Genomic DNA, 288,358 nt, shown 5'->3' with positions numbered 1-288,358 from the left:
ATGTAGATACCACTCGCTATTGAACAGGAAAGCATTGTTCTTAAGGATCAGCCATGCCATCTCAATAAGCATTTCAGAGTGTTTCAGTAGTTCAATCGGGCGTCGGAACAAAAAATGTTTAAGTGCCTGTATACCATGTTCATGCAGGATGTTTGTATATAATGAACACACGTCCATTGTTACAAAAATCATACCTTCATCCCAATTCAGGTCATTCAATATATTCAAAACATGTTTACTGTCACGAATATATGACGGAAGGTTAGTCACAAAATTCTGTAGAAATTCTGTAGAAGTTAGTCACAGAATTTTGTGACTAACCTTCCGTCATATATTCGTGACAGTAAACATGTTTTGAATATATTGAATGACCTGAATTGGGATGAAGGTATGATTTTTGTAACAATGGACGTGTGTTCATTATATACAAACATCCTGCATGAACATGGTATACAGGCACTTAAACATTTTTTGTTCCGACGCCCGATTGAACTACTGAAACACTCTGAAATTCTTATTGAGATGCCATGGCTGATCCTTAAGAACAATGCTTTCCTATTCAATAGTGAGTGATATCTACAGATCTGTGGGACCGCGATGGGTTCCAGATTTGCTCCGTCTTTTGCCTGTCTCTTTATGGGATGGCTTGAGGCGGGGCATATCTCGGGCCCATCCGGGGCCAAATGGCAGGAATATATCCTGTACTATGGCCGCTATATAGATGATTGTTTAATCATCTGGACTGGCTCAGAAGAATTACTGTTGGAATTCTTTAATCATGTGAATAATAACGAGTTCAACATGACTTTTACTATGATGGCAGACCCCAACAAGATTGTCTTTCTAGACTTGGAACTTTTTCATTATGATGGCAAAATACATAGCAAAATGTACCGAAAGACCACCTCCTGTAATTCCCTCTTGCATGCCAATAGTGCCCACCCCAGGAGTCAGATTAATGCTATCCCCTTTGGGGAGATGCTAAAAGCTCGTAGAAATTGTAGCAGAGAGGAGGACTTTATACACAACCTGGGAGACATTACCAGCAGATTCCAAAAACGAGGTTATTCCAAGGAATCTATTGGTAAAGCCAAAGAGAGAACGCTGAATATCAGACGCTCTGAAACTCTGAAGACAAAAAACAAAAAAACATCAAAAAATGGAGAAAACAAGGTACGTGTGGTAACCAACTACCATCCATGGTCACACAAAATATTTCGGATTTTAAAAAGAAACTGGCATCTGCTTATGGCAGATAAAACCTTGACTAAATATATTCCCAAATCCCCGAGTATCACTTACAGAAGGGGAAAGACCATTCAAAGTATCATCAGCCCGAGCTGCCCAATACAACCCAAAGCCAAGACAATGTGGTTAAGACAGCTAAATTCAGGTTCACATGCATGTGGAAGTTGCAGCATGTGCAGGTTTGCGAAAAAAGGGGTCAAAGAATTTGAGTTTAACAACTCACGGAAATACAGAATAAATGAACATATTGACTGCTTGACCAAATATGTGGTCTATATCCTTGAATGCAGATGTCAAAAGATATATGTAGGGAGTACGATCCGTCCCCTGAAAATTAGAATGTCTGAACATTTCCGTGCAGTAAAAAGCTTAGATATTAGATACCCAATTGGATCCCATGCAAAAACGTGCGCGTCACAAAGGGGCTCACTTGGCTTCCAATTTTTTGGGTATCGAGGTTGTATATAATGATGCTCGAGGTGATGATAGAATGCTCAAATTCAGACAGTGTGAGGCTCGCTGGATTTTGAGTTTACGTGCTGTGGAGTGCGGAATTAATGTAGATCATGAGGTTCATTCTTTCCTTGATGTGTAGCTTAACCTCTGTTTCTGTATAACATCAGATGGTAAATAGTGACAAATATTTCTGGTCTATATTTAAATTGAGACTAGAATGAACTATGCCAGAATATTGTTCTTCCTTTGCCTACAGAGTATGTAGATACCTGACAAATCATCTAGATTGTGTCCCCAAAATGTAGAAGACAAAATGTATTCATTTTGAAATGTACCTTTACATAATGTTCTGTGAATTTTGTTTGATCTGTATTGTTATATGTTAGGTCTTAGAAAAACCTTTGACTGTTAGTAATGTTATATGTTCTTGGCACTTTTTAAGACTGTGCTTCATATAGTATTCACTACTCTTCTTTCCCATGCCCTTTCCTTCACCTTCTTTCTGACTCTACTCGTTCCGTTATTGTCACCTTATGGAATATTATATTCTAGACTAGGAGATATAAGATTATCTCTTGCTTATTTAGGAAAGTGATTTAGAACTGGATTAGTGCAAGAGTTATAAACCCTCAATGTACTAGACCTAAATATTAAGTTTGCAGGCTATTTTGGGGCAAAAACGAGCCCGTACAAAAATTCTTGAAAAAGAGCTCAAATAAAACCGAAAATCGTTTAAAAGTCTATATAAAAGGCATATTAGACGAAAAGACCTACGATAACTTGATTGTGTACATAATATGTAAGTTAGTTCGCACTCCGTTCGTTACCATAACCAAAGACTGTGAAGTTTCCTATTTCAAGATGGCACTGGATGTTACTGCGGCTTTCCTTAGAAACACGATACATAGCAGTCCGCCTTTTATTTCCAGTTATGGGACATCATAGGCGGAGCATTTGGCATTTAAACCCCGACTATTAGGCACTCGGCTTACTAATTCGTGATGTTCGAATATGGCGGGAGTACTCTCCGGGACCTGGTAAGCACTAGACCTAACTATTAGTTTGTGATTGCGATTATTTTTGAGGGAATGAGATGATATGAACCATCTCGACGCCTATACTTTGATTTTATTAGTTTGGCGTCCATTAATTTGCCATGCTCTGCTGAACTGAGATGGCGTTTATAACTCTTCCGAAAACAAAATAAGATAAAGAAATAAGCCAGTGGACTCAATGGTCGAGAGATTGTTGCTTTCTTCAAAGGGGTGTACTCATATTAGAATATGCCCGTGTATTTATAAAAATGTTGAATTCATTTGGAACATTTCATATTTGTCATAGTAAACAGTAGTTTTAAGCCTTATATTATATTTTGTTTTAGATTTAGAAACCATATCTACAACTTACTTTGGACCTGTCCTTTCAGTCCTTCCATGGTGAATATAACGACTGGGTGAGATAATCCTCTAAATGGGACTGTACAGCTGTTTTTAAATTGATGGTCATAATAGAATCTATTGGGAGGGTGGTACATTAATTATAAATGACTGTTTATTTAAACTGTTAGTTGAGAAAAAAATCTGTTATTTGTTCCAAATATATATTGACTAAATCCTTAGACATAGAACATTGTCTAGCAAGCACCGCTATATTTTAGTGCAAGATGTCTCAAGATATTAATATTTTAACGTATCTTATGTTGCTTTATTTTAGAAACCTTTTTTTCTGACTTCTACTTGAAATTACATGGAATACGCTATATACGTCGGAACTATATTGCCTACTTGAGGTACATGTCATTATAAGTGAACATATGTACTCGAGAGGTACATTATGATGTCCCTCTCATCACCTAATTTGTTTTCTGTGAAAAAAACTAATTTTAATGATTAACTTAGGTGATGTGATAATGAGGTTGCCCAGCATACTACTGGCTTTGGACTAGCCTCAATGCACCTTTACTGTCCGCTGTACTCCCCCTCTCGTCTCAGCACATCACTACTATATAGGACCGAATATTAATATACTGTGCCTTATGTGATAACAAATATGCCCTTTGGCATAATGAGGCAATTCTTTTTAATTTTTTTTTAATAAAAGATAATATAAACTCAATATCTTAAAAATTATCTTTGAATTATTGTAGAGTTGTTTATGTATTTTATCTTTTGTTGCACTTCTTTTCTCCTTTAGAACACCATTATATGAGATTTCACAATAATATGGTGAAGCCATTCCAGATGTGATCTTGATAGAATTCTTTGGGTGAGTCTTGCAGATCTTCTGACTAGCCCATCTTTCGCAACCATTATTGACTATGGGATTTATTTTATCTTAGGATACGATTCCCGAACTACTCTGGGTCGATATAACTCACTATGTAGGGTAACCTTATGATTTTTGGATGGCCGTAGAAATTGTACAACGAGACATTATGGTGGCCGTTGATTTTCTATCTACTTCTACTTTCTCTGGTGACTTCTACCTTTATCTGCGTTTCTTTCTCACGTTTAGCTCTTTCTGCATTGATCACTTTTCTTACGCTATTCACAATCACATTTGATGTGTGTTTTCTTTGGTGTTGCTTTGGTTCACTTATGGATTACAACTTATATTGAATACAACTTATGTGGTATTTTCCTCTTTTTTGTAGCCCTGAGGAAGTCATTGGGTATCTTCCCAAGACGAAACACGTGTTGGCTGTTTTTTTGTTTGGCTAATTTGGATGATCCCAGCTACGCAGGATCACCGACTGAAATTTGTATCTTGAAAATAAAGACTTTCATTGAAAGATACGACCTGGAAAACCTTCTTTGGACTGATATTTCTCACTTAATATTGTATTGTACTGCTCGGGAACTAAGTTTGTATCCCATCTATCTAAGTACGAGTGCCGGCGGATAGAATGCGCGGTAGTAAGGGCGACAGGATATCTGCCATTTTGTCACAGGGCAACCCGTCAGCCAAACTCTAAGTCAGGCTCTAAGTTAGTTCTAACCACTTTAAAAAAGCAAAATAAAAAAACACAATTTTGAGGGAAACGTGTATGTACTGTCTTCTATTATAAATGGAGCATAAATAGTAAAACAATCTATTTGCTCAGATGTGTATTATATAAGCAGCAAAACTGTAAATGGGGTTGGGGGGTGCAGCCGACCACAGGGAGGTCTGTCCCTGGAATTATTGAGGAATGGGGCAGTCCATAGACTGCTGGAGATTTGGGCTCTATTGGTTTATTTTTTAGCCCAAGGAATTTATAGGTAGACATTTTAGGTGACCAGCCACCAATTTGTCTTGGTGATACAGCGGTTGAGCTCAGGGATATTTTCAAATGTCACTTACTGCGTGGAGTAGTTCAGGTGGTATGTCGGCAATGGAAACAGGAGGGTTTAATAAGGGGTAACACCGTGGAAGAGGTGCGCAGTATAGACCTTGCCACATCCAGAGAGGAGGAAGGGATGGCAGTGGCTCTGCTGCTGGACACCATTAAGGGCCCAGCTTCTGCATTTGAAGCAGCAATGCTGGAATGGAAGAAGAGGGTCAGGAGAGGGAGCCCGTGGAGAAGCAAGGTGACTGAGTCAAGTGTTGGTCGGAGGGCAGGGAAAGGAGACCCCCCATGAGGGTATATACTAGTGCAAGTAGCAATGGGGGGCAACAGGGGCATCAGTTATGATGAAGATCAGTGGGTTGCAGCAAGGGGTGCCGATGCAGAGCAGGTCGGGGTTACAACGGGTGTCAGGTGGATCCCCATCCAGACAGGCAGAGTGACTGGGTAGTTGGCGTTGGGCGACGGAGACAGGGACTGTGCAGGCTAGTCAACGGGGTGCACACCGGGCCTGTTTTCTTTCTTGCAGGGAGAGCATTCGGCTGACATGGTAGACTCTGGAGAGCTCAGTACGGCTCCATGGCCTGAGGCGAAGAGAATGCAAGGCTCCATGCAGCCAGGTGGATGGCACAATTTCTGCCACAGGAAGGTGTAGAGTGACCTCGGCGGTGCAACCGGACGGAGGGTTCGGTGCACCCTCTGACAGCAAAACACACAGATGCCTCGTCCCACATCGTTGGAGAGACTGGGAGGGCAAGGTATGGCCCCTCAGCATGACAGAAATCAATATGCGGTGGTTCAACCTGATGTAGTCGCACGGTGGTGAGTGCATAAGGAAGCCCAGCAAGTGGGTGATAATGCAGTATGTGTCAGGTACCCCACAGGGCTTACCTTTGCTTGTGGAGTATTCTCGCAGAGACAACAAGAGCTACCGTCCCTGCACCCACCTAACCCCGTGGGAGAAATGAGGCGCCCAACCGGGATGAGATGGAACCAGGGGAAGGGAGCCGATAATGATGATAGGTTGCTGTCTTGGGTGCAGATGTGGAACGTCTCAGGGGAAGAGTAGAACCGGTGACACCAACTGGAATTGGACAAAGGGACGCCCAGTTAGGAGACCCACACTCCCACTCCAACGTACGCCTCTACACACATACAGAGAAACAACTACCTGGTAGTGAAGGCATCAAGGCTCCAGGAACAGTCTTTAGGATGGATTCTTAGTAACCCCCTGTCACTCTGTGTTCCAGAACTGTTATGTAAACAAAAATAAAGCGCTCCCGCGCAATGAGGAAAACCCCAAAGTATATCTGGCAAGGCAAGCGCTCCTGCGCTATAAGTAACCCCTCCAAGACAGCTGGCAAACTAAAAGAAAGTTAGGCAAAAGAAAATAGCGCTACAGCGCGATAAGTATGAATCCTGTACCGAGGCAAATGAAAGCGCTCCAGCGCTGTGTAAGAAACCAAAGAAAAGCGCTCCAGCGCCGTCTCAACGAATAAAACACCCAGGCAATGGCAAAGCGCTCCTGCGCAGTTACGGAAACAATGGAGATCTAGCGCCCCAGCGCGATGTCACGTAACTAAGTACAAAGGCAAATCAAAAGCGCTCTCGCAACGTTCAAAGAAATGTGGAGAGGACAGGCTTCAAACAGGAAATTGCCAGGATACGAAGCGCCGATCCGGGCAGAACCGCGATGGTTATGCGGATTCCCCCGGAAGCGCATCATAGGAAGAGGCGGACCCTCTGAATGGCTAGACCGCTCCTTGACTTCAAGGCGGAAGTGAGGATGCGGCGTTCTGTGTAGGTGTGTAGGAGGCGCAGTGTGGAAAAAGCCGCGACCTGACAGTACCCCCCTCAAAACAAAATCCCCCACCCCAGGATCAGACAGGAGTGGCAGGGCGAGGAAAAAGCGGGTGGCCAATGTGAAAGGAACGGACCAGGTCGGGGGCATGACGCACATGTGACAAGGGCTCCCAAGAACGCTCCTCGGGACCGTACCCCTTCCAGTCCACCAAGTAATAGAGCCTCCCTCGGGAACGACGAGAACCCAAGATGGCCCTGACCTCGTACTCTACATGGCCCTCCACCTGCACAGGCGAGGGAGGAGAAGGGACCACGCAATCCGGGTGTACAGCCCACAAAAGGGAGACATGAAAGACGGGGTGTAGCTTCATGTGGGAAGGCAAGGAGAGCTTCATGGAAACAGGGTTGACTACTCTCTCAATGTCATAAGGACCCACAAAGCGTGGTAGGAGTTTTTTGGAGCCATGCTTTTTAAGGTGACGAACAGAGAGCCACACCTTGTCTTCTTACCGGTATAAGGGTTCCTTCTGTTTGTTAACGCCAGCATGCGTTTTGTAGCTTTCCTTGACTTTGGCCAATTCGAACCGGGCTTGTTGCCATATGTGACACAATGCACCGTGATATGCCTGTACTGTGGGCAACGGACTGTCCTGAGGCTCTTCCCAAGCCATAGTGCAGGGATGCTTCCCTTGTAGGCAGTAGAAAGGAGACATACCAATGGCTGAATGTTTGCTGTTGTTATACGCGTATTCTGCTATCCATAGCACTTCCGCCCATTCCTTTTCTACTACCAGCAGCAGGCAGCGGAGATACTGCTCCATGGTGTGGTTGGTTCTCTCTGCTTGCCCATCAGTCTGGGGATGGTAAGCAGACGAAAGGCGAACGTCCAACTCCATGATCCTGCATACCTCGTTTCAGAAACGGGACACGAACTGTGAACCCCTGTCTGTGATCACCACCGACGGAATGCCGTGCAGACGCACCACGTTCTGCATGAAGATTACAGCCAGCTCGGTTGCCGTGGGCAGTTTTTTCAGAGGAACGAAGTGTGCCATCTTGTAGAGGTGATCCACAATGGTGATAACTGTGGTATAGCCGGTTGTGGTGACAGGGAGTTCTACTACGAAATCCATGGAAATGGTGTGCCATGGACATGGAGGAACAGGAATGGGACGTAACTGTCCTGTAGGGACTTCCGACCTGTTTTTCCCTTGGACACACACGGCACAACGGGCTATATGGTTTTTTGTGTCCTCTTCCATGGTAGGCCACCAGAAGTGTCTCTGTATCAGGTCTAGGGTTTTGTGGTATCCTGGATGATTGGAGAGGACATGATCATGACACATGGTCAACGCTTGTTGTTGTCGAGCCGTCTTTGGAAGGTAGTACCTGTTTTCTCTGAGTAGGAACCCTCCTTCCTGGATCACGCCTTCGTTTCTTCCTGTTAGATCGGCAGGATCGATCAGGCTTATATCATTTTGTAGTTGGACCAGGAAATCCAAGGATAGGACAACCCCCTGGAAATGCTGTTCTGGAATGATGGGAACAGGCTCGTTCGTGGGTAGCGTGTCGTCAGTCTCTGTTATTCGGGATAGTGCATCTGCCTTGGCGTTCTCTTTTCCTGGTCTGTATGTTATTGTGAAGTTGTATTCATTGAAGAACAGGGTCCAACGAAGTTTCCTGGCTGTAAGGGCTCGTGCTGAACGCAGGAACTGTAGGTTCCTATGATCCGTGTAAATGGTCACAGGGTGTTTGGGTTCTTTTAAGTGATGGCGCCATTCCTCGAATGCCATCTTTATGGCCAACAGCTCCCGGTCAGACACCGTGTAGTAGCGTTCTGCAGGTTGGAGCTTCTTGGAGTAGTATGCCACGGGATAAAGGAGCCCCATACAGGCGTCTCTTTGTGACAACACGCCCCCCAACGCGTCCTGCGAGGCATCTGCTTCTACTACGAGTGGCAACTCCGCGTTAGGGTGAACCAGAACGGGGGCTGTAGTGACCCGTCTCTTCAGTTCCTGGAACGCATTGTCAGCTTCTGCGTCCCAACAAAAGGAAACACCTTTGCGAAGCAGCCGGTTGATAGGAGCCACCATTCCGGAGAATCCTGTGATAAAACGACGATAATAACTGGAAAACCCCAGGAACCTCTGGATGCCTTTCACGGATGTTGGAGTTGGCCATAGCAAAATGGCCTCCACTTTTTTGTTGTCCATCTGTATACCAGCCGGGGTGATGATATGACTCAGGAACTCAACAGCCTTCGTGTGGAAGACGCTCTTTTCCAGCTTCACGTAGAGACGGTGTTTAATCAGCTGTTGTAGGAAGGCACGGACGTGCTGGACGTGTTCCCTGGGGATCCGTGAATAGATCAGTATATCATCAATATAAACGATACAGAAGACATCGATGTAGTCTCTCAATACTTCATCTATGAAGAACTGGAATGCTGCGGGGGCGTTGCAGATTCCGAAGGGCATGACCTGGTACTCAAATAGGCCGAATCTGGTCCGGAAGGCGGTCTTCCACTCGTCACCCTTCCAGACTCTGACGAGATGATAAGCCTCCCGCAGGTCCAACTTCGTGTAGATGGATGCGTTCTTCACCTGGTCCAGGAGGCTGGAAATCATCGGTAACGGATACCGGTTCTTCACTGTGAAGGCGTTCATAGCCCCGAAGTCGATGCAGGTCCTCAGGTCTCCTTCCTTCTTAGCCACAAAGAAAAGAGGAGAAGACACCGTAGACCTGGAATGGCGTATGAACCCGTTGTTCAAGTAGTCATCCAGATAGGAGCGTAAATGTTCGTTCTCCTTCTGCATGAGGGAATAGATCTGACTACAAGGAAGTGTGGATCCAGGCATTAAATCGATCCTGCAGTCGAATGAATGATGGGGTGGCAGGGTATTGGCCCCTTTTTCATCGAACACGGCTGCCAGATCATGGTGCACCTCTCGTACGTCTGTTTGGGTGACAACCCCCATACCCAACAAGGGTAAGGAGTGTGCTTGTACGGTATGCACACCGAATGATTCATCACCTGGATAACAGGAGGCGTTGCAGTAATCTGAATCAAGGGTTATGACCCTGGACACCCAATTGATTCGGGGGTTGTGGTTTACCAACCAAGGAAGACCCAATATGACCTTGAATTGAGGAGCATCGATAACGTCGAAGCCGATTGTTTCTTTGTGGTGGTTAGCAAAGACCATGATCATGTCTTCCGTCTGATGCCGGATGAGGCCGGAAGTGAGGTCCATTCCGTCTACCACCTTAACTGTTTCTGGTCTTTTCTTTGGTATTGTGGTAATTCCCAGATCCTGTGAGTATTGAGTGTCGATGAAATTTCCGGTGGCTCCGGAATCCAGAAGAGCGATCACCCGCCACACCTTGCCTAATGGGTTGCTCAATGTTACCTCGACACCCACATGATGCCTGCCACAAACACCACAGGGATCGCCGTGTTCCTGGAGGACGAACCCAGTAGACGGACCCCTTCACCTACTGGGTTGCTTTGTTTCCTGTCTTCTCTCCCTTGGACATGGGAAACACAAAAGGTTTTCTTCCTCTGGTACGTGTGGGTTTTACCGGGCATTCCCTAACGAAATGACCACTTTTGCCGCAGTACAGACACTGATTCTGTTTCCTCCTCTTTTCCCTTTCCACACTGGTGAGGGGACCCCTTATGCCACCTATCTGCATGGGCTCCGGGGGGTCGCTAGAGGCAGTGGTGTCATCTCGGCTCTTCTTGGTGCTTTTGTCCCCGAAGGGCAGGAATCGGTTTTCACCCCCTTTTCCTCTTTCAGTCTTCCTTTCCTGTATTCTGTAGTTCACCTTGATTCCAAAATCAATAAAGGGCCCAATCTCTTCAGGGGGGTCAGGCATTTGCGATATCAGGTCCTTAAGATCGTCACGTAGACCCCTGTAGAAAACCGATACCTTCTTGGTCTCGGGCCAATGGGCCTCAATCACGAGTCTACTAAACGTGGTGATGTAATGAAGCAAGTCGTTTTTGCCTTGTTTTAGATTGAGTAGCTCGTTATCAGCGGCCTGAACGAAAGTGTGCCGGGTGAACATTCTACGCATCGTTTCTTTGAATACCGGAAGGTTGTATAACATGGGATCGTCGATTTCCACCAATGATATGGACCACTGGGCTGCATCTCCGCCCATGTAGGAAAGGATGAAGGCGGTCTTCGAGGCATCGTCTGGGAAGGCGGTAGCTCTGGCCATGAAGTGCAGATGGCACTGGTGGATGAATACGCTATATTTGGTGCTGTTGCCATAGAAGCGTTCCAGCGGTGCAAGCTGCACTGGGTGAGGTGTGACCACTTGTATCGCCGTGTCCGGGTTGGATGCAGATGAGGAACCCCCGAAGGTGAACAATGGTGGTCGCAACAACCTTCCTGTCGGACTCTAGAACTAGGAGAAAGACCCCAAGGGACTGTAACGCCTGCCGCTAATTGGCTTTGTATGGCCGTCATGTCATGGCGTAGGCTAAGGTTCTCTGCCTGCATGCTAGTCAGCATGGCTGCTATGTCTTGCAGGGAGAGGGGTTGGCCTAACGGCTAAGGCGCTCGACCTCGGACCTGGGGATCTGGGTTCGAGTCTCGGTAACGACGCCAAAAACCTCCTGTGATTCTGGGCAAATCACGTAATCTCCCCGTGCCTAAAAAAAAAAAAAAAAAAAAAAGTGTGTCCTCATGTAACGAAACTGGTGCTATGTAAAGCGCTCTGATACCTGATTCGGTTCGGGTCTAGTTCGCGCTATATAAAACTCTGCAAAAAAAAAAATATCTCTGGATCACTCATGTCGTCTGGGCAAGATAAAACGCGTGGGCTTCGTATTCTGTCAGGTACCCCACAAGGCTTACCTTTGCTTGTGGAGTATTCTCGCAGAGACTACAAGAGCTACCGCCCCTGCACCCACCTAACCCCGTGGGAGAAATGAGGCGCCCAACCGGGATGAGATGGAACCAGGGGAAGGGAGCCGATAATGATGATAGGTTGCTGTCTTGGGTGCAGATGTGGAACGTCTCAGGGGAAGAGTAGAACCGGTGACACCAACTGGAATTGGACAAAGGGACGCCCAGCTAGAAGGAGACCCACACCTCCCACTCCAACGTACGCCTCTACACACATACAGAGAAACAACTACCTGGTAGTGAAGGCATCAAGGCTCCAGGAACAGTCTTTAGGAGTCTTAGTAACCCCCTGTCACTCTGTGTTCCAGAACTGTTATGTAAACAAAAATAAAGCGCTCCCGCGCAATGAGGAAAACCCCAACGTATATCTGGCAAGGCAAGCGCTCCTGCGCTATAAGTAACCCTTCCAAGACAGCTGGCAAACTAAAAGAAAGTTAGGCAAAAGAAAACAGCGCTCCAGCGCGATAAGTATGAATCCTGTACCGAGGCAAATGAAAGCACTCCAGCGCTGTGTAAGAAACCAAAGAAAAGCGCTCCAGCGCCGTCTCAACGAATAAAACACCCAGGCAATGGCAAAGCGCTCCTGCGCAGTTACGGAAACAATGGAGATCTAGCGCCCCAGCGCGATGTCACGTAACTAAGTACAAAGGCAAATCAAAAGCGCTCCTGCGCGGTCAGCAAAGGCAAACTCACAACGTTCAAAGAAATGTGGAGAGGACAGGCTTCAAACAGGAAATTTCCAGGATACGAAGCGCCGATCCGGGCAGAACCGCGATGGTTATGCGGATTCCCCCGGAAGCGCATCATAGGAAGAGGCGGACCCTCTGAATGGCTAGACCGCTCCTCGACTTCAAGGCGGAAGTGAGGATGCGGTGTTCTGTGTAGGTGTGTAGGAGGCGCCGTACGGCAAACGCCGCGACCTGACAGTATGTGATGTTGCAATGTTGGACTATGAGGGGGACAGCGAGGAGAAAGGTGAATTGCAGGATGAGGATGACACCACTATGAAGAGTCGCCGTGGTAGCAACAGTGGGCAAGTGTGGGGGAAATGCTAATGAGTCTTGTCCTAGTGTTTTTCTGAGTTCAGTGGCTCGATCCCGGAATGTGGGGAGTGGTGTTGCAGTACGAGGGCAGCTGGCGGTACGCCGGCTCTGGAGCAGGCACTGACTTTGACACCAAGTAAGGAAATGTAGGACAGGGCTAACACCGGCAAAATGGTATCCATTGGGCGGGAGAGCATCAGGAGAGCGGGGAGGCCCACCTGCATAAAGGTTTATAAGTTAAGGATATCGGAGTTGGTACAGAGGATCAAGGTGGTGAGGAGAAGTTGGGGGGGGCAGAGAGGGAAGGGGAACAACCTGGGAATGCAAGCAAGGTGTCAGACACAGGATTGGGCTGGAGGTGGGAGAAGAAAGCTCGAGGTTAGACAGAGACCTCTGGGAAATCGGAAGGAAAGGTCGATGGCCCAAAAGAAAGCAGTTAAAGATTAAGAAATTGCCTTACATGTACTTGGGGGCTCATCTAATGCTGGCAAACAAAGTAAAGATAAGGAATGGGGAGTACATGGAGATGCTGAAGCTGTTGCATAGAGAGCTGCGACTCGAAGACTGCTCAAAAGAGGAGAAATATGAGCTGTCCAAGTGGCTGAAGGTGCCGGTGGCTATAGAAAACTGTATGGCTGTCTTTCTCATTTATGCTATTATGTACTGTGAGAAGTACTCTGAGAGGTCGGTAGCACTTTTCAAATATATGGATGTTATCAGGAAAGCACAAATCAATTACTGGGGATATGCTTGGGCCCAATATGGTGAAGAGTTTCGTGCTCGTATGGCTTTTGATCCTGATGCACAATGACGAGAACTTGACATTGACCTTTGGCACACATGATGGGGCCAGCCAAGTTTTGTAAAAGATTTTCATGGCCAGTGGGTTACCTATCGTACATTGGCCTTTTCAAGGGCGGGGACATCCAGTAAAGCACAGAGTGGCCGGACGGGAGCCTGCTGGGACTTCAATAAAGGTTTCTGCACCAGGGAGTATTTCAAATTCTGGCACAAATGCTTAAAATGTGCCAGCAGACATACCCTCATACACCTCCATGAGGCGGGTGGACAGACAGGTTCTTCCACAGGCCGGTGGCAGCTATAGCAAGGGTCTGCCAGGACATCGCAGTAGGGTCAGTCAACAGGTTTTTGGGCTGCACAGGGGGGCACAAGGACCTGGAGGGAAGGACTTGTACATCCAATTAACCTGCAGGGATTGGAATTTGGCTTACATGCCACAATGCTGCCAGGTTATTGATGGACGGGTTCACTTGGTTGTTCACGCTGAGATACGAATATAAGAGGGTGCGTCGGTGGCCACAGAACTTAAAATCGGTACATGCACACAAACAGGTGGTGCGAGACAAGCTGAAGAAGATAAGGGAGGGCCAGATGGTGGAACCTTTTGACAATTGGTCTATGAAGCACTTGATTGTGTGCCCGATTGGGGTAGTTTCCCATAAAGAGAAATGGCAGTTCAGGTTGATTCAGCACTTATCATAGCCAGAAGGAACTTAGATTAATGACATTATCCCAGAGGAACAGGTATCAGTGTCATATTCAGCAGTAGACATGGTTCTATACCTGGTGGAAACAGTGGGACAGGGGGCTCTAATCGCTGAGAACAACATTAAGTCAGCTTTATGCTTTTCGCTGTTACACGTTGACAATTTTCAGCTTTTGGGCATCCAATTTGAGGGCCAATGGTAGGTTGATAAGTCACTCCTGATGGGATGTTCAATATCTTGTGCTTTGAGAGTGTTAGTACATTCCTGCAATGGCTGGTCTCTTGGTGTACGGGTCATGAGCATGTTACATACTATCTGGATGATACATGCATACAGCAAGGGCAGGACGCGTGGGGAGACAGGGGAATACGTTTGTTCCGGTTGGGACGTATCAAGGTTCCATGGCTCGTCTGTCCGTATACTGAGTGAAGTGTATTACATGTAGATTTTAAGGTAACTCATTTTGACTGGAGCAACAGTGAACGAAAGGCCGGCCTCCACATATGATACATTGGTGTGGTGAGGTAATAGGCAAGCCAACAAAAAAAAAAGATTTGGAGGATATCTACAGTGGTTGCTCTTAACATGAGTCCGATACAACGGATCGTGGTGCACTTTTTTAGTAAATCAATACATTTGGCGAACGGAGCTCTAAATGTGAGTAAAGATTGACGGTCGTATTAAAGAAAAGACTATCAAGATTCTGATTTATTGACATTTGTGTATCTGATTTGGTCCGTTACAAAGTTCGTCGTATGCCTTGACAAAGTCTATGGGAAGACGAAACACGTGTTGGCAGTTTTGTCTGGATGTAACATCAAAAAAAGAAAAAGAAAAGAATTAAATCATTTGAAGATATATTATTTGATGTGGACTCTGCTTTATGAGCAAAATCTACTTCTTCGAATTAATCTATTTGTATCAAAGAAATGAGTACATGAAAGTTTGACCCTATGATCCTAAGGCCACTACATTGGCCATATGTACAAATATAAGGGTGTGCTAAATATCTCTTTCTAATTGTCATTACTATCTGGATGACTTCTTTTGTTATGGGTGGTAAACAGACATAATATCGATGCAAAAATATCGACTGGACATAATATCGAGGTAAAAATATAGACTAGACAAAATATCGACCAGACATAATATAGACTACAAAAACATCGAGTACTATCGATATTAATAGCCAAAATATCGAATCAAAAATATAGACTAGACATAATATCGACTAGATAGAATATAGACAACAAAAATATCGAAAATAAGGTAAGTTTTTAATAATTTGTAATAATTGTGTAATATAAAACTGTAGCGGGTTGTGGGTTTATAGGGGAATAGGGTGGGAAGTAATTTAATTATAATTAATTAAATCTGTAATATAATTGTAATTGTTAATTCATTATTAATTGTTAATTAATTAAAATATAATTGGTAATTAATAATAATCGATTAATTGATCAATAATTAATTTTTTGTAAAATATTTTCTGTAGCGGGTTGTGGGTTTATAGGGAATAGGGTGGGAAGTAATTTAAATATAATTAATTAATTATGTATAATAATTATAATTGTTAATTAATTATTAATTGGTAAATAATTAAAATTTAATTGGTAATTAGTTATAATTGAATAATTGATAAATCATTATTTTCTACTAAATTATTTTTTGTAGCGGGTTGTGGGTTTATTGGGGAATAGGGTGGGAAGTAATTTAATTATTAATTAATTATGTAAATTAATAATAATTGTTAATTAATTATTAATTGGTAATAATTAAAATATAATTGGTAATTAATTATAAATATTTAATTGATAAATAATTAATATTTAGTAAATTATTTTCTGTAGTGGGTTGTGAGTTTATAGGGGGATAGGGTGGGAAGTAATTTAATAATAATTAATTAATTATGTTAATTAATTAAAATTGTTAATTAATTAATAATTGTCCATTAAATAAAATTTAATTGGTAAATAAAAGTAATTGGTATTGGAAATTAAATTTAATTGGTAATAATATTTCTATTAATTATATTTATTTATGAATTTTTTACTTTTGCTACTGTTGCACCCACTGGAGTGGGAATAGTAATCTTTACCCCTACGCAATCCAGCGCTTTCCCTACTGTTGCACCCACTGGAGTGGGGTTAGTAATTTTAACCCCTACGCTATCCAGCGCTTTCCCTACTGTTGCACCCACTGGAGTGGGAATAGTAATCTTTACCCCTACGCTATCCAGCGCTTTCCCTACTGTTGCACCCATTGGAGTGGGAATAGTAATTTTTACCCCTACGCTATCCAACGCTTTCCCAACTGTTGCTCCCACTGGAGTGGGAATAGTAATCTTTACCCCTACCCTATCCAGCGCTTTCCCTACTGTTGCACCCACTGGAGTGGGAATAGTAATTTTAACCCCTACGCTATCCAGCGCTTTCCCTACTGTTGCACCCACTGGAGTGGGAATAGTAATTTTAACCCCTACGCTATCCAGCGCTTTCCTTACTGTTGCACCCACTGGAGTGGGAATAGTAATTTTAACCCCTACGCTATCCAACGCTTTCCCTACTGTTGCACCCACTGGAGTGGGAATAGTAATTTTAACCCCTACGCTATCCAGCGCTTTCCCTACTGTTGCACCCACTGGAGTGGGAATAGTAATTTTAACCCCTACGCTATCCAGCGCTTTCCCTACTGTTGCACCCACTGGAGTGGGAATAGTAATCTTTACCCCTACGCTATCCAGCGCTTTCCCTACTGTTGCACCCATTGGAGTGGGAATAGTAATTTTTACCCCTACGCTATCCAACGCTTTCCCTACTGTTGCTCCCACTGGAGTGGAAATAGTAATTTTAACCCCTACGCTATCCAGCGCTTTCCCTACTGTTGCACGCACTGGAGTGGGAATAATAATTTTTACCCCTACGCTATCCAGCACTTTCTCTACTGTTGCACCCACTGGAGTGGGGATAGTAATTTTAACCCCTACGCTATCCAGCGTTTTCCCTACTGTTGCACCCACTGGAGTGGGAATAGTAATCTTTACCCCTACGCTATCCAGCGCTTTCCCTACTGTTGCACCCACTGGAGTGGGAATAGTAATATTTACCCCTACGCTATCCAGCGCTTTCCCTACTGTTGCACCCACTGGAGTGGGAATAGTAATTTTAACCCCTACGCTATCCAGCGCTTTCCCTACTGTTGCACCCACTGGAGTGGGAATAGTAATTTTTACCCCTACGCTATCCAGCGCTTTCCCTACTGTTGTACCCACTGGAGTGGGAATAGTAATTTTAACCCCTACGCTATCCAACGCTTTCCCTACTGTTGCACCCACTGGAGTGAGAATAGTAATTTTAACCCCTACGCTATCCAGCGCTTTCCCTACTGTTGCACCCACTGGAGTGGGAATAGTAATTTTAACCCCAACGCTATCCAACGCTTTCCTTACTGTTGCACCCACTGGAGTGGGAATAGTAATTTTAACCCCTACGCTATCCAGCGCTTTCCCTACTGTTGCACCCACTGGAGTGGGAATAGTAATTTTAACCCCTACGCTGTCCAGCGCTTTCCCTACTGTTGCACCCACTGGAGTGGGAATAGTAATTTTAACCCCTACGCTATCCAACGCTTTCCCTACTGTTGCACCCACTGGAGTGGGAATAGTAATTTTAATCCCTACGCTATCCAATGCTTTCCCTACTGTTGCACCCACTGGAGTGGGAATAGTAATTTTTACCCCTACGCTATCCAGCGCTTTCCCTACTGTTGCACCCACTGGAGTGGGAATAGTAATTTTTACCCCTACACTATCCAACGCTTTCCCTACTGTTGCTCCCACTGGAGTGGGAATAGTAATTGTTACCCCTACGCTATCCAACGCTTTCCCTACTGTTGCACTCTTTGGAGTTGGAATAGTAACTTTTACCCTTACGCTATCCAACGCTTTTCCTACTGTTGCACCCACTGGAGTGGGAATAGTAAATTTTACCCCTACACTATCCAACGCTTTTGCTACTGTTGAACTCACTAGAGTTGTTACAATAAATTTGAACCATTTTGCTATGCTATGGTAAAAATATTATATATGTTTATTTAATAATATTTATTTATATATATATATATATATATATATATATATATGTATTATTTATGTTATATATTTTTTATTTACAATAATTATTTATTAATATGACATTTATTTAATAATTTTAACTAAGTTTACATTAGATATATTTATTATTATATTAGTTTTAAATTAATTTAAAGACATTTAAAAAAAACGATATTTTGACAGTCTATATTTTTGTAACTCGATATTTTAGAGTCGATATTTTAGTACTTACCTGTTTGAAGATAGGCAGTCGATATTTTGTCCCTCGATGTTTTATCCTCGATATTAATGTATCTCGATATTTTTGTGGTCGATATAATGTCAGTGATCCGTTATGGGTAAGCCAGGTTCCATTGATTTCCAGCAGCTGCTGGCAAGTTTTCAGGCATTCATGGGAGACCTGGGGGTGCTTTTGGCACCGAAATAGACAGTGGGACCCAGTACAGTCCTGTCATTCTTAGGTATTGAAATTGATTCAGGGGCCGTGGAAGCCCGCTTACTGTAGGACAAAAAACTTACCATGCATTTGCTCTTCTATGCTATGTTGGCTAAACCTAAGGTAACGGTGCTGGAGGTCCAGGTAGGGCATTTGAATTTTGCCTGCAGGGTGTTGAGACCAGGGAGGAGATTTTGCAGAAGACTGGGAATGTCACTGTCTGGTTTCTTGCTGCCCCATCACCATGTGTGGTTATCAGCATGTGTCAGGGAGGATTGAGGATGTGGCAATCTTTTCCAGATGCATTCAATGGAGTGCCGTTGATGGCATTGAAAAAGGTTGAATGGGAAGCTGAAATATTGTCTGATGCGACTAGGGGAATTGGCTTTGGACTGCATTGGCAGGGCAAATGCTGTTAGGAGGAATGGCCACACAACTGGAAACTGGGTGGGCGTAGCATTGCCTTCTTGGAATTTTTCCCTTTGGTGGTGATGGTGATCTTATGGGGTGTGTTGGCACACAGGAAGGGATTGTTTCATACTGATAACATGACAGTGGTTCAGGTAGTCATTAGACTGTCAGCTAGGGATGCACAGATACTGAAATTGCTGTAGTTTTTTGTACTGGAGTGTTTGAAGTATGACATTGTATTTAGAGCTCGTCATGTGCCGGGTGTAGACAATTACATTGCGGATGCTTTGTCTTATTACAGTGGGAGAGATTCCATGGGCAGGTCATGGAGGAGGACAGAGTCAGGATCCAGATACCTCAAGAGCTTTGGACAGGAGGCGACAGAGGATGCTTCAATTGGTGGTAGACTCTTTGGCGGTTTCTACACGGTTAGCTAATGCTTAGGCGTGGTCAGCATTTATAGCTAGTGGAGCACAGAGAAGGCAGTTGGAATGGGCCAGGATAGAGGATGAAGTTCAATTTATTCTGCTATTGATTGAAAAAGGGCAGTCAAGGGTCATGATTTCAGGCAAGCTTGGGGGAACTGCTTTCATGCGTAAGTTGTTTTGGGAATATGCATCCTTGGCCGGTGAACTGGGTAGACAGAAGTTGAAAGGTTTGGCCAGAGAGGCAGGTCGCAATGGGCTGAAGAGGAGGCCATTGACTCTGGCTTTGTTGTGCAAAGTGATTTTGATCTTGCCCAGGATTTGCCGAGGGGAAGAAGAAACTGCTCTCTTCTCAGCGTTGATGACTTGGATGTTCTTTTGTGCTTTTCAGGTTTCAGACCTACTATCTTGGGATGGAGGGGAGGTGGGTTATCTGGGAAGAGGTACGCCGGTGTTCAGAAAATTTGCAAGTTTGGCTACACAAATCTAAGACAGATCAGAGGGTGCAAGGTGAAGCAGTCGTCCTCAGGTCATATCCAGTGGAGAGATTCTGCCCGGTTCACTAGGGGTCATCCTTACGGGCCCAGACTCACTGGGTGAGGGTACAGTCTTTCAGCATGGGGATGGTATGCCAATGATGGCATTTAAACTGTTGGCCGTGTTGCACAAAGCGCTGTCGCAAGTAGGAGCTGATGCAAGAGGTTATGGAACACAATCATTTTGCATTGGGGTGGCGACTAAAGCGGGTAGGAGAGGTTGAAGTACGGACAATATTATGGGTTTGGGTAGATTCTGATTGTTCCCAGCACTACATTAGAGGGGTGAAGGCAGTGTTGAATTATTTCCAGTTGTTAATTGTTTTGTTTGTATTTTTCAGGTTCGGTTCCAGGCCCGGAGGTCGTTGGATTGTCTTTATGGATCGTGGAGCACTCGTTCGCTAAGTAGGTGGAGAGACAGGCAAGACAGACCAACCACAGGACAAATCTGAGCCTTGATTCTAACATGCATTATGTGCTACGGCATGGCAGTGGGGGCATGCGTTGGAGGGAGCTTCTGCCCTGTCTTAACAAGTTGATGGCAGGAGACTATGCCCTGAAGTTTTGTTGACATGGTTGTGGAGAACGGGTTGGCTTTGTTGAAATCTATGAAGTAGGATTTAAAGGAGATTAAGTACCAGTGGTCAGGGTGACATGTGACGTCGACTGAATTTATTCCGAGCAGGGTCTGGCGATGGGGCTTCAGACCAGCAGCTAGATGAAAACTCAACAAGGAAAGGTGATCTTTTTGTAGGGACTGGTGGATTGGTAGGATAGAGCATTCTAATTTACGGTATGATGTCGAGTTTTTCTGTTGTGACGGTATCCACTTATTGTGATATGGTATGTAACTGTGTTTGTTACATTTGACAGATGTGTTGGCTAAGGTGTTGGCTAAGGTGTTTAACATTCGTCATTGAGCAGCATAGGGAAGCCAGAAAAAGTCAAGTCAGGGCCTTTTCGGGTTGGCTGAGAAGATGGCATGGTTTACAGAAGTTTATTGTTGTTGACTGGACATGCCAGGTGTATAGGGTTCATTAGGAAGTAAACTTAGTAATAGTTGCAGTAAAGCTGGAGAGGAGTTTAAAGGTCTCAGTGGCAGAAGATCAGCACAGGTGAAAATAGAGACTTACAGAATCAAGTTGTTGAGGGGGGAACATTTAGGGGGGGGTTACTTAACATAGGTGACCATTTTTGTATAGTGCAGTTTTAAGGCGAATGGCCAGGGTTGTTTGTGATGTGCACCTGTTTCAATAAAGCAACCTTTTTCACACAATCATGCTGTCAGTGGTCTGTGCTGCTCCCCTCTTCCCCAGAGGGTTTTTGGAGGGCATCCGACCACAGGGAGGTCTGCCCCTGGGATTATTGGGGAATGTAGCAGTCCATAGACTACTGGTGGTATGGGCTGTGTTGGGCTATTTTATAGCCCAAGATATATATAGATAGACATTTTAGATGACGAGCCACCAATTTGTCTTTGTGGCACAGTAGCTGGTACCACGACGTAGCATTCCCCCCCTCCCCCATTCCTCGAGCTAGAGGTTTAAGGTCGGCAAGATTTTGAGAGGCATTTGTCCAGGGCAGGCTTTGTCTGGAACAGGTGTGCAGGGGAAGTTAATCATGCATGCTAGTCACTTGAAGCAGGTGCAGGGTCGGTCGGCTGAGAAGTTGGCATGGTTTACCAAAGGTTATTGTTGTTGACAGCATCAATCCCGGTTGAAAGGGAACTGGTAGAGAAGCTCACGCCTGGACAAGCCAGGAAGTTAAAGGTTCATTAGGAATTTAAGTCAGTTGGAGGTTGAAAGTTGCAGTAAAGCTGGAGGGGAGTTTAAAGGTCTCAGTGGCAGAAGAACAGAACAGGAGGAAGTAGAGATTTACGGAATTAAGTTGTTGTAGATGAAGGGGGATAATTTAGGGGCGGGGTACTTAACATAGGTGACCATTTTTGTATAGTGAGGTTTAAGTTTTGTAAGGCGGATGGCCCAAGTTTGTTTATGTGATGTTCACCTGTTTCAATAAAGCTGCCTTTTTCACACAATCATAGTGTCAGTGGTCTGTGCGGCTCCCCGCTTCCCCAAAAAGCTTTTGCTTCATTTTGGCACCAGTGATGGGTTTTATGCCATCTGGCTCCAGATCTTCATGTAAAGACACCAACATGTCCTATCATGTAGAACAAGGTAAGGACACATATCAACCATCCAGAACCATTTGCTGTGTGAATCAGAGAACCATGGCCGCAGTTTAGGAATAACAGAGGTGGTCGTTCCTTCACAATACTGGCGGTTCCGTGATAGACCTTCGTTCTCGATTACACGAGGATGGCAGAGGACAGCATGCAGTGTAGGCATGAAATAAAAGCCTTCCTCTTTGGTAAACTATAGCCTAGCTGCTGTCCTGTTCTGGTGCAGCACTGCCCTCCTAAGCATCGAGAGTCCACCTTATTGACGAATGAAGCACTCTGCAAGTGCTCCTATCATACACCCAGGGATTGTTGCAAGGCTTTTGCTGTACTTGACTTGGACTGGTATGACACAAACATGTGCAGGAATACTGCATTTGCAGTCACGTGTAAAGGCAGAGCATTGATGGCTCCTTCTCAAACCCTAAAGCAGGTTGGTGCACATGAAGTTATTTTGTCATTAAGCTTGTCCTTAAAAGTGCCCCTTGCTTGGAGCAGCACTTCAATATGTACTGGCAGCTTGGACATGGTTTGTGTACTTAGGCATAGAGCAGCCCTCTGCTTACAGTTTGTGCAAGGCAGTGGAGATTTAGAAATGTATTTACATTGGATCTGAATCTGTGGGTCTGTAAAGCAAGATTTAAAATAAGACAAGTTGCTTTTGTAACTATTTAGGCAGGGGTTGCTGGGACCAGAGTGCAACAATCAGGGCATTTTACAGCGGATGTTTAGAGACGTAACCTTACTTCGGAGCCCAAAACTGACCACCAAGTCCACTGCTTTAGCAGAAGCCGAGCAGTCCATCGCTACTCGGGGAGGCAGTGTGAGGTAGATGCGTAGGGCCTCATTTATGAGAAATGACGCATCGCTGCGTGAAAGCAGCGATGCGTCACTTCTCAGTGCGCACTCCTTGCGTCATGATTGATGCGTCATGTTTATAATATGATGCATCATGTCGCAAGGAGTTACAGATACGTCAGTATTTCTGACGTATCTGTAGGCGCAAAAGTGATGCTTTGCTGGAGTGTGTCACAAAAGTGACGCAACTTCAGCAATGTGTACTTTCACATGGGCAAGTCCCATGTTGTTAGTGCTTGCGTCAGTCTTACGCCTGCCATGAAGCAGACGTAAGATTTTGACGCATTAGCGGCCAAGAAATGTCGCAGTGAACTCTTATAGATTTCACTGCATCACTTCCATGACCCTTTCTTGCGTCAAAACGCCCCCCCTTGCATACATTATACCTGGCGCAGGTATAATGTGGCGCAGGAGTTTACAAAGTGACGCATCTACCTAGATGCGTCACTTTGTAAATATGGCGCAACAATGCACAATTTTTACGCCACTGGTGCGTCTCAAAAAGAGATGCACCGGCGGCGTAAAAGTGACGCACAGCCTCATAAATGAGGCCCTTAGAACGCAGTGAAACCTATAATAACTGTCAACCATCCATTGCCCAGCACGTTCTTTAATTTAAAGAAGAGGCACAGCGAGCAGCGCACACCGTCTGGGCATATATAGTCCACACTGCACAAGACACACCAAAGGCGATGGGAGAAAGGCTTGCAAATAGTCTGAACAACTGGCAATCACTGTGGATAGCACTGCAGCCCACTGCTTAAGGGTCGGAAAACATGCCTAGACGTGGGTCCCTTGATCGCTGCTGCACAGAATCCAAGCTACACCTCACTGACGAGGACTAATAAGGCTGAGGCTGGCCTGGGGCTGCTGGTGTTCCCTTCCGCAGGGGGCCAGGCGTGGCTAGGCTGTTCCTAAGGGAAGAGTGGTCTGTACTGAGTTGCACAATGCTTTGGCTTAGATTGCTCGTGGTTTAGATTGTTAGCAGGCATTCCTCTCCACCCCTTGTGTGTTGGAAGTTGATTAAGAGCCAAAGCTCAGATTACTTTTTGGGAGAAACAGGTCAGACCTGCCAAGCCTCCTGCCGGTTCTTCTCACAAAGCTCACCCCTGCTAACCTGCAAACGAGATGGGCGGGGCATAAATGGATGCAGAACGTTTAACCTGATATTTTCAAAAGGATTTTCATAACTATATGACCTGGTATGAGCAGCGTAGAAATAATACCACAGTCAAATAATTGTTGAGGTTCCTAATGTTCAGATGGTGCGAGACAACATTACTTAGAGATTTCAGAACCTAAAACGCGTCCAGACAAAAGCCCCCCTACCCCCACTACAGCTCTTAGGAGACCTGCTCAGCAGCCCTTTAAATGGAAAGCTGTAGGAGATCGATATTGAGACCTCAAATACATCACTAGCCTAGGTGCGTTCCTCGAGCCCAAGCTTGTCGCCTCTAGATCTTATTCAGCAGAAAAACACATTTCTGGATTTTCTTATACTAATGGAGACAAGGAACCAGCTATTCTTGACAATTACCATCAGTTCTGTGATGAGCAGGCTGACTGTCCCATCAAGATTTAAAGGTGCTCATGCTCTCCGCAGGAGGCCCTTCTAGGAGTCCTGTATAACAACAGATCAGTGTAGGCTGATCCTGCTTCAGCGATCCAAATGATTAGTTTCAGTCGCATACTCCCTTAGGGTTAGATAGTGCTTATTACCCAAGGGTAACCGTCATGCTTCCCATGATGTAGGGAACTACCAGCGTGTATCTATTCTCCGTTGTTCCTCCACTCTGCCGGGGAACGCTATTATAAGGCAACTGGAATCTTTCATTGGATACATTTACCTATTGGATTCCAACCCTCAGGCCTTTGGCTGGCAAGAGTCAAACCTGATCATTGATTCCAATGAGCTTCACAGACTTGCAGACAAAATGTGTGCCCATCGCCAACTTTCAAAACTTCAGGTCAAGCCTTTCAGCTAACTAGGCATAAGTAGTGAGGCATTACATGCAGCCAGGACCCTTGAGTGGATTGAGCCAGAATAGGGTGACTGGAGCTAAATGTCTTGCTAACTCATGGAATTACTATGTTGCCCCTATTTGGCTAACTTACAAATTCACAGTGCGAGTTTTCTGTCAGAAAATGCCTTGCAAAGGTTGTTGCAGTCAAGCGAACTAGCAAGAAAAAATGAAAGAATTATATTTTAACACAAAAAAAATTGCATAAAGCAACGAATACATGTAAACGCACAGCTAATGGCACAGCAAGTCAAGCCCTAACAGGGTGCAGCAAACTTGAATTCATAAGTGTTCGATAAGAGCAACTGTGACATTGGTGGCATATCGACAAGTGAGTACCAAGTGCCTTTTCGATAGAGATTATTCTTATTAAAAAGGTTTAGGGACTGGCAGGGGCCAATGTGCCCAATCTGAAGGAGGGCTTCCTTTACAGATGCCCTAGATAAGCAGATCTTTCAGTGGATGTTATTTCTGGAAGGAAGGAGGGGAAGTGATAGACTACGGATATCCTGCCAGGGTGTGGTTTGAGCTCAGCATCCCAGTTATCTTTCTTCTCTAGTCGTGCTTCTGAGTAGAGCTTGCTATCTAGGGATTCATGCACAGGAGGTATGCATACAACACACAAGTGGGTCTCCCACCATCTTTCTGGAAGATGTTCAGCCATTGTTGTGTAGTGTCACACCATGTTGGGGGGGGGCAAAGGAATATCAGGGGCTACTGGGCCACAACATTTGTGATTGGGGGTGTTTGCCTCTAGTCCTAGGAACCCATCCTACTGAGGCTCTGAAAACTGGGCAGGTAGACCCTTTCTGCACTCAACTCTGGGTAGTGACAGCGAGCAAAGGCTTCACGTCACAGGGAACAAGAATGGTTGGCAAGAGCTCAGAACTCAAACAGTCATAGAACGGGCACAATTATTCATTGTCCAGCCCACTGCTTTTATGTTAGTAAAAAGACAAGCACTTTAACCACACAGAAACAAGACACAAGAAATGTTAATCACTACAAGGTTGCATACTACGAGTGCCTTCAGGGTTACTATGTAGAGATCAGTAGAGTATACTATGGGTGACAGTGAGTAGCTTCCCTAGTTTCTATGATCCATAGGTTAGACCATACTTCCTTAATTAGACTGTGTGGTTATTGTTAAAGCATGGATCCTACATAAATCTAGTAGTGGCCCGTGCAGGTAAGAGTGTTGGGGCCGGGTTTCGACAGATGACAAGGAGGGAAATTCATAATTTCGTTAATTTTCCCTTGTGGTCGTCTGTCGAACCCCTCCCCCCAACCTGGCCCCAACGCTCTTACCTGCACGGTCCGCTGTTGTATAAATCTAAAGTAAAGTTAACAGTCAATGTACAGGCAATTTTTTTGCCTCAGATGTGGGGGCGCTTCTTAGGCCTAAGCATGATTATGTGGACCAGTGCCACACAAATGGGCCAGGCAGCCCTGCCTCCTCTTAGTGCAGGACAAGTTTCATCCACAGCGACTCTTGGGGAAGTCTGCTCCAATCAAACGGGTCCCGGCACTCCCGGAGGTTGGCTTCTGTCCTCTGGTTCATGGGGCGGGTCCCAGTCTTGGTGCTCACAAAATAGATGGGTGTCGTAGTGGGCAAAAGAACAATGGATTTAACCCAGATCTTTTGACTGGGGGAGAATGTTTGCATTGTCAGCATTCCGTCCATCATTTGTTTGCTGTAATACTTTGCGCCCTAAGTGGGATGGGTATGTCCCTTGCTCACTGTGCCACTGGATTCAAGCTAGCCTGGCTGAAGAAGGGTGACATACCCTGAAACCGGTCCCAGGATGCTTGTTTCCAGTCCAGGGAGGACCTGGCCTGGCAGTTCGGTCTGGACTGTTCTCGTGGGGCATAGGGTCAAGACTGATTTGCATATGGCTGGGCCCAAACTGGGGTGGCATAATGGGCAAAAGAACAATGGATTTAACCCAGATCTTTTGAGTGGGAGAGAATGTTTGCATTGTCAGCATTCCGTCCATCATTTGTTTGCTGTAATACTTTGCGCCCTAAGTGGGATGGGTATGCCCCTTGCTCACTGTGCCACTGGATTCAAGCTAGCCTGGCTGAAGAAGGGTGACATACCCTGAAACCGGTCCCAGGATGCTTGTTTCCAGTCCAGGGAGGACCTGGCCTGGCAGTTCGGTCTGGACTGTTCTCGTGGGGCATAGGGTCAAGACTGATTTGCATATGGCTGGGCCCAAACTGGGGTGGCAAAATGGGCAAAAGAACAATGGATTTAACCCAGATCTTTTGAGTGGGAGAGAATGTTTGCATTGTCAGCATTCCGTCCATCATTTGTTTTCTGTAACACAAAATAGAACCAGCACAACTCTATTGCCTTCCTCTGGTGGCCGTTTCTGGAATGGGCGCAATGAGGGTAGGGTGGGAATGGGTCAGTGAGATGGTTCAGTTCAGGTTGCCTAAACGTAGAAACATAACTAATATCAAAAAGGGGGAGTGAAGAGGTAGTGCTCAGCGGCACCAAGGTGGGCGCATCCTCCTCTCCTGAAAGTACGATTTATCAAAAAGGTCCACCTCAAACTGAGTTAATGTGTGTCCAGATGTTCGTGGAATACACAATGTGTGTTAAAATACCCCTCACACACCAAAAGGGCCCGTGGTGTCATGCTTCATCATTGGGGTCTTCCCGCCCCGCTGCGGGACGGGGCGTGCTGCAACAAGCGACTACGCTGGAGCACCTTTCTTATGTGGGTGCTATGTGAGTGTATTGGAGTGAGTGTCAGTAGGGTCAGGGGTGATATATAAGGTGATGTTAAAAAATACCTGGCCTAGTGGTAGAAAAGTTTTTTAATAGACTCTGGCTGCTATTGTTAAAAAAAGTGATTCGGAGAGATAAAGCAAGTTAATGGGCTTTCTCTCCTGTGCAGGTCAACATGTTTCGGGGCGCTGAGCCCCTTCGTCAGGACCGGGGTCAGATCCCCCTGTCACTCACTAATGTATTACCACAGAAAAATTCAAAGTGTATGTACAAAGGTGTGTGATAATATTGTCATTATCAATGTGTATTGATATATAGTTTATATCATTAGTTTCCCTAGCTCTGTCAGAAATCCTGATGTAATAAGCTGAGAGAGAAGGGGGGCGGAGCTTGCTGGCGTCGATGGCGGACGCCTGACTCTAGAGCTCCGCGCCATTGCCTGAAATATCCTTCAGTTATCCTCATTACACGGACCACGGGGGCTGGAAATCACGTCCCCACCTAGCTGGGGTATCCTGACAAGGCAAACTCCCCCGTGCTCCGCTCCTGTGACGTCCGTGACGAGCGCTGAAACGCTGCGGCTGCTAGGCCCTGAAGCCGCGGGCCTCGAGTGTGCGCGAGCCGCCCTGCGTCACCCGACATGCGGCACCGCAGCGCGATCTAAGCCCGGCGAATGACTCGGCCCTGAAGGAACGGCCCTGAACACTAAGGTGGGGCTGGCGGAGAGGAGCGGTGATAAGCCCCTTCAGCCTACCACGCTTCAGAGGCACAGCGTGGCTGTGGGATGGCGCTTGTATTGGGGGTGAGTGGGATATTCGGCTGGCTCCTGCGTGGAGTGCTCCTCTTTGCTGCCCCCTTCCCCTCCTGGAGGGCGAGAAGCAACCGAACATCGCCTGATCTGTGCCCCCTGTGCCTCGGACCTTGCTGCCCATGGAACGTGGTGACCCCTGAGAGCTGGCCCTCAGAGAAATTAAGTGGGGGACGAAGAGCGGCCGGAGGCACCCTTGCGATGGTGTAAAACTAGGCCAATGCAGCTTTACTACTAACCAGACTAAGCAGGGGCTGCACCGCCCTTACTCGGGGGTGGCGAGGCGACGCCCGGGGAGCCGCGGACGGCGAGGGGCAGCTTTCCTGGCGTACCGCACTGAGGAGGCCTGCGACGCACTCGTGACTTTTGCTCACAGCGGAACAATACTGGTGTGGTGTGCTGCTGGCGTCGCCGCTTCTGCTGCCTGTTGCCTGGCGCTTATCATCAAGAGTGGTGGCTTCTCCCTGCCCCGCAGTGGCACTACGCACCGCGATGGGTAAAGGCGATAAATCACAAAGCAAGCTCCCCTTTGAGAGCCGCCGCACCAAGCCCTCTGATGCCCCAGACTCAGATGGCGCAGCCATGTCTAAGAGCACCGACAGCACTATCTACTCAGACATAAAAGGTCTGCTGATCACCATGGAGAAGGGCCTTCAGGACAGTATAACATCCATTGGCACCAAGATCGACGCGCTCACCTACCGGATGGACCGCATGGCGGAGCGCGTTGACAAACATGCAGAGCGCCTGGACATGTCCGAGAGGCGCTTGACTGAAGTGGAGGAGGCACAAACGGAATTGGACAAGGACCGTCAGCAGATTGGAAAGCTTCTTCAGGTGATACAGGATAAGTCGGAGGACTTGGAAGCCCGCTCACGTCGATCTAACATTCGGATCACTGGAATTGCGGAGACGACTCCAACTGGAAAAATGGAATTATTCTTTGAAAAACTTCTTCTCTTGCTGCTTGGAGATGACGTCTTCTCGCCAATGTTTATTGTGGAGAGAGCACACCGCACACTTGGCCCTCAGCCCCGTCCGGGGTTCCCCCCAAGGCCCATTATCGTGAAACTGCTGAACTACAGGGATCGAGACACGGCCCTTCGGATTGCCCGTGAAAAGTAGACTTTGCAATACGAGGGTTCAGCGATTTCCATATATCCGGACTTTACGGCTAAGGTTCAGGAGGAGCGTAAGCGTTTTGCCCCATACAAAAAACAGCTGAGAGATCTGGGACTGTACTACGCCATGCTGTACCCAGCGAAGCTGAGAATTAACCGGCAGGGCCATTCCCACTTTTTTACGGACCCTAAAGACCTCCAAAAAACCCTAAAGGTGTGGACTAAGAACCATCGAAGAGACCTCGGCACTCAGGCAGAGGGTGGGAGCAATAACAGCCAGCTGGATGAACAGGAATGAGAAAGGGGGTTGGTATGCTGATCAAGACTCGAAACGAGACTCATCCTATGGTATACTGCCGCTTCTCTGCGTCGCTTCTTGACCCTGCTGAGACTCAACTTACTGCCCCCAGTTCGGGGGCGGCTGCTGGGTCCCCTGGATTGGCGCATGGATACGACCTACTTGACTTATTGGTGAGATCATGCCGAACTGCATGGGTGTGTAATACTGGTTTATGACAATATTGGACTGTTTGTGCTAACTACGCACTCTGAGAGGGTGGTGGGAGTAGACTATGCATTTATAAATATTGGAGTCTGCAGGCGGGAGAGGCCTAATATCTAAGGTGTTTAGTATGATATTGCAATACTGAAGTCCGTTACGTATGAAACGCAGGGCGATGGTGCTAGGGGCAGACCCCATGTTGTAACCTCCTTGAGTTACTGACTTCACCTCTGGCAACCTCGGCCCCAGCGCTGTGTGCATTCTTTGCTCCCTTGGGAGCCCTTTGTTGTTCATAGGGGAGTTTTTCTAGAGAAGGGGGCTAACATGTTAGGCCAAGTTGGGGTTGGTCAACTGTGGGAGGGGGGTGGAGGGGGTCCGGGACGGGTTGGTTCAGTTGCTCAAGGTAAAATGTACTCATTTCCTACTTGTGCAGGACTCATGTGGCGCAAGCAGGTGCCGTCAATTACTGTGGAACACAAGACCAGCATTAATGGTGATGTTGGCTAATAGCGCGGCCCACACGCCTATGCCCAAGCTTACGATTCTAACTTGGAATGTGCGAGGTCTCAATGACCACAGAAAGGTCAGGAAGGTACTGAGTTACTTACAGCGTCAACATGTTGATATTACGCTAATCCAGGAGACTCACTTCCCAAATAACAGCGGGATGCTAAAATGTAGGGGTCTGGAGGGAAATACAGCCACTGCGGGTTTCACAACTCACGCCAGGTGAGTGATGACTTGGATCAATCCAAAATCCACACTAACGCAGCACACACTAAAAGCGGACCCTGAGGGTAGATATGTTATATCAGGTGCACGGGTCTAGGACTGTCTTTGGTAATCATCAACACTTATGGCCCCAACTTTGACTCCCCGGAGTTTTATCGGGCCGTCGAGGCCAAGGCACGCCAACATGACCCGAATCTACTGCTCTGAGCGGGGGATATGAATCTCACCCTTGACCTGGATAGGTCATCGGGGCCACACCGTAGACCGTCGTCGGCAGCGATAGAGTTGCAGAGGGCTATGACCTGCCTGGGCCTTGAGGATGTATGGCGGTCCCGACACCCGCAACAGGGAGGTTACACTCATTACTCGGCCTACCACGACATACACACCAGAATAGACTACATGCTGGTTCCCTCCTGCAGTTTGGGTGCGGTTAGGGATTGTAGGGTGCTACCTAGGACGCTGTCGGATCACTCTCCTGTACTCATAGAGCTACTGACACCTGGCAGATCCATCCCCCCTTTTACTTGGCGGTTCCCAACATATTCGCTACTTGACCCGGTATTTAGAGGGGAACTGGCGGAAGCCATTAACACTTTTTTTTAGACTAATCTAGGTTCGGTAGAGAGCTTTCAAACTGTCTGGGAAACTTTTAAAGTATATATACGTGGAGTGGCTATGTCAAAGCACTCTGGGATACTTAAATCTATCAGGCAGAGATTAGCTGAGCTGGGGAAACAGCTGGGGGAAATGGAGAAGAGACAAAGGGAACAAGCAGACGGGACGGTGATAGCTGACATCAACAGGTTACTGTCTGAGTACCACGAGGAAGCGGATAGGGAAATCAAACACATGGGGAAGTACGCCACTGCCAGAATCTATGGAGAGCGCGACCGACCTGGTGCCTTGCTAGCCAGGATTATTGGAGGGACTAGAAAACGACACTCCATTATAGAAATAAAATCGCCCAATGGAGCCCTCCTTTCTGATCCCGTCGAAGTGGCGGGCGCTTTTAAAGATTACTACTCTGAACTATACACGTCTCGTGGTGGAAACCTCGATGATGACATTGAGGACTACCTTGGCCATATAGATATCCCCGTGCTATCGAACTCTGATAGAGAATTCCTTATGCAGCCGATAGAGAAGGATGAAATCTCGGATGCTCTGGCCGCTATGAAATCGGGAAGCGCCCCTGGCACAGACGGCCTTACTGCTGCCTTTTATAAAGCCTTTAAGGACCAGCTCATCCCACACCTGTCAGCCCTATTCAATGACATTTGCGTGGAAGGCGGTATGCCCGACTCCATGAGGGAAGCGCTTTTGATTACAATACTGAAGCCGGGCAAGCCCAGGGAGGACTGTGGCTCCTACCGGCCCCTCTCCTTGCTAAATGTTGACACAAAACTGTTTGCCAAGGTTTTGGCTACTCGGCTGGCCTTACTTGCGCCTGCCTTGGTCGCCCCTCAGCAGGCAGGGTTTATCCCGAGCAGGAACCTGACATACAACATCAGGACTGTCCTGGGGGTGCTACAGCATGTTCAACAGGACAGGAGGGCGCTAGCGGTCTTCCTTGACCTGGAGAAGGCCTTCGACTCTGTTGAATGGTCATTCATGGGTAAGGTTTTGACGAGGATGGGCTTGGGTCAGCCTTTCCTACAAATGATAGGGGCATTGTACTCCCGTCCTCGAGCTAGGTTCCGATTGAATGACCTAGTCACTGACTCGTTCCCGATCACCCGGGGTACTAGGCAGGGATGCCCACTTTCGCCATTGTTATATGCCCTTGTAGCTGAACCCTTAGCCTGTGCCCTGCGGGAGTATCATGGCGCTCGGGGCGTATGTTTTCCCACCTATCAGATAGTAGCATCTATGTATGCGGACGATACATTGCTTTATGTCCGCGACCCTGACACCAACTTGTCACCTGTTCTCAGGGAGGTGGTCCACTACGGCGCCTTATCTGGCTTAAAAGTCAACTGGTCAAAATCACTAGCATTCCCCCTGACCCCCAGTACACAACTGACCACCATGGAATACCCGCTTCAATGGACCACTGACACGATTAGATATTTGCGGTTCAACTACACATAGACCCGGAGACCATGTTTAGGGCGAATTATGGCACAGCGTTTAGCAAACTTGAGGATGATGTGGAGGTATAGTGTAAACTCCCCCTTTCCCTGTTGGGACGGATTGCCATTATGAAGATGGTGGTACTCCCGAGATTCCTTTTTTTGTTTTCCGCTATTCCAATGGTGCTCCCGAGAGTGTTCTTCCAGAGGCTGCAACAATTATTGATGAAGCTCGCCTGGGCGGGGGGCCAACCCCGAGCTAAATGATCGCTTCTCACTTTACCCTACTCCATGGGGGGTCTGGCGCACCTGACCTCGAAGTGTACTACAGGGTGGCGCAGGCTGCACATTTACACACTTGGGTTCATGGGAACCGGGATATACCACACGTTAAGTTGGAAACCTTGTTCGCTAGGCCCCTCACACAACCCTCACACAGTCTTTGAATCTACAGATCGTAGGACCGGAATACTTGACTCCGTGACTTCTACTAATCATGCATGGTCCAGGCTCTTACACATCCAAGGTGGTGCGTTACTGTATTCCCCTATCATGCCTATGGACTGGGTGCGGTGGTTGCCTCCACTCCGAGAGAAGGGGGTGGTAGCTGCCATGCTGAACCTTAACATCCCGGCAGCAGGGGATCTTTTTCTTGAAGGTACTGTCAAGACCTGGGATCAGGTGATCACTGATTTGGAATCCCCGACTCCACTACTGAAATTCCAGTTCTACAGAGTCCGACATGCGCTCTCCGAGCTTCTGGGAGGAGACATGGCGGAACCGCCCGAGGTGCACGAGCTCACGCACGTAATTAAGGCCACCTCTCCCCAGAAACTGCAGTCTCACCTGTACTCACTTTCACAAACGCATAGAGAAAACACATACACTAAATCACGGCTGGCATGGCAGTTGGATTTGCATATGGTAATTGATGATAATATGTGGAAATACTGTTGCACTGCCACTAAGATGCTCTCATTGAATGGCCGACATCGGCTAATACATTTCAAATGTATAAACAGAATATATTATACACCTGACAGACTTTACAGATACGGCCTGAGGGCCACAGTGGAATGTGATAGGTGCCGTGCCCCTGATGCAGGGTTTCTACACCTGGCTTGGCAGTGCCCTGGGGTATGAGCTTTCTGGAATAAGATCTTTCTTGAAATTAGCGCTGCGGTAGAATCGGACATAGCTCCGGACCTGGGGATGGCCCTGTTGGGATACACAAAGCTGCTGCCGGTGTCTGTGCGTAGATTAGTGGGCATGGGACTGTTAATAGCGCGTAAAGTAGTGGCGTGCTCCTGGATGAGAGGACCTGCTCATACCCCTGCGCGATGGGCACGTGAGATGATATACTGCTGTACGCAATCTAAATCAATAAAATGTGTACATCTCAAAAAAAAAAAAAAAATAAGCTGAGAGAGAATGGAGTCAGTGCCCCATGAGCCAAGTCTGGACAAATCAACCCCAGCAGCTCATTGCTTCCTCCTTCGTCACACGGAAGCCACGGACGAAGGAGGAAGCAATGAGCTGCTGGGGTTGATTGGACCCTAACATACCCTTTGTCCAGACTTGGCTCATGGGGCACTGACTCCATTCTCTCTCAGCTTATTACATCAGGATTTCTGACAGAGCTAGGGAAACTAATGATATAAACTATATATCAATACACATTGATAATGACAATTTTATCACACACCTTTGTACATACACTTTGAATTTTTCTGTGGTAATACATTAGTGAGTGACAGGGGGATCTGACCCCAGTCCTGACGAAGGGGCACGGGCCCCGAATCATGTTGACCCGCACAGGAGAGAAAGCCCATTAACTTGCTTTATCTCTACGAATCACTTTTTTTAACAATAGCAGCCAGAGTCTATTAAAAAACTTTTCTACCACTAGGCCAGGTATTTTTTAACATCACCTTATATATCACCCCTGACCCTACTACACTCACATAGCACCCACATAAGAAAGGTGCTCCAGCGTAGTCGCTTGTTGCAGCAGACCCCAATGATGAAGCATGACAGCATGACACCAAGGGCCCTTTTGGTGTGTGAGGGGTATTTTAACACACATTCAATCAATCAATCAATCAATCAATCATGCCATTTGTATAGCGCACTACTCACCCGGGAGGGTCTCAAGGCGCTTGGGGGGAGGGGTATGCTACTGCTCGAACATCTGGACACACATTAACTCAGTTTGAGGTGGACCTTTTTGATAAATCGTAATTAAACGTAGAAACACTCACAGACACCCAGAGACCTTCGAACAAACTCAGGCCAACTCTCCTACAAACAGTCCACTTTTCTGAAAGCCCCTCTTCCGGGCTCAGCATCTCAGCTTCTCTTTTCCCAGACACTCAGCCCCTGTGGAAACAGACGTGCATCTTCCCCTTATCTGCATTTCAGGCAAATCCCCAGGTCCCATGCCAAAGCACAACTGTTCTAGTAAGATGCGCAGACTTCAGGTGATGCCTACTCCCCTCTCGGACACCGGTGTCCAAAAGGCACCAGCCCTTGTACCATATTACATACAGTGCCAAAGGGGTACAATAGGATTATTATTATTATTTTTTTGTAATACATTTTTATTATTTTCAGAAATATTGCAATGGTAAATCATACACTTTGTGTTCCAGCTGAATAGAATAGTACAGTACACGTGAGCACAATCATAAAAAACCAATCCAATGCACATTATCTTCACAGCGCCATGACCCTCGTCCCCCCCACATTTTAAAAACACAGCATTAGTCTTCCAAATCTGAATGTTCTTCCTTTTGCTCTGGTGGAGTTTCGCATATATCTCCTCTGAAAGTATTCCATGCACCCCAGATTTTATTCCATTTTTGAGGGCATCCTCGGTTAATAAATACCATTCGTTCGGCGCACATAGCCGCATCCATATCTCTTCCCCACGCCGCAAGTGTCGGTACCTCCGCAGCCCCCCACTTCTGAGCTATATTGCGCTTCGCAACCGTGATCCCAAATGTGGCCCAGTCCTGCGCCTGACGCGTTAAATCATTCGGTTCCCACACATTAAGTATACATCTTTTGGGTTCTGGCATCAGTGATACCCCCGCTGATTGGGATATAGTTCTCATCACTCGATTCCAATATTCCCTATGTTTGGGACATTCTCATAGTGTGTGTAGAAATTTTCCCACATCCACCACAGCCCCGCAGGCAGAAGGGTTGCGTCGCTCTGCCTATCCTGTATAATGTGTGCCTCGTGTAGTAGGATCTGTGTAGGATACGAAGCTGCACTAATCAGAGCTGTGAGGGTATACCCACCTCCCTTGGGGAGGCTAACGCCTCTTGCCAGTCTGAATCTTCGATTTCTCCCAGCTCATGAGACCATTTGTCTCTCAGGGGTCTCGTCGGGTCAGGTAAGTTGTTAACCAGCTTACAATATGTCAGTGATGTGGCTTTTTGGGGCATATGTTCCGTCAATAACCTGTCTTCCATGGGGGACGCTTCAGGGACCTCTGTGCCAGAAGGGAACGCCGACATCAGTGCATGCCTAATCTGCGTGTATCTGAAGAGTTCCGTCTGGGCCAGTGAATATTGCTGCTGAAGGCGTTCAAATGTGACTAACTCCCCCCGTCAAAAAATCATGGGGAAAGGATCACTGGTCGTGCATAACCAAGGTTTGCAGGTCGATGTGTGGTGTCTCTCAAATTAAAAGAGTCTCATGCACGTGTAGGTAATCTTTTCGTAGCGGTATATGTTGTCTCCCCGCTTTTTTACACACGTGTGTGCATAATCCTTGGGTCAGTATTCATGCAACCTCCACCTGGAGGTATTAACCATTGGTTAAAACAGTAGTGATCGTAAATGAGGGATGGTGTGTGAGAGGGAAAGGGTGTTAAAATACCCAGACAGCCAGATGGAACTTTAATATGTCTGGATTCGGGTAACCCAAATGGAGGTAAAATGCTGTTGTGCAGCTCTGGAATTAGTTATGAAATTCAAGCGCACTGTAAGGGTGATTGTTAAAATACGGTCGACATGTTTCAGCTCTGGTTGCCTCTGTAGGTCAGTGAGCTTTCTTCAGGACCAGTGCAAATCTCCCCCCGTGCCACATGTCCCCCCCTCCCCCGTGGATATCCTAATGTCATCCCATCTGTTGAAGCCCTTACTGTTCCTAAGTCTACCTAATTTATTTATATCCCATAGTGGTGTGAGCTGAGTAAAAGTCCCGCGCCAGCCTTACAATAGGATTTTTGTCTGTTTTTGCACTCTTGGGGCACTGCAGTATTAAAGAATTTAAATGAAGGTGGATCGGAGTTTGACGATGGAAGAGACTACTCCATCTCTGCTGTGGTCGAACTTCTCCGACAGCCCAATGTAGTAAGGGCTGTTGTAGATTTGGCTATATATCCACCGACCTAATTTAGATGGGCAGACATATATACCCTTTTCAATGTCCGTCACTGCCAGGAAAAACCTGTCGGTAAGGAGCATTGAAAAAGTACTCAATGCCCCACTCACTATGGGACGAAGCTCCCATGTCAAGAGGGGCACTGTTTTGTTTTTCTTAAAGAAAATCCAACTTTGGGTTTATCTTCCAAAAATAAAAATTGTAAGTTAGTCTTAAGGCTCCGTCATGTTGCTGGAGTAGTAGGGCAAAATTGCTCTGCAGTGACAGGATCCACCATGACAGCGGTGCCTGCCAATGCAAGAAAGGTCCGCTGGAACCTCAGCCATGGGAACCAAGTAAATCACTCCTTTACTGTAGTGGGGAATTTGCTGACCGCCCAAATTTAAATCAGGCCCTAACTGTTTGAAATTGTGCATTATAATTCAACAGTCAACCTTAAAAAGATTTTTACCAGTGAGATAGGATCAAGATTAGAGAGGTTTTCAAGCTTTTGTTTATGTATGTGTCTTCCTAGTAACTGTAGCAGTTGAGCTAGAAGGAGTAGATGGGCTCTACTCATAGGATAAGGTAGACAGTAAAGAGGGAAAGGGAACTTGGTGAAAAAGGGGCAGTGGTAGTATGAGGTATCTGTTGGTGAGGAAGTTAGCAATCCAGTGAAAGGCAGTGCTTTGTATCTTTGTACAGAGGGGTTTCATGGGCAAAGCAGGGTAATGGACCGCATTAAAGGTGATGAAAAGGTCCAATCATAGAAACTAACTACTTTCAGAGCAGTTCTATAAATGTCATGAACGTGAACGAAACTATGAATCCTTTGCAATTGACTATATCCAAAATTCCTCAAGAGGAGGCCGCACTCCGAATCCAGCATGGCCACCAATGGAGGACAATGAAATCCATACGGTTTCCAGACACTGTCCACCAGGTCCCTAACCCAAATACATCCATGTGCACAATACTGTGACTTAAGGAAGAAAGAGAAAACCCAAAGAGAGGCTGGAGCAAATCACACAAGGGACGAGAGGCGTCCAGCTAAGGCTACATTCGGACCTCTAAACTATTGAGTAAGCACGCCTTCCAGACACATGCAAGGGAGAGTAGCATACCCCTGCCAAGAACTCTATAAAACTATGAGCATTGTTTTCTCCTTTGATTCAATTTCAGAATGCTCCTTTTTACTACTCTACTACCATATACCACATTTTCGACTACGAATTCCATGGCAACATACAAGACCTGGTCTTCATGCACTTACTTTTTCCACTTTTGCTTTACATAACCACTTAATCTCTATATGGAAATGCCAGATATGAATCTATAACTTGTGTTTCCCCACTCTATTTAGCCTCAGAACCCGTCCTCAACTATTCTTCAAACGTTAATTTCCTCTGGATTTACAAGATAACCTTGAACTTGATGTGGTGTTTCTCAACAGAATTAGAATACAACACCTTGTCTAACTATAAACAGTGCAAAAATGATGGTTGATCAATACAGTCATGTACTGACTTTACACACCAACAAACGTCTCATGTATGAACACTAGTGTGTAGTGTAACATGACAGTAGCGTTTTCCCTTTTTATACATGGTGAACAGCTTGGGATTTTCTTTTTTTTTTTAAATGTTACACTTATTGTACTGTATCAATATAGCACAGTTTTGAGAAAGCCCTAACTACATGAGCACACAGGGTGAAACGCTTGTTGCCAGGGTTACAAACATCAGAACCAAGAAATCTGCAAATAAGAACTTAAGAACCTTTTGTACAAGCCAAAAGAATCAAGGAAATACTTTCAACTCTTCTGTTGTATTAGCCTTATAACCTGTTTGATTGATAATATAAATATTTCACTTAAACAGTGAAACTGCTACCCTTGTCCACATTGGCCGTACGCGATCACTTTCTACATATGCAATGGCGGATGTGCAGCTACTCCATTTGAGTCCATTGTATGCTCAATGTTGTCCCATGTTGCAGTGAGTACAGATTACGTGCTCCAACCTCGGCGGATTCCTGTCTGGGTGTAAAAGATGTGAATTCTTCCTTGTCTCCAACCCGATAGACGACAGTCATAACATCTGTCCACGAGCGGACGTGTTTCTGACAGGCTTTTGTGATTTTGTCAAACTCATGATGGAGAATACTATCAGTAGAGGCGTGAGCTGAGATGGTGAGGAAATGTTTAAATTGGATTAAAAGTCCACCTTGGTTTACGCATTAAGATATATTCCAACTCCTTGGTTTAGAAATTGAGTGGTCTGCCAGGAAGTCCTGTGTATGAGTGATTTTGGAAGTTGAATCTGGGTTCAGAAATTCTGCCAAAAGCTTGGGAAGTTTCTTTGCTGGGCAGTACTTCCTTAGATGTGGTTTGACTAGTTAAGTCTTTTACTCTTTCTGGTGGCACCTTTAGAAATTCTGGAGTACAGTGTTAATTTGCCATTGGGTAATTTCTCTTTTCCTTTCTGCTGATCTTGGCTTCGAGTGTTTTAAATGTCATTCAAACTACTTTCTTAAGTTGTAGGGTGGGAATGGTGGTCTTTACTGGTATGGGTACATGCGGAGTTTGCCCTAAATCATGCAAAGAAGTCAAGTACTGTGAGTACGCAGAAAGAAAAAGACATGAACCATTTTCAGTGGACCCCAGAAGGCCAGTGGGTGAAAGAGGAAGAAACAAAAATGTGAAAAAGGACATAATGGCAGAGGGATCTGCAATGCATCAAGTTCCTCCTTGTATCCAGAAATTATTCTGACTCTGCAGCTTTGTTGACCATGTACGGTTTGACTGAGCAGATGTGTGCACCTTGCAGTTCATGGTTGTTCAGCTCTGTACCATGCAGTCTTTTTCAGGCAGTACGCTTTAAGTAGGCGCAATGTTTGACTGTGACTCCTAGTTTAGACTGCAGTATTTGCCTTTGCAGTTCCGTGGACCATGCACGGTCTGGCTTCAATGCTAGGTAAAATGCAACACTTTCTGAACTAGGCTGCTCTATTTGACTGTATTGTTCTGAGATCCCTTCAATGCTTGGAGCAGAAACCGTGTACACACTGTACAAATTAGGCTGTTTGCCTGTACATCCCTGTACCACCTACCCCAGAAGTTCTTACCTCTTTGATATCTGCGATCGCTACTTGGAGCTGGGGACTCCGGACTAAGCAGTGACTCTGGTCTAAACCTCAAAATAGCACACAAGAATACAAGCATCAAAAAATACACAAACTATGAGTGATTCCATGTGATTCACAAAGAAATTCAAGAATTACAATTTTCATGGCAAGCATAGAGCTTTTGAAATGTTGCTTTTATTTGTAAAAGACAAAGTTATATACTATGCTCTGGCCATTCACTTTATAGTTTTTGCTCCTGATGCATGCTCTCTTTTTGTTGCCGTATATTAGTGCTTTAGTTGAGACTACCAATAGTCCATACTAGATTTTGTTTCCTGTATTTGCGCTGCTCCTACAAATGAAGCTAAGATTATTTTAGGGGCTTATTCACAAACTGCATTTTCTTTTATAGTATAGTTAGTAGTACTACAATAATACTACTGGCATACTACAAAATACTGTTCACAAACCTACATGCTGAGCTTCTGCCTCTGCCTCTTGTTTATCTGTGTGGAAATCTCCTAAATTACTGCAGAGTGTCCGCACACATAAGTATATGTTTTAGTAGTAAATGTGGAAGGGCATGGAGGAGTGGTTGGAAAATGGAAAATACATACTGCTAAAGAGGGGGGGTTATGGGAGGATTAAACGGGGATAAGTGAGGGGCATGGAAGGGTTTAAGGACGGAAGTGCACCCATCTACAAAGGAGTAAGCACATTCCTATTCACAAACTGCTCTTCTAGAGTTATTACAATCCGAAAGGACCCAAAACGTGTGTAATGTTCTCCAGCTCAGAGCTGGAGGAAGTGCTGGAATAAGTTCAGCACCATCCATGGTCACTCAGGTATGGCAACATCCTCCCATAGAAAATAAGGGAGGCAGGGACTGAAAATCAAACCCTGTAGGAACTAATATAAAAATAAATTACATTATTTACACTGTTTAAAAAAAATTGGATTTTATTTCATATTTAAAAAAATATAAATCTAAAACATAGTTAGTAATTTAGTTTTAAATATTTTATCAACCTGGTTCAATTATTATTATTTTATTTTTTTACTTTTTATATATAAATACGAATCATTAGATCAGTTCGACAATCACTGCCTGAGTCATCATCACAGTGTGGTTACAGTCTCTTCCTACCTGTCCCTCCAACAAAACTCGGTAGGCTGCCAGTTCACCCAAATCTTTTCCCATTACCTTGGGCACCTCCTACGAAAATATATATTGTATGCTCAGCTAACCAACATCAGTCTAAATCAGTTTTCCAATCCGCCACCCTCGGTGGAGAGGGTGCTGCCCAGCCCTTCGTTAAGTTATGCTTTGTTACTACTGCGGCCAGTGCCAGCCACAATCTACTATATTTGCACCAAGTCTTGTCAGCAGGAATCAGCAGCAAGAACCATTTCACCTCAACTGGGTTCTCGACCCCCTCCCCACTACTGCCATAATCCTCCCAACGTCGAGCCAGTTCGTTTGTATCACTGGACATTCCCACAGTAGGTGATAGTAGATCCCCTCCAGCCAACAATGCCGTTGGCCCAAGTATTGTCTGCGCGCCCCAGCCAATGTAATAATTATCTGGAGTAGAATATTCTATCTAAAATCTTTCACTGAATCAGCTGGAATCGGGAGCATATTGCCACCTCTCTCGGGGCCTTGTAGAGCTACTACCCAGTTTTCATTGTCAATTGGGCCAAGGTCACCCTCCCATGCTTCTCTCAGCGGTCCCAGTGGGTCTGGGAAGTTATTCACTACTTTTTTTTTTATATATTAACGTAAGACCTGATTCACCGAACTAATCTGAGACAAAATCCTAAACTTACTACTTTTGGTATTCACAGAAGGCACTTACTACTTTTGGTTAAACTTGCTACTTTTGCTTAAACCTACTACTTTTGGTATTCACAGAAGGCATTTAGTAGTAGTAAACTAACTTTACTACTACTAAAAGTAGTAAGTGCCTTCTGTGAATACCAAAAGTAGTAAGTTTAGGATTTTGTCTCAGATTAGTTCTGTGAATCGGGCCCGATATCGCTTTCTCAACTAATGGTTCCATTAGCAGCCGGTACTCCAGGGGGGACGCCTCTACTAACTCTTCCCCCTCGCAAATATGGCCCAAAGCTTGTGACCCAATTGCAAGTATCTCAACCATTCTCCTTTCCCCATGTCATATTGCTATTGTAAGGCGGCAAACATGACAAATGCCTGACCTCTCCAAGCATCCCCCATTTTCTCCAGGTCAAGCAATTCCCATGTATCCCATCCCGGGTATTTCGTCGCTGCTTGCCACGCCCTTACCACTGTTTGCTTGTGTACCGGGAGACCCCCTTCCGTCTTTTTACCGTACAGTAGGGGGAGATATCCCCTGGCTCCCATAGCCAATCCGTCCACTCTATGTGTTACACCCAACCGTTCACCATGACCAACTGGGCAGCCCAGTAATATTTCTTAAATACCTTGTAAATACCCCTCTGCAGTTTGTGTAAGGTTATACGTGGAGCATCCGTGCACCACAGCAGGGGCCGCAACCCGGCCTCTACCTTCTGAAAAAAGGCTTGGGGAACCTAATAGAGCGAGTTCTGCAAGATATACAAAAGGCATATACAAAAGGCACGGGAGCGTCATCATCTTAAATGGGGCCACTCTGGCCATTAATGAAAGTGGCAATGATCACCAACGCTGGACATCCCAAAAGGACCTTGTCCAGTTGGGTCAATCGGTTCCACTCATAAAACTCCCGGGCCCGCTTGTCATGCATACCCTTAGATATTTGAATCCGTTAATCTCTCCAGGAACATCTCATGTAGACGTCAGGCTGGCAATAACACCCACCAGCGGAAAACAGCAGGGACCTATCTAAATTCATGTAGTACCCTGATTTGTCCCTGAAGATGTGAAAAATCTGCAATATTCTATTGATGGGCTGCCTTGGTCTTGTGACGTATAGCAGAATATCATCCGCATACAAGGAGATGCCTTCATCCACTCTTCTCCCACCGGGATACCCCATATCAGGGGATATTGCCGTAACCATGCCGCAAGGGGCACTAAGGCCAAGGCAAATAACATAGGGGACAAGGGGCACCCCTGTCTTGTTCCCTTCTGCAGAGGGAGCACCCGGGAAACAGTGAAATTGACCCACACCCTAGCTAACAGTTTCTCAAATAGAAGTTTCACCCATCCAATGAATTGAAGCCCAAGCCAAGACGGTGTACAACAGCGGAGAGGTAACACCATTCCACACTATTAAAAGCCATCCTGGTGTCCAAGGACAGGAGGGCCGCCAGGTCAGTGAAATTGGCCTCTGTGACATGTAGGATCCCAAACAATCTTTGCAGATTTAGTCTAGTTCCTTTATGAGGCATAAATCCGTATTGATCCGGATGAATGAGTGAGGTAATCACTGCACCCAAATGCATGGATGGGGTCTTAGCCAAGACTTTGACCTCATAGTTGATTAGAGAAATTGGTCTGTATGACCCACAATCTGCTGGAGGCAAACCCTCTTTGGGGATTACTACTATCACTGCTGTCCTCTGATCCCAAGGTAGGATGCCTTCCGTTCTGGCCCCCTTAAACATACACAGAAGTTGTTCCGTCATTTTATCAAACATACATTTAAATAATTCCAAGGAGCCGCGCCAGCGACCAAGATGGCTGCTTTAGCATCGGCTCCGCCGGCCGCCACATCCTGATCAGCTATCCAGCATAGTATCCTGAACCCCGTCCCTACCATCGAGTGGGGGACCAGCGCCTGGGTCACCGGGTGAAATTCTGGTTCGACTGGACGCTTCGGCGACCGATTATCGTTGTCGGAAAAATTGGGGCCTACGATCTTGGACGCCGGGACCTCAAGTGTGGAGCTACCCGTGACGGAGTGCGACAATAGCGGCCTCTCGGACCGGAAGTGACCGGTCGGAGCTTCGTTTGTCGCAGCGGGGCGACGGACGGTACGTCCTGGGTCTCCCTACCCTGGTCGGAGGCTAATTATCGAAGAACCTGCCTGGGCTCGACTGAAGAGTGGTGGGTTTTCCCTGCCTTTGCGGTGGCAATGGCGTCAAGAGGTGACCCTGAGAAGGCTCAGCTGAGAATATCGAAAGGCACTCGGCAGGTCCAGTCAAATAAAATCGACAAATATGCGACCTCCAAGCGATCCCCAGTCGATGCGAAAAGAACTCCGGCGGGGGGGCAGGGATGGTGAGCCACTTGAGGATGATCCCACTATGAAGGACCTGATGGCTGCTATCACTGGGGTCCAGTCTTCCTTGGGCAGGATGGACAATAAACTCGATACAGTATCCATTGAGGTGGGTCTCATAAGGGCTGACCTCACCAAAACTTCTGAGAAGGTCAAGAACCTCGAAATAAAGACAAAGAGTCTCATTGAGGATGTGACTGATTTGCAGAAGGAGGTACGTGATCTCAAGACAGCCCGGACTCAAACAGATTGAAAGCTCGATGAGTACGAAGGTCGGGCACGCCGCAATAACGTTCGCATCTTGGGAGTGCCGGAAAAATCGGAGGGGATGGCTCCAGACCTCTTTGTTGAGGAGCTTGTTCTGCAACATCTCAAGCCCAAGGGCCTTAGTAACTTTTTCACTGTGGAAAGGCCTCACAGAGTTCCCGGCGGTCGACCGAAGGTTGGTGCGCCTCCACGACCTATTATCGCCCGAGTCCTGAACTTTCGAGACCGGGATGCTATCCTGCAAACGGCGAGGCCCGCTGGCCTACGAGAACGCTTCATTGTTGTTCTTCCTGGACTTCACCCAGATGGTACAGAGGCAACGGCAAGGCTTCATGGTCATCAAACGGCGACTGAGAGACCGGGACATTAAGTATTCGATGATGTATCCGGCTCGTCTGCGGATTGAACATGATGCTAAGACTTAGTTCTTTGACTCTCCTGAGGTTGCCGCGGACTGGCTGGACCGGATCGAGGGCTCGGATGCCGGCATTAAAGCCCAAACAGATAATGAAGACCAGTGAATAGTTGACTTTGTACTGTATCAATATGGCTGGTGATAAAAGGGGTCTGGTAGGGGTCGTTCCTCCCCCCCCCCTTTTTCGCAGACTATTTTTCGGTGATTCATGTTTGACTTTACCGGGTGGGGGGGGTAGTAGCTGGTTTGGGGTGGCGGGGTCGGGCGGCCTGTTGTAAGGTCCTCCTCCATTTTTCTACCTTTAGATACTTGTAGTTAGTTGGGGGCGACAGGCACACTGCGAGTTGGGGATGAGCGTATGCTACATGCAGGGGTGCAGGGAGGGGGGTTGGGGGATGGGGTCCGAGGGGCTTTTGTTTGTTGGTTTGTTTGTTTTATGTGACCAGAATTCGCTAAGGGTACTCGTGGCTATCCTGTTCCTTCTTAGAGATGTGAATGGCTTCCGGTAGGTTGGGTCTGGGGTTTTCCGTCCTCTGCTGGAATGTGAATGGCCTGGGTGATAAGATAAAGCGTACCATGGTGAATCAGTTGATAAGAAGGCACTCGCCAGATGTGGCGTTGTTGCAGGAAACCCATCTTATGGGTAAACGATGTATGGCACTTCACCGAGGGGGCTACAAATTAGTGGCACATGCTGGCTTCACTTCTGGCTCTAGAGGAGTAGGGATCTTGGTAAAAAACTCCTTTCCCCTCACTATTCAGTCAACGTGGTCTGATATTAGAGGCCGATATGTCGGTATATCGGGACTTTGGGAAGGTAGGACTGTCACGTTTTTGTCTATTTATGTCCCCCCCAGCGCTGCAAGTGGATACTTTTCGCGATTTGTACAGAGTGTTTCTCACACTGCCTGTTGGAACTTTGGTGCTGGGCGGGGACTTCAACGCTGTTATGGATGGTGAGCTAGACAGGACTCCCCTCCCGTGTGCTTTTGCCTTCCCGCAGATGGCTGGCGGATTTTGTCGCTGCGTCAGGTTTGGTAGATGGGTGGAGACTTCGACACCCCAGTGAAGTGAGTTATACCCACGCCTCTGCGGCGCACCATTCGCTCTCTCGGATAGACCATGTTCTACTGCCGGCATCTCAGGCGGCCTTTATTCAGGAGGTGACTCATCTAGCGCGGGGGTGTCTAATCACTCGCCGATTTGGCTCCGATTGCGGATGGGACTGGGAGATGTTGGTAGAGTTGCACCGATTAACGCATGGCGCCTAAAAGACCCTACGGTCAGGAAGGAGCTTGTGATTGTTACGGATCGTTATTTTCTGGAGAATGAGAGGTCGGTTACGTCGAAAAGCTCCCTGTGGGAGGCTTACAAAACTGTTGCACGGGGGGAGGTACTCTCCCTAATATCCAGGCAGAAGAAGAAGAGCAGGGCCGAAATAGATAGAGTGGAGGCGGAGCTTTTGGTCTTGGAGACCGCTGTCTCCTCTGGGAGCAACCCCGGGGCGGGGCACCGTCTCGGGTTGCTCCGGAATGAGTACAGGACCCTGACACGTGACAGAGCAAAGGCGCAGCACGCTAACACGCAGAGTAGATTATACGAACTCGGCGATAAGGCCGGGAAGTTGATAGCTTGGTTGGAAAAGGGCGATTGGGGTTCCCGGTTGATACCGGAACTGCGTATTGCGGGTGCGGTGTCGACGGACCCCCAAGCGATTGTGGATGACTTTGCCCAGTATTTTAAGGAGGTTTATACTTCAGCTAGGGGCTACACAGAGGAGGAGAATGCTGACATGATTCGTGACATTCCGATGCCGGTTCTATCTATTGAGCATAAAGAGTTCTTGGATTCAGCTCTCACTAATGATGAGGTGGCAATGGCCATCGGGGGTGTCCACTCTGGCAGGGCTTCTGGCCCAAATGATCTTCCCATTGAACTATTTAATTACACGCCGACCACTTGGCCCCATATTTAAAAGATATGTATCTTGAAAGCAGAGACCGTGGCGAGCTACCGTATGATCAACGTCTCGCTAATATAGTTGTCCTCTATAAGGAGGGTAAGCCACGTTTGGACTGCTCGTCATATCGCCCGATCTCTGTGTTGAATGTGGAGCCTAAGGTGTTGGCCAAATTGCTTGCCGCCTGACTGGTGAAGTTCATTACGACGCTGGTGCATCCGGACCAGTCCGGCTTTATGCCTCGTCGAAACACTGCCCTTAATCTCCTTCGGCTTCATGGGGTGGTGGCAAGTGCGTCCCACATCCATGAGCCGGCGGTGTTGTTGTCCCTTGATGCCACTATGGCTTTTGACAGAGTGGAATGGTCGTATCTTTTTGCGGTCCTGGAGAAGATGGGATTTGGCCCCGAGTTTATTGGTTGGGTCCGCCTCCTTTACTCGGCCCCACTGTCTTGCGTTGTCGTGAACAATCATCAATCCAGCGACTTTTCACTTGGGAGGGGCACTCGACAGGGTTGCCCTTTCTCACCTCTTTTTTTCGCCCTGGCTCTCGAGCCGCTTGCGGCCTGGGTACGCTGGGACCGTTCGATCAGGGGATTGCGCTGGACCTCAGACTGGGAAGATAAGATCTCGTTGTATGCAGATGACATTCTGTTATATCTGACCTCCCCGCGCAGTTCCCTGATGGTCTTTATGGATATTCTTGCGAGTTTTGGGAGGTACTCGGGCTTCGCAATCAATTGGGCGAAGTCGGTCCTCTTCGTGCTGAGTGGTGAGCCTCCCAGGGTGCCAGAGCATTGCCCAGTGAAGCTGGAACTGGTTAGTTTCCGATTATTGGGAATTCAGATTTTGAGAGACTCCAGGGTTCGCTTCAGATTGAATTTATTGCCCCTGCTGGCCAGATTGCGTGGCGATATCACTAGGTGGAAATCACTCCCGCTCTCCTTATTGGGCTGTGCGGTCCTCTTTAAGATGATGGCCCTCCCGCGCTTTTTATATGCTTTACAGAACTCCTGTGATCCGGTGCCCCCGTCGTATTTTGGTGAGATAGAATCGCTGCAACGAGGCCTTCTGTGGGAGGGGAGGCCTCGTATTGCATTGTCGAGATTGATGTTGCCTTGGTACGACGGGGGTATAGGTCTGCCCAACATCAGGAAATACTATTGGGCGTCCCAGTTGGCGCCCATTAATCAAGCAATTTATGGCTCGCCGATGGATCCGGGTTTTGCTATGGACCGTGGCCAGGTGCCCGGAGGAGAGTATACTAGGGTGTTATACGCGAAATATGGTCGTTTCCCCTTGGTGGGTCCTACATCGACGGCGACGAAGATATGGCACGAGGCTACAAGGGCTCTTAACTGGGCAGGATGTATAACAATGGCTACTCCCCTATGGAGCTCGGAGAAGTTAGGGACACTGTGGAAAACGAAAGGGTTTGACCGATGGGATTTGATTGGAATTGTGCAGGTGCGAGATGTGGGGGGTAAAAATGTGATGTTAACGTTTGAGGAGCTGCAGGCTAAATACCAGCTGCATGACACTGAACGGTTTCGTTACCTTCAGATTCGCCATGCTATATGTGCAGTGGTCCCCCATGGTGTGAAGCCCCCGGTGGCCTCTCCGCTTGAGGATCGCTTATTAGATGGTCATATGCCAACCAGAGCCATATCACTGACATACAATAAGTTGATTAATCATACTGAAGATCCCCTGGTGAAGCTTAGGGACCAGTGGGTTGCAGATGGCTTTGTTTTGGATGAGGAGGACTGGAGGGAGGCAGTGTCATCCCCTAGAATAGTGGCGGTCCCAATGAGACTTCGCTTAGTCCAACTTAGGATTCTCCACCGTTCCTACACCACCGGTCCAGGATTGTTAAGGATGGGGTTGGCGGCGTCTGCGGATTGCCAAAGAGGGTGTGGGAGGTCGGGAACGTTCCTACACATACTGTGGGAGTGTGAGAAGGTCCGTGATTTTTGGGCAAGGATACATTTGAAAATGAGTGAAGTGTGAGGTGTACGGATCGAGTTGGAGGTGCGTCGCTGTTTGCTGAATGGCTGGGAGCCTTTCGACCTCTCGATTTATGGCAAGATTTGGGTCACTCTTGCTTGCGCAATTGCCAAGCGTAACATCGCTCAACTCTGGGGTGCAACCCAGGTGCCTAGGATTGGGAAGTGGATGGAGGACCTTGATTGGTGTATGTTTCGGGAGAGGTCTGTGTATGTGTCAAGGGGGCGACCCCGCAAGTGGGGTAAGATTTGGGGTGTTTGGAACGCCTATCGTGGGGACATCTGCACACCGCCTGAGATAGACCCTGCCGAAGTGGATCTGGAGGACACCTAGACCTATTTATATATTTTGTCTTATTTGTCTACCTCTGGAAGTCTATGTTCTCTCTATGCATATGTGAATGTACTCAATGCGCTCTGGTCAGTTTTGAGTTATGTAATGTCTTTGTTTCAATAAAAAGATGTTTAAAAAAAAAATAATAATAATTCTACCGGCAGGCCATTTGGCCCTCTGCCTTTCCAGACTGTAGAGCATGTGCCGCTCTACTTATCTCCTCCACTGTCAAATCTCCCTCCAACAATTCCCTGTGGACAATTGTGGAAAGGTTATATCTCCTTAAAAGTTTCTGCAGTCTGACTCTGTTATCACAGACGAGGATGTATATAGTGTTTCTTATTACGTTGCGAACACCTCAGCAATCTCTTTCCCAGTCTCATGTCGTCTTTCTGCTCTATCGACTATCTCTAGGACCCACCTACCACTCACACCCTCCTATCCTGCCACACCAGCAGTTATCAACCTTGTTAAATTAAAAATAAATGTAACATTAAGATTTATTCAAAATAATTAAATTACTAATACTAATCTATTCTTTACATCACTTTTAATCATTTTAAATTCATATTAAAACATTTCTTTAATTAAACTTATTTTAAAATGCAATATATTCAAAATAATTAAATGTCCAATTGAAAATGAGATCAGTAATGCTGTAACATTATATAATTCTATATAATATATTACATTATTCTACTTTTGTAATAAATATATGAATATTTGGCTATGCATTTCTTGATACTCTGCCTTGCTTATCTCTGTGCAGTTTTGTGTATCCTGTACATTATGGCTATATAGTTCTGGATACCCTGCTACGTGGAAGTGTGTGGTTGTGTCTACCCTTCATTGTATGTCTTTTTGTAGTATGCTCAGTTGTTCTCTGGTCAGTGGCTGTGCATCATGGTGTAGCTACAGTGTTTGGCTGTACAGTTCTGTGCACCTTTCATAATTTAGTTGGTCAGAACTGTACAGACTGCATTCTTTGGCCATGCAGCTCCACGTACCCAGCACTGTAAATAGATGTGCAACTCAAACCCTGCAGTGTTAGCACTGGCACTTGGTGAACCTCGTAGTGTAGCTTCTAGGGTGTTTATTTGTGTTCTGCATTCATTGTCTGACCACCTATGCTTCCTGGTACATTCCATCTTCCTGCTGTGCCTCTAATTGTTTCCGTCCTGTACCTCTGGTATTTCCCCTCTGCTATTGCCTGCTGACTCCTGCCCTGACCTCAGGGCCGAGTGCTTATTTAAAAGGATGCAGCCAGTGCTAATATAGAACCGGGCTAATGACAAATGTGTAACATATAGGAAAAGAAGTAGGGTTTGTACACCTCTCTCATGGAGCCTTCAGAGGCTGGGCTCTCAGCGCGGGGATCTGTTAACGGGTCCATATATTCCTAAATCTGGTGCTGCTGCTAGGGAGATAATAACTGTGTTCATATGGTTTTGCCTTAGTTACCTAAATAGAAAGACATCTATTTTACTTTCCCAGTTTTTATACATGTAATATTTTGTGTGATACATGCTTTTTTTCAGGAAGACTACAATAATGTGGTTATTACCTGTAATGGGATGGACAGCAGATGAAATAAAAAGGTACCAGTTCAAAATCGTCATGCATGCATACAAAGCTTTACAAAATCTAGGACCATCCTACGTCAACCATCGACTGAACTTCCATCTGCCCGCAAGACACCTGCGCTCCGCCTCACTTGCGCACCCCCCACCCCCCACACACACACATCTGTCGCAGCAGCAGCGGGTCGCTCATTCTCCTACATGGCCACCAAGACCTGGAATGTCCTGCTCCTCCACCTCCGAACAGCACCCTACCTGGCGGACTTTAGAAAGAAACTCATGACCTAGCTCTTCACCAGAGACAACCTGAGCGCCCAGATACCACTAGGGGTGCCGGTGCGGCGCTACACATATGATTGATTGAAATAATATCTGTACATGAGCATACCTGACTATTTGCCTCCGCTTAAGCTTGAAAGAGATGATGAACAATAATAGTAAGGAGATAAGTGTGAGATGCTGGCTTGGGATGCCAGCTCTGCCATCTGCTCATGAAAGGGTCTCTTATTCAGGGACGTTTGAAGGCATGGGCAAAGTGGGCTCTGGCCCAGGGCCCCAGCCTGCCAGTGGGCCATTGATAGAGCCAGCTGTGTTCTGCAGAGTGTCTTGTCATGTTTCCTTTAATAATTCTTAAATAAATTGTTTAAAATGGTGTTTTCCTTTAATTTATTTTTAATATGGGTGATGTGTGAGAGTCTATTACAGACATTTGCAGACAAATGTGTTTTTGTTTCATGCAACATCAATAAAAATAGTTTATTTTATATCAAAACAGGACCTCACATATGAGAAATGGGAGGTTGTCACAGAGATTATTTGCAGTAACATTAGTGCGCTGCTGCTGTGTTAAAAATATTGAAAACACACATCACTATCCCTGAATATTTGATGTAAACACGTTTAGAATTTAGACCAGTGTTCCTGTACACTGTCAGTGACCTGGGCAAAGAGGGCATGAAAGAGCTGAAATTGGATCATAAATTCAAAGCTGATCCGAATAGGGGGGCCCAAAATACTGTTAGCCCATGCCCCCCAAAATTCTTAAGATATCCTTGCCCTATCACCTAGGCATTTTCAACTGAGGCCATTTAAAAGTATGGCAAAGGTTGATGGAAGCCATGATGATGTTCAATTAAGGCCATTACATACACCTCTGATTGTGCAATTCTTGCCCGCTATACCTTGGTAGGACAATAAACAATGTATATTGTTTATTTCACATTGATTCAATGTTCACAAGGTTGATAAAATAAGTGCTGGGGCTCTCATAAGGAGGCAGCTGGCACCAGCCCATTTCTCCTGTTAGTGCTGCCTAAAACCGAACCAAATACTAACCATGAAAGTGGGGAGATGATGTGGCATAATAGCCAGAGCTGCCGACTTCGCCGCTGGGGAATCAGGTTTGAGTCTTGTTGGCTCAATATCCTGTGATTCTGGGTAAATCATTTAATCTCCCTGAAAATAATGTGTCCTTAACTGGTGCTAATGAAAAGCGCCAATGTTGATGATTAAATGTCGGTGTTGAGCACTGGAAACCACTGGCTCAAATTAAGCACTGCCTCCAACACTCTCTTCTTCGTCAAAGAGCACACAGTTCTTAGCAAGCAGGCAGGCGCTGGTGCTTTAGGCTCCAGGGCAAGTGGTCTTGATTCCTTGGGTGTTCCTTGGCGGTACACTATACTAAGCACATATTTTTGGCTTAGGTGTTTAAGCCACGCCCTTAATTACATCGAACACCTCCTTTAGAGAGACCCCCTCCCCTCCCCCCTCCAGCTTTTTCATCCCTATTAAACCCCTGGAAACAACACCATGTCACAGCCACTTCATGGCCTGGCACTGTGCATCAGGCATGACTCATGACTTCCACTTTTTCAGATTTCCTATGTGCAGCGGCATAGTGAACCCTCCCTCACCCCACTCCTTGCTTTAGGAGCTACAGCCAGGGTGAAATTCTTGATTGGCCTCTTCTGTCTGCAACTCTGCAGACAAAGGCCCAGCTCATAATTAATATGAAAAGGTGGGCAAGTGAGTAAGTGTAGGGATGGACGGATGGCTGGATGGATTACTGAAAGGGTGAAAGGATGAATGAAAGGGTGAATGGATGGATGATGAGAGGAAGGACGGATGGGTGATAGAAGGATGGATGAGATAAAAGGTAAATAGATGGATGTATGGGTGGAAGAGTAGATGGGTGGGTAAAAGGGTGTATGGGTGAGTGAAAGGGTGGATGATAGGCGAGGGAATGGGTGGATGGATGAGTGAAATGATTGATGAATTATTAGGTGAAAGGGTGGATGAATGGATGAGTGAAAGGGTGGATACAAGGATGGATGAGTGAGTGAAAGGGAGGGTAGATGGACACAAGGATGGATAGATGAGTGAAGGAGTGAAAGGATGGATGGATGAGAGAAAGGATGGATGAGTGATAGGGTCAATGGATGGATTCATGAGTGGATGAGTAGATGGATTGGTGGATGGATAGAAGGAACAATGGCTAAGTGAAAGGGTTGATGGCGAGAGAAAGGGAGGATGGATGGATGGATGACGGAAAGGGTGAATGGGTGGAAGGATGAGTGACTGGTTGGATGGATGAGTAAGTGAAAGAATGGTTGGATGGGTAAATGGCTGGATGGATGAGTGGATGGATGGATGGATGAGTGAATGGATGGGTGGAAGAGTGGATGGGTGGGTGGAAGAGTGGATGGATGGGTGGAAGAGTGGATGGATGAGTGTTCGAATGGATAGGGTGAAAGGGTGGATGGATGGATAATGGATGGATGAGTGAACGGGTGGATGTAGGGATGGATGAGTGAAATGATGGATGGAAGGATACATGATGTATAGGTTTGCAAATGGTTGAATATATTTGGATGGGCTTACTTATATACTATTGCGCGACCTCCTGTGATGTGTCTGTAAAACTTACCTTTTGTCCTGAAATTTTGCCCTGAATTTTGACCTCCTGTCCTGAATTTTTGTCCTGAATTTTGACCCTTTGTCCTGAATTATTACCCTCACCGTCTGAATTTTAAGCCATGCCAGTTGGTCACCTTATAAGCAACAGAAGTTTCATAACGCAACATAATAAGTTTCACAGTTATTAGTTTAATTTGGATTTATTTTTAATTGACAATTACCTTATTTCATATGCAGTCACTTGAAGGTAAAAAAAAACAACAAAACAGTTACAGGATATTTAGATTGTTTTAGCCACGCCTTTGACCCCGCCCCTACTGTACTTAGACTGCACTTCCCTAGGTGGTGTGTCAGCAGTACCTTGTGCCTGTCCTCATCTGTGGCCAGTCATGTGCCGCCCGCTGCTGTCAGCTGACTCTTCGCGGGCTGTGTGAGTGAGTCTGAGAGGAAGCGGAGATTTCACAGTGCAGGGCGCTGTGCACCAACTCCCCATATCCTCTCTGACTTGCACCTCCCTCACAAACTCACCCCAGACCTCAAAGCCCCCCCTCTCTCCCTGCCAGCCTCGCTCCCCCAGCTTCGTGCCACCCCTGCCGTGCACCATGCCGGGCGCCTCCCGGCTCTGCCTCGCCGTGCTGGGCTGCTTCCTCCTGGGAGCCCCGAGCCGGGCCCTGCAGGGGGGTCTCCTCAGCCCCCGGGAGAGTAAGAGCCGGGAGCTGAAGGAGCTCGGAGGGGTCTGGAGCTTCCGGGCTGACAGCTCCGAGAGCCGCAACCGGGGCTTCGAGGAGCGCTGGTACCGGAGCCCGCTGCGAGAGGTACGTGGGGGAGCGCGGGGGCGAGGGAGGAGCGCGAGGGGGCACACGGACGAGGGAGCGTCAGGGGGCACACCGGCGCGTGCACAGGACTGCGGGGACGAGGGAGCGCCAGGGGGCACACCGGCGCGTGCACAGGACTGAGGGGAAGGGGGGCAGCGAGGTGGCATTGCACTGTGGGTGTGCAGTGCGTGATGAAGGAGGGAAGAGTAACTGCCCTCCGGGCTGTCTTCAGGTTACCAGCAAGAGGACCCTAATTAAATCCTGGACCAGGCGCTGAAATGTTCACCATAGGAATTTTCCACGTACTTAAAAAGTGCCAATGTTAACTCAGCCTGTTTTGGTGGTTGTTTTCAATCACGATCACCTTCAGAAAAAGTCAGATACCTCCCTTATTATGAGGTCGCCCTCAACTTGATAACTTTGAAAGGGGTGCTGCGTAAACAAAAAGCCCATGGTGATCAGGTCAGCAAACTCGGAGCCAAGTGGTGCAATTTAAAGCACATTTTTCCAAATGACTAATGTTAAAAGCCACACGCTTCGCAAGGGTCTGCTACAGTGCCAGGGAGTGTTCTTTCTAATTAGTAATAGTCTCTATATGTGCACAAGAGAAAGTCAGCCCAATCTTCCTAACTACTCGAGCCACCGTGCACTTACACCAAAGAGGACCTACACTGGCCACCATCTCTTGTAAGCCCTAAAGCCTTGCATCTTTAAAACCCTCGGCCAACCCCTGCCCGGCAGACATCGGGCCTGCGCCACTCGGCACTTTACAACCCTCCCCCTACAGCCCCACTGTGCACCAGTGTAACCAAAGGACTCCAAGTTGACACACATTTGCCGAGCAGCACTAAAGCTGTGCCCGAGACCTGGTGCAATTACTTCACCTATACTAATGCCATTCTTCTCCAGGGTGTTTGCCAAGAGTAATTAAACTTGTTTTAAATCTTGTACCAGGTGATGTAATGCACATTGTTGTATCTGTGCCAGTCTGTATGCCATCCAGCTCAATGTCCCGGGAAACACAATAACACCTGAATTGTTGTTTAATATCCGAGTGTGAAATGTCTCTGTAAGGCAATGCACATCCAAAAGATATTACATTAAAAATGTCAGTGTGCGCCTGTAATATCTGAGTGGTGCCCCGCATGCTGCGGCTAATGCTATTCTAAGTGCCACCTGCCTGCGGAGATTCTCACACAGGCAGGTGTTTGCTTAATGGCTAAATATAGGTTCACCTTGAAATGCCAAGTTTATAATAACATAATTAAGTACACGTTGCACTGCCAGTACCACGATGTCCCATTTAGTTACACATTGCTGTGCTAGCTAGCCGCATAATGCCTCACATGCACTCTGCCATACTAGTATCTTGATTTGATTTCTTTGAAGCGCTTGAGCATCAAAATATTTCATGGTGCTATAGAATAAAACCAGGCGGTAGAAAACAAGAAACGACAAAACCTGGGGCCAAGAGGGAGCAAGAAAAGATACGTCTGTCCTGACATAATAAAAGTTGTTCCCTGAATGTCAGCAGCATCAGGATTCATCCAATCAAGCAGCATAAGGCTTCATCCAATCAAGCAGCATTAGGATTCATCCAATCAAAAAGATGCGCTCCAGGGGAGGGCCTATCACTAGAAAATAAACTAAAGCCATCAAGCAAGAAGTGAGCAAATGAGATTGCTAACAAAGCCAACCAATGGTAAGCAAAGATCAGGCGTAAAGCTCACTGTAAGTACTGGTATTGTCCACAATAGGTCTTCAACAGCAGACGTCGCTGTCTGAAGCGAGACCGAATGAATCTCTTTCTCTCTGCTGCTGTGACAATCCATCTCAAAGTTTGTGACATTCCAATCTGAGTGGACCTTTCACCCAAACAAGCACAATTTGTCTTTGGAAATTTAAACAAAGGTATTCTCTCCAAGTGGAAAACATGACCAGGAACATAGGGGCACAACCAAGAACTCAAGCCAGAAGATTCCAGATTGTAAATTAACTTGAACATAATACAGACATTTAAAGAAGGTGTGCCAGTAGCTAAAAAAAAGATCTTGGCGTTTCTGGGAAACCAATTTTCCTAGCTGATAAAATAAATGAATTGCGTGGCCACATTTTGAAATCTCTACAGTTTTGCCATGGAGCAGACTGTGAATCCCACATACAAATTGTCAAACCCTATTTGAAAGCCGCAGGGCAAGTAGAGCATACCAGACCTCAGCCGGTGTGGTTGAGGCCTTCTACCTCAGCTGTCCTGGAGCTCGACCTATTGCGCCTAGCCATTGGGGTAGCGGCGCGAGCTGTCGGAGGTAGTATTAGGGGGGAGGGTAGAGACTCAGAGCTTAACAGCACCCAATTAGCATGCAGTAATGATTGTCCAATCCACTCTCTATCTTTTATACAAGGGGAGTACTTTATTATACCAAAATGAAATGCTACTAAAAGGAATATGTCTTAGGGCGCAGGGTTGGATAAAGGGTACCTCGGGGAAAATAGGCTTAAAAGTATGAGGCCTGGTGTAATCTTACTGGTGCAAGCTCGCTATGAATAGCATTAACAGACTTTAATGTTGGTCCATAAGTCAGCCCTTCAGTCCCCCGTCACTGGCAGCCCCCACCATAACTTGCCATGTCTCAGGTCGCCTCTTCTCCTCCTGAGCCCTTACTAGGGTAAAGCTGGTACTAGGTTGCTTGTGTTCAGGGAGGACCTGGCCTGACAGGGCTGGACTGTTCCTATTGGAGCAGGGTCAAGACTGATTTGCATATGACTGGGTCCAAACTGAGGTGGCATGGTGTGCAAAACAACGATGGATTGGGATGCGGCACTGAGTAATTACTAGTGACTAAGATTAATTCAAGCATTCCAGCCATCACTTTTTAGGTCTCGCCTAGACGAAAGCAAAAGCGAAGCTTTTGCTGTCTAGGGAGACTACTTTTGTCGCCACTTTCCAGGGATTCCGGGGAATGTAGACAGCAGACTGTGACGAGCTTGTCCTCCTGGCGATTGTATCTCGTGAGCGCGCACGTCGCGTCGCCGTCCCTGCTATTCCCATGCACAGAAAGGCTACCGCACGCATGCGCACATACACACACTGCATACACACACACACACATGCACCCCCCCTTTAACAGACACACGCGCAGACAGACACACGCACGCACAGACACACTACAACAGACACACGCGCACACCCCACCCCCACTCACCCCTCCTCCTCCGCAACACACTCACCTGTTCTGGCGGTGCTCGGCGTGCCTCTCGGGCGGCGGTTGCGCTTTGAGGGGCTCTCTCACCACATGAGAGCCCCGCCTTCTTCATGCGCCCGGCCGCTCTTCACCCGGTCCCCCATCTCGGGACCGGGACTTGATCAGGAGCCCTCGGGGCTCCTCGGACAGTGGCTTCTCTCTCGCTCCGCGATGGGGGCGGGACTTCCGGTTGGGGCCGCGCTGCGATTGGCCGGCTGCCCAACCGCTTCCGGGTCGTCGCAGGCAGCGCGGCGGCCCGGCGGGAAGCGGGAACTTGTTTTTGTTTGCCTTGAAATCCTTCCTCTGCTCCCCGCATGACAGGCATTCCACCTGGGGCCCCAGGCGAATAGTTTCAAGCCTTTCAAAACCAACACCCATTGCTGGATCCTCGAGGCAAGTTACTCCTTGTTTCTGAGGCATTTTCACCGGACTGTCTACCGTCTAAGCAGCCCACTGATCCCTTCCTGGGATCTCAGCTCGATATTCGGTATGTTTATTTCATTATGTTATCATTTGTAGGGCGCCAAACGGGTATAGTTAAGGGGTGCATAAATCATGCTTGCTATCTAGTCACGAAATGCTTGTGTTTAGCCCGTTTCTAAGCGCTACAAAGCAGTGGCAGATAAGGAAACCGCTGCTCCCCGAGATGAAGCGAGTTGCCCATGGTCACACAAAGCGCAGAGGAGAAAGTGAGACTATAATCATGGTGTCTTGACCTGTAGGCAGCAGCCTGACCAATAGGCCGCCTTCCCAGCTTTGTTGTGTGACTTTACATGCGTAAATGTAAGGAAATAGGTAAATTGCCATTTACTCAGCACTTTCAAACGTACCCAATGCGTAGTGTTTAAAGCACAGTATGAAGCATCCTCAGTTGTAAATATTGCTATAAAATACTTAGAATATATATTTCCGGTGCTCGGTTCGTTTTATTATAAAAAGAAGTCAAGTAGAAAAAACATCAGCAGTTCAACAGGAGATACAAAAAAACTTATCGGCCTAATTGTTGTTCTAACACTCACCGTAGACAAAGCATGTTTGTATTTCCAGTGAGAACGGGGACTGGAACAGGCGTCTGCAAGCACAGTCTTTGCAGTCGATGGGGACTTTTTATTCTGCAGTACATGAACGAAAACGTCACTTATGCATATGCCAGTGTGCGAAGCAATGGATCGAGTGGAGCCTTTTCATTACATTAATTGTGTAAAACAAGCTCCAATTCAATCCACCACTGAACTCTGGGGCCTATCTAGGGTGTTTAATGCAGCTGCTATAGATATAATTTCACCTTCCTGCAACTTATCTACAATTGTGCCTATATATAACAAGCATTTGCAATGTAATAGGTCTCACATTTACGCAAGTTTAAGCTGTTGGCATTGTAAATGACAATGCCTTTTATTTATATTTTAAAAACAAAAATAAAAGACAATGTTATTTGCAGTGTCAATAGCTCAAACTCGCATAAATGCGAGACCTATTGCATTGCAAATGCTTGTTTGTATACTTCAGTGTGCTGTCCTACTTGAGATGTGGTTCCTGTGCACACCGTGACATTGGAACCAAACTATACCTGGATGATGTGCCTTTACTAGGGTAAAACTGGACCTGGCAGTTTGGCCTGCACTGTTCCCATTGTAGCACGTTCAAGGCTGATTGGCATATGGCTGGGTCCACACTGAGGTGACATGGTGTGCAAAATAAAGGATTGGGATGTGGCTGAGTAATTACCAGTGGTTGAGATTAAATCAATCATTTTATCCTTGTGACTCGAGTGTGTGAGGCAGCATGGAAGTTGACAGGGCTGTGTTTAATTCGTGCTAGCAGAGTGAGTAAGGTACAGAAAAGATGAGAATTCATACTTTGAGAGACAAGAGCAGAATGACTGAATTAGTCACAGTGAGTCAAACTTATGTCGGGAGGCGACTGACATGTCACCCTGTTAGGAGAGTCTGACAGCTGAAAAGAAGAAAATATCCCCACTAGTACCAAAGGGTGAGGGAGCTCATAGGCAAGTGCACGCTTGGGTTAAGTTCTCTAAAAATGTGCGTTCAGAGCCCCAGGCCAAGCTCTTGGGTGAACAAGGCTGGGAAAGCCTCTGGGGTCCCCGGATAACTTGCAGTATCCATCAGACTCAGACTGCACACACTGCTGGCGGACGCAGGCAGTCTGAGAGGTTGGATTAGGAATTGTCAGGACAGGAAACTCCATGTATTGCCTACTATTGGTTTAGATGAAGGCAGAGTTGGTAAATCTGATTGTAGAGTTAATATGAGGGGAATGTGGGAATATGAATGCCCCAGAGGAGTTCGGAAGGAAGGTTAATTTGGTACATATAAAAGTTTACTGCATGGCAGTCAGATCCCAAGATGAGCTGGGATGAGGTACAAATGCTACAAAACAAAATACGTTACAATAGTCCCTGGGAATATATGGAACTATGGGGCCCCTTCTGGGGTATCCAAATGGGCTCTTATTGGGCTGTGTCGAAAGGACATCTTAACGTCACTCCTGCCTCGAAGCCCAAACCCCTGTGAATGTATGGGACGCTTGCATTCCAGATGGGACGCTCTTATCTTTTCGTAGCTACTCCAATGCACACATATTTAAGTAACAAATTCACTAGGGTTTATGTTGGGGGATCACACTAATAACACCCTCTGGACTCGTGTATATGCTGTAAAATATCTGTTGCCGCCATAAAGGCTTGCAGGCAGATTGTATAAGGCAAAAATACTGTGCATATAGCTTTTTAAGCGCTATATATAGTGTTCTCTAGAATCACAAACAACTTTTTCCCAACTCGAAGTCTTTTCTGTGTTTTGATTCAAAATATCTTCCTCAGCCCTTCAGCCATGCCTCCTATCTTGTCTTTATAACTTTTAATGTTGTGCAGCCAGTGCTTGCACCAATTCAAACCATGGCTGGGGTGCACATTTCTGTAGTTTGATATTTCGCTGGCCTGCATGAACACTAGCCCCTTCTTGTGTGCGCTGCCAGATTGCCTATTGTGTATTTCTACCTGATATGCACGTATATAGGAATCCTCCTTCTGTTATTAAATCGGTGTCTATTGGTTAACAAGTAATAAGCTGGTTGTGCTTTTAACAAAAAAACATTGTTTAAAATGTATAAAGCTTGAGTGCTATTGGTTAAGCTTGAGTGCTATTGGTTATCAGGCAACAGATTGTTTAACAAACTAATCTGTTTATATTCTGAAACTCAAATTATATTGGTTGCAGTATTAGAGAGCAAAGAAAAATCAGCTGGGGTTGCTGGAAATGCTGCCAAGTTTCTCTCAGGTCACAGTACCACTCACAGGCACTTTGCTCTCTAATACTGCTGCTCTCTACTGAAGACGGGCTCAACCCAGAAACACGTATCTAGAGATATACAGCAATGTCTGCACCAACTTTGGTAAAAAACTCCAGCTAATTTTGAAGCAAGTTTGAACTGTGTTCTGCATTTACCATGATGCAAAGGGGCGAACTGTGCTGGGACTGTGAGGCAGTGTGCTCCCAACCCCCATTCTATATCTTATGGGTATTTATATTTTGGAGGACGGGATATCTGTCACTGTTGTGACGGAGTAACTCGTCCGCCAAGATGTTAATCATGCCCAGAATGTTGGTATTGGTACTAAGCTTATCCTTGCTGAGTAGAAAAATATTTAATTTCACACATGGTGGGCCTAGTTGTGCTTTATTAGAAGGGCTGATTAATGTTTTTCCCCCAGAAATCTCATTCCCTACACCAGTCCAGGAAATTATGGGACACCATTGTCCTTTATCTGCAAAAAATGCAACCAGCCACAAGCCTTTCTATTTCACATTCACGCTTTGTACACCAAGGCCTGTAGGATGTTTCTCATCCACCCTACCTCGAGCACAGTGACATCTGATTCTTCCTCCTCTTCTACACTCATTACTTCTTTCGGTTCTTTGCATCAGTTCCCCGATCTCATTAACCGCCATCCTTATTTGTTGGTATAAAAATGGCACTTTCTTAATGGAACTTCTTGTTACAACATATGCATTCGACTGAAGTAAATTATATCTCTATGTTTTTTTTGTTATGCACCCAAGGCGTTATCTAATATACCACATCTCAGTGTATATTATCTGCATTAATTACATTTTCTGGAAGAAATGCTAGTGCTGTGAACAGGAGGAGAGTGAAGACAAAGGTCATATGTTTGTGAAAGGCCTCTGGCTGTAATGTTAGGAAGCATTACATGCCAACAAAGTTAAGAAGTATTAGCGTCTTCAGTTCAGCTTTCAAAGTGGCACATTAAATTAGTGTTTTGAAGTTCCTTGTCCTGAATTTAATCAATGGCAGGTCTCCAACAGGAACTGAACCTAAGAGTCTTTGTTTTCACTGTAAGGGCAGGTAACATGAGTGCTTGCTGCGTTAAGATTGTATTTGCAAGCAGTATTCTCGTATACATAAACTTTATTTACCTTTTGTTTTTATTGCTTTTCTATTAAATATTAAAAAAATAAGCAAATCATAATTAATGCGAGCTTTAAAAAATGTCCTAATTGTGATAAGTTCATGTAAGTGTTTGTATGGACAAACGGGTGAACCATAGCTTGAGGAGAACCATTAATTCTATTCCTTTGTAGCATACAGTTGACAAGCTGGATTGTCTGCACTAAAAGCAGTATTATATAATGTTAACTCATGAGTGTCAACTATAAAAAGACAATAGCTTGACCCTCTATTCCTGGGAGCAATTATGTTGTTTCTGCATCTGTGCACATATGCTGAGGCGAGTAGGAATTCATCAAAGTGAAGAGAAAGAACCAACCGAGAAGGAGCTGGCCCATTTCACCAATTCTGTATTGAGAGTTGGGTGGAAGCAAAATGTCCTAAGAATTATCCCTAGCGGTTGAACTGTTGTCTACATTACAAACGTTTAAAGCATTCCAAAACTGAGTTTAATGCTGCATTGCCACATATGCTAGTTCAGATTGCGTAACGAACAAGCATGGCATTGCTGTTGTAGGGTGAGGGCAACTCTGGCCTACTTTGCATTTTCCCCTACGAACGACAAATGTGCAGCTATGATGGAGAATGTGTCCTGTGTTACGCTATTTAAATAGCTATGTCACTGGGCCTTTTATGTGACTGCGACGAGCTATCAAAGAGAGCAATGTGTTTCTTGCTAAGTAATGCCCCAATAGATGTCGAGCAAAAATAGATTTCTTTATTTAAAACATTAAGTTCTATTCTGTTGTATTATATTCTATTCACCGGTTTCATAAAGTTCATGACTACCCGACAATGGGCTTCCCACCGCTAACAGAGCTAGCTAGAGTGAGGACGGTTAACCTGGATTTAAGGAAAAAGATAGGTCTTTAGTTTCTTTCTAAATATCGTAAAATCGTCTTTCATTCTCAGGCTAGTAGGCAAAGAGTTCCAAAGCGTAAGTGTAAAAAATGGAGCGACCTCCACTTTTAGCTTTCTTGACTCTGGAAACAACAAGGAGGTCAAGATTGTTGGACCCAAGGGCCCCGTTGGTATGATATGGGGTGATCAGCTGCTGGAGAACATGTGGGCCACCTTCGTATTTTTCCGGATTGATGATACAGAGTGCCTTGAATTATACTCTGCAATTTATGGGCAACCAATGAAGGGTTTTCAATGTTGACAATCAAAAACCTTAATTCTCAAGTGGTCTGAGAATGGGAAAACATAAGGCAGTTCTAAATCTTTTAACCATCATGTGGGTAATCACAGTTATAACAATGTACTAAAAACTAATGCCAGATGTGATTCACCCTGTAACCTGCTAATGATGACTGTATACATGTTATAAAAATAATTAAAAAGAAAAAAAAAAGAACTAGTCACCTCAACTCTCAGGATTGGAAGAAAAAAATGGCTTAAAGTAAAAATAGTTTTTGGGTCTTGGTCCAGGCACTGAAGGGGACTACTTAGTGTGTTCATGTGCTCCTTTGTGTAGGGGCAGAATGCCGTCACTCGCAATGAAGTTAGCTGGTGGCTGAAGTGGACTGAAACATTGCCCCTTGCTGTAAGCTGGAGTGGGCGGAGAGAAATGTGAATGACTCAATAACCGATCAATGGATGAAGGTAGTTAGCTTGAAAGCTCCTATAGGTATCTATTTTGTAATTAAAGTTCTAGTAAAATCAAAAGGTCCTGGCTAACTCCAGAGCTGAAAAGAATTGTTTCGATTATCAAACACAGACAGTTGTTAATGCCATACACCCATCTGCGTTGTAAACAGGAACAATTTTTACACAATAAAGTTTGAACACGATTGGCGGACAGGGCAAAGGCATTTTGCCCTATTTAAAAAGAAATGGTTTTAGTTAACAAGCAAAAGACTGCTTGCAGAGGCCAAAGGGAAATGGAAAGCAGCGCTAAGAGCCTGTTGCAAGTTAAATAAAACTGTAATGTTTTGCATACCTCCTTTAAAGCCTGTAAAATGGAATACCAAAGATATAATAGTGGAAGGCGGGATGTAGAGGTGGACTCGAAAGTGGAAAGGAGCCTGTGGCTTCAGAAGCTGCGGTTAGGTGAGACTTTCTCTCATGAAGAATAAACTTGGGAAGTTCGTTGAAGGGATCTCTTGTGATCTCTGTGCGACAAGTATCTGACTAGTTTCAAAACCACTTTTCAATAACGGCATTGGGTGTACATTGCACATAAACAAGCAATCACCGAAGCCAGAAAACCAGGTGCACAGGAAACATATATCTTAATGTATTTTACAGATAACCATTTGTACTTTTTGAAGAGTATTGTGCACTGGCTAACAATACATCATATATTTACATTGGCCACTGAAAACCATCGGCTGATCAGACTGTACAACTAGATGAATGTGGTAAATAAGACAAGTGCAGTAATGCTAGCTGTAGATGAATGCATGAAGGAACTCACTCCAAGGTCATGAATAAGCAAAATGATCTCAGTTTATCACTCTGAACAACTGGTGTTTCTTTTTTAAGACGAGGAAACCAACTAGTTGAGGAAGCTTGGTAGCTCTTATCCATGTTCAAAGTGAGAACTGAGCTCTTGTCAGTCCTGTTGAAAGCTGCACAGAGACCAATAAAGATGGGAAGATGAGTGTCCCCATCATCTAAGAAGCAGAGGCATCAGCCGCCATCTTAAGTGTAGACATGCCAATGCAGCATCTAATGTGAGAGCTCCCTGGAGGGAGTAATTGAATGAAAATGGTGGCATCTTGTATGAAAGCATTGTTTGGAGATCTAATGTGAACACTTGATATGCCGTCCAGTGAATGACGAGACAATAGATCTCACCCCCCTAGCTGACATCATCATGCATGCAAACAGTCTAAAAAACCTATTGTGTAAAGAATTGTTAACAACGCAGGACTTGTTAAAATAACTTTTCTTTTCCCTTTATTTGACGACCCTATTAACTTAAGAACATTTCTCACAAATCAGGAGGACCTGACATACGACCAGTTGATAGATCACTGGTGGAAGTTAACAGCGTTTTTTGTTTGAAGATGATTTTTGTTTTGCCATTTTGTGTTGTGGATTTGCAAAAGTAACTAAGATGCAGTGCATATTGGCGGTGCCCTTTTTGCTTTAAGGCTATACTGCTAATTGATGTTAATTATAAACTATTTTTCATGGGACTTTATCGCGGTACAGACAGTACACAATTTATTGAAGGGTGTTTCACATATATATATGGAGTTTAATACTTTTAGAAAAAGTATTAACTTGTAGTAGGGAATTTACCAAGTGTATTTCTTGTGATGGTACTTAAGTTTCCTGCGCATTGACCTTTTAGACTGGACCTGTGATTGACATGCCAGTTCCCGCTAGCTACAACGACATCACTCAGGATCCAAGCTTGAAGAATTTCATTGGTTGGGTGTGGTACGAGAAGGAGGTGTGGCTGCCCAGTCGCTGGATTGAAGATGACACCATAAGAGTGGTACTTCGTGTTGGCAGCGCGCACTATAATGCAGTAGTGGTGAGTATTGCTTGTTTTGCAAAGAACCCCTTGTATGTGGCACTAAATTAGATAAACCATGTGTGCTACATAGTCCGTAAACCAACATTAGGTGATGTGCTGTCTTTTATTCGTTAATATGACACTGTCTGTTAAAAAAGGATTATGCTATTAAATGAATGGGAGAAAAATGTGTTGATGCCGCCAAATTATACTAAGCAGAAGCCTTGATCAATTAACTGTACTGTTAAACCTGTATTAAGAACACCTGCATCAGAGTGTCCTCATTCAGAGAGGTTTTGGTCTTACATTTATTTATTTATAAAGTTTTATATAGCGCGAACCAGATCGCGAAGGATATCACAGCGCTTTTAAAAAGGGTGGAGGAAGGTCAAATCCCAATATCAACATCAAGTAATAATACAAAACATGAATAATCACATGATTCACATACAGATGACACAAAGGAGAATAATACAAAAATCAGGTATATAGCGAGCTACGAAGGGGGCACTAGACAACATTGCAGTAGTATATCCTGGAAAGGGTCTCCTTGTAAAAGAACATTACACCATGATGTGTTGACAGAAAAAGGCGTATCCTGGAGGGGGATTTTGAAGTCCGGCTTCTTTATCCTTCCAGGAACCTTTTCTATATTTTTATTAGTCTCTAAACAAAATGCCACCTACTTTTAGCTTGACACCAAAATCCATACACATACCAGTTTGCTGTTAAACTGCTATAGGATATTAAAAAATGCTGGAGAAACAAAACATGGCTAAAACTTTATTATTGCAGCCAATGAGAAAGTTGTGAAGCCTGTGTGAATGCCACAGTCTTCTCCAGCTCAACATGGCTAATCTAAGAAGCTAATGAGTGTAATTCGTTGTTTGCAAGCTTCTGCATCATGCCATCCACATCAAATGTTTCTAGTATTCACACTAGGAAGTTATTTTCAATTATAAATGGAAAAAGATTTATAATATGGGCAATTTATGCTACATTCACATTTTGTCGATCAGTCAGTGGCAACAGTTTAGAGATGGATGAATTGGTGACCAGTGGACCACTGTTAAATACTTCTGTCATGCGGATCCCTGGTCCATGCATCGTTTGTTCTCTTTAGGCCTGGATGGAGTTCCGCTACGCAGAACTCTGCAAAGTGACCAAAAAACTCAGCCATGGTACGTGGAGTTCAGCAAACAGCGGAGTGCGTTAGGTTGTGTCATTTGTGCTGAGTTTTAGCGCTGGGTGTTTGTTCTGTGCTGGAAAATTAGCACGAACGGCTCCATGCACAGCGCAAGAGGCAGCTGCTTCTTTCTGCCGCTTGAGTAGATTCTCTACTTGGGAGGTAGCTTCCTCAACGTGAGCGGAAGGTTTCTCAGCGTGACAGCCCACATTGAGAAATCTCGCTGAGAGGTGGTCTAGCGTTGGATTTTCCTTGCTCGCGCTCTCCAACTTGATGCTGACAAGTGAGGGAAAAACTCTGCTCTGCAAACTCTGCGTGCTTTGCGGAGTACAGAAAATTCTGCAAACTCCGGGAACAAAGTGGAATTCACCTCCCAGGCCTAATTCTCTGAGCAGTTGTCACTTTTGTGTTTTAAACATTTCAAGCTTCGGAAATAATTATAAAATATAGATTTATTCTTCTTGGAAAAGATGATACAGATCTAGTGTGCTGTCTCTCAGGTTGCAGATGTTTGCTGCAGCTTGCACCATTTATGGTCCTAGCTGGACCTATACTAAGCGCTTCCACCCTTATAATCTTTATATTACATTAACTCTATACATGACATTTGGGATAGATATGTTTGCAGCTTAGTATGTAAGACCTCAGATACCCGCTGGTGATACCTATTATAACAAGAACAATTTATTTGTTCTGGGTGTCACAGTAACTCCGTAAATGATAATGGTAGCCTTACCCATGTTACGCTAGGTGGTTCACAGGACTCTGCGCAAAGGTGTACTGAAGCTGCTTTCATTAATAATGTCATGTCCCGCATTTGATCCATGTGTACTACAAGCCTCCTTTCATGCATGTACTGCCTCCATAGGAAATACGTTTTGACCATCTGACTTGGATGGCAATTACATTCTTAAAAATACTTATTGTAGAGTTTCTCCTTGTTTGCTGTCTGTGTCCCCGAGCAGTAGCAGTGTAGCTGTGTGTTGGCCTTGGATAACTAGAGATTGCTAGCTTGTTATCAGGATAGGTTGTCTTTTTGGATTGATTAGCCTAGCAAAGGAAACAATAAGTATCGAACCTGATACAGACCCGAACTGGGAGCTAGTGGAATACTTGTAGAATAGGTAATTGTGGTTGAATATTATGTGATTGCCTTTGAGGTGCATTTGTGGTAAGCCTGCACCCTCCCATCAAGCCAGAATGGCCAATTCTACCAACACCCAGACTCTCTTTTGTGATACTGTCTGGGATGAATACACAACTGCTAACTACACCTAGTCATGTGACCTCTGATACAGGCTTCAGGCACACAATGGTTAGCAAAAGAAAATGGCAACTTTAAAAAAATGCACTTTTCAGAATTGTAGCTTAAAATCCGAATTTACCATTGTAGGAAGGTGGATATCTGACTATGGTTACCCCCAAACTTTTTGCCTGGTGTTTAGCTGGTTTTTGACATAGTTGGCCTGGGATCCTGCTATTCAAGGCCCCAGGCTAATTGCTCTCTCCTTAAAATGGACTCCATGTACCTTAGGTACATACACAATTGGAATTGGCTCACCTTATTGGCCCCTGTAACAGTGTACCCAGGTACCCAGGGCATAGGTGCTTCCAAGGCCTACCAGGGGCTGCAGCATGTATTGTGCCACCCCTGGCCTGGCCTCCATATTTGACACAACTGGCTGATCACTCAGCTGGGGTAAGTCGGTGTAACCACCCCTTACTTAGGTGTAGTATGCCTATACCTAACCTAAAATGGACACATATGTTCCTATCAGTCACTCCTATGGAAGGCCTCATCAATCCTGGAGGCAGAGTGCTTGGAAATATGTGAGATGGTGCTCTGGCATGAGCTGAGCCTGTCTGCAGCTTTCGGAACCATGTCCTTTAGCTGTTTCATGATATTGCCATACCATATACTCTTAAGTGCATTATGAACCTCGCGGTTAAATGCTATCTTGGGTTTGGCTTTATCAAACCTGTCGAGTAAGGTGTCATACGAATTGGAATACTACCCCCTCGCCAGTTCTGGCGACGGGGGTAGCATTCCACCCTTCTAGAGGGACACGACATGTACCTAGCCTGAACCCCGGTTAAAGTTAAACAGAGCCTTAGCATCACAAAATGGATGCTGCCACCACAGACACAAGTCTGACCTCCTGCTGCTGGGAGTCCTTCCAGCGAGGGCAGCTTGGACAAAGGGTTTCCTGCCTGGGGAGGTGCTAGCACCACTCCAGACAGGATTTTGTGTATTGGGTAGGACAGGGCTGAATAGAATCAGACATGCCTGGGGCACACAAGGTGTCCCTGTGCATAGGCCAGTTCAAACCGGTGCTGGGGCTTTCCAGCCCCAGTCCTGGCGCGAAACTGGACAAAGGAAAGGGGGTGTAACCACCCCCCTTCCTGGTTCCACCCAGAGGAGGGACCTAGTAGGTGATACGGCCCCCCAGATTCGAATAAGAGTGGGAGCTGTGTCCTGAGACTTCAGATCATCCTGAATCAACTTGAAATACAGAAGAAGACTGGACTTCGACATTCTGCTGCACAGAAGACGGAAGAGAATCTCCCTTGTGGCCAAGGAGTGACCACCCTGTGAATACAGGCACCAACCAGCAACTCGACGTCTGCTTTGCCGCCGCCTCCCGCCGGAGCCCGAGCCCAGAGCCTGACAAGACCCAGACTCCCAGACTTCTCACCGCCGAACCACAGTCCCTGCAAAGAAGGGACCCGTGGAGGCACCGAGAGACGTGGGACCGGACCTCTTGGAAGACCCCCGAAACGCTGACTGCGCAGCATCAGAGGCACCCTCGACGCTGTGCTTTGGGGTTTGAGAAGCCCCAACCTCGAGCAGCCCTTGCACCGAAGATCAGCCCCCCAGCATCTCCACGATCTGCGTGGGGCCCTTTTGCACTGTGCCACTCGACGCGCCATCCCGGCCACTTGCCACGCGGCTAGCGGCCATCTTGGCGACGAAACCTTCAACTTACACTGCGGGTCTGGTTGCTCCAGACTTGCCCTCGCTCCTGTAAAAAGGAGCACCTGCTCTGACCTTGCTGGTCCGAGTAACAAGCCTTTTTCGATTCCTGCGTGGCTTGCATTAGCCAAGGCCTGTTTGCTCCAATCAAGTTGCCGACACCGCCAACAGCGAGAAGCCTGCGTGGGACAGCTCGTGACCGACTCCTGGACGTCTTCGACCCCTCGTGTCCACGTGGCTGCAGAGAGAAGCTACACGACATCACCTGTTTGCACCCGACATCGCCTGGTTCCACTCTGGTTCCACGGTAGTCACTGGCTAGTGACTTTGAACATTGTCCCCTCTGCTTTCAGGTCTTCACCTCTTCAGATCCACCCTTGGATCCACCGGAACTCTTCACATCGAGTCGCCTGCAGCATCTTCAGCTCCAAGCACCATCGACCTGCGTGACGAAACCCGACACTACTTCGACCCTATGCACCCGCTTCCTGTGGGTGAGGTAACTCAGCTCCGCCGGTGTTCCCACACTGGTACACACCTCTAGTGTCTGTGTCTAAAGTTTCATCCTTCTAGGTCACTCGGAAGGTTCCTTAATAACTAACTTTGTAACTTTTACGCACCATTGACATTGCATTGGTAAAGCGTGCACTTTCCGCACTGCACCCGAGTCCCGCGGGCCTTTCCCGACTTCTTCACTGCTAGTCCCGAACAGCTCCAGCGATTCCCCCAGGCCCTAGGACTCTTCACTTTCCCCATAGTGGTTCTTATACCACTATTTTAGTATATGGTTTGGGTGGCCCCTAGGGCTCATCCAAAATTGTGCAACTTTTGTGTATTTAAACTGTGTTTTGTTTTAACGCATTTGCTTCTGTGCTCATAAAGAGTATCAGGGATATTTGTAGAAATAAATCTATATATATTTTCAATATATATCTGTGTGGTGTCCTTTCATTTGGTATTCAAGGGATTGTGTATGGTAAAACAGCTTGCTTGACATGCCTTTACAGAGTTTAGCCTAAGACTGCTTAGTCCATGCTACCCCTAGGATAGCTTGTCTATAAGGTTGACTTTACAACCTGCACCATAAGGGTTGCTTGGCATGGTACAAGGTGATCACTAGAACTAGTGAGCATCATATACCAGGCCAACTTCTCACAACCATTAAAAAGGATTATAAGATGGGCGCCAGAGGGCTGGCTACGAAGATGACCACCTACTAATAAAGCTATGGCAGCCCTAAGCATTTTTACCTTCCTCTCGCCCTTTTCAGTCCCATTCTGGGGAGTCCAGTCAGCTGCGGATGCTTAACCTTCCAACCAGATGTGCTGGGATGCACTTTGAGTGTCCTGCGGCATCCCCTTCCTGTCTTATTGATATCGCTGGGCTGCAGAGTGGTCCAGCCTACTACAGCTGGGAGGCTCGCCCAACATGCCTGCATTCTCCCGTTGCTCTGGGGGCTCTCCTTGCTGCTGTGCTTGTACTAATCAAGATTTCTTTATTCGGTATTTCAACAACACCATAAAAGTACATAATTCACACTATAAAAACATTTCATTATGAAGAAGCAGAAATAAACTAATCAAATATACAGTATTCGGCCACATCCATATTTTCTCCATTTGCAATAACAAAGATAAAATTCATTTAGTAGACCTTAATCTTTCTGCAACCCTCAAAAAATTAATCACACAAAATAATGTCAGGGGGTCTTTTGACTCCTTTAAAAAAACAGGGGCATCTCTTGCTGATCTTAAATTAGCTTTTTTAAAAAGATGTATTAAAAAACAGCGTCTGGGTGTTTGATAAAATGGGCATAATAATACAAAATGAAGAGTGTCCTGTGGAGATTGGTGATCGCAGCGACAGGGACCCTTTGACTCAACCGCATTACTGAATCCCGCCGGTTCAGATAAAATATGATGTAGCAAGTTGAGTCTAAAACGCGTTAGTAAAAACCTGTCATGGGGGTTGTATACAAGGGAGAGATAGGGCTCCAACCCCCTAGAGGATTTCACTGTCATGTAGGCCTGTACGGTATGCTTACTACTGTCCCTCATTTCTCGTGACCGGGTGGTAAGTTTGGAGAGCTTATCAAATACTCTTACTTGATCTTGTTTTGTGATACTCTGTGGGTTTGAAAACAAATTTCCAAATCCAATGCTTTCGAAAACCCCTTTCACATATTTTAACCAGGAAATAGATGTGCCTTTCTCACTCTTCAAGCAATCTGTAATAATCAACCGCGACAGATTGGCTTCCTGATTAATCCATAATTTTAGCCAGGCCATGAGGGGTCTGTTCCTCACCCTGTCCTCCAGGTACTTACAGCCAAGTTCCTCATGTACTATATATGATGGTACAGATTGGGGTACTTTAAGCAACCTCCTTAAGTATTTGTTTTCCTTGGTCTGTAAGCTGGTTACATTACCCATTCCCCATAACTCTGCCCCGTACACAACCTTTGCAACAGTGATCGAGTTGTACATGGTCAGCATTTGTTCGGGAGCAGAGCGGCCCAGTCTGCGCCCAAAATTCATAACTGCTCCTGAGCTCGCTGCCAGCTTACTGCCATGTTCGTCTATCAGCGGTTTAAAATTCTAATTTTTATCGAATAAAATGCCCAAGTATAAAAAAGTCTGCACTTTTACCAGACTTGTAGTGCCAATTTTATAATTAAAATGTTTACCTATATCTTTTGGGCCTAACTCCATTATATATGATTTTGTCAAGTTGGTAGATAGGTCAAGGCTAGACATGAACTCCACAAATCCGTCAATCAGACGTTGCAGTCCTACTGGCGTTCGGGCCAGCAGGACAGCGTCGTCCGCATAAAGCAGAACTGGTACGGATCTACTTCCTATTCTGGGCGTATCTGCTTTCAGATTTAATAAAAAACTTTCTAGCCCATTAATGTAAATGGAAAATAAGAAGGGTGCAAGTATGCACCCTTGCCTCACCCCGCTTGTACATTTAAAACGGGCTGTCTGGTCGCCCTCCAGATTATACCTCACTGATGCGGATGTGTTCTGGTGAAGGTTCCTCAGAATAGAAATAAGGCCAGCATCAACCCCCAGGTCAGATAAAATTCCCCACAGCTTCGATCGATTTACACAGTCGAAAGCTGCTGCCAGGTCCATAAAAGCGAAGTAAACTTTCTCCTGTCTAGCAACTGTGTATTTCGTGACCAGTAGATATAAGTTTAGACACTGATCTGTCGTGGACCTCCCTGCCCGGAAACCATACTGGGCTTCTGTAAGGATACTATTTTCTTCTTCCCATTCCATTAAGCGGTTCAACATAGCCCTACCCATTACTTTGGCTGTTACATCAATTAAGGAAATGGGTCTATAGTATTTAGGGATATCTCTGCTACCCTTCTTAAAGATTGGTACTATGGTCGCAGTTGACCATGAGCGGGGTAAACCCGATACTATGGCCTCATTTATGACTCTTGTAACTACCGGGCCCCATAATTCTATATTACTTAGGTAAAGGTCTGGCGGGATCCCATCGGGGCTAGGGGCTTTATTTCGTGTAAGGCCTTTTATGCCCCCTCGATCTCTTTTAGGGTAAATTCGATCCTCTCAGCTACGATATCCCTATGTTCATCTTGCTCATCTTCCAGCATGGTCCCTTTGTTGTATAGAGCACTGAAATGTTCCACCCATTGTGCTGGGAGTACATTTGTTGCAATGCTGGGGCTAACCATCTTGAAAACAACGTTGATTAATTATTTGCCAGAACCTGGTGAGATCTCGTTTTTCCGCAGCCTCACGTAGGTCTTCCCCACGTTTCAGTTTGGAGAGCTAGCTTACGACGCCTTACTTCTTGCTTGTAGTGTATTCTACAGAGTGCAACTCTTACACCATCTCTTGGTTTCTGTTTAAGGGCGTCTCTAAGCTTTCTCTGTGCCAGAGAGCATCCCCTATCAAACCATCTCTGGTTGTTCTTTTCCTTCCCTTTCCCTGTCACATGCATTAAGCAATCCACTAGCCTGCCCATCTCCTCAAATGCATCAACCACCTGTGGCCCTTTGTACTCTGGGTTTAGGCATACCTCCAACTGCTGTTTCCCTTTGCAGACTAGGGATTTATAAAAACATACACTATCCATTTTAGCCCATTTTAGCCTTCTACCTTGGTCTGTAACCGTCTCCCTAACGTCTTGGGGTCTCATCTTTTTCCCTCTATTCACTTTTGCTACTGCAATGCTCACTGTAAGAGGGTTATGATCGCTAAAGCCACTGCAATCAATGTTAAATCGTAGAACTCTCTCTTTAAGTAAGCGGGAAACAATGACAAAGTCAATATATGAGCTACATCCTCTACCTTTAAAAGTTGGGTTGACCCCACTTTTGGGGTTAAAGGATAAAAGATCCATTGAATGGGACAAATCAAAATTATTCATAGTCCCGTTGAGATTAGCTCCATCTATTGTGTGGTCAAAATGAGCACCCTCCACTAGATTACAAGATGCCCAATTTTCCTTAAATGGAATCAGCCAAGGACATAAATGGCAGTTAAAATCACCTGCAATTAAAAACAAGGGAGCTTGGGCATTTTCCGTCTTTTCAATCTGGATTCCCATTTGAACCTCCAACTCCTCCCCTTTAGAACCTCCAATATTATAAAAATTTACTATGATCAGATTGAGATCCCTGGTTTTAAACTGAACTGCGAGCATACAATCTGATTTCCAGTTGAGATCTGTCCAAGTCCCATCTAGAGTCAGATGCACCCACAGAGCAAGACCTCCTTTCACTCTACCTGCCCTTGATTTTACAGCCGGAATCCCAAACAACTTATATCCCTCAAGATTAAAGTTAGTTGGGTCAACTTCCCATGTTTCCTGAACACAGATGACATTAAATTTATTTACATAGTCCAACCATTCCCTGTTTTGAAATTTAGATGAAAGTCCCGCCACATTCCAAGAGAGCAAATCTACGGTGTTCCACTCATTCAGTTTTACAGATCTCCTGGCAGGCGGACATCCCTCACTAGATTTACCCACAGTTATTATTCCTTTTGGTGAGCTACTTCTAGTTTCCCCTTCTAGTGTGTTTAACTGTCAGTCACAATCTTCTAACCCTGACAGAACCCCAAGCCTATTTTGTAATCTGATGTTGTCTGGTTTGTGATAGTTTGGAGCCACACCTCCAAGAGGAATACCACATTCTATATTTTGTTCAGGGGCGTAAAAATACCTTAGGGGAAGTGATTGGATTCGGGTATATGGGCGAAATTGTCCCTCATTACAAATAAATTCGGCACATCGTGTGTCCCGGAAGTTAACAATAATACAGTCACCTTCAGTTGATTTTACCCTTCTTCCCACCCAGTTTACTCTCCTAGCAAATAATATATCTAGACAGACATAGCTAGGCAGTGGCCGATTGACATTTAACCAAAAAATACACGTATTTTTTAGTTCCCTGTAAGACTCCCTCTTGCCATATTCTAGTGGTGGTACCCCTGTCAAAACTATCACATATGGGGCAGAATCCGGGGGGAGATCAATTATTTGTTGCTTCTGCACATCATGAGTTGTAGGGGGGTTGAGTGTTGTTTTTGAATTTTTTGAAGGGCTAGTACCCCTCACAACTTTTTCCTTACTTGCCCGTTCTGTAAGGGGTGGCCCCTCTGTAGTTCTCTGTGGGATCATGGTACTAGAAGCTGATGTATTCTTAGCTACAAGTCTTTGAGCTCCTTTAGTGGGTACATTAGGATTGGTCAGAGCATCAGAGCTAACGTCTAGAGTACCTGCCCCTCCCCCATTTGACTGCCTGCCAATTGGGTCTCTTCCCTGAACCCCCCTTGCGTGTGCTGATGACAGCAAAAGTTCCAAACACACCAGTCTATTTTCAGTTCGGTCCAGTCTTTCGTGTATGGGAAGGGTAAACTTATGTACAGTGTTTTCCATTTTTTTCCAAAAGGCGACATCCGAAACAAGTGGGACATCTCCTTCCCTAGATCGCAATACGGTTGGCCCTTCCTTTACCGGGAATGATAAGTTTGAGGCACTTATTGACAAGTTCTCTTTGGTCACGACCTCCTTATTTTTTTTCCCTTTTCCATCTGCCACTTGATGTTGTAGTCCTGGGCATTTCCTTTTGGCTTTTGGGCCCTGTGCCTGTTGCGCCACTCCAACTTTTGCACATCTGGCTGATCTAGTTTTCATATTGGGGAAAGCTGCTTCTTGGCCTGATTACATGAATTCGATCCAGCTTCGGGGCTTACTTCCTGCAGTATAATATCACTACCATCCCTCCCCTCAGTGACAGACCCCGTGTCATGTAAATTAGTTTCAAGGGGCGTAGGTGATCTTGCTCTCGCCAGACTGCCCAGTGAAGACCGCTTATCAAAAAGTGGATCTAATGATAACCTCTTCTCAGTGAGTTCGATATCTTTTGCCAGGGCTGTAGACACTCTTATCAGAAAATTGTCTAGAGTGCCCATAAGAGACCCACCAGAAATTTTCCCACAGTTTTCCGCTTCAGGTAGGGATGTAGCCATGGTTCACACAATCCTAGTGGGTCAATGGGTGTTAAGCCAAACTACACAATAGTTAGTAGCTGCCAAACATGCAATGGACTCACTGACCTTTGGAGTTGTGGCTATTAAGGGGGTGGCCCGTCCCGTCCTTGGCCGGTCTTGAACGGGCTTAAACGGGCCCGCCCTTGGCCCGGGCTTCGCCCGGCTCGTCCCGCGCGCGTCCCGCGCGCGTCCCGCGCAGCGGTTATGCCAGAAGCTGTTATATGACGTGCTGAAGCCTGTGGGCGTGTCTGGCAGTCAAACGTGGACCAGGTGTGCTCGGTCAGGCAGGGACTCCTGGTACTTTGAGAGTCCCTGCCGGCGTTCATCGCTCGCTCTCTCTCTCCCAAATAGCACGGATGCCCAGACTGCAGCAGATGAAATGCTGACCTCGCAGCGGCACCCGCAAAGCGGGTGCGGCAAGTCGTGGGCTCTGAGCAGGTTCGCCTTCCTCCCACAGAGATTTGACAGCGTTTTGGCAGGGCTTGTCCAAGTTCCTCAGGTAATGCGGCTCCCTATGCAGTTGCCTGCAGGAGACATTGTTTGCCCTCCACTCACTCCTATCGGCTGCAGATCGAGGCCGGATGGGTAGATTACTGCGATCGTGCAGCCGGTCGTCTTGTTGCCGGTGTGGCTAGCTGATGTTTGCATGGTGTCTCTGCTGTGGCCTGCACAGTTCCGCTCCTCTGGGCGGGCCTGTCTGGGGCCTATCGGGGCCGCAGCTCACTTTCATGCAGCTAGTTTGCACACGCCCATTAGTGCCTCCCCATCATTTTCCTGGCCTGCTGGTTTCTGGGTGCCCACCTTGCTCCATTTTCTTTCTTGGCCAGCGCCTACAGGGGCCTCGTATCACGATCAAGTGGCCGGCCTCCCCAGTCTTGCTGAGTGTCATGTGCTAACTGTTTAGGAATAAGATGCTTCTCCTCTGTTCCGCTAGCTGTGCTCAAGTCACCTAGGCTTGATATTTGCATTGCGCCTTTGGTGAAACCGGGGCTCCTACAGCTCCTAGACACCTGGGTGGTCCAGGTTGCAAGTCTACTCCCTTCATGGGGCAGAGGGGCACCATCTTGAGCACTCCCAATAAATGACTTTGGGCTTTTGCCTCTTCAAGGAGATTTGGGACTTCTGCTACTATATATGATTGGCAAATCCTTACCACTGCAGCCTCTACCTTTACGGGCACGCAGTTTCTCCGGTGGTTCTTTGTGATGATGATCTCATATGCTCAATTTAATATGTTGTTTGAGACGAGCCACCACTGCCTGTTGGCATCACAGGCCCAACCATATTGCATTTGAGCTTCTTCACTATCTTATCACACTGCCAGGTATTCCTCATTTCAGCTATTATACTTACCTATTTTTCCAGTTCTGGTTGCCACGTTGTTCCTGGTTGTCCAGGTCTGGTGCTCCTTATGATGGGCAAAACAGAACAAAAACTATTCAGAGTTCTGTTTGACAAGCGCATGTCTAAGGTGCACACTGATCCTTCACTGGCTGACTCCCACTCCAGCTGATACCATTGTGACCGCAGTGTTTAGGGAACTCAGGGAGGGATTGTGATCCATAGACGGCAAAATGGATTCGCAAACTGCACACTTGAATAGGATTCCGTCTGGGGGTAATCATCAGGATTCCAGGCTTACACAGGCTGAGTCTCGGATCTCTGAGCTAGAAGACTCTCAGCGGAAACTGGGTCATGGTCTAATGAAGCTGATGGTAGAACTCTAGTTTATCAAAGCTAAAAATGGGGATCTTGAAGGCAGATTGTGTCGTAACATTGTGAAAATCCTGGGGGTGCCCAAACATTGCAACTACCCTAACATGGGGAACTTTGTGAAAACCCTCCTGGACACACTGTTTGGTTTGGGTATTTTTTTGGAGGTCCTCATTGTTGAACGGGCCCATCATGCTCTTTCTCATAGATCTAAACTTGGTTGAAACCTATGACCCATTATTGGCCGTTTCGTAAATTATAGAGATCGTGACAAGTTTTTGCGGCTTAACCAGGACAGTCCTGACCTTCAATATGAGGGATCTAAGAACTTCTTCTGCTCTGACTTCAACCCTGCAATACAGGAGCCTTGGTGCTCCTTCGAAGAAGTGAAACAGGTCCTCAGGGTGTGAGTTGTTAAGTACTCTTTGCTTTTTCCAGCTAGACTTTGTCTTTTACATAGAGGTAAACACATTTTTTCCTGCATCCGGCATCAGCTTTAGAACTCATCTAGCACAATATCTCTACTAGGGGAGCCAGATAGTCTGAATCCTCCAGCCTCTCGGCCTTTCGTGAAGGGGACCGGCTTGGTGCCTCTACCCTGAATGCTAATGACTTTTTGTTCCCTGCAGCTGTCTCATCTGATCCCTGTCACTTGCACTGTTTGTTGGTCCATGGCCTTTTTCACTGTAGCTGATTTTCGGTAGTAGCTTTGATGACTTCGATTCCTTCTTTCACGCACTTTGGACACACCGTTGATGCCAGCTGGCTTACATTGTGCAAAGCAAGTCACCTTCGACTGGTTCACTGGCTGATTACCAATACATGTAATTGTCTACCCGGCAAAAGGAGAATCAAATGTTTCTTTCATGTTCACCCTGTTAACCCGCTTGGGACACTGCCATGCTCTCCAGGTGCCCCCGCCATGTGGAGCGCAAATAGGTGCACTAGAGTTAAGGATAATCTTTGATTGGATGCTTTTTTCCCTTTTTCTTTCTAATCATTAACTGTGCATGGGTTTTTCGCTAGCGATGGGGCTAGCAGGGGTAGAGGGTAGAGGATGTTTCTTGTTTCTATTTGTTGTTGAAGCTTATTATTTGTTTATGTAGTCACTCTCGCATTCATAACTAAACTTTTTACACTTGACCTGATACATTTATATATTGGGGGTATGGCCTATTCACATCACCGCAAGCCTCTATTCCTTTATTCCCTCAGTGCTTAATTTACTGACGCGGAATTTGCGGTGATAAATAGCCCTTGCGAGGCCAGGCAGTTGTTGGCATACCTAGACCATCATAAAATTGATATTGCCTTGAGTCAGTAGACCCACTGCTCCTCTCTTGGCACCTCAGCGTTTGACTCCTATTGGGGACCCATTGTTACTTTTCATCCTACTCCACTTACTCTAGGGGGTGGTCACCTTGAGTCAGAAGTTAGTTAACTTCTTCCTAACGGAATGTGTCACTGACTCTGTGGGCAGACTGGTTATACTTGCCGGCATACTGAACAGTACTAGTGTATTATTGGTTAACATCTATGGTCTGATGTGATTAGCGTAATTGCGGGGCGGTGGGCACCTTTTTCACACCATATGGAACTGTTCAAGGCTACAGAGCTATTGGGATAGGGTCAGAAAAGTGATGACAATGGAGCTGGGACAAGCGGTACCGCTGGAAGCCAGATGGCATATATTGTGCATTACAGGAGATATTAAATACCCGAATTTTTGTAAATTGTGGTTAATGTTAGCAGATCTGATAGCCAAGCAAAATATAGCCAGGGCATGGGGGTAAGCACAACCCAGATAGTCAAGGAATGGGAACATGACCTAGATTGGGGCTGCTCATCAGAGAAGTAATCCTAGCGGAGGAATTCCACAGAAATGGAACAAAGTTTGGGATAACTGGGTGAAGTATAGGGGGCCTTAAATGGATGTAATGTCCAAATTCGTGGGAGATATGATGATAAGATATGAATCCAAGGCAGAAGGGTAACTCCACCAGAGATATAAGGAGATGTGTGCGCAATTTAATGGTAAATATGAGATTAAACTACTATTCAGAATGTATAAGCAAAACCAGTGTCTATGATTGTTTTACAGCTATGCATCTATATACTTAATAATTTATTTTTTTTAACCCCCAAAAAAACCCATCTATGGCCCGAACTTTGATGAACCCTGGATTCTTTGATGAGATTATACAGTTATGCTCCATGTACCGTTCTTGGCATACTGTTTCTGTCTGTGTGTTTGTGTGTGTGTGTGGTGGAGTGACTTAACCTCACCCTCTCTTCACATCTTGACAGATCGTTGGAGGTCCCCCGCGCACCTTCGTGCTCCAGTCTAGCTGATGAATGGAGAGCACTGCATCCTGATACAGCCGAACACACTTTCCATTATACAGTACATGATACCTTATCTCGTCCTCGTATGTGATTGCTCTCAATAGTGCTTATTCCTTGTGTGATCGTGGTAGACATTCTTCCTCATACCGTATCAGATCACACACCTGTGAAACGGTCTCTCTCTAGACCTACCCCTGCACCATGATTCTACGGCACTAGATTATGGGGGCGCAGACGTCTCTAGCGAAGTCGGCGCTGCCATTATTAAATACTTTGAATTGAATGATAAAACAGTTGGTGAAAACGTTACGTTCTGGGAGACCTTCAAAGCCTATCTCCAAGAGATGCTAAAATTGATCCACACTTGACCCTCGCAATTGGAAGCCCATTTTAGGCATCTTGAATCTGATTATTATGAAACTGGGGACAAGACTCTGTTAGCACATATGCACAAGTCTCTTATGGACTGCGTCTGGGCCATGGCGCCCAAATCGTGCCTTTGCTGAGACAATTAGACCGGGTAGATCTCTTGCTTAGATTGATGAGCGGGAGCATGGGCATGTAGGAGTTGTTGCTATTAAATAGAGGGATGGTGGTATCTCTACTGATCCTATATCCATATTGCCCTACTGCCAGTCGTAATATGATTGTTGTATGCTTGCAGGCCTGGTAGAGCCTCTTCTGGCATCTCTCAGTATTTGTGTCAAATAGCATTGATGTGGCTTGATAGTGAAGCCAGGGAGATCCTAAATTTCCCAATCACGATTGAAGATGTTATAACTGCTATTGCCAGTCTCCCTAGAGGCAACCCCCAGTGTTCATGGCCTTCCAGTGGATTTCTATAAACCCTATAGCTCCACTCATGTTCCTAGTCTCCTAGATATGTATAACAAGGCTATCTCTAGGACATCCCTTCCTACTTCGAGTATGGAAGCCGTTATCATGGTTCTTTTGAAACCAAATAGGGACACCTCAGATGTTGCTTCATATATGTCACTGTTGTTGTTGAATACGTACAATAAAAGCTTTGCCAAGATCCTTGCTCAGATGTTTTATCCTCTTATGCAATTTTTGGTACTAATGGAGCAGTCTGGTTTTGTGCCGCAACATTCCACCTCCTTCAGTCTTCACATGTTAATGGTGGTTTCCATAGGGTTCATCCGCAACTTCCATCAGTTTCCATTTTGCTCGATGCAGAGAAAGCATTCGATTCCTTAGATTGGACATTTATAGTTGCGGTCCTACGTATTCTAGGACTTGGTAAATTCCTCTTGTAACTTATAAACCTGTTGTACACTTCCCCCAGGGGTAGAGTGTTTGTGAATAGCAAATACTCTATTCCATTTGGTGTCGGTAGAGGCACGTGCCACGTGTGCCCATTCTCCCCATTAATTTTGCTTTGGCTATTGAGCCTCTGGCTTGTTTATCTGGGAATTCCACTTACACAGCGCAGTATGTCTTGGCAGTCAATCGTTAAAATGCTTGTAATATGCTGGTGACATTATAATGTATATTCAGCACCCAAATGTTTACCTTGCCCCATCCTCCGTGACATTGTGCATTTTGGTGGGTATTCTGGGCTACAGATGATTGCCCTGCTCCCCTACTTGAGTACCCGCTTCGCTGGAGTCCTGCTGGTGTCCGTTATCTTGGGGTCTGGGTCTCCAGTGATCATAATGATTTGATTTATAGTAACTTTGCCACTGCCATAGACAAGCTTTCTGTTTGCATTGAACGGTGGCTACGACTGCCATTTTCGTTTTTGGAGGGATCTCGTTAGTTAAGATGGTAGTGCTCCCTAATTTTTTTAATTTATTTTCTGATACTCCTGTCCTTCTTCCGTTGCACTTTTTTGTTCGTCTAAAACAGGTCTTATTCAATTGAATATGGGGGTGGTCAGCCCAGAATCCATTGAGAGATTCCTGGCCTTGCGCTGCCGGACTTTCGTACCTATTACTTGGCGATAAAGCATATTGCTTAAAGTACGGGGTTGTGTCCTCGATGACACCCGCACGTGGCAAGGTGGAAGGGGCTATTGCCCGAACGTGTTAGTTGATGGGCCGCATCTGTGTTTCTGCCACCAGTTCCTCTGGATCTGGATGTCTTCTGCCACCCGTCCCTCTGGATCTGGATGTCCTTGCCCCCACCTGTCTGGCCTTATGGGATAAAGAGCGTGGTCTTCATCAAGCACTTCCATACTCGCCACTACTCATTTTAGCAGATAACCCAATATTCCCTTCTACCAGTGAGAGAGCCACAAAATGTCTTCTTCGTAGGATAGGTTACTCACCTTGGGGGATATTTTTGTAGACAATATTTTCATTTCTCAGCATACCTTCTGCACCTGCCCTGGTGCGACTCACCCTTTTGTTACCTTAGATTGTGATCCGAGGCACAGGGGCTTTTTCCACCTTTCCTGCTGTGCCCCCTGGGACTACTCTCCCATAGGTTTACATAAAAAGGGCTGAAGTGGAAAACTATCTTGTTCCTTTAACTAACTTTCTTACTGCCAGCTTGAATTCACTCTCTGATTTACTCTTTAACGTGAGACGCAAGGGGTAGACCTCGCTAGGCTACCAACTCCAGGATAAGATTTGGGCATAATGCTGCTCACAAGTTCCTGATACCCCTTTTCAATTTAAACACAAGCTAATAAAGTTGACATTTCTACATAAAAATTAACACACACCTGCTAAAATCTCACAATTTAGCAGTGACTCTTACCAGTAAGTGTCGCTGATGAGGTCTTATTAATGCTGACTTTATTCATATGGCGTTGCTTTGTACAGGTTTTGCTTTTTCTTCGGCATGACACATTCCAGTCTATTTCTGAGATTCTTAACTCTCCACTTTACCCATCCCGTCAGTTCCTCACCTCCTTGCTTGGTGATAGGTCAGCATTGCCCTCCCCCGGCAGGTGCCTTGCCTCTATTTTATTTGTTTTGGCGAAGCGATGCGTTGGTAAGGTCTGGATGCAGAGGACTGCTCTGCTATGCTTACAAACTTTACAAGATGCCGCCCACTGCCAGGATATGACTGATCAATACATTGAGCTAGTTTCCCCCTTCCGCTTGTCCCTTTATTATTTGGACCCCTTTCAGGCATTTTTGCTCCGCACCTCTGATCCCAAGCCCCACCTTGCAGCAGGGGAGTGTCTCTGCCTCCACACCTTAAATGGCTTCCACCTTTAGGTGTTGCTTTCATTATCATCGCTATGTACTGCAATCTGCATTGCGCTTGACTTTTGTACTGTTCCCCATTTGTTTCTGTTTGGCACTTCTGTCTTGAATATGCACATTTGAGCTGCACTGCATAGTTTTCAAATAACTGAAAAATGTATAAAAGAGGGGTTTGAGTAACAGTTCCTCAGACACCAAACATTTCTACCTGCTCCCAAACAAATGTTTCACTTATTAAATGTAATAAGGTAACCCAATGTTATTCTATGTTATTCTATGGGAGAGGTAGGCCTCACCGTAGTGAAAAATAAATGTGAGTTTTTCACTACCAGGACATGTGAAACCTAAAAGTATGTGTCTAACTTTATACATACAATGCATCCTGCCCCACCAGCTGTTCAGGGTCTATACCAGGGGTCATTTATATGTATTAATAAGCATGTGTGAGCTTGGGTAAGGGTAAAATACAGGGTGTGAGGTTGAGAGGTTTCCGCAGGCAGCAAGCAGTTTCTGGGAGTGAGGGTCCAGCAGTCTCTGAGCGTGAAGGCGACATAGGACACCTGACCGTGGTGTTTTTTCTGCCATGTCAGCTCGCCCCTCCAGGAGGAAAACGCCCCGCCCCGCCCCCCACCCAACTCTGCTCTCAATACAAAGTCCTTTATTGGCGAGTCCAAGGATCAGTAGAAGGGACATAGGGTAGGTACATTCTGGGCTCTGCCTGTTCCTGCTCAGAGCACGCTTCTTCTCAGAGCCTTGAGTCCACTCTAGCGCCAAGCACACACTGTACTCTGCTGCTGCCTGTGGAGTACAGTATGTGATCTGTCTGTCTCGCCCTGTCCTGGGCCAGGGCACTCTTATTTGTGTGTTTGTGTAGAGTTATATAGTGCTCGCTCGACACGAGGGCAATAGAGCACTTCACAGTGTGTACATTCTGTGCACTGCCTGTCCTGTCCTCGCTCAGAGCACACTTCTCAGTGCCTCGAGTCTACTCTAGCGCTTTGCACACACTGTACTCTGCTGCTGCCTGCATATACAGTTAAGAAAACGGCAGCGTTAAACAATAAGGGTCGGGAAAGTTTGCTTGCATATGCTTTCAGGAAGCAGCCCGTTGCCTGCGAGGCTCGTTTCCTGTACAGCTTGTGCACATGTGCGCCCGAGATACATTACCGTACATTTGCGCTCGGAGCGCTTCTTGCGCCTTCGCTTGAAGCCCTGCCTGACAGTGCTGAAGAAAGCGCCCATGTTGGCAGTCCCCACCGGACGTGCTGCCATGGATGAGCTGCGAGTCACCACAAGCACCAGTCGCCAGAGTGCGAACTCTCACTCTGTCTCACTTAATAACTCGGTGTATGAATAGTGCACTGCTTGTCAGCAAGCCGTGGGGAGCAGCGGCACAGTCAACCCTTTGGTAACGCGCCAAGAGCGGGCTCCATTCATCAAACAGCAGGAGAGTCGTGGAGTGTGCTGGAAAGCCCAGATTCAATGTTGTTAACCACAAGAGGCACGTGTCCTTTTAACCCTCGAGCGCACCCAGATAAGGAGGCGCTTAACTCGCAACAGCCCCTCTCCGAAGACGAGACCAAGCGATTCTGCGACATTGTAAGCACTATTCTAAAGACAAACATGATCCACAACAGACGGCACCCTGTGCACCGTTGCTACCTCCTGCATGCTGGAGGCAGTGGGAGTAAACATTTACTGAAAAAGGTGGGACATGCACCCGCCTCCGGCCAATTGCGTGCTTTCATTTTTGAAAGCCAAACGCCAAGGCCAATACAATGTGTGGACAATCTTAAGCCACATGCACAAGTTTTCTGAAAGTCTGGGGTGATACCAAGAGGCCCTCTACTAGAGCAGCGCATGTGCATACACACAACCACTCACACGCTCAACCCTCCCCCCACACACACACAACCCACACCGCCCCCACAACCCCACACACTCCCCCCACACCCCATCCACACACACACACACATCCCCACACACACATCCCCACACACACACCCACACACACACACACACACACACACACCCACACACACACACCCACACACACACACACACACACACACCCACACACACACACATACACACACACACCCACACACAGACACCCACACACACACCCACACACAACCCACCCACACACACACAACCCACCCACACACACACCCACACACATCCACCCCCAGATAATGTACGTATCTTTGTATGGATCTGAAGAAAACCCACATGGTTGGCAACAAAGCATGAACAGGAGATTTGCACATTTGTGATATTACATTTTATATATTTACAATCACGTTACATTCCACACATATTTACAATTTTATTCACCGGAAGGTCAAATAATTTGCCCAGAATCATGATTTTATTTTTTTAATTAAAATTGGCACAACTGCCGCCGCACTTTATCTTCGGCAGCTGCGTGCCTTTGGTGCCTGGTGACATTCTGACCAAAAACTAACTCCCTTAGAGCCAGCCTTTTACTGGTAAGCATGGCACCTAATTTACAAAAGATATTTACAAAATCTGAAGCTATTGTCATTATAAATTATAATAACTTTTATTTAAGTATTAATTATTTAAAAAAATTAAAAGACATTGTTATTTGTAATATCAATACATCTAAGTCACGTAAATACAACACAAATTGCAATAGAAATGCTATAGGTGTCACCTTTGCGAAAGTTAAAAATATTGGCATTGTCATACACAATACCAATAACTCAAACTTTAATGCTGCGAGACCTATTGCATTGTAAATGCTTGTACTCCATGCTGCAGCTACCATTTTTGCTGGTGGACATGTGATGCCCATTGTTCACAGCCACTGTATCTTCAGTCCTTCGGCTGCTTTCGATCGGCCTGTCTGAATATCTGTGTCACTGTTGTTGATTTTCCAGGCGACCAATTTCTTGACTCCTTTGTTACTGAGGAGTTTCTGTTCCATCCATCAACTGTAGCATGATAATGGTAATTCATCCTCCTGTTTTGACTCGCTGTCAGTTCTTTGACCCTCTCTTTTTTCCCTACTATCTCTTTCCATGCTCTCTTCTGCGCTTTCTGTGCTCTTCTTATTTTTCCTTTTCTGTGTTTCTGCAGTCAGCAGTTCTTAGCCATAGAACCAGCAGGTGTGATTAGTTGCATTTTTTTCAGAGTAAACCCATTTTTATTTGCTGATTGCACAGAGCCGAAGTGCAATTTGGGATCCTACCCCTGGTCCTTCTGGCGGACCTGCTGACTTTAGAAAAAAAAATTTTTTAGCATCTTGATATAGATTTTCAGCTATCCAACAGGACCGCAACATAATCAAAAGTGCTATGCTCATATTCATCCAGATAAGTAATTTTCAGCATCATCGGCATTGATGCAGAACTGTGCTTACATTTTATGCATATAGGGAAAGCATTACCGTGTCTCATGTATACACAGCCTCCTCCAAGCATGCAATGTTCTCCACTTCTTGTCTCAGTGCAGACAATAATAGTCCACGCTCCCATGCCATTTCACAATTTTGTGTACAGTGGGGCAGTATCACCTGCCCCAGCTCATCTGACCATTTAAGCACAACACAGCTCATTCACCCACCCCCTCCTGCTGGTCCAGGAGATCCCAGATCATTTCGCTCCACTCTCTCAGATCCTCATCGCCCCTGTCGACTGTTCAAATTCTTTTCAGTTGTGAGTCCTCCTCTGTAGCCCACGCCGCCATATCTTTTGTCCACTTCAATATACATGACTGCTTACACTACATAAGTAAGTTCTGAGCCACTTGGACATAAGGCATGGTGGCATCAGCTGAGGTCTTGATGCCAAAAGTCAACAGGGAAGAGATTTGAAGAGGTCTTGAGTTAAACTCTCTCTCTCTCTCTCTCTGTCTCTCTCTCTCTGTCTCTCTCTTTCTCTCTCTTTCTCTCTCTCTTTCTCTCTCTCTCTCTCTCTTTCTCTCTCTTTCTCTTTCTCTCTCTCTCTCTCTCTTTCTCTCTCTCTCTCTTTCTCTCTCTTTCTCTATCTCTCTCTCTTTCTCTCTCTATCTATCTCTCTATCTCCCCCCCCCCACTGTTATAATCAGTGGGGCACTTGACTATGATCAGAGAAGTAGAACAACCAGTGGGTGAGACAGACCCACAAGGAGTGAGACAGACCCACAAGGAGTGAGACAGACCCACAAGGAGTGAGACTCACGCCCAGTGATTGACACTTTTCTGCAAGACATAACACTTATCCTCACTGAGTGATGTTTAGCTAAAAATAAAAAAGAACCTTGCACTCCAGTGAATGCTCCAAGACCCGAACTCAGTGCATTAGACTGTGGTGCGAGGTGTGAAAAGAGCGCGTAGTACGAGGCTGTGCTCCAAGAAATCAGACTTGCACCCAGAGTACAAGGCTTGGCTTCCAAACACGAGTAACAGCGAACTAGTGAGGCTGCTCTAGTTCACCTCTGCTGTTCTTTGTGACCTGTTTGGGCACATTTTTCAAATGGTCGGACTACTTCCTTCCTTATTTTGCTGTTGAAAAACAACATTTTTAGGTCTCGGTTTGAAGGTACGCTTTGTCCCCGCCCCTTAAAACCATTGTCTGTTTTTTTTATCCAGTCTGTGTCAGCCACTGGCTTGAGAATTTTTCAATCACAGCTTGGCTCAGCCAAGAAGACTAAAATAGCCTCACCCAATGCTCCTGGAGTATGGATGTATCGTTCCGCCTCCAAAGGAGTGCAGGCCCTACACTGTGTTTTACTATTTTACATCTACCTTGCTCTCCGTTTCGGCTCCTCATTGCTAATGCATGCTCAAATGCACACTTGTGTGTGACTGTCTTTATATGTGTTAGCAAATTAAGCCCCGGCCTATTGGCTGTGCAAATGCTTGTCATTTGTATGAACAATGTTTATACCTTGCGTGGGTCTACTGCAGTACAGCATTACTATCTATTGGAATTCACTATATTTCGCACTTTGGTGTATATATATATTTGGGGAAAGGGGGCCGCACAGACCAGTGACACCAGGGTCATGTGAAAAATGCTGCTTTATTGAAACAGGTGAACATCACATAAACAACCCCAGGCATTTCTCATTACAAAACTAAAACCTCACTATACAAAATTGGGCACCTCTGTTATGTACCCATCAACCATAAATGTCCCCCTCCCCACAACAACATAATTCTGTAAGTCTCTACTTCCTCCTGTGCTGATCTTCTGCCACGGACACCTTTAAACTCCCCTCCAGCTTTACAGCAACTCTTAACCTCTAAGTAGCTTAACTTACAAATGAACCTTTAACGGAGCTTGTCTACCCAATCCGCCTGTCAACAACAATACACTTTGGTCAACCATTCCAACGTCTCAATTAGCCACGCCTACACCTGCATCAAAGCGTCAACCATACATGAATTAACTCCCCCTGCACACCTGTTCCAGACAAATCCTGCCCAATAATAAAACCACTAAAACTGTACAGACCTCAGACCCCTAAGTAAAGGAATGGATGGGATGGCAAAAATGCTGCGCTCCTAATACCTGCCACTGTGTCACCAAGACAAAATGGTAGCTGGTCACAGAAAATGCCCGGTTTTATACCGTCAGCTATAAAATAGGCCAATCCAGCCCAAACCACCAGCAGTCCTCCCTGTGGTCGGCTGCCCCCTCCCCCCAAACACCGAAATATATATTTGTTTTTATCTTTCTCAGATTATCCCTTGCTTCTCGATAATCGCGTGCAATACATATTTCCCAACCAGTTAATTTTTTTTAAAAAACAGGTTTGTGACAATTTGTTCTGCAAGAATGGAAGTGTTTGTTAGGAATGGAACCTGTTTTTCCTGCCCCTTGTTTAGGGCTTTGTTCTCTTCATCTATTTAGGAGAGTGACTGGTTTTGAAACTACAATTACGTGATCTACATTTGAATGACAGTTATGGTTTTCATCTCACTCTTTTATAAATTACTTTATCAGTGTATTTCTACACATATACATTCTTGAGAAAAATGCTTTTTGTAAAACAAGTAGATGCAAGCTACTTACACCATCCCTAATACAGTAATTGATGTGCTGTTCATCTTTGTTTTTTTCTTGCATTCACTGTGGAAGTGTGCAGTGTCAAGTTAAGCATTAGCATCTTTGGATTTCTGACCTTTCCCCAGTCATTTAAATATGATGCCTTTAATCCATGAATGAATGGATGAATGATTGATTATACCCACGGTTATAAACATTTCACAGCTTCCTAAAACAGCTGAAAGAAGCAAACTTATTTAGCAGAACGTGGCAAGGCACCCAACAAATGAACATTTGGACCACCCAGCCCCCCCAAAATAGCTTGTCCTGATTATTAGCAAGTTGGGGCGCAAAGGGTCGCAAACCAGAAAGTTGATGAGCAGTGATTCTCACTACTGCCCAAACCTGCAGAGATGAACCATCTGGGCACTGGTTGGCTACCGGTTATTGACAGTGCTGGACTGCATGATTCTCCGTTCAATGGACTGTCAGAGTGGTTCATTGAGTGATAAATGAACCACACTCATGACAGACCCCTGCTGGGGTTGCTCTGTTTAGCGTTTGGCCAGAGAATGCAAGCAAATAATCATCCCCCAGGCCTTTTTTAGGTCGAGCCTGTGCAGCGCAGGCGCTTCTCCGCGAGGCATGCTTTATTCCGGTATGGACCTGAAGCTCCGCCAACTCTCTGCCCACCTTTTCAATTGGCAGCTGTGACTGTCCTTCCTAAATGTTGACTTTTTATCTGTTAATAGGCTTGGACCTTTTCCATGTATCCTTGCAGTATAGCTTGCATTAGCCCTTTGTATAATTAATCTAAAGAGCACTAGAGGGACGCCAGCTTCAGCATTGGCGGGCGCTTTTTTTTATTTGCAACGCGATATGCGCGCTTTCAATTTCACAGTGGGGCCACACAACTAAGCGGGTTCTGGGGGTCGAAAACCACTGCTTTGGGCCTCGGCCCCCGCCGCAGCACAGTCACCATTCATGGGCACACCCATAGCACCGCACCAGGCCCCAGAGCCCTGCAGCAGGCCCCAAAGCTCCTCATGACAGTGTTGGGGTTCTGGGGCTCGAACACTCCGCCCTGGACAACGACCCTTGAGGCAGGACTTGCGCCAGAGACCCAGCATCATAGCCAGGCCTTGGCTTCCAGAATCCCCTGAAAACCCTGCAACACCCCACCCCATGCAGCCTTGAGACCCTAGACATACACAGGACAACAGTGGGGGTGAGTACTTAAACCATTGTTTTTTTTTATTTGGAATATGTTTAGTATCTTTTGCATGCTCTGGACCCCTTGAAACTGCCGATCTTCATATAAAATATTTCTAGGCGCTGTAAAACATTATGGTTACCTCCACATGTACCCTCCTAATGCCTCTAGCATTATTCACCTTAAATACACACCCCTGCAACCTATGCGACACCCCAAAAACCCAAACCGTATTAATGTGTTTTTATTGCTAAATTGTTTGGCATATTTTGCGGTCTCTGCAGCTCTTAAAGCCTCATTGAACCTTGTAAAAAAATTCTAGGCGCCATTAAACTGCAAGCCCCCACCGCTCTACACATTATTTAAAACGTTGAGACTGGTACCCGGGGTAACCACTCAGAACATGCCACAAATAATAACCCTACATACAGTTCCACTTATGCTGAGCTCAGTTTAACACCTTAAAACTACACCCACATTTCACAACAATGCCTCTAACATTATCAACATTAAGCAGCATACCGTAACACATTAAACATTAGTTAAAGCATCAAGGATGCAATCCTACATTGCACTAAGCACCATTTAAAAATACAACATTGTTCACATTAAATGCATTCCCCCCAATACTGTAAATAAGCTCTTAAATCCTTTAGACTGCAGCAATGTGCCACCCCTATTTATTTACCTCCAGTAGATTACAGCATGCAGCATCGTTCTGTGCCATATTTCTCTGTGCTATTCTTCTCTTTATGTCCCTGTCTTAGTCCTGGTCAGCAAACACTCCAAACACGTAGTTCTAAAGGGGTTTTTGAATGCCTGTGTTGGCGCCCTAAAGTATGCTTTTAATACTTGTCCTGGCACGCTAATTAGAAGCCCCCTCGCACTTTATGGAGGGGAGGGCTTAGAACCAGGGGTTCTATGGAGGGACCCTTTTCTGCGTGTTGCATTGTTTGTTTGGTGCACCCTTATCATTTGACAGCTGGCAATCAAGCCTGAACACCGTTGTGAGGAGCTTGGCCCAGGAAATGTGTTTGTAGGTCTTGCTGAGTTACACAGCCCTGACTGCTCCCACTTCTTGTCACTCTATAGATGGGAAGGTGTTAAAGCTGCTTGAACCCTTCTCCTGGGAAGGCTGGCTCCAGCTGATGTTTGTAGGACTTGATGGATCACCAGTAGCCTGCTTGACAAGGGGTGACATCTTTATAACATGCAATGTGCTATACCATTTGAGTCTCATGGGAAGTTTTGGGACTGTGCTGATGTTTAGTTATAGTATTGTATTGTATTGTATTGTATATAATATTTATAGAGCGCAACAAACACCCCACGGGTACCCTGGCGCTAAAGAAGATACGTGAAGCACAGACCAGCAGGAGCAAGAAAGATGACTAAAGATGAAATGCGGCCTGAGATGAGCATTACTGAAGCCCAACGGGATTAGTTTCTAGGGAACAACCAAGTTTGAATCTTTTTCCTAAACAGGGACAGAGTACTACATTGTCTGATTTCGAGCGGAAGCTCATTCCAGAGTTTAGCAACAGCGAAACTAAAGGATCTTCCTCCCAATCTGGCCCTGTGAAACCTGGGTACCCTGGCCAAGTAAGCAGAAGAGGAGCGAAGACTCCGGGTAGGTGCATACCAAGCCAGTTTCCTCTGCAGTGGCCTAGGACCAAGTCCATGCAGCGCCCTGAACCCAATACAGAGAGATTTAAAAAGTATTCTTTGCTGCACAAGGAGCCAATGTAGATCGGCTGGACACAGTGAGGCAGAGGAGTCCCTTGGTCTTATCCAGTTATCAGCCTTGTTCTGCTCAGGCCATGTGTCCCTTTAGCATTTGACATCTGCTAATCGTACCAAGGCCCTGCGTGGGAATCTGTAAAGCAGTTTCTAGGTTTTAGTTTTTTTTACTTCTCAGCATCGTCCTGTGTGTAAGGGGATGCCTGATTTATAACAGGCCATATGTTCTACTGTTTTATGTTCTCCTGGGAAGTATGGGACTGGCCCCATGTTCGTTTTTTCCTCTTCTCAGCCTTGCTCTGCTCACGACTGTTGTCACTTTATCAGTTTGGCATCTACATGCCAGAGCCATGCCTGAAAAGCTGCCCTCTGGCAGATGTGTGTTCACTTCATGACTTGGGATCCTTACAAGGGTTTGCCACTCTAGCATTTTAACAGCTGCAACCCCTTTTTAGGTCTCGGCTAGTAACGCGCTGAAAGCGCGTTCTCGCCAGAGAACTATAGTCGGCGTCTCAGCAGTCTGAGAACGCCGAAGTGAGACAAGACCAGGCCGCGCTCAGCGTTTCCCCATAGGATAACGTTGTGCGCGCGGCCTGGTCTTTGCTCCACAGCATTGCATGGCAGACCGGATCGCGTCGCGCCCCTCTCTGGAATGCAGGGAGAGTCTGCAGAGGGGCGCGCGGCGCGTGAGCTTGTTTTTTCTTGTTTTGCTCTGTGGTGCGTGGTGCCGTTCTCAGCAGCCCATCGGAGAGCACTGCTTTCCACCAGACTCTCTTCGCCCGATGGAAAAATGCGAAAAGCGATTTAAAGCCCAACTGTAACCCGCAGGGGGGTCTGCCATACCTCCGTCCTGTGCAGCAGAAGTGGCGGCAGTTTGTTTGCCGGCAGGGAAACCCTGGTGCTCGTTTCATTTTCACTTTTATAATTTCTCCCCCTTTCATTACTCCGGTAAAGCTAATAACATCGTTACTTTTGTAGTCCTCTTTATTAATTCTCCATTGTTATCCCACGGTCTCCCTTCCTTATTGCATTAGTTTCTTTGCGCATCTCTGAGGCTTTTTCCCGCTACACCTTTAGTTACTCTACGCAGTTTTACCTCCAATTTTTGACCCTGCTCCGTTGTCCTTTAATATTGACCCAGCGTCCCCTGCCTCGCGCTTGTACTAACTAGTTCTATCGCTTGGTTTGCCGCATCTGTTTTGTATATAATTTTAACGACACTGGCGTTTGGACAGCACTGTTCGCCTATAGATATTTTATTAACAAATTGCACACGGATTATTATTTCAGACTTACACGACTATCGTCCTCTCAGCCTTAATACATTACACGCCCTTCCTTCAACAGGCAATCCCCATGCCCCTAACTCCCGTGCACCTATGGAATTCCGTTCACTCCTAACCTCCTCCCTTTGTCTCCCCCTCTACAATGTCCCCAGCTGCCCTTTCCCCCCTTTTGATTTACAACTGCTCTCCCCGTGGAACTCCCATAATCCCCCTCGCTCTCCATCCAACTCTCTTCATGGACAACTTCCCTTCCCTCTCAGAGTTGTCTCCCTTTACCTTGTTTCCTCGCCAGTAGAAGGCTCCGGTCCTCCGGGTGTGGGAGTGGCGCGCGACTGATGAGGAGCACTGGCAGTGGCCACAGCCCGCCCTCCGCACCTGCAGACACCTCCTCCGTAAGCAGACCGGTGCCGACGAGGCTCAGGAGGCCCCCGCCACCCCTCCCGCCCCTCTGCAGATGCGGGCTGAGAGCATTAATAGTTTTAAATAGTGCGTCCTGTGAAAAAAGCCGCCTCTAGGTGTCCGTGAGTTCAGGTTGTGAGTAGGTGTACCGGGGCCATGACTGACAGTTTTGGAGTTCCGGCCAAAGGCGGAAGGAGTTTCTCACAGTGCCCGTCAGTGGATCATAAAGAGGGTTATGAATACATGCTCACCCAAACCATGGCCTCTCTGCAGAGCGCACATATCAATGGTGTGCGCCAACTTAAATTGTGATTGTATGTGAAAATGTGTGAAGGAGACACAGCTGTTAAAGTACTGACAGGGTGTGTTGTGGGTGGGGTTGGTAAGGTTAAGGAAGTAGGTGAAGAGAGAGTGAAATGAGGGTGATGAAGAGGAAGGAGATGAGGTTGGAGATATGCATATGGAGAGTTTTACAATGATATTGGGAGAAAAAGGGCATGTTTCTAACCAAGAGACTGCAGAAGAAAGTGGTGAAAGAAAGAGGATTATGGGAATGACCGAGCATTCCGAAGGCCACTACCCCTTCTATAGGTTGAATTCACAGTTTTATCATTTAAATATTTCCCATTCTAGTTACTCGCAGCAATTTTTCTGTTATTACTCCTTTATATGATACTGCTACCACGCATTGGCAAAGAGAATATTTTATCTTTTTTTTTCTTTACATTAGTGAACTGCAATCTACAGCCTCCTTCCGCCCCCGTCTTCCTTTGGTGTTAGCTACACTGATTCTGCGTACTCGTGCTGCCCGTCCACATCTACACCCGTTTGCAACCATGCATCTTGTACATTCATACATTTTTTTTCTTTACACATCACTCAGGGTCACCACCACATCACTCGGGGTCACCACCACATCACTCGGGGTCACCACCACATCACTCGGGGTCACCACCACATCACTCGGGGACACCACCACATCACTCGGGGACACCATCACATCACTCAGGAACACCCCCACATCACTCAGGGGCACCACCACATCACTCGGGGACACCACCACTCATCACTCGAGGACACCACCACTCATCACTCGGGGACACCACCACATCACTCAGGGGCACCACCACATCACTCAGGGACACCACCACATCACTCAGGGGCACCACCACATCACTCAGGGGCACCACCACATCACTCAGGGACACCACCACATCACTCAGGGGCACCACTCCTGGGCACCACCACATCACTCAGGGACACCACCACATCACTCGGGGACACCACCACATCACTAGGGGACACCACCACATCACTCGGGGACACCACCACATCACTCGGGGACACCACCACATCACTCAGGGACACCAATACATCACTCAGGAATACCACCACATCACTCTGGGACACCACCACATCACTCGGGGACACCACCTCTCATCAGTCGGGGACACCACCACATCACTCAGGAACACCACTACATCAGTCGGGGACACCTCCACATCACTCGGGGACACCACCACATCACTCGGGGACACCACCACATCACTCGGGGACACCCCCACATCACTCGGGGACACCACCACATCACTCAGGGCCACCACCACATCACCACCACATCACTCAGGGGCACCACTCGGGGGTACCACCACATCACTCAGGGACACCTCCACATCACTCGGGGACACCACCACATCACTCTGGGACACCATCACATCACTCTGGGACACCACCAAATCACTCTGGGACACCAAGAATAAAACAATTACAGTTAATTGCGTTTGTGCCTGGGTGTTAATGGATTTTATTGTCTATTGCCTGACAGCCCCATTCCTAGAAGGAGATGGTGAATGGTCTTTTCTTTTTGCACGTTATTTATGGTCTGGTGGACGTGGTACAGGTAGGCTTTTTATATTTATTTATTTATTAGTTTTCACTGTTATATGGCGCAAACTTTACCCGCAGGTATCAGAGTGCTTTAAATCAGCATGCTTATAACAAGCAAGACTAGCACTCTATATTACTGCCACCTTTGCGTAGCATAAGCAACAGCTAACCATTCACAAACAATGTTTATATACCAATTGCAAATTAAAGAAAAAATATTAATGCAAAGCATTGTCGTTTACAATGCCAGTAACTTAAACTTTAGTGCTGCGAGACCTATTGCATTGCAAATGCTTGTTTAAGGCCTGTTGTGGATAGTTTGCTGCCACCGCCTTTGTCTGGAAGGCATTTCAAATTGACATAGCTGCTTCTTAGGAAAGACACTTCTTCTTTTTTTTTTAAAAACAGCTCTGCGCAGCAAACACCAGTGTTAGTCAGCCACGAAGCCTTGGAGGCTGGGGAACTTGGGCTGCCTGCTTATTCACAGCTCCTCTTGCTGATTCCACATCTGTCACAGCTCTGCAGGCACAGTTTTAAACAGGCCCTTGCATTTCCCTCTTACACGAAGACACCTTTGCGTACACATTTAGGGACACATTTTTTTACATAACCCTAAATACACTGTTAACACCCTAACACAACCATCAACACATGCTCACACTCTGGCACAGCCACTGTGACACCCCCCCACAGCAGCCCAGTTCTGGGAAGGGCTGTCACTCATTCACACACTTCATTTCTACAGCATTTCTATGCCGTTTTAAGGGTGTGACACTTGCACTTTTAGTTAATTTTAAGGGTGTGGCACCTGACACTTTTAGTTTGATGAGGAAAGGTATCCCTTTAGACTACTCGTTTGTGCTATATGTTTCTTCGACTGGGTGTGTATTTCTTTTTGTGTAGGGGAGGAAGCACACATTGCACAAGGGTTATCATGCCCCAAGAAGAGTACATTATGCTGGGGCACATTAAAGTAATTAAAAGGATATTTCAAAAGCCATTGTGTGTCAAAGCACACCTGGCAGTCGGTTCAGGAGCAGCGGGGCTTGAACATTAACTCGTCTGGCTCACACAGGCTTGGGAGGGGGACAATGGATTTCACTGAGTGCCCACGAGCACTGTAACAACAAGCATTTGCAATGCAATAGGTCTTGTATTTTTGCAACTTTGACCAATTGGTATTGTAAATAACAATGCCTTTCATTTATGTGCACTTTGTACTTCTAGTCGTTGCTTGCAGGGAAACATAATAGCCCTCTGTGTCCATTTGCCTGGACAGCCTCTGCCTTCATATATCACCAAGTGATACTTTTTTATCTTATTGTGTCCTACTCGTCATTTTGAAAAACTCGCACTCTTTTGGACACCGGCAGCACCTGTAAGGAAGCGAGTCCGCCATCTTGCCAAAACAGCATCACTTAGACGATATAAAAACAGCAGGTTTGAGCGTCCGCTCAGTGCTAAGACTGATTTGTAAGGCTATTAATGTTATTGTAACTAAATTTGATTAACTGTGGGGCTTTTAACTGATAATTTTTTATCTGATTGTGTTTTACCGGGCATTTTGAAAAACTCGCACTCTCTTTTGGACACCAGTGGAACCTGTAAGGAAGCGGGTCCGCCATCTTGCTAAAACAGCGTCACATTGGCGCTAAAAACAGGGGGCTGGATCGTCCGCGCAGCGGGCTGGCGCACTAAAGGCAAACCTGTCTAGCTCAGGAAGATAAAATTAGCTATACATGTGAGGAACTACTTGGCATCGGTAAGCGACCCGCCTTTTTCCCCATGACTGACACTACTAAGAATCATAGTGTTAATACAATGCCCAGAAACAGGTGAAAATGTGGTCTGTTAAATGCCAGATCCCTTCCAAAACATGCAGAGGAGATTAATCTATTGCTTGGCACGGGGGGGGGGGTTTAATGTACCATTCAACACTGAAACATGGACTACAGGGGAATCTATCTTCGACCTTGACAGTGCTTGTCAAACGGGTTCCAAGGCCTTCATAAACCCCGAACAGCCAAGAAAGGGTGTGGACTAGGCATTCTCCCCAAGGACCTCTGGGACTTTACTGCCTTTCCTCTTGTCGAGGCAGACGGAATTGAATTACTAGGATTTCAGATAAAGGGTCATAAGGAAAATATGCCTACGTAGATCCTATGTTACAGGCCACCCAATACCGCAAGCTCTTCCCTTCCCTCTCTGTTAGTCTTCGCCACCAAGATGGGGCTCACTCACACCAACCTTTTTTTATTGGAAGGCTTTAACTTTTGGGCAGAAGGAGACCTCTCCCCGGCTTACAAAGGCCTGATGAGCACCTTTGAAACTATTGGTCTCCAACAACCGGTTTAAGGCCCAACACACACAGCAGGCCATACTCTCGGCCTTATTTTCTCCCCGGAAGGCCTAATTTCAGTTGGGGAAACCATCCGTTTGTGCTGGACTGATCACTCACTAATTACTTTTCACCTATATGTGGGTAAGAAGGGACCTCCGTAAAAAACAAACTCATCTGGTAGAAAATAGAGCATGGCACAAACTCCCAACAATTAAGTCTAAACCCTTTCTCAACGAGGCTCGCTTCTCTCCTGCAGATTCTGTAGAAGTGAATCATCAGACGTTCAAAAAAGAGATCTTAAAACCAATAACCCTCCCAATTTTAAGAAACCCTGTAAAAATGTATCAGACCCTGGTACATTGTTACTTTGAAAGACGACACACTAAATTGTAGACAATTAGAAAGGAGATGGAGCGCCATTACCTAAATGAAGACAATATCTATCTAAAATCTGCTCTAAATGACTATAAAAATAGGTTAAGAAAAGCTAAAGCCAACTATTACTGTGAGCTGTGATGACCTGTCCGAATTCTTTGAAAACAAGATTAAAAAAGTTTTAGAAGGCATTGAGAAACCCAGTGAATTAAATACCTTACTTTAAACATCAATAGTCCTCCTCAATCTGCCATGCCACACCTTTTGGATCTCACTTCAGTGGCTCTGACAATACTTTACCCTAATTATGTCGAGGCATTAAAAATACTATATAAATCCATTAAGTCAGGATCACCACTCGACCCCCTCCCACCAAAGCAATGCATAAAATGGGAAGATGGACTGTCAGGCCCCTGTCTTACAACTCTGTAATCACTCCCTTGAAACTGAGACAGTGCCTGACTGTTGGAAAAGGGCTATAGTGAAGCTGCTGTTGAAAAAAGCCTTGGCTGACCCATCAGACCTAGCTAATTTTAGACCAATCTCCCTCGTACCCTTCCCAATATAGATTTTAGAATGTTATGTCAGTACAATCTTGTCACAATACCCAGAGGTTTAATCGTGACTGGAAGAAGAGCAATTTTGCTTTCGTCCCAGTCATGGAAAGGAGACTGCACTAATCTGCACTACTGACGAAATACGTAGGATAACAGACAGCGGACAATCTGTGGTAGGGGTCCTTCTCGATTTGTTATCCGAGTTCAACACAGTTAACCACCACGCTCTTCTGTCCAGACTTATGTCAGTGGATGTCGGTGGCCCGATGTTGAACTGGCTAAAATCCTATCCGACTGACCGCTGCCAGGCTGTATCGGTGCCCACATTTCTTTCTAATTTCAGAACGACTCAAGTGGCATCCCCCAGGGCTTCTCTCTTAGCCCAATGTTATTCAATATTTATATCAAACCTTTAATCTCCCTTATTAAGTCCCACAAGAGGAAGCTTGTCATCTATGCAGACGACGCCCAGTTGATTTGCTTTAAACGGAGATCAGGCTGACATTCATTGCAATTTTCAGGCCTGGATATATCTAAATAGATAAACTCAAACTCACTCAAGATGAACGGAAGTAAAACTGAGCTCCTTTGTTGTCCTCCTAGCAAAATTCCTACTTCCTTACCCCCTACTTTCTGGCCTCTGCCCACGGAAACCTCGTTGGGCAACTCAATTGTAGTACGAAACCTTGGGGTAGTTATAGATGAAGGCCTCACTATGGATAAACAAGTAAATGCTGGGACCTACTTCACACTGATTCGCGCCCTCAGGAAATTATACCTACTGCTTGATCTCCCAGCTAGATCCCTGATTCCTAGAGGTGTCATATTAAGTATAAATATTTCTTGTGGCGAAACTCTCCTGAGGCGGAAGCCGGGAGACTGTATGTTAGAAACTGTCAAATTTTAAAAGTGCTCCATTTTTTAATCTGTAAATTGCACTAGCGCATGTCTACCTGCATTGCGTTCTGAGGGCTGATCTGCCCTAGCTCCACTGTGTCCTGATCCCTGGTCCTCTCGCAGCAGATTACTTGCTGACGCCGGACTGGAGAGGGGCAAGCCGCCATCTTCGGGGAACTCGGAGGGTTGCGGACCAGTTGTTCATCTTCCCGCCCTCCTCACGCCCCATAAATGTGCATTGGATCTCGTCCGCGCAGGGGGCGGGCGCAGCGGGCGCGCCGGCGGCGTGCCGAAGGCAAGCCCGTCTGCGCCCGTCCGTGCCAGTCCACGCCTCTCGCCAGAGATGCTGGTGTAGATTTACCAGGAAAGGGATTCTACTCAAGAGATGAGTTGCTCAGTCTGCGCCCCTCTAAGCTCCAGGGTTGTTTGTCCCCCTTTGACCCCATGAGTGGCCCGGTAACGTGCATTTGTGATCAATTCAGTCTCCCTACTCCTACTATTATAGGAGCTCTTGGTACATCTCCTGCACAGCATCGACTAAAGTTGCTCCAGCTGAATGTGAGATCGTTACCGAACCACCATGCGGAAATATTTGATCTCATAGTGGATGAATCCCCGGATATTCTTTTCCTTACGGAAACATGGATGAGTGACGATCTGATGACTATTTCAAACTTAGCACTTCCACCTGAATATTCGATCACTTTGATAAATAGGGCGTATAGAGGTGGCGGCATTGCTGTGATTACTAGACTGGCCTATTCTTGCCTTTTTGAGAAGATTAACTTGAAAGGTGGTGAATGTGGACATTTTAACATCACTATCAACACTCATTTTACCTTCTCAGGGTTATTAATATACAGGCCCCCGGGACCCATGTGCAGGTTTAATATTTCTCTTTTGGAGATTGTAGAAGCGTTTGCCATGGGGTCAGCTAATTTTAGCATTCTGGGCGACCTTAATTTTCATTTTGAGTTGGAGCACGATCCGACGATTCGCACTTTGATTGCTGATCTAGCCGCCTTTCAGCTCTTCCAATTAGTTAAAGGTCCAACCCACATTGGAGCCCATATGTTGGATCCAATTTTTACTAATATCGAGTCATCCAGCACCTCCCCCCCTACACCCATAGCTTGGTCAGACCATTTTTTAGTTGAACTGACTTTTTGTATCTCTACCCCTAACATGTGTAAAACTCAAAGAGCCGTGCGCAAAAGACCTTGGCGTAAGCTCCGCTTAGCGGACTTTCATGCCCTTTTGGATACTGATCCACTGGGCCCTTTTACTGATATTGAAATAGGCTATGATTCTTTTTGCACTTGGCTAACCCAGGCACTGGATAGACTTTTTTTTGTTTTTTTGTTTTTTAAACTTTATTTATCAAGTTTTACAGGTTACATCTCCAGCACAGTAAATCCAACCAGGTACAATCTTACATTGTAAGTGTTCTCGTCATAAAGAGAGAAAAAAAAAGAAAGGAAACATCACAGCAATATTATCAAGCAGTCAGTTGCATAATAGGTATGAGGGTAGTGTGGTCCCCAACTGTCCCTGGTGTAGTCACCGTGTCGTTGCCTGCCGCATAGGCTGTATTGAACTCCAGTTAAACTCCCTGAACCCCCCCTCCCAACCCCTCGCCCAACTCCTCAACATCACCCTGTCCCCATCCCCCCCCTGCCGAGATTTAAACCCTCCCTTGTGTGGTCTGCGTTCCTTACTTTTGATTCAACAGGGATAATTAAAAACAGGTTTATCTAAAAAACGTAACCTCGGGTCACTGCAACTAGGTCTTCATCGTGGGTCACCTGGTGTCGCAATGTCTTGAGGTCGAATCTCTTCGCAGCTCAAATCTACCAGTTCCGGGCTATTTTGCGTCAGAGGGGTATCTAATCCCACCTGCTCTTGGATCATGACCCCCCAAGCTTGGAGAACCTCAGGCAGCTTCCCATCCCTCCTTGTGCGCCTTATATGGTCTTCCTCTGCTAGCGCCCATTCCCTCAAGTCAGTCTTCCATTTCTGCAGCATCGGACCCTGTGGGGACAACCAGTGTATTGCAATGCGGCGTCGAGCCGTAACCAGGCCCAAAACCAAAACCGTCTGCTAACCTTTCGTTTGGGGTCTCGAGGGATTAAGCCCAGGAGGCAGGGGCGGGGGTCTAACTCTACCACCCATCCCGACACCTTCACCAAAACCTCCAGGACTGACACCCAGTATGTTTGGAGAACCGGACACACCCATACCATATGCACAAAGTTTGCCATTGGGCTGTGGCATCTCGGGCAGTGCGCATCCCTGGTGTTGTCTATGGTTTGGAGGCGCCTAGGAGAAAGGTAGGTCATGTGTATAATATTGTACTGGATTAATTTGAATCGGTTGCTAACTGACACCTTCCGCACACTTTCATGAATTTTTTCCCAATCACAGGAGGTGATCTCTTGTGAACACGCCTGCTGCCACCTATCCTCTATTGTAAATGTAAATGTAAATGTACAGGAGTTTATATAGCGCAAATCACCAAGCGGTTTCTAAGCGCTTGCTTAGGGAACCCGTCCTGGTATTCCCCTGTCAGATAACCCCGGCAGGGTATCCGCAAGGTGAAAGCCAGGAATCCCGCCGCGGGGGGCCGTTGTGGAGATTAAGCAAGCTATTGCCCAGAGTCGCAGAGTGTGAACCCGTGAATCGAGTAGGCACCGGAGCGAGAATTGTCGAGTCCACGGACATTTTAGGACTCAAGACCCCGCCGAACCGGGAATTGAACCCTGGTCCCAGGCTGACCTCTGCTTCCAGGTCTGCCTCCTCTAACCAGTGAGCCACACTTCTCTATTGTCAAGGGCCGCAATGTTTTATCCTCCCTTAAGGCCCTATAAAGGTGAGTTACCAACTTCCGACCCCCCGCCATCGCCAACATTGTGACCAGTACGCGAGTGTGCACCGGGGCCTCCGGGAATGTTGGCCAGAGGTGCCGCGCGGTCGCCGCTATTTTTGCGTATTGGAGGAATTGTCCTGGGCCAAGTACAAAGGAGGTAACCGCCTCCTGATAGGTTATAAATTGGTCATTCGGATACAGGTCCGCTAGCATCAGGCACCCTCCCCCTGTCCATTTATCTATGGACATGACCCGCGCAATCCGGGCAAAGGGTGGCAATAACCACTGATCTAAGTCCGGGGCGAAGGGTTTGCTGTGAAGGAGGCGTCGAGTCACCCGATCCCAGACTGCAGCCATCAACCGCGCCAGTGGGGGGGCATGATCCCGCTGTCCCCCCAACCGCCAAAGCATCGTCCCCAGTTGCTCATTGCCATACGTACCCTCCAGTAAGGAGCGTTCCCACGAGGGGTCCGTATCCAGCCATGCGATCGCGTGCTGTATTTGTGAGGCGAAATAATACATCTCCAGGTCGGGAACTTCCAAACCACCAGCTCCCCATCTGCGTTTCAGGACCTCCAAACTCACCCTGCATCTCTTCCCATTCCATAATAGTAGGACGAGGAGAGAGTCCAGCTCTCGAACAATCCGATGTGGTATCTCATAAAAGGACCCCTGCATAGTGTATAGACAACGTGGGAGGATCTTTCCAAACCACCAGCTCCCCATCTGCGTTTCAGGACCTCCAAACTCACCCTGCATCTCTTCCCATTCCATAATAGTAGGACGAGGAGAGAGTCCAGCTCTCGAAAAATCCGATGTGGTATCTCATAAAAGGACCCCTGCATAGTGTATAGACAACGTGGGAGGATCACCATTTTAATTAGGGCTATCTTTCCCATCAGGGAGAGCTTAAGGGTGTTCCAGAAGGCGATGCTTCCCTTTAGACCTCGGATTATCCGACCCATGTTATGGTGGAAAAATGTGGCTGGGTTTCGGCTTATCCACATCCCCAGGTAGCGCAGTGTGCCATCCACCCAGGGGAGTCCCATTTCTGGGCGCTGAACCCCCTCCCACTCTGCCTGCTCCCCAATCGCATACAACTGGGATTTTGCTTTGTTGACTGCTAAGCCAGAGGCAGCTGTAAACTGCGTTAGTGCAGCCAGCAGGATCGGCAGTGAGTGCGTCGGCCGACGCAGGTAGATCAATGCGTCATCCGCGTATAGGGACACCACGTGTTCTGTCGCCCCTACTCGTATGCCCCGGTCTCTAAGTACCGAGCGGAGGTGACATGCCAGCGGCTCCATTGCCAGGGCAAAGAGCAGGGGGGAGAGAGGGCACCCCTGACGAGTACCCCTGAATATGGGTATCTCATCTGAGACACATCTGCCCGTGCGGACTCTGGCCACCGGTCTGGTATATAACAGTTGGACCCGTCGTACGAATCCTTCTCCCAAACCTAGTTTTAAAAGCACCTTCCATAAATAGGGCCAACGAACCGAATCGAAGGCTTGTTCATTGTCCAGGAAAAACAGTGTATTCTGCCCAGCCTGACCCTCCAAGGACTGCATAATATGGGCCAATCGGCGGATATTCCGCAGGGTGTTGCGGCCCGGAATAAACCCAGATTGGTCATCATTGACCAGGCGTCGAAGATACGGAAGGAGTCTAGAGGCGAGGACCTGACTGACGATTTTTAAATCCACATTTAACATGGATATGGGTCTATAGGATCCTGGGAGGAGGGGATCCTTCCCCGGTTTGGGTATCATAACTATCGTGCCGCTCTCATGGAGTCCGGGAGCAAGCCCCGATCGTACGCCTCCGATGCCACCTCCAGGAGTTTCGGGACCAAAACGTCATTGAAATCTTTATAGAGTTCAGCCGCTGGGCCATTCAACCCTGGGGATTTAGCCGTCTGCAGATGGGCTTTCGCTGCACGTATTTCCTCCACTCAGAGTGGCCCACCTAAGTCCTCTTGACTCTCAGCCTCGATACCTGGTAGTTGTATCCCCCCAGATACAGTTCTATGTCCTCTATGCCCGCCAGGGGTTGCAATTCTGAGTACGTTCGAGATAGATGGGATCGGAACACCTCATTGATCGCCTGCTGAGTGTATACCAGCTGGCCCCGGTCATCTCTCAATGCCAAGATAGGGTGAGGTTGAGTTTCTGCTCGAATCAGACGTGCCAACAACCTCCCAGCCTTATCGCCTTCTGTGTACCAACGCTTCCTACTGGCAGTCCTGTTAAATCTGCCAAGGGAGGCCCAAGTGACTCCCAGGTGCTGTTGCGTGGCCGTCCATTCCGGCCTTTGCTCCTTATCCGTGGGGAAGTTCCTCTCTAGTTCTGCCGAACAGTCCTCATCTCGCCTCAGCTCCTTTTCTAATACCCGGTTAACCCCAACTTCTGTGGAGAGGCAAATACCCCAGATAACCACCTTCATGGCGTTCCATTCAATCACACTGGTGCTGGCCGACCCCAGTTCACATCTAAATACGCCTCGATCCCCTGCGAGATAGCCTCCCTGTATACAGGATCAGCTAAAGCCTCAGTGTTAAGCCTCCAGAGGGCCGGGGTCCACCCACCAGGTATGTAAGCAAAAGCGGAGAGTGGTCAGATAGGTAGCGTGCCAAATAGTGAATGTCCTCCACCCGCCCGATGACCGTGCCCTGGAGGAAGAAATAGTCTAGTCTACTGTGGGTGTTGGCCGCAGGCGTGTAGCACGAGTATACCCGACTAACCGGGTTATGATGCCTCCAAACATCCAACAGGTCATAGCTACGCAGCATCTGGGTCAGTGCTTCTCTCATTTTAGGCTTCGCGTCCAATTTGGGGGGCACCTATCTAAAGCCCCATCCAGTGCACAATCAAAATCTCCAGCTATAGGGAGCTCCATGTCAGGGTCGATATCCAACTGTCCCAACACTCGACCTAGGAACTCACCATCATCCACATTCGGGGCGTACACATTCACCAGGCATACATCTCGGCCATCCAGAGTGCCCACCACTATAATAAATCTGCCCTCTGGATCCATCTGTGAGCGAACAGCTTTAAAAAGGACCCCCGGAGCCACCCATATAAGGGCCCCCCTGGCAAACCCTGAGTAAGAAGTAGCAAAGAACTTGCCCCTCCACCTACGCTGGACATATTTAAGGCAGTCCCCCCAGAGGTGCGTTTCCTGGAGGAAAGCAATACTGACATATAACGGCGAAGATAGGTGGCCACCCTGATTCGCTTGACTGTGTTATCGAGCCCTCTGACATTCCACGTGATGAGCTTATATTTACATGTTTCACCTGTCATGATAGCTGCGTGTTTGACAGAACGGCCCCCAGTGGGAGGCCCCCCCCAGCCCCTACCTCAGTACGACACGACCCCATAGTAGTTGGACCTTTGAGGCATTCCAGAGCAGACTGTCCTCCGTTAAGTAAACATCCCTGACATTGGAACACAGGGTCAGAAGAAGTCTCGGCAACATCCCTCCCTAACCCACAACATGAAAATTCAGCATCACCCACCCTCAGGTGGTAGCATCGCATCTTCCAATCCGGAACTGGTCAGGAGACCTCGAACCCCGCCCCAAAGTAATACCCCCCTCAGACCCCCCCCTTCAACTTGGGATTATTGAATTAAACAAGGTTATCACAACAATTAAGTACTTAGTAGTCCGGAAGTGTCCTTTCCCCTCACAGTTGAATCTTCAGCCGACTGCCTGGTACCACGCAGCCCTGCCCGGCCGAGGCCTAGCTGGTCATTGTGGCACACTACAGTTGTTAACATGTGCAATGGGACCCCCTCAAAGAGCAAATGTGGCCAAGGGACAGAGGGGAGGAACAATGAACCAGAAATAGAAAAAATCCCTTCGGTGGCCATATACTTCAATTATGTACATACATCAATTCATATCAAAAACTAGTGACAGAAGGAGAATAATGCTAAACAAAAATCATTCCAAAAATATTATTTATTACTTCTTTTTTTCATAAATATAAATTCATATAAACATTGTTATAAATCAAACAATTCTATGGACAACACATCAATTAATTATACAAATTCATGAAAAAGATAAAGGAATCATAAAGATAAGCAACAACTAAATATATAAATATATATCCCCCATGGTATCAGACATACAAACAACTTACTCTCGTGCTACCAATCATACTACAGGACCTGCTACAAGGGCCGTTATTACTTTTCTGCAGCCCTTGAACAATTTTAGCTGTGTTATCTAGCTAATTGTTTACCAGTTCCTTTTTTCATCAATGTATGAGGTTTGACTGTAGTATGATTGAATTTATATTTATGAAAAAAAGAAGTAATAAATAATATTTTTGGAATGATTTTTGTTTAGCATTATTCTCCTTCTGTCACTAGTTTTTGATATGAATTGATGTATGTACATAATTGAAGTATATGGCCACCGAAGGGATTTTTTCTATTTCTGGCACACTACAGTTGGCCACGTAAGTGGAAGTTGGCACATTAGTAAAGTTATTGTACAGGAACAGGTTTATCGCCCCCGTCCCCCCAGCCTTCCCCTCCCATCATTTCGTAAGGGCGCCTCCGCGCCGCTCTGTCAGACTGCAGCATCCCCTCCAGAATAAGATAGGAAAGTACTTACAGTATCCAAGACCCCCCGTCTTACAGTTAGATCACCTGATGCATCAGTCAATTGTCCTGAGAATGTGCAACTGCTGGACTCGTAGCTCCCCCTGAGTCCGACTGGGTTTCCCGTACCAGGCATAATGGGGAAAATTGGTTCTGGGTCGGGACCGCCGGTAGTTCCGTCTGAAGGGTGCCATCCGGTCCCACTGTGATGCGTCCACTTTCCACGATGGCTTGCTCCCTCGGGGGCTGATTGGTCTCACCGCGTTGCCGGTTCCGCCGTGGTGCACCTTGCCGCCACTGCTCCTGCCACCCCTGTGTGTGGTCGTGGCCCGCCAGTCCCAGTGCGTCCATCCACCCCTCCGCGTCCGAGGGGTGGTCGAAGAAGTGCGTCCTATCGTCGTGGTGCACTTGGAGCCGGGCTGGGAACAGCAGACTGTACTTGACGTTGTGGGCTCGCATTCGCCTTTTGATCAGCAAGAAGTCATTTCGGAGGTCCTGTACCTTTCTAGTATAGTCCGGAAAATGTGAATGTCCTGGTTTTCGAACCTGGGTGGGCCAGTCCTGTGGATGTGTTGGAGAATCAGATCACCGTCCTTGAAATTAAAGAATCTGGCTATTATGGCCCTAGGCGGAGAGCCCGGTTTCGGGGGTGGTCCCATGGTTCTATGGGCCCTCTCAATTGCGAATAGCTTGGATAAGCGTAGGTTCGGAAAAACTTTGCCTATCCAGTCCTCAAGAAACAGGTCTGCCGCCGGGTGTTCTGCCCGCTCCGGGAAACCGAGAAAACGGAGATTGTTCCTTCGGGACCGCCCTTCTGCATCCTCCGCCCGTTCCTCTAACCGGGCCGTATGGTCCTGGAGGGCTGCGATCGTGACCTTCATCTGTTGAACCTCGGTTTGGAGTGCCGTTAGGTCTCCCTCTGTGGTGGTGACCCTGTCCGCCACCTTTCTAAGGTCCAGGCGCAGGTGGTTGATGTCCATAGCCATTCGGTCCATCTTAGTCTCAAGCGCTACCCTGGAGTCGCGGATCGCCGCCAGGATATCTGCTTTGTCTTGTGCCGCCGCCGCTGTGTGGGCCTCCATCCCTCGATCTATTCCAGGGCGTTCCGCCGCAGTGGGCCCCGGGACTGTATACTGGACTATCTTGTTAGCTTGCGCACCCCTCGTAGTCGGTCGGTCCTTCCCCATAATACTGCGTACTCCTACGGTAGTCCGTCGGGCCTCTCCCTGGGGGGTGCCGCCCAGTCGTTTCCGCTGCCGGAGCGTCAACAGCTCTCCCGGACCCCGATCAGGATAGGGGCGTGGAGGGAAAAATCAGGTCTGCCCCGAGGTGTCCCGATCTCAGCAGTCCCCTCCTCCGGTGGCCGGCTCCGCAGTGGCGCAGGGCCTCACCGCCGCAGCCACCCTTTCCTCACATTCCCTCGCCCGCGTCTCCGTGCGGAGACCGATTTTACTGTAGGTGCACCCACCAAGTTCATGGGCCTCAACCAGGATGAGGGAGGAGAGGGGGGGGAGAAAACACCCCCAGGGAGCCCAGACTCCACACACACCCCAATACGGCAGACCGCAGTGCCCTCCGGCTGGAATGGGGGGGCCTCCCCGCCCCAGCCGCTCTCACTGGTAGGTCCCTCGCCGGGGTCACCGCACGGCCCCTGCCGCCCTTTTTGCTCCGCTGTTGCAGTTTTTTCTTTCTTATTTGTCTCGTTTGGTTCTTGCTTTGTGTGGTGTCCCTCTGGGGGGTCCGGGAGATCGTGGCAGGCTTCTCAGCACCCAGTAGGCCGGCTCACCTCACCAGTGTCCCCGTCCAGATTCGCTGCCGGACCGGGGGGGAGGGGGGAAGAGAAACACCCCCATGGGTCTGTAGGGCCCTCCCCAGCCCTTCCGATGGTACCTGAGGGCCGAGGAGTGCTCCGCACGCTATGGACGATGCTGCTGGGTCCGCGGCGGCACCACACACCGCCGCTCCACTGGCCTCTGGGGTGCTCTGGTGATTGTGCTGTCCGCTGGGGCCACGCGGCAGATCCCCACCGGCAGTGCGGGCAGGTCCGCTGCGGGCCGTCGGGTCCCCCGCCTTCTCCGGCGCAGCAAGCAGTCCCCGGTCGTATCGGCCAGGGGGGGGGAGGGGGCTCCTCACCTCGGGATCACCGCGACGCCCCGGCTACCTCAGGCTTCGGCCGGGCACCCTCACCACACCCCCAGCCATCGGGGGGGATGTCGAGCTGCGTCCGTAAATCTCCCGGCTCCGATGACCTCAGGACGGGGCGGCCGCCATTTGCCGTCCGCGCAAGTAGGTCCGCGGCAGGCCGTCGGGTCTCCCGGTTCCTCCAGTGAAGCAGCGAGGCTCAGATTGCGGCGTTGCAGGTCCGGGTGGCGGGGGGGGGGCTCCTTACCTCGGGAGCAGCGTCTTTTTCACTAGATGTGCCAGGATTTTAAAGGATTTATTCCATTAGGGCAGGAGCTGGACTGAAATACGTCTAGCCGGCCATTTTGGTTAAGCCACCCAGGCACTGGATAGACTTATTCCAGCAACATGGGGTAAAGTTCGCATGCAGGACGCCAATCCTTGGTACAACGATACTTTGGCGGGCCTCAAGAAGATCTGTAAAAGATACGAACGCGACTGGAGAAAAGACTATTCCCCTGAGAAAAAGACCTGCTATCTAAAAGAACTTAAGGTATACCATAAAGCCATCTGCAGAACTCGGGCGGAGTACTATGCCACCGAAATAAAAATTTGCTATAATCCGGCTAAGGTTATTTTTAAGATTCTTAAAGAACTTAGCACAAAAAAATCCGCTAACAATATCTTCACTTCGGCGGCTCAGTGCGAAGAGATAGCCTCCTTTTTTGTGGAGAAGATCCGGGGCATCTATCAAGCCTTTACCCCTGTGGCGCAGCCTTGCTGTAGCTCGGCAACGAGACTTAGTCCTGCCTCTAAGCTATCGGTTATTCCCGAAATCTCTGAGGAAAAGTTCGATCAGCTAACTAAGCTTATTAAATCTGGCTCTCCGGCGGATCCCCTTAAGCCTGCCCAATTCAGAGATTCTTCTCTGTACTGTTTTGCCCCGCTGCATAGCCTTATTAATGCCTCCTTTTTGGCTGCCATTGTGCCAGTTAAGTGGAAGCAAGCATGGGTCTCTCCTATACTTAAAAAGCCACCTTAGACCCCCTGAAGCCCGAAAACTTTAGACCTAATTCGTTGCTTCCTTGGGCTTCGAAGATTGCTGAGGCCCATGTAAACTCTATTCTTACCAACGTTCTAAATGCCAATGACACTCTGGATGAAACTCAGCATGGGTTTCGCACCGGTCATAGCACGGAGACGGCGCTCTTGGCTATGACGGAGCATCTTCGGGCCACTCTCGATCAAGGCCAAACGGCAGCACTGATCCTATTGGATCTCAGTGCCGCTTTTGACACTGTCTCCCACCAGATCCTGCTCCATCGGCTTGAAGAGGCAAGGATCACGGATATGGCTTTTGCCTGGTTTAGGTCTTTCCTGACCGACAGATCATTCCGTGTCTCCACTCCTCCCTTCCTTTCCAGGGTGTACTCTATTGGGCAGGGTGTCCCTCAGGGCTCGGCTTTGAGCCCCACCCTGTTCAATCTTTACGTTCAGCCGCTGGCTGCTGTCGACAAAGCATGGGACCTTAACATCGTGTCGTACGCTGACGACACGCAGCTAATGGTCGCCCTATCGGAAGGTATCCCCATGGACCATCTAAGGTTCAATGCAGGTCTGGCCGTGGTAGCAGAGTGGATGACAGCTAACTGCTTACAACTTAACGCCGCTAAGACAGAGGTGCTATTGGTGGGCAGAAATACTGAGTTATGGGGAGACCACTGGTGGCCTTCTACTCTGGGTAAAGCTCCTACACCTAAGACAGAAGTGAAAAACTTGGGACTCTGGTTAGACTCAGCATTAAGCTTTGGCACCCAAACGAAAAAAGTTGCCGCCACCTGTTTTGGCATACTACGCAGTCTGAAAGCGATCCTGAAATTCTTTGATTCTGCTACTAGGCAACTAATTGTTCAAACTATGGTATTGTCCACATTGGACTATGCCAGTTCACTGCTCTTAGGTGCTAATAAGGCGGAAATTGCCCGTCTGCAACGCATTCAAAATGCGGCTGCTAGAGCCTTAGTAGGTCTGCCCCATTTTAGTTCTACCTCTGCTACTATTCGGAAACTTCACTGGCTTCCTGTAGCTCAGCGGATACAGTTTAAGACCTTATGTATCTCATTTAAAATCTTAAAACTGTCTACCCCTAAAATGCTGGGGCCATTGCTTAACATGTATGCGCCCACGCGGGCTCTACGATCAGCTGGCCAGAACCTGGTTGAGGTCCCCCGGTTCAAGCGAAGCAGAGCGGGTGGACGTTCCTTCCGCTTCTTCGCAGCAAAACTATGGAACACTCTAGCAGTCCATATTCGGGAATTGGAGGAGTTGTCTCAGTTTAGGAAAGCCATCAAAACTCACTTATTCCCTTGAAAATAGTCTTTTGGATCTCTGTTCTGATCTTAGCTCTGTTTTCGCTCAGGACTAGCGCCGGAACGCCCCTTTGCTGGGGCAGCTGTGCGCTTTACAAATCACATAACATAACACATAACATAGGTAGGACTATTGTAACACCTTCTAATTAGGAGCTCCCAGCTTTCTACTAAAGAAACTGCAACGCATCGAGATCGTCATAGCGAAATGAACACTAAACAGACCCCGACACTCTTCCGCTGCAAATGCCCTTAAGATCTTCATTGGCTGTCTATTACACCGAGGATTATATTCAAATCGCTCTGTATTGTGTATGAGGCACTACACAACAAAGGACCAAAACCTATACAAGCCAGACTAAGAAAATACACCCCTGGCAGACCCCTCCGATCAGCTACATGTAACTATATCCAAGAATACAGATTTAAAAAAGTCCGACAAGGAGGACGTGCCTTCACCGCAAAAGCATCTCAAATATGGAACAAACTGCCAGCCCCACGAAGATTTTAAACTGACCTGCTGAAGTTCAGAAAGTCTTTAAAAACCTGGCTCTTCCTTCACTAACAGTCAGGCTAAATTCCTCAGACTTATCCCAGTTGATACCTTCACATAGTGGTCTAGACTTTTCTGTTTCAAACATAGCGTCTTCTAGATCTGTGGAGCTCTGTCTTTCTTACCTGTAGGGCGAATTGAGCGCAGAGATACTCCTTTGGGAGTCGATTCTTGCGCTATACAAGCCAATAAATAAATAGCTAGCGCCAGGATACCATTTTGGTCACAGTGCGCTTTACAAATACTAAATACATACATACATGGACACTGCAGAAATGCAGCAGGGAAGTTGAACGAGGAGGTGGAGGGCTACCTAAGACTGCACATCTTCAAGTGCGGCCCTGAGATTCTAGGTTTTCATGGCTGGCTGTCTTACATATAACCACAAGATCTATCCCGCTGACTCTTGGGATAGCCCAGGTTCATCTAGCATAAGTAAGCGCTTGCACAGAGCATTTTCAGCTTTGCAGGGAGAAGCAATAGTTTACAAGTCTTCTGGCCTCGCCATGCAGGACCCCATTGCTACATGGGAAAAATTTCTTCTGTGCCCCGGGGGTCGGTCTGATGGAATAGCATACAAAATATTTTGTTGGGGGGGAGGGGGAGATTGGGTCTTGTGCTTTTGGTAATTCAGTCTCAGCAGTTTGACTTACCACCCCGTGGGCATGATCTTGTTTAGCTGGTGTTTGGATTGCGCAAGTGCGTGGTGCACGTGTGAATCCATTCGGTCTCGCATGTATTTAGCCTGCTGTTGGCTTTAGGGCCAAGTTGCAGCTAGTACGTGATCCCAGACACATATTTGTATAGTTATTTAAGCCTGTTGTTGGTTTCCAACTGTGACCTTCAGACTGACTGGATAATTCACCATCACAAAAGAATACAAAATGTTCACCTCTTATCAGAGTCCTGGGTAAGACTTACTGCACAGGATCGCTTACCATAGGCTGGTTTTAGGCGGTTTTCTATTTTTCAAACCGTGCTGTTCTCATATATTTGTTGATTTATTTGGTTGGGCCATCCATAAACTCTTTGCAAGTGAATTCAATGACGCCTGCTGTGGGGTGGGCCCAAACAGTAGTAGGGTTACTTGATGATGTTTGTCAGTTATTTGGCACCTATTTTGGTGAGCATTGAACTATTTTTCATTGTCTACAGGAGGTCCAGCATCTTGTGCAGGAGCACATTAAAGGTGCTTTTATTTGTGAGAATTAGATACAAGCAGGAATGCTGCATGCTGGGCAGTGTATGTGGTAGGTGTGGATGAGAGAACTAAGGGACCGATTATGATTGCGGATAATCCGCATCCTCCGGGCCGGGGGTGTATTCCGCCAGGCCGGAGGATGCGGATTATCCGCTGCGGACTGGAAAAAGACCCCCCGCCAGATTAGGATGGCTGGGTGATCTATTTTCCGTCCGCCGCTTTTCCGCCGCGGTCGCCTTCCGACCGCGGCGGAAAAGCACTAACATGGCTGGCGGTGTCTATCAGACACCGCCAGGCATATTATGATCGCTGCGGTCTTATGCCTTTCCACGGCGGCATTTCCGCCTTGTAAAGGCATACGGTGTTGTCTTCGGGGGTGGGTCGCAGGTCCGTCCGCCATCCTAATAGGCCCCTAAGTGTTGAGGGCAAGAAGACAACCATCTTTCCACGCCTTCATACTCTAAATGAGGACAAAGCTTTAGGCACCTGAGTTGAGCAGGAGGACTGTTTTGGGTTCCTCCTTTGATACTATCCTGCCTTACCCCACAGTTACCCATTTCTAAACATACACATGATCCTTCACTGCCAGGACTTGTGTACAACATGTGTGGGACTCCTGAACTGGTATTCTTAAATCCAAGTTACTGATGGCATAGGTATTAGTGCACCATGATGGTGGAATACCTGCCTTTTCTGAGATAGCCGCTGCGAAATGCAGTAGTACCCCTGGAATCAGTATTTCAAAAGCAATTGGTTAGTCATAATTTTTGGCACATTGCAGTCTTGGAAAGAAATCCTCGAGAATGTGCTTTTTGTGTTCGTGTTTTTGTCTCATTGTGACCTATAACTCCTGTTACTGATCGAATAAGGGTTGACAGCGGTTTTGGAAACGGTCTTTTGATATCAAAATATCATTAACACTTCACTTGATTGCTTCGTGTGTCATTAAAAGCCCATGTCACCTGGTATAATACAATTACATGACCATCTACCTCTCACAAATCAGTGTGGTGTTCCAGGAGATTGTACAACACACCACAAGGATTTTCTTCATTTCACTCTCAAAATATTTGATGGCCACCTCAGTGCAGGTCTTTAGGACATTGTCTCAAGTTTTTTTCACCCGCAAACCATTGATTTCAGGTGTGTTAGTTGAATTAGTTAAATGTACGCAAAATAAGTGTACAACACACAGAATGCATTAGCTTGACACACAAGTCTAGGACTAGTGGCAGTGTCCAAAATGACTTTGTGGTGCCCCAGTGTAAAGGGTGCCACCTCCCTTCTTATTATTGCAGGCTCTGTTTCCAGTCCTGTGAATTTAAGCTACAAATAATTGCCTTCCGGTGTACTAATCACTTGAAGCAATCCAACACTACAATTCCCAGAATGCATGGGTGCCCACCATGACGTGGAATCAAGTACTGGGCTCAAAATGTGGATTGCTATTTTGTTCCTGTGCGCTTCCTGGCAATTCTGATGGCTTTAAGAGCCTCTGTCTGCATTAAAAATACATGGTATTCTAAGTTTTCTCTCACTAGTCCTTTACCATCAAACCTACAGTCGGCACTAAATATTATTTCACAACCAACGTTCCTGGTGGGCAATTCATACATTTCTCATTAGGACATGGGGAATTGTTTTGGCGGGTTCCAGTGTTAGATGTTTTGTGGTGTGCTGCAAAGTGACACGTTGCCAGGTGAGGTAGTGGATGAGGTAGAAACTGTGTGATGTCTACCTCACCCTTTGTTTGGTGGTGATTGTTATAGTGTGGTACAATTGGATTGGGAGTGGCCTGATGATGACTTGTCCTGTATTTCGGTGCAGAGATATGTGCTATGCTGTTCTCTGAAAGATTCGGAGGTGAGCGATGTTATTGTGTAACAAGTGTATTTTACCATTTGTATGTCCAGTTCCTCTTTCGGAGTCTGGGCCCCCTTCACAATATTGAGATTTTTGGTGAACAGAGTGATGGTGGTCTGTTGTGATACTTGGTGAGAGATGATTTGGTTGTCTGTAGAATGGGCTGGATGGAAAGTGTATGTCCGATCCTGCACTATGTATTTTAGTGTGTGTGCCAAAGGACTGTCCAACTCATTTAGGGCCAGATGTAGGAAGCCAAATAGCGACTGCAAATGCCAAATTTCGCAGAATATCAGCCTGTGCAATCGCAATTTGACTTTGAGCAATGTAGGTTAGATTAAACCTACCCGCAAAATAAGGAATCGCAAAAATTGCGATTCCTTATTTTGTGATTGCATTTAAGGAATCGCAAATTGTGATCTCCATGTACTACAGAATACATGTCTGTTAGCTTTCTGTGTGATCTGGTAGGGAGTTTGTTTGATTAGATGTACGCAGCAAAATCCAGTTGTTCCATCTATGCAGTGGAGATGTAATTTGTAAATTCAATGTTGAAGTCGTTGATGTTTATCCTGTTGACGTATTCTTGAAATCTCCATTTTTCTCCATGTCAGTAGACCAGTTTATCATCATTGTATCTGCCTTGAGTATTCAATTAAGTTTTTATGCCAAAGCCAATGTCTTTCCAAGAACCAAAAAAAGGCAGTCATAAGTTGCGACATACCTGGCTCCCATGACAGTCCCTTGGCGTTGTAGATAGATGTCCTGATTGAAGGTGATGACATTGACATGTAAACTGAAATCCAGCATATCAAGAATCATCTTGGTGCTTGCTTGTTGATAGGATTTCCAATTGTATTGCAGTGATCAAGAAAACTATTAGAGGAATAAAAACTCACTACATTAATTATTGCGAGGATATGATCTGGTTGCCATTCAATATCTTGAAGTACATCCTTTGTAACCTTTTCGTAAGAGAGGAGAGGCCCCTCATAAAAGGTTGAAGTTGCAGATCAGTGTATTCTCATATTTTAGAGCACATTGAACCTATTTCAGGTATGATGGGCTGACCTAGTGGCAGAATCCCACCTTTATGGATTTTAGGGAATAGGTAAAATATTACCTTTATTCATGTGTTCTATGTAGCGGCAGATCTCTGCTCTCTTGAGTACCTTGTTTCAAATTCTGGTTTTGGTCCTTTATGATAGAGCAGTTGGGTTTTAGTCACGTTTTTGTTGCATGTTTCTTCTGATAGTAGTTTGGTGACTTTTTGAATGTAAACCTCAATATGGAGGATGCTTATGTTGCCCCCTTGTCCACTTCTTTGATTATTATAACTGGGTGTCTTTTCTGGGTATTGATTAACAGCCATTCTTGAATGGTCATATATTGTTTTCTTTGGTGTATTTGAAAAATACCTAATCCAGGTCTTTTAAGAGAGCAATTTGAAAGAGGTCAGTGGAGGTTCCTGCAAAGAATTTAGGTGTAAAGGCCTTAGGTCTGATTCGTTGGTGTGAAAGATATCTACTCTACAATTTTGGACAAAGATCTCTAAGCCATAGTCAATCATTAGGTTGGGGTCCAATACACGTGTAAGCAGTTGTATGCCTTCCAATTCCTGGTTGGTGAGAGTTGACATTTTGGTTGGCATCGTTTTTTCTGGTTATCCTTGTCTATGACTGAAGAAAGAGTGAAGTTTAATTTAGCCGTAAAACTTAAACATATCTGTGTTTTTTTATCCATTTGCCCCTCAGCCGTACAGCGGAAGACTAATCTCTCATTAAGCACATCTTCTTCTTCAGTGTTAGGATTGTTGAGGGTATATTCATAGTTAGTGTATTTTCCGGGTGGCGTCTTGCTCTCGTTTGAACTGTGGCATGCTCTTCTATACTTTTTCTCGTACTGTCTGGATTAATTCTTTTCTTGTAGTGTCTAGATTCTCTTCGGTTATAATACTGCCTGTCCTCGTCTCTGTTGCTTATAGTCTGAAAATTGCACTTCCAATAACGTTTTACGTCTTCTACTAGTTGGAGCTTTTAGCTCACTTCTGACTGATATAGTGACCGGTAAGCAGGTATTTTGGGTTGTTGTGTTCATAAGTGTTTTGTGCGGTTATTGTATTTTTTCACAAATGTGTAAAATTGCCCTACCAGGTAATCTACCTGGTCGCGTCTGAATCTTCGGTGTTCTCTCATTATCAAATCATTCTCAACTTCTCCTACTAGTATATTAAGACTGTCATTGTTCTTGCTGACAGTTTACTCCCAATTACTCATCTCAGTTTTCTCAGGTATTGTGTTCACTTCCTGTTTATACTTTTCATATTTTCATCTAACTGTATCAATTATTTGTTTTTGCATATGAGAAATTGTTTTCTGAATAATCTCATCCCATCATTTGATTTTCTCTGCATGAGTTGTTTTTATTGGTGGAAAGATGTAAATCCTTAATACCCTTGTGATTCGATCAGCTTTAAAAAAAATGTTTACGTGTCGTTAATTCCCACCATTTTTGGTTTCTCGTTTACGTCTCTTTCATGTACTTTGAAGGTTTAAGTGACTAAAGATGTGTTATATTGGTCTCTTGTGGTCTTGTGTTGAAGTTGTGGACTGGCTCTTTTTAACTGTACAAACATGCCAGCTCTGTCTAATGTGATGCTCCTTTTATGTTTATTTTTTTAGTGGGTCAACGGAAATGAGGTTACCAGACATGAAGGAGGCCACCTCCCATTTGAAGCAGATGTGACCAGAGTCCTGCTGACACCGCAGGTGGGACCGTGCCGCATCACGATTGCAGTGAACAACACCCTGACATTAAACAGTCTGCCACCAGGATCAATTCAGTACATGACAGACATCACAAGGTAAAACAGTTGTGCTTCTTTCCTTGTTACAATAATAGAGAAGGGCTTTTTGTACAACTTTATTGAATGCACTTCTGGGTAATGCTGAAAAATTTGTGTTTTGGGTCTCATCCCTACATACTGTGCTTCCCTGCAAATTTCATATTGCTATGTAATCTCAACAAATGTCAAAATAACGTTAGATTATCACCTTTGCTTTCTTGCTACAATCATTAACTGTGTTCAGTGTCTAGGACATGGATTCTAACCCAGCAAACCGAGATACTCCATAGCAGTCAGAAAGTCTATCCCAGCCTGAAGTGTCCTATGGTTGCACCTGCTGCATCTATACTTTTATTTAAAAAAATGAAACCCATCATGTAAGTGTGCAGACTCTACTGATGGGAGGCACCATTCCTCATCAACAATGGTTAAGGAAAATGGGAATGGGAATTGTTTTCTTTCTTTTTATCTTGGAATTGTAAAGACAGTAGAAATTCTCTTCTGGCTTTCTTAAACAGGGGATGTGGCAGTGGAGATTGTGGTATTTGAGGTCGATTTCAAGTGGTCTCCTCTTAAGTACAATACCAGTCATGTGCATTTTTTCTGTGTAGAGAGTGCAGACAATTTCAGAAGGAAGTTGAGCAGAACTGAGTTGAACATTTATTTATTAATGCCCGACAACAGCCTCTAATCTATTGGGACAAATATTAAAACAATATATTTGACACTTGTGTATGTTCTAAGGTGTTGCGTAAGTAACGATTTTGCCATAACTCTATAGGGTGTGCTTTCCCATCCATGAGTGACACAGGTGAACTTGCTTCAATGCACCAGCGATGAATGTGAAAGACAGGTTATTGTAGCCCCGAAAAACACTATGCAATGTGTAATTGACATAGAAGTATTGCTTTTGGGTTACTAACAATTCCATAAAGGGATCAGGGGCATCGAGGTAACAGTAACAAACCTTATTTCACCATCCACAATATCACACACACACACTGTACTAAGAAGAAATAACATTTGTTAGTAAAAAGTATTTATTACTACAGTGATAGTCTGTTTCTCAGTACATCTAAAAAACGGCACAGAATATTATACGAACAGCAAGAAGGCACTTTATAAATAACAAGAATAAAAAAATTAATTTCTAGCATGTTTAAAAATGCCATCTAAAACCCAACACCCTAATGCCTACTTCTATACACTACACGAAGAGCATGGAAGGCAGAGCAGCTTGTAGTCTAGAGTTGCATCAATTTCTAGTGGAAATGTGCTATAAATGGCACCTCTGTACACCATGTAATAAAAAATGCCAGGAGAAGTGTTGCGGTCTGATAACAAGGAATCACCTTCAGATAGTGTTTGGCTGTTTCCATGCACCTTGATCGTTATAACTTTAGCGCGATGTGGCCATTCGGCCACTATGAAAATAACTATTGCGTCCCTGTCTGGGGCCTTCGCTGTGTATAGCAGGGGTCCCCAACCAATAGCCTGGGAGCTCTTGGTAGCTCACCAGCTCCCTAGAAGAAGCTTGTGGAAGGGTAGCTCAACCCAGTAGGTCATAGGGAGCGCCTTGTCACACTGAAGGAGGTAGTGGCGCTTATTTTCAGATCCTCGGAGTAGCAGTCAACCAAACCAATGGCAGGTCTTTCGACTACCAAATCAACACACACTGTGACAGCCAGTGGCATTGATGCGGCCTGCAACATGACCGCCTATCTCCACCCGCAGACTAGCAAAGTTGCATAGAGATTGATTATGTTGCATGGCTTATTCTATCAGTCAGACTGAGTAAACCAATACTCAGCCAAGAAACAAAGACTGAAGAAACAAGAGTAGAGTGACTTGAGTATGAGGCTGGAAGAGGTGGCCATTCTCGGTAATCGGATATGGGGAGGTTAAAATTGGAAACTTATAGGATGTGGTCATATTGTAATGGTGATAATGTTCAGGAGTGGCCAGGGTGATTTGCACTGATCAGAGGTAGCTCACACCATGGAAAAGGTTGGAGACCTCTGGGTTTGAGATGCCAGTTTTACATAGGTGTGCATTGAGGTTCTGAATCCCACTTGCACCAGAAATACATTTTCTAATTCTGCCTACTGCAGTGAATGTACTCGTAGGGCATGGACATCAGTGTGTGTGTGTGTGTAGTTAATGGTCAGTTCTTATAAAGCGATCTGTGATTGGATGTTTATGCAAATGTTGAGATACACTTCTATTGATTTTTGGGTCCTTGTGAACTGGAAAGAAGGTAATGTGCGTAAAGTTCTCTGTGCTTGTGGGGGCCTTTGTTGGATAGGTAATACGTGTATGTTGGAGCCTATGTCTGAGTAGTGTCACAGTAGGGGTTATGTCACTGTTCACATTTTTAGACTGAATTTGTTATACATGCGCTCCCTTACCTTCTCCCTACTCTCATTATCTCTCCCAAGCAAACCCCAGTGTAACCGACATACCAGCACATGAGTACACACTGTCACCACCCTTGGGTGCAAATACACCCTCTTCTGCACAGGCAACACACAGAGGAGCACAGTTTGCAGAGATGCGGGCACTCGTGCAGCTGCAGGCAAATCAGCATTCATGTTCACCCAGGCTGGTTGGTCATGCTTGAGTGTGTGGTAGGTGAACAATAAACGCACGAGTGTGAGTAACTACATGAATGTTTAGGTGAATACATACGTGTGGGTGGTACAGTAGATACTTGGATAGATGCTGTAGAGGTACTCATTGATGGACGAGTGTGTAGGTGTGGTGGGGTCATACATGTGAATGAGCAGACAGATTTAAAGGTGAATGCCTGAGTGCTGGTAGATGGATAGCACTTTTATTCATAAATACACTCAGTCGCCAACTCTGTCCCACATTAATGTACACACTCATCCATACATGCTTTGAATAACTCCAGATATATTGGTCACAGATTGCCCCCCACAAAAAAAATTTCACTAATTGTTAAATGTATTGCACTTACATTGTTTTCTTTTTTAATCACAAATTCAGGTATCCAAAAGGCTACTTTATTCAAAATATAAATTTCGACTTTTTCAACTACGCTGGAATTCATCGGCCTGTTATTCTATATACAACCCCGTCTGTTTATATCGATGACATCAGCATTGAGGGAGATTTCATTGATGATGTTGGTAGGTTCCTGCATTTTCGTTTTTTCTTTTCTGTATAATGTTGCTTTCATACAAACATTATTGTGGCAACACTAAAAAACAAGCATTGGCAAATCAGTAGGTCTGTTGTTGACTGCAGCCTTTTGACTTAACCGTGCTTTTTTGTTTTGTCATGCTTTTTGAAAAACTTTCATGCTGCATATTCTGGGCCCCAGCCAATTAAAAAGAAAACCTGAAAAGGAAAATGGTTTGTTTGATGTCAAAGAGCACACATTGCTACAGTAGTCTCCAGCACTGAAGAACAAATCACTTACATTAGGTAATGCCTATCTGGTGGAGACTCTATCTAGATTCTATTTTATTCCGTGGGCATCGTTGGGTGGAGTCGATCGGCTTTGTGTAGCGTCGTCCGTGCCGGATGTGACATGCACGATGCCTAGGGATAATTCTACGGTAGGGAATCTGCTGCTAGAAATCCCTTTCAGATAGAGATGTGTTCCTTGGAAAAGGGCAGAATGGCATTACTCACAGTAAAGTTAGCCAATGGGGGGTGTGGGCTGTCCGATTGTTCATATTGTATCCTGTATATGGCAGTAGGAAAATGCAAATGACAAAGTAACAGACCAATGAATGAAGAGGGCTTGGTGAAACACGCTATAAGAAAGTATTTTATATTTTATGTGTGTGTCTCTGTGTATACACACACACACATACATATTAACTTTAAAAGTTTAAATCTGGCTTTGTATGTGTATTTATATCTTTATATTTAGGTATAGATATATACACATACCTACAAAAATAGGTTTAAACATTGTAAGCAAACAACACTGCTTTGCAAAGAAAGGTAGTTTGTGGTTATCCAAATGTTCTGCTTTGGCTTTATTTCACCCGCCTTGGATTGGGCTTCTGTAGTGAGAAGGGCAGCTTTCAATGTAGAGAACCTATACCTCTCTCGGAGCGTTAAGGATGTAAAACTTAGAACTGCAAGAAAAATCCATTGTGTCTTTGCCACTTCAACACACACTTTTTCCATTAAAAACAATAGCTTTTTTGCAGGAAAATAAAAAACCGTTTTCATTTTCATAGCTGTTTCAGCAAATACTTTTGCTTCTTGAATGTACTGATACATTAATTTTGCCATCACTTCATTGACCGTGTCCATATTTCTGCTGTTATGAAGTTACAAAGAGTGCACCAACAAAGCAACCAATTCGAGAATACAAATAACAATTTAAGATGCTTACCTCTGTATTGCTGGTGATATCATGAAATCATGGTTAGTAACACAGCTTTGCAGAAAACTGGTGAGCCTGAAAACTTGATGAATGCTAGTTCAAGTCCCATCAGAGTCTGTGCGCTCTTTGATTTTCTAATTTTGGAAAATAAGATATTTGTTAATTTTACCACCTCAAATTCGAAAGTCTGAGGTTTCAATGGTATTGGGATGTTTTGTTTTATTTATCATTGTTCTCATAGTACGTTTTCCTATATGGCATTTTCCCATATAAATTTGATGGGGATTTTATTGGGTCTTTAAGTAAAATTCCCAATAAATTCTGTCAGTCATCATATATAGAATATTAAAGAATTAGCATAATTACATATGCTAAATCCCTCCCGTTGCTACCTCGATTGCTAAGAGAATTTATGTGGCAGAAGGCAACCACAGTGGGATTCACTAAGTGTTGCAAATCGACGTACGATGGTGAGCTTGGCCAGTGGACCAAAGATTCTAGTATACAGCAGAAAACAACATGTAATAGATTACTGCTTCTTTGGGTCTGCACCGGACCCAGCATATAGAGCTATACTGCAAATACAGGGTGAATATATGTGAATGCTGTGAAAGTATTGCATCTTGGGACATGTAGGCGGCATAACACCAAGGGCGCCACACATACCGCAGGTGTTGGAACTTTTTCACTTGGGAGCGGAGCGGCTCACCAGTAATGAGAAGGGGGCGAGATATTTATATCCGGACACACTTCCCTCGTCTCACTTGTACTACGGGCTCCGAAGAGGCAGGAGCCGAAATGCATACGCCTGGATATCTGTGCAGTTCTCCTTTGTCCACGCTGAAAATAAAAGACCCCCTTGTATCCTCATTTGGGCCTCATCTCTTTTTTTCGGGAGGAGCTGTTTGTGATATATATATATATATATATATATATATACATATATATATATATATATTACCTACTGCCGGTCGCCAGTAGGTAGTTATAGTTAGGATCGTTTTCCATAGGAAATCCGCAACATTCTATTGGGAATAACTTTGGCGCCGAATGAGGGATCTGCCTGTAATTGTCCTTAACTTTGCCTCGCTGCGCTCCGCTCCTTCCCTGAAAGTTTCGGGGGGATCCGTCAAGCGGGGGCCGAGATAAAAGGGGGGTCCCAAAACGTGTTTTCCCCATGTTAATTTCCATAGGGCGGTTGGACTCACTTTTAGCCCGAACGGCTGAATGGATTTCCACCCAACTTGGCAAAATTGTAGGGACTAGTACCCCGATGTGCCTTTGCTATGTCTCAAGAGATATGCTCCAGTGGTTTTTACGAAAATTAACTTTGAAAAAATATGTATTGGGCTACATTGGGCTATATATATGCTAGAGCCCAAATGTAGCCCAATGTAGCCCAGAGATGGCCACCAGAGACAAAAAAAAACAAATGTAGCCCAAATATCAGCCATATGTAGCCCAACTATAGCCCAATGATAGAATGTCCCAGAGTGTTCTAAAGAACAACTAGAGCGCTAACAGTCTTACTTATGACAAAAGTATGGCACACCTGAAGTCATCTCGATTGGAATAAAGTGCGAACACTTAAAACATTTAATTTGCAAAGGAACAAAATGAGGGGGTTCATTTTGCCATAGAAATTATGATTAGTGCTGAAGAAAGAAAAATTAGGGCACATTTTGAGTGACTTCTCAAATCCTCTTATATTTCATTAAAAAAATTCTGATATGCAGTCTCCCAAGATGGCCACCAGAGACAAAAGAGCCCAAATGTAGCCCAAATATCAGCCAGATGTAGCCCAACTATAGCCGAATGACAGAATGTCCCAGAGTGTTCTAAAGAACAACTAAAACGCTAACAGTCTTACTTATGACAAAAGTATGGCACACCTGAAGTCATCTTGATTGGAATAAAGTGGTAACACTTAACACATTTAATTTGAAAAGGAACAAAATGAGGGGTTTCATTTTGCCATAGAAATTTTATATATATATATATATATATATATATATATATATATATATATATATATATATATATATATATATATATATTTATATATATTTATATATATATATATATATATATATATATATATATATATATATCGTATTTTCTGGCGTATAAGACGACTTTTTAACCCTTGAAAATCTTTTCAAAAGTTGGGGGTCGTCTTATACGCCGGTGTCATTTAATAAGCAAGCGAATATAGCCCAAACCCTATATTTTAAAAGGATAATTAGGGGGTCGTCTTATACGCCCAGTCGTCTTATACGGTATATATATATATGTGATGAACTCTGCATTGATATGTTGTCTATGTCTATGATATTATTCATTTTACATGTGACCATGTTCCACCAATGAGTGTACACTAAAACCACCACTAGTACTTTAAAAATTGCCTCCTCCCTTGCATGCGTCATGTGATCAAGGCCTCTGTGAAGGCCGAAACGTCATGCTGAGGTGTGCCGTCTCCCCGACGAAATAAAATACACTGCTCACCTGCACTTGGGTCTCCTCTCTTCTTCTGCGCTGCGGTATCCAGGATTGGGCTCCTGGCGAGAGCAAGCAGGGACTGTTTCATATATATATATATATATATATATATATATATATATATATATATATATATATATTCACTGAAAAAACCATAGGTTTCACACCAGTTATAGTTAGGAATTAGCATTAAAAAAACCTATTAAATTCACTGAAAAAACCATAGGTTTCACACCAGTTATAGTTAGGTGGAAATCTTACTCGCATAAAACCATTGAAATTCCCACGTTATAGTTAGTTGGACTCACTATAACTTGTGCGTGCAATGCACTGCTGATGACGTCACATATTACATCACTCATGACATGGTCAGTGACATCACTGATGACATCACTGATGACATCTCAAATGACATCACTGATGACATCATCCAGTGAATGTGTATCTTTCTGAAAAATAAATATTTTTTATATATGTATATCTAAAGGTTGATGGAAGAATAAATGGGTAAATAAATGTCTAAATGGAAATTTGTTTTGTGTAAAATTGATTGGTTAACTGACTTATTAAATGTATCTTAGTGAATACATATATTAGCGAGTAATGTTTAAATATTTAAATATCTGTATCTGTGTCTCACTTTGTGTATAAGTGGCTGCATGGGTTGGTGAGTAGGTACATGAGTGTGTATATGGGTTATTAGTTGTTTTTTTGAGTATCAGTATCAGTGTCTGTATGGTTCGGTGGGGGATATTACTTAGAGCACAGATGCATGAATGAGTGACTCACTATTTGTATGTATTTTGAAGACAGCATGTGTGCAAGACTGTATGGGTGGATGATTGTGTGTATGGGTGGGTTAGTGAGTATGTGTTTTTATAATTGATTGTTTAAGAGAGTAAATATGTTTCCGTTTCTGTAGAAGTATGTGTAGTGGTGTGTATATAGCAGTATAATCAAGTAAATGTTTTTTTGATAGTTTATTTGCATGTGTGAATTTGTGTGTGAGTAACTATATGGATGAGTATTAGTGTGTAACAGGATGTATAGGTGTATGAGTACATATGATGAGTAAGTACATGCATGAGTGACTATATAGAACTGTTGGTGAATGAGTGGATGTGTATGTAGATGTTGGAATTACCTAATAAGTTGTTGTAATTGGTATTGGTTTCTCCTTTTTTAAGAAAATGTTAGTTTCTATTTTTGAATGTGTGTGTCAAAGGTTATTTTATGCTGATAGGAGGTCTGCCACTTTGTCACAAGGATGTTGTCATCAGTGATGTCATTTGAGATGTCATCAGTGATGTCATGAGTGATGTAATATGTGACGTCATCAGCAGTGCATTGCACGCGCAAGTTATAGTGAATCCAACTAACTATAACGTGGGAATTTCAATGGTTTTATGCGAGTAAAATTTCCACCTAACTATAACTGGTGTGAAACCTATGGTTTTTTTCAGTGAATATATATATATATATATATATATATATATATATATATATATATATATATATACATATATATACTGGACAAAATAAGTGGCAATATATCCACTCTGTGTATCCATTGTTTCTCATAGTACAACAGACTGGGGACAGACAGGCTGGGTTGAATGACGACAAAAATGCGGACAGCTGCAACAATAGTACCATATAACGTAGACAGGAAAGATTGTTGTGAAATCTATACTAATATAATAAAGAGAGAGCCCAAACCTTTGAGGCGGGTAATCTCCGGAACCACAGCACCAATCACAACACCCAATACAGCGTTGGAAAGGGCAGTTGCAGCAGAAGGACATAGGCTATGCAGACGCCCACCATATACATTTAAAAGGTAAAAGAACCGTGCCAGCAAAGTAGTCCCTTGTGGGCGTGTCTGCGTTGTGCAGTGGGCGTGTGCTGGGGGCGTGACAAACGCTAGGGGCGTGTGGTACGTTCCGCCCTTCATGCCATGTCTCATATCGTGTGCTAATCCCACCCTGCTCCCTTTAAATACCCCTGCACCCCATAATCATAACCCACCCTTACTCCTTAGAATACCCCAACACCCTTAAACACTAACCCATCTTAACCCTATAAATATACCCTGTACCCCAAAACCCAAACCTATCCCTAAACCCTAAAAATACCCCTGTACCCCAAAACCCAAACCTAGCCGTGAACCCTATAAATACCCCTGTACCTCAAAACCCAAACCTACCCCTGAACCCTAAAAATACCCCTGTACCCCAAAACCCAAACCTAGCCCTGAACCCTATAAATACTCCTGTACCCCCAAACCTAGCCCTGAACCCCTAAAATACCCCTGTACCGCAAAACCCAAACCTAGCCCTGAACCCTAAAAATACCCCTGTACCCCAAAACCCAAACCTAGCCCTGAACCCTAAAAATAACCCAGTACCCCCAAACCCAAACCTAGCCCTGAACCCTAAAAATACCCCTGTACCCCAAAACCCGAACCTAGCCCTGAACCCTTAAAATACCCCTGTACCCCAAAACCCAAACCTACCCCTGAACCCTAAAAATACCCCTATGCCCCAAAACCCTAACCTAGCCCTGAACCCTAAAAATACCCCTGTACCCCAAAACCCATACCTATCCCTAAACCCTGAAACTACCCCTGTACCCCATAACCCAAAACTATATCTGAACCCTTAAAATACCCCAATACCCCAAAACATATACCTCAGTACCCCAAAACATATACCCCTATACCCATACTTACCTTATCCAAACATTTAAAAAAAACATGCTTTTACCATTCATGCATTTGCAACGAATTTCGTTGTAAATGTATGCATGGTAAAAGCATATATAATTTAATGCCATGTGTTATAATGGCATTGCGGAGTCATGGTACTTTCGTAATGAAAGTTTGCGGAGTGATGGTATGCGGAAAGAAAGTTGCGGAATAATGGGTGTTTACCCTCCCCTGGTAAGTACATTGGTGGCACGGCGGCCCACATCTCCAGCAACATACTCATATTTTTTCACCACCCATTTGAAAAATGCACAGGTCTCTCTCATTGATGGCCAGCACCGACATACACTTTTAGACACACCGCCCGCCACAAGTTCTAGAATTGCGAACTTTAGAGCTGGGGAGCTACGTTCGAATCTCGGCATCAGCTCAACATCCTGTGATTCCAGGCAAATCGCTTTGTCTCCCCATGCCTACCACAAATGAATGTGTTCTTCTGTAATGTAAATTGTGCTCTTGCCATGTTGTCGAGTTCACGCTATATAATATTGCAAGGAAAAATAAAGTAGGGAAACTCGAGTTCACACACTACTGAACGCGCACTCTTAAGTGCATCAGCAGTGCAATGTGAATCGGAGCGTTTCACAGGCCTGTCACAGATAAGAAATGCTATCAAAACGAAATCCTACAAAACAATATACTACTGGCCGGCAGCAATTCATACCCGGACAACGTCGGGACGGGCTGCTAATATATATATATATATATATATATATACACACTCACGGCCCCGCGGGTATGCTATTGTGGGGTTGGAACATATGCGGGGACTGGAGGAGACTTGAGGACTTTTAACTTACCGGGCACACTGCATCCTGCCCTGCTCAACACCAGCTCACATGGACTTTCCCTTTGTGATTTTCCACGCAACTCCTGCCCAGTAATGATGCATCCTGGGTGATGTAGTGCCTACAGCGCTGCATCTGTTGGGCAATCACGTGATTGGGGACAGGTGTGTGCTCTCACCTATTGGAGAGCGGCAGGAACATTTTAAGGCGGGGCTGTGGCTATGTTCCTGGCTAGTAGAGGCGTCTGAGGAAGCTCTGTGACCGAAATGCATTATGCCTATCTGCTGTCCTGAATAAAGTCTCCAGAGGGATCCTCATGTGGCCTCTTCCTTCTGGATGCTGGAGGGAGATATATATATATATCTCCCTCCAGCCTGCTGTCCTGAATAAAGTCTCCAGAGGGATCCTCATGTGGCCTCTTCCTTCTGGATGCTGGAGGGAGATATATATATATATATATATATATATATATATATATATATATATATATATATATATATATAACCTCCTCTCCGGTTCACATTCGCCGATGATATGGTGCTCTGAACGGGTGCGGCGCCCTGCAGCTGAACCACGCTGCTTTCAAATTTTCACACTATTCCTCCAGCTGGAGAGACAAAGCGGGTCGCACTCCACAGGTCAATTTTGCAATTTTTTTATTTTTCTTACATTCTCTTGAGATTTAACAGGGGCAGCTATAAAAATCTACGCGTTTCGGTATTTCCAATACCTTGTTCACGATCAACCGACCACTTGGCACCACCTTTCTTGTTATACTAAATTACATACAACATCACTTCCTGTTTGGGGGTTGCCAGCGCCTCTATGTTTTCTGGGAGATGTAGTTTGTATGTTACTGATGCAATTCGTTACAGATCGTTTGCTCATTATTATGCTTATTTACATTCATTTTCTATTCATTAAGAACCATGTGTATTAACAATCATCCAAATTCCTACAGATTGGTTCCCTCTAGTGGGATTTCTTTACTTTTATATACAATATTGACAATTCTCAGCCACTTATTCTATACATACCCTCTGGTGGGTTAACTCTGTTTGGGCGTATATACACCAACGTTTTTTCCAACAGCGAATTTACTGTTTTTCACACATGGTTGAAAATTTATATCTATTATCATACTGACCAATAGTATATTGAACATAAGAAGCATAGTAATTTGCATTTATGTTTTTCGAGGCAAAGTCATTATAGGTGTATATATAGTTCTTCCGACTGATTTAATCCATGCGGACTCAGGGTTCTTAGGTTTAGGATGTGACGTGACTCCTTCTGTCTTAGAAGTTTTTCTCTGTCACCCCCTCGTTCATTTTTGGGGACACTTTCAATTCCGAAGAATTTCAGTTGATTCCAGTCACTTTGGTGATATTGTTCCATGTGCTTGGCTATCGCATTCGCTCTACCTTGATGAATTGTAGCTCGAACGTGCTCCAGTATTCGCTTTTTTAATTCGCACACGGTACTGCCCACATATTTCAAAGGGCACGGGCATTCCACTACATATACCACGTGTGTTGTTTTGCAGGTGATAAGTTCTTTAATCTCCCATATTTTTTTGTTTGCCATTTGTACTTTCTTTGTAGGTTTGGCTATTTGGCACGCCTTACAAGCATAACATTTCACAAATCCTGTTGATTTCAACCATATGTCTGTTTTTGTTTTAGTGGATTTCCTGAAGTGGCTGTGAATTAGATGATCTTTCAAATTTTTCACCCTTCTATACGTAATAGTTGGATTGTGCCCCACAATGTTTTTTACTGTTTCATCCAGTTGTAAAATGTTCCAATTACGTTTCCGAATATGTGCAATTTCCTTGCTCTCATTTGAAAAATCCATTATCATCCGTACTGGTTCTGATTCACTTTCGGGATTCTTTTGTTTTTTTACTAGGCATTCTTCTCTTGTTTTTTGATTCGTTTTCTCCCAGCATTTTTTAATTATGCCTCCATTGTATTTCCGCCGTTTGAATCTGTCTGGGGTTGCCGCACTGTGTTTCAACCATTCCTCATTTTCACTGCAGATTCGGCGAATCCTCAGGAACTCCCCATAGGGGATGCTTGTAATCAGGGATTGCTGGTGGAAGCTGGTGGCTTCCAGAGTAGCATTGGTGGCAGTACATTTGCGATGTAGAGTAGTGTGTATTTGGTTCTCTCGTATATATATCTCTGTATCCAGGAATACAATTCGTTCATTGCTTATCTCAAAGCTAAATTTTAGATTTGGTATACTGTTGTTCATGATTTCGAAGTATTCCAGAAATTCCTCTTTACTCCCATCCCAAATGATTAGTAAGTCATCGATGTACCTTGTCCAACTGATGACTTTGTTTAATGATGCCTCGTTGCTGTTGTTCCACGCCACCTCCTTCTCCCACCATCCCATCGCTAAACAAGCGTAGCTGGGGCTGAAGGAAAATCCCATCGCTGTCCCTCCTTTCTAAATGAAAGAAGAATAGAATTTGGAAACCATAACCAAATGTTATTGGAAATGATCACAATATGTCTGACGAGAAATGTGTTTCTGTTTGGGGACGAGATATATGCTCAGAACAATGGGACAGCGATGGGAGTAAAGAGGAATTTCTGGAATACTTCGAAATCATGAACAACAGTATACCAAATCTAAAATTTAGCTTTGAGATAAGCAATGAACGAATTGTATTCCTGGATACAGAGATATATATACGAGAGAACCAAATACACACTACTCTACATCGCAAATGTACTGCCACCAATGCTACTCTGGAAGCCACCAGCTTCCACCAGCAATCCCTGATTACAAGCATCCCCTATGGGGAGTTCCTGAGGATTCGCCGAATCTGCAGTGAAAATGAGGAATGGTTGAAACACAGTGCGGCAACCACAGACAGATTCAAACGGCGGAAATACAATGGAGGCATAATTAAAAAATGCTGGGAGAAAACGAATCAAAAAACAAGAGAAGAATGCCTAGTAAAAAAACTAAAGAATCCCGAAAGTGAATCAGAACCAGTGCGGATGATAATGGATTTTTCAAATGAGAGCAAGGAAATTGCAAATATTCTGAAACGTAATTGGAAAATTTTACAACTGGATGAAACAGTAAAAAACATTGTGGGGCACCATCCAACTATTACGTATAGAAGGGTGAAAAATTTGAAAGATCATCTAATTCACAGCCACTTCAGGAAATCCACAAAAACAAAAACAGACATATGGTTGAAATCAACAGGATTTGTGAAATGTTATGCTTGTAAGGCGTGCCAAATAGCCAAACCTACAAAGAAAGTACATATGGCAAACAAAAAAATATGGGAGATTAAAGAACTTATCACCTGCAAAACAACACACGTGGTATATGTAGTGGAATGCCCGTGCCCTTTGAAATATGTGGGCAGTACCGTGTGCGAATTAAAAAAGCGAATACTGGAGCACGTTCGAGCTACAATTCATCAAGATAGAGCGAATGCGATAGCCAAGCACATGGAACAATATCACCAAAGTGACTGGAATCAACTAAAATTCTTCGGAATTGAAAGTGTCCCCAATAATGAACGAGGGGGTGACAGAGAAAAACTTCTAAGACAGAAGGAGTCACGTCACATCCTAAACCTAAGAACCCTGAGTCCGCATGGATTAAATCAGTCGGAAGAACTATATATACACCTATAATGACTTTGCCTCGAAAAACATAAATGCAAATTACTATGCTTCTTATGTTCAATATACTATTGGTCAGTATGATAATAGATATAAATTTTCAACCATGTGTGAAAAACAGTAAATTCGCTGTTGGAAAAAACGTTGGTGTATATACGCCCAAACAGAGTTAACCCACCAGAGGGTATGTATAGAATAAGTGGCTGAGAATTGTCAATATTGTATATAAAAGTAAAGAAATCCCACTAGAGGGAACCAATCTGTAGGAATTTGGATGATTGTTAATACACATGGTTCTTAATGAATAGAAAATGAATGTAAATAAGCATAATAATGAGCAAACGATCTGTAATGAATTGCATCAGTAACATAAAAACTACATCTCCCAGAAAACATAGAGGCGCTGGCAACCCCCAAACAGGAAGTGATGTTGTATGTAATTTAGTATAACAAGAAGGGTGGTGCCAAGTGGTCGGTTGATCGTGAACAAGGTATTGGAAATACCGAAACGCGTAGATCTTTATAGCTGCCCCTGTTAAATCTCAAGAGAATGTAAGAAAAATAAAAAAATTGCAAAATTGACCTGTGCGGTGCGACCCGCTTTGTCTCTCCAGCTGGAGGAATAGTGTGAAAATATATATATATATATATATATATATATATATATATATCTCCCTCCAGCATCCAGAAGCAAAAAAAAACAAAAAACCCTCCGACTTCTGGCTTTGTGTCTAATCATGGTCAGGCATCACAGCAGCAGTATGATTGTTAAAGGCACATACAAGTCCAGCTGCAGGGCAGCGTGTTTGGGTGCATGCTTAAATAGGCATCAGCAGCACTGGGATTTGCTCTCCGCCGGCTTCATTTTGTCCAGATTTACAACGTCTTCTTCATGCTTCTGGATGCTGGAGGAAGATATATATATATATCCAGAAGGAAGAGGTCACATGAGGATCCCTCTGGAGACTATTCAGGACAGCAGATATGCATAATGCATTCATGGGTCAATGACTATTCTGATTGCCGGGAGCTGTCCCTAGGAAGAGAATATATATATATATATATATTCACTGAAAAAACCATAGGTTATAGACCATATATAGTTAGGGATTAGCATTTAAAAAACCTTATTTTACTCACACAAAACCATTGAAATTCCATATATAGTTAGTTGCACTAACTATATATCGCGCACCCGCAATCCACTGCTGATGATGTCACATATTACATCATTCATGACATGGTCAGTGACATCACTGATGACATCACTGATGATATCTCAAATGACATCACTGATGACATCACTGATGACATCTCATTTGACATTACTGATCACATCACTGATGACATCATTCATGTGATGATACGATGAACCTCTTCAGACTCTAATATAACCTTAGATACACTCAGTGTAAACAGACACTCACAGACTGTCACTCATCCATGGAGTTACTCACACACCTAGTCAGTCACGCAAATAATCAATCACACTTCCATTTCCTCAACTATACAGTTATACACACCTTACTTATTCAAACATATACTAACACATATTTACTCTCTTACACAATCCCTGATACAAGTTCACAATGATCCATACAGCCACTCACACATTCACTGGCTCTTATGCACAGTTATTTATATATGTCAACTATCACATGTACTGTGTTTTACATATGTACTTACTTTGACATGTAGCACTGAGATATCCATTCACTCACCAATACACTCATGCACACAGTCAACCGCCCATACAGCTGTTTCCACATGCACTTTTGAACCCATACATCTAGTGAATCAACTGCTCACACATCTATGCACAGAGTCATACACCTCCCAGCCACCCACACACACACTCAGTCTCCCATACAAATACTTGGGCAACCAATCAAAAACCCATATAGTTACTCATATAGCTACTGATCAACACATGCATCAGATTACAGAACAACAGACACAATAATGCACAATTTAAAACAGTTTGGTCACTAACCCATGCACTCAGTGAGACACATTTAATCACTCACTTATACAGTCAGTCATGCACCTACTAAATCCTTCATCCAGACACTTATACATCCACTCATTCTTCAATATGTAAGACATATTTTAACTTTACAGAAACATACAGTCACTGGATGTTGTCATCAGTGATGTCATCAGTGATGTCATTTGAGATGTCATCAGTGATGTCATCAGTGATGTCACTGACCATGTCATGAATGATGTAATATGTGACATCATCAGCAGTGGATTGCGGGTGCGCGATATATAGTTAGTGCAACTAACTATATATGGAATTTCAATGGTTTTGTGTGAGTAAAATAAGGTTTTTTAAATGCTAATCCCTAACTATATATGGTCTATAACCTATGGTTTTTTCAGTGAATTTTCAAGGTTTTTTAAATGCTAATTCCTAACTATATATGGTCTCTAACCTATGGTTTTTTCAGTGAATTTCAATGGTTTTTTAATAGCAAATATCAAAAGCTGTCGAATGTCAAGTACGTGGTAAGTAAAAACATTTTCGTGTTTATGCACACTGATCTGCTTTGAATGCTGCCCCCCTCCCCCTCATTTCTATTAGGAGTACTCTCTCTTTGCAGATAGTGAAGGGTAGTTAACGCAGGCCTTTGCCCCCGTTGTAATCCGTCGTGCCTGCTTCTCTCTCCATTTGATTGATTGTTATCCAAGCATTTACTGTTTTAGAATTGGTTCTCTTTGGTTCATTCTCTATTTACAAACAAGCACAGAGTCGCAATACTCTGTTTAGTCTTTGCAGATAGTGAAAAATCGTGTAAAAAAACAAAAGGAATCGAGCAAAATCAGTAGGCCACTAAAAGTACCTAAATGTACCATAAACCCAAAAGCTCTTCTCAGAGCTACCCTACATCTGATCACTCACAATTATTATTTTACTCTAACATTTTTCACTAATTTTCAACAAAGTACGCTCCCTGGGGCGCTACCCGGTACGCGAACCGGGAGCTAACCTCGCTAAATTTTAAAAAAAATGTTTTTTTTCCGCACATATGGGCCTCCTCAGCCACCCTCAGAAAACCTAGGGGGTCAAGATAAGTCTACCGTGCCCCCTTCTACCCATTCTGAACATTATTTGCCCTCCATCTTGTATCTTAATTCGACCGAAACACAAAATGGTGGACTCCCGTAACGCTTAAGGTTCGCGAACCGGGGCGCTCGCCAGTTCGCGTACCGGGTCGCTCCCTGGGAAGCGCACCATCAAAAAAGGTGGGAAAGTAGTTTACAGAAAAGCGACTGGAGACAATTTCACCAAATATAGATTAGCTCATACTACATACCAATGCCTACCATTTTCACAAATTTGATTGAAATTCCATTTAACCATTTAGCCTGTAGACCTCTCTAAATACCCTGAGGTAAATTACTTCACAAAACACATCTGAAGTGTTGGAATTCACAACCAATTAAAATATTACTTTCATTTTCTACTTTTTTTACCTGACATTTGATTGGTTATCTACCTGAATATATATAAAGGAAGAGAGAGAAACACAGCCATTTTGACTACTACTTCCTGAACTACATTGCAAGATCATTTTCACTCACAACTTAAACTTCTTTTTAGAAGGTGAGATATTATTTTATAAATTTGAAAACATTTTCAGATAGTTATATACTATCCCTCTGTAAGAGTTAGACATTGAGAAAGGCTTCTTTATTATAATTATGGATTGATTTAGGTTTCTGTGGTATAATTATGAATTTACTTAGGCTTCTTCACAGGCACTTTTTAATAGTACTACTTCACGCCTGAAACCATACAGTGCCCATAGATTACTTCTCTGTTATAAACTCACAAGTACCTGTCTGAACTTAAACCCAACAGTGCCCTATCTCTACTGATATATTTATTTTTTATGCAAATTACAGCAATAAAATGGAAGGTGAGCAGAATGTTTCCTTCGAAATTGTTCTGGAGAACAACACAGAAAAAGATATTGAGGACAATGATGACTCAGATTTCATGGATGAATCACGGGACCATGAATTAGTTCAATGTGTAGAATCTGTGGATCATTTACTTCATTATGATGACGGTCAAATGTGGGAACTTATGTTCACTCAACAAGAGGACATATCGGACAGTCAAATGCTAGACGTTCTATTAAATTTTGAAAAACAATCCGAAAAATAAAATTGTATGTAATATTAAAAAATTGTTTGAGTCTTTAATCATTTTTATATGTAATTCATAAACTAGTTAAATGTTAGAAATGTTATTAAATTTTCAAACACAATCACAATAATAAATAATTGCTTAAAAAATAAAAAAAATTAAAAAATAATCAACAAAACCAACAATCAATTAACATACAGTATTTGAAAAGTCTATCATTCTTTTTTCCTTATAGTACGCTGCCCAGAACGCTTCCCGGTTCGCGAACCGGGCGCTACCCACGCAAAAAAACAAAAAAAATTTTTATTTTTTTTTGCCCCGCGGGGCCCTTTTAAAGCCTCCACATTAAACCTAGGGGGTCAGGGAGGATCTACTATGCCCCCTTATGGTCATTTCCCCCTTTGTTTTGGCCTCCTCTTGTCTCTCAATCCTACCGAGAGACAAGATGGCGGCCGCTCCGGACTGTTTAGAATGTTGACAGACACCGGAGAGCCAATCAGCTTCGCTACGCGAAGTTCCGTTACGCGTAAAGTACGCGAACCGGAGCGCTGCCCGGTCTGCTGTTACAGATATATATCTTTTTTTGAACGTTAATTTCTCAAAATCCACTGGAGCACATATATTGAGACCTAGCAAAGGCACATCGGGCTACCAGTCCCTACAATTTTGCCAAGTTTCGTGGAAATCCATTCAGCCGTTCGGGCTAAAAGTGAGGCCAACCGCCCTATGGAAAACTCAATGTTAAAAACACGTTTTGGGACCCCCCTTTTTTCTCGGCCCCCCCTTGACGAACCCCCCCCAAATTTCCAGGGGCTGCTCAGAAACAAAATGTTCCATTTTCCAGAAAATTTCAGCCAATTCTGTCCACAAACGCCAAAGTTATTAGACATAGAATTTTCAAAAATCCCATAGGGAAAAAATCCTAACTATATATACCTACTGGCGACCGCCAGTAGGTAATATATATATATATATATATATATATATATATATATATATATATATATATATATATATATATATATATATATATATGCCGGACAGCTCCCGGCAATCAGAATAGTCATTGACCCATGGACGGCATCTCTGAAACAAATACCCTGGGATGGGAAGATTTCTGGTAAACCCAGTTATCACAGGGCACACGATTTTGATTGTCGACCACACTTGTAGGATTGAAGACCTGGGACTACTTGTGAATTTGAGCCCAAGCTGACCTAATATCTTCAAAGACTATTAAGTTCTTTGAATAGATAAAACGGAATGTTGCCTTGATAACACCCAATTCATTCACTATTTACAATTACACCTTGCAGTGTATATCTCAAATGCCTCCCCGTTGCGGAATATCGGTGCTATATGGATATCTCATCATTAATACACCTGACACACTCCTAAAACTGAGGGCAGAGTAGGAGAAATACCTGGGCTGCTTGTTCATGGAGGAATTGACCTCAGGGAATCTTCAATTTCCACCCAAGACCATTTAATACATTTCAATTACCTGCATAGAACTTGCCTGACCCAGTAACCTCTTTGGCATTTGCAGAGAAGCTCAAACAAATCATGTCTGAGATGCATTACTGAAATAAAGGCCTTTCTCCTCACTATCACAACATTCATGAAAAATGGTTCCTCTGGAAGGCTGTGGGCAATGCATCACAGTTAGTCATTGGCTGCCTCATAGACCTAACTCTGAACTTGGTTGAAGATGAGGGCTTTGCATATACTGAAAACATCCTAATATGTTTGTATTTCGTGACTGTGAAAAGAGACATTTCTCAGAGCTGGAGGAACCCTGCTCTCCCCATTGACTCCAGATGGAAGACCAGCATTGATAAGCTCATTATCCGGGAGAAGCCAAAATATGAGGCATGTGGATGCCCCCAGCAGCATGATTGGACATGGGCTAAGTAGCGTGCATACAGAGAGGAAACCATGCCACATAAATGAAAAGATCATTAATACTGTCTTAGACTAAATTATCTAATGCAATGGGTGGTGACATGGGCCATATCAATGCTATTAGGTATATAAAGGAAGTATAACGTGCATTTGAGGGGAGTTGTGAGAACCACAATTTGATTGTAATATTGTCAGGATAATTTTACGTGACCTTAAAACTAAATTTGGATACAAACTATGCTAACAGCTAAAAACAACAAGCAATGAGGTCTGTGGTATTGGGGCAATGAAAGATTCACAGTAGAATGGCTTATGAGATGACCTTGTGGTAACGTCAATCAAAGAACCATAACTTTGGGAGTTGGAAGACTTCAATATCTGCCATTTGATTGATGAACATTTTTGCTGTGTATCAGCAATTCATATCTCCCCTACACTGGATCTAAGCTAGAGCCATCAGCTATTTGAACGCTGAGTTTGCGAACCACCTGGTCGTACCCCAAGCATAGTATAGTAGGAGGCATCGAAGAATCACCACTTAGGTCTCTGGATAATTTCTCATGCTTGGACAGGAGATGTCCCTTGAAGCATGGTTGCATGAATATTTTTCTTTGTATATAGGACTCTGTTCTGCAATGCTTACTGTAGTTAAGGAAGCTCCCAAATGATTGGATTGCTGCTTCTCATCACTCTACACGATGTAGTTGTTATGTAACCTTATACCATGAACTGAGTTTCTATTCCCTCTAGACAGACTTAAACTTGTATTTCCAAACATTCTATTTGCATACTTTATATATTCTAACTTCAGGTAATATCTTGGTACACTTTTTCTTTTAGGTATGGTGAATTATCAAATATCTGTGATTGGTGCAAAAGACTATTCTTTGCTTTTGAAGCTGTATGACAGAGAAGGAAAAGTCGTTGCAACTGGAACAGGTCTTACCGGGCAGCTCAAGGTTGTGGACCCAAAACTTTGGTGGCCATATTTAATGCATGAAAACCCTGGCTACCTTTACTCATTAGAGGTAATGTATATAATTTATTGTATAAGCACTGTATATACTAAAAGGTAAAAAATTAACTTGTACATTTAATTTAATGAGTGCCTGCTGCAGTGATTTGTGTACTGCGTCCATGTCAAGGATTTGAATGAGGGTTTATTAAACTTTCAACTTAAAGAGGTTAATAAAAAAGGTTAAAGAATTCTCCAACCCAACAGCTATAGAGAACACGGTCCACCCCTCTCAATAACTCTGCGACACCCTCTCAAACTACTTCCACAGCGAGATCGCCAACATCTTCAACAATTTCAACCTCCAACCCGCCACCCTCAACCCCAACGACCTCAACCAACCAGCGAACATCAGCCAAATCATTACCACCTCGTCTCGGCTGACCAACTCATCCATCATGTCTTCCATCCACTCTGGGGTGCCCACTGACCCCTCTGCCCGCACCACCTCTACAACCTTGTAACTGGCCCAAATCAGCACGCGACTCACCAGCATCCTCAACACCTCCATCTGCATAGAAACCTTTCCAGACAGATAGAAACAAGCAGACATCTGACCCCTTCTAAAGAAAGCCTCAGCTGACCCGTGATCTAAAAAATTATCATCCGTCCGATCTCCCTGCTCCCCTACCTGGTCAAAGTACTCTAGAAAGCCATCAACCAGCAGCTCACCGAGTTACAGGAACAAAACCACCTACTGGACGCCTGTTTTCAGAAAGAGACTCAACACCCGGATCTTCAACGGAGAGACCGTGCCCTAGGGGTGACAGTGTTGCTTTTTATAGATGCTGTTTGATTGCTTGATTGATCAGAATTATTCAGTTGAGTTATCCAGCTTTGCTAGTTATCAGTGTGCGGGTAGTTTTTTCAAAAACTGAAACCATTAACAAAAGGAAGGCAGAGGTAAGACGTCTTAACTTGAGTTAATGTGTTTGGACACTTATTAGGTGCCTTTGAAGAATAGATATCCTCTTAGGTGTGTTCTAAAGCTTTGGCTCAAAAGGTAAGCCTTTCTTTTTAGCGTTTTCTATTCTTTTTCGAACAAAAAAAGAAAGCAAACTTTCAGGTATCAATCCCCAAATAGAGTCAAACCCAAATACTTTAGACTAGTCACAACAGATTATCTAATAAATGTGCACACTTGTTCTGTTAACGGTCCCCAATATGGAGCTCATGTCAGATCGTCGATTGTTCCTCTTGATATCACATAAATTTTTCAGTTAGGCAGTGTTCCCTACTCCTGGCATTGGCTTAATAAGTTATTATGTTTCATGAGGGAATGCCTTCCACAGTCCACATTTGTTTTTGAATTTCCTTTGGCATCCTCTTGCCTAAGACACCACTTCCTCTGCCCACATGCGCCAGTCCATGTTATTGTACCCATTTATTCAGTATGGAGTTGGAGTGATTTGCCCACAGCCTGTGTCTTTTCTCGCCACCACCATTAAATCTTTCAGGAAAATTGCACACATTTGGGAAGCCTTATGTCACTCCAAATTCCCAGTAAAAAGATGGGTCTTTTGAGAAAAGATGATAGAATCAATCTTTAAATGGTGTTAGATTGGAGGCTGTGCCAATGGAAAATGGAAGAGCCTTCCACAACCTTATGTACAAGAAGTAAAATTTCCCTTTTTTTGTGGACTTTCATTGGTCTTGGGGAACCATCCCCAAAAATTAAGTGAAAAATGTTTACTTTGTATTTCTATCCAAGCTACTATAGAACTTCATAGGCTTTTCCTCTGTGGGTGAAATTTGTGCTAACCATTACATTTAACTTACAGTTTCCTCCTATTAGAAGGGTTTAAAAACTTTCATTTTTCCATCCCATGATAACCATTATGTTCTATTAAGTTCTCAACATGAACATTTTTCACGAATTGAATCCACCTTACTTCATAAATCGATCATATCTGCACATTGAACCTGCTGACTGACTGGTGCATCACAGACTAACAGAGCAACGAGTTGAAATCCAGCCAGAACAACTATTACAACAACATTTTGTATTCATTTCCAGCAGCTGACCTATTGATTTTTATAGCTGATTTTTGGACTGGTGATCCCAGAACGATTTGTTCTGACATAAAGGATTATTCACCGTAGGTAGGGTCCTCCGAAGCCAGCGAATTGTCTGTCTGCTCATTTGAGGTGCCGGCAGACGATTTTGTCCTGATGAGTCCCACGTATTCCTGCCCACTCGGAAAATCTAAATACTACGACTGTTTCTGAACTGTGTAGGATTTTATGGACTCACTTTGTTCATTAATGTTTGAGTATAAACATTTGCTCTTAGTGCATTGACCACTATGCCATCTGCACTTCATTGATTTCTAGATGTGAGAAAATACTATCAGTTGTTTTTAACATCGAACTCAGGGAAGGAATAGATTACATTAATGCATTACAAATAAATCCTTAGGAAACAATGTTTTCCATACAATACATACCCAACTTCTTTTGAAGCATATGGCTCAGTCTTCCTCTATTTTTTAAAATCTTTTTTTCAACTGTTTTCGAAGTATTTAGGATTAAGCACAATAAACACGATGGTATATAGAGACGGCAAACAAATAATGCTTTGCTGTATTGATTCATGGTAATGACAATGAATTCACCCTTTCCTTTAGCTCCATTCCCTATCATCTTGAATTGATCACATGATCTAACTTCCGAGTCGTGTGGTGTCCGCCATCTTGTGCAATTCAACCTTTTTTCCCCACTGCATTCTATGAAATCGTCCCACTTAATAGAGTTCACCTGAACAGGAGGATTCATTTGAGCACCTGTTGGCCACTTGTTGTTGCAATCCCAGCGGAGCATTGATTAGTGTGCATCGTCCGTCAAACTGTGATTAAAAATTGAAAAGATCCCAAATTATTCTATTGAGTTTTAAGTATGAGCTGTGCTTTAGAAATGAAATAAACACGAGTTTAACTGGAGCTAAAGCATGCAGATATACCAAATGCTAAATTTTGTCTGTAGCAATGGAATGCCTCAAAATGCTTGCAAGTTAGTTTGCTTATTTTTTAGGCGACGGCTGAGGGGCAGTTCTCTGAGTTGAACTCAAACACACTACGCAAGGACACCGCTTCCTTGGTACACCACCTTGCCTCACTGTAAAGGACCACAGTTTTCTATACTTTGAGTGATTTTTTTAGCCACTGGGCACCCGCAACATTTTCAGATGGTTGTGAAATGTATAAATACTACTGTTTGTTGTTGAATATTTGAGGTTTAGACTAGACGGGAGCATGTGTAGTCCACCGGCGTTGTGACTCCTTCAGCTGACTATCAATTGTTACACAAAATATTAGCTGGGCAGTATTGATAGGTATAATGGGTATTTAATGTGTGTTAATTATGGAAAGTTAGTAAACCTTACATTGTGCAATAATATATTTATGAATGATGGAAGCACGTTCCAACACTATTCAACAACTTGTCACTTTCCAGGTCTCCCCTACCAGATGCTACAAGCTGCCTGGTTGCAAAAGAGCTATTGTGAACTTGCAGTGGGCTTTCAGTCGCCAGTTGCATATCAGTGGTTGGCCTTATTGCCACTCTTTTTTTTTTAAATATCTCTTTAAGGTATTTTAAAAAAAAAGTACAGACCTATATTAGCGTGCAACAATTAAATCAGAGAGCAACATCAAACCTATACCCTTATGGCTGTACAGTTGCTATAGTTATCAGGGGAGATAGTTAAGCCAAAAATAACAAATAATGATTAATGAGTAATACTTGCAATCTCACAGTAGATAACGCTGCGTAATCCAGTGTATCTATCCATGTATTCCCCGTTCCCAGAGTTGGAGAATAATGACTCCGTATACAGCGCCATTAATTAGGCATGGTATTCGAAAAGCTCCTCGTAGATCATAACATTTTACGTTCCCCACATCATGGGCCAGTCATATCAATTATTAGCCAGATCCCAAACTTAGATCAACCTCTGTGTGGCGCAGCCTTCCTGTCGTGTTCATGGTGGCATATTGTCCGCCAGTATAATGTGTCTCAGTTTGTATTCGGGCCCCCTTCCTCGTTTGTTGGTGTATGTGGGTCAGTGTATTGATTTAGGCGATACACCATATGATCAGCTCCTAAATCAATCTCAAATTCGAAGGAGCCAAACTGGCCTTCCAGCCTATAGCTATGCTTTGCTTTTCCACGAGCAAGGCCAAGTTTAGAAATTTGTTGATGAGTTTGGACTTCGCCTGCCCTATGAACCTCCCCAACAAACACCCCTATACAGTCACATGTAAGGGTCTACCCATGAGGTCTGCTACTATCTCCGAAATTGCTCTCCAATATACTTTATATGTGCCCTGTCCCACACCATATGGAAAAATCTGCCTCTGATGCCTTACATCTGGGCCATGTCAATGGGAGTACAGCCGCACCAGGATAAGTATGTGCAGTGGAGATAATTGAGCTGCGTGTATTTGAATTGCGGATTTCTATTCATCGTTTTGGCGTGGCCTATTCCTTGTCTGGTATATCTCTTTCCACTTTCTGTTCCCATTTTAACTTTAGTGCGGTCGTGAGTGCATGACATTTAGGAGCCAAAGCCCTGTGCATGTAGGTCACTGCTCTACGGTTTACCCCATATGTTAGTAGGGTGGATAAGAACTCAACCTTAGCATGCTCGGTTGTTTCTTATCCCCAAGTGGCATCCAGTGCCAGCTGTTAGGCCTCATGTCAGGAACTGATCACCGCACTGTCTGTGGTCCTTTGTGAGAGTATCGAGTGTAAGGAGCTACTGAGTGGTAACCCTGGACTGTCGCCAGGCCCACATAGTGTGTTTAGTAGCTACTCTTGCCAGCGCCAACATCACCCATAGTGGGAGGTCGGAGGAGTACTGGAAATGTTTTCTAGTCTATTTCAGGTAGAAACTCCAGCAGGTTTTTAGTGTTGAAGTGCTCTAGTCTAAGGCAACGCAGGCTTTGTGCTTAGATATAGCATGAGAAGGAGGTCCCTATTGCCTAGGAGGTGCATTATATCTTGTCTTTCCAAGTCGACTGCCAGCCAGCGCACAAACCAGACCTGTTGCTCTGCCAGAGAGTAATATTCTGGGTTGGGCACTCCCATACCACGCAGAGCTATGGTATTCATGGCTTTTTTCCATAGAGAGTCTTTGTTCCTGGCTGAAGGTCCAATCCGACTTAGGGGAAGGACCATAAAGAAATAAAGCAGTCTGGGGAGGACTATCATCTTGAGTATGGCCACTCAGCACAGTGGGAAGAGTGGCAGGCGTAGTCGGACAGGAGTCAGCATACAGATCTCTCAATTGTGCTGCAGAATGTTGCGGCATCTGCACCAAGGCCAGGAATCAATCAATGTGGGCATGGTGGTGGGGTCCTGTCCACCGCATATATACTTTAATAAGAGGTCATGAAAGCCTTATTAATGTCTAACTCTGTTGTGACTATCCGTCTTGGGTATGGCCCCAATAGGCTTCTGAGGTGAATCCGTGCGGAAGAGCCAGGCTAGTAGGTGACCTAACCTGTCTCCTTTCCCTTGATGGCGGTGAGGTATTCCCTATAATGTATATTTCTGAGTCGCTTCATCAGGGCGCAATGCACGTTCGCTGGTACCAACAGTTTCGGCCTATGTGACTGATCCCATACTAATGTTTTTCACCACTTGTATGTGTCCCAATGCTTGCATTAGAAGAATACATTTGTGATCTGACAGTGCGAAATAAGTCTTCGGTACTGGAGATAATTGGTATTAAATGAGGAGAGACCATAAATCTATCTAATCCTGTGTGGTGCTGAGTAGTAGGAGTATTCGTGGTTCTCAGAATGACATTCTCTCCTTAGATCCACCAGCCTCCACTGGTCAGCCCATTTCCTCAACCCTTGTGCCAATGGTCCACTAGGACCTGAGGGAAGGAGGGCAATGAGCAGCACAAGTCAATGTCTAGTATCAGGTTGTAATCACCCCCCCCAAAACCCCCAATAGCCTGTGCGTATCGAAAGTTCTTTGAAGGTGCGGGAACAAGACATCTAGGAAGTGTACCTATTTGATATTAGGAACATAAAAGCTTGTGATGGAGGAAGACCGTCCAATGATGGCGACATGCGCAATTATATACCGGTCATGTGGATCAATGGATGTATGCAATATAGTAAGTGAGACCCCGGGTGAGACCCATATTGAGACCCATGGCATATGCTGAGTACCCAGTGCCATATAGTTGTCCCCACACACATCAACAAGGGGAAAGAGGTACTACTCCTTTTCCATGCTCACTAGCACCCACACAAAGAGAAAAAGGAGGAAGCAGCGGGTGTTAAGGCACACCACCTATGAAAAATGCAAGGTTTTGTAAAAATGACCTTACCCACTAATAGTGGCATGCTACATCATAGGGCTGCTACATCCAACGCCTGGGATGGAGCAAAGGGAAGGGGAGGACAACACAAACAGATATGTTGGGGTCCACGCAGTAAACTACGCATAAACAAACAAAGTAAAGACCTAAAACTACATCAGGAATGTCCATAGCAGTTTTTAATCACGGGCTTCCTGGATATGATTAAAAATCAAATCATATATGGAGATTGTCTTGAAGGGTAATTAGAGTCCCTATATCTCTACTTACTGCCTATTCTGTTGACATGTTTCGGCCATTCTTTTTCGCCCACTCTGGGTCATTTGGCCTTCCTCTGGGCTAGCGATCCCATTATATTTACTCCCCTCAAAGATTAAAATAATTTTCTGGTTTGAAGGAAATCTAAAATATAATGACTTTGCTTATCACTTTCTATGTGAACACACACAGATACTCCAGTTTCATCGTAATACTAACTGAAACTGGAGTGCAAGTATGAGCATCCCCCTGTAGTCACACTTTCTTCAAGGGTTGTATGCCACCTAATCGTGCCTCTACCCAACATTAGGATAGTATTGCATCCTAGGACATCTGATTGTACAGGCATCACACGGCAGGCGGGTCATTGTGGCTCCCCGCAACAGGCCCAGAGACATTACAGTAAGTCATCTTCAGTGCTGGGGGTGACATTATATTGTGTCTGAGTCTCCCTCCACGTTCTCCGCATCGCTGGCCCCCAGCACACTGGGAGCTCTGCTCTGAGCCCAAATATTGGAGACCAGTGTTGCACACTCTTCCACCCCCCGCTCCTACATGGGGGTCCTAGGTGGTGGCCGTATTTGTCTCTGTCCACACCTTGGTCTACAAGCTGCCTCCTGCCTGGCCCTGCATGCTTCGGAAATATAGTGTGACCCTGGTCGTCCAGCCATGACCACACATCATCTGGGGAGGTGAAGAAATGAGTTTGGTCTTCTGACGCGTAGTTTCATAGGGAATGCCCAGATCTCTAAACACTTGATTAGGCCAGGAGAAGCTGAGTCATGTTTCTGTGTCTGGGCAGCATAATCAGGGAAAAGGTGGATTTTCTGAATTTTATACTCCAAGGGACCATGGATGCGCACCTGCTGCAATGTATTGTCTCGATTGCCCAATAACTAGGCCACCATTGGTCGTGGGGGGCTGGCCCATTGGGCAATGGGCGGTAACGGCACACTGTGGGCTCTCTCAACAGTGTAGAACTTAGACTGGGTGTTAGGGAGCACCACCATGAGTAGCTAATCTCCTAGATATAGTTCTACTGACAGGCTCTTTGCTCGTTCCGCATGACACATTTCTCTTTACATTCTAACGCTTCCATATTCTTTTTAAATTGTGTTCAGAGATTTTGAAAAAAGTAAACCATGATATTTATAAAGATTGAAAAACAATGAATGTGTTGTACAGTTTTGGGATACAACAAAATATGTATTTACTTTTCCTTTAGTTTTTAGAATGGGCAGTGGTCGAGCGGCGGGGTTGGGGGGGTGCGCATGGTGCAAATATTAAGAAAATATTCAAAACAATAAACTTACCTTGCTCCCAGGTGCCACGTCTCTGCTTGTGCTCCCCTTGTGGAACTCGAGGAACAGGAAGTAGGCCCCACTGACCAATTGTATGTATATATTTGGTATTTGTTAGGCACGTGTATCGCTCGTAGGTTTCGCAGCACCAGCAGATACTCAAAGACCCAAGGTAGGTGACTCCTCAGAGATGGGAAAGCCAGGTTTTAAGAGTTTTACGGAACTACTTGTGATCTTGTTCCATTCGGCGATATAGAGGTAGGGCGTTCCAGGTTTCAGGGCCGTTTTTGGAGAATGCTCTGCCTCCGTTCCTTACTCTACGCACTTTAGGTACTGTTAGGAGTTGTTTACTGGTCAAGCACAGAAGTCTGGTTGGTTGGTATTTTATTAGTTTTTTGGCTAGATATTTTGGCCCTTTGTCATTCAGGGTCTTGTGGACCAAGCAGCATATTTTTAAGTTGATCCTCTTTTTTATGGTCAGCCTATGGTAAGCACGCAGACTTCCTGACGAATCACAACGCTACAGTGCAGCGTTATGATTGGTCTTAGTGTCCTGGTTGGATGCTCAGCTAGGGAATGGGGGCCTGTGCATGTTCTTCATGTAGGCTGTATGGCACCTAACATGAAGAGCAGGGAAAGTCCGCACTTAGGAGTAGGAAAACCACTCTTCCCCTGTTCCTAGAGCAGAGCAGCTCCGCCTGCCCACCCGTAAAGGAAGCATTAGATGATAATAACTGAAAGATATTATCATTTTATATTTCCTTTACTTTGCACTGCTCAAAAGCACTGGGGCGACGCTCCTCCACCATAGCGGAGAATCTGCCAGTACCGTAAAGCACAGTCCCCTGACAGCAGGCAAGTGGGGTATGCGAGAGCAACATGGAGCGCACTGGTCAGGAGTACATGGCGGGGGTAAAGCACATGAGGTAGATAGCTGAAAATGACATCCACTCTCATGGAATGCTTAAGAACAAAGTTGTTCCCTAAATGTGAGCAGTGGAAGGCTACGGAAGCAAGCAATTGAGAGTGACAATAAAGCCAACCAATCGTAAGCAATGGACGGGGTCTAAGCCCATGGTAAATTTTTGATTTGGTCCATAAGAGGCTTTCAGCTAATAACTGGAAGATCATGTTGACAGTAGAAGGACCTGCATGCAGCACAGAATAGAAAACATCTTTTTAAAGATGTCTAAAATAAAATCAGTTCTTTTGACATTTTAGTAAAAGATTAAAATACTTTACAATCCATGGGATGCCAGTCATATGGGATTGCTTTACCATTTGTGCTTGTTATAAGATTGTCTTTAAATATATTTTACTCTGGATTGAATAGACCCGTTTTGTTTGTTTTGCTTTGTTTGTGGTTCAGGTTACAGCAACAGCCAAAGTCGGCAGCAAACTTTATGAGGATGTGTATGTGCTTCCAGTGGGGATCCGCACAGTAAAAGTCTCTGGGAACCAGTTCCTCATCAACGGAAAACCGTTTTACTTCCACGGTGTCAACAAACATGAAGATGCAGACGTAAGTGGAGAATGTGTGCAAAGCTCTGGTCTCTGCGGCAAAGCTTGGAGGGAGAGAATGTGTTTGTGTGTGCAAAAGCTTGAGCACTCTGGGTGTAAAGCAGGGAGATTGTGTATGAGTGTGTAAAGTTCGGCCCTTAGTGTGTAGCTTGAGAGACAATATATGTGTATACACAACTATATCACTATTTGAATCAGAAGCTTGTGTTATGTTGGGTGTGTGTGAGAGATGCTTGGGAAGTGTATTAGAAGAATGAGGTGAGTCTACAGTGTAAAATCTGGATACTCAAGTTTGTAGACCGAATGCTAGGGATAAGATTGGATTGGTGTCTATGGACAAAGTTTGGAGAGTGTGTATGTGTTTGGAGGTCTAAGTCTGGGGTATCTGAAACGCAACATTAGTTTGACCTATATGCAAAGGCTATGACCCCATAATCCTCATGTTGAGTTCAAGTGCACTTTTATACTCTAATATTAGGGCCAAAACACTCCACATAATTGTGAGTGGGTGGTGGTTACACAAAGAGATAAGGTCCCTGAACCTCATGACAGTCCCTATTTGTGTGAGATATTCTACGTAATCCAAGCCTGTATGGAATGTCATTTAGGGCTTCGTCCTATTCATCGGTGCCCCAGCCCCAGAGTAGCCTTTGCATCGTTGTCATGGTCATGTCATCATGCATGTGCTTAGCTCTGGGACTAATAGTACCTATTTGCCGGCTGTTCCTTATCAACAAGTAATTGAACTCAGTTTGTGTATAATTAACTGGTAAGTTCTACAGGTTGGGAAATAATTCCTATAACCCTCGTCATTGGTCTTGTCGATCACACAACTGATCGGATACCACAAAGTGCTCTGCAATCATCAGCACTGGTCCTTTGTCCTCTCCGTACCTTCCTTTATTAAAGATATGACACATGATGACCTGCCCCACTGTTGTAACCGAATGACTGCTGAGACCCGTCCATTGATGAATGTTTTTGAGACGGTCAAGCTGCTGGTTCTTATTTTTCATAGCTCCTCTACCGTGCCATACAGGTTCAGTCAGTCCAACCATGCAGTCACTCGGGCCTCCTGTCTTAGGAAGCTACTCAAGCCAGGTCTGAGGGACTCTATATCAGGGCTAAGGCAGTCCCTTATTCAAGCAGGCTAAAGCACCCCTGGATAGAATACACAATGCACTTTCACCCTGTGCTTATCAAACCTCTACAGACATTACAAACAATTGCAACAATGCCATAATAAGCAGATGACTAGAGCACCCTGGTTACCACCACGTCTGTCCTCACTGCAAACCTTACACTCGCGTGTTGAGTCCTCACCTCAGGGGCAAGCATCTCACTTCCACCTATTTAAAATAACAAGCATTTGCAATGCAATAGGTCTCGCATTAGGAAAGTTTGAGCCATTGGTATTGTAAATTACATTTTTTTAATTTATGTGTTGGTTGTGAAAATAGCTATAGTAATAGCTAAAGTAATAGCTTTGTCATTTACAATGCCAATAGTTTTAACTTTCACAAATGTGACACCTATAGCATTTGTAAGGCAATATGTGGAGAAGCGTGGCTCAGTGGTTAGAGGCGGCAGACCCGGAAGCTGAGATCGGCCGTGGACCAGGGTTCGATTCCCCGCCTCGGCGGGTCTCGGGCTCAAAAATTCCACGGACTTGACAATTCTCGCTCCGGTGCCTACTCGACTCACGGGGTCACACTCTGCGACTCTGGGCAATAGCTTGCTTAATCTCCACTACGGCCCCTCGCGGCGGGATGCCTGGCTTTCACCTTATGGATACCCTGCCGGGGTATCTCACAGGGGAATACCAGGACGGGTTCCCTAAGCAAGCGCCTTGAGACCCCTGGGTGATTCGTGCGCTATATAAATCGAAATACATTTACATTTACATTTTCACGAAAATCCAAGAACAGAAGTGAAATATTAACATTTTTTTGTGACATTTATAAGACAGACGTCATTGTTGTTCGACTACTTTACGCTGGTGTTTGGATTCCTGTAAATCCCCAGTGTTGCAGGATGCTTAAGAATTTTGTGATCACAGTGGTACTGTATTCCGGGCTGGGGGGAGGGGAGGAGAGAGAGAGAGAGAGGGAAGGGAGGGGAGGAGAGAGAGAGCGAGAGAGAGAGAGAGCGAGAGAGAGAGAGGGGAGAGAGGGAAGGGAGGGGAGGAGAGAGAGAGAGAGAGGGGAGAGAGAGAGAGAGAGAGAGGGGAGGAGAGAGAGAGAGAGACACACAGGGGAGGAGAGAGAGAGAGGGGAGGAGAGAGAGAGAGAGAGACAGGGGAGAAGAGAGAGAGAGAGAGAGAGAGAAAAGGTGGGGAAGAGAGAGAGAGAGAGAGAGAGAGAGGGGAGGAGAGAGAGAGAGAGAGAAAAGGTGGGGAAGAGAGAGAGAGAGAGAGAGAGAGAGAGAGAGAGAGAGAGAGCTTGGGCTATAGTATGCGGCAGCGTTGGGTATAAAAAATCAAAATAAAAAAAAGAGGCCAAATTATGCGGTATAATGCAGCACATTTTGGGTGCATGGGAGGACTAAACAGGTGCAAGCTGTGGAAAGATAGTGGGAACACAAGTCACTTGGGGGACATTACCTGGCCTGTAGTCACATCACACGGCTGATGTACGCCCATCCAATACCTGGCCTCTCTGATTCTTCCCTATCCATTCCTTACGGAATGGGATAGGGGAGACCTAAAAATGGGTTCGGACAATTTAGCAAAAGACGTATCGAGCCACTCTTCTTTATCCTCAATATGCCCACACCCGCAAAACTCGCACCTGATTGGTGGATGGGTTTATATGCAAAAAGATCCCTTTTACTGGTTCAGTGACCTCGGAGGAAGAGGCTCGGCATTGATACTGGACATTCAGCTTGCAGACAACTAAGCGGTGTGATAGTAATAGCAACTCTTACTTTACGTTAAGATAACCCTGCTGTGAAGTTTCAGGAAAGGGCATAAGCTCCCTTCACACCTCCATATGAGGGCGCCACCTTACCTTCGTCCTCGTCGCTTCTGGGGATTTCCTGGTTTTCTGCCCCGAAAGGACAGAAAGGGAACTTTGCTGGTTCGAAGCTAAAAGTGAAGGCCTGTGGAGGAAAAAGGCAGAATGAGGCCCTACTCTGTGCAACATGGTAAGTTCAGTCACCATGATTACACAGTTGTACCCGAAGACAGTCTCAGTGCAAACGCAGCCCGATGCCACCCACTCTTGCTTCTGCTGTCCGTCATAATATTTATTAGGTGTATGTTAGACCTGCCTAGTACAAGCGGTAGCACAGCGTGTGGAGGAGTGGCCGCTAGATGGCGATGCAGGTTTGTGCTACTCTTGGCAATATTGTACAGATTATAAAAACACATGTACACTTTGATGTTCCCGGCAACTAGAGGGGGGGGGGGGGCAGCATTTGACTCGCTCTATAAAGTACGGGGCTGGCATAAAAAGCCGTGTCCCAGACTGCAGTGCGACAGTCCTGGAAGGGGAACCGATTAATGTCAGGAGAGTGCTCCCTTCCAAAACGCGTAGACTCCTGCTTCTTTACAAGAATCATACACCAACCTCGGGTGACTGAGGTCACGGGCTACACGTTTCTAGACACATACCAGGTGTTAGTTACTTTAATGGGACCAACACCCCTGGAAACAAGTCACATATAAAAAGATGAACTCGGGACTCTAAAAGTGCTTCCAATGGTCAGTCGTCTACCAGGAAGAGGGAAGGGCCGCTGCAAATAGTTTAGTGGCATTTAGGCATATTTACAATCACGTGTAGGCTGTGAACGAGTGGAAGACGGGGTGCGCTTCTTCGCAGCCCCCACCAGTGTGCCCTTCTAAATCATTCCCGCCCCCCGCACCTCCCTCGAACTCACCTCAGCGCCATGGACGCCCTCCGTCAGCGCGGCCTCCATGATCGAGATGGGACCTGGAAGTTTGGGAGAAGCAAACGGCGGGGATGAGCGGGGTCTACCACAATGCGTTATTTGTTCAATCACATTTTACATTCCTGTGCCCACTACAGGCGGGTTTTACCTTTTAATGGGGCCGAATTTCTGCAACCTCACCCAACACATCTATTTACCACACCTGCTATAGCCCCGCTCCCCCACGACTTTTATGTACCTTTTGCAACTATTAACCCAGGGGAGATGGGTACATATTAGGCGTATTCGGTCTTTAAAACGTGCATTACTGAGTGCAGAGTACTGTAAGGCCTCACACCCTCAAGAGTTAGAGCCGCCCCAACCCATCCCATGATTTTCGCATCCTTGACCCACAGATTAAAAAGACGGCATAATAAATTGATGCCTAAGTGCGTAAAAAGAATCCATACCTGACTCCGGGTGGTTGTTTCCTATGCTGTGCCTCGGACGGTCTTCCTGCGTCTGCCTTCCAGGGTTTGTCGTATTTTCAGGGTCTGTCTGTTTGCTCCGAGAGCGTCCTTTGGCCCTGGTAGGATTGCGCGGCCTGCTGCTTGCCTGTACCACTCCCCCAGGAAGATGCGTTTAGGTATCAGCTCCTTTTTATAGGGCCGTCTGTTTTGGAATTTCCACCCCAACCCCACAACTACCCATTCACCGCCCCCAGGATCTGAAAATGCAGCACGCCCACCTACCTACAAACAGATTGTAAATAAGTAAAGATGAGTGGTTAGCGTAGGGCAGGCTTCCGGTCGGATACCCCACCCCCTGCTCTCTTTGGAGGGGAGGGGCGCACGCGGCTCTGCAGGTGCATAGGTAGAGACGCGCGTGATTTACAAAAACAAGCATTGTGCACCCCGAGGTGACTAAAAGATAAATGTGTACATTTCCATGCATAACCTGTTTCTTGTTATAACTGTCCTTTAAAACCAGTCAAAACGAAACCTAAGAGCCGCGCGCGTGAGCTTCTACCGTAGACAGCTCACGTTGCGCGGCTCTTAGGTTTCGTTTTCCTAAGCGCATGGCAGAGTCACGCTCGCACACATGCGCGCTCACGAGGTCAAATCCGAGATCCGAGACTGAAAGCGCGTGCACCTCCCCTGTCCCAGCGCGTGCACCTCCCCCATTTACAAAGTATACTAAAGTATACACGAGGTCCCTTCGCTACGCTCGACCTAAAAAATGGTTCCTCTAAAATCTCTGCATTTATCTTCCATGGGTAGTTAATTGCACTCACTCCTTCCACTTCATTTACGTCCCCTACTGGCTCAGTGAGAAATGTGACTGTTTCAGCTGTAGGCACATCTGTATGTCCACTTCTCAAGCGTGTTTAAAGGTATCTATCAACAGGAAAGTATTCTTGTCCCTGCTGTGTTTCCCCAACTAGTTTGTTTAGGTCTTTCATTTATAAATGTAAAGTTAAAAAAGAATGGATCTCTTCCAAAACAGAACTCGCTTCCATTGTCTTTATGTTATGTTAAAGCGATTTAGAAAGTGCTTGATTGACTTAACCGGGCTTCCTAGCGCTAAAGAGATGACTACTCAAGAATGGCGCGCAGACAAGAACAACTTAAGAGCCAGGTTTTAAGTTGAGGAAAATATTCTTGGAGGATTGAGATGCAGACACCACAGTTTAAAGTCCAATTAAACACAATTTCCTTATTGCGTCAAGTGAGTGCCTCCCAAGAGTAAATTGAATGAAACAGCAGCACCCAAAAATGAAGTGCATAAAACAGCAAAGTGGATTGTTGGCAGAAGCTGTCTAGCCTAAGTGCACTTTAAAGCATAGGCCAGATTTGTATAGTTGGTAGGGCTTGTGGGTAGAAGCATTTGCCTTTCAACTAGAACGCACAAATCGTAGCAGGTTTCAGCATTTGAAATAAATATAACATGTAAAATAAATTGTTAATTACAGAAAAGAAAGAGGATTTGATTGCAAAGAAAAACCTATCATAAAACAAAGGTAAAATCTGTGTATTGTTTAACCAGGCCGCCCCTATGACTGGACGACCCGGGGGTTTGCACCGGATGGTTGAGGTGGCCGTATGCTCCCTGGCCAGACTCCATGCTCACACCAGACGTAAGACTATTTATGCCCCCAATATCCCACTACTTGGCATAACCAATCAACACTCTAGTATTGACTCCTGGTGCCTGGAGCCCTGGTTGATGGTGCGGCTCGACACCATTGGCGATTTATTCGATTATAATTGTTTCCAGTCATCCACGATCTCTGAGACAACCGCTATGCATAAAGTACAATTGTTGACTTACGCCATACGCACATGCTTCGAGCCACTTGGGCGGTCGTGGATGAGGAACCAACTGGTCGTCAGCCTACTCACACCCTTTACGTGGGTGTTAGTACACACAGTGTGACTTGGCTATACTGATTGCAATGCTCCTACCCTTATATCCTCTCTGCACCATCTTCGGGAGACATGGGAGACTGCATTCCAATAGGGTATGCATGAAAGGGAATGGGCCAGAGCACTTGAATAACAGTGACACACTCACATAATGCCTGTTTCCAATTCATTCACTTTTTTATCCTTCACCCGGCCTATCTCTCCCCATCCTGAATTAACAAAATTTTCCCCAGGACCTCTGCCTCCTGCCCACGTTGTTATCGGACCCTGTCAGACTTCTGTCAAATTATATGGGATTTACCATTCTTGATTGAGTATTGGTCCCAGGTATTCCAAGACCTGCCCAGTTGTAAAGACCTATCCCTCAGACCCATGTGGGAATGCTGTGAACTGGGGATATTTTGACACCCTCGTAGACATAGAGTGACGTTGTGGTTCTAGGATCTGGCTCTTCTTTTAGCTAAATGAGCGATCACGTCCAGTTGAAGTCTACAGTCGCCCCTTCTGTGCCATCCTGGTTCTCGACAACAATATGATGATCACAAGCAGAAAGCATAGTCCTCCATAGAGAATAGAGTAGAGGTCTGCATAAATATCCAAGGGGAGAGGAATGGGATGAGCTCTGACAGCATTGGGTGAAGATCTCCAGGATGACGCCTTGCTCCCATGATGAGAGGACCGCTCCCTTTATTCCTAAGCTATTCACTGGCCCTTCCAGACAACTATACTAAGTTGAGCACATGCCAAATTACCCCTCTCAGGTCTCGTCCTGTACAGTCACTATAGGTTACTCTCCACGGAGGGGTTCTTCCCCCTCCAATTCTCCCCCACCCTCTTCCAAATAGACAAACCCAACACCTTTCTGGTGGGGGCATCCAACCGTCCAAGAATTGAGCTTGCGTTCCTTGCTCACTCCCGCAGCATCGTAGACACTTGACGCGGATATTGACGAGACCCTCCTTTGGCACCTCCCCCTGGGTCCTCACTGCTCTACCTTCAGGCTCTGGTATATTTTACTCCCTACACTACTCTGTTTTATGAGATACATGCTCCACCCACATTAGCGATTCCGCAGAGTACCTGTACTACTGTCTCATGACTACCACTGCAACCAGTGATACCTTGTCACCATGAACGCCTCGTGTAACCCTTAAATACAATACTACTATTGTACTGTAAAATATATGTGCCTTTATATGCACCTTGTAACTGTGCTAGCAGAATCTGCTACTTTCCTATGCCAATGTTTATTATGCCACAAAACCTCAATAAAAAAGTTTTTTTTTAAAGTCTGTGCATTGTTTAAAGGTTCATCATTTTTGCCATAATTAACATTGTTAGGCACACCTGAAATATAATTATAGAGATGTGAAGGGTAGCACTCGGGAGGCCCTAGGAAAGGATCGGTAACCGGCGGTTAAACGGGTTAAGGTTAAACAGTTAAACTAAAACGGCAAAAAAGCAAATCTAAATAAAAACACAAAATGGATAGCGGAAAGCTAGAATATCACTAATCATGAAAAACCAGGGAATAAATGAGACTTAAAACGCACAAAAATACCTAAAGTAAAAACCACACTAAAATGAATCTAAGAAACATCTATTTTAATCAACTGGCAGGAAAATTAAACCTTAAGTGCTGTTATCACGTGACGCTTTTCCTTCCATTTGCGGCCAGATCTTCAAACAAAAATGTCATTTGACCATACCTTTATAATTAACCTGACAAGACGTGTTTCCCTTGCCTATTTAAAACATGCAGCCTTAAACCTTTCCCAACGTAATGATTATTAAAAAAAAAGGTCATTTTGGGTCCTTTCTGTTTTCCTCTTACTTCCTACTACTCTTAACTCCTCATTCTAAGACACACAACTTTTTGAAAAATGGCCTTAAAAACTTTGTATTCTTAATCTTTTTATGACATTTATTATTAGCCTTTTTGCCTTTTAAAGCATATGTTTAGTTTGTTTTTCTTTGGATTTGCACAAATTACCATGGACCGATGCCTCCTCATTTATTTCTAAGAGTGGGCAAACTAACAGAGTTGTTGCACCAATGCCAGGGTTATATCACTAATCCTTTGATCCTTCAATTGAGACTAAAGGTGTGTGAGCAGGGCTGCAATTGTACAAGTCTTAAAATGTTGCCGATCACTGATAATATGATGAATTTCCTGAGAAGCACCACTACCTTTCAATAGTGGGAGCTTTGTTGGTGTTGCCCCTCCAGCACTCTTGTCTGCAAAGTGATCTCCTTGCATGGTGGCATGACCGGACACAAATATATATACTCAGTTATGTAGCTTAATTTGCAAATGTTACCATTGCAGAGGGTGGGCTTAATTTAAGATAGAAAATATTTTTTTACATTTCAAAATTCTAATCATTGCTGGGTCTCGTACTGAGATAAAATATTTATTGGGACGAACCAAGTTCAGTTTTGCCGGATAGTAACTGAGGGGTCAAGGAAACTAACCCTGTTAAATGCTTTCTCTCTAGATCCGTGGTAAGGGCTTGGACTGGCCTTTAATCGTCAAGGACTTCAACTTGCTGAGGTGGCTTGGCGCAAATTCCTTCCGTACGAGTCACTATCCCTATGCGGAGGAGATAATGGACATGTGTGACAAATATGGCATTGTCGTCATTGATGAATGCCCCGGAGTGGGTATAAAAGAACCGTAAGGAATCTATCTTCATTTCTTTTCATTTATCGGCATTTTATCTTATTTGTCCACCGTTTAAATCTGCAGTAATGGCCCTTATTATACCAAGGTATCATTGGTCTGTGATCAGCCTGCTTAGGTGGGTAAATCAGCTGGTCTAATATGCTCCTTTTCACAGAGCTTGGTGATTTACAAGCAGTCTTTGTTCCCTCTTAAGACACCTTGGCTAAGGATGTTTTTATGCCATTTCTCCAAGACAGGACTGACTTGTCTTCCAGATCCACGTCAGAGGTTCATGAATGAGCACTAAGAATCCAGGGCACTTCTAGAAGGGTCTAATATTAGTAGAAGAATTTGCAGGTATTTTGAGTTGTACCCCAGTTCTTTACAGACAATAATATCCACAGTTGAAATCATGTCTGAACATCTGCCTTTGTGCATATTCTGTCACTGAGTGACAAAGTCATTGCTGTGCTTGCTTAAAAAGCCTGTATGCAGTAAAGAAATCAAAGCATATGCTTGATCTGGGAGCGGAAACGCAAGCATTCCCAGAGTCCCTGCTCAAAAATCAGTATCGGCTGTAGGACAAGTGGCCAGTCATCTCATGCATTAGCCATTCAGTGCGCAGTGGAGTACAAGTCCCTGAGGAATGTGTGTTGGTACATTGTGTGTGGCGGTGAAAGCACGGCACCACCATTTCTACATCCTACAACAGAGGTAATGACACTATCTGTCGCTGCCAAGTGGTCCAGTGCATATATGACACCTTTCGCAAGTACTGGACTTTAGCTAACAACAGTTTGCTTCCTGAGTTGTTTGAGTCCATACTTAAAATATTATATGAAGTGTAAGTTCCAGAATTCAACTTGATGTTGATTGAACAGTCAAGTCTGCCTGACCTACTATGTCTTAAAGCGTGCCCTTGGCCTCTCGGCCACTGTTCAGTTGCTTTACGCTATAGCAGTGACACAGACATATATACAGTCAGCGACCGGAAGAGAGAGCTTGTGAGAGACAGTAACATAGCAAGAATGAGACAGTTCTATCCAAACGCACAGTGCTTAAAACAACCTGCCAGAAGCCCCTTACACAAAAGGCACAGGGGAGAGCAGAAGAGATTCCACAGTATGCCTACTTTAAATGAATTATGCATGCTGTACATGCATTGTAGCTAGAGAAACATGTTTCATAAATACTAGAAAAATCCAGGTAATGTGTGTATTTTGGGGTATAAGTTAGGGCTAGATGAGCAGTGATTTGTCATTACTTTTAAGTACCTTGCTTAGGTTTTCTGGCTATAGCCTACAGCTGGCCATTTGCCGAAACAGATGCAGGAGGTTTGGTGGGATATCCATGAATGTTCAAGGGTCTCTTCTCTGATTACACATCTGAGACTCAAGTGAAAGATGTTCATATTATTTGAAGACCAAGGGCCAGATGTACGACCAACAATTTTGCGGCTCGGAAATTGTGTCGCAATAGCGACTCGGAATTTGCGAGTCGCAAAATGAGATGTACAACAGTATCAAAGACACTGTTTGTGATTCCCAATGGGGTCGCAAATTGCGAGACTCAGGAATATTAATGAGCCACTCGCAATGTGCGACCCCATTGGGAATGGCAGACCCACCCAGGTATGGTGGCCTGCTGGGCTCAGCAGACCACCATGTCTGGTACTGCTTTTAAATAAAGCAGTTTTCTTTTAATGCAGCCGGTATTCCTTAAAGGATAACGGAATGCATTAAAAAAAATAAAAATGAAACTTTTTCGTTTCATTTTTTAAGGGCAGGTAGTGGTCCCTGGGACCACTGCCTGCCCTTAAAAAAGTATTTTCAGAGCCTGTCACAAAGGGTAAGGGGTCCCATGGGGACCCCTTCCCATTTGCAACTCCATTACCACCCCCTTGAAGAGAGTGGTAATTTGCGAGTGTTTTGTGACCGCAAAACATTGCTACATACCTTTGTGGTTGCTATTAGGAAGGGAAAGCCCCTTCCTAATAGCGAGTCGTAAAACCTATTTAGCGAGTCGCAAATAAATTGAAACTCACTAAATAGGCTTTGTACATGGCCCATGAAGTTTTTGGATGCGCAAACGGGTCGCAAACCCATTTGCGCATGCAAAAACGGGTCGTACATCTGGCCCCAGGTTCTTTGCTTATTTAGCATTAGGAGCGTGTTCAGACCTTCTGGTTCTTAACTATGAAACGTGGCCTGGTCACTCTGCTAGATCAGGCTCAATCCAGTAAGTGTCTCTTCATAATTCCTAAATGTAGCAGTCATTACAAATACTGTGCTTGATGCTGTCCGATCTGAAGCATCTGTCCATAGTAGTTTCTGTGGCCAAGAATCCCATGATTCAGTTGCATATCTCTAAACAAACTCAAAGTGGCATTTTGTATTTGCAAACTTCATTCATATTCCCAACCACAAGACCCATGCATTGACGAACATGACTGTAGGGACAAAGTGAAAGGAAAGTTATTTTTAAGACGCTTGCGGGGCATACTGTAGCGGAGTATAAAGTGTCCATGCGTGTGTTGTTAGTACAAGCACTATTCTTGAGATGCATTGTGAGCAGATGAAATCTATCCATTAATTGAGTGAAGAACAGATATTCTAATTCTGAACGAAAAGAACAGGGCAGCTTGTAATTTCCTACAAATGTGGTTTTCTGAATGGCTGAATCTTCACCGGTATGTTACTCTGAGATCTACACTTATTTAATACAGAAATTGAAAATACTTCTACCTCTTCTTTGACATGGTTTGTTATTTCTTCTAGCGCAAGCTTTGGAAACAAATCCCTCGCTCACCATCTAGTTGTAATGGAAGAACTAGTTCGCAGAGACAAAAACAGGCCTTCAGTCGTGATGTGGTCTGTGGCCAATGAGCCAGCTTCTGAACTTCCGCCAGCTGAGTACTATTTCAAGTGAGTAGTCGGTATGTATTTGCTGGATGGCACTTTATGGAGAGGGAAGGACAGAAAAAAATCAGTGGTGTGGCAGAGAATTTGTTGGTTGTGGGTTTCACTTCTTGGACAACATTTATACCAAGAATAAAGAAATCAAGGTTTGGAAAATTTCTTCATTTCCTGCATTGCTCACTAGAGAGGGCTCACCTAGGTTACCATTAACTGGGCTTGTGTTTCATCATACATTAACATTTATGTTCAATAACAGGCATGTTGGGTGATTTACCATGGGCATTACATATTGACACGCCATCCCCAAGTACACATTGACGTTAGCCCAACAGAGTACTTGGAAGTAGTAGATTATAGTACACACAGAGGTTGATGAACCATCTACAAGCATGCCCTGTTATGAATGCAGGTCGGACTTTATACTTAAAAAACCTATCTTCACTGTTGGTGATTGAATGGGTCGACTTTTCCCACGACTCACACAAAAGACCACAGGGTTCGCTTAGTGTGATCCTGGGCAGAAGCAGGTGAAATAGTTCTTTTTTGGTACAAAAGGGGGTGGTGATGGACGGAGCATCTGAACCAATCAAACACACACACCCAGTCAACAGATCTGGTTTTAATCCATCACCGTTCTTTAGCCCACCCTGCCACCCCAGTTCAGACATGGCCATATGCAAATCAGTCTGACCCTGTGCCACATGGGAACAGTCCAACCCGAACTGCCAAGCCAAGCCATGCCTTCCCTGGACCGGAAACAAGCTTCTTTTTATGCACTTCATGCATCGCATGAGAAGCATGACTTCTAAAGCATTGCCAGTTCACCCTTTCATAGCTGCCAAGTTTTCAGATGGCCTATGTGTGACATATCCATGACTTAACGGTGCATATGAGTGAATTTCGCTTGTCAAATATATGACACTTCTCAGTTATTACACAAGGCGAGTGAATTTAAAACGCATTCGCAGGCCTCGAAAAACCTTACAAATATTGACAGACCTGCAGGTCAAGTAACTGTTAATTATCTGCTCGACCTTTGAAGCGGAAGCTATATTTTTGTATTTATTTTTTTAGTGTCAAAATAAAGTATCCTGAAGATAGTCGGGGTTAAGGGACTGCACAAAATACATAGACTTGTGAACATTAGGAGAAGGCAATACTGTCTAGTCTCTTTTTTTTTTTTAAATAATAGGATGCATAAAGGTTGAGAGGCTTTATTTGCCCTATCTTTATCAAAAAAGAACTATTTTATCGTGTGCAAGACATTTCAAATGTAGGTTCAAGTAAAACTATCATTCTCATGAACACATTCGACAGTAATTTATTTTATCTGGGTGTCAGCTGCTCTCAAGTAACCAATGTTTTACAAAAACAAAAGCATGTCTGTACAACACTACAGTGCGACATCAGGATAAGTGTAAGTCAGAAAAAGATTTCACTTGTAAACTGTAATTCATGGACAATGTATTTAAACTACTATGCGACTTACTGTGAAGTAATTATATGACTAAGAAGTCGAACATTGCCCTCTGCTGTCATAAAGTGATCAGGAAAGCTTTATATGAAATTAGTATATAAGGTACACAACACCCTCCCCTTGCCCACCCCAGCTTTACCTCTGTAATCTAAACAAAAGCCAACTCAAAACAATTAATGCATGCTGTTTGCGCCTGACCCACTGACTGTAATGCTCTGCTTGAATTTTTTATTTTTTTTTGCAGTTTTATATTGCTCAGATTTCACCCGAAGGTATTGGAGTGCTTTAAATGAGCAGTAGTTACATTAGACAAGGACACACATTTTTTTCCCAGGCACTGGGAGATACAGTGATTTGCTCAGAATTAAAGGATGTTGAGCCGATGTTATGAGTGTATTTGTGGGTGTATGAGTGCCTGCGTGACTGTCAGTGGGTTTGAGAGTGCCTGTGTGGTTCTGTCAGTGGGTATCTGTGAGTGAGGCTGTGATTGGTTGTGTGGGTCTGTAAGTTGTTGTGTGAGTACCTGCATGGGTCTGTGACTGAGTCTGTGAGTGCCTGTTTTAGTCTGTGAATGGTTCTGTGAACGCCTACATGTGTGTGTGTGTGTGTGTGTGTGTGTGTGTGTGTGTATGTGTGTGTGTATGGCTGGCTGGCTGCAAGGGGTTGAGAGTGGCTGTGAGACTGCCTGTGTGGGTCCATAAGTAGCTGTGTGAGTGCCGGTGTTCGTCTGTAAGTAGGTGTCCAAGTCGGTCTATGAATGGTTCTATGAGTGGCTGCATGAGTCTGTAAGCGGGTATGTGATTGCCTGTGTGGGTCTGTGGGTGGGTGTGTGAGTGCCTGTGTGGGTGTGTGAGTGCCTACATGGGTATGTGAGTGGGCCTGTGAGTGCCTCCATGGCTCTGTGAGTGGATGTGTGAATGCTTGTATAGGTCTGTGAGTGGGTGCATGACTCCCTGTTCAGGTCTGTAAATAGGTATGAGAATACCTGTGTGGGTGTCTGAGTGGATCTGAAAGTGTTTTTTTTTCTTCTTTAAATTGCATCAAGATTTGTGGATCCATTGTGGATTTACACAGGGCTGTGCTGAACCTCCTGGGGGATCCCTGTGTTCCCTAAATGGAAAACACCCCGATATAACTCAATTTCATACCCAACATCTCCGATCTCCTCAATGACGCTATCCTGTACTCCAACCCCCGACTCTCAGCAATACCTCAACCAAAGAACAATGCTACTTGGTCATCCTTTGACACTTACTCCGTAGAAGAAATTGGCAGACTGCTCAGCGCCCTGAAACCTTCCAATCACCTCTCTGACCCCCTTCCTGCTAACGCTGTAAAAGACTTTTCCCCTTGGTTTCTCCCACTCTGGTCTAAGATTATCAATAGCTCTCTTCAACAAGGATCCATCCCCAACGCCCTCAAAGTAGGGCAAGTCACACCGCTACTAAAAAAAACAACAGCAGACCCCACTGATCTAAACAATTACCGCCCTATTACAAACATTCCCACTCTCGCTAAACTGTTGGAAAAATGCGTTCAACTACAACTGACTAAACACATAGATAAGTTTGATCTCCTAAACGCTCATCAGTCAGGCTTCCGAGCAGGGCACAGTACCGAAACTGCCATGACTCACATAGTGGACGATGCCCTCCAAATCCTAGACCAAAACGATACCTGCCTCCTCATCCTTCTGGATCTCTCCTCAGCATTCGATACAGTCAAACATGAGAACTTACTCGAACTGTTAAACACAAGAATGGGCATATCTGGGACTGTGCTAAAGTGGTTCACCTCATTTCTACACAACCGGACACAAAGAATCAAAAGCAACAACCTGCTGTCCTCTCCGGTACCGGTATCGCTAGGCGTCCCTCAAGGATCCTCCCTCTCCCCAACACTGTTCAACCTAGTTATGGAACCTCTCACCACGTTGCTACAGGCTTCTAATGTGCACTTTCACATGTATGCCGACGACACCCAACTTTATCTCAAAATACAATCTCCCAAGGACATCATGCTGCTGAACACCACGATCAGAAACACCCAATCCTGGCTTGCTGAGAATCACCTCAAACTCAATGCACTGAAGACCGAGTTCCTCCTGATCTCACCTCCCGCTAAAATATCCACGGCTCAAACATGGCTTAAGCAATTAACGGCTCTAAATGTACAGCCCATCGTAGTAGACTCAGCAAAATCTTTAGGCATAACACTTGACACCAATCTCAACATGCAGCAGCACATCAGCAAGGCAACCAAAGGAGCGAACTTCCAAATCAATACCCTGAGAAAACTTAAACCCTTCCTTCCTGCCAAAGACTTCCAAACTGCAGTACAATCTATAGTCATCCCGCACATAGAATACGGTAGCACCGCCCTCTGCGGGCTCCCCCTAACTACTACGGCACCCCTAAGAGCGTCCCTTAACGCCGCAGCGAGACTCGTCACAGGCTCAAAAAAACACTCGCATATCTCCCCGGACTTTAAATCACTGAACTGGCTACCTTTTGAAGCCAGAATCCAACTGAAAATCGCATGCATGACACACAAGGCTGTGCATCTGAATTCACCCGCCTACCTCACTCAAAAGTTGACAATTTCGGGTGGCTCCCGAACTACTAGGAGCACAAGCAATCTTTTGCTGAAACCTCGAAGATTTCGGAAGGAAAAAAAGTATAAACGCTCCTTTTCAGGAATGGCACCCAGGATCTGGAACTCACTCCCTCCTGAAACAAGGCTCATCTCCTCCAACACAATCTTTAAGAATGAAGTTAAAGCGATCCTCATGGCAAAATACACATGACCTATTACTACGTATCACTCATGAATCTGCTCTGTAAGCCCTGCCCGTCCATGGCCTATTGTACCCTGTATTATCGAATTATGTAATTGTATACGCTCACTCTTTGTATTTTGTTATAATGTTTGATGCACCTGGTTGATTATGTATATTGTTTACATTGTTGACGCACCTGGTTGACTTTGCACACTTTACCCTCTCCACTTCAACCATCCTTACTTCCCTTCTACTGTCACACCTGTGGGACTATACATCCTGCACACACCCACCTCAACTAGGCCCACCTTTAAACTCTAAATACTCTAAACATGCTTAAGCAAGTATATGCTCCTTGCTATGGCACTTTATGCTATTGACACAATTGTTTGTCTATACTCAGTGTACCTACACTACCACACCTTTGACCTACCTCATGTCCTTTGACCTACCTATGTAACTAGCACCTTGTACCTAACTACCTCATATATTACTTTGTATATTCGCTTCTTTACTTTGTATTTTTACTTTGTATTTTTTACTTGTAAAGCGCTCTGATATCTGCAAAGATCTTGTTCGCGCTGTATAAAACTCTCAAATAAAATAAATAAATAAATAAACATAGGTTTCTCTGACACTCCTCTAACACACCCTTGGGGTCAGGGTACCTCTACCCTAACTCCTTTAATAATTTATAAGATACATTTTAAGACCCAGGAACATTTCCTGATACTTAAAATGGCGGCTGCACCCTCCTGGTCAGATTGTGCTCAGCCAATTACGGTGTTGCTGGTGGTGTGTGACACTGAGGATCTGTGTTGCTAGATATACAATTATGTTTTTCCCTTAACTCCGCAAACACTGAACGCATTTACACCAAATCACAAAAAGGGCTCTTTCTGGAACAAGAACTACCTCCCTGCCATATTTGTTGTAATTCTGTCCTGAAGTTTGGGCTGTAGTCTTGTTTAAAATCCCATTGGGAAATTGCACGGAACAGGCACTTTTTTTGACCCCCTCCTTTTTTTCTGCCCCCACTTGATAAATCACTCCAAAACCTTCCATGCGAGAACTAGACAAACTGGGCTCCTTTTTTTTGGGAAAACTTAGTGAAGATTCGTCAAACTGTGTGGAAGGTATAAGCAAGTCAAAAATCATGTTTCCTGTGCAATCTAAGTACGATCTATAACTACATACTGGTGACTGCCAGTAGGTAATGTATGTTAAAAAAAACTGAAATCAATTTACATATGGAGTCATTACGATGGCGGGCGGACTAGAGTCCGTCCACCATCGCGGTGGGGATCGGGACCGCCCGCCATGCATGCGGCGGTCCCGCACTCCAAATTAGGATGGCGGTCGCATCTTGCAATTTAACATTGCGGTGGGTGCTGCTGACTGCAGCACCCGCAGCTATGTTGAAAATGCAGATTGTGCAAAATCAATTAAATAATTAACACTCAATAATTAATTGTTAATTATTCCCAAATTGACTTGCCACTCTATACCCCCGCAAACCTAACAGCCTGCAAGTAACATACAACATAAATAAATCCGTATTACATAAATGACATAATAAATATCAATCATATGAATAAAAATGTATTCAGGAATTTTTAATTACCTAGTTAACTTCCCACCCCATTCCCTTACAAACCCAACAACTCGTTACAACACTATAAATTAGTATTATGTACTATAGAGCATCACAACTACATGTCATGGTGGAATGGTCCCAACGTGAATCAGATTGACACTGGCTACATATGGACCGAGCAGTGGCTGGGATGACGATTTGGGATATGCTCTGAAAACCGAGGGTGGACCGACCCGCGAATATATATCTAAGCCCTCCCACTAGAACAACTTCAACTATATGGGGTACGATACTAAAACAGACGGAATGGTTAAAATTCCCTTCGCCCTTCAGCCCCATACATCACAACCCGGCGTTCCCTCCTGAGATGCAGCCCGAGCCCTTCGATGCGTGGTAGGAGGAGGGTTGCCTTACTTAAGCTGATATCTTCCATAACTGGGACATATTGACCTTCGAAAACTGCCAAAGGAACTTTAATCTCCCACACACTGAATACTTTCACTATATCCAACTGCGACACTGGGTCCTTCAGCCTGACGTTAGAGAGGGAGCCACAAGGGAACTCACAGCAATAGAACGCTTTGTAAGGGGGACAGGGACAATGAAAGAAGCCATCTCCTTGCTTTACTCACTACTGTTAAGAACACTACCGTCCAGTCCCCCACGACACCCTGCATTCTGGGAACGCATATTAGGTCACGACATTACAGAGGCACAATGGAAGTACTTGTGGAGAGACATCAGATGACACAACCACTCGCTGGGACAATGGGAAGCACACTATAAGATTCTCTATGACTGGTACTTATGCCCCATGAAATTAAAAAAGATATTCCCGAATACCGTGGACCTCTGATGGCGCGGTTGTGGCCTACTGGGGGACTTCCGCCATATATGGTGGGAAGGCCCGACAATTTGGACTTTTTGCACTGAAATCCTAGCCCAAATCAAGGAGATTCTCGGTTACCCGATTCCAAAAACTCCAGACTTTGCACTCCAAGGTCTCAGAGACTACAGTCTGAAATAACAACAGCAGATAAAGCCATAATGTGGCTCTGCCTGGGGGCAGCCAAGAAGTCCATAGCGACGGCGTGGAAAAAGAAAGAGGCACCAGCCTTGACTCAATGGCACGCACGCTTATGGCGGGCACTCTTTATGGAACGCATGTGTGACATCTTTAGAGACGAAAACAAAAGCTTTTAATATACCCGGGGCCCACTTGTTAGCTACCTATCCAAGGGGCTTCCATTAACCACCTGCCCCTCAAGAATCAGGGCACTACACCTCATCCAATTCCAAAAAAGACCACCACTCCTACAAAAGTCCTCGTAATGATTACAGACACTCCCGACGTCACACAGGTCCTCAACCAGGCTTATTAATTTAAGTTCACATTTTTCCTTTATCTTACTCTATTTATTCTCTTTTTGTATTTTATCTTTGGTTCTCTCTCTGATGCGACTTCCTCCCGGGCAAACCCATGAGACTGCCACAAGGGCAACGATTCGGGAGGACATCGTGTCACGATACATGAGGGAGCTTAACTTTGGGGGGAATAGAGAAACTAGTTGTATAATTCATGGTAATACTGGTCTTCGCAGTTAAAGAGAAGATTCTCTGACCTACATGTATGTTTCTGCACCACAAAATTGTGTCACAAAGGTTATATGAGCGAAGAAGATAAAAGAATGTATTACTATGCCTGTGATGTATGAAAAGTTATGATAATAAAAAACAGGTTTAACAAAAATAAGTATTAAAAATGAACTAAAAAATTCTAAATCATTTATTACAAGCTAGATTTTAAAAACAATTAACAGTTATATGAACAATAATAACACATCCAGCTACTATATCCTTAAAACACATAACAATTATTGAAAAACGATAACCACTGTTAGTGAAAATGATAATACCAACATTGATCTAATTTACAATATCACTTTCCTAAAAAAAATAGATTCTTGTCAACAATATTTGCATGTCACAATATTTAATTTCTGATATTTCTGTCTCAAGATATTTTTAAATCAATATTTTGTCCAAACACTATTATCAGCTACACCGACTTATAAATATCACTCAATCGAATGGCCCAGTAGCAAGGAGAGACATCCATCTCTTGAGCTCGAATGTCAGTGGACTTAATGCCAGGAAAATGAGGCTACTACTTCCCATTAATGACTATCATGATACTAATATTGTTATATCGCAGGGGTCTCATTTGACCTCAAAGGTGAAAATTGCGGCACTTGGGGTGAAAATAGACATTTTACTTTCAATGGCACATATTCCAGGTGAGGATTTCCGGCCCTCGCAGGCTTCATTGACTCAGAGGATGGGGTCTTACAAGGATCACTTTTCAACATTCCTGTCATGATGATAAACACCTCTGGACCCAGCATAGGCTCATTAGATTTTAAATGCCTTTAACATCTGGTTGGGGAGAAGACTTCGGTACCATCTTGGATAGCGCTCATGATAGATCCTGACTCATAACTAAGGCAAAAGGGTACTGTAAATCTTGGAAATATTAAATATAGTTGACAATTGGACATTGCGGCAGACCAGGATCAGACACCTTAGACTTATGTTGGACTAACTATTGGTTGTTATGTGTACATACTTACTCCCCATAACATTATCTAATCATTTCCCTGTCATGCTTAATCTAAATGTTCCTGTGTAATGTTTCTGTGTATAGGTGTAGGTCCCTAAAGCACCTATGGTGGGTTCCCACAGATTTGCTGAGTAACTCGATCTTGAAGATCAAAGTTCAGTACCCAATGAGGAACTTGAATTTGGCGCCATGTGTTAATATATCAAACCCCAGACTTCTGAGGAGGCTTAGAGGAAGGGCAGGTCTCTTAATCAATCTTTCACTCACAGTAATGTTGTTGAGGAACAGGAGAACTCAAGGGGTGTAGTGGTTGACAACCATGGCATTCTTAATCCTTTCATCGCATTCTGCGTTGAGCTGGACGTGGTCGAAGTCTACTCCTAGAACCAAGCAGATTTCTCATTTCTTGTGTGGCATGATGCTTGCCTGGACAGATGACATCTGCAGTCTGTCATCCAAACCCGTGTCAGTGGCTGAGGTTAAAACAGACATTGTCTTGCATGGGAGGTCCCTGGCATCAGACTGATTCGCAACAGAGTTCTATAAAAAATATGGAGACATCATTGTTCTGCTATCCCTGACTTTGTATAAAATTACAGGTACCACCTACCGCCAGGAAAGTGGTCATCATAATCCTGTTAAAACCAAGTGCACTGTTCTTCAGCCAGACTGCTGTTATTTATCAGTGGAGACACCAAACTACTATCTCTTATTGCCAGCTAGCGGCTTCATCCCTTGAGGACAGGACAAGCTCTCCCCAACCGAGTAGAATTGCTACCTGCCAGGGCAACATTACACAATTTACGTACAGTATTCACTATGATGCACTTTCTGGACCTCCGCTTCAGATGGCAGCAGTTTGTTTTTTTAGATGTTGAGAAGGGCTTCGATTCACTATTATGCAACTTTCTAGTGGAGACAGTGTACAGAATTGATGTTGGAGACTTCACGCTTCAACTTATAACCTTGCTACATGCACACCTCTCGTCCACTGTTAGGATTAATCGGAGTGATTTGCCATCACTTGCTGGACCAGACAGGAATGTTCTCTGTCATGCTTAGTGTTTGTATAGTGCCATGGATTCACCCTTTCTATACTTTATGCCGACAGAGGTGGAAAGTACACCACGTTTAGGAGTCACAGGTGACAAACCGCTCTATGTGAAAAATCCAGAGGTTGATCTTTCCCCAATTACTCCTATAAATCTAGAGGTTAGCTTTTCCTCAATTACTTACACCATTATCAGATTTGGCCAGTTTTCTTGAGTCCATGCACGTTTGGGGAAAGTCCAGGATAATCCTTCTCCACCAGAAGCCCAAAGCTAGAATTCCCATGCGCTAGCGAGTGAACAGGGATTGTGAAGTTGTGATTCCATAGAATTGATTTAATGCTGTCAACTAACACCTTACTGTTGCTTACCTATACGAATAGTAAGGCCCTTATCAAGTTATTTACATTTATGTTTTTTCGGTTTTTTTAAATTTCTTTAATGCTATGTGTAGCTTTTAGGCTACTTCATACTACTAGTGTTTTTTATAGATTCACTGAAACCAAGAAAGTAAAAGTGATGGAGTCTGCTATGATGGTCGAAAGTCTTGTCCTATATTCTCCTGTCGCGACCCAAGTCTGGGCAGTGCTCCATTGAAGGAAAGCCAGTTAATTTCCACTCTCAAAAGGTTCTTGAATCGCATGAGATTGGGTTTAGAGCTCAGATTGTAGCTGAGGCCACATTCTCCATCATTCTTGGTCCTTGGGTTTGCAGGGATCTGCCTCCAAGTTTCTTTCTCTTGAAGGTCCATGCTTGATCAGATGTGCAAACATTGAATGGAGGTTTCTTAAAGTTGCTTAAGGAGTTATTTTTCAAACGTCTGAACTATTTCAGTTCAACCCTGAGAATATGTAAAATGTCAATCTATTAAAGATGGAAGGCCATAAACCTGGTGTTGCAGTAAAGTAACTTTTTGTTTCTGAATATAACCATACAATCTTCTTGTTTGCTGTGTAGTCCTGTTTGACTAATCTTGGTGATGTGCATTTATTACTCAACCGGTCTGTATCTGCTCATACAAAGGCTAGCGAACCTGGCAGACGCGACTTTTCTATCAAGCACAAATGAATCGCGTGTCATGGATTTAAGCTGTTTTTCTTACTTGTTTTGTATTTTTTCTCATTTGTATTTTACAATAGAACTGTGATCGCTCATACTAAGGCCCTGGATCCCACCAGACCAGTAACCTATGTGACTGCCTCAAATTATGCACGTGACAAAGGTGTAAGTATTTTTCATAAGTACAAATAAATTCGTTTTTTATTGTTACATTCTTTAATGGACCTGTGATTGCTTGTATATAATTGAGTGGCTGCAGCAGATCAGCTGGGAAAGGCTTAAACACTTTTGTAGTTCTTTTTTCGCTTGTGATAATTTTTATGGCAATAGTAGCTTTAAATCATGCAAATGAAATGAAACCTGTACTGGTGATGATAGAAGAGTTGTATGCAACTTCAACAAACGCTTGTTTGTGCTACATTTCTAGGGTCTATTCGTGAGAACCTCTTCCTTGCATTCTTAGTTTGTATCACCCAGGTCAACCCCTGGCGGAGTGGCCTTGGATGAATGCAGGTTAAAGTACCCAGGATGAAAATAGGTCCAAGAGGTAGACAAATGTAGCCATAGACGGTGCATGACATCAATAACCAAACCTAAAAGAGAAAATCAGAAGACCCAGACACACACAACTCTTTCTGCATACTGGGAATGCTGAACCAACTTATCTGCTGAAGAGGTGAGAGGTCTGCGTGGCAGATTGCAGCAGCCAAAGAAGGGCCAAACAAAACAGGTCCCTCCAGACAGTGCCCCATGTATGATACAAAGATATATATGTTCAATAGCAAATAGGTAAGAAAGGGTAGTAAAAGAATGCACAGAAAGCTGTCCCACTCAAGTAGTTTGCTGAAGAAGTACTTTACATGTGCAAAAAGGCTTTGACCATCAGGCACAAAGTCTAATATTTAGGAGGTGAATTGCAAGTGCAGGTGAATTGGCCTGGTCTCAAGATGGCCGCTTGGCCATATGAAGGTCAGTGGGCTTGACCTCACTATGCTAATCTTATCATGTTCTATGCTTAGAGGACTGCACGATCTTATCATTTGATGTGTGACCCAAACATTTACGGCCAGAGATACAGGGTCTCCTGATAGACAGCTCTACAGGGTGCATCTGGTGTGGACGTGGACTTCTCACACACCCTGTGCCTCTTGTCAGCTATGTAGTGGCGGCCCATGGTTTAGTCAGAGGAGGAGCCTTGTCCACAGAGTCATGCGCCTTAAAAAGGAAGAGATGTTGCAGCATCGAGCGTCCTGCTAGGTCCCCAGGAAGGGCCCTCAGATTCCAGATTCTCCACCATCGACTACATCCATGCTCTGGCGCAGGTGTAGTCTGACCCCTCAGTGTTCTGGTTAGTTGCTTCCCAGGCCCGCAGTACCATCTCACTAACTCCACCAGTACTTGTGTGAGGTAGGAAGTGGCACCAAAGCCTCCTACTCATTCTCCGCAATAGGACATTTCCAGAATCCTGAGGGGGTTTGTAGCTTTTAGTTGCTGGCCAGGCAGAAGCCTTGGCAGAGGACTTTACTTATCAGCCCTGTACCATGGCCATGCTCGCCATCCTCCACCGTTACATATTTTTTTCGTAGGTTGATTGTTATTTCAATGCCGGTTGCCCTTGCTTGGCCAACAGGTGTTGCAGCAAATTCATTCTTGCACTAGAGAATTTGCCAGGTCTGGCTCCTCTCAGATTGTTTTCTACATTTTAGTAAATTGCATTGTAGCCAGCCTACTACAAGTTGACAATTTTGCGTGTGCTCTTTTCGAATCTATATTAAGCCTCAGTTTTGGTTAGAGAGGCTTTCAGGCCCTTCCTGTCTCGTGTTAGCCAGAGATGCCGCCCTTCCCTCAGCATGGCTCCCTACTGACAATTAGGGCCTCTGCAAGTGGCTGCAGTACAATCATGTGCTTTTCTTTGTTGTTTTGCAGGCTCCCTTTGTGGACGTAGTGTGCGTGAATAGTTACTTCTCCTGGTATCATGACCCCGGTCACCTGGAAGTAATTCAACTGCAGCTTGATGCAGAGTTCGAGAACTGGTACAACAAGTACCAGAAACCTATAATCCAGAGTGAATATGGAGCAGACACCATCCCGGGGTACCACAGCGTGAGTAGGATCTTAATCCGTGTTTTTGTTGGGACGGTTGTGCAGGGAGTGTTTCACTGATCCTTGAGGAGTAATGAAAACGGTGGGCCTCCGTAAACAATATTTGGTGCATTTTTGTATCTAAATGTTTAATTTCTCTCTGATTGTGAATCCTGTAATATGCAGAGGATATGAATTTACACTTGTAGCAAGAATGACATCCAAGACTGCCTGGGGTGTGTGGAATGGGCTGAGTGCCTGGATGCCCTTGTATGGTAGGAATGCCCATGTTTTTAGGCTCAGTTGTTGCTATGTACATTTCCGTGTTTACATTGCTGTGCCTTAAACAGTTACAATAATGTGGCTGTTAAAGGTGCTCTGGCCTTCACGTACCCCTTGGCATTTGCTTCCAGCGTGGGAGAAACTAGAACACAATGTCAAGGCAAGGAGGACTTTGAAGGAATATATTAGAAAAACATGTTTTGTACTTCTTGTTTGATTGCAGGTTGCTGGTTCGCCCACGCTCTTCCAAGCGCTGGTGGTAAAGGGGAAAACTCTGCCCGTTTACAATCAAAATATACTTTGATTTACAGGACACTCCTGATTCTGCAAATTCAGAAATAGTCGAGCCTGGGTCTGACTTGGCTTTAACAGCCAAAGCAGGAGCCGAGCCTTCAAAAGATTCAGCATGTAAATTAGGCCACATTTTCCATGAGAAAATATGATAGTCATTAAAAAGAAAAATAGTGTTTTTTTGGGGGTGGGAGGATGTCTCACTTAAATGCATACATATATCAGTGCACTCAGTGACATTTCTTGAACGTAATATTTTTTTCAACCTAATAATTTTAAGAATACCTCAGTGACCTGACGACATAACCAATAGTTACCAAAGACATGTCAGTTTTTCATGTGTGCTGTATATTTGGCCTACAATGTTATTAAATGTGAAGCAAGATTATTTTATAGTAACGAAGCAGTTTACTTCATATTACCCGTAGGCAAGCAAGCTTCTTCACCAGCGCAGAACTTAACTTAATTCTTGCAGTGTGTTCTCAAATTGGTTGGTTAAGGACATTGATATACAGTTAAGTAAAGCTTTTTGCCTTGGGTCACACAGCTGGATCAAGCAGGGTAGTCGGTATTTGAGCTCAGTTTTCATGGTTGCACATTGTGCAGAAAAGTCTATTCATCATCATCATCAAATATCTTTATTCGGCATTATACAAAACACCATAAAAGTACAGTTTAAAACGAAAGCAATACATATATTGCTTATTATATATACAAAAAGTACAGAAGCTATTCAATACTAATCATTGATCCCCCATCCGACCCCCCCATGGTACTCTATTTTCGGGTGCACTCCTTTCAGCAGATCCCTCTTGTCTCTCTTAATTTAACTGCTAGCCTTAAAAAGCTCGTGATAGAGAGAAGGGTCAGGGGGTCTTGGGCCATTTGTAAGTATAAGAGGGCCACCTTAGCATGCCTAAATTTAATTTTCTTCAGCAAACTAACTAAAAAAAGGCACCTGGGCAATGAGTAAAAAGGGCATAATAATACATATACATATATAAGGGTGTCCTGTGGAGATCGTTGATCGCAGCCGCAGGGACCCTTTGGCCCAACAGAACTAGTAAAACCTGCCGTTTCAGCTAATAAATAATGTAAAAGGTTGAGCCTAAAACGTGCGATTAAAAATGTATCCTAGGCATTATGTATGAGGGCAACGTACGGTTCCATTCCTTCACTGGTCCTCACTAGACCATAGGCTTTGACTGACTGTTTGCCCCATTCCCTCACTTCTCTAGAGGAGGCTTTGTGGGTAAGAAACCTTTTTCTTTACATTGTCCTTGTCCCGGCCTGCAATTCCGGTCGGGTTTAGGAAGAGATCTTTAAAGCCAATCTTTTCAAAAGCGGCCTTTAAATACTTCAGCCAGGGAATGTTCCTTCCCCTGTCCCTACCAAGGCAATCCATGATTATTTGCCTGGTAAACGTTGCCTCTGGGTTATCCCAGATCATTAACCATGCTAACCGGGGTCTGACCTGGATCTTGTCCTCTATAAAGGCCCCACCCAGTTCTTCGTGAGCAATATAAGAGGGGGCGGACTGTGGGACTTTGAGGAGCCTTCTCTCTCTACCTGCAGTTTATCAAAGTCGGCGAACCCCCAGAGTTCCGCCCCATACGCCGCTTTGGAGTAGCAAACTGAATTATATAAATTCATCATTTGCTCCGGGGACCAGCGTCCAAGTCTGCGGCCAAAATTCGTAATCGCCCCTGTGCTAGACACTAACCTGTTACAGCGCTCCTCAATTAATGCTTTAAAATGTAGATACCCATCAAATAAAATACCCAGATACGAGAAGGACTGCACCTTCTCTCAATTGTGTTCGCCTATTCTGTAGTCACATACGACTTGGTCAGGTGCAGTAAAGTCATTCTATGGGCAGATCATCCTCTCCTCACAGGTCAATGCTTTGGGTTCAATTATCTCCTGAATTAGTATCACTGCATGGAATTCAATAAATACAATTATCACACCTGCACTAAAACTGCCATGATTTATACATATGAGTAAGTCCTAAGATTTAAAAGTGTGCTTTTCTGTTTTGAATGCTTCCACTGTAACTAAAGATCAAACACATTGACAGAACATGCCTTTCTGAAGCCCTGCTGCATAATGCATGCGTCTCTCTGAAAAGCTGTAACCCGAGGATCAGTTCCTGGGGGTACTCCTAAGCCTCTTGGTGTTGCAAAGTATTGAATTACGGGCATTTGGCGTGTCATGAGTGATGTAAAATGTGATGTCATAAGCAGTGCATGACGTAGTTGCAAGTTACAGTTCCCTAAACTAGAATTGGTAAATTTCGTTGTGTTTTTAATGGTTTTAAAAGCTAGTTCTTATCTCATTTCAAGACCGTGGACGTTAATTAGAGGTTGCCAGGGGTCGCAACTGCGACCCCCCCAAACCACCTGTTGCGACCCCTGCTACCTCCTTGCTTGCGACCCCTGTGGTCAGCGCCTCAGCAGTGTCAGCATCATCAAGGCCAGTGTTCGGTTGGTCGGAGCTCCCCATCTGTAATTTTGTGCCCTGTTGTCTCGTGTGCGTATGTGTACCATTCTACGCATGCGAAGATGTATTTTGTCATTCACAATGTATTTCTAATCTCCCCGCGGGACTTCAATGTATTTTGATTGGCCACAGGGCCGTCAATCTGCATTGGCGCGAATCACTTCAAATGACTACCTTGGAAGCTCCAGTGGCGCAAAGCGCTCCCAATGACAGCCCTGTAATAAAAAATGATTGCCATGCCCCATCGCTACCCGCCCACTTTCTGGAAGCCTTTGCCACCAGCAGTCGTGCCCCTGCGGACATCATTCCCATTGGTTTAAGTAAATCATATTTAAAATATAAAGCGCATGTTCCAGCATTTCCAAGGTGAGTTTCCATGCACATTTGTTTAGGTGGGGGTATTCAAGGCAATTGTAGAGCACGTTGCTGTCATTTCTTCAGCTGAATGAGCTGTGCCAGCTGCCCTAACTACTGAGCTATATTGAGGTTTGACAGGTACCTAACACACCCTGCGGAAAGATAGAGCGATTTGTAATGTAGATTTTTACCATGGATCATATGTTTTTCATTGAGATCCATGTCATCCCTGATAGATTTCTGCATGGTTCCTGCTGAGAAGCTCGCACAATGTTTGTATCTATTTTTTCAGTTGTTTCAGTCTGGCACTGCCCCACACCTTCTACTATGGAAAATGGGTGGTCCATGCGTGGGTTGCAGTGCCTCAGTATGTAAGTGAAGTTTGAAGAGGGTGTGGCGTAACTGCCAGTGCTGCCGACCTTAGAGCTAGAGAACCAGGTTTGAGTCTCCGCATCGGCTCAACATCCTGTGATTCAGGGCAAATAATATAATCTCCCTGTGCCTACTAAAAATGAATGTGTCTTTGTGTAATGTAACTGGTGCTCATGTAAAGTGCTCCAATACCTTCCAGTCAAGTTCGCACTATATAAAATTGCAAAAAATAAGTACTGGTAATGGGAAAACACTACGTGCCATTAAGAACATGGCACGCCCTGGTGTCTCTGGTGGCTTTTGGCCCCATGCAGCAATAAGAGCCCAGGCAAACAGTCAGATGCCTGAAGCATATATAGCTCTGCAGAGTACCATACAATGATTCTCGTTTCTGCTTGGAACGCAGCAAAAGGATGGGATTATTGCGCAAGACCAATGCAGGTTTGCAAACATGTCCTGTTCGCCTCGTTCTTTCCGTTAACCCTAGAAACACACTCTACTCGTGATAATCTCCACAACAGTCGATTATCTCCTTTGGCACTTTACTGCGATTCTTGGTTCACCATTTTTATTCAGGGTCAGGCTGGTCCAGCATGCAATCGGGCAGTGCCCGAAGGGCTGGTCTTCAGCTCAGTAAGTGGGCCGTCTGTTTGGTTACTTGTGGGCCTGTTTTATGGGCTGTTGGGTTGGGTTTATTTCCCTATTATTACAACAAACATTGCCTGCGGCATACTCAAATTCATGCAGTCTTCTATACCCCGCAAAATACGGAAGTCCAGGAGCCGCACCATGCTCCACATGGATCTGAATTCTTCATATAGTCCATGGAGCCAGAGTGGTTCTCGCTGCCCTCTGTGATTCACGTAAAATCACAATCACAAGGTAGGTGCCCAATGTTGTATCCAAGGCCGCACCATCAACCAAGTAATATCCTGCATCACCCCCTCCTTGGGCCCACACCTGCCAACCCACCTCCCCACCAGGCCTAGAAACTGCTTGGATCCTGTGCTCAGCTGTGACTGGAAAGAGGTAATGTTATCTGCTCACGTCCGAGCTTTCCCCGCACTCCTACCTCCAGTGGGCCGGCGAGAGCATTCCGTTTGGGGATGGATCAGTAGCCTGTGAGAGAAATGTTCCACCGAAGCATTCAGAAAGGCGATACCTAGTGTCTGCATTTGTCCGGGAGCTGAAGAGGGGCTGTATATCGAGGGGTAGCCTGGTGATAACGGGCCAAGCTGGGGTAAAATACCTGAAGTGGAGAAGGGTGTTAGAAGAGCGATCGTGCACCCACGTGTGTTTGATCTGAATGTAAGTATACCTAGACCACCGTCGCATAGGCCCTGGGCCCGGGCTTTTGACCCCCCTAGAAGCCCAGGCAGATAATAGGTGAGGTACTGTATTTAATCTGATATGTTTAGTCAGAGTGCTATGCGTAGTCAAGTAGAGCACTTTACCCAGCACTCCATTCCAAATCTTCAAAAGAAATTGTACATCAACATGAATTTACAGTGAACGTGGATGCAGGTCTGCCAATTGGTAATAAGAGAAAAAGAAGAGGAAGTGTTGAATCCTTGCAATAGTATAAACTTGTGAAATAAAATAGGTACTCAGTATGGGCCAGAGGCATAGTTAAAATCAGACCACCTGCAGGTCAGGTCTTGTGGAGCAGGGCAAACCAGCGGACTATTTTACTCATTTCCTCATCTCAGATAATACAGGGTCTCTGGGGTGTTTTAGCTCACGTTAACCTGTCAGATGTATTGTTGGTTTCCAATAGGAACCAAATATCACTTGTTTGCTCGTGCAGGCACTTTCCAGTAGAGGCCGTAGGTCTTGTAGCGTCGTTAAATCTAATACAACCAGTTTGTTTACAGCCATGAAACAATAATATGTGACACCCAGAGTAAATCATAGCCGCCGGCTTATTGCCTAATAACTCTCATACCTCTTTGAGCCTACTGTTACCCCCTCGGGTAACTCATGCAATTGTTCCTACGTCTTATCGTGTTATAACACTCAGCCAGCCACGGATGTTTGTTGAGGTGCCTACTCAATAGCTGTTCTTAGAGGTACCACTTTCTAAATTTCCCCAAGCAGAGACTTGATACCTCATGCATATTTTGTAGGTTACATAAAGTACAGTGTTCAATAAGTATTCGTTTATATTTCACTGCAAAGGTTCTAAGCCGTGAAAGCACAGTTTGCTTGAGAAGAGATATAGCAACTTCTGTTTTGACTTTTTGGGGTACCAATGTGGTCTGGAGTTACGTGTGGAAGAGCAGACTAGAATGGGGCTGAGAAGCCAGGAAACTTTTGAAGGTTTCGCAAACTTACTAGGGGATTCTGCCATCCTCTTTCATCTTAAACAACGCTCCCTGTATATGGTGTTGAGCTATGAGAGCAGATTTGTTTAGAAAAATATCTCTGTGTGAAAAAATAGAAGTTGGTAGAAGTGAATTATTGCCCATAGTGCATTTTGGTTTTAAAAAAGTATACAAATTAATTGCATGCATTGTGAAAAAGGGTAAAATAATTTGGACTAGGCTGTGTCCTGAAACATGTATGTATGTATGAGTTCCCCGCATGGCAGCAGTGTACTCTGATTGGGCTGTCAATCTGCAGTGGTGCGGAGCGCTACCAATTAAAGCCTTGGAACAAAATCATATCTGCGGCAAGAAGACAGCAGCTACCATGCAGTATCAGCCTTCTCCTGATGGCCAGGCAATCAACAGTTACTCCTTGTTGGACTTGGCCCTTTTGGCAGGTTCATCCCTGAACTTTTTGCATTAAGCTATTACATAGTGGTAGTGATTTTAGGCCTCTGGGCACTTCAGCACTGTGGCCCAGTGTAAAGTGCATGCGTGCTCTGAGTGTGTGTGGTGAGATTGGCCTGCCCTCCCATAGGAATGCATGGGGGATATGTGTGTCATGGTAATTCCTGGTATGAGTGGAGTGCAGGGGCGAGTTTAGTATGTATGAACTCGTGAAAATAAATATGCGCAATAGTGTGTGCAGATTTATGGTGACTAGGTGGAGAAATGCCACTTTTAGGAGTTGGCATTTCTGTGTACTGTGTGTCTGCCTGCCTGATGTGAATTGCATGTCTGGCTTGTGATTGAGAGGTGTGGGTGGCTCCAGAAGACAGAGTGAGTCAGCCCAGTGGTGAATAGCGAGATCTGCATGCAGATGGGAGAGAGGAGTTACACCTGGGACCTGAATAGGGCTGTGCCTTCCCTCCACAATGCTGGCTCCACCCCCTGTGGTGCGTCTAATCACTGAGCCCCCACCTGACAAAGGGGAGAGGAGCTGAGCAAAACAAAGTGCTCCAAATCCCTTCTAAAGCCAGTCCTGCCTGGTATCCCCAAGCCCTTGCTGTGACACAAAGGGATTTTGTATTATAAATATAGGGGCTGTGACCCCATGATGTTGTTCTGTTTCTAATCCTGACGGAGAGGGGAGGGGTGTTTGCTGCTGCTGGGGCCCAGGAGGGACCGCCATGTGGGCTGCCTCCCTGCTGGAGGGCCCTGTGTGCTGGCCCCTGGGCCCAGCTCAGCCCCTGAAACCTCTCATGGACTTTTCCTGACCTCCAGCACCTTAAAGGGACTTTGTGCTTTTACCCCTTCTTCTTCATCTAGCGCCTGGGAGCACTATCTTTGAAAATGCCTAGCTGATGGAGAGTGCTATATCTATCCTGTGAGCGCTTCACTTTTACTTGGGAGAGCGCTTGGCTATCTGTTGCTGAGGAGCGCTCCGTTTTTGGGACTGCAGCGCTTGGCTGCGATCCTTTTTAGAGGGAATCCCCGGCGTAGGGATTCCCCCGCATAGTTGGGTTCTTGCGAGTGCCCACCCCGCTGTTTATACGGCAATTACCTATTTTCATATCCAAGTTACGGGTGCCCACCTCACTTATTGAGCTTGCTTGCGGGTGCCCACCCCACTGTGTGTTTTGAATTGCGTTTAGACTTATGTGAGATGATTGCATAATGTGTTTATGCTGGTGAGGTTGGCGCAGAAAGTAATTTGCGCCTAAATGTGATACTGTGCATAAGGTAGTTTATGTTACAGGCTGATGCTAAGTACAGTGATTACCAGTGGTTACTGATTGTACGGTTATTAGATGTATTACTTTTACTAAGTTTGCTTTGTGATGGTTCTGACAGTGGTCAGTGGGCCCTGTCAGGTGTATATAATCTCTTGAAGAAATGACCTACTGCCAAGTGGCACCATGTATATTATGTTTACCATTCTAATGTGTTATCAGAATACAAAGGCTATTTTTGATATAACCTTGTGTGGAGTTCCTTTTGTGGTGTGCCTGAGATGTTGTTGCTGTGTGCGTGCGCAAATGCTTTACACATGGCCTCCGGGATAAGCCTGACTGCTCGTGCCAAGCTACCAAGTGGGTGAGGAGGGGTTATCTTTGGCGTGTAACTCCCTTGCCCTGACTAGAGTGGTGGTCTATGCCTGGCTTTGGCGCAAGCCTTAGCCAACCAGAGATTCCATTTCTAACACTCCTCATACAGGCTCTAATCCCCTTGAGGCCTTTGCTACCTGAAGATATCATTCATTAAAATCTGAGGAACCAGTACCCTATGGAGGGTCAAGAAAACAGAAGCTATCATGCTGCCAAACAATATCGGCTTTCTCCTGATGGCTAGGCAAGCAACAGCTATTTCCCATTCAGTCTGTCTCTTCGTCTCACCTTGAGGCATATGCTCCCTGGAGATATCCGCTAGTGATCGCAGAAGTCCATAACCTATGCAGGATGCACACAGACATCAGTTACCATGATGCCAAGCATATCCACCTTTTCAATATGGCCAGGCAAGCAACTGCTGCTCACCACTCAATCTGTTTTCAACTTGAACCATTTGCTATCCAAAAAACATCAGCCAGTGAAGAAGAAAGTATCCTCTGCAGGGGCTAGTAGACAGCAACTACCACACTGCTTTGCAATATCTGCTTTCTCCTAATTGCCAGGCAAACAACAGTTACTCCTCAATCAGTCTCTATTGCCCTTGAGGCCTTTGCCACCTGAATATATCTTCCAGTGACTGCAGAAGTCTGTGACCTATGCAGGGCCAAGAGGAGAGCAGCCATTATGCTTCTATCAATCAATCAAAACATTTGTAGAGCGCACTACTCACCCGTGAGGGTCTCAAGGTGCTGGGGGGTTGGGGGGAAGGTCTTGAGTATCCTCCTGAAGGTTACTAGGTCCTGGGTCTGCAGTAGGAGGATGGGGATGGTGTTCCAGGTTTTGGCGGCGAGGTAGGAGAACGATCTGCTGCCAGTGGTCTCTCTTCGGATGCGGGGGACGGTGGCGAGGGCGAGGTTGGCGGAGCGGTGCTGGTGGCTCGGGATGTAGAAGGTGAGTCATCTGTTGAGGTATGCCGGTCCGGTGTTGTGGAGTGCCTTGTGTGCATGGGTGAGGAGCTTGAAGGGGATACTCTTGTTGACAGGAATCCAGTGCAGGTCTCTCAGGTGGGGTGTGATGTGGCGGCAGATGTCAAGGATCAAGCGTGCAGAGGCGTTCTGTATGCGTTGTAGTCGTTTCAGGAGTTTGGCTGAGGCTCCTGCGTAGAGGGCGTTTCGGTAGTCCAGCCTGCTGCTGACGAGGGCCTGGGTGACCGTTCTTCTTGTTTCGGTGGGGATCCACCTGTAGATCTTGCGGAGCATGCAGACGGTGTTGAAGCAGGAGGACGAGATGGCGTTGACTTGCTTGGTCATGGAGAGTGATGAGTCGAGGATGAACCCCAGGTTGCGTGAGTGGTCGGTGGGTGTCGGTGCTGCTCCCAGTGCGGTCGGCCACCAGGAGTCGTCCCAGGCCAAGGGGGTGGAGCCGAGGATGAGGACCTCCGTCTTGTCCGAGTTCAGCTTCAGACGGCTGTTCTTCATCCACTCGCTGACGGTTTTCATTCCTTCGTGGAGGTTGGGTCTGGCGGAGAGGGGGTCGCTGGTGAGGGATAGGATCAGCTGGGTGTCGTCGGCATAAGAGATGATGTTGAGGTTGTGCAGTCGGGCGACGTGGGCGATCGGTGCCATGTAGACGTTGAACGATGTCGGGCTGAGGGATGATCCTTGGGGTACGCCGCAGATGATCTTGGTGGCTTCGGAAAGGAAAGAGGGGAGGCGGACGCTCTAGGTTCTGCTGGAGAGGAAGGAGGTGGTCCATTCCAGAGCCTTGTCTCGGATCCCTGCGTTGTGGAGGCGTGTGCGTAGGGTGCGGTGCCAGACAGTATCGAAGGCGGCTGATAGGTCCAGGAGTATGAGGGCCGCGGTTTCGCCTTTGTCCAGCAGGGCCCTGATGTCATCGGTGGCGGCGATGAGGGCAGTTTCGGTACTGTGGTTGCTGCAGAACCCACACTGGGATGGGTCCAGGATGCTGTTCATAAGGACCTATCTCCTTTTTGTTCAGTTCTCATCGAGGTGGCGGGTCAGTTGTCTGTTGACGGTCTTCTTGATGACCTTCGCCGGAAACGGAAGCAGGGAGATGGGCCTGAAGTTCTTGAGGTCCAGAGGATCCGCCTTGGGTTTTTTGAGTAAGGCGTTGATCTCGGCGTGCTTCCAGCTCCATGGGAAGGTCACGGTCTCGAAAGAGATGTCGATGGCCTTGCGGCGATGGTGGTGCTGGCTTTGTTGAAGATGTGGTGTGGGCATGGGTCTGACGGAGAGCCGGAGTGGATGGTGTTCATGATTTTGATGGTGTCATCGTTGTTTATGTTGGTCCAGCGGAGCAGGGGATCGATGTGGGTAGTGGCCGTGGGGTCAGAGGTCTCGGTGACTGTCGGACGGTCAGGTTGTTGAAGCTGTCGTGGATTCTGTGAACTTGCGATAGAAGAAGGTGGCGAGGGAGTCGCACAGGTCTTGCGATGGTGGTATGTTGTTGGTGTTGGAGCTGTTCTAAGCACTATCGGCAAAGCACCAACTTGCTTGCCAATTCAGTTCTTTCTGTCACAGTGGATATGCAGGCTCATCACATCAGCTTGTGATGTGTAGAAATATGGAACCAGTATTACATATTACACCGTTAGCCACCTTGATTTCCTGTAGTCAAGCACTTGCTGTCCACCTATTTGTTCTCTCTTCAATACTGGCATACCTGCAGATACAGTTCTAGATGGGGGCATATGAACTGTTGGCCTCTTTCTATCCGCCCAGTCAATGCCTTCTTCTTTTGAAGGAAGCTGGGCAGCAGCATCTCTTATCAGTAATGCAGTATCAACATGACAGCCAGTATCTTCATCCATGTGAGTAGAATCTGCCTAAATGTTCTTAACACTCTTTAAATTGCTAATGCAGATATTGATCAACACAAGTACTGTACCAGTCATGTGCATGTTTTCTATAGAGGAAATGAATGATAGCAAACCAGGAAAGGTTCAATGGCTAGTTCTCCATTGTTGTGCACTATTTGATAGATACCTAATCAATGCTACATTATCTTAATTGTATATCTAACGATACTACCTGAAACCATGTATGCAGCTGAATTTTCAATAGAATTCAAAGTATTTTTTGTTTGTCGGGTACTTCTTTGTATCTGTAAAGATTTTCCAGCTTCTGTGTGTGAAGTAAGTAACCGAAAGTTAGATGCATCACTTCCTGCGATAGCACAAAGACAAAGGTCATGCAGTGGCGCTTCCTTTGATTTCATGGTGGTCCAAAGGGCAGATGATGTCACTTCCTGTGGTATCACCAGGTCAGTGTGTGTAATGCCACTTTCTGTGATAACATAAGTGTGGATCAAAGGGCAAGTGATGTCACTTTCTATGATGTCATCAGGTCAAAGTTCATGTGATTTCGTTTCCTGTGACATCAGGTTTAGGTCACATGGCATGTGTTATACTGGCATTTTAATGAAGCGACTTCCATGTTCTAAACTAACTATAACCTTACTTGCTTTAACTTCTGGGTTTTTCTCAGTGAATATCTGGTGTTTTTGGTCACATTCAAAGTGGAGCTTACGCCTCACCTCTCAGGCAACCTACGTCTAACCTTCCTGCTGGGCACAGCTTTTGGCAATGCACATGGGTGGGATGACTGTAAGGCCTAGCCTCTGGCCTGGCCCAGCACTTAACTCCTCCAACCATCACTGCACACATCCTTAAAACTTGCACAGTGGGATTAGTAGCCACATGGCCCAGCTAATGCGCGTGGACAGTGTCCTGCATAGTGGAAATTAGCCACAGGGTCAGGTCTTTGACTAGACCTTTCTCATATTTAAAAAAAAAAAAAAAAAAAAAAAAATCGGTACAGCAGTACCAATACTGGTACAGAGGTACCTCACTGAGGGCCTTGCTGAGTACCACAGTTCCGAGGTTGGCTACAGAGCCTGACCTCTCACCTGGCCATACACCCAGTTCTTTGTGGACAACCAACCAACCAACCCCCCCCCCCCCCCCCCCCAATTTGGGAGGGCCCAACCACTGCGTCTATCCACCCACAGGCTGTGACTCTATGCCCAAATACCCGCCAGCACCAACCCCGAGCGGGTAGCCAAGACCCGCAGGAGGTATCCAACATCCCACTGCGCATAACCTTCAGCTGTACGCTGCAGGAAGTTGGCTGGAGGGACTTAACTCCTCCCCCCTTTTAGGTGCCCCCCCCCCCCAGACTTCCCTGCTGCACACAACCTTCCATTGAGCGGCCCACAGCCACTGCATGCAGCCTTTAGCCTGAGCAATGGTGGTTGGCAGCAGGGTCTTATCTGTGATCAGACTTCTTTTTTTTTTTAAGTTGATTTTTAATACGTTTTTTTCAGCACTCTGGTGCTGTGGCACTACAGCTGCTATCGTAGTACAAGAAGCTGGTACTGCAGTGCCTGTGACTCTAATTTTTATTTTTTATTTTGACTTTACAAATGACAACACAGCCCTGGGGATCAGGGTGTGCCCATCCTGCCCCATTATGTGCAGCATTGTGAGCATATTAATACTGCATCAGTGAACACCGGTCCCCTAGACCTTCGTTTAATTCAGTGCCACTAAAGAAATGGACTAAGGACCATATGTATCATTCAAAATTGCGATCGCAATTAGGCTTAATGGTATGTATTAAAGAAAAACTGCCTTGCAAAATAAGGAATCGCAAAACTTGCAATTCCTTATTTTGCGAATGTATTTAAGAAATCGTGAATTGCGATTCCTTAAATGTAATGTATGAGGCACCAAAGTTGTGTGAATATGGCTAAAGGAATCGCAAATTACCACCAACTACAGGTTGGTGGTAATTTGCGATTTCTTTCAAAAGTGCAAATGTTTGCATTTTTCAAAGTGGCATGTGGCGAACACATATGCCCTTAGGTCATGTATGTGCAACACATGTTCACCCATGCTCATTTCAGGGGTGCAACAAGGTGTCCTTTTGACACCCTGGCACACTTGCAATTGCATTCTCAATTTGCGATTCTCTAATTGGGAATCGCAAAATGAGAATGTCTTCCCATTCTTCCCATTCATTCCTATGGGCCTGAAGGCCCATAGGAATGAATGGGGAGATATTCCTTAATTGCGAATCGCAATTTGTGATTCTCAATTAAGGAATATGTAGGATTCGCAAAATTTATTGCAAATCCTACATACATAGCGTTTTGCGATTCTCAAATAGCGATTCTCAAAAATTCGCTATTTGAGAATCGAAAAACCCAACATTGATACATAAGGCCCTAAGTGCCTATAGTATGGAGAGAGATGTGAAACATAGGTCGTAGAGACTTGGGTCCATGCCAAGTTTTCAGGCTAACCATGCAAGATACATTTACATACAGAAAGTCTACCCCCTCAAGCAATATCCTAATTTCTCACACCTTTGTTTTAATATTTATGTGGCTACCATCGCTCTCCTTGTTCAAACCTTAAGCTTTATTTTTATGACTAATGCGGGTGACACACAGATGGTCAGCTGCCTTGATGACTCTTTGGGACATACCAAAGACAAATTTAAGTCTTGTATATCAGCGGTCATGTTTTGGATGGCTGCCAATTCCGTGAAGTTAAACATGGAGAAGATGAGATTGGGAGTACTAAGGACATTTGATATAATAGTTAGGTCCACCCACAGTTCTGATTTCTCATGTGAAAATATAGTCTTTGTTTTTGAGGCCTGAGATCAATAAGGTCACATTAGTAAAAATGTGTCTATTCCGGGATCCGGTGGGGGCAGACATTGTCCATAGCTTGAATTTCCTCTCTTCATTGGTTGCAGAGGGTTTGGCTTATACATCCATCAATACCTTCAAGTTGGAGATATCGGCAGGTCATGCACCTCTGGGAGACCACCCCTTGATGAGGAAGCTTCTGTGAAGCATTAGATTATCCCTTCTTCTGGAGCCTCGTTATTCAGCGCTATGGGACGTCCACAAGGTCCTGAACTTTTTCCTGGCATGGCAGTCCAATAAGTACCTTTTGAGGAAAAAGATATCAGCTAAGCTCACTACCCTCCTATGCTTGGTTTCATGTCAAAGGATCTCGGATGTAAGAGTGCTCAATGTTACTGGTAGAGAATTTACCATAGACAGGGTTACTTTTCATATTTCAAGATGTACGAAATGTAATTGATGTGTGGTTTCTTACCATCCCTTTCCAGATTCCTCAAAATTGTGTTTGGTGTATTAAGAGCTTCAAGACAATGACAGCAGATGTCTGCCCACATGGTGAGAGGCAACTTCTGATTGCCCTCAGGAAGCCATATAAGGCAGTGTTTTCCCCTACTAACGCCAGATGGGTTAGATGGGCTATGCAAGAAGCTGGCATTCACACAAGATATTTGGTGCTCATTCAATTGAAGGTGCCGTGGCCTCAAAGGGGTTCTCTTTTGGGGGCTCGCCTGGAGCATATACTCAATGCAGCGGACTGGTCTGCCGATTCTACCTTTAAAAATGTTTTCCTTTAAACCAGTCCCTAGCATTGCTTCTCAGGTTGTGGAAAAGCTTTAAACCAGCATAATCTTCGCCTCCAGTCCTGACATAGAATGTAAAATATCCTAGCTATCGTAACGGAAAGTTGAAATTCTATTATGGACATGGAGGAGAGGATTAGTTACTTTTGGTTACACCCTCCCCTGGATGTGATGGTTGGTATGGTCATACATTCCATCTGCTAGCATGTGTTCATCTGTGGACTGAAGAAGATATATTTGAAATTTGCTTCAATCTCTGTTTAACCTGTTTATGAAGTCGTAAGTATGAATTTTCATGGCATATGTTTATGTCCATTCAGGATCGGATGGGTCAAAGCAAGACTGAAGATGATGTTTCTCATGTTCTGTCGCAGGTAGAAAGAGGAGAAAGGATAGGGACGTAGGATTATCGTGGGGTTCCTGTCACAGTTGATTGGACATTACTTTGTTGACTTCTTCCAGGTTTTATTGTAAATTAAATCTTTGTTGTTAACATGGCTGCTGATAATAAAAGTGAAGAAAGTACAGCATAATCCTCGCTTCGGTGTCCTTAACAGAATTGAAACTTTCCATACCAATAGCTAGGAAATCTTTCATTCCTCTACATTTTTCGACAGGCATCAGTTTAGAGGAAGAGGGTACTGCTTTGCAATTTAGGCACAACACGTACATCTACAACACACATACAAAATGCTACTTCACTGTAACAATAATTTTGGAGCTTGTTGTGTTGCTTATTTACATGTGGACCTCCCATCTCCCTGGAGATAAGAAAGAAGCATAAAGCAAAACATTTCTTGTGAGGGAAGAAAATATATAATTTCAGTTGGTATCTTCGTCCCTGAGCCCTCTAAATACTTTTGAGTCCCAGCTCTTTACTATGGGTATTGTTTCCTATAAAAAAAAAGAATGTTCACAATAGCTTGTGATTTTTATGTGCTTATTCTTTGGTTTAGGGTTTTAGAGGACAGCTAAATGGCATGGAACCCACATACACTAGCAGAACATAAACAAGGATTCCCAAACCAAGAGAGTTTTCGGTTTAGCAAAACATAGTGCTCCCAAATTCAAAGTTCTAGTGTCCACTTAACTGAACCACTGTAGATTCACTGATCATTGACAGTGGACCACAGACTCTGTTTAAGAGAAGACCAGTAATATCCCCAACTGGTCTTCAATCTCCTCTATCCAACAGATTGACTCAGATACAAGGTGGGATCTCTGGAGGTAGGTAAACAAGTCGCAGACATCGAGTTGCAGACTGAGTTGTTTAGTCGGAGCTGCATTCAAATTGATATGTAGCACCCTTTGGATTCATTATTTCCCACAGGCAACTGGGAAGCACTTTCTGTCATTCCTTTAACGTCTCATATTTATGGAATTGCACATCATAGGAAGATCAAATAGTTCTGTAATCTTAGTAATTAACCTATGCCATTATGAAGGACTTTGGGTGGGGCATTTGAGGGGATAGAGAAAAAAAATCTTGTGTCCCTCTCTATCTGAATAGCATGATATCTCTCAAGGGGCTGTAGTGTAGTTCCTATTATCCCAATAGGCTCTGCGCATTGGAATAATATCTTCAATAGTATAGACCTAGGGCAGAGGTTAACTAGGTCTTCTACTGACGATATTAGACTTAAAGTTTTTGGTTTTGCCAGCTAGCTCAGAGTTCACTAGAAACTTTCTCGAATAGGCAAGGAGGAGTTTAACTTCCTTGGATAGACAAGAAGGGATTTAGTTTCTGACAACCATAGAACATGACAACTTTGCTCTCCCCTAATCAAGAGTGTATCTCTAGAGTCGTGTGAAAACAAAAGACAACTTATTTTACTCAGTCAGTACGTGCATTCTTAGTTTCACCAGATTGTAGAGAAAAGGAAGAGACGGGCGTGTTCAATAAAAGATGGTATTTATTGATCAGTCTCTTTTCTCGTACAAGAGAAATGAATCGATATTATTGCGATGCTTATGGTTAAGTGAAGTGCATACAATAAAAGCAGAAGTATAAAATAATACAGCAGAAGCATTGATATGGTTTCTAAGCCATATGATATTTAAAACTGATAAAATAGATACATACATATATACATTTGACTAATCGTACTCAACTGGTGCTTCTAACCACGCCTACCCCAGTGTACCTGACCTAAGCCTAATACGTGGGCGGGAGTAGATAAGTAGCAGTTTAAGTTAAGTTTGTTTTGCCAAGTGACTGACTCAAGAATTCTCTGTAAGGGGTTATTCAGTTCTGTACCTGAGATCTAGAATGGTTGAGGGCTGGTATCTCTCGTCTCTGGTCTTGATATTCCAGCTGCCTGCGAGGGCCGCTTGGAAGCGCCGGAGCTGGATTTCTCGGCAGGAGAAAAGCAGCGTCTCGTTCTCAGCGCGTCAGGAAGGCGGGGCAGCGCGTGTGGGCTTCGCTTTCTGCTGGGCTCCTCAGCGCGTCTCGCTGCTCCGATCTCGTCACCACCGCGTGTGTTTGCTTAAGGCAATGTCGGTAATATTTATACCTGTAAGGTGTCGAGATTGACGTAAGGATGGACATGGATACGTCAATAAGGATGTCATACGAACGGGCTTGTTCGCACATTCTTTTGCTGAAGTTCTCGGTGAAATCAAAACAATGGCCGCAGGGATATTCCCAGGTTGTCATAGGTTTGATTTGTTTTGAGAACTCCGTATGCCTTATCAGGGGCTGGAGGAATAGTGCTTGTCTAATTAGATGGCATGCGTTATTACCTAATCAGATAACACGTTTCTGTGCCGTGGTGTGGCTTAATCAGATAACGTTTTTTTGCACCGTGGGTTGGCTGCTAGTTAATTATTAACCAGAACAGGGTCAGGAATAGGGGAATCGATACAGAACCTATAGGAATACATCACAGGGCAACCTAGGCGTGCCAAGATGCAAAATCCTTTCCTGATTCCAGTCATGCTCACACTGGCTTCAGTCATTTGGGTGTTGCTCTTGCTCTCGGGGTAAGGCAGTTCTAGTCTTTACAGTAGGGCGCAGAAGTACAACTTCTCTACGGCCTAGGTTGATCCTTCCCTTGGTTGGGACAGGAGCAAGAAGTCCTTATCATGTGTATCTTGTGTTTCTCCAAGTGACTGCCATTACCTATACAATTAATGGACAAGTTGGATCTAAGTTATGGTGAACTGAGTTGATTTTACAAGGAGGGGTCAGTAAACTCCTCTCCGAGGGTACAGCTAAGAAGTCTTTTTCCAGTGCTTGTGTTCTTCTAGTAAAGTTGTGCAAATCACATTGTGGAGAGAGCATCTCCACTGGGCTCACAGATGTTGAGTCAATTGTGGTAAAACAAAGGGTAGACCAAAAAGTGAAATTTAAAAGACAGGGTGGTGCAGCTGCCCGCAGGGATCAGTACTATCTTCCATTTTAAATATCCCTAACTTTCCAGCAAATGCATTAACTGTTTAATTCCCCACCTCAGCCATAGCGATCAACTTTACTAAGGGCTTTAATGCAAGTCCCTACAAATGTATATTTCTTCAGTGGGTCCTGACCAGCTGAGGCCCTTTTGGTTGTTATATTAAATCTAGTGATCTAAGAGATCCTAGATGTCTTCCAAATGTTCAATGGCCATGTGAATATTAAGCAGATTGTCTCCAGTAGTAGTACTTCTTGTTTATTTTACTCTGGCTAAGGTGCACAACCAATTTGGCAAAAAGCTAGCGAGGCTTCGTCCAATAAGCAGTTCTGCTGTGTAATCTACTTTAGAACATCCATAAATCTCTGCATAGGCAGCAGGTAAGCAATAAACGAATAGCAAGTTACTTGCATTATATGTGAAATCCTAAGGGGTACTTTTATACATTTCATATGCCAGGTACTAATAGTTTGAACCATGTACAGCTGCCCAGGTGAGTTTTCTTGTTGCTCCAGGATTTTGCAGGTAAGTACATTGTAGTGTAGTTCCTATATTCCCAATAGGCTCTGCGCATTGGAATAATATATTCAGCAGTGTAGACGTAGGACTGGGGTTATCTAGGTCTCTACTGACTATATTAGACTTAAGTTTTTGCCAGCTAGCTCAGAGGTCACTAGAAACTTTCTCGAATAAACGAGGGGTTTAACCTCCCTGGATAGACAAGAAGGGATTAGCTTCTGACAACCATATAACATGACAACTTTGCTCCCTCAGAATAAGAGTGTATCTCTAGAGTCGTGTGAAAACAATAGACAGCTATTTCACTCAGTCATGTGTGCATACTTAGTTTCACCAGAGTGCAGAGAAAAGAGAGACGGCCGTTTTCAATAAAAGGTGTAATTTATTGAGCAGTCTTCTTCCTCATACAAGAGAAATGAATTGCCATGATTGCAATACTCATAGTAAAGTAAAGTGCGTACAGTAAAAGGAGGATTATAAAATAATACTGTAAAAGCATTGATATGGTTTCTTAGCCATAAGATACTTTAAAATAGATAGAATATATATACATATATACATTGACTAACGTACTCAACTGGTGCTTCTAAATACGCCTACCCCTGTGTACCTGACCTAAGCCTAATACGTGGGAAGGAGTAAGTAATTAGCAGATTAAGTTAAGTTCGTTTTGCCAAGAATCTAACTCAAGAATTCTCTTTAAGGGTTTAGTCAGCTCCGTACCTGGGTATTAGAAAGCAGGAGGTCTGGTATCTCTCTCTCAGGACTCGATATCCCAGTAACCCGCGAAGGTATCTGGAAACACCGGAGCTGGATTTCTCGGCAGGAGAAAAGACAGCGTCTCTCTCAGTGCGTCAAAAGGGAGGGGCAGCGTCCGTGGGCTCTCGCATCAGCTGGGCTCTCGGGCAAGTAGATAGCTGCTCCCAATACCACCACCGTGTGTTTGCTTAAGGCAACGTTGGTATATTTATACCTGTAAGGTGCTGGGTTTGACGTAAGGCTGGACATAAAACGTCAATAAAGATGTCACTAAGAACTGGCCGTTCTTACAGTGCTTTACAGGAGTTCTAGGATGAAATCAAAACAAAGCAAGGGGGATTTCCCAGGTTGCTGGAGGTTTGGATTTGTTTAGAGAACTCGTTGTGCTTTCTAGGGGGCCGGGGAAGTAGCCTTGCTTAATGTGACAGCATGTGCTACGACTGAATATGGATATGATTATTATGCCGTTGTATGGACATTATTGATTATAACTGGACAAGGGCATAAAATAGGAATATCGGTTTAGGCTCCTGGATAAAAACACAATAACATTGTGCCACACAGATAATGTGATTATTCTGAGATGCCACAATGTTGTCAGATGTGGACTGCTGGATTGGAAATCTGAATTTGGAGCTCTTAGTTCCAAAGCCACAGCATACCACAGTGTGCAGATATGGCGTACAGAAATGTCGAAATCTGTGATTACCACTATGTTACTGTTTCAGGGTAATAAATTATGTTTCTTGATCTTCAGACTGGCATTAAGAATCCTCAAGCAGATCGTGTAGAGCAGCGGTTCTTAACTTTTGACTTTTATGGACCCCCCGCCCACACTTAATCATAACTGGAACCCGGGCCCCACTGAGTTTTTAATGGAATTTAGGGACCCCCACTGAGTATTGCACCCAACCGTAGCTATTTTGTTGATTTGAACTGCAAACAATACACAAAAATGCAGAAACAAGTATTCATCAAACAAATACACCAATGATTAAATGTTTTATTTAATTCACAAATATAAAACAAAATCCACATTTTAATTTAAATCAAAGGTTGAAACTTAACTAAATCAATTGAGGTGGCTCATCGCCCATACTATATTCTGTTTGATGCACTTACAGTGCCCCAATGAACCAATCCGAGGATACCAACTTAAGTTTTAGCCTACAGTTTCATATTCCTTCACATTTACAGAACATTTGAAATGCTTCAATTTACATTTTGTTTCTCTATATACGCTTTATTAATCTCTTAATATTGTTTAATTTTCTAAGCAGCCGTGGCCCCCCAGGGGTCCCCAGACCACAGGTTAAGAACCGCTGGTGTGAAGGAAATTTAGTTGAGATCATCAATTTTACAAGTGACATCGCCGGTCAAGAACAAAAATCTTATACATTGCACATGACACATTTTGGACAGTGTCCCTTTAGGGGAGCAGTGTGTTTGATTTGGCATTTTGCGGCAGGATTGACGGTTGATGCTAAGTAAATGTGAGACTGATATTGCCACAAGAGGTGGTAGTTCCTTGTTCCTTGAAAAGTGGCTAATGGGTTACTAAATACTTCGAACCAAAACATTTGCTTAAACATCAGTAAATTAATTGGCCATTTGAGTTCCTGGTTAAACTGGAAAGCATTTTATTTGGATAGTAAATCATTTGTTAAAAGATATATGATATGATACAATATAATCTGCTTCCTTATCGATGGAACATAATTTTATTTTTGTAAAGTTTAATGGTTTGCTTATAGACTTAAATGAAAAAGTTGAGCACGCGCAAAACAATAACTAAAGCTGGATTTTCCTTTTCTTCACCTGGATTACAGGACCCTCCTGTTATGTTTACTGAGGAGTACCAGAACATTGTACTTAGGCATTATCATTCCATATTTGACAAGAAAAGAAAACTATATGTGATTGGAGAACTCATCTGGAACTTTGCAGATTTCATGACAATTCAACGTAAGTAGCATCCGTAACATCAATCCGTAAATCAAGAAGCAGTAACGTAAATGGTTTAGCAGGGAAACAAGTCATGATCGTGAACAACCACTGAAAAGCAGCATTGACTTCTAATTGTAGAGATGCCTATGCTGAATTTGTAGCCATATCCTCAGGTTAGCGTGCCTCTTGTTGGCTGGCACAACAGTACGTGTCCTATAAGTGTTCTATAAATCCCATACATTCTCAATAAGTCTTGATTAAGAATTTATAGAAACGTAAGAATTGCTTCACTAGGGAATCGAGGTGATAATTTGGGAGCTTCATTTGCCAGACTCAGCGCAGCCTCACCAAATTGGTCAAATGTCATTGCATCAGCTCTAGCCAAGTGTCCGCAAAATGCAGGGGTATAGTTCCTGGTAACAGCTTTGTGTATGTTTGCAATAGGAACATCTGCAAACATTTCCATGGAAGAAGAATATATGTTTTATTTACTAACAGTATCCTAGAAAAGTGAGAATGTTTTGCTTGGTGCATGCTTGACCATATGTTGTGTCATAGTACACTGCTTGCCTTCTCTGCTAACATTTGTAACCTATTCTGTTGTGCAATCACAAAGCACAAGTGTTTGCCAGTAATATTCCACCTGCAATCTTATTTGGAATGGATCCTTCTGTCTAAAAGTTTGTATGTTGAACGATAGTCTTCTTGGTTACGGTAGTTCTCTTGCTCCATAGTGTCTTAACCCCCACTTGATACTATCAACAGCTTTGTGTGCTCTGGGTATCCTACCAGTAGCTATTGTACAGTCCTAAGGTCAGCCGCCCTTTACCTTAATGCTGACTGCACCGGTCTACACGTGCTTCTTTAAAACATGATACAAGTCCATCATAAAAAGTGATGTGTCTGGTCTGGTGGTTTAGTGGACTAATGCGTCGACTCTGGCGGCCTGTGTTTGACCTCATAGTCACAGGTTAAAATCCTGGCGGGTCCACGCAGCCTTTAATCCTTGTAGGGTCAATAATATGAGTACCATTAAGTTGCGTAATTATAAACATCTGTTGTTCAGTGCCTAGATACCCTTCTGGGAGACCGTGCACTTTACACATACTAGTAAATTAATGCTGTCTGCCTATTGGGTCGCTACACGCGTGTCCTTTAGATAAGGCCACAAAACCACAAAATGTGCCTACACCCCCCTAACTTCTATACAAAACTATTTGTAAAGGCCAAAAAAATCACTTTTATAGTTTGACCAGGTATTTTTATTTTCTACCATTCATTTTTAGGGCTCTGCCTCCGCCCACAAAGGGGGTGGAGCTTCGAGCTCCTAATGCTAAAGAAGAAAGAAAGGATCTCTAGGGCTCTGAACAGACACATTCCTTAGTGTATTCTGTCATCTGCCTAGTGATTCGTCTTCCCTGTGCTGTGTATGTAGTAGCATTGACGTGATAGGCTGTAAGTAATTTACGCGTGCCCGATGTGGCATATTGTGTGCGAGAACGAGCACGGCAGAGTGATTAATCTTAATTACGAGCTGTCAGAGTGCCCGTGTAATGCAATCCAGATGGTGCGAGCGCGTACACCATAGCATTCAACAGAACAGTGACACGGTAAGCTCGCAGATGTCCTCCCTCTCTCCTCAGCGCCCCTCCCACCCCCTCTGAGTCGGGAAGCATGGACTGTGTGTACTGGGTGTACGCAGGCGCGACGAGGGAGCCCCGTGGAGGGAGGGGGGAAGAGGAGGAGGATGCAAGACAAGCGTATGGGATACCTAACTGTGAGCAGCCCGCACCGGCTGCTGCCTTATCTCTGCTGATACAAAAGCGGTCTGCCCTGCGAGACAAGGGGCTCTTCCGGAGCACGCAGCAGGGGCTGAGGGGCCCCCGCAAGCAAAGGGCGCACTTGCCCGTTCACAGATGCATCCCCGTCGGCTCTGACTGGCCGGACCTGGACTTTTATGACTGTTTGCAGGGAGCGTGCGGGATGAACGATGCCAAGCAGGGAGGTGAGTCGGGCTCCGCGCAGGAATCCATTGCGGGGGTGCTCAGTCTTACCGAATGTTGCCTCCTCAGTCATCACACCCCTTTTCTCTGTGCCCTGCGGCTCCTGCCCACAAGTAACACCTGCAGGGCCGTATATCTTTGCAGGCGGGAAGCTGCTTCCAATGAGGGTCTGCGAATACCAGCAGCAACTTCCCGACCTGCCCCCAAAAGTGTGCTGACCTGCCCTGGGGTTCCTGTGACCCAATCGTGGGTCAGATTATTTAGTCAGTGGTGCTGTGGTGGGCGCGTCAGGTAGGGTACTGCCCCGCCCCATACCTTTGCCCTTTATCTTTGGGGACCCCCCCCCACTTCCTCCTTTTCAAATTCCTTTCGAGTTGAGCGGAGCCTGCGACTACGGACTGCGAGCCTGAGCTGCTCCTCCCGGCCCCAGCCCCTCCTCTCCTGTGAACTCTGCAGTCTGCAGATTGCACCGGCGGCCGTCCCCAGCAACTTTAAAGGTGAGTGTTGTGTCCTCATGTAACGTAACTGGTGCTCTGTAAAGCGCTCTGATACCCGATTCGGGTCAAGTTTCCGCTATATAAAACTCGGCAAAAAAAAAACGGACCTCAGTGATTTCTTGTAGAGAAGCGAAGACTTCACACCAAAACCTACAAGCCACTGCAGAACTCCAGTCCTGGTGGAGAAACTCTGCACCCTCCTCCCCACAACAGACACACCCGGTCTTCCTTCAGCCCCAGTCTATGTATTAGGGAGTCCAATATACACTGAGTGTGGCCGTAGTGGATTAGACGCCACTGACTGCTTGGGCGGGAGCTCATCCGTTTGTGGACAGCAATGGGCCAATATTTCATCTGTCAAGGGACCTAAACCTGCCCCCCACGCTGATGCTGCGGAGTTACCTCTAAATGCATGTTGGGTTTTGCCGCCTTGTATAATAGGGTAATACACTTTCTGTGGAATGCGTTGTTTACAGCAATTTTTAAAGGTTCCTGTGAGGTTCGGTGTCAGTTGTGTGCTCGCCGTGTGGAGCGAGTGAAGTGAGCACGCCCAACTCTTATATTTCGAGGGGCCGAATGAAATCCATTGCAGCGCTATCTCTACCTCTATTATTCCCCGAACTCGTGCCAACCGAGAGTGTCGTACCTCTTGGGGTTCCATTACAGCGCAGCAAGAATCTACTAAATGCAGTATTCTCTAATTACTCGAGGCGTGCATTCCTCCCCGGGCCCAAGGTAATTAATTTTATAGAACCTTGTTACGCTGTAACGCTTTAATAACATGCCGGTAGTTTCATGCATTTGGGGCGCCCTGGGCAAATGTATTTATGGGGTCCTTGTGCGGAAAGTTGGAGTTCTGATAGTTTCGGCTCGTTCGTGACCTCTTTGACTAGGTCACTGACAGTGCAAGAAAATCCCCCTCTAAGTCCTACATGTGTTTATATCTCCTATTCAGGGATAGTTAAGTGTATGAGCAACGATCGTTCCTTTATTGCACGCATCACCAGTTCTCCCTAAGCTGCTGAACCCGAGGCAGTCAGGTTAGCAGGATTGGGCGGCCCTGCTAAACTGATATCGTGACTCTCACTTTAAAAGCAGATCGCTTCAGGCAGTGCATAAGCCAACTGAGCTGCCTTATCAGAAAGGAGCCAAAGACTGAGAACAGGCCCTTGTATTGATAGCTGTACCCCAGAGCTTGGATGCCATTCTCCACGCAGACCACTTCCTCCAGCCTACTGACCACCACCTGCACAGGGCACTAGGGATTACTGTCCATGCCACGCGCGGCGCGCCTCGAGGCACTCTCAGCTGCCCATGAACGCTAGTTTAGAAGAGTCATCAGCCCGAGGGTGCCGGAGCATGAGGGGGGTGCAGTAGGCTGCATCGTGAGCCACAGGTCCTGGACACAGAGCCTTTAAGCGCAGAAGGTCAAGGTTCTCAGCAAACGAGTACCCCAAAGACTGGCCCAGGGACAGTGCCTCGAGGTGCAAAATGTCTAGGAGGGAAGGGCAGGAGTAGTTTGTAGCGCCTAATACCAGTATTTGCCCAGTATTTGCAGGAGCGGGAGAGACACAGAGAGATGGGATAGAGAGAAATACAGAGAGTCTAGAATAGATAGAGAACCTGAATGTGCCTCAGAAAAGTAAGGGAAGTGAAAGTGGTTGTGAATAAGGTGAAAGCCCTAAAGCGCTATGATGTGACTGACATAATAATGTGACTTCAAGCGGCCCATGGGTATGTTTGGCTCTTGCAGACATGTTTTTTTTTTCCACTTTGGTTCCGCTCTCTCGGTCTAGTTTCGTTTTTGCTGCACATTTCGAACGTTTGTATGTTTAAATTAGTATTTGGGGTTTTACGTTTTTCCATCACCAATTGGAAAGATTTATCAAGTTCTTTGCAGAAACAGAAGTGTGAAATCGAGCCGGAGGGAAGTGGGCAGGCCCACCCAGTTGGAAAATATTTCTTGACAACAGGAATTTTTATTTGCATTTATATTCTAATGAGAAACAGATTTTTACCTTGTAATGTGACAGAGCTAGCTGCACTTTTCTGAGAGGAATAGAATTCGGGCCTTGTTCACATTGAAAACTGAATAAATCCCTTCTGCCTGGAACAAAGTAAACGTTTCAGAGCGATATTTGTCTTTGATTAATAAGCGCTGGTGGGCAGATACTTATCCAGGCCCTGTGTGTTTCATCATTTGTGCTTCATTCACAGATTAATGATCGGAGTGGGCATTTCAGCTGCATTCGAATACCATTTGATTATGTACATATAATGTGCATTTAGGCGACTTTTAACAAATCTCTGTTGGTAGGTTCATTTGCTAATTGTGTCGCTTGTGTGCCTTTTGGTTTGTATGTCTTGCACTTATTTTGTGCTATTTGGAGTTTATTTAATTTACTTGTATACATGTTAACTAGTTTCTGTCTCCTCTTTGGTATTATGTAGTACGTTTGAGTTTTTGGTGCATGGGTGTTGTCATTTGGGTGGATGTGTACAGTTTCGTTTGTACGTATAGCATTTATTGTGTTTGCTGCTTATCTTTATATTACAGACGGTACATGTGTGTATGTTTGTGCCAGTTGTCCTTTATACCATTTAATATGTATGTGACATTTAGCGTGTTGGAGTGTGTGACGATTTCTTTATTGGGCCTGCCGTTAGTTTTTAATTTTATGTCCACGCTCTGCTTGCTGCTGAGTGTGTGTGTGTGTGTGGTATTTCGAGTAGAGTAGTGAGTAGAGTAGTGAGTAGAGTAGTGAGTAGTGAGTAGAGTAGTGAGTAGAGTAGTGAGTAGTGAGTAGAGTAGTGAGTAGTGAGGTGAGTAGTGAGTAGAGTAGTGAGTAGAGTAGAGTAGTGAGTAGTGAGTAGAGTAGTGAGTAGAGTAGTGAGTAGAGTAGTGAGTAGAGTAGTGAGTAGTGAGTAGAGTAGTGAGTAGAGTAGTGAGTAGTGAGTAGAGTAGAGTAGTGAGTAGTGAGTAGAGTAGTGAGTAGTGAGTAGAGTAGTGAGTAGAGTAGAGTAGTGAGTAGAGTAGTGAGTAGAGTAGTGAGTAGAGTAGTGAGTAGAGTAGTGAGTAGAGTAGTGAGTAGTGAGTAGAGTAGTGAGTAGTGAGTAGAGTAGTGAGTAGTGAGTAGTGAGTAGAGTAGTGAGTAGAGTAGTGAGTAGTGAGTAGAGTAGTGAGTAGAGTAGTGAGTAGTGAGTAGAGTAGTGAGTAGTGAGTAGAGTAGTGAGTAGAGTAGTGAGTAGTGAGTAGAGTAGTGAGTAGAGTAGTGAGTAGAGTAGTGAGTAGAGTAGTGAGTAGTGAGTAGTGAGTGCAGAGTAGTGAGTAGTGAGTGCAGAGTAGTGAGTAGTGAGTAGTGAGTAGTGAGTAGAGTAGTGAGTAGAGTAGTGAGTAGTGAGTAGAGTAGAGTAGTGAGTAGTGAGTAGTGAGTAGTGAGTAGTGAGTAGTGAGTAGAGTAGTGAGTAGTGAGTAGAGTAGTGAGTGCAGAGTAGTGAGTAGAGTAGTGAGTAGTGAGTAGAGTAGTGAGTAGTGAGTGCAGAGTAGTGAGTAGTGAGTGCAGAGTAGTGAGTGCAGAGTAGTGAGTAGTGAGTGCAGAGTAGTGAGTAGTGAGTAGTGAGTAGAGTAGTGAGTAGAGTAGTGAGTAGTGAGTAGTGAGTAGTGAGTAGTGAGTAGAGTAGTGAGTGCAGAGTAGTGAGTAGAGTAGTGAGTAGTGAGTAGAGTAGTGAGTAGTGAGTGCAGAGTAGTGAGTAGTGAGTGCAGAGTAGTGAGTAGTGAGTGCAGAGTAGTGAGTAGTGAGTGCAGAGTAGTGAGTAGTGAGTAGAGTAGTGAGTAGTGAGTGCAGAGTAGTGAGTAGTGAGTAGAGTAGTGAGTAGTGAGTGCAGAGTAGTGAGTGCAGAGTAGTGAGTAGAGTAGTGAGTAGAGTAGTGAGTGCAGAGTAGAGTAGTGAGTAGGACATCACAGGCAGCAGCTGTGCAAGCTTCTTACACTCACAAGGAGACCACAGGCAGTAACGGTGCAATATTCTCACACTCACAAGGAGATCACTGGCAGTACACACCACATGAACACACTCCACAACACATAGCAACAATACATTGGCATTTATAATGCCATTAGCTCAAACTCAAATAAATCCGAGCCCGATTGCATTTCTAATGCTTGTTTCTTTTTCTTTCAAGACTATTTTTTCTTTTAAATGACAAAAAGGAGAATAACTGTACATTTATATATTTACACAACTGTACATTGCAACTTATAAACATTAATAGAACAATACATATATACAATAAAGCTAATTTCCAACATCATACATCACAAACAAAAATTTTTTTCAAACAAGGACAACATATAATAAGTTCATATACATTTGATTCCAATAAATGAAAGACAAAATCAAAATGACGAGGAGAATGAACAGTAGATGAAGTTTGATAGAAATTTTTAAAGCTAACTAATGTTATTTTGAGCTATAATCAACCATTTAACTCCTCTGGTCTGCCGACGCGTTTCGAAACCAGGAAACTAGTTCCTGGATTCTCATCAGGGCCTTTTTCTTTTGTCTATGTATGAAAAAACAATAACGTTTTAATTGCAAGGTGTGATGCTTTTTACCATTCTGGTTACACATGAATGCTTATAGAATCGCATAAGTATGCCCACTTCTACCTACCCAGTTCTAATAAGGCAAGAAGCTTTGTACAGCGTTTTCTTTATTCTCAAAGACTTCTGTAATTAGGTTCAATTCGTCGTGCAATGGCTCTTTACTGTGCGTACCGCACATACCAAAGAAAATGACAGCTATTAGTCATTTCTTTCTTCGTAATAGCATCTAAATTGCGGGGAGCGCCAGTGTTTAGACATACCTTTTTCTCTCCTAGTGTTGTATGAATATTATTTGTCAAAGAAGCAGTCCAAAGTCGGTTTACCCGACATATTTTTCTCGCACGAATATAATCTCCTTTGTTTGTAATTCTCTCGAGTTTGTTCAAAGACGAGCGCAAAATCTAAAGGGACAATAACGAGTATTTTGAGTGTTTGTTTTCGGGCATCTCTACACAGTCAAAAGTATCTTAGTTAAAAACACGTTTTAATACCTTGCACACGGATGTTCTCACAAACACCAGCGTAGTCGTTTTTCTCCTGTTTCATGCGTGGTATTCTAAGATGTGCGCGAGCCTTAAACAAAACAATCGCCAATATTTTAGATGTTACCTAAACATTTCTTGGGCGCCAGATTAAATATCTTTTATGGAGCGTTCTTTGTTACCTGTTGCAACAGTGTATCCGCCAAAAGGATCTCGAAAAAATCCAAGATGGCGGTCCGCTATTTGCTTTCTCGTTTTATACCGCGGTGTTTAAGCAAGGATTGTGGGACATGTAGTCACACATCCTAAATCGTGCGCACGCAAGAGCAAGTTAGATATTTTATTGCGCTTCTACTTAGAGAGTTGACATATTCGAAACCAGTAAGAGGACCTACTAACTAGCCATATTCAATGCATAAGGGGATGGAATGAATTCCTGTATTCGGAATTATAGCAAAGGTATTACTACAAATAGACAGGTATCTACCGACGGCCAAGTCATCACAATAGAAAACAGTTCATTTGTCAATTTAGTCGAAACAGAGGCTTCTGATTACAAACGGTTCACAACCTTCCTACTTCAGACAGGTTATTCAACCCCATCTGAGTGCTGTTACATTTCAGAATTAGATAGGCCTTCTTTTGCAGTAGCATTCTTTCTCCATCTAAAGGGCGATGCATCTGGTTCATTGTATATAAGATGGACCATTTAAAGGCATTCTCATCATGTCCCTTTTCGACAAAATGCTCCACCATGGGGGCAGTCATCACTTTCTTCTTTATCCGAGATCTATGTTGGCTAATGCGTAAATTGGCCTGCTGGCTTGTCTTGCCAATATAGATTTTATTGCTAGGGCACAGTATCACGTACACTACATTTTTAGTTCTACAATTTGAGAATTCTGAGTGTTTCCATTTGGTACCCTGATGACAAAATTCTTTCCCTTCGATGGCGCTGGGACAAGCTACGCAATTCCCACACTTGTGGTGGCCCTCGATGGGTTTCAAATTCCACTGTGATAACAGGTCGCTCTTTGCTTTTGGCAATGCAACATCTGCTCTAATTATTTGTTGCTCTATGCTCTGGTTCAATCAAATGTATATGAACTTATTATATGTTGTCCTTGTTTAAAAAAAAAATTGTTTGGGATGTATGATGTTGTAAATTAGCTTTATTGTATATATGTATTGTTCTATTAATGTTTATAAGTTGCAATGTACAGTTGTGTAAATATATAAATGTACAGTTATTCTCCTTTTTGTCATTTAAAAGAAAAAATAGTCTTGAAAGAAAAAGAAAAAATTAATGGTAGGAAATAAAAATACCTGGTCAAACTATAAAAGTGATTTTTTTGGCCTTTACAAATAGTTTTGTATAGAAGTTAGGGGGGTGTAGGCACATTTTGTGGTTTTGTGTTCAAAAAGGGTCCAGCCTGCTCCATGCCCTGATGGACCTATCTCCTTCGGGTTATAAACTTTAGATAAGGCCAGCAAGATTTTGCTTGCAGTCCTGGATGACTTTAAGGCCTCACTGGTTCAGACAATTCATGATGTACAAGATGCGGCCAAAATGTAATCTGCACTAGCCTAAATACTGCGGGTCACCTGGGGATGGTAGTTGGCATGTTGCGCTTCACCAGCACATGTGGATGCTCTCCAGAGGATTATCCGTTGATGTACACGCCTTTCTCCCGGATATGCCTTTTGATGTCTCACAGCTTTTCGGTGAAAATGGCAGATTCTGCATTGGAGTGCTTTAAGAAAGTAGAGCCACAGTGCTCTCTCTGGGTCTGCTGATCCCTTCCAAGCCATTTCAACATCAGTTCAAAAGGTTCAAAGGCTAGTCCAGAAGGTTGACATGTAGGCAACGACAATCTCCCTAACCAGTACAATAGTCACCTCAGTCCTTTAAAGCCTATGGACATGGGTATAGAGTGTCAGCGCATAAGGCAGCAGAGGTATCAGTCCTCCCATTCCCCCTGCCCTGCTGCAACAGATGTTACACTGCTTTAGTGTGCCCTTAGTGGCACATTCCCATCCAGTGAGGGGACAGGACCCAACGCTTCCTCCCATGGTGATGATCTGCTACGCCCGTCAGATGGGCCTTACAAACCGTTCAGCATAACTCTGCCCTCCCTCTTCTTTTTTTGCCACCAAATATTTCCCTCCCATTAGAACAAATTTCAAATGAGCACCTGTCCATTCTATTTCAAGAGGTGCCAGTGTTACTTGTCAAGGGCTATGTCGTGAGGGTACCAGACTCGGGAAGAGGAAAGTCTTGTTACTCTTGCTGTTTCCTTTTTGGAAGAAGATGAGTCTCAGGCCTACTTTGAACCGTTGGCTGATGTATGCCATTCTGCAGAAAAATGCAAAATGCTCACTCTGGCTTGGATTTAGACTGCCTTACACCCATGCGACTGAATAGTGTACTTGGCCCTGTAGGAAACTTATTTTCATGTACCCATCCTGCAGTCCCACAGATGTTATCTGTGGTACAAGATAGGCCAGGGCCATTTTCATTTTGGAAAATATTTTAATTGAGTTTCTTACATCAAAAAACAGAACAGACCCCCTCAACAACAAACTAAATTGGCATGCGGTCAGGCATACTTTAACAAGTATTCATGTTCCCCACAAAAATCCCAGGCCAAGCCGCCATCTGCGGTGGGGTAATACACCTTCCCATGAGTAGTACTCCTTATCCCATGTGACTTTCCACCTCGATCAGAGCCTCCTCTGATCCACAGTCTCATTATGAGCCCCCTCCCCAATCCTTCACCCTGACAAGTCTCTTGCTTCCATCAACGGACCCCATATTTTACCAAATTTGCGCAGGAAACCCCTGCCCTGATAAAAACAACTTTTCAACCCCCATACACCAATTAATGCGTACTTCCCGTACCCACAGGGTCAGTAGCGACCTTTAATAATACCCCCCTTTGCCACCATCCGAGCCACATTACCGAAAAGCAAGGCATAGCAACCTAAGGTTTGTACCCCCATATAACTGGAGAGATCAATTGTGGGTGATCTGCAATTTCCAGTGTAATAAATCCAAGAGTCTATTGCCGATCCTTACCCAATACTTTCTGATCTTTGGGTACTCCCAAATTATGTGGAGCATGATCCCCTCATCTGGCAGCCCCACAGTCAGCGGCTGCTCTCCCCAACGGGATCAGTCAGGTTCTCATATAATATACCCTGTGGAAGAGTTTCAATTTGATTAACTGAATTGTGCCCTGATCACCACTTCACCTGGGCATCTACACGCCAACCCCCAGTCATCGTCCTCAAGTCTACCCAGACACCCCTCCCATTTCTCCCATAGTGTGTCAAGTGGTGGGAGGTTATTGTGAAGCAGCATAGTATAAATTTAGGATTCTGCATGGCTCGTCAGGGGTGTGCCCAGCACCCTATATTCTAATGGGGATTCCTCCACCCCCTTTTTCAGGGCCTGGCATTTACCCCAAGATATACCTCAGTTGCGGATACCGAACCTGTTGGGCTGCAAAGGAGAGCCACATGTCGCCTCTACAGACATCCCCAAGTTTGGAAACACCAAGCAGCTGCCACTTGCTATATCCCTCCACCCGGCGTAGTTCACTTAAAAGGTCTGAGTCCACAGGGGAGTTTCTAATGTCAGCATGCCCTGCCAGCCCACTGCCCGGTTCTCTCTCTTCCATGTCTTCACTACCTCCACTGTCGGATAGGTTGGGGGGGAAACCCCCGTACCTCATACAGTCTCCTGACACAGCACTCTGTTGTCAATGCTTTTCTGTCCGCCAATAGGGAGGGTTCTTGCTGCACTGAAAAGGCCCAATCATTTATCACCAGCAGCTACGTGGCCCAGGAATAAAGACAAAGATTTGGAATGTAAATTCCCACATCTTCCAGGCGCCTAGTTACGAGTGACAGGTCAATTCTGAGCGCCAAGAAACCGCCCAGGTGTACGTTGCGCTCAATAAATATTTTAAAACTTAAACTTAAACTTCTGGGCAGCCTTCCTTCCTACAGAAGCACTCTTGTGGTCTCATCCACCGACCAGAAGAATTTGACCAGGACCACAAAGGGGGCATATAAATGTTAGAGGCCAGCTCGTCCCAGGAAAGGAAGTGGGAGTCTCCGCCAGCTCTCCATGCACTCCAATAGGTTTCTAGGACCTTCGTCAAGTTACGTGTATGAAATAGATCTCGGTCGGATGTTACGAAGATTCCCAGGTATTAATAATCCAGAGCCTCCCATCTAAAGGGGTAGCTCTGGTCACAATCCGGATTGCCCTCTCACAGCGAAAACGCCTCTGATTTGTGCCAATTAATACAGACCCCAGCATAAGTTCCCAAAATGCGCAGGATTCTAGGTATTGAATGGTGCAGGTCTGCCAGAAACAGAATGCCTTCAGCATATAGCGAGATGACTTCCTCCCACCCGGGTCCCAATGAAGACCACAAATCAATACATCTATGTAGATCCAAGTGGCCAGGGGTTCCTGTGACACCGCAAAAAGCAGAGGAGACAGCCATGTCTAGCACCTCTGGACAGCCCGAACTCCAGTGAGAGCGCTCCATTGACTTGGACCCTAGCCACAGATGCGCTATATAGTAGCCCAATCCGGGACAGGCACTTCTAGCCAAAACCCATCTTGGCGAGGATGGCCATCATGTACGGCCATTTTAAGAAATCACATTCCTTTTTTTGGCATCTAGGGCCAGAGGACCGCCGGCTCTCCCAGTCTCTCAGAGTGAGCCAAGCCGCCCATCAGATACTTAAGATTATGCCTCATTGCCCTGTAGGTCATAAAGGCAGATTGATCCGGTGCCACCACGGAGTCTACCACATCATCTCTTCATGATGTGTGGGCCTCGGTTATCACCTGTCATATCAATGCAGCCATAAGAGGTCCCCTGCCTAATGCTTGGAAGCAATCACTTATTGTCCCCATATTTAAAAAAGGTAATAGAGCAGACCCTGCTTGTTACAGGCCTGTATAACTAATCGATGTGGAGGTCAAGATTATTGGGAGGGTTCTTTTGGAGAGACCCACCACATGGGAAAATGAGAGGGCGATTCTTTCCGAAATATAGTATGGGTTCAGATCCGGCAGGGGTATGACAGAACAGAATCTCAACTTACATCTTTTGATTTCAAATTACACCCGGTGAAGGGGGAAGCCATTCCTACGACCTTCAAGGACCTCAGCTTGGCCTGTGATAAAGTTAACAGAGGAAAGCTCAGGGCCGAGTTGAGGTCCATGAGAGCCCTCCATACTGACCTCACAGGAGTAGTTAGATATGGTTCTAATGACGAAAGCACCAGCCCATTTGCTTTGGAAAGGGGTGTCCAACAGGGTTGCATCCTTGCACCAATTTTATTTGTCATGTATATCAATCGGCTGGATGGTGTTTTAATGAACGTAGGCGCAGATGTCCCCAGGGTCGGCGGAGGACCAATCCAGGTTCTTCTGTATGCCAACAATGCTGTTTTAATTGGCTGGGCTGGCAGTAGTTTGCAACAGCTTTAAGATTCTTTTATTACTTTTATGAATAACCTGGATCTTTCTACCAACTTTAAAAAATCTGTTTTTGTGGTAGCAGGCCCAAAAAATGCCAAAACAATCAGTCTTTTTGCACAGGGCCAGACTTTATCCAGAATTGATGACTTCTCCGATTTGGGGCTTCTCTTAAATTCCAGTCTTAGTTAGACACCATTAGTTAAGAAACGTGGGGCAGTTTTGAAAGAGAGCCATTTCAGGAGTGCATGACTTTGCGAGACGTATTGGTCATAAATCACCTGATCTTATGTTAAAAATATACAAGGACACTGTTAACCTTTTACTGTGAAATTTGGGGAAATGTCAAAATTGACCAAATTCAAATGGTTGAGAATACCTTTTTGAGGATTCTTTTGGCTGTAGGGCAAGGTACCCCTGCTGAGATCATTCATGAGGAATTAGGGATGGCCTTCATTTCCGATCTCATTTGTATTCGCCCACTTCTATTGTGGTATACTGTCCGGTCAAAAGAAGTATTGCATTTACATAGACAGATCTGTGAGTATCACAATCATTGATCTAATTTGGGTTGAATTGGCCCTTGTACAGAGGATTGATTACAGAAAGGGAGAATTCTGCCTTAACGAAACAGTCATTTCGTGGTTATGTCATGGTCAAATCTGTCCCGGGCAAGGAGCCGTACCTCATTTTGGATATACCTAATCATCATTGGTGTCTCTTAACATTTCTGAGACTGAATATTTTCCACCAACTGTTATTCCCAAAGAGGGTTTGGTTCTTTCAATGCCACCTGCCTCCATGTACCTGTGACAGTGTTTCCATCTGCACCTCCATGCACATAGTAATTTTATGTGCACAATTCTCCACTCTCCAACCTAAATATCAAAGACCTTTATTGCTTGTATGTGGTTTTAACCAGATCAGACCTGCTTACCTATAACCTATCATTTAGCTACTCCCAAACTGTGTTTTTTTTTGTCTCATTTTTGTATCTAGGATTATCTGAAAGAAACAGTTAATTATAGATTCCTTACCTTAGAATATCCCTCAGGCGTCAGACTGGATCCGAAAAAGAATTTCTCAGCAGTATCCCGGCGCATCGGTGGGTGGCGTCGGTCATTCCGCGTCTGTCGTCGGCGTTGTGGTCGCCAGGATGATGACGGCGTCCTCGTGCGCTGACGTAAGTTCTTTCTTTCTCCGCACCAGCAAGCGCAGATCCGGAGAGAGCGGTACCCCCAGTATTTTTTGACTGAGTTTTTGTGACTTTTTCGAGTGTTTAATCGATTACTGGTGCACGGGGGATGCCCGGTTTCAAGGCCTGTGGCTTCTGTTCTTAACTGATGTCGGTGATCGATCCACAACGCGTGTGCCTCTACTGCCTGGAGCGTGACTACGACCCCAAGTCGTGCTCCGACTGCGGGACCATGGCCCTAAGTCTTTGCGGGAGCGGTCCCGAAAGCTCATCGAGGCTCAGCTTTCGTCTCCACGTCGTTCGAGGTCCCGGTCGCGTGGGAGGTCACGAGACCGATCGCAGAGCTATCATCACTCCTCGTCGAAGTCTTCGCTCTCTGGGTCAGGTAATTCGAAGCACAAGAAGAAGTTAAAAAAAAGCATTGTCGCTCTTCGACTTCCCCTCATCCGTCGGCCGAAGTGGCGAAGGGTGCGGGTGGTGCTACTCCCGCGGCTCCACGTGCAGAGCCTTCAGGTTTACTCCGGCCTACCCAGGAGCAACCAGAATTAGCAAAAAAAGCTCCCTCTTGACCTATAGCTACTTTACTGTTGGGAAACCTCTAATGTGACAGGCATACATAAACTACATATACATCTTTTTTTGATTTATTTATTCATTTTTATTTTAGAGATCTTATCATAATTCATTAAGTCATTTTTTCTTTTTTCTGAAAAACAGATAGTCATTAGCTGTATTTCATATAATTTCTTTTAAAATACATGTACAAAAATTCATTCTAACAATTTCATTGTCTACACATAGATTTTTCTTTTCTTTAAAAAACAAAGCAGTATTGATAAACCAGGCCGAGAACCACAACCACATATACTCATTCACACATCCTATTCATACACAACTCAGCTACAAACAAAAGCACACCATGTTGTTTTACACCAGTTGTCCACTAAAACCAAGAGGTTAGATATAAGTAGAGGAATGGCCGACGCGTTTCGGTGGAAAAACTGCGATGTAGACCACCTTCATCAGGACCAGCCAGGGGCAATTTCAACAGGGTGTCTCGTAACCTGGATTTATAGTCTGCTACAAAAATTTCACAAGTATGCCTAATTAAGTCTAAATTTGAAAAAACCTAGTGAGACAATCAAGAGAAGGACTACACACATCAAACTATCATACCATACCCGTAAGTGCCACCTTATAACCTCAACACTGTGCACATATATAAGAAAATATTCTCAAGAATTATTAAAAGAATTGATAAAAAGAGACAATACAAAGACTGGTGAAAGGGGTTAAAGTTTTCCTAAGCCATAAGGTATTACAACTCGTCCACATAAACACCTTATTACATATTATCTACCTCTTTGTTCAAATTACTGCATAAAAGCCTTCTTCAGACCTCGACTAACATCCAAAGGTTGAAAGTCATTGCAATTAGATGTGCGGTGATAGACAATTAATGTCCTCCACCGTCCTGCAAAAAGGATAAGGATAATCATTCACACTAATGATTATACCCAATGTAAAAAAATGAAAGACTAAACAGGAGACATATAAGATTCCTAATTACCTTCGTAATCACAGATAAAGGAGGGACCAGACAGATGAAGTCCCACTTCCTGTTAGGTGTCACTTTCCGGAAATTCGGACAATAAAGACTCCGGGAGGTATAATAACACAGCTGTTGTTTGCACCTTAAAGATATTCTATTCTACAGTTTTCTGAAAAGCTCGTAAAACTCGTCGCTCAAATGGCACCTAGTCTTAAATTACCTTAATTGAACAGAGAGCACTTGATAAAAGCCTTTCGATGGATCACGGGTCTCTTCTTCACTAGAGGTCACCGAATCTGTAATCGGACAAACATACACAGTTCTATTCCTCACCAGGTATGTTACCAGTCATAGACCAGGTTGCACATTATCAAAAAAGGCACTTACTTCAAGTTGTGCTCCACGGATCCTATCAAAGTCTGATTCTCTTCTTTAGGTGCGGTAGCTCTGGTAAGGAATTCTATGGTGTGTACAAACGATGAGGTGACTCTAAAATCAAGACATACCATTGATCCATTTAATAAAACTCTGTTACTTGTCATGCTTGCTGAGACCCATTCGCAGTATTTTAAATTCTGTCCCTTTAGGTGATAGTGTGTCACAAGCAAAATACAGAACCAAGCTCCTGTTACTAAGTCAGGAGTGGGCTAAAGGCAGATTGTACAAAATATCAAAGGAGCTACTTCTGAATCCCAAAAGCGATTCAATCCCATCATGTCAACACACAAAGCCTGTAACCAACAACACGGCATAAGTGTGTGACATTGTATCTCTAACAGCCATCCCGCAGTTCCGATAGTTAATCAAGTATTGTTTCCAACCGAAAAAAACAAAGTCCTGCGCTCTATGGAAACCCAACAGATTTCCTACAGTTACCATGAGGTATATAACGCGCCCGTTATGTCAAGCTATCCGTCACCGTAACAGCAAGATGGACTACACTAGAAATCTTACCGGATTCCAGTAGTAGGCACACGTCCCAGAGCTCCGCCGGCAACCCTGCTATCCTCGATCCTCGCAGTGAAACTTTACTGACGACGCAGTTTTTATACCCAGTGAATCAATGGTTTAATCATTGACACCTGAGCGGCAGTTGCCCCGGGACCTCTAACGCATATCCGGTACCATTACTCTTGGATAGTGTCAGCAACATAGAAGACGGACCAAATATGACGCCGCCATCTCGAAGGTACAATTTGTCCACCGTATGTATACATCAAAGAGAAGCGATCCTATAGTCAGACGCCGCAACAGGGCATGGAGAACACAACTAAAGATGTCGAACATGCATACCCCGAGACAATGAATTCTCTTGACAAGAGAAATAATTATTATGCTCCTCTATTTATGGAAGGAAAAGGACGCCCTATAGCAAAGCTCTATTAGAGTCAGAAATAGGCATTACAAGCACTGCACCAAACCACGCTCCATCGTGTATTCAGCAAAAATAAAAAAAGTATGTATAAAATCATACAGAATCAATACCATAGTGAGGGGTCTAAAATAGCAATAGTTATGTTTGAAGATCTTTTTGTATCTTATTGATAACAAACATTAAAAATGTATTATCAGAAGCAGGAGACATATTGTTAGCTTCCTTGCACACACAAGAAACAAAAACCTCTGTATGATGGTAGTGAGACTATCATCTCAAAAAGCCACCCAAACAGATGTCAGCTGTCCTAGTCAGCTGTCCTACTCATAGATCTACTGTACAGTAGGAACCCCTATAGTACAAAGCAGTTACCAAGGATTTGTTATCATCCATTGGATTTCTTCATTCAATGCCTGCTTAACTGAATCCAGAAAAAAATATCCAGAAACACTCTTGTCTTTTACGGATGATATCCATGTTTGTGCCACTCATTCCTTTCACTTTTTCCAAGATGCACCAATGGGCGTCCTTCTCAGAATGATTCTTGTCATGAAAATGATTGACAAGTGGGGCTTCCATCCGACCATTGCGGATTGCAGATTTATGTTCGCTATAGCGAACTCTAAACTCACGAGACGTTTCGCCAACATAAACCATTTTGCAAGGGCAGGTAATACAATAGATAAGATTCTTGCTACGGCAGTTAGTGAGATCTCTGAGTTTAATTTGCTTATTTTGGTACACAAACAAGTCGGTAACTATGGCTGTCTCACACGCATGGCAACAACCACATTTATGATTGCCTAACACTAAAGGCAATCCAGAGATGGTAGTTTGGACTGTTCTCTCTGCAGTCCTAGACCGGGTATGTACTAGGATATCCCGTAGGTTGCGATTCCTGCGGAATGCTAACAATGGTTGTTCCAAATTGAGGTCCTCTTCTCCTGAATTGAGTATTTTCCAGTTTCTCTGGATATTATTCTTCAGTTTGAAATTGAAAGGGGAGTGATTGACAACGCAGACAACCTGTTCCTTTACAGTACGATTATGACCATCTAATAGGGCATCTCTGTTGTAATATTTCGCCCTCTTATAGGCATGGCGAACTAATCCTTTAGGATATCCTCTGGCCAAAAGTCTAGATTTAAGGGCATTGCCATGTCGGTGAAAGTCTGCCATGTTTGTACAATTTCTTCGAATCCGAAGAAACTCCCCAAATGGGATTGAATCCTTTTGAATGTTAGGGTGGTAGCTTTGGTATTGGAGAATTGTATTTTTTGCTGTTGTTTTACGGTGTAGACTTACCTCCAACTCTGCATTAGTCCCTGAGATTAGAATATCCAAAAATTCTACACTATGTGTACTGCTATTGGCTGAGAAGGTAAGATTAGGATCACTTGCATTCAGCCAAAGCACATATTCAGTCAGAGAGTCGCTGTCACCTCTCCAAATGAAAAAAATATCATCAATGAAGCGTCTCCATGTAATGACCTGGTCAAAAAATGGAGCCGCCTCATTGAAAACATTTTTCCTCTCCCACTCGCTCATATAAATATTTGCGACACTGGGAGCACAGGAAGCTCCCATGCTCGTGCCTTTAATTTGCTGATGTAGGGCGCCATTGAACTCAAAAGAATTGTTAAATAAAACTAGCTCAAGGCACTCCAGCAGAAACCCATCCGGTCTGTCACCTGGAGTCGTAGAGAGAAGGTCAGCCACTGCATGTAACGCCTACATTGAGGAATGTTGGTATACAACGCCTCAATGTCAAGCGTTACCAATATTTCAGTCTGAGCATTGAATGGCATGCCTTCTAGTTTGGAGATAATGTCACCTGTGTCACGAATAAAGGAAACATATGAACGGGTGAGTGGGCACAGAAATGAATCCACGTATTTCGACAATGGCTCAGTGCTGGAGCCTATCGTCGAAATGATAGGTCGCACTGGTGGATCAGTTACACATTTATGTGTTTTGGGAAGTCCATAGAGTGTAGGCATAACCGGGCAGGATTTGTTCAAAAAATTGAACTCCTGCTGGCAAATATCTCCTCGTTCTAAGGCCCTCCCTGTCATATCTTCGATGGTTTGTTTTAACTTCACGAGGTCCCTGGGATATTCCTTCTTATAATGATGATCTACTGCCAGCATTCTATTGATTTTATCGTCATACTCAGATTAGTTTAAAACGGCAATGTCGCCGCCTTTGTCACAAGGCTTTACAATCACCTCTCTGTTAGTCCTAATACTTTGTAAGGCCTCATTTTCCATAGTGGTAAGATTCCTCTGGACTGATGGAGAACTTCTTGTTAATCTGGTCACTTCTTTAAGAACAGATTGTTCAAACATTTGGACTTCGGGGCCCACCATATCTAATATTGGAGTAAATTGTGACGGGGGTTTGCAACCAGAGCGATTCTCCTCATTAGGCAAGGATGGACGTTCTTGAAAAAAAATTCTCAGTCGCACCTTTCTGAAGAAGGCAAACAAATCCTGGTAGAGTTTAAATACATTGGGGCGAGTGCTAGGGACATAGGACAAGCCTCTGCTAAGCAGAGTACATTCTTCCTTATTTAACTGTGTGGATGACAAGTTGAATATTGGTAAGTCATCCTCCCTTGCCACCCTCGTCATGTCTACAGTGTTCAGCGCCAATATTGATTGTGTCTTGTTTTCACATAAGGTGGCTGATGTTGAGGGGCCCCCTGTTGTGGCTCCCTCCTGTCTGGTTCCCAGCGTTTGTTCCTCCCACGATACTGACCTCTTGCTAAAAAAGGAGATGATTGTACTCGATATGGTTGGTGTCCCATTGGTCTACCTCGAAATGGACGCCCATCGTATTGTGGATCATTACTCTCCTGACCCATCTCATTTTCTGAGTCAGTAGAAAATGTATCTGAGAAATTATATCCACGTCTTCGGTATCTATTAGAGTTCGCCTGTTGACCTTGATTATTGTTACTATCCTGATAAAAGGAAGTTTGTAAATAAGGATATGCCTTCTCATGAGTATACCACCTGATGTCCTTTTTCAGCTTTTCAGTTTTCTTATTCGTGAGGTACACCTCAAAATCCTTCATATCTGTATTGATTCGATCCAATCTAGCCTTGGCTTCATCAAGAGCCGTGGAGGAATTGAGTTTTTCTTCTAAATCAAGGATTTCTTTATTTAAAGCCTCCATCATGTCCCTAGCAGTTTCAATAATTAACATCATCCAGTCCCTGGAGCAGCGGTTAGCTATAAGCGACCACCGCTCCAGGAACCTTCTGACCTCAACAAATAGACATTTCTAACTCGTAAGCCAGATGGAATAACTCCAGATCTTAGATACTGCAACATATAATGTGCGTGTGACTCCATACGCTTCAATTTCTTTCTCATATTCAGTAGGTTGTTCCATTCAGTGTTTTCACTATGCTGTGGGGGAACTACACTATCATTTGTAATGGCTCTACCTACCAATGCTGTAAAGTCTTCATCCGTAAACTCGAATGTCTTTATCCCTTCCATTTTAATAGATGTAACCCAGGGAAGAAGAGAAAGAAGGAAAGGCAGGAAATACCCTGCTTGAAACAAGAAATAGATTTGTTAATTGCCAATGTAACCCCAAACACCAAGTGCTCTCAGAAAATATATATATAAAGTGTGAACAACACATTCAACAAACAAATAGTCCCACACAATTGTCTCAAAGTGGCGAAAGCACGCTCTAAAGAAATCCCACAGTTAAAAAACTGCGATATCAAATGATTAACAACAGGGACCCCCTCCAAATATACTTTCAGGTCAGGGAGTTGAGGGGAAAACAACCAGAATTAGCAAAAAAAGTTCCCTCTTGACCTATAACTACTTTACTGTTGGGAAACCTCTAATGTGACAGGCATACATAAACTACATATACATCTTGTTTTGATTTATTTATTCATTTTTATTTTAGAGATCTTATCATAATTCATTAAGTCATTTTTTCTTTTTTCTGAAAAACAGATAGTCATTAGCTGTATTTCATATAATTTCTTTTAAAATACATGTACAAAAATTCATTCTAACAATTTCATTGTCTACACATAGATTTTTCTTTTCTTTAAAAAACAAAGCAGTATTGATAAACCAGGCCGAGAACCACAACCACATATACTCATTCACACATCCTATTCATACACAACTCAGCTACAACCAAAAGCACACCATGTTGTTTTACACCAGTTGTCCACTAAAACCAACAGGTTAGATATAAGTAGAGGAATGGCCGACGCGTTTCGGTGGAAAAACTGCGATGTAGACCACCTTCATCAGGACAAGCCAGGGGCAATTTCAACAGGGTGTCTCGTAACCTGGATTTATAGTCTGCAAGAAAAATTTCACAAGTATGCCCAATTAAGTCTAAATTTGAAAAAACCTAGTGAGACAATCAAGAGAAGGACTACACACATCAAACTATCATACCATACCCGTAAGTGCCACCTTATAACCTCAACACTTTGCACATATATAAGAAAATATTCTCAAGAATTATTAAAAGAATTGATAAAAGAGACAATACAAAGACTGGTAAAAGGGGTTCAAGTTTTCCTAAGCCATAAGGTATTACAACTCGTCCACATGAACACCTTATTACATAATATATACCTCTTTGTTCAAATTACTGCATAAAAGCCTTCTTCAGACCTCGACTAACATCCAAAGGTTGAAAGTCATTGCAATTAGATGTGCGGTGATAGACAATTAATGTCCTCCACCGTCCTGCAAAAAGGATAAGGTAATCATTCACACTAATGATTATACCCAATGTAAAAGAATGAAAGACTAAACAGGAGACATATAAGATTCCAAATTACCTTCGTAATCACAGATAAAGTAGGGACCAGACAGATGAAGTCCCACTTCCTGTTAGGTGTCACTTTCCGGAACTTCAGACAATAAAGACTGCGGGAGGTATAATAACACAGCTGTTGTCTGCACCTTAAAGATGTTCTATTCTACAGTTTTCTGAAAAGCTCGTAAAACTCGTCGCTCAAATGGCACCTAGTCTTAAATTACCTTAATTGAACAGAGAGCACTTGATAAAAACCTTTCGATGGATCACGGGTCTCTTCTTCACTAGAGGTCACCCAATCTGTAATCGGACAAACATACACAGTTCTAATCCTCACCAGGTATGTTACCAGTCATAGACCAGGTTGCACATTATCAAAAAAGGCACTTACTTCAAGTTGTGCTCCACGGATCCTATCAAAGTCTGATTCTCTTCTTTATGTGCGGTAGCTCTGGTAAGGAATTCTATGGTGTGTACAACCGATGAGGTGACTCTAAAATCAAGACATACCATTGATCCATTTAATAAAACTCTGTTACTTGTCATGCTTGCTGAGACCCATTCGCAGTATTTTAAATTCTGTCCCTTTAGGTGATAGTGTGTCACAAGCAAAATACAGAACCAAGCTCCTGTTACTAAGTCAGAAGTGGGCTAAAGGCAGATTGTACAAAATATCAAAGGAGCTACTTCTGAATCCCAAAAGCGATTCAATCCCATCATGTCAACACACAAAGCCTGTAACCAACAACACGGCATAAGTGTGTGACATTGTATCTCTAACAGCCATCCCGCAGTTCCGATAGTTAATCAAGTATTGTTTCCAACCGAAAAAAAACAAAGTCCTGCGCTCTATGGAAACCCAACAGATTTCCTACAGTTACCATGAGGTATATAACGCGCCCGTTATGTCAAGCTATCCGTCACCGTAACAGCAAGATGGACTACACTAGAAATCTTACCGGATTCCAATAGTAGGCACACGTCCCAGAGCTCCGCCGGCAACCCTGCTATCCTCGATCGTCGCAGTGAAACTTTGCGGAGGACGCCGTTTTTAAACCCAGTGAATCACTGGTTTAATCATTGACACCTGAGCGGCAGTTGCCCCGTGACCTCTAACGCATATCCGGTACCATTACTCTCGGATAGTGTCAGCAACATAGAAGACAGACCAAATATGACGCCGCCATCTCGAAGGTACAATTTGTCCACCGTATGTATACATCAAAGAGAAGCGATCCTATAGTCAGACGCAGCAACAGGGCATGGAGAACACAACTAAAGATGTCGAACATGCATACCCCGAGACAATGAATTCTCTTGACAAGAGAAAGAATTATTATGCTCCTCTATTTATGGAAGGAAAAGGACGCCCTATAGCAAAGCTCTATTAGAGTCAGAAATAGGCGTTACAAGCGCTGCACCAAACCACGCTCCATCGTGTATTCAGCAAAAATAAAAAAGTATGTATAGAATCATACAGAATCAATACCATAGTGAGGGGTCTAAAATAGCAATAGTTATGTTTGAAGATCTTTTTGTATCTTATTGATAACAAACATTAAAAATGTATTATCAGAAGCAGGAGGCATATTGTTAGCTTCCTTGTACACACAAGAAACAAAAACCTCTGTATGATGGTAGTGAGACTATCATCTCAAAAAGCCACCCAAACAGATGTCAGCTGCCATACTCATAGATCTACTGTACAGTAGGAACCCCTATAGTACAAAGCAGTTACCAAGGATTTGTTATCATCCATTGGATTTCTTCATTCAATCCCTGCTTAACTGAATCCAGAAAAAATATCCAGAAACACTCTCGTCTTTTACGGATGATATCCATGTTTGTGCCACTCATTCCTTTCACTTTTTCCAAGATGCATCAATGGGCGTCCTTCTCAGAATGATTCTTGTCATGAAAATGATTGACAAGTGGGGCTTCCATCCGACCATTGCGGATTGCAGATTTATGTTCGCTATAGCGAACTCTAAACTCACGAGACGTTTCGCCAACATAAACCATTTTGCAAAGGCAGGTAATGCAATAGATAATATTCTTGCTACGGCAGTTAGTGAGATCTCTGAGTTTAATTTGCTTATTTTGGTACACAAACAAGTCGGTAACTATGGCTGTCTCACACGCATGGCAACAACCACATTTATGATTGCCTAACACTAAAGGCAATCCAGAGATGGTAGTTTGAACTGTTCTCTCTGCAGTCCTAGACCGGGTATGTACTAGGATATCCCATAGGTTGCGATTCCTGCGGAATGCTACCAATGGTTGTTCCAAATTGAGGTCCTCTTCTCCTGAATTGAGTATTTTCCAGTTTCTCTGGATAATATTCTTCAGTTTGAAATTGAAAGGGGAGTGATTGACAACGCAGACAACCTGTTCCTTTACAGTACGATTATGACCATCTAATAGGGCATCTCTGTTGTAATATTTCGCCCTCTTATAGGCATGGCGAACTAATCGTTTAGGATATCCTCTGGCCAAAATTCTAGATTTAAGGGCATCGCCATGTCGGTGAAAGTCTGCCATGTTTGTACAATTTCTTCGAATCCGAAGAAACTCCCCAAATGGGATTGAATCCTTTTGGATGTTAGGGTGGTAGCTTTGGTATTGGAGAATTGTATTTTTTGCTGTTGGTTTACGGTGTAGACTTACCTCCAACTCTGCATTAGTCCCTGAGATTAGAATATCCAAAAATTCTACACTATGTGTACAGCATGTGTACAGCAACCCCTGCCCAGCTTCGTCAATTTTACGAAGCCATGCTTGCCATCTTTGGGCAGCCCGACTCCGCCAGTGCACCTTCGGACCTGTGGACTTCGGCTGGGGACCCTGGGCCTTCGACACCTGCAGTAGCAAAACAACCAAGGGCCTTGACGCACCTCAGTAAGGCGGAGTCTATAAACTATAACAAACAATACAATTGCCAATACTGAGAATCTATTTTCAAATCCTGGTAGAGTTTAAATACATTGGGGCGAGTGCTAGGGACATAGGACAAGCCTCTGCTAAGCAGAGTACATTCTTCCTTATTTAACTGTGTGGATGACAAGTTGAATATTGGTAAGTCATCCTCCCTTGCCACCCTCGTCATGTCTACAGTGTTCAGCGCCAATATTGATTGTGTCTTGTTTTCACATAAGGTGGCTGATGTTGAGGGGCCCCCTGTTGTGGCTCCCTCCTGTCTGGTTCCCAGCGTTTGTTCCTCCCACGATACTGACCTCTTGCTAAAAAAGGAGATGATTGTCCTCGATATGGTTGGTGTCCCATTGGTCTACCTCGAAATGGACGCCCATCGTATTGTGGATCATTACTCTCCTGACCCATCTCATTTTCTGAGTCAGTAGAAAATGTATCTGAGAAATTATATCCACGTCTTCGGTATCTATTAGAGTTCGCCTGTTGACCTTGATTATTGTTACTATCCTGATAAAAGGAAGTTTGTAAATAAGGATATGCCTTCTCATGAGTATACCACCTGATGTCCTTTTTCAGCTTTTCAGTTTTCTTATTCGTGAGGTACACCTCAAAATCCTTCATATCTGTATTGATTCGATCCAATCTAGCCTTGGCTTCATCAAGAGCCGTGGAGGAATTGAGTTTTTCTTCTAAATCAAGGATTTCTTTATTTAAAGCCTCCATCATGTCCCTAGCAGTTTCAATAATTAACATCATCCAGTCCCTGGAGCAGCGGTTAGCTATAAGCGACCACCGCTCCAGGAACCTTCTGACCTCAACAAATAGACATTTCTAACTCGTAAGCCAGATGGAATAACTCCAGATCTTAGATACTGCAACATATAATGTGCGTGTGACTCCATACGCTTCAATTTCTTTCTCATATTCAGTAGGTTGTTCCATTCAGTGTTTTCACTATGCTGTGGGGGAACTACACTATCATTTGTAATGGCTCTACCTACCAATGCTGTAAAGTCTTCATCCGTAAACTCGAATGTCTTTATCCCTTCCATTTTAATAGATGTAACCCAGGGAAGAAGAGAAAGAAGGAAAGGCAGGAAATACCCTGCTTGAAACAAGAAATAGATTTGTTAATTGCCAATGTAACCCCAAACACCAAGTACTCTCAGAAAATATATATATAAAGTGTGAACAACACATTCAACAAACAAATAGTCCCACACAATTGTCTCAAAGTGGCGAAAGCACGCTCTAAAGAAATCCCACAGTTAAAAAACTGCGATATCAAATGATTAACAACAGGGACCCCCTCCAAATATACTTTCAGGTCAGGGAGTTGAGGGGAAAACAACCAGAATTAGCAAAAAAAGTTCCCTCTTGACCTATAACTACTTTACTGTTGGGAAACCTCTAATGTGACAGGCATACATAAACTACATATACATCTTGTTTTGATTTATTTATTCATTTTTATTTTAGAGATCTTATCATAATTCATTAAGTCATTTTTTCTTTTTTCTGAAAAACAGATAGTCATTAGCTGTATTTCATATAATTTCTTTTAAAATACATGTACAAAAATTCATTCTAACAATTTCATTGTCTACACATAGATTTTTCTTTTCTTTAAAAAACAAAGCAGTATTGATAAACCAGGCCGAGAACCACAACCACATATACTCATTCACACATCCTATTCATACACAACTCAGCTACAACCAAAAGCACACCATGTTGTTTTACACCAGTTGTCCACTAAAACCAAGAGGTTAGATATAAGTAGAGGAATGGCCGACGCGTTTCGGTGGAAAAACTGCGATGTAGACCACCTTCATCAGGACAAGCCAGGGGCAATTTCAACAGGGTGTCTCGTAACCTGGATTTATAGTCTGCAAGAAAAATTTCACAAGTATGCCCAATTAAGTCTAAATTTGAAAAAACCTAGTGAGACAATCAAGAGAAGGACTACACACATCAAACTATCATACCATACCCGTAAGTGCCACCTTATAACCTCAACACTTTGCACATATATAAGAAAATATTCTCAAGAATTATTAAAAGAATTGATAAAAGAGACAATACAAAGACTGGTAAAAGGGGTTCAAGTTTTCCTAAGCCATAAGGTATTACAACTCGTCCACATGAACACCTTATTACATAATATATACCTCTTTGTTCAAATTACTGCATAAAAGCCTTCTTCAGACCTCGACTAACATCCAAAGGTTGAAAGTCATTGCAATTAGATGTGCGGTGATAGACAATTAATGTCCTCCACCGTCCTGCAAAAAGGATAAGGTAATCATTCACACTAATGATTATACCCAATGTAAAAGAATGAAAGACTAAACAGGAGACATATAAGATTCCAAATTACCTTCGTAATCACAGATAAAGTAGGGACCAGACAGATGAAGTCCCACTTCCTGTTAGGTGTCACTTTCCGGAACTTCAGACAATAAAGACTGCGGGAGGTATAATAACACAGCTGTTGTCTGCACCTTAAAGATGTTCTATTCTACAGTTTTCTGAAAAGCTCGTAAAACTCGTCGCTCAAATGGCACCTAGTCTTAAATTACCTTAATTGAACAGAGAGCACTTGATAAAAACCTTTCGATGGATCACGGGTCTCTTCTTCACTAGAGGTCACCCAATCTGTAATCGGACAAACATACACAGTTCTAATCCTCACCAGGTATGTTACCAGTCATAGACCAGGTTGCACATTATCAAAAAAGGCACTTACTTCAAGTTGTGCTCCACGGATCCTATCAAAGTCTGATTCTCTTCTTTATGTGCGGTAGCTCTGGTAAGGAATTCTATGGTGTGTACAACCGATGAGGTGACTCTAAAATCAAGACATACCATTGATCCATTTAATAAAACTCTGTTACTTGTCATGCTTGCTGAGACCCATTCGCAGTATTTTAAATTCTGTCCCTTTAGGTGATAGTGTGTCACAAGCAAAATACAGAACCAAGCTCCTGTTACTAAGTCAGGAGTGGGCTAAAGGCAGATTGTACAAAATATCAAAGGAGCTACTTCTGAATCCCAAAAGCGATTCAATCCCATCATGTCAACACACAAAGCCTGTAACCAACAACACGGCATAAGTGTGTGACATTGTATCTCTAACAGCCATCCCGCAGTTCCGATAGTTAATCAAGTATTGTTTCCAACCGAAAAAAAACAAAGTCCTGCGCTCTATGGAAACCCAACAGATTTCCTACAGTTACCATGAGGTATATAACGCGCCCGTTATGTCAAGCTATCCGTCACCGTAACAGCAAGATGGACTACACTAGAAATCTTACCGGATTCCAATAGTAGGCACACGTCCCAGAGCTCCGCCGGCAACCCTGCTATCCTCGATCGTCGCAGTGAAACTTTGCGGAGGACGCCGTTTTTAAACCCAGTGAATCACTGGTTTAATCATTGACACCTGAGCGGCAGTTGCCCCGTGACCTCTAACGCATATCCGGTACCATTACTCTCGGATAGTGTCAGCAACATAGAAGACAGACCAAATATGACGCCGCCATCTCGAAGGTACAATTTGTCCACCGTATGTATACATCAAAGAGAAGCGATCCTATAGTCAGACGCAGCAACAGGGCATGGAGAACACAACTAAAGATGTCGAACATGCATACCCCGAGACAATGAATTCTCTTGACAAGAGAAAGAATTATTATGCTCCTCTATTTATGGAAGGAAAAGGACGCCCTATAGCAAAGCTCTATTAGAGTCAGAAATAGGCGTTACAAGCGCTGCACCAAACCACGCTCCATCGTGTATTCAGCAAAAATAAAAAAGTATGTATAGAATCATACAGAATCAATACCATAGTGAGGGGTCTAAAATAGCAATAGTTATGTTTGAAGATCTTTTTGTATCTTATTGATAACAAACATTAAAAATGTATTATCAGAAGCAGGAGGCATATTGTTAGCTTCCTTGTACACACAAGAAACAAAAACCTCTGTATGATGGTAGTGAGACTATCATCTCAAAAAGCCACCCAAACAGATGTCAGCTGCCATACTCATAGATCTACTGTACAGTAGGAACCCCTATAGTACAAAGCAGTTACCAAGGATTTGTTATCATCCATTGGATTTCTTCATTCAATCCCTGCTTAACTGAATCCAGAAAAAATATCCAGAAACACTCTCGTCTTTTACGGATGATATCCATGTTTGTGCCACTCATTCCTTTCACTTTTTCCAAGATGCATCAATGGGCGTCCTTCTCAGAATGATTCTTGTCATGAAAATGATTGACAAGTGGGGCTTCCATCCGACCATTGCGGATTGCAGATTTATGTTCGCTATAGCGAACTCTAAACTCACGAGACGTTTCGCCAACATAAACCATTTTGCAAAGGCAGGTAATGCAATAGATAATATTCTTGCTACGGCAGTTAGTGAGATCTCTGAGTTTAATTTGCTTATTTTGGTACACAAACAAGTCGGTAACTATGGCTGTCTCACACGCATGGCAACAACCACATTTATGATTGCCTAACACTAAAGGCAATCCAGAGATGGTAGTTTGAACTGTTCTCTCTGCAGTCCTAGACCGGGTATGTACTAGGATATCCCATAGGTTGCGATTCCTGCGGAATGCTACCAATGGTTGTTCCAAATTGAGGTCCTCTTCTCCTGAATTGAGTATTTTCCAGTTTCTCTGGATAATATTCTTCAGTTTGAAATTGAAAGGGGAGTGATTGACAACGCAGACAACCTGTTCCTTTACAGTACGATTATGACCATCTAATAGGGCATCTCTGTTGTAATATTTCGCCCTCTTATAGGCATGGCGAACTAATCGTTTAGGATATCCTCTGGCCAAAATTCTAGATTTAAGGGCATCGCCATGTCGGTGAAAGTCTGCCATGTTTGTACAATTTCTTCGAATCCGAAGAAACTCCCCAAATGGGATTGAATCCTTTTGGATGTTAGGGTGGTAGCTTTGGTATTGGAGAATTGTATTTTTTGCTGTTGGTTTACGGTGTAGACTTACCTCCAACTCTGCATTAGTCCCTGAGATTAGAATATCCAAAAATTCTACACTATGTGTACAGCATGTGTACAGCAACCCCTGCCCAGCTTCGTCAATTTTACGAAGCCATGCTTGCCATCTTTGGGCAGCCCGACTCCGCCAGTGCACCTTCGGACCTGTGGACTTCGGCTGGGGACCCTGGGCCTTCGACACCTGCAGTAGCAAAACAACCAAGGGCCTTGACTCACCTCAGTAAGGCGGAGTCTATAAACTATAACAAACAATACAATTGCCAATACTGAGAATCTATTTTCATCATCGCTTACAGCTTAACATATATGATTTAAACACATAGAAGCAACTGGATTTTTAATCCATCAATGTTTGTTATATTAATTACAAACTTCTTTAGAAATTAGTTCAAGGAAAAACACAAGCACTATATAAATATGTGTGAAACAAGAGACCATTCGACAACACGTGAAACAAATCCAACTAACCACAATGCATACTTCACTTGGACACCCCCATTCAAACTTGCTCTCTCACTCACCCAAATACTACCACTCTGTTCCATTAAAACATACCATTCTGTCTTTCTCAACCAAACAACCACAAAATCAGTCACTCCTGATCCAGTCACAAGCACAAACTGAATCCCACGTCAAAAACTAAATACATCAACTTTTAAGGCAAAAGTGCAGGAATGATTCTATTTTTAAGCTTATCCATACACAAACATCAAAACATGATCCAGTTGAAACATTAGATGGTTATCACAAAAAGCTTTTTTTGACAGGGAAAACAAAACAAGGTTGACGCGTTTCAAACCAGACCATTTGTCCGGTTCTCATCAGGACCACAAATATTCTGAAAGGATAAAAAATACCTTTGTCAATATACAACTCTTCACAAAAAATGATTCATAGGCCTCAAAAACACACCACACCTAGCGTATGCCGCCTACCTTGATTCAGTAGACACCACATGTGTGAAATTCTGTTCTTATAGAATGCACCGCTAGAGGGGTACAACATGGGACAATACACACAGTTAGTCTAAACTGTCATTCAAAAAGCATAAAAGCGTTGTTGCAGCTGTCTGTAGATACAGGGACTGCTCTTCCCGTGCATGGGTCTTCATGGGGCATCCGGTGCACGTTAAGGGTGTCCGGTCTAAACGTGGGGGAATTATTTAGCCACAGCTAGAAGGCGGTGTGTGAAAAAGTACACTCGTCGGTGAAATGAATTTCACCGTCGACTTCGCCTATAAGACGGGGGGCCAAGTTAGAAAAGGGCAAAAACAACCGCGGTTTTGTTGTGTTCTCTGTGCTGCTGAATGGCCCTTACCTTTAGAACAAGTTTTGACTTCTTTCGCGGTCGCGTCCACTGCTGACAACTCCAGTGTACTGCGCGCCAATCCCGGAAGTGACTCAGGAGTGCCTGGGACGCTGAGAAATGTGGTTTTTATGTCTGCGCCAATCGGAAAGCTCCATATTGTACCACGTGATCTATTACCGTGCAGGTAGCCTTGCTACATCTATGTATGCATATCCAAAAACTAGATTAGTGGGTCCTGCAAACAAAACCCTACTGGCAAAATCGATTGTGCCCTATTAAAGTTCACACAATATTTCAATGAACCCTTTAGTGTGTAGTGAATGCTCGAGACAAAAACCGGCTATTTTTGAAAATTCACTCGGGCTGCGATGTATAGCTGCTAAAAAACAGTGACCCTGCAGATGGCTTACAGAGACTTAGTGATGCAATAACAAATTCCTAATCATATAATGGCTCCCTTGTTGGGGAAGTATCCTCATCCTGGCGGTTTCCTATATGTACAAAGGTTTCCTATATGTCCCATCGGAGCCACTGCTCCTTGGTAGTGTATTGGTTCCAACCTGAAAAATGCCCCTAATAAATCAGGCAGTTACGATCCGCAAATGTTTGAGGGTATAGTTAGTGCACATAGCTTCATGTATGGAAAATCTCTGAGACCTCATTGAGTCCATGCATGGCTGTATCGAATTTCATAATAAGTAGTGCCTCACGTTGACTCAATCTGGCCTCCATATCTCCACCTCTAGTGTCTGTTTCCACTTTGGACAGCACGGTCCATCTTAAATCTTTTTCTGCATGACCCATGTTCTGCCAATGATTGACCAAAGGGGCATTAATCACCGTTTTTCGTAGTCTCGATTTATGTTGGGTGATACGTTGATGTATCTCCTGAGAGGTTTTTCCTATATATAACTTAGGGCATGGACAAAGGATCCCATAAATCACATTCCTAGTTTTACAGTTAGAAAACGTATTGTGCTTCCAAAAGATGCCTTCATGTGCAAACATATCTCATTCCATTGTTTGTTCACAGCAGGTACATGTCCCACATTTGTGGTGACCCTGTACTGGTTGCAACCCCATCAGACTTCGTAATGTCACATCTTCCTTTTTTGGCAGTACCGCCCGCACCACATAGTTGGCGATACTCTTCTCTTTTCTAAAAGCGAAGAGGGGTGTTTGTTGTAAACCCTCATCCAAATTTTTCACCAGGTGCCAGTTCTGGTTGATTATTCTTTTTAGTTGGTTGGCATTTGGGCAAAACGTGGTAACACAGACCATTCTTTGCATTGCCGGTTTAGTTCTATTTTGGGCATGCTTCAACAATTTTTTGGGGTATCCTCGGTCGATTAATCGATCTACTAATTTTTTTGCATGTTGGAAATACTCATCTTTGAAAGTACAGCTACGCCGGACCCTCAAAAATTGTCCGACTGGGAGATTTTGGCGGAGGTTACGTGGATGGTTGCTTGAGTAATGTAGTGCCTTGTTTCAATCTGTCTCTTTTTTGAACAATGTTGTGACAAGTGTCCCTTCTGATGCATATACTTGGACATCCAGAAATGTGATTTGATCTCTTGAAGAATTGCAAGTAAATTTTATGTCTTCTGTTCTTCTTTTTAGCCAATTGCAGAAGTCCAATAATTGTTCCTCTGACCCTGACCAAATGAGGAACGCGTCATCGATGTATCCAGTTCGTAATAAATTCTGAAAATGGGTTAATATTGAAGACGAATTTATCCTCAAAAAGGCCCATAAACAAGACTGCCAATTCTGGTGTGAAGGGGCAGCCCATAGCCACCGCTTTAATTTGATAGTAAAACTCCGTTCCGAATGCAAAATAGTTTTTTGGGAGGGCAAACTTGGCAAGCTCAACGATGAAACTTGTGGGTACCCTTGCAGGTTGGACCCTTGTATCCAGAAAAAATGACAAAGTCTCAAGGGCCTCCTCCTGATGCATTTGGGTGTAGAATGATACTACGTCCATTGTTACCATCCGATGTTTAGAGATATCATACTCAATGTTTGCCAGTCTGTTAATGAAAGCTGTTGCGTCCTGTAAATGAGCAGGAACTGATGGAATCAACATCATTGACACCTGCGGCTCCGGCCTCTGCTCCGCAGGGCCCCCTTGGATCCAGGCCTGGATCCGGATCGGCGCAGGTCGACCTCGTAACACCTCCACCGATGCCGATTCCACCATCACCACATCCGCAGCCGGCACCGGCTAGACCTCCAGCCGGTGTCAACCCTGGCTTCCACCCCAATGTGGATAAGGAGCCGGATAGGACGCCGATGGGTACTTTTGTGCCTGCATTCACCCTGGCCATTTTCAGCCGGTATGGCAGCCAGAGGAGGGTGAGGATGACTGGGAGGAGTATGAGTATCCTCTCACTGCACAGTTAGAATGCGATCCGGACTGGAGGGAGGAACTGGGGGATGCCAGTGGTCTGGACACCTCACCAGACCTTAGCATGTTGTCTCCTCCTACCGTGTCTACGGAGCAGGGAGCGTCTTACGTAGTGGTGTTGTGTAGTGCGACCGAGGCCCTAAACCTACCTACTGTGGCAGTCAGGACTAACCTCCTGACAGAAGTGTTTCAGCCGGCAGCGAGCTCTTCGAAGCCCCTGCTGCTGTTTAATGAAGCCCTCACGGACATCTGAGCACCTGGTCCAGGCCCACCACAGGGGCTCCTGTGGTAGGATGGTTGCCTGACGCCCAGCTCCGTGCAACCCCACTTTCTTCCCCCAACACCCCTCCCCTGATAGCTTGGTAGTCCAAGCCTCAGCGTCCAAAAGCCCATTCCCCAATGCACCACTGGACAGGGAATCCAAGAAGCTGGATCAGTTTGGGAAGAAGTTGTTTTCTTCCTCCAGCTTAGGGCTGCGGTCAGTGAACACTGCATGCCTCTTGGGCCATTATTCCCACTCCGTGTGGCATATGGTGGCGCAAGTGCTGCCTCAGTGTCCAATGGGAGGCCCAGGCCATGCTCTCCCGTGCTGTTGCCGAGGGGAGAGACGCAGCAAAGTTTGCTATCCGCTGTGGACTTGACACCGCCGACTCACTGGGTAGGACCATTACAGCGTCCGTGGCGCTCCGCTATCACGCCTGGTTGAGAACGACTGGCTTTTCTGGGGATGTCCAGAACACCTTGTTGGACATGCCCTTTGATGGCCGTTGCCTGTTCGGCGACATAGTGGACAATGAGCTAGAGTGCTTCAAGGACCCTTGGGCTACGGCCAAGTCCTTGGGCCTCTCCTCCATGTTTCCTGCACGGTCTGCTTTTCGCCCCTTTCGTGGCCACGGAAGGGGTGCCCCAAAACGTTCCTTTCAGAGCCACAGGCTAGCGCACGCTGTTCAACCTCAACTCGGCAGAGGACGTGGGAACCCACAACGTGGTTCTGGGGGTCAGCGGGCGGGTCAGTCCACCACCCCTCCCTCTGCAGCAGCCTCCTAGTCTGAACTTTCAGGCCCATCAAACACCAGTGGGCGGCAGAATTCGCCATCACCTCCTCCACTAGCGCATCATCATGGGGCTACTCCCTCCCCTTCGAGACTATCCCTCCAGCCATGCCATCCCAGCCAGTACCATCGCATGTCGGGGGATCATCTGGTCCTTCTCCAACAGGAAGTTACTGCTCTCTTGGCCAAGGTAGTCATCGAGCTAGTTCCTGCCCCAGAAGTAGGTTGTGGTTGCTATTCCCACTACTTTCTGGTGCCCAAGAAGGACAAGGGCCTGCATCCTATCTTGGATGTCAGGGACGTCAACCTCTTTCTCCGGAAGGAGAAGTTCAAAATTTTGACCATGGCTCAGGTCTTGTCTGCCCTCGAGTCTGGAGACTGGATGATAGCGTTGGACTTACAGGACGCTTATTTTCATATCCCCGGCCTGCCGGCCGTCCGGCGTTATCTGCGTTTCACAGTATGCCACCAGCATTTTCAGTTTACCATGCTCCCCTTTGGCCTTACCAGCGACCCTCGGTTGTTCACAAAAGTGATGGGGGTGGTCGCAGCTCATCTGCTTAGATCAGGGGGTTCCATTCTTCCCCTATCTCGATGACTGGTTGTTGAAGGCGGGCTCACCCCAGGCAGTTGTCTCCCACCTCCAGACTATGGCCAACCTCCTGCATTCGCTGGTGTTCTCCATCAACGTGCCAAAGTCACACACAACCCCCTCTCAGAAGCTCCTCTTCATCGGAGCGGTTCTGGACACAACGCAGTTTCGGGTTTATCCTCCCGAACAGCAAGTCCGAAATATTCGGGCTATGATTCCGATCTTTCAGCCTCTATCCCAGGTTTCAGTCAAGATGACTCTGAGGCTGCTGGGCCTCATGGCCTCCTGTATCCTGCTGGTCGATCATGCCAGGTGGCATATGCAGGCTCTGCAGTGGGACCTGAAGTTCCTGTTGGCGCAGCATCAGGGGAATGCGTCCAGATCTCGGAGGGCACTGCCCGACAATTGCAGTGGTGGCTCACGAACCAGGATTGGTTCAACGGCAGATCCCTCTCCCTTCCACAACCAGAACACACAGTGGAGACAGACGCATCCCTTCTGGGATGGGGCGGCAACATGGGAGAGACGGAGATCGGCTTCACATCAACCGTCTGGAGCTCCGTGCGATCCATCTTGCACTAAAGGCATTCCTCCCTCTGTCTGGGGAAGAGTAGTGCAGGTGTTCACGGACAACACCACCGCCATGTGCTACTGCAACAAACAAGGCGGGGTGGGGTCGTGGACCCTATGTCAAGAGGCCCTCCGTCTCTGGACTTGGCTGGAACATCAGGGATATCCTTGGTGGTACAATACCTGGTAGGTTCACTCAGCGCCAGGGTGGACGAACTTAGCCGCAGGTGCATGATGGATCACAAATGGCGTCTTCATTCGGAGGTGGTGGAAGGTCTCTTTCAACAGTGGGGAGAGCCTTGGTTAGATGTGTTTTGCCACCGAAGAGAACACGCAATGTCAGTAATTCTGCGTGTTGGAATTTCCAAGGCGGCACTTGCTAGGCGAGGCTTTTCGTCACGAGTGGAGTTGCGGTGTTCTATACACCTTTCCGCCTATACCACTTCTACCCAGAGTGCTGAAGAAGATCAAGCGTGACTGGGCCAAGTAATTCTTGTGTCTCCGGACTGCGCATGAAGAGTCTGGTATCCCGAGCTGCTCAACATGGCCATCGATCCCCTGATCCGACCGCCTCTTCTAGAGGATCTTCTGTTGCTGCAGTAGGGGTGGTCCTCCACCCAAACCTGTATAGTCTACACCTCCTTGTGTGGAGATTGAGCGGCGGCAGTTGATGTAATTTGACTTGCCTCCCGAAATCTGTGATGTAATCTTGGCAGTCAGGCATCCCTCAAATAAGATGGTATACACCTGCAGATGGAATACGTTTGTGGCATGGTGCACAGCAAAGGTTGTGGATTTCCTTTCTGCCCCTCTTTCTGAGGTTCTCTTGTTAATTCTTTCTTTGGCCCAGCAGGGCTCTGCTCTGGGCACTCTTAAGGGCTACCTCTCGGCCATCTCAGCCTTTCTCAGGCTTCCTGATCAACCTTCTCTTTTCAAGTCCCCTGTTGTAAATAGATTTTCTAAGGGCGTTATTGTTAATCTGTTTCCTCCTGTTCCCCTTCGTAATGCCTCAGTGGGACTTGTACTTGGTGTTATCCTATTTTATGTGCGCTCCCTTCCAGTCACTACATAACTGTCCTCTCAGACTCTTAACTCTCAAAACTACTTTTCTGGTGGCCGTCACCTCTACGCGCAATGTAAGTGAGCGACAAACTCTGCCTTCAAAGCTTCCCTTTCTGGCTATTCATCCGGACAAGGTCATCCTCAGAACTTGACCTTCCTTTCTACTTTCTTTTCATATTGGCCAAACCATCACTTTGCCCACCTTCTTTCCGCCTCCGCATCCTTCAAAAGAGAAAGAGAGGCACCACTGTCTGGATCCATAACGTGCGCTCTCCTTCTATTTGGATCGTACCAAACCGTTCCGGCTGGACGACCAGCTCTTTGTTGTTGGTTACTTGGGTGCAAAGAAAGGTTGGGCTGTGCACAGAACAACCCATCTCAAACAGACCATCTCCAGATGTGTCGTTCTGTGCATCAATGCCTGTTACTCTTTGGCTAAGAAGGATACTCCAGCGGGGCTGTGTGCCCATTCTCCCAGGGCTACGGCAGCTACTACTGCTTTGGGAGGGGGAGTTCCCCTTCATGACAGTTACGTGGGCATTGCTGCACACATTTTCGAGACACTACTGTCTGGACAGCTAAGTCCGGAGAGACAGCTTCTTTGTCCGTTCTGTTCTCCAGGACTTTCTGGTGTGATCTTGGTTCGCAGACCCACCTCCGGGGTTGGTATTGCTGGGGTATCTATTCTAAGTTAAGGAATGTATAACTAACTGTTTCTTTCAGATGCACAAGTTATTTACCTTCTGTAACAATATATCTGTAAAAAACATAGGTTAGTTATAGATTCCTTCCCGTCCCACCCATCTTCCCCGTTCTGCGAACTGATTTCTCGGGTTGTCATCCTTTCAGGACCCTAGTTTTGGGCACCAGTGGTCAGTGTCTTGCATGGCTCTGCGCTTCTAGTGTGGGAAGTCATGTACAGAACTGACGTCAGCACGCGAGGACTGCATCTAAGTAACTTTCGCTATGTCATCCCAACGACCATGACGCCGACGGACGCGGAGGGGACCGACGCCACCTAGCGACGCGCAGGGGTACTGCTGACGAAAAACTTTCCGGATCCAGTCTGACGCCTGGGGGATAGTCTAAGTAAAGGAATCTATAACTAACCTATGTTTCTTACAGATATATTGTTACCAAAGTTAAGTAACTTGTGCTTTAGTAATAGTTATTTTTCATTTGTCTGTGAAATGCATTGTTAGAATAACTGTTTTTTTTAAAAAACATGGCATTTTAATGCTGTATGGATTTATGTATTTTATTATGTATCCTATCTTGCTTGTTATGATGAATTTCTTTTTATTCTGTACTTGTATGATTTTCTTTGATAATCAAATAAACGTTTATTGATTGGTTGATTGAGTCCATCACTTTTACCAAGCAGTTCACCAGGATTTTTGAATGGATCTTTGTTTCCAAGTTTAGCAGTGAAACCAGCATGTAAGAGGCACAGGCACCTTACCCGCCTTGTGTATCATAACAATCGTCGCACCCCTATGGTCTTAAGTCAGTTTGCCCACGTTCCGGGCCGCAGTAAACAATTTTAGCATAGGCCCCACCACCCTAGATTTCACGCATTTGAGTAATTAAACCCCCCCTTGGTAATCTCTGCTTCAAGCCCACCACTTTGGTAGGTTGAAAGTCTGGAGGTCTGGATATCCCTAACACTCATTGGGGCCAACCCCTCCTGCTCTGGTGTGGTCCCCATAAAGGCCCTCAAAATGATGGGCGATCACCTGGCCAATATCAACGGGAGACTCTAGCAGTCCTGCCAACTCTGCAGCGATGCTCCCTATCCATCTCTGTTCATCCTTCTTTTTGGGCAACTAGGCTAGAAGTTTCCCAATCTTATTGTCTACCTCATAGAGCTCACCCTGTGTCAGCCAAAACTGGGCTCAAGCCTCTTGATGCACCAGGGCTGTATACGCATGCCTCGTCTGTTTCTGTGGGCCAGGTCTTTAGAGTGTGAGGCGGATGTAGTCCCTCTCCGATTGGAGCAGCCGCTCCTCCAGCTCCCTTCATTCCTTTTCCTTTTCTTGTCCACGAGATGGGTGATTGGCAGCCCCCTAATAACTGCTTTGTACGCCTCCCAAAAATCTACCTCGGGATGTGACTGTTCCCGTATTCTTTGCAAAATACAGATCTGTGGTATCCCTGTATGTCAAGTCCCAAGCGCCCATTCACCACATCCCCCTCTGGCCTGGTATACCTATTTGGATGACTGCAACCAGCAGTGAATGATCTGATATCCCCTGGGGAAAAAAGGCTGTCTATCTCATGACGAGGTGTAAGGAGGTAATCCAGTCTAGACAGTGACAACATTGAGTTGGTCTCATATGAGTACTGGTGTTGCCTCGGGTGCATCTCCCTCCAGAGAGCCACCAACCACAATACCTCTAAAAAAGTGATACAACGCATCCAGCCTCGGTTTCTCACCGGACATCATCACCCTATCTAGGTCTCCCTGTAGAGTTAAATTTAGATCTCCCCCAACCATAGTCAGCGCCTTCATGGGCATTCGCCAACTAAGCCCCCATGCGCTCCAGTTCCTCAGTCTGTTGGCCTGCCAGAAAATACCAGGCTCCCAACACCAGATCTTTCTCTAAGCACTTGACCTGTATCGCTGCTTGGCCACTGTTCCTGTTGACCCATGTCTTCGGTAACCTCCAGCTGGAGGGACGTGTGTGCCGGGATTCCCACCCCCTTGAAGCCTGCATTCGTGAACAACCTGGCAGGATTCCTGAATGCCAGAGCAGACGAGTTGAGTAGATGGTGTATGGCAAACCTCGAGTTGTGGAAAAAAAATACAAACTGGGGGGCACTACCAACCAGAATATAAGATCCTTAATTATTGCCCGGCGATGTCGCCTCTTGAACCCACAAAGAAGTTAAACTATTGAAGAGGCAGGCGCTGGAGACTGGAAGGCAGGAAACAAGGTTTTTATTCGCTCCGGAGGAGAACACAACGAAACGGACAGAAGGTATCGTTCTGAGGTGCTCTAACTGCATCCCGGAGGCCTGGCCTCTTATACACAAGTTTATCTCTTTATTACATGTAACACATTCTCGTTGATACTTTGATGTACGGAAAGACATCCTCAGAATCCCCCCTTCCCAGCCCGTTCCCATGCAAGGCTACAGTGGAAGTCCCCGCCCCGTTCACAACAGGTGACGATCATTGCGCAGCTGGGTATTCCGCCGATTCACGGAGTGTGCGGGTTTCGATCGGATCTCGTGGGATGGGGGGGGGGCTTTGATCATCTCGGGGGTCCTTTGAGGAGGGAAGCTTCCTATTGTATGGGGAGGGGCAAGAGATTGGTATCGGCAGAGCTAGGCGTCGGCCTGGGAACGGGGGAGACAAACGGGCACACGGGGAAAAGGGGTTTGCATCAAAAGGGCCGGAGGTCATGATGGGGAAGCAGGGAGGTGTCGCGCTGGGAACAGGATGAGGGCCTGGGGCAGAGCAGCGCCGAAGAGGGGTTTATGACTCAAGGCAGGTGCAAGCAGGGGGGGGGTTGCCAGCGAAGTTAGGAGAGAGAGAGAGGGACGCGCTGGCTCTCGGCGAGAGCAGGGAAGCCATGGTGTCCAAAATGGCGGCTGTTTTACGCGCACAAAAAGGTTTAAGGAGAGCAAGAGGGCGCCGATAATGTTGACGGTTTTCAGCCTAACTTTTAACAGTCCTCCCTTTTCAACGTATCTAGCCAACTTGCTTACTCAATGTCAATTTTCATCAAATTCCTAACTTCGGTATCATATAATGCCCTCATGTGTTCGCTTCCAATGTCCACAGTTTTGGGAAAAATACAACTCGCACATAAAGAACACATAGGTGGCAAACATTGAATTCCTAAGCATAGGCCACATATTACAACTACGGGAATCAGGATAATGGTGAGCAGTCTCCAGCCCCAGCTTTTGACGGTGTCCCAGAACCAACCACCAAGCGACCATTCTTCTTGCTCATGGTGAACTTCCGAAGAGAGTCTGTGAAGATGTTCGATGGCTTTGTACACTGAGGGTGAGTTGTCCGGTATGTATGTACAACAGCTGGCCCCAATAATGCGGCATGCTCCTCCACGGTCCGCCAGAACCACATCTAGAACGAGGCGGTTCTGAAGAGCCACCAAACGGACCGCTTGGAGCTCGGCAGTGTTGTTGGCAAAGATGCCCGCTGTGATGTTCATGGTTGTCTCGACTGCCTGAGTCAAATGTCGGATGGCACGGCTGTTTGCCATCGGGCCCCAGAGGGGGACGAGTCCTTTCATAGCATCGAGGAACTGTGCCCCTGTTGAGTCGGCTTGCTCAACGTCTTTAGCTCGTTTTTGTCGGTGGTGATTCGCTGGGGCCACATAAGTTGGAGGAAGGACGAAGGAGATGTAGCAAGTGCCCCCCCAGCCTTTGGGGAGCCAGGTGTAGGCCTTCGTGCCACAGATGAAATACATGTTTGGGGATGACACAAAGGAAGGTGGATCCGTGGAGTCCAGAGTTCTGGTAAAGCGGCAAGCGCTGTGACCCACCAGCTGTGTCCCAAGTCCTTCTACACACATGTGGCCTGTGACGTTGATGACCGTCAGGGCCACAGTCAGAGTGGCAGCCGTTCGTTTCCGCAGATAGGAGAAGGTGGGTCTGGATGGATTGTTGAACACCTGCATTTCGATTCGTTCTTTGGCCGGAATGTCCATTTGGATTGAGTCGCTGGGGGTCAGCGGGCAGAAGTGTGTCTTTGTCTTGTTTCGCCCGGCCTCATGAGAAGAATGCGCTGCAGCTCTGCTGGAAGTGGCATTTCCCGTATAGCTCTCTTGTAGGAGGATCAGCCAGGCAAGGCAGGAGCCGTGGACGGAGAAGGGTGAAGGGATGAATGGTATTGAATGTCCAGTGGCATGGGGTAGCAACCCACAGATCCAGCAGTTGGTGGCATTGGTGGCAAGATTGTGCTGGTGAAGTAGCTGCACGAAAGAGTTGTTCCAAAACTCCTTTCGCCTCTCTCTTAGTTGAGGAGAGAGCGAAATTAGATAATGTTCCTTCATGGTGGTAGGCTGAGCAGTGGTTAGGAATGTTTCGTGAGCAGGTGCGTGTTCTTCCATAATCCAGAGCGTAGTCATGAGGAGAAAACAGAGGAGGATTACGATGAAGAGTGCAATTGTCTTTGAGCTATGGAGTCTGTCTGTTCTCGGATTTCTGTAGTGGGTATTTCCTGTTGTCTCAGTCGGCTTCTTGTTTGGCGCTTCCATCATCTTCTTATCTGGCGCTTCCATCATCTTCGTCTTCAAGGTGCTCGGTAGTGGGCAGGACCACAGACTCAGTTTTAGCTTCTCTCCAGGTAACCCTTGGTAGTTTGGGTCACCGTTCTGAGATTCTTTAACCTAGTCCGTGGCCTACTTAGCCGAAGCTCCCTCCTTTCGACGTAGGAAATACCCTTCTCGAGATGGTACAGTGGGGTCAGGATGTTTTGAAAGTTCAAGTGTCTCTGTATCAGGGTAGCAGTTCAACGATGGTCGGTCCCGGTTCAGGAGCTCTTCTTGGGTGCTGACGGTGTCTGTCGTGGCCAGGGCTGGAGAGACCTTTTTGCAGTGATGAGCGTGCAGCCAGTGTTTCTTCCCCTCCACTCGAAGTGCGGTCCGAGTGGTGATCAGCACTTGCCAGGGGCCCGTCCACCGGGGTTCCAAACTCTTTGATCGCTGAAAGTTCCGGATCAGTACGAAGTCCCCCGGCTGGATGGCGTGACCCGGACCCCTGGAAGCATCGGGGATGGCCTGCCGCACCTGCTGATGAAGGACAGACAAAGTTTCAGTCAATTTGTACAGATAATCAGACATTAGGACATCCGGAACGTCATGAATGGACGTTGGTTTCGGGGCAGACCAGACGCTCATGGGTCGACCGAAGACAACTTCATAAGGGGTTAAGTGATGTCGGGTGGGGGTAGAGCGCATCGATAGCAATGCCAATGGGAGGGCGTCTGGCCATTTCAGGCCCGTCGTAGCCACTATTTTGGCCAGTTTAAGCTTTAGTGTGGCGTTGTGTCGTTCGACAAGCCCAGCAGATTGAGGGTGGAAGACTGCGTGGAATTTCTGTTTGATACCCAGCCCATTTAGGATGAGCTGGATAACGTTGGCTACGAAGTGGGGGCCATTATCACTCCATAAAACACGACAGAGGCCATAACGGGGGAAAAACTCCTTTAACAGGACCTTTGCAGTGGCCATAGCGGTGTTGTCGCGGGTTGGATATGCTTCCACCCATTTGCTAAATGCGCACACCACGACAAGTACATATTTCAGGCCTTGGCATCTGTCTAGCTGGATGTAGTCCATCTGCAGGACTTCAAATGGGTGGTTTGGGACCCCAAATCCCCCCCGGGGTACTACAGTTCCCTTCCCGGGGTTGTGTTGCAGGCATATTAAGCATTGTTGGACCAGGCGTTTGGTGGAATCTGGGATCTTGTCATTGTGCCAAACCCTGGAGACAAGTTTGATCATGGGGGCTGATCCTATGTGGGCTGGGGAGTGTGCCATGGTTAATATGGGAATCAAGTATGAATCAGGTAGCAACCATCTGTTCGTGTCTTTTGTCCGCCAGCAGCCTTCATCGTCTTTCAATCCCACCCGTGCCCATTCAGTCAATTCGTGTTGTGTGCTAGCCGTTTGTATGTCTCTAATTGTGTCCTTGGCGTCAGTCCAGTTTTCTGCTTGTGACCTGGTCACGTACATACGTGTTGTCGTTCTATTTTCAGCTGTCGTTCGGGCGGTGATGTCGGCTAGTGCATTTCCCTGTCCAATAATGTCTGTCACCTTCTTGTGTGCCTGGCATTTGATAACGGCAAGTTTGTTGGGGAGGAGGACAGCTTCGATTAAGGCGGAGACTAGATCCCCGTGCAGAATGGGTGTGCCGTGTGAGGTCAAGTATCCTCTCTCCCTCCAGAGGAGCCCAAAATGGTGAACCACCCCGAAGGCATACTGGCTGTCGGTGTAAATGTTCGCCGTGGTTCCTGTTGCCAGGATGCAGGCTCTCGTCAAAGCAATCAGTTCCGCTGCCTGGGCAGATCGCTGGGTGATGCGGGCTGTTTCTACTACAGTTCGAGCCGTGGTGACTGCATAGGCAGCGGAAGTGGTACCATCGGAGAGTTTGATGCAAGAACCGTCCACCCACAACTCCCCGTCGGGGTCAGGGAAAGCTGTGTCTCTGAGATCGACCCTACTCCTGGTCTGTTCGTCCGTAAGAGTCACGCAGTCATGTACGGGGTGCACATTGGGGTCGTTCTCTGGCAAGGGTAACAGAGTCGCTGGGTTCAGTGTGGTGCATCTTTTCAGGGTGATATGGGGGGCAAGCAAGGTTAGTTCGTATCCAGTCAGTCGTGCACTCGTCAGGTGTTGTGTCTTGGTTTGGTTCAGGAGGGTGTCGACTGCATGGGGTACCAGTACCGTGAGGGAATTCGAGAGTACAATCCCCTCACTCTGTCGGATAGAGACTGCGGCAGCAGCTACAGCTCGAAGGCAGGCAGGCAAGGCTCTGGCGACAGGGTCAAGAGTGGCAGAGAAGTAAGCGCACGGTCGTTGCTTCGGACCGATGGCCTGGGTCAGGACAGATAAAGCGCACCCCTCCCTTTCGTGAGTGTAAAGGGAGAAGGGCTTTCGGTAATCAGGGGTACCCAGGACAGGGGCTGAGCAAAGGGCATCTCGTAGTTCTGTGAAGGAGGTTTGACACTCAGGTGTCCAAGGGAGTGGGAAAGGGACGTCTTTGTTTAGGAGAGAGAGCAGTGGTTTTACAACGAGGCTGAAGTTTGGCAACCATTGTCGGCAGAAGGAGGTGAGGCCTAATAGGGAGCGAACCTGCTTCTGGGTTTTAGGGACAGGGGTGTCTAGAATGGTCTGGATTCGATCAGGGGTGAGTTTCCTTCCATCTTTGGACAGAAGGTGGCCTAGGTAAGTGACCTGGGGTAGGCAGAATTGCAACTTCTTCTTGGAGACCTTGTGGCCATTTTCCGCAAGGAAGTGCAAGAGTTGAATGGTGGCGGTAACCGCTAGAGGGGTGGTGTTGGCTGCCAAAAGGATGTCATCGACATATTGTACCAACACCACCCCGTCGGGTAACCGGACTTGGTCTAGTTGCCTTTTGAGGGCCTGGCTGTAGATGCTAGGGCTCTCCGTGTAGCCTTGAGGGGCTCGGCAAAACCTATATGAGCGGGATTTTAGGGTAAAGCCGAAGAGATATCGGCTGTCTGGGTGGATGGGGATGGAGAAGAATGCGTTCTTGAGGTCGATGACGGAAAAGGTGGTGGCAGTGGATGGAATCAAGGTCAGGATGGTGGTGATGTCTGAGACCACAGGGTACTGGGGTACCACCACTTTGTTGATCTCTCGGAGGTCGATGATGAAACGGTATGCTTTCTCATCTCCCTCTCCCTGCTTCTTGATAATGGGCAAGATAGGGCTGTTGCAAACGTTGCTAACCACTTCCTCTACCACTCCTGCGTCTATCAGTGACTGGATAATCATTACCAATGCCTTCTCGCCCTCTGGCGATATCCGATATTGTGGGAGTTTTGGGAGTGTTGCGTCTGGTCGGACAGTAATGTGCACTGGGTCAATTAACATACGCCCTACGTCCGAATCCGCTTTGGCCCACAGATACGGAGGTAGGGTGTCAAGCAGGGACGCGTCGACGTCGGTGATGGAAAACATGTGTCGGGGGGAACAATGTTTAAGCAGAACGGGGTTGTCGTAAAGAAACACTCGAACTCCATCTTGAGAACACCTAATCGTCGCTCGGAAGTGTTTCAGTAAGTCAAGTCCCATAATGGCGTCAGGGCTATTGGAGGAAAGCAAGAACGTGGTGTCGGTGGTGTTGTTTTCTACGTCAAAGAGAATCGGGGCAGACAAAGGGTTGGTGGAGGGCGTTCCATCGAAACCTGTCGATGTTATGAGTGAGCCAGACAAGGGTGCCCTTGGAATCAGTCGTTTAGATAACGCACTACGTGTTGCGCCAGTGTCTACCAGAAATGGAGACTTGGTACCCAGGACCTTAGCAGTGACATAAGGGCCCTGCTGGTCAACATAGAGCTCGACTGGATCCCTCCCTCGCCCTTGGCTGTCCTATGCAAAGGTGTGAGTGTCGTCATAGTCAGATTGTTGATATTAGTAAGTCCAGTGGGTCGCTCACTACTTATCCTATCAGCGTGTAGCCCCGATGCGTTGTGGTCCTTGTAGTCAGCATCAGCGGGTGCGCCTCTGCCTGGGTCTTGAGGAAAAATCAGTCGCGTTGGCCATCCCTGGACACCGGTGTTTCGAGGTTGTTGCCTCTCGTCAGCAGGGAGTAGGAAAGTGTGAAGGGGTGCTGAGTAGGCTGCCAAAAATATTTTCAGGTTTGGTACCGCTCGTGGCACGTAGGAGCGCAACCCGGGCTCGTCAGCCCCACCGGCTCAAGGGAGCCTGAATATACAAGTAAGTCCAGTGGGTCGCTCACTACTTATCCTATCAGCGTGTAGCCCCGATGCGTTGTGGTCCTTGTAGTCAGCATCAGCGGGTGCGCCTCTGCCTGGGTCTTGAGGAAAAATCAGTCGCGTTGGCCATCCCTGGACACCGGTGTTTCGAGGTTGTTGCCTCTCGTCAGCAGGGAGTAGGAAAGTGTGAAGGGGTGCTGAGTAGGCTGCCAAAAATATTTTCAGGTTTGGTACCGCTCGTGGCACGTAGGAGCGCAACCCGGGCTCGTCAGCCCCACCGGCTCAAGGGAGCCTGAATATACAAGTAAGTCCAGTGGGTCGCTCACTACTTATCCTATCAGCGTGTAGCCCCGATGCGTTGTGGTCCTTGTAGTCAGCATCAGCGGGTGCGCCTCTGCCTGGGTCTTGAGGAAAAATCAGTCGCGTTGGCCATCCCTGGACACCGGTGTTTCGAGGTTGTTGCCTCTCGTCAGCAGGGAGTAGGAAAGTGTGAAGGGGTGCTGAGTAGGCTGCCAAAAATATTTTCAGGTTTGGTACCTCTCGTGGCACGTAGGAGCGCAACCCGGGCTCGTCAGCCCCACCGGCTCAAGGGAGCCTGAATATACAAGTAAGTCCAGTGGGTCGCTCACTACTTATCCTATCAGCGTGTAGCCCCGATGCGTTGTGGTCCTTGTAGTCAGCATCAGCGGGTGCGCCTCTGCCTGGGTCTTGAGGAAAAATCAGTCGCGTTGGCCATCCCTGGACACCGGTGTTTCGAGGTTGTTGCCTCTCGTCAGCAGGGAGTAGGAAAGTGTGAAGGGGTGCTGAGTAGGCTGCCAAAAATATTTTCAGGTTTGGTACCGCTCGTGGCACGTAGGAGCGCAACCCGGGCTCGTCAGCCCCACCGGCTCAAGGGAGCCTGAATATACAAGTAAGTCCAGTGGGTCGCTCACTACTTATCCTATCAGCGTGTAGCCCCGATGCGTTGTGGTCCTTGTAGTCAGCATCAGCGGGTGCGCCTCTGCCTGGGTCTTGAGGAAAAATCAGTCGCGTTGGCCATCCCTGGACACCGGTGTTTCGAGGTTGTTGCCTCTCGTCAGCAGGGAGTAGGAAAGTGTGAAGGGGTGCTGAGTAGGCTGCCAAAAATATTTTCAGGTTTGGTACCGCTCGTGGCACGTAGGAGCGCAACCCGGGCTCGTCAGCCCCACCGGCTCAAGGGAGCCTGAATATACAAGTAAGTCCAGTGGGTCGCTCACTACTTATCCTATCAGCGTGTAGCCCCGATGCGTTGTGGTCCTTGTAGTCAGCATCAGCGGGTGCGCCTCTGCCTGGGTCTTGAGGAAAAATCAGTCGCGTTGGCCATCCCTGGACACCGGTGTTTCGAGGTTGTTGCCTCTCGTCAGCAGGGAGTAGGAAAGTGTGAAGGGGTGCTGAGTAGGCTGCCAAAAATATTTTCAGGTTTGGTACCGCTCGTGGCACGTAGGAGCGCAACCCGGGCTCGTCAGCCCCACCGGCTCAAGGGAGCCTGAAAATACAAGTAAGTCCAGTGGGTCGCTCACTACTTATCCTATCAGCGTGTAGCCCCGATGCGTTGTGGTCCTTGTAGTCAGCATCAGCGGGTGCGCCTCTGCCTGGGTCTTGAGGAAAAATCAGTCGCGTTGGCCATCCCTGGACACCGGTGTTTCGAGGTTGTTGCCTCTCGTCAGCAGGGAGTAGGAAAGTGTGAAGGGGTGCTGAGTAGGCTGCCAAAAATATTTTCAGGTTTGGTACCGCTCGTGGCACGTAGGAGCGCAACCCGGGCTCGTCAGCCCCACCGGCTCAAGGGAGCCTGAATATACAAGTAAGTCCAGTGGGTCGCTCACTACTTATCCTATCAGCGTGTAGCCCCGATGCGTTGTGGTCCTTGTAGTCAGCATCAGCGGGTGCGCCTCTGCCTGGGTCTTGAGGAAAAATCAGTCGCGTTGGCCATCCCTGGACACCGGTGTTTCGAGGTTGTTGCCTCTCGTCAGCAGGGAGTAGGAAAGTGTGAAGGGGTGCTGAGTAGGCTGCCAAAAATATTTTCAGGTTTGGTACCGCTCGTGGCACGTAGGAGCGCAACCCGGGCTCGTCAGCCCCACCGGCTCAAGGGAGCCTGAATATACAAGTAAGTCCAGTGGGTCGCTCACTACTTATCCTATCAGCGTGTAGCCCCGATGCGTTGTGGTCCTTGTAGTCAGCATCAGCGGGTGCGCCTCTGCCTGGGTCTTGAGGAAAAATCAGTCGCGTTGGCCATCCCTGGACACCGGTGTTTCGAGGTTGTTGCCTCTCGTCAGCAGGGAGTAGGAAAGTGTGAAGGGGTGCTGAGTAGGCTGCCAAAAATATTTTCAGGTTTGGTACCGCTCGTGGCACGTAGGAGCGCAACCCGGGCTCGTCAGCCCCACCGGCTCAAGGGAGCCTGAATATACAAGTAAGTCCAGTGGGTCGCTCACTACTTATCCTATCAGCGTGTAGCCCCGATGCGTTGTGGTCCTTGTAGTCAGCATCAGCGGGTGCGCCTCTGCCTGGGTCTTGAGGCGTACTTACTTGTACATTCAGGCTCCCTTGAGCCGGTGGGGCTGACGAGCCCGGGTTGCGCTCCTACGTGCCACGAGCGGTACCAAACCTGAAAATATTTTTGGCAGCCTACTCAGCACCCCTTCACACTTTCCTACTCCCTGCTGACGAGAGGCAACAACCTCGAAACACCGGTGTCCAGGGATGGCCAACGCGACTGATTTTTCCTCAAGACCCAGGCAGAGGCGCACCCGCTGATGCTGACTACAAGGACCACAACGCATCGGGGCTACACGCTGGTAGGATAAGTAGTGAGCGACCCACTGGACTTACTTGTACATTCAGGCTCCCTTGAGCCGGTGGGGCTGACGAGCCCGGGTTGCGCTCCTACGTGCCACGAGCGGTACCAAACCTGAAAATATTTTTGGCAGCCTACTCAGCACCCCTTCACACTTTCCTACTCCCTGCTGACGAGAGGCAACAACCTCGAAACACCGGTGTCCAGGGATGGCCAACGCGACTGATTTTTCCTCAAGACCCAGGCAGAGGCGCACCCGCTGATGCTGACTACAAGGACCACAACGCATCGGGGCTACACGCTGGTAGGATAAGTAGTGAGCGACCCACTGGACTTACTTGTACATTCAGGCTCCCTTGAGCCGGTGGGGCTGACGAGCCCGGGTTGCGCTCCTACGTGCCACGAGCGGTACCAAACCTGAAAATATTTTTGGCAGCCTACTCAGCACCCCTTCACACTTTCCTACTCCCTGCTGACGAGAGGCAACAACCTCGAAACACCGGTGTCCAGGGATGGCCAACGCGACTGATTTTTCCTCAAGACCCAGGCAGAGGCGCACCCGCTGATGCTGACTACAAGGACCACAACGCATCGGGGCTACACGCTGGTAGGATAAGTAGTGAGCGACCCACTGGACTTACTTGTACATTCAGGCTCCCTTGAGCCGGTGGGGCTGACGAGCCCGGGTTGCGCTCCTACGTGCCACGAGCGGTACCAAACCTGAAAATATTTTTGGCAGCCTACTCAGCACCCCTTCACACTTTCCTACTCCCTGCTGACGAGAGGCAACAACCTCGAAACACCGGTGTCCAGGGATGGCCAACGCGACTGATTTTTCCTCAAGACCCAGGCAGAGGCGCACCCGCTGATGCTGACTACAAGGACCACAACGCATCGGGGCTACACGCTGGTAGGATAAGTAGTGAGCGACCCACTGGACTTACTTGTACATTCAGGCTCCCTTGAGCCGGTGGGGCTGACGAGCCCGGGTTGCGCTCCTACGTGCCACGAGCGGTACCAAACCTGAAAATATTTTTGGCAGCCTACTCAGCACCCCTTCACACTTTCCTACTCCCTGCTGACGAGAGGCAACAACCTCGAAACACCGGTGTCCAGGGATGGCCAACGCGACTGATTTTTCCTCAAGACCCAGGCAGAGGCGCACCCGCTGATGCTGACTACAAGGACCACAACGCATCGGGGCTACACGCTGGTAGGATAAGTAGTGAGCGACCCACTGGACTTACTTGTACATTCAGGCTCCCTTGAGCCGGTGGGGCTGACGAGCCCGGGTTGCGCTCCTACGTGCCACGAGCGGTACCAAACCTGAAAATATTTTTGGCAGCCTACTCAGCACCCCTTCACACTTTCCTACTCCCTGCTGACGAGAGGCAACAACCTCGAAACACCGGTGTCCAGGGATGGCCAACGCGACTGATTTTTCCTCAAGACCCAGGCAGAGGCGCACCCGCTGATGCTGACTACAAGGACCACAACGCATCGGGGCTACACGCTGGTAGGATAAGTAGTGAGCGACCCACTGGACTTACTTGTACATTCAGGCTCCCTTGAGCCGGTGGGGCTGACGAGCCCGGGTTGCGCTCCTACGTGCCACGAGCGGTACCAAACCTGAAAATATTTTTGGCAGCCTACTCAGCACCCCTTCACACTTTCCTACTCCCTGCTGACGAGAGGCAACAACCTCGAAACACCGGTGTCCAGGGATGGCCAACGCGACTGATTTTTCCTCAAGACCCAGGCAGAGGCGCACCCGCTGATGCTGACTACAAGGACCACAACGCATCGGGGCTACACGCTGGTAGGATAAGTAGTGAGCGACCCACTGGACTTACTTGTACATTCAGGCTCCCTTGAGCCGGTGGGGCTGACGAGCCCGGGTTGCGCTCCTACGTGCCACGAGCGGTACCAAACCTGAAAATATTTTTGGCAGCCTACTCAGCACCCCTTCACACTTTCCTACTCCCTGCTGACGAGAGGCAACAACCTCGAAACACCGGTGTCCAGGGATGGCCAACGCGACTGATTTTTCCTCAAGACCCAGGCAGAGGCGCACCCGCTGATGCTGACTACAAGGACCACAACGCATCGGGGCTACACGCTGGTAGGATAAGTAGTGAGCGACCCACTGGACTTACTTGTACATTCAGGCTCCCTTGAGCCGGTGGGGCTGACGAGCCCGGGTTGCGCTCCTACGTGCCACGAGCGGTACCAAACCTGAAAATATTTTTGGCAGCCTACTCAGCACCCCTTCACACTTTCCTACTCCCTGCTGACGAGAGGCAACAACCTCGAAACACCGGTGTCCAGGGATGGCCAACGCGACTGATTTTTCCTCAAGACCCAGGCAGAGGCGCACCCGCTGATGCTGACTACAAGGACCACAACGCATCGGGGCTACACGCTGGTAGGATAAGTAGTGAGCGACCCACTGGACTTACTTGTACATTCAGGCTCCCTTGAGCCGGTGGGGCTGACGAGCCCGGGTTGCGCTCCTACGTGCCACGAGCGGTACCAAACCTGAAAATATTTTTGGCAGCCTACTCAGCACCCCTTCACACTTTCCTACTCCCTGCTGACGAGAGGCAACAACCTCGAAACACCGGTGTCCAGGGATGGCCAACGCGACTGATTTTTCCTCAAGACCCAGGCAGAGGCGCACCCGCTGATGCTGACTACAAGGACCACAACGCATCGGGGCTACACGCTGGTAGGATAAGTAGTGAGCGACCCACTGGACTTACTTGTACATTCAGGCTCCCTTGAGCCGGTGGGGCTGACGAGCCCGGGTTGCGCTCCTACGTGCCACGAGCGGTACCAAACCTGAAAATATTTTTGGCAGCCTACTCAGCACCCCTTCACACTTTCCTACTCCCTGCTGACGAGAGGCAACAACCTCGAAACACCGGTGTCCAGGGATGGCCAACGCGACTGATTTTTCCTCAAGACCCAGGCAGAGGCGCACCCGCTGATGCTGACTACAAGGACCACAACGCATCGGGGCTACACGCTGGTAGGATAAGTAGTGAGCGACCCACTGGACTTACTTGTACATTCAGGCTCCCTTGAGCCGGTGGGGCTGACGAGCCCGGGTTGCGCTCCTACGTGCCACGAGCGGTACCAAACCTGAAAATATTTTTGGCAGCCTACTCAGCACCCCTTCACACTTTCCCACTCCCTGCTGACGAGAGGCAACAACCTCGAAACACCGGTGTCCAGGGATGGCCAACGCGACTGATTTTTCCTCAAGACCCAGGCAGAGGCGCACCCGCTGATGCTGACTACAAGGACCACAACGCATCGGGGCTACACGCTGGTAGGATAAGTAGTGAGCGACCCACTGGACTTACTTGTACATTCAGGCTCCCTTGAGCCGGTGGGGCTGACGAGCCCGGGTTGCGCTCCTACGTGCCACGAGCGGTACCAAACCTGAAAATATTTTTGGCAGCCTACTCAGCACCCCTTCACACTTTCCTACTCCCTGCTGACGAGAGGCAACAACCTCGAAACACCGGTGTCCAGGGATGGCCAACGCGACTGATTTTTCCTCAAGACCCAGGCAGAGGCGCACCCGCTGATGCTGACTACAAGGACCACAACGCATCGGGGCTACACGCTGGTAGGATAAGTAGTGAGCGACCCACTGGACTTACTTGTACATTCAGGCTCCCTTGAGCCGGTGGGGCTGACGAGCCCGGGTTGCGCTCCTACGTGCCACGAGCGGTACCAAACCTGAAAATATTTTTGGCAGCCTACTCAGCACCCCTTCACACTTTCCTACTCCCTGCTGACGAGAGGCAACAACCTCGAAACACCGGTGTCCAGGGATGGCCAACGCGACTGATTTTTCCTCAAGACCCAGGCAGAGGCGCACCCGCTGATGCTGACTACAAGGACCACAACGCATCGGGGCTACACGCTGGTAGGATAAGTAGTGAGCGACCCACTGGACTTACTTGTACATTCAGGCTCCCTTGAGCCGGTGGGGCTGACGAGCCCGGGTTGCGCTCCTACGTGCCACGAGCGGTACCAAACCTGAAAATATTTTTGGCAGCCTACTCAGCACCCCTTCACACTTTCCTACTCCCTGCTGACGAGAGGCAACAACCTCGAAACACCGGTGTCCAGGGATGGCCAACGCGACTGATTTTTCCTCAAGACCCAGGCAGAGGCGCACCCGCTGATGCTGACTACAAGGACCACAACGCATCGGGGCTACACGCTGGTAGGATAAGTAGTGAGCGACCCACTGGACTTACTTGTACATTCAGGCTCCCTTGAGCCGGTGGGGCTGACGAGCCCGGGTTGCGCTCCTACGTGCCACGAGCGGTACCAAACCTGAAAATATTTTTGGCAGCCTACTCAGCACCCCTTCACACTTTCCTACTCCCTGCTGACGAGAGGCAACAACCTCGAAACACCGGTGTCCAGGGATGGCCAACGCGACTGATTTTTCCTCAAGACCCAGGCAGAGGCGCACCCGCTGATGCTGACTACAAGGACCACAACGCATCGGGGCTACACGCTGGTAGGATAAGTAGTGAGCGACCCACTGGACTTACTTGTACATTCAGGCTCCCTTGAGCCGGTGGGGCTGACGAGCCCGGGTTGCGCTCCTACGTGCCACGAGCGGTACCAAACCTGAAAATATTTTTGGCAGCCTACTCAGCACCCCTTCACACTTTCCTACTCCCTGCTGACGAGAGGCAACAACCTCGAAACACCGGTGTCCAGGGATGGCCAACGCGACTGATTTTTCCTCAAGACCCAGGCAGAGGCGCACCCGCTGATGCTGACTACAAGGACCACAACGCATCGGGGCTACACGCTGGTAGGATAAGTAGTGAGCGACCCACTGGACTTACTTGTACATTCAGGCTCCCTTGAGCCGGTGGGGCTGACGAGCCCGGGTTGCGCTCCTACGTGCCACGAGCGGTACCAAACCTGAAAATATTTTTGGCAGCCTACTCAGCACCCCTTCACACTTTCCTACTCCCTGCTGACGAGAGGCAACAACCTCGAAACACCGGTGTCCAGGGATGGCCAACGCGACTGATTTTTCCTCAAGACCCAGGCAGAGGCGCACCCGCTGATGCTGACTACAAGGACCACAACGCATCGGGGCTACACGCTGGTAGGATAAGTAGTGAGCGACCCACTGGACTTACAGATTGTTGATATTGGTTCTGTCTGGGTCGATCGAACGTATTCGGTCTGCTTGATCTGTCATTAGTCGCGTCATTTGGGGGCCCTCGTTGTGGTCCCTTAGGTCTCGGTCCGTTTGCTACATCCCTGGGGTCTCTGTTCCTGATCATTTCCAGGAGAACTGGGCACTGGGATTTCCAATGGCCAGTCCCTTTGCAGAAAGCGCACTGGTCATCTCTGAGGTCTGTGCGTCCACTGTAGGGAGTCAGAGTGCGGTCCTGGGGAAATGCAGTCTTAGGGACGTTTGTCTGGTAGTTTCCCCGGTATTGGTCTCGTCCTATAGTCACCCCTTGCAGTTTGGCAATCATCACCCTCTCTTTTAAGTCTTTCTTCTTTTTCTCTGTCGCCCTATCGTTTTCATTTTTCTGATGCTCATAATATTGGGCCATTTGGAGAATCGCTGTAGGTTTGGAGGCTGCCCAACTACTCTCGCTGGCCTGTAGTTTCTGGGAGATGTCCAATGATAGGCCCTTAACATAATTCTGGACAAACAGATGGTGTCCGGTTGCAGTGGTCATGTCCTGGCCGCTGTAATCGGAGAACACCGTTTCAAACCGGGAGAAGTATTCCGATACATCCTCCTGGGGTTTTTGGCGACAGGCTGTTACTATCGACCAGTCCACTTTCTTTTCTGGGATTAGGGTTTTTAATTTCTCTACAATTTTATCTGGGAGGTCTAGAATGGATTTCAACGGCTTTTGTCCTGGTCCCCGTTGTTTGTCCAAGTCATCGAGTTGTGGCCAGGTATGTCCGAACAGCTCAAGGTGGTCGACTTTCCGGATTTGCTTCCACACATCAGCTGGTAGACATAACCCGAAGAACAAGTCGATGTCAGCCAGGGTCATGATAGTTGAACCCAGGGCTGTACCCAATTCAGTATAGAAGGCAGTGGGGTTTTTACGTAGGTCGGGTAGAGATTTCCGGAATGTCAGTATCTCTTGCCGGTCCCATGGCTGGTAGACCCAGTTGTATACTACCCTTCCCTTCGCATCTTGGTTGTTTGCATCATCGTGAGTCCCTGTACCTCGAGGGGGAACCCAGTAAGGGGCAGCCTCACGTATCGGCATCATGGTGTTAGATTGCTCGGTTGGTGGTTCGGTCACTACGGGGGCCGTGGATTTAGCTCCCGGCTTTCGTTCAGTGAGGTGGCGGAAAACCTCAAGCGTACGCGTAAGGAGGTCCGACACATCACACTCGCCCTCATCCCCGATATCGACCTTCCGGTACAGAGTCCTTAGGCTCTCGGGACCTTTGTCTCGATATCGGTCCTCGTATGCATTCAAGACATGATAACACAGTCGTACGGTAAAATGTCGTCTGTGACTCCCCGTATACGAGCTGAACATATCTGTGATGTACTCTTCATCATCCTTCCTTTCTACCAGTGTCCTTGCTATTTTGTCGATCCCCGCTCGCTCATCTTTGTCTAGTCTGTTTGTTCTTGCAAGGCCAGCCCCTCGAGTCTCATGCTCGTCTAACGTTGCCGTTGATGCGGGTTTTAATACCAGGGGTTCGGCTGGCACAGAGGCCATTGGGGCCGATGCTGCGGCGGTACCTTCGCCTGTACCTGGGGGTGGCGCGTGCTGCGCCAAGGGTCGAGAAGGGGCATATGGAGGGGGCATGTAGATGATAGGGGGACCTAACAGCAGGTCCTCATTGGCTTGTCGTTTCGAGGGTAAATCAGGGTAGAGCATGGAGGGGGTTCTAACCGGACACTGGCTTGGCGTTTCCCTTTCTAGTTTCTGTTTAGCTTTCTCTCTTTCCTCTATCTCCTTTTTCAGTTTCTGAGCAGCTAGGTGGGCTGCTTTTTGCAGCTCTTTTTCCAACCTACTCTCAGTTTTCTTTTTACGCTGTTCAGTTTCTTTTCGCCACATGCCGAAGCTATCAAGCATAGTAGGTGTTGTCTTGTTTTTACCTAGGGCAGTTTCTAGCGTTTTTATTTTATCATCATCGAAGGATCCTATCAGGGGCCATTGACTTTCTTGACCCTGTTTTGTATATTTATGCCATAGTTTACTATAGGCAATAGCGGTCAATCCATGCTTCATGAACATGTCCTTATTAGGGGTGCCTTCCAGTGGGGCTGGATGGTCCATCTCTAATAAGCGGTCCGGGCTAAACAGGCTACCAATCAATGGGGAGAAGACAGACATGACGGCTCGTAACGAGGGACTAAAAAGTCAGCACTGCCTATCTTATCACTAGGTGCAAAGACTAGACAGAATATTTCTATTCTACGTTGTTTGCAGGCAGTGAATACCTCATGGATCACAATAACCAAAGACCAACAAATAACAATGGGGAGAATGAGTAGGTCCGCAAAGATCTGCGTTGCCTACCTTTTTCACTATCTGCAAAAAGGGTGGTCTCTTCCCTGTTTGCAGACAGGGAATCTCCAGGAAACAATAATTTTGCGAACAACAGTTCAGTTTCAAGCAATTATAGGGTGGGGGGAAAAAAAATAAGCACGGCTGCTACCCTACCTATCCTCCACTGCTTGCAAAGAGAGAGACCTTTGTTTCTCCGTTTGCAGACAGTGAATCCCTCATAGATCAAGATAACAAAAGACCGATAAATAACAATGGGGAGAATGAGTAGGTCCGCAAAGATCTGCGTTACCTACCCTTTTCACTATCTGCAAAAAGGGTGGTCTCTTCCCTGTTTGCAGACAGGGAATCTCCAGGAAACAATAATTTGTGAACAACAGCTCAGTTTCAGGTGACTATTGAGTGGGGGAGAAAAATAAGCACGGTTGTCTGCCCTACCTATCCTCCACTGCTTGCAAAGAGAGAGCCTGTTGTTTCTCCGTTTGCAGACAGTGAATCTCCAAATAAACAAAAAGAGCAATACTAGTATTTAACAATCAAGCAATTTTTCGCAATTTGTCGTGGTAACACGACCTTACCCGGACCGCATGGACAGTTTCCTGACTTCCGAATCCAGCGCCCGATCGTCCTCTCTTCTTCGTTATCCTCGCGGCACTCCTGATGGTTCCCAGTCAGGACCGTAGATCACTCGAGAGAGGTCTGTTCGGAACCAGTGAAGTTCGGATGATCGGCTGTCAGACGAGGGTCTATCGGACAGACGCGTTCCCGATCGTTGCAGTCGTTCACTTTGTCGTCAGGACCTCTCCCACTGGATCCATGGGTCGCTGATGGGCCCCACGCTTGGGACGCCAATTGTGGAAAAAAAATACAAACTGGGGGGCACTACCAACCAGAATATAAGATCCTTAATTATTGCCCGGCGATGTCGCCTCTTGAACCCACAAAGAAGTTAAACTATTGAAGAGGCAGGCGCTGGAGACTGGAAGGCAGGAAACAAGGTTTTTATTCGCTCCGGAGGAGAACACAACGAAACGGACAGAAGGTATCGTTCTGAGGTGCTCTAACTGCATCCCGGAGGCCTGGCCTCTTATACACAAGTTTATCTCTTTATTACATGTAACACATTCTCGTTGATACTTTGATGTACGGAAAGACATCCTCAGAATCCCCCCTTCCCAGCCCGTTCCCATGCAAGGCTACAGTGGAAGTCCCCGCCCCGTTCACAACAGGTGACGATCATTGCGCAGCTGGGTATTCCGCCGATTCACGGAGTGTGCGGGTTTCGATCGGATCTCGTGGGATGGGGGGGGGGCTTTGATCATCTCGGGGGTCCTTTGAGGAGGGAAGCTTCCTATTGTATGGGGAGGGGCAAGAGATTGGTATCGGCAGAGCTAGGCGTCGGCCTGGGAACGGGGGAGACAAACGGGCACACGGGGAAAAGGGGTTTGCATCAAAAGGGCCGGAGGTCATGATGGGGAAGCAGGGAGGTGTCGCGCTGGGAACAGGATGAGGGCCTGGGGCAGAGCAGCGCCGAAGAGGGGTTTATGACTCAAGGCAGGTGCAAGCAGGGGGGGGGTTGCCAGCGAAGTTAGGAGAGAGAGAGAGGGACGCGCTGGCTCTCGGCGAGAGCAGGGAAGCCATGGTGTCCAAAATGGCGGCTGTTTTACGCGCACAAAAAGGTTTAAGGAGAGCAAGAGGGCGCCGATAATGTTGACGGTTTTCAGCCTAACTTTTAACAGAGTGGCATCTACAATCCGAGGTGGTGCAGTTCACCTTCCAACAGTGGGGAAAACTCTGGCTAGATAGTTTCCCCACTGTCAAGAATTTTACTTGTTGAAGTTTCTGCAAGAACGCTTATATGCATTCCATATGGAATGGATCATAAATATCCCGTATGCCTTAACGCTCCTGCCTAAAATTCCGAAACAGGACACGTACAGCTGGGATCAAATCATGCTTTGGCTCTAGGTTGGGCCAGGTGAGTGTGGTACCTGGAGCTTCTGGGCTTGAGCATTTGTCCTCCAACCAGGCTATCTTTTAGGGAGGATCTTATGTTGCTGCAGCAGGGCAGAGTCCTCCATCCAGACCTGTGCAATCTACACCGACTTGTGTAGACATTGAGCTGTGGCCACTGACTGCGTTTGATTTGCCGCCTGAGGTAAATATTATCCTTGCCACCACGCACCCTTCTACGAAATCCATCTATGCCTTGGTCTTGGACAAATTTGATGTCTGGTGTGGCCCTTGTAAGATTGATCCCTTACAGCAGAGCTGTCGGATGTCCTTTTGTTTGTTTTAACTTTATCCCAGCAAGTCCTTGTATTGGGCACTATTAAAGGGTACTTACCAGCCCTTTTGGCCTTTCCGTGTTTACCGGACCAATAGTCCTTGTATAAATCACTTGTTGGAATGCATTTTGTTAAAGGTTTGACCAAAATTGTTCCCTCCCAAGCCATTTGTGATGCCACAGTAAGACCTTTACTTGGTATTGACATTTCTCATGGTTACTCCCTTCAAGCTTTAAATCATAGTTGCTCACTGCATCTCCTGATTTTGAAGACTGCCATCCTCATCACAATTACGTCAGCTTGTCATGCGAGTGAACACCAGGTACTTTCAGTGCAACCTCCATACACCACCTATTTCCCCAGACCTGATGGTGCTGAGGACTTGGGTGGTGCTCTTGCCAAAAGTCATAACTCCTTTTCATTTAAAGCAATCCATCACCCTGCCTGCTTTCCTTGATCCTCCTTCCTCTCCAAATAGGAGGAGGCTCCAATGGCTGAACCCCCCCCAAAGGGCTTTAAGCTTTTACATTGCTCGTGTCAAGGAACACCATGTGGATGATCAGCTATTTATGGGATTCTCCAGGGCGAAGAAAGAGGAGCCTGTGCAGAAGAGCAAGAACTCTATTGAAGTGGATAGTCCTCTGCATAAGACCTTCTACACACTGGCCAGGTAGCAGCCACTTGAAAGTCTAACACCCTATGCTACCAGGGCTAAGGCAGCTGCCTTGGCTCGTGGAGTGCCTGTCCTCGACATCTGCCAGGCTGTGACATGTGCATCATTGTAAATATTCACTACTGCCTTAATGACCACGTCTGGTGGAAAGGACACTTCACCTGCTTGGTTCTGCAGGACTTTTTGGGCTGAGTCCACTCTACAGACCCTCTACCTGCACCTTCGGTGTCTGTACTAAGGTGAGGAACCTGCAAGTGTCCATCAGGAGAACAAGCTACTTACCTTTTGGTAACACTCTTCCTGGTCGATACTCTATCAAACCTCAGATTCCTTATCACCCTCCCACCTCCTCGTTCTGTAGAGTAGCCTTTTTTAAATCAAAAAAGGTTCCAAGTTAGAGCTCAGCACACTGGTACCAACAATTGTTCAGGCTCCTTGTCTCAGGGAGGAAAAGGAAAAAAGCATCGCTCTCTTGTACATTTTAGACTGCAAATTGTTTTTAACTAAGTTTACTCACTTCCTGATCTCCTGATTTATTAGATTCAAAACGCTTATTTTGCACATAATCGCTTGTTTGCACATCACGCCCAGCTCTTACTGCGTACCTCCCTGGTCCACCACGGATTGTTCCGGTTGAGTGGAGGGAGTTTAGACGCGGACCGGAAGTATCTCTCCCGGCAGGAAGTCCTGCGTTGGATGGCAGTCTTGCTGCCAAACCGGCAACATATAAAGTGGATGCCTGCTTCGATGCGCAGCTGACGCGCGCCGCTGGCGCAGCAAAGGCGCCCCTCAGGCAAGCCCGTCCGCGCCCGAACGGGCCCAGGGGCCAGAAACTCTGCCTTTTCCATTTTAGAAGAGTGCTCTCAAACTATTTACTCACAAGATATGCTTTTAAAACTGGCAGGTAAACAAAATACCATACCGTGCCGTACAAAAGCTTCTCCGGAGGAGTTTGAAGGCCCTTTCACATGCCTAGATTGCAAGTGGGGCTGTCTAGATACATACACCACAGGTATAGCTACAAACAATCAGCATTGTACCTCAACTATAAATTGTATCTATCTTAATGCTAGATCCCTTCCTAAACACAGCACAGAGATCTGGGACACATTAGTTGACCTAAACCCAGACCTTGCTTTTGTCACCGAAACCTGGCTAGATGACAATAATACCCCTGATATTGTATCGGCATTACCACCCGGCTATAAAATACCAAAACAGAATAGAAAGGGTAAGAGAGGCAGTGGTTTAGCCATTCTCTTTAAAGAGTATCTCTGTTGCATTCCCTCCACAGTCATCCAAACGGGAATCCATGAGATCCTAGCCTTCTCAATTTCAAAGGGCAAAAGCGGATTATTGGGCGGTGCTGTTACTTACAATCCCACTAGCCATCATCCCGGATTAAGCACTGACTTACTTACACAACTCCTTCCTCTCTGTCTGAAACAGAGCCAGTACTTAGTCATAGGCGATTTTAATCTTCACTACGAAAATACAGCAAATACCTGGAAAATGATATGGCCATAATGCAATTAACAGAAAGGATACTGGAACCAACCCATGAGGCTGGCCACATCCTGGACCTGGTGTTCTCCAATATAATGACCATTAACTTTCATGAGATCAAACCACTTCATTGGACAGATCATTTTTTAATCCCTTTTTCCTTAGTCCTACCAAATAAATCACCCAAGACTGAAACAGCATATCAAGAAGGGAAAAGAGCATGGAATCGAATTACCCAGGAAACCTTTTCTACTCATTTCACTTACCATGACTCTGCTGCCCTCCTCCCTAGCTCTGCCTCCACATCAGCTGCACAATTACAAAAAGAGATCAAGAAGTCGCTAGAAAAATGCACCCCTAAACTTAATAGTAAACCAGTTCCTAACTCCCGATTAGAAAGATGGTATACGCCTGAATTAAAATTAAACAAACGAAAATGCCAAACCTTAGAGCACAAATGGAGACTGTCAAAAGATAGCACTGAGAGACTAAACTATTTAGCTGAACTGAAAAACTATCACTGCACGTTAAAACATGCCAAAACAACTTACCACACAAAAAGGGTTGAAGACAATGGTAGCTCTTTGAAGGAACTATACAAAGTTATTAGCAAACTTTGCAAACCCTCTAGTCTATCACAAACTATGACTCCCACGACAGAGAATTGTGAGTAAATTAACGTTTTCACTGATAAAGTGACAAAAATGTACGCATCTTTTGATAATGCCCATGAGGAGGACAATAATGATTGGGAAAATCTGGCCCCACACCCCGCAGCAAAAATCCACCTTGATACTCTGAACCCTCTTTCAGAGGAACAGGTAGCAAAAGACATGGCTGAAGTTAAGGCAGGATCCCCACTTGACCTTTGCCCACATTTTATTTTTTCTAAACTAGTGCCCATCCTATGTCCCCTCATTACCAACATTTTAAATCAATCTTTGGAGCAAGCCTATTTTCCAAATATATGGAAGAAAACAGTGGTTTTCCCCTCCTAAAGAAAGCAGGACTTTGAATCTATGATCCAGCCAACTACCACCCAATTTCCCAGCTCTCTAAATATCTCTCTAAAGTTTTGGAGCAGTTAGTCAACAAACAACTCACTGCTTTCTTTGAGACCAACAACCTATTCGATCCCTCACCGACCTGTTTTAGGACAAATACCAGTACCAAGGCTACCCTACTAGCGGTATTGGATAGTATTAGATCGCAGGTCGATCAAAATCAAGCCGTAGCACTGATCCTATTGGACCTTACTGCGGCTTTCGATACCATGTCACACACCAAAGTACTTCAAGTATTACACAAAAAAGGGATCTGCCGTAAAGCCTAATCATGGTTCGCCTCTTTTCTCAAAGACCGAACCCAAACGATCCAAATAGGATCTCACACTTCCTCCTCGAAGAATATTAAATATGGAGTCCCGCAAGGAGCGACCTTAAGTCCTACCCTTTTTAATGCATGTCTCATCTCTGGCGGACTTTAGCAGGAAGTGATTTGAAATCTGCTCTTACGCAGACGACACCCAATTGGTGATTCCCCTGCAAAATAAACTGATTAATACTGAAACCAGGGGCAATCTAATAAACTTCCTCTCTGAATTTGCAAACTGGATGTCCCAATACTGTTCAAAATCAAATGCTGTAAAGTCCGAAATTTTACTCTTTGGTGGTGCCCAGACAATTTGGGACAATAGTTGGTGGCCCCAGGCTCTAAGTACTGCCCCAAAACCCAAGCGAGCAGCAATAAACCTGGGCTTTGTCTTTGATGACACCCTTTCCATGCAGGACCAAGTACGCACCTTATGTGGGAAAGCTTTTGCCACTCTGAAACTGCTCAGACGACTGTTTCCCTGGATCCCCTATAATTGCAGACAATCGGTGACCCAGGCTTTACTCCTAAGTAGACCGGACTACGGCAATGCCCTTTATGATGGCATGGCCGACTATCTCTTTGCCAGACTCCAAGTGGTCCAGAATGCTGCAGCTAAACTAATCTATAACAAAGAAAATATAGCTCAGCATCTTATTGCCTAAAGGGATTACACTGGTTACCTGTATGTCAGAGAGCTAGCACAAAATTTTGCATAAAAATGGACCACACATCCTGCAAGATAAGTTGTAATTTCATATTCCCCCACGAAATCTGAGATCATGCAATTTGGCCCTTGCATCAGTCAAACGCATGTCAAAGGTTAGGATGGGTGACCGATCCTTCTCCAAAGCAGCAGCAGTCCTTTGGAACAACTTAACACTTGATCTCCGCCTGACAGACGACCATCTGCTGTTCAGGAAAAAACTGAAAACCACCTTGTTTCCCAGATACTGATCCTCTAAAACCAAACTGTTTCGTCCTAGCGCTGTGATGTCCCAAGGGATGATTGATGCGCTTTACAAATATATTAAATACAAAATACAAAAGCTGAAGTCAGTGTGCCAGGGTGGTACTTATATGCGGTTCCACTCCATCGCTAACAGGACGATATGAAACCAACACTGAACTGCACGACAACACCTAGCAACGCGTGGGAGCACTGCTGGAGAAAGGTTTCTGGATATATAGAACATCTGCCAGAAAGTGCATTACCAAAAGTAAGTAACTTGTTCTTCTGCATTCTCAATTAAGCTTGTGAAATTAAAGGGCATTGTATTCATAGCCTGCTTGACTCTGAAATCTCTCTTCCTCTGGCAGAAACTACTCGTGTGGTTGGGAACAAGAAAGGGATCTTCACACGCCAGCGGCAACCAAAATCAGCAGCTTTTGTTCTTCGGGATCGATACTGGAAAATTGCCAATGAAACTGGATGCCTTGCCCGACCGGCCTACAATCCCTGGTCCTAGTAAACATTAACTCTTGAGGTATCGCCAGCTGAAGATGGGAATTCAGGTTCAAGTTTGCTTTTAGGTGGAATTGGCAGTTGGCTTCAAGTGGCAGACTTCTCTCAGACAGGAAATGCCTGCAAGCACATGCATTTTAAAAATGCCAAGTACAAATATGGGACTTAGCATCATGTTGTACAGCCAAAAGAAATATTTTTTAGAGAGGCAGCCTTTTTATATGATGTTTGCTTTCGTATTTTGTAGTGTGGTCTCACGAGCATGTGAAGCAAAATAAATGTTTATTATAATAATCTGTTTTGCCTTTGCTGTTTTCTGACTGTAAAAGGTTTTTAATCTGGGTTTTCACAGAGATCATTGGTTCAGCTCCCACTTCAGGTATTCCTGTGCAATTCAGTGATCGCTGGTTTGCCTATTGGTAGGGCTGACTCGGGTAGCAAATCAGTTTGTGGGTTGTGCTGTAAAATGAGTTGCTATCAAAATGAAGTCCCATTATCTGTGTGTACTTCTGATGCATTGTTTTTGCTGTAATGGAAGTTTTTTGTTCATGTTATGGATGTGTGCCATTTGATAAAATATATATATATTTTTTAATATATTTTTTATTGTGTAGTGAGACATTGTTAATACATTTTGACACACAGTATATAAACATCCCATTGTTTCTTTATATTGGTTATTACACAAGTCATTCACATTGCTTGTCGTTTGATCCCTTAATCTAGCTGCCAGGCTTTCAGGACTGATGCTCTAAATAGCTGTTATTATAGGATTCTGAGCGGGTGATGTGCATAAACCTCCTCTGAGTGTTCCATATCCCCCCCCAACCTGTTCCCATTTCTTAGGGCATCCTCTGCTTACGTAAACTGCTTTTTCAGCCACCATCGCCCAATCCATATCATTATACCATTCCGTGAGGGTTGGGGCAACCTGAGCCCCACAGTGTTTGGCACTGTTTCGCTCAGCGATCATCATACCTAGTGTTGCCCAAATCTGATTTTTCCGATTGAGATCAGTCGCCTCCCATATGTTGAGGAGGCATCGTTTGGGCTCAGGTTGTACTTGGACCCCGCATACCTGTGTGATTGTGTGCATAATTGTTTCCCAATAGCTTGTAATCTTGGGACATTCCCATAAAATATAATAGAATGTGCCTGCACATCCACATTGGCACATACATATTGGGGATCAGTTCTTCCCATTTTGACTAGTGTCTCTCTGGGGAGGTAGGTTCTGTGTAGTACTTTAGCTGTATTGGTATCAATTTTGAGGGTATTGCCACTTCCCTAGGGGACTCTAGGGCTTCCTGCCAATCAGTATTGCCAAATTCCCTGATATCTCTCTGTCATCACTCCCATAAGCGTTGCATTGGGTCTGTCAAGTTGTTTATTAATTTTTGGTAGGTCAATGAGATCGCTCGGCGATCCATTATGTCTGTGAGTAGCCTATCTTCTTGTGGGGAGGCTACCGGGAGGGCACTTCCCACTGGTGTAAATGCCATCAAGACGTGTTTGACTAGTAGATAACAGAAGGTTTCCGTCACTGCAAGATTATATTGCTGTTGAAAATTTGCGAATGGGATGGCTCTTCCCTTGTCCCAAAGGTCTCCTACTCAAGAGATGCCTATGAGGTCCCACATGTGGAACCCCGGGCAATTAATCAGTTGGCCTAATTTCTCTGCTTCCCAGAGTGGAGTAGATTGTACTATGTTGTGCCAACCCAACCTCTTGTGTACTTTGTTCCAGAGCTGCACTGTTGGCGCTGTGGGTACTGTATACTTCTTGTTTCCTGATTTTGCATATATTGCCCGTGAGAATCCTCCCCGCCACCCCTAGAATGAATCTGTCCATTTGAAATGCAGGGTCATCTCATGGTCTGTGTACCCACTAATTTATGACTATTCATTGCGATGCCCGGTAATATGCCTGCTTGGGCAGTAGTGTGATGCCTCCGTCATTCCATCCTCTTACTAGATTTTTTCGGTGCTGTGCGCGGTCGTTTCCCATCCCTGAGTAAAGTACGGATTTCTGCGTCAATGGCTTGAAAGTAGGCTTGTGGTTTCGGGATGGGTGTGTTTTGGAGGACATAGGAGAATCGGGACAGTGCCATCTTTTTGAAGAGCGTGGCACACCCCAATAGTGTCTGGGGTAGGGAGCGCCAGTGTCGTACTTCGCTCTGTAGTAGTTTTAATGGTTCTTGGAGGTTTATTTCATTGAATTTCTCGGGGTCTGCTGTGACGAAGATGCCTAGGTATCTCAGGCCATCCTCTACCACCACGATTCTGCATTCCTTCGGCAATGCTGTAGGTGGACCTTGCAGGACATATAAAACATATTTAGACCAGTTTATTGTGTATCCTGAGTACCTCCCAAAGTATGTAAATACGCTCATTCTTCTAGCTAGGGAACACTTTGGAGATGCACCATACAGTAGTATATCGTCCGCATATAATAATATGCGGTCCGTCCACCTGAGTTCCCGTATCAGGGGTCTCCCCTAACCCATGCTGTGAGCGGCTCCAGCACTAGTGTAAATAGGAATGGTGACAGGGGGCATCCCTGTCGCGTCCCTCTTCCGAGGGGAAAGACTTTTCAGTGTCACGTATGAGCCAACACTGCTACCAGGGGTTTCGTATATAAGAGGCGGATCCAAGCCCTGAATTTGGGGCCAGACCCCATGCGTTCCAGGACTGCAAATAAGTAGGGCCATTCAATGGTGTTGAAGGCCATACGTGAATCCAAGGAGATGCGTATGGCTTCTTCTCTGATGATGTTCTCCCTCTCTAACACTCCATGCAGATGCCTCAGGTTGAGCCCAATATTTCTCCTGGGCATAAACCCGGATTGGTCAGGGTGCACCAATTTGTTGATGTATTGTGACAGTCTACTTGCGAGCACTTAAATGAGTATTTTAGTTTCTGCATTAAGCAGTGATATGGGGCGGTATGAAGTGCAGTTCTCTACTGGTTTGCCTGATTTGCGTATAGCCACTATGGTTGCTGGTCCCTTGGGAGCTCCCCTGCCTCTGCACTTGCTCGGTACATGTTAAGGAGGTATGGCGCCTGTTGTTAGGCTGTCATTTTACATAGCTCAATCGGGATGACATTGGGGCCTGTAACTTTCCCTGAATGTATACTACCGATAGCTGCAACTACTTCCTCCACTCTGAGGTCGCTTTCGAGTTGTGTCTCGTCTTCTGACGTGAGTGTTGTGAGGCGAACATCTTTTAGGAATTTGATAACATTTTATTAACCGGTGTGCACAGCTAGCTGAATTGTGTTACCATGTTACTCTCTTTGTATGGTTTCTATAGGCAATCACCAACTTTCTAAGCCACCCTACTTTTATTTTGGAGTTTCTTGAGGTTGCCAGAGTCGGTGAGATATTGTGCAACAGGTCTGGGTGAACTGACAATCTCATTAAAGCTTAATCAACAACAGGTATATCCCGAGGACACATAAGTGACAATACAGGTGTTGCAAAACAGTTCTGATGGGGGGAGGGGGTTTGTGGCAGGCTTATGCAGTGGGTAAGTTGTGGATACACAAACACAGATGCACAATTTTTATTGAACATTGGTGATGACATCAGATGTAAGACAACAGAAATTTCTGTTGCTGTGGTCAACTATCCCTTTCACCCAATTTCACCCTGAAAAGTAACCCATCTCCCCAACCCAAACCAGGTGCTCAAATGATCCAAATAACTGCATGCTCTGACAGCGAGATGTGTTTGCACATCCTCTTGATCCTTTATTCTCCTTCCTTCACATGGGCAAGGACATAGTATGTAAATTGATCACCTCGTCGGAAAGCCCCAGTACTCTTAACATATAGGACAAATTAGCCTCTGGAAACTCTGATTAAGATGTTCCAGCATGAGGCCTCACATCTTATTAAATATTCTGTATAAGCCTTATGCGCAGTACACCAGTTTTTCATGTCCAATAAGTGACCAATTTCTGTGGATCCATAATTCATCCGTTGGTAGCCGAATGACAGAAAGACCGGTTAGGCTGCCACTAACAAACTGTAGATTGCTTTCACCCTAATAAAGTGCAAATGGCAGAAGCCCTATGATGGACGATTCAAGATTACTATTTCTAGGTATTTATTCAAGTCCGATCCTCCAGCATGTTGCATCCCACCCAGGACATCAGCTCTGAGTTCTTACTGTTGTAGACAACTCCACAATCTTTTGTAATCTTGGGAGCGTGTAATGCCAGTGATAGAGCAGTTTGAAGATAGCCTCTTTCTTCCTTGCATGCCTTGTGAAATTATTAGCTCTAATACCAATTTAACTCCATTGGCCCTTGTCTAATTCAAATCCTAGCTCCTTTCCCATTGTTTCTGATGATGTAAATTAAAAACCATGCGAGGTGTATTAAGATATTAGGAATAGAATATAGTTTTGGATACTAGATGTCGGAAAAAGGACAACTTTTGGAGGAGCTTCTTGAAAGAAGTTGGGGCAACAAGGGAACCAACTCTCGTCCGGGACGACCATTGTTTCTGCTGAAAGTAGAGATCCCTTTCTGAGTCAGTATGAGATTTTTACTATAGGTCCTCCAAAGACATAACTTCACCCCATAAAATAGTTTGTGGCATCCCCATTTCTTCCCAAGGCTACAGTGATTTACATTTAAAAGTAATAATTACCAAACAGTGGGCTACAAGGGGAGGGAAAGGTAGTAAGACTTAGCCCCACATTTATAACATTGCAGGATTGATACACGTTGGCCCCTCTTTCCTGCCTTGGTATCCAAAGGACCTCTGTCTGTTTGCTAAACTGTGGGTAATTGAACACCATTGTGCAGCTGTTTCTCCTTTATGCCTCTCTATCATGTGTCTGAGGAGAAAGGCTTGAATGGAAGGAAGTAGGGAATTACCCAGTTCTCCCTTCTTGGGGTGTCTAGTGTTATGTTGCCATCAAAGTCTAGGCCTTCCATGATTCAAAATAAATGAGTTATCAATTTCTTGCAGCTATAATATAGCTTTGTGTTTTTGGAAGTGGAGGTGCCTGAAACAGGTGCAAGATTTTTGGCAAAACCCTAATTTGTCGTGCTGCAATCTGTGTAGGATCTGATCCCTGCTTTGACATCTCTCACTAATGTGGAGAGGTTGTCCTCAATGCAGTCTTGCCAATCAGCTTCACTTCCTAGATAATGAATTCCCGCTATTGGCCAATGAACAGTAGAGTTAGCCTGAAGTTTTCTAAGCAAAGCAGGGTCCTCGACTATTATCCGATTTTCAAATTTGTGTAAATTGATGCAGAAGCATACCACCTACTGGAATTTGCAGTATTCTACAAGTATCTCTTTAACTGAGCAACCGGGTCTTCCAAAGAAATTAGTAGGTCTTTGGTAAAAGCCTTTACTTTAAGCCATCTTCCCTGAAGGAGATCCCCTAATCAGCTAATTATTATTCTCTGTAAGCGGTGTTCAAAAGATAGTGCAGATGTAAGAGGTCATCTTTGCCTGGTTGCTTCGTCTTTGCATCTCTGCCACCTCCTATAGCTCTCTTTTCACTTTGACTCTAACTCGATGGATTGCAGAGTTTGCTAAGACCCATCACCTAAGTCACGGTACAGATTTCTGTTTCTGAAGAGTTTCTGAAGAGTGTCTGCCAGCATTCCAAATCCATTCAATCATGCACCTTCTTGATATCAAGTAAGGAGAGAACCATGGGCCAGATGTAAGACCATGACAATTTGCGACTCGCAAATTGCGCTCGATTGCGAGGCACAAAATGCCATGTACAATAGTGTCTGAGACACTGTTTGCGATTCCCAATGGGGTCGCAAATTGCATGCCTCATCAATATTCATGAGGCACTCGCAATTTGAAAACCCACTAGGAATGACTGGCCCTCCCAGGGATGGTGGCCTGCTGGGCTCAGCAGACCTCCATGTCTGGGACTGCTTTTAAATAAAGCAGTTTTTTTTTAAATGCAGCCCGTTTTCCTTAACGAAAACGGGCTGCATTAAAAAAAAAATGTATAAAACTTTTTCATTTTATTTTTTAAGGGCAAGTAGTGGTCCCTGGGACCACTGCCTGCCCCTGGTAAAATATTTTCCTCAGAATTTGTAAAGGTGGAAGGGGTTCCCCAGGGACCACTTCCCATTTGCAAGTGCATTACCACCCTCTTGAAGAGGGCGGTAAATTGCGAGTGTTTTGCGACCGCAATAGCGGTCGCAAAACATTGATACATGGGGTAGAGAGTCGCTATTAGGAAACGATGCCCTTGAAACACCCCTCCCTTATAGCGAGTCGCAATTCCTATTTAGCGAGTCGCAAAAAAATTGTGACTCGCTAAATAGGAATTGTACATGGCCCTAATTGTTTTTGCATGCGCAAACGGGTCGCTAACACGTTTGCCCATGCAATTTAGGGTCATAAATCTGGCACTACGTATGTTACCCTGTTTCTCACAAGGATGAGGAATGCTTTCTTGGTGTCACCGTGTTCCAGGGACAAACCTGACTGATCAGGGTGGATTAGGGATGGAAGCTCGCTCTCCAGTCGTGTGACCAAGATCTTCGTAAAGATCTTGTTGCCAAGATTCAGTAACGAAATCAGAATGTAATTAACTGCAATTAGCAAGGTCCCTTGTCTGGCTTCAAAATTATGGATATTGTGGCTTCCGACATAGAGAGTGATACGTACACCGCTACTCCGAGGCTATTGAACAGGATTACCAGAATGGGAGACAAACGTTTTCTAAAAGGCGGCCCAGAGTAAATCTGGGCCTAAAGCTTTGGATGCTTTTAGTCTCACTATTACTATGGAAATCTCCCATATAATTATTGGATCTCAAAGGCTTCATTTTGAGGATGCTTATCTCAGGCAGTTGAATCAAGGTTAAATAGTCTTGCTCGGATATGCATTTTAAACGGTTTGGTAAAAAATCTTTCGAGACCTCCAATTTGTCGCATTGTAAGAGCATTCTGCATTCTCTTACAATCAGACTACTTGTACACTTATCTCAATGGCCAAGCCAGAAGCACAATATAGAACCTTTTCCTACGAACTGATTAATCTCCATAATCCATTACAAATATAGTTGTGGAAGCCAATTTAAACAGTTGCCATAATCACTCGCACACTAGCTCAGCATGAGTTATTTGCACCTCCTACCCATTGCCTTGTTAATACTACATGCTTTTTGTTTGTTACACATTACTAAAATGACCTTCTGAGATAGATATTTTAAGTGTTATCTGGAGCACTTTCCTTTTTTTGCTGGGAAGTGCTATGTCAGATTAATGCAAAGTAAACTTTATGGGCCCTCCTGAGCTCACTCTGTTAGTAAGCAGTGACTATTATATTAGTAGATGATAATTAGTGTGGGGCCTACTTGTTTATTTACTCTGTCGATGTATTTGTATCCATGCTTTGCCTATTAGAATGCAAATGTGTGCTTTGTATTGTTTATTTAATAAATATTGGAGCACTTTCACAGCGGTGTTAGGGAAGTAGCAGTAGCATAGCGGCAGATACACAATGGTTGTGACTGAATGGCTCATTGTGACATAAGGAAGGAATGTGATATGAACGCTTGACATTATCCTGAAATGCGGGACATCAAAGGACGGATGGGGAACGGTTTGCAAAAAATTGGATTTTGTGTCTTTTTTAGAATACCACCTTTTACATTTCACAAAAGGAAAAATGTGGGCAGGAAATAGTAAACCTGAATGAAATATATTTGGGGGAAACATTAAAATGCTAATCAAAGTTGACATTGTGTGCATTTCTATGCAGCAAAGAGTGCTCGTTATCGATGGAGCAGCATGAGCAGTTTCAGTGTGACCCATGTGCATTAGGGAGTTACTACACCTCCTTTAGTGGACAATTAAAGGAGAGGATAGGGTAACAGCATTTGTACCTCGTCAGGGAACAGTGTCATACTTGGAACAGCAATAATTCGGGCAGTAATTCAATAATGGGAACACAAACAAGAGCGTTGACAGGAGATTATAGTTTGAGGTGGTCAGATGCATAAATGAAGAAAGAAGGAATGAATGAAAAAAAATCATGATTAAAATATATACATATTGCCCTCTTCATCGGATAGTATGTTCCAATGTAGTTCACATTTGACTTTTCCTACCAAAGCTCACTGCATGTTTTTTTTTTATGTAATGGCTCTGTCAACTACGGCCATTTTATGTCTTGACTGTGATTGCCATTTTACTTATACACATGTGTACATCTGTCTATATCGGTAGCAGCTTCTTTTATGATTTTTTTTTATATAGCTTAGTCAATTCTTATCACCCAATCTAGTTCTGTGATTCTGTGTTTCGGGTAATGATTCAACTTTGTTTTAGTTTGGCTTAAACACCCCCACTCCAAATATAATGAATGCCACCCACATGTTCAGCAATCTGTAATTCACCAGCTGATAAATTTTGATGGAATGCTGATTTTTGAACAGCGTATGGGTTGCTAATTGAAGTACTAGGTTACTGTGAGTACCGAGTAATGCCTGTCTTTGTATGAAAAATGAATGGGCTAAGCACAGCACTACACGCTGTCATCACAGAGTGGTTTTCAAAGCGCAAGGCAATAGTTAACTAGAGTGGGCCCAGGGGTTTTGGGGAGTGCCCCGGGTATCCGGATATACTAGTGAGTGCACTGCTCGAAGGTAGCACTAGAGTGGATCTCTGATTCGGCCCAGGGGGAATGGTGAGTGTGCAGATGAAAACAGTGCTTCTGCCCTGGGAAACTGACGAGAAGCACACAGGAAATACTATGATTCAGCCAACAGAAATGGAGGAAAAGTAAGTGGCATGCACACGAACCAGTGGAAAGCAAGGTGGGATGGAAGCCCCTTTTAGGATTTATAATAAATACAATAGATTTCACAATCACAAGGGAAACCCTAAAAAAAATGTATTTCTTTGTTATGCGACTTGCATATCTGGAGCCCTTGAGTCCGGACCTTCTTAGTCACTCTTATTGCTGCCTTCTTATTGGCCAGCGCATGCTGGTTATTTTTAATCTTCTTTCGGCTGAAGCACGGACCAAGTACTGATTGCTTCACCTTGTTTGCTGTCCTTCCGCTGATTATGGTACTAATTTTAGTTTTTCTTATTCCCTGTCCTCCTGGTTAAACCTATTGCTATTTACTGTCAAACACATACTCTCTCTCTCTCTCCTTTCTCTTTTGAAATGGATGTTCGTGGCAACAGATGTTATCTGCTTCCAAATGTATTTCCACTAACACATGGGCTCTATTGCTTTCTTGGTGATAGTTCTTTGTGCTGAATGTCATATTTCTTTATTTTTCATGAATAGGGAGGCTAACTGATTTGCTCAGAATCACAGGGGTGTTGTGGAGAGACCTAACTAGCATTGTCAAAGTCGGTAGGTCTCACGTTTGAGACCATTGGCGCTGCCAGTGCCTTTTGTTCATGCTGTACAGCCTGGGCATTGCTGACTTTGGCAATGGTTTATAGCCATGCTGTATAGCACTATGGCTGCTATTTAGCATGACTAAAAATATATATGTTTAAAAGAACTGTGATGCTTCCAGTACTGAGGCACTTCTTTTTTAAGTGAATTAGCCTGGCTGCATCATAGTGCCTTTTCAAATTAGTTTTAGCCACACTGCCATGCATCTGGGCTGCTGTATAGCATGGCTACAAAGCATTGACAATCGCTATCACAGGTGAGACCAATGTTCCCTCTAATGATGTCCCTTCGTGTGCGGCAATTAATGATATCTGTGCACCACCCCAAAACTGCGTGCCAAGAAGACATGCATCAAATCACTATGCAAGTGAAACACACAAGCTACCAAATGCCGAAATGTGAATGTTTGATTCATATTGGTCTCTGTGTCCATAGCAAGGCAAACATATTTACATTCACTTGACAACTACCCAGTCAAGCCTAGTGGACTCTAGACTAGATCAGTGGATTATTCAGGTGTCCGTAGTGTAAAAAAACGTTGTATCTCAACCATAACTGCTGGCCTTATGAAGGGCCCTACCCTATCACAAGGTACAGTGGAGCACCCCGCAGCAAAGAGCATGGAGATAGGCATCCCTCAGTGTTTTCTTCCTCTCACAGAAGCAACCCCTTCTCTCCCTGCGGGCTTCAGAATTCTCTGGCCCTGGGCTATACCACATGTTTACACAGCCCGACTTCCCTCAGTGAACCGCGGTATGTAGAAGACGAACAATAGGCGAGAGAAAGAGATACCCATCTTATGCCTGAAGTACACAGTGTGGATCCACAGCTTCCTTATTTTCACCAAATAATTTCATTCCATCAGTGCTTGAAATTAGGGTGATGGTGCCTGAACCAGGTTCCGTCAGCTGTTTCTGCGCTGGATCGGAGATCTTGCCAACAAGGAAAAGTTGCTGAATTCGTCCTGGTGTCATCTCTCCGATACTGTGACACTTTCAGCATTGCCTGCACATTTTCGGTCAGTGAGGGAACTGCCTGATTTTAGATTTCAGCAGGGCCCACAACAAAGGCCTGATTTAAAAGGCCACCAGCCCTCCTTTTGTTCATGTACCATCCTTGCTGGTACCATTCTGGAGCCTGACACCCACATGCCAATGCAATGGAAAGAGACAGATGCACACAATGTTACCACTTCTTAAGTATCTAAGAGAAACTATTGCAGGCAGGTTTTTAACTTTGTTTAGAACCCTATTTAAGAGATGTGCTTGTGCTGTAACAATACACGATTTAGCTGTCTGTGACTAATTACACAAATATTGATATAAATGGCACTTATTAATTTTCTTATTTAATTCTTTAATAGTGCTACTCATCCCAGTATAGGGTGTCCGAGCGCTTTACATCACACACAGAGGGACAAATAAATCATACAAGCGTGTAAACAATGTACAGAAAATGTTGCATAAGACAACGAGGGGTATAAGGTGTAGGAATCATGTAACATCCATACATGTACATTTTATATGTAATGAGTGAATAGTCGGGGGGGGGGTGCAGGGGGGGTAGGGGGAAACAAAGTCAAGATTTAAAACTTTAATCTAGTTGTCTATACTAACAAGACTTTTTACTTCCCAAAGGAGCCCTTCTTTGCAATCTTAGGATAACAACAGATTGAGAAAAAAAGAGGATCTAAACCCATGACTTACAGTTTGCATACAGCTCCTTGATGCCCATTAACAGATCACTGTGCTATATTAGGAAGCTTAACTGATCTCAGCGTCAAAAGCAGTAACCCACTTACCTCTCTAAATAAAAAAAAATCTGTGATACGCATTATACACGATGTGCAGGCATATTATACCTCTATGTTGCTTTAGTAGTCAAAACTGTGTGCAAAAAAACACAGAACTCTCCCCGAACTGCGTTACCACTAGATATATGTTACCACTATTATAATCCCTTCAGAATTGCTGCGCACATAATGATCTCTGCAGCAGGTGTCTTAACCCTGTAAGATATTTTAAAATGCAGACTTTTTGTGACCAATCAGACAATCTAGAATAGATTCAGTTATAGTACAGTGTGACAGATGACCATGGGGTTGTGTGGCCTGAGCGATCCCCAGTTGTGAGCCCCAGCAGATCCGGGCAGGCCACCCCAGATCCCCCAACCTGTGTGGGTGCAAAGAGTGCATGGGCCTCGGTGGCATGACTGCAGCAGACGCGGCCACTGCACCGGGATGCCAGCAGATGATCCAGAACGGAAAAGTAAGCCTAGCAAGATGGATTGGAACTACGGTGGCCTTGTCATCGTGGTAAGGAGCATCAGATGCTTGGGGACAAGTTAATGAATGAATGAATGAAGATGTTTTTGTAACGCGCAAACTTAGCCCCGAGGGGCATCAAGGCGCGGAGACAAACAAACAGAAAGTCCAGGCTGCCAACTGCATAACCACCGAGCACTGGGAGCATAATCACTAATATGCCTGAGAGAAAAGGCAAGTCTTCAGGCGTTTTCTAAAGATCGCCAAAGAAGATTGACTTGAGAGCTCCAAAGGGAGGGAATTCCAAAGTTTTGGAGCTAGGGTCGAAAAAGCCCTGCCTCCCCATCTTGCCTTCGCAAATCTGGGGACCGAGAGCATGTTCCTGGATGCTGAACGGAGTGTTCTTTTTGGAGTGTAGACACATAGAAGGGACCTTATTCCCTCTGAGCCTGAGCCATGTATAGCGCTGTGGGCCAGACAGAGAAGTTTAAAAGAGATCCTAGAGGAGATCGGAAGCCAGTGAAGCTTCCTTCTGGCCATGGTTACAGAAGCTAGCCTAGGGAGTTTCAAAACCATCCTGGCTGCGGCGTTCTGTACCATTTGAAGACGGTGGATGGAATACTTATTTATGCCACTGTAAAGGGCATTACAGTAATCTAGCCTAGATGACACTAAGGCAACCGTTGCTGGTTTCCGGGCTGCCTGGGATAGATATGGGGCGATCTTCCTCAGTATTCTAATGGTGGCACAGCAAGTAGACACCGTTCGGCTCACCTGTGTGTCGAATGAGAGAGCCGGATCAATTAGGACAGCAAGGTTTCTAGCCGAAAGGGTGGGGAGGGGGCAGTCTCCCAGGGAGGGTGGCCACCAATCCTTTGACCATAGGTCTTGGCTGGCTCCAAAGACCATAATTTCAGTTTTATCACAGTTCAATTTCAAATAGTTGCGCACCATCCACTGGGAGACTGCCTCCATACAAGCTCTAAATTTGGGAGCCGAGTCACTTACCGACTGAGTGATAGATACCAAGATCTGGGTATCGTCGGCGTACGATAACACCTCCAGACCGAAGGATCTCACCAGTTTGGCAAGTGGGGTGACATATATGTTAACAAGTAAGGGGCTCAAGGAAGAGCCCTGTGGTACCCCACATTGCACTTCTTGAGGGGCAGAGAAAAAATTGCCCATTTTGACTCTCTGCTCTCTATGATATAGAAAGGAGGAGAGTAGGCTAAGGGCAGTGCCCTCTATTCCAATATCCATAAGCCTGGAGATCAGGATTGACGGGGACAGGGTATCAAACGCTGCTGTGAGATCTAATAACACTAGCAGCGTAGGATGTCCCTTATCCACCTCTGTACGGATATTGTTGATCACCACCGTAAGGGCAGATTCGGTGCTGTGAGCTGCCCGAAAACCATGTTGGGAGGTGTCTAACAGGTTAGTACTCTCAATAAAAGCAGAGAGGTTCCGATTGATGTGAGACTCCAGTATCTTGGCTGGGGCAGGGAGAAGGGAGATTGGACGGTAATTTTTAAGTACTCCTGGGTCCAGAGAGGGCTTTTTAAGCAATGGTCTGACAACAGCCGTCTTCCAAGATGAAGGGAAGATACCCTCACTGATAGCCAAGTTTATAACCTGCAATAGGGGAGGAAGAACAGACACTCTGCAGGTCTTCAGAGTTCTTAAGGGACAAGGGTCAAGGGGTGAGCAAGACTTAGTGGAGTCAAGAAGAAGGTCAAGATCTTCCAGGGTCAAAAGGGGGAAGCAGGAAAGCTGCGGTTTAGAAGAAGCAAGGACGTTCTCGGGATGGGGCTGCAGTAAACTGTGTTCTGGGCTCTGCTGGGGAGACGTGGGGCCAGAAGAGATTACTGTGTCCACAGATGAGGGTGTCAGGCCCCCACAGTCAGAGGGATGTGTGCTTTCCTCGCGGCTCACTAGGCCTTGCAGGACCACACCTGCCCTGGATGATAGGTACCTGCAGTTTGAGGGTGCAGAGGCCATAGCCACCCAAACAACTACAATTCTACACACAAAAGGCCCGACCCCACATAGAAGTGGGGGTAGAAGAGACTACTGGGTGAGTTCTGACCTCATTGAAACGCTTCAGCCACAGGGATAGACATCTTCAAAAGGAGGGTTTGAGGAGACATATTTGCTTGTCCTGCAGTGGGCCTGTAAATTGACTACACACCATTAAGGGGCAGCATAAAGGGTGGACACGCCGGTCGTGGAGATGGCCGAACTAGGGTTCCGTGCAGTTTGTGGCATGGTGTGTATCCCTCCTTTGTACTAAGCTTCGACCTTCCCTAGTGACAGTCCCCAGGTTTGGGACCAATGGGGCCCGTGGTCTCTGTGCACGGTAGACCTGGTTGCTCGTGCCGCCCAGGGAGTCGATGGGTCGGAGGTAGATCAACGGGCGGGCAACCGGGGACTGGGTCCAAGACCGCCAGCACAACATGACGAAAGAGAAGGGACATACAGTAGCTAATCAAAGTACCCTGGATAAATACACCCAGCCTAGCGGGCCCAGCTCCAGAAGGCATGGAGGGCACTGTCCGAGACAATACGGTTCTATAGGCCGCCGTCTCCCAATCACAAGATGCCTTGGACACTAAGATAGGGCAGTTGGCTCAGAGGTGATGCTTCTGTGACAAGACTTGCGCAATGCCCTGGAGAGGATCCTGGAGACCCTGGTCTGGAGGGTAGAAGACTCGATTGCAACCTTGCAGGCTACTGTATCTAAACTTCTTTGTGACCAGGGAATCGGCGGCGCGTGTGGAGGACGCTGAGGGGAAGGGTGGGCCGCAATAAACTACGCTTTGTTGGCTTTCCAGAGAGATATGAAGGGGCCTCGATGGAAAGATTCTTGGATCAATGACTTCGTGAGTTGTTACCAGCAGGAGCCCTTTTCCCATGTTTTGGGGTCAAGCGGGCTCACAGGGCATTAGTGCGCTGGCTCCCTCCAGGGGCCAGGCCCCACACAGTGATTGCAAAACTTCTAAATTACTTGGACAGAGACACTATCCTAAATCAATCAATCAGGGGAATTGTAAGCACGCTACTCACCCATGAGGGTCTCCAGGCGGGGGAAGAGGGGGGTCTGCAGGTCTGTTTTTTAGCCGAAGAGGCAGGTCTTGAGAATCTTCCTGAAGGTGTTCAGGGAGGGGGGCGCGTTCCAGGTCTTGGACGCAATGCGAGAGAAAGATCCGCCTGCTCTGGCTCTGTGGATGCGTGGGTTTCGGCCAGTGCGAGGTTGGATGATCGGAGGTTTCTTTTGGGTACATGGAAATTGATTCTGTCGTTGAGGTATGTGGGTCCGTTGTTATGGAGGCATTTGTAGGCGTGAGTGAGGATTTTGAAGGTGACTCTTTCCTCGACAGGGAGCCAGCGGAATTTTTGTAGGTGTTGGCTGATATGTTCGTGCTGGGGGATGCAGAGGACGAGTCTGGTGGCGGTGTTCTGTATAGTCTAGAGTTTATGGAGTAGGGACGCCGGCGTATGGTGTGTTTCCATAGTCCAGTCTGCTGGTGATGAGTGTGTGGGTGATTGTCTTCCTTGACTCAGGGGGGATCCATTTGAAGGCCTTGCGAAGGATGCGTAGGGTGTTGAAGCAGCTGGATGTGACGGGGTTGACCTGTCGGTTCATGGTGAGTGATGGGACGAGTATGATGCCGTGGTTCTTGGCCTGGTCTGAGGGGGTAGGTGGGCTTCCGAGGGCGGTCGGCCACCAGGTTTTGTCCCAAGCTGAAGGGGTGGTTACAAGTATGAGGACTTCTGTTTTCTCAGCGTTTAGTTTAAGGCAGCTGTTGGTCATCCAGACTGCGATGTCTTGCATTTCATTCTGGAAGATGAGTTTGGCGGTGGTGGAGTCTCGGGTGAAGGAGAGGATGAGCTGGGTGTCGTTGGCGTAGGATACGATGTTGAGGCCGTGTTGTCATAGGATGGCTGCGAGGGGGGCCATGTAGATATTGAAGAGGGTCGGGCTCAGTGATGACCCCTGTAGGACTCCACAGGTGATTTCCAGGGGGTCGTAAAGGAATGGTGGTAGTATGATTCTCTGGCTTCTTCCGGAAAGGATCGACCGGATCTAGTTCAGGGCTGTTCCTTGTATTCCGGCGTTGTGTAGTCTGGCCACTAGTGTGCAGTGAGAGAAGGTGTCAAAGGCCGTTTACAGGTCGAGTAGGATGAGGGCTGCGGAGTGGCCTTGGTCCAGGAGGGTGGGAATGTCGTCTGGCGCGAAATAGGGCGGTCTCTGTGCTGTGGTTGCTTCAAAATTCAGATTGGGACGGGTCGAGGATGGTGTTCTCTTTGATGAATCGGTCAGTTTCCTGTTGCCCGTTTTCTCTGCAACTTTGGCTGCGAAGGGGAGGAGCAAGATGGGCCGGTAGTTCTTGAGGTCAGTGGGGTCAGCTGTGGGCTTCTTGAGCAGGGGCCTGACTTCTGCATGCTTCCAGTCGTCTGGCAAGGTGCCTGTTTTTAAGATGGTGCATTGCAGTTCGGGTGCGATGGCGACTGCGGCTCTGTGGTTGATGTGAGGAGGGCAGGGGTGGATGGGGGCCCCAGAGTGGATGCCTTTCATGGTCGAGGTGGTGTCTTCAGTCGTGATCTGTGTCCAGTTGGACATGGTGGGTTGGCTGGTGCCCTTGGGGACGGGGGGACGGCTGTGGCATCTGGAGGATGGTCGGCAAAGTTGTCGTAGAGGGTTTTGATCTTGAGGTGGAAGTAGGTTCCAAGCTTGTCACAGAGGTCTTGGGACGGGGTCATGTCTGCGGCTTTGCTGCGTGGGTTGATGAATCCTAAAGCATGCCTGATCACAGGAAAAAATGTTGTACCAATCTCATGTTATAATGATATTTCCGGACTAAACAAGGCTAGTACAGCAGCAGTGTCAATTCCTTCAGGCCGCAAAACAGAATCTCCGTGAGCTAAATATCAGATATATGCTTCAATTTCCAGACAAACTCAAAGTGATGTTATCAGTTGCAGACGCTCTTTTTTTTGACTCCCCAGAGGAGGTATTCCAGTGGATTATAAACCGATCCAGATCAAACCACATACACCACCGTTACCAGATTTTGACTCCTATTAGAGCGACAGGCAGAACAAGAACAGAAAACCACTGGCCACTCATCGTCACCGATCTCGTTCGGCATGGAGCCTCTCAATCTTCTCAGGCACATGGGGCAAGATCCCCTAAGTGAAATAGGGGTGGGTGCCCATATTACACAGCGTAATCCTTAATTTCAACAGTATATGATGCTGTGGGTGGTCACACAAGGCAGTACTTGGGAACCCACGCCCTTCTATAGTTAAGTTAATGTTGTGTAAGGGGATCCATTTGCATGGGTCAGTGCAGACCCACCATTGTGATCTAGGGACGTTACATTCTGTGACAGATACTTCAGAGTAAGGTGTGAGGGGGAGTTACATATATGTAGTTGTTGTAGCACATACTATATAGAGATGATCTACTGTTATGTAAGGTTGCTCCTAAGGTTATCCTTACATGTTTATTTTAGGTTTTCCTCCTGGTACCTGCCGGATTTCCACTCCCTCACTTACCAGGCAGATGGCCATAGTGACGAGATTGATTCGTGTGTACTCAGGCACAGGTGTGCACATCGAATTTAATTTGATTGGTATTGTGGAATGTTAACGGCCTACTGGATAGTGGGGGAGGTCATTCCTGAAACAAGCCAAGAGGAAGTGAGTGGATGTCCTGTTCCTCCAGGAGACCCACCTTATGGGCAAGAAGGTTCAATACTTAGTCAGATGGGGATATACACACAGATCTATCACTCAGGGTTCACAGAAGGTTGCAGGGGTACAGTGATCCTGATTAGCATCTCAGGATATGGGTTGATAAATATGGCAGATACAGAGCAGTCATGGGGACACTATAGAGAACATATCACATTGCTAAGTGTTTACGCCCCACCCCCACTCGGACATTCCTTTGTAGTGCTGGGGGGAGATCGGAAAAGGTTCTTCGACCCAGCAGTTGGAAGATGACACCCACAGGGGCTGCCTCCTGCGTCTCTGCGCTCAGTCTTGTCAATGCCTGGTGCAACCACAACCCCTCCCAAGGGGGGCCAATACCTTTTATTCTGCAGCACATGGCTCCTACTCACGACTAGATTTCTTGATTCCTGGCATTCACCTATATAAGGTGAGGGATATAACAGTGCTATCACTCTCCGGTGGTGTTGTTCTTCAGATGGGACACCGGAACCCGGTATTCCGTGGCATCTACAAAGTACGGTGTACCGCAAACACATGGAAAATAGTATAGACGGAAACTTTGCGCATAATATAGGTACAACACAGTCTACTCAAACTCTATGGTAGGCCCTGAAACCAACTCTTCGGGGGCAAACATTAGTTATTGTTCAGGAGAATGAAGATTGCAGGACATAATGGATCTGGAGATGGAAAACTTGAAACTGGACAGATGGGTGTTGCCAACCTGAGGACCAACGAATGTGTAGACAACTTTGCCTGGTGCAGCAGCAGTACCATCGGGCCTGAGTTGTATTAATCGGTGGGGGGAATAAATTGAGTCAATTGATCCACAGATAATACCAATGTGCCCCTCCTACCTTTCCACTGGTTAGGAACGTGACAAGTGTCCTACTTATAGATCCTAGCAATATAGCAAATATTTTTGCTGCCCAACTTGAGGTGGTCTACGCCAAGAAGGAGGTACTCCCTGAGATACAAATAGAAGAGTTCGTACAGGCACTTCCCCTTCGGTCTCAGTCTCGGTCTCCAGTGGCCTGCAAGTTGTTGAACTCTAAGCTTACTGGTGAGGATCTCCTCGCTGCTGTGGCCGATATAAACTCAGGCAAAGCACCGGGGCCTAACAGTTTCCCTAGTGAATTTTTCGAACTATATATGCCTAAGCTTTAAACTCACCTTCTGGAGGCCGGGTTGTCCGCAGCAGTCATGTACCAGATTGGCATCACACAGAGATCCTGGTCCTTCCTCAAGCCAGGGTGCCCAGCAGAGGATCCCACATCGTACCATCCAATCTCCCTCCTAAACTTAGAGTTAAGATTTTAACCCGGGTGTTGGCAAATAGACTGATCACTCACATTCCGGATTTAGTCTATCCCAACCAATCTGGGTTTATGCCCTATTAAGAGAATGTAATGTGTTGGCAATGGCAGACAGTCGGAAGGAGTTGGCAATGCTTCTGTTAGCCAACATAGATAAGGCATTTGATTTCGTGAACTGGACATATTTGTTTCTTCTTACCTTTTGTTCATGGTTCATCTCCTATGGTTCTTTTGCAAATGTTGCCCTAAGTGGGAAGGGTATGCCCAGACGTGGACCCCGTGCTCACCACACCACTGGATTCAAGCTAGCCTGGCTGATCAAGGTTGATGCCCTGAAACCCGTCCCAGGATGCTCGTTTCTGGTCCAGGGAGGACCTGGCTTGGCAGTTCGGGCTGGACTGTTCCCACAAGGAACAGGGTCAATACTGATTTGCGTATGGTTGGGTCCAAACTGGGGTGGTGTGGTGAGCAAAAGAATGATGGATTAAACCCAGATCCTTGTCACTGGGGGGTGAATGTTTGCATTGTCCAGCATTCCGTCCATCAATTGTTTCTTTTGCATATGTTGCCCTAAGTTGGAAGGGTATGCTCAGATGTGGGTCCCGTGCTCACTACACCACTGGATTCAAGCTAGCCTTGCTAAAAGGGTGATGCCCTGAAACCGGTCCCAGGATGCTTGTTTCCGGTCCAGGGAGGACCTGGTTTGACAGTTCGGGCTGGACTGTTCCCACAAGGAACCGGGTCAAGACTGATTTCCATATGGCTGTGTCCAATCTGGGGTGGTGTAGTGCGCAAAAGAATGATAGATTAAACCCAGATCCTTGTGACTGGAGGTGAATATTTGTATTGTCCAGCATTCCATCCATCAATTGTTTCTTTTTCATATAAAAAGAAAATTGATATGGCAGAAAACTCATCCAAGGAACTGTATGCCACTCTGAAAGAGATCTCATCTCTTGAGAGAACACTCACGACACGGACTAGCTCCATAGAGTGGTGCAATCTGATTGCAGATTTCTTCCTTCAAAAAATATCGAGCATATATAACTCCTTCCCGGAGGAAGTCCGGTACTGCTCTACTGAACTTGAAGAGAAATCGACTGAGCTGGGTTTTCCACCCCTAAGGGAGTGTCTCTCCCCCCCCCCTCCCCCACTGCAATAGAGCTTAAGGAAGTGGCCTTAAAAATTAAATCAGGCTCCCCTGTCGATCCAGCGGCACCCAAAAGAATAAAGTAGGGCATGGAACTGATAATACCTCTTATACAGCAACTAATAGACGCATCCTTTAAATGTGGAGAGGTACCTAGGTTGTGGAAACACACGACTGATATACCTAAAAAAAAAAAAAACCTCAGCTAACCCTGAGCTACTGGACAATCTCCGCCCCAACTCTCTGCTCCACAGTATCTCTAAAATCGCTGAAAAGGTTGTGAATAAACAATTAGTGACACATATTAACTCAAACAACCGCCTACATCCTACACAATCTAGTTTCAGAGCATCCTTTTCAACCAAATCTGCTCTCCTCTTTGCAGCAGAGACTATAAGGATACGTGTGGATGCTGGTGAGACGGTCCCTAGGTTGTGGAAACACGCGACTGTTATACCTCTAAAAAAAAAAACCTCCGCTAACCCTGAGCTACTGAACAATCTCTGCCCCAACTATCTGCTCCCCAGTATCTCTAAAATCGCTAAAAAGGTTGTGAATGAACAATTAGTGACACATATTAACTCAAACAACCGCCTACATCCTACACAATCTGGTTTCAGAGCATCCTTTTCAACCAAATCTGCTCTCCTCTTTGCAGCAGAGACTATAAAGAGACTTGTCGATGCCGGTGGGACGGTAGCCTTGGTCCTAATGGACTTAAGTGCCACCTTCAACAATGTATCCCATAAACTACTTTTTCAGCGTCTATAGGTGTGCAGATTAGATGGGGTGGCATTACAGTGGATGCAGTCCTTCTTGGAAGATCGTAGTTTCCATATTTTACAGCACCCTCATCGATCAAAAATCTGCCACTCCATCAAGGGGTCCCGCATGGATCTATCCTGTGCCCCACCCTCTTTAATCTGTATATTAGTCCGCTGGCTGAGATTACGGACAATTACAAGATCTCTATGGTGTCATACGCTGACAACACACAGCATGTAGTGACCCTTGCACAAGACTCTGATGAGTCAGCGTTACAGTTCTCTTCTTGTCTCAATGATCTGGCCTCATAGATGTCTAACAACTGCCTTAAATTGAATGGCAGCAAGACCGAGGTCATGATCGTCTGGAAATCCCCCTCAATCTGGGGTACAGCCTAGTGGCCCCAAACAATGGGGCCTGTCCCTGTGCCCAAACCAGAGGTAAAAAATCTGGGAGTGTGGCTCGATCCTAAACTCTTGTTCGAGTCTCAAACTAGAAAGGTGGCAGGAAGATGCTTTAGCATCCTTAAGATGCTAAAAAAAAAAAAAAAACCTTAGATATCCTCCCCGTATCAACAAGGAAAGCCATAGTACACACTCCGGTGACCTCACAACTTGACTAAGGGAACGACCTATATCTGGGTGCGCCAAAAGACTGCCTGAAACCCCTCCAACGAATTCAAAATTTGGCACGCCTTGTGCTCAATCTACCTAGACGCGTTTCAATGACGAAAGTTCTTGATTCCCTTCACTGGCTGCTACTTGGGAAGAGAATTCTTCTCAAAGCCATGTGCTTTTGTCATCAGAACATACAGGGGAAAGGCCCCAGCTACCTGCACGACTTCTTCAGCCCGCACAATCCGAGTCGACAGCTAAGATCGACAGGAGTGCATCAACTCAAGATCCCGAGGATAAGAAAGGCAAGGATGGGAGCTCGCTCATTTGGCTATCTAGCGGCCAAAAATGGGAACACACCAACGCTTTTGCTATGTGCAGAGAAATCTGAACCCACCTTTCGTAGAGGTCTGAAAACCTGGCTACACCAGCTCTAGTCCGGTATTCTTTCTCCCACTCCTGCTGATGTGCTTCTAGCGCGGGGACCCACCAATGGGGGTAGCCAGGCACTCTACAAATGAACTATTATTATTATTATTATTATGTTGCCCTAAGTGGGAAGGGTATGCCCAGACGTGGGTCCCGTGCTCACTACACCAACGGATTCAAGCAAGCCTGGCTGATGCCCTGAAACCGGTCCCAGGATTCTTGTTTCCGGTCCAGGCAAGACCTGGCTTGGCAGTTCGGGCTGGACTGTTCCCACAAGGATCAGGGTCAAGACTGATTTGTATATGGCTGGGTCCAAACTGGGGTGGTGTGGTGAGCAAAAGAATGATGGATTAAACCCAGATCCTTGTGACTGGGGGTGAATGATTGCATTGTCCAGCATTACATCAATCAATTGTTTCTTTTGCATATATTGCCGTAAGTGGGAAGGGTATGCCCAGATGTGTCCCGTGCTCACTACACCACTGGATTCAAGCTAGCCTGGCTGATGAAGGGTGATACCCTGAAATCGGTCCCAGGATGCCTATTTATGGTCTAGGGAGGACCTGGCTTGGCTGTTCGGGCTGGACTGTTCCCATCATGAACAGGCCTAATCAAAAAAGGAGCATAGAGGGAATAAGAGACTACGGGTTGCCCTCCACTCAAAAGTCACAAATCCACAGAAACCCGGTCTCTAAGACAGTATAATTTTTATAGAAAAGTATATGTCACTATGAGTTTTCAACTCTGCATAATATATGTATATTTACAAATTCTATTTCTACACAGACCCCCAATTTTTATTCTCTTGTACAGTGGTCTTGTGACACTTTTCTTGCCTACTATTTCTAAAAAGACATTTCTCAACAGACAGTCTTCAAGAAGGTAGATAGTGACTGAAAGCTTAACTATATTCAATTCACCAAACTACCAATCAATAATAGCAGAAAAAATGTGTGAAGGACAAAATGACCCCTCACGGGCGCACCACCACTGGGGTAACTGGTAGGTACTCACAGGATAAGTCCACTATTCTCATCATTGGCGGTCATTTTGTCCAAAGAAAAAGTGTCCAAACAAAACATATAATGTGTTAGTGCAGTAGAGTGATGAGCGAATTGACAGTAACCCTTGTTTTACAATTACTTTATTTGTTACTAAGTGTGCACTGTCAAATTAAAAATTAGCTGGTAGCTAACCATGCATACCAATGCTACATGCCAACATGTTTCTTTGCCTTGAAAATTGCGGCAAATTCTTCAGGGCCAGACACTTCGTCACAGCACCAGTGTTGGACACACCATTCAAGTCAACTGTCGATTGAGAAAAGTACATAAGACACTGTGTTAGGAATATAACAAGTCGCCACCCATCATTACTAATATTTTGCCAAGGTGGAAATAGTAAAACTATATTTACCCTCACTAAGCTTATGTCTTTCGTACCAGCTTGTGAGATAGGAACCAGCAACAAAACTCCTCTTGTGAGTCCTCCTTTTGATTGACCCTTCACGTTACGTCAATCTAGACCCATATCACCAAAGGGGAAAGGAGTTATTCTTATGAAAACCTAATAGGCACTTATGCACAAGCTACAGCATTTGCAACAGAATCGCTGCCTGTTATTTTACATATTGCTTCAAAGCTATTTATCTTGCCATGGCCCTTAATAAAAACAAAGTCAGAACATCCCCTATTGCGTTCTTGTTGTTTCTGCGATTGAAGTTTTAAATGCGCAAAGGGTCCTGCCACGTGTATTATTAACAAAGGAACCTTGTTACCCCCCTGACCTGCAACTGATACACAGCGGAAAACCAAGGCTGTTGTAACATGTTTTGTTGAAGTTACTGCATCCTAACTATTACCGGATGTTCACTTTTAGATGGAATCCCCGGAGTCAAACCCAACAAACCGGCCCCCCTACTCCTTACCGACTGGGGCCTCACGGAGCGTGGCGTCTCCTCCTGAACTTCACCACCACCGTGCTCCGGAATAAAAAGTTCCAAGTAGACGGTCACATGGAATCATGTGAGACGCGATCGTGTGTGGCCTCCATCTTTGAGGAGTAGAATTTTATTTAAAAAGTAGCCTCAGTTGCATCAGATTTGTTACGCTCGCGCACTTTCGCACATAACGTTATTGTGCGTATGCATCATTTTCAATCCAACACCTTTCAGGACTACACCCCTGCCACGTCCCAGATTGGAAAATGTAAGGCTGGCGGTCACGTAATGTCACGTGAAACGCGAACTGCCCGTGGCCGCCATCTTTTAACGGGTGACCTTCCTTCTTAGATTTAACTCGTTTTAAATGATCACAAGGTGTCAGGCATAGAGTTGTAATACGCAGACACCATCTTTAAACGGGCAACTATTTCTTTCTATGCAACATAAAAGTCATAATGCTTCCTCAATTTTTCGTGCATAAAAATCATCGAATAAAGGTTTATATAAAATGTATATGAAATTTATGCTGGAACAAAAACACTAAACAGAAGGAATAAACCTCTGTTTACTTATTTTTTATTTATTATATTCTATATAAGTTCAAAACCCACCAAGCTTTATTACAAGACATGGGCATTTTATCGTACTCCTCATAGGGTTCTCACTAGAGTCACATCTGGCAATCATAGGTTACTCTCAGTCATTTTTAATCATTTTTAGTTAATATCTCTTATGCCTAGGGTGTTGTTTATGTCTACCAGCACTTCATGCGGGTTCAGTGCCTCAAGTCCCTATAAGGTCTTACCCCCAGTGGCATCAAGTTTCATTTATTCATAAAATGCTACAACATGAGGCATTAAAAGGAACTTAAACAGCACCCATCACTGATACCAAAAACTTGATAGTGCCCGCAACAAGGAGTGGATATGCTTAGAACAAAATGCTAAATGTAAGAGGAAGAGTTAACCAACCTTATTCCACTCGATAATCTCATTGATTCCTTGTTGGTCACTCCTTTCTTGAAAGATCCATTGTGCTTCCTTCGAAAGTAGGATCTTATCTACATTTTGCGGATTGCCCAAAATCTTTTCTAAGACCACCCAAGAAAAAGGTGCTTTTCAGTATGGCAATGTTGTACCAGTTTAGTGGTCAACTTTCCCGCTTTTATGGTACTCAGATGTTCTTGTATCCTGGTCTTAATTTTTCTGGATGTAAGCCCTATATATTGAAGACCGCATTCACAGAGTAATCTATATACGACGTTGGTCGTGTTACAATTACTAAAGTGGTTAAGAAACCACTCCCTCCCTGATTTTAAAGTTACATTTGTGGTTTTTTTAGTCAGGGGACACACAGAACAAGAGCCACAGGGGAAATGTCCATTAGGAACAGTAGTCACATTTGATTTCAGGGCAGATGGAACTCGAGTCTGGACCAATTTGTCTTCAAGGTTGCTAGATCTTTTCCCATATCGTTCAAGGACATGTTTACCTATCACAAATTGAAATCCTCCTGCCGCACACTTTGGAGCGGTTTTCCGGACGAGCCTCCAACGTTACTGGCACTCCAAAATATACTAGCTCGGGCATCACCTAAAAAACTGGTGACTCGAATATACACCACCATGCAAGACCAAGCCCCGATCACACTGCCAAATTCTATGAACCTTTGGAATGGTGAACTAAACCCGCCATTAAGCGAGGAACAGTGGTCATTCTGCTGCAAACAACTCCTAGAACTCTTACCTAATTATAAACTCCGCCTGGTACATTTTAAATTCCTACATAGATACTACCGCACTCCTGTCAGCCTCCATCGCATGGGTTTGAGAGATGATACCAGATGCTGGAGATGTTGCACAGGAGGCGCCACATTCTTACACGTGGCCTGGGATTGCCCTCTCCTTACAAAATACTGGACTGACATTTTTGATGCTATAAATCAGATCATTGAAAGTATCGGATGACCCTACACCACACATTGGCCTTCTGGAGTTGATAACTGACACAGAACCTAAGCGACGCAAACTACATGCCCTGCTCCTGCTGTATGCAGACGAAGGGTGGCTATTAGATGGGGGCGCAAGGCATTACCTACCTTCGCAGCCTGGCTATCTGATGTTACATACGGGCATACGCAACTTGGCACATACTGGGAGTTGATGCCCACTGCATCACGGCCCCGTGATATATGGGAACCATTTTGATCTGGGCACGGGTCAGGGTTACTTCCCCGCCATCTATACCAGCAGCACCTGAGCTGGGGGGGTCAAGATAGTCAAGTTGGTGTAATTGATCAAGCAGCAGGAAATATAGAGGAACTACCTCCCATGGGCGAAACTGTAGGAGACCCATGACTAGCTCACATGATATCAACCTGTAAATGTGCATATTGTCCTGCCAAGGGATGCTTTTGTCTATACAATGCAAGACTTTGTATGTGTTCATTATGATATGCTAACCACTTACCCACTTGTGCTCTTAGGACTCATTCTAAAATGGACATTCCAAAGCGTAACTCTTCATTGGAACACTGGCTGACAGTACTGACTTGTTCCGGTACCTCTGTTTTGCAGTTACTCTGAGTTTAAGAAATGTATCCTATCATTTGTATGACTCATTCCTGTACAATTACGGATATCCTATTGATGTGACATTGTGCTTGAGATATATGTACTGTATCTACTTGAAAACATTAATTTAAAAAAATTAAAACATTAAAAAAAAAGGTTGCTAGATCTTTTAAAGGCAAACCTGGGTGGTGGCATCTTAAAGTCATTGTTTGACAATACAGCCCAATGTTTTAGAATGGACTGCCTGATCTTAGTTGACAATGGATCAAAGGTCATAATTATAGGCACACACTCTTCTCTCTCTTTTACATTTTTCTCTAGAAGGACACTTCTGGAGTACTCAATGCTCTCTTCTTGGCGTGTTTTATAACTTTCGAGGGATATTTTCTCTGCTGTAACTTCAGTGTGAGTCCCTGAGATTGCTCCATATAGTCTTTAGTCGATGAACCTGCATGAAGTGCTGGTAGACACAAACAACACCCTAGGCATAAGAGATATTAATTAAAAATGACTGAGAGTAACCTATGATTGCCAGATATGACCCTAGTGAGAACCCTAGGAGGAGTACGATAAAATGCCCATGTCGTGTAATAAAGCTTGGTGGGTTTTGAACTTATATAAAATATAATAAATAAAAAAAATAAGTAAACAGAGGTTCATTCCTTCTGTTTGGTGATTTTGTTCCAGCATAAATTTCATATAAATTTTATATAAACCTTTATTCGATGATTTTTATGCACGAAAAATTGAGGAAGCATTATGACTTTTATGTTGCATAGAAAGAAATAGTTGCCCGTTTAAAGATGGTATCTACGTATTACAATGCTATGCCTGACACCTTGTGATCATTTAAAACGAGTTCAATCTAAGAATGAAGGTCACCCGTTAAAAGATGGCGGCCACGGGCAGTTCGCGTTTCATGTGACATTACGTGACCACCAGCCTTACATTTTCCAATCTGGGACGTGGCAGGGGTGTAGTCCTAAAAGGTGTTGGATAGAAAATCATGCATACGCAGAAATACGTGTGCGAGCGTAACAAATCTGATGCAACTGAGGCTATTTTTTAAATAAAATTCTACTCCTCAACGATGGAGTCCACACACAATCTCATCTCACGTGATTCCATGTGACCGCCTACTTGGAACTTTTTATTTCGGAGAACGGCGGTGGTGAAGTTCAGGAGGAGACGCCACGCTACGTGAAGCCCCAGTCGATAAGGAGTAGGGGGGCCGGTTTGTTGGGTTTGACTCCAGGGATTCCATCTAAAAGTGAACACCCGGTAATAGTTAGGATGCAGTAACTTCAACAAAAACATGTTGCAACAGCCTTGGTTTTCCACTGTGTATCAGTTGCAGGTCAGGGGGGTAACAAGGTTCCTTTATTAATAATACACGTGGCAGGACCCTTTGCGCATTTAAAACTTCAATCGCAGAAACAACAAGAACGCAATAGGGGATGTTCTGACTTTGTTTTTATTAAGGGCCATGGCAAGATAAATAGCTTTGAAGCAATATGTAAAAATAACAGGCAGCGATTCTGTTGCAAATGCTGTAGCTTGTGCATAAGTGCCTATTAGGTTTTCATAAGAATAACTCCTTTCCCCATTGGTGATATGGGTCTAGATTGACGTAACGTCTGAAGGGTCAATCAAAAGGAGGACTCACAAGAGGAGTTTTGTTGCTGGTTCCTATCTCACAAGCTGGTACGAAAGACATAAGCTTAGTGAGGGTAAATATAGTTTTACTATTTCCACCTTGGCAAAATATTAGTAATGATGGGAGGCGACTTGTTATATTCCTAACACAGTGTCTTTTGTACTTTTCTCAATCGACAGTCGACTTGAATGGTGTGTCCAACACTGGTGCTGTGACAAAGTGTCTGGCCCTGAAGAATTTGCCGCAATTTTCAAGGTAAAGAAACATGTTGGCATGTAGCATTGGTATGCATGGTTAGCTACCAGCTCATTTTTAATTTGACAGTTCACACTTAGTAACAAATAAAGTAATTGTAAAACAAGTGTTACTGTCAATTTTAATCACTTTTTGTCACTTGTGTGGAGTGCTATCGCTCATCACTCTACTGCACT

At 45.4% G+C, this 288,358-nt stretch overlaps 1 protein-coding gene across 1 annotated transcript; it reads left to right on the top strand.

The window, feature by feature from the left end:
• The first annotated feature begins 54,769 nt into the window (after positions 1-54,769).
• Positions 54,770-260,350, top strand: GUSB (glucuronidase beta). The gene is made up of 12 exons (XM_078679464.1): positions 54,770-55,252; positions 66,287-66,472; positions 119,353-119,534; positions 122,526-122,668; positions 140,506-140,693; positions 149,946-150,098; positions 158,892-159,070; positions 161,836-161,982; positions 172,638-172,722; positions 174,484-174,660; positions 195,839-195,974; positions 259,912-260,350. The coding sequence occupies exons 1-12, from the start codon at positions 55,040-55,042 to the stop codon at positions 260,058-260,060; spliced, it is 1,938 nt and encodes a 645-aa protein (XP_078535590.1). The 5' UTR covers positions 54,770-55,039; the 3' UTR covers positions 260,061-260,350.
• Positions 260,351-288,358: the final 28,008 nt, after the last annotated feature.

The sequence above is a fragment of the Lissotriton helveticus genome, chromosome 3_1 (genome assembly GCF_964261635.1).
Source record: "Lissotriton helveticus chromosome 3_1, aLisHel1.1, whole genome shotgun sequence".
Classification (NCBI taxonomy): domain Eukaryota; kingdom Metazoa; phylum Chordata; class Amphibia; order Caudata; family Salamandridae; genus Lissotriton; species Lissotriton helveticus.
Note: the sequence above shows the minus strand (reverse complement) of the source record. Positions and strands in the feature narration are given on the sequence as shown.

What these genes read in the sequence shown, in the direction of transcription:
- GUSB (XM_078679464.1), top strand. Translation starts at nt 55,040, where the DNA reads ATGCCGGGCGCCTCCCGGCTCTGCCTCGCCGTGCTGGGCTGCTTCCTC. An exon ending in ATTATGCACGTGACAAAGGT is followed by an intron (nt 172,723 to 174,483) that starts GTAAGTATTTTT and finishes GTTGTTTTGCAG; the next exon opens with GCTCCCTTTGTGGACGTAGT. An exon ending in AGATTTCATGACAATTCAAC is followed by an intron (nt 195,975 to 259,911) that starts GTAAGTAGCATC and finishes TTCCTCTGGCAG; the next exon opens with AAACTACTCGTGTGGTTGGG.